The sequence below is a fragment of the Cricetulus griseus genome (assembly GCF_003668045.3).
Source record: "Cricetulus griseus strain 17A/GY chromosome 1 unlocalized genomic scaffold, alternate assembly CriGri-PICRH-1.0 chr1_0, whole genome shotgun sequence".
Classification (NCBI taxonomy): Eukaryota; Metazoa; Chordata; class Mammalia; order Rodentia; family Cricetidae; genus Cricetulus; species Cricetulus griseus.
The window spans coordinates 140,857,568-141,145,925 of NW_023276806.1; the positions used below are offsets into that span (position 1 = coordinate 140,857,568).

The window sequence follows — 288,358 nt, forward strand, 5'->3', positions numbered from 1 at the left end:
TTTAAACTGTTACTTGTAAAGAGTAGCACTATTGTGGTAGTTGTTCCCTTCAAATTAACAGGTTCATGTAAATAAATTGATGAAATTACATGCTACAAGAATTGCCTTTGAAACTCCCAAACAAAGGCATTAAATGAAAGTTGATTTTAAGAGAAATGGACATTGCATTTCTTCTATAGTACCTTCACTTTTTGTCATGATTTGTGTTCCTCGATGTGCTTTCTCTCATGCTTCACTAAATACAAGTGCGAAGAAGGTTTGAATGTGTTCCTGGTTGGAAATTTAGCATTAATTGTAATACTCTGCAGTCCAAATTACAATCTGTCATTTCCAGTCAAATTGGGAAGCACTGCAATTGTGTTTCAGAGTTCTACTGTTATTGATCATAGCTACCTCATTTGTGTTTTAATATACCGTGACGAATTTGAGAATGGAAATACAATCTTGTAACAAGCCAAGAAACAAGTATTGTTCTTGTCTATAACAGCAGCAGAAAATTATTTTCTGACAGATGAAAAGGACATATGGTAAAATGGTAAAAGAAGATTCGATTAAGGCATGGGGTGGGGAGTGTATGATCAGATGTGTGGGTCTGAGGACAACTTAATTGAGAAGCTTCTTGACCACTTGGGTCATGGGGCTAGAACTTGTGAAATTTGTCTTGCTGGCCAGCATCTTTAGCAGTTGAGCCATCTTGTCTGTCTAACAACATTTTTCTTTTTTGGGGGGGTAGCTTTTGAGACATGGTTTCTCTGTGTAATCCTGGCTGTTCTGGAACTTACTCTTTAGACCAGGCTGACTTCGAACTCACAGAGATCCATCTGCCTTTGCCTCCATAATGCTGGGACTAAAGGTGTGTGCCACCACCACGTGGCATGACAATTCTTTAAAGACGCATTTATTTTTACTGTATGTGTATGGGTGTTTTGCCTGTATGTATGTCTATGCACCATGCGCATACAGCATCTGTAGAGGCCAGAGAGGACTTCAGATCACCTGGAACTGGAGTTACAGATGGTTGTCAGCCATCATTTGTTCAGTTCCAGGAGATCTGATACCTCAAATAGACATATAGGCAGAAAAAACACCAATGCAAATGAAATAAAAAGAAATATTTAAAAAGAAAAAAAAACAGAGAATAAAATTTCAAAGTCAAAAGTGGAAGACAGGCTAAATTAATGTCTATTATTATAATGAGGTATAATAATGCATGACTTTAATAATCACTATCTTAATGTTGTTTGTCTCTGGGTGATTTTATTTCCTTTGTATCCATTTCTACATTTTTCAAATTTTCTACGATCAATTTGTATTTCTTTAGGAATAGAAACAAATTACCACAGAGAAATTCTATTTCTCTCCATAGTTAATTTGCTCTCAATGTTTTACAAAGATTGGCTTCTTTTCCTATTGTAATTACATTTTCTGAGTGTTTACATACTTTCACTCTAAAGACATTTAGATAATGAAATACAGAAGAAATTAGCTTTCAAAACTGATGACAACACATCTGCTTTTCTTGTCATTCTTATTACTCTTACTACCAAGCACAGTATTGAAGTATATAACAAATACTAAATGGTTATTAAAAGAAGTTGATTTAACATACAAGTCAGTAAATAAAAATAAACATCACTACTACTTTACTGTTTGGACTGATCTAGAGTCGGTAGTAAAGGAAGGAGATCAAGTCATGGAAAAATGAGACTTCATTTAAATAAGATTAGGTCAAAATCCTTTTTAACAGCTCATTTTGTTTCTTTATCAGGTCATTAATTCATTATAGCCAAGGAAGATTATTCTTAGTGTCTTCTACATGAGATCAACATTCTCTGATGGAGTGAAAAAAATCAAACCATAGTATCTGAAAAGAGTAGTAAGCTTCATTTGTGTAATGTTTAATTTGGGCCAAATTAATTTAAAAATGGTGTCTGTATTTCATCAGTTGACAGCAATGTATCTAATGAGGCTTTCCAGTGCGCAAGCGTGGGCACACACATTTTTTTTCTTTTAGCACATTCTATAATCAGATAATGAAAAGAAGTAGCCTCCCAATGCTTCCCCTTCCTTCACCCTGTCTGTTACTTAGCTAACTAGTTACTAAGTTGCTAACTTCCTTGTGCCACTCAACATTTCTTCCAGATGTTTTTGATTTCTAAAATTGTTAGCACAGTGTACTAACGTAGTAGGTGCTAACAAATACAGGATTAATGAATGACTGTGTGTGTACATATGTGTCTATGCATTTATATAGAATATTTTAAATGTATTTTTTGACAGTTGCATACATGTATACAATATATCTTAATCATATTCCCTCTCAACTCTTCACCCCACTCCTCTTGGACATTCTCTACACCCTCCCCAACCTTCATGTCCTTTTTCTTGTTTTCTAATTCATGCCTTCATGAGCATGGGTTGGAATCATCCATTGGAGCACAGTATTCCACCAGTGGCCACACCCCTAAAGAGAAATGACTCCCTCAATGTCCAATAGCCTCTAACCTGGGGTGGGGCCTCATGACCGTCTATCCGTGCAAGAATGTTGACTGGCTTGACTTGGTGTCTTGTTCAGGTAACCATAAGTGCTGTGAGTTCATGAGTCCCAACACCTGTGCCATGTTCCAAAGACAACAGTCCATGGCACTGCTCCCTATCTGCTGGCTTTTACAGTCTTTCTATATCTGATGTTCTTGTTGATATGGATGTCTCTTTTAAGGTTGAGGACTCAAAAGTCACTTCTTCTAACCACTTTGACCAGTTGTAAGTTTTTCTTACTGCAAAAATAAGCTTCTCTAAATAAAGGCTTAGAGTGACGCTAATCTATGGGTATAAACATAAATGTTTGATAGCAGTTTGATAACATATCTACTTAGCAAACCAATGATAGCAGTTCCTCTGTAGAGTCTATGACCTTCGAAGTCATGAGCTTCTGTTTAGATTTAAAGTACCAGGCCTGGGACCCTTCCAGTAGAGCAGACCTCAAATTAAAGTAGAAAGTAGGTGGTTATCCCCGTGATAGTCATGCCACTATTATACATGGAGTAACTGCATTTGAATGACACAGAGATAAATAAATTGTAATAGATTACTCTGCATTTCTATTTTCAGAGCATGATACTCAGAGATATCCTGTAAATGTTGGATGGAATAAGTGGTCTAAGTGTTTGGGTACTTCATTCTCTCCATATGTTTCATAAAAGAAAATACCAACAGAACCACTGAGCATGTTTTTAACATTTACTATTGCTTGATGACTTTGAAAGTTATGTAATATATTAAGCCTATCTGAAGATTCTTTTCATTCTATAACTCTAGAGGATATGGTGGTTTTCCTATAAGGGTTGGGGTAAAAATCTCCACTATGGCTATGTAGCCATATGCCTGTCTCCCAGGGATTTATCTAGGCTTCTGGTTGGGACTTCGGTTTTGGTTTTTTTTTTTCCTTGGGTGGAAGCTTTTTTTTATTGGGGGGGAAGTGGAGGGAAAAAGAGGGAGGGTTAAGGGGAGATTGGACTCTGGGGACAGGAGCAACAGAAAAGAGGAGAGAGGGAGGGAGGGAGAAGGAGAGACAGAGAAATGGGGGTGGGCAGAGCCCTTATTAAAAGGGAACATAATGAATGTGCACAGGGGGTGTTCTTGGTAGCCACAGCTGAGGGCATAGCCATCCTGTCAGAACCCCAAGGACAGGCCAGTAACACTAGTAAAGCCAGTTCTGGAAAAAAGTCTAGGCTGCATGGAACTGAAGACCCCACTCCAAGATTGCACTGTGCCTCAGTGTGTACAAGATGGAACTGTTCAGTGGGCCCTTGTAAAATGCAGGTGCAGGGCTGGAGATACTGGCTGTGCAGTTTAGAGCGCATGTGCAACAGCATGGCTGGCAAGTATTGGGCATCAGGACCAGGTTCAGTTCCCAGCACTCACATGGTGGTTCGTAATCATAACTACAGATCAAGGGGATCCTATGACCTCTTCTGACCTTGGGCACTGTATACATATGGTGTACATATATACATCCAGGCAAAACACATCTAAAAAGTTTTAATGCAGATACAAATCTTTAGTCATTAGTATTTTAGTTACGGCTGGGTAATTAGGTTTCAAGAAAGAAAAGATGTTTGATTGACATAAAAGCATATTTGTGGGATACATTTTGATATGTCAATTTGTATATACATTGCATAATGATCAAATCAAGGTAATTAGTATATTCATCACTTTTGGTCATTTCTTTTTTTTTTTTTAAAAGATTTTATTTATTTATTTATTTATTTATTTATTTATTTATTTATTATGTATACAACATTCTGCTTCCATGTATATCCGAACACCAGAAGAGGGCACCAGATCTCATAACGGATGGTTATGAGCCACCATGGGTGGCTGGGAATTGAACTCAGGACCTTTGGAATAACAGTCAGTGCTCTGAACCTCTGAGCCATCTTTCCAGCCCACTTTTGGTCATTTCTTATATTTTTGGTTGTGAGCCTAGCATTTAATGGCTGAGCCATCTCTCCAGCCTTACTTTTGGTCATTTCTTGAACAGAATTTGGAAAAGGAAAAGTTAGAAAAGGGAGTACTGGGGATTTTTTACTTTTTTGTTTATTTGTTTTTGTTTTTCAAGACAGGGTTTCACTGTGTAGGGTTGGGACTTCTTAATGGTACTACCTTATTATGAATTAAATTGCTGGCCTACTGACTCATAGGAACACATGTTTGGAAGCAAAATGCCACCTTCAAATGTCTTGAAAGTAAGTCTTATGTCCATAGTTACCCTTGTAGTAAGATTCACCCAAGATTATCTACCTAGAAAATACTCTTGGCCACCCTACTACTATCAACATGGAATATGGTACCAGTATAATAGAAGCAAGGGGTAGAACTGGGGAAAGCAATACCATTGCATTAAAGTTTCAAATAATTGCTTAATGGAATTCCTTTAGTCCTGCAAGTTTGGAGTTTAGTGTAAAGTCTACACTGTAGATCCTTGGCTTTTCTGACTATACCTCTATTATATTATTTTGCCTTTACCACATAAGAAAATCTGGTAGGTAGGAAAATAAACTGTTCCACTTAAATGGTTGGATCCAAAGCATTCTTAAACTCCAGTGACAGAATGAGAAGGTGTGACTGCTCTACCAGCTAACTATGGATCCGGTTCTTATGTGCTGCGTATCCTATCAGCTAATGGAATCGGTTTTCCTGTGTATTACACCTCCTTTCTTAATGTGTAATATTGACCCAAGGTTAGAGTCCTGATTAGGGAGAACTACATTAATTATGCATGCAGTCTTTGGTAGGAGAGAGTATTCACATACAAAGTATAAAACAGCTTTTGTACGGAAACAATAGTTGTCAAACATTGGGTGGAGTGATTAGACTAACAGCTGTAATTTTCAAGGACTCAGTTTATGCAAATATTTTCATTTGCTGTTTTTCTTTTATCAGGGCAAAAATGCTATAGATTCATGCCAATATACTTTTAAAGTACTTAAATAAATATTTCCTTTGGACTTTGAATAGCTTATACATTTATCTTTTTCGTTGTTTATAAAAAGTTTAAAAAGGCATTTAGAATAAAGTGTAAGGACACTGGAGGAGAGGAAAATGTGAGTGGGTTAACAATGAAGATGAAAAGGAGTCAGCTGCCACTAGGGATCTCTATGCTTGATAGTGAAAAATGAAATACCTCCACTTCTCAACAATTCTATATGCTGTGATTCAGAGAGAAATGGAAGCATTTCATGAATAATTATTTTTTTGTGATTTGACGAATAGACTTCTATCTCTAAATGTTATAGCATCAGAGACTATCATTAAAAGTATTTCCATTCATCCTGTACACATTCTTTTTTTTTAAACCCTTGCCTAGCACTCTTTTTCTAAGATTTTATTTATTTATTATGCATACAACATTCTGCCTCCATGCCAGAAGAAGGCACCAGATCTCATTACAGATGGTTGTGAGCCACCATGTGGTTGCTGGGAATTGAACTCAGGACCTCTGGAAGAGCAGCCAGTGCTCTTAACCTCTGAGCCATCTCTCCAGTCCCTCATCCTGTACATATTCTAAACAGACAAAATACCAGCTCTGAGAAGGGGATGTGGACACAAAGTCCTATTCCTAACCAAGAAGCTATTTGCAATTGATACCTGCTGGGAAAGGCCAAACCAGTTTAATAGAATGACATTGGGTATGCCAACTACACTCCAGGGCCGGCTCCATACTCAGGGGTAGGTGGCCAGCATAAAACAGGTGTGTGTGTGTGTGTGTGTGTGTGTGTGTGTGTGTAGTTTTTATTTCAGTTTGGTTTGGCATTTTGTCTTGTTTTTTATTTTTTTATTTATTTTTATTTTTTTATTTTTTTTTCACCTCTGGAGAAAGAACATGAAGTTGGGTTAGGAGGGAGGTGGAGAAGTTCTGGGAGAAGTTGGGGGAGGGAGAGAATGTGATAAAAATATATTGTATGAAAACTTTTAAATAAAAAAGTATCAGTAGCCGGGTGGTGGTGGCACACGCCTTTAAGTCCAGCACTCGGGAGGCAGAGGAAGGTGAATCTCTGTTAGTCTGAGACCAGCCTGGTCTACAAGAGCTAGTTCCAGGATAGGATCCAAAGCCACAGAGAAACCCTGTCTTGAAAAACAAAATAAACAACAACAACAAGTATCAGTAGAGACTTGTGTGTCACCGTTACATTGGAGGAATTGTGTAGAATCAGTTTCTTCCTAAGGAAAAGGAACGGAGATGACGCAGACATTTTTTCCCCCTCCTAAACCATGTTAACTGCACACCTTATTCTAATCCATTCATTTTCTACATTTTAACTGAGTACTTACTGGAATCATTTCATTCTCATTCAAAGACATCATTTAATTTTTGAGAAACAGTGGTTTTATTTTAGAGTCATTTGTTAAGTCAGGAAACTCTAGCCAATGAGAAAGTAAATAACTTGATTAAAAAATATACAAAGGAATACAATAAATATTTCTCCAAACAAGATGAGATGAAATGCTTGACAGCATGCACGAAAACATGGGTTCCATTTGCAGCACTGAAAGAAGAAGAAAATATTAACATCACTAATTATTAAGAGATGCAAGTTGCTGGGCGTGATGGTGAACATCTTTAATCATAGCACTTGGGAGCAGAGGCAGGTGGATCTCTGTGAGTTACAGGACAGTCAGGGCACACAGAGAATCCCTGTCTCGAAAAAACAACAAAAAAAATATTATGAAAAAAAAAGATAAAAGGCTATGTAGGGTAGCTCAGTGACGGAATGCTTGCCTAGCATGCACAAAATTCTAAATTCAATCCCAGTGTTGTCAGAAAAAGGGAAAGAAAATGATTGAAGAAGCCAGGCATGCTTATAATCTCAGCCCTGGGTAGGTGGAGGTAGGAGGATCAGGAGTTCAAGGCTATCCTCTACTGCATAGTGAGTTTGAGGTCAGCATGGGTTATATGACATGCTATCTCCAAACACAAAAATTAGGAAGTAAAGGTTAATGAAAATACAGAGGGAAAAAAATTCTTGTTCACTATTGGTGACAATATAAACTAGTACAGGAATGTAAATTACACTTTCTATAGAAAGCTCTGACACGTCTTCAGAAACTCACGATTGAATTACAGTGGAACCTAGCAACCTCATTCTGGGTTCCCCACCTGCACTGCAGTGGGGAAAATCCCACTTGTTACAGTGCATAAACCATGCCTTCTGTTGCCGAGTTCAATCGGTTAGCATTTTGTGGAGTTTCTCCCCAAAGTTCATAGATGTTACTCATCTATAGTTTATAATAAAACTGTATGTTTGGTTTGATATCAGGGTAGTGTTGACTTTGTGGGGTGGTTTTGGAGGCACAAATCCTCTTTTGAATCTCTTGTGTGTTTTAAGATCTTGAGAATTGGTGTCAGTTCTTCTTTTGGTGTTTAGAGACACTCACCAGAGATGACATTTGGCTCTGGGGCTTTCCACCTCCCACCCCACCCAGATGCAATCTCTTTATTAGTTATGTCTATTCAGATTTTTTACTTTGATATTTAGAATGTAAGTACTTTGTATTTTTCTAGGAATTTGGCCATTTCCTTTACGTAAACCAACATTTGGGCATGTAGTTGTTTACATTGTTCTTGTATAATCCTTTTTGTTTCTGTGACATCAATATCCTTTCATTTATGTTTAATTTCTATTATATTGAATCTTCTCTGTTTCTTAATCAAGCTAAAGGTTGTGTTTATTGACTTTATTAATTAAACTAGCTTTTATTACCAATTTGACAAAATGAATAATCACCTGGGAGGGAGTTTCAATTGAGGGATCACTTAGATCAACTTGGTCTCTAGCCTTGCAGTTGTCTTGACAGCTAGCTAATGTAAAAGGACCAGGTTTACTGTGGCTGTTACCACCCTTAGGAATTGGCCCTGGACTGTATAAGAAAGCTAGTGGGACACAGGCCAGATAGCCAACAAGAGAGTAAGGCAGTAAGTCAGCTTCCTCCATGGTTTCTGCTTCAGTTTCCATTTGAGTGCCTGCCCTGACCTCCCATAGTGATGGACTGTGATTTGGACATATAAGTCAAATAAACCCCTTTCTTCTCCATTGTTTTTCGGTCTTGGTGTTTTTGGTGGTTTGAAAGAAAATGGCCATTAAAGGGGGTGGCACTATTAGGAGGTGTGTTGGAGGAAGTGTGTCACTGTTGGGACGGACTTTGAGTTCTCTTTTGCTCAAGCTTCTCTCAGTATGACCATCAGTTGACTTCCGGTTGCCTTATGGTCAAGATGTAGCCAGCACCACATCTGCCTGCAATGCTCCCTGCTATGATAATAATGGACTGTACCTCTGAAACTGTAAGGGAACCCCCTCAATTAAATGTTTTCTTTGTAAGAGTTGTAGTGGTCATGGTGTCTCTTCACAGCAATAAAAACCTTAACTAAGACAGTGCTTATCACAGCAATGGAAATCAAATTAGAACTACTTGTTAATTTACAACAATTTTTCAAAAAGGACCAACTTCTAGTTTCATTGATTTTTCTATTTATCACTGCTTTAATCTCTATTTACTTCATTCTAATATCTTTGGGTTTAGTTTGACTTAATGTGTAATAATAGTTGATTGAATCTGCTTTCTAAATTAAACTTTGATCTTTATCAGTATGTGTGAGTTGTATACATTTTAAGACAAACACTTCAAATTATTTCCTCTGCAGCCAGAATGTGTTTTATAATTAAAATGAAATTGTGTTTTAATTTAGTTGTTAGAATCCTCTTTCTTAGTGGTATACAATAATGTAACTTCTGGGGCTGGAGACGAAGCTTAACAGTTAAGAGCACTTGTTCTTGCAGAGGATCCAGGTTTGGTTGCTAGCTCATGGATGGTGGCCCACAATCATTTCTAACTCCAGTTCTGGGATATCTGATTCTCTTCTGTCCTCTGTGGACACCAGGTATGCACATGGTGCACAGACATACAGAAGACAGAATACCCATACTGATAAAATAAATAAATCTTAAGTTAAAAAATGCAACTTCCTATTGATGGTGTCTTAGATTCGATAAGTCAAGGTTACAAGTATCAGTCACTAGCTCTCAAGTTTTAGTCTTTATTTTTGCTCCTCAAATGCAACCACTTTCAAATTTTCATGTTACTTTTACTTAGATTTTTAAATTACATCATTGTATACATGTAATAAGATACATTAATATAATTTTTCACTTTGTAGCTCAGGCTACCCTCAAGTTTGTGCTCTTCTTAAGCCTCCCAAAAAGTGAGCATTGCAACTCCAGGAATTAAAAAAAAAGCCACCAAGTCATTATTTTCTCTTGGGAATAACTTTCTTGGAGTCCTTCACATCTGTTTCAGTTCAGCTTGGCTTTTTTCATTGGTGGCTGCAGAACTGTCACTTAGACAATACATTTGTCCTTGTCCTATATGCTGAAGAAGTTCAGATTCAATCCATAATATCCATTTTCCCCTCTTATTTCCACATCTTTGTTTTTTGGGTTTAGATTCTGCATCATCTCCTCAGTTTATAGCCTAATTTTTGCCTTTTTTTTTCATTTTAAATTCCTGGGACCTTAGTTTGGTTTCTTGAATATTCTTCTATCAGATGTAAAAGCTATTTTCTGTAGTTTTTTTTTTTAACTCTTTGGGGGTCTGCTATCCAGCTCTCAAATCAATACACAGAGTTTTATTCTTACTTATGAATGCCCAGCCTTCACTTGGCTTGTTTCTAGCCAGTTTTTCTAACTTTAATTATTCCATTTTCTTTAACTATGTTTTGCCTCTGGGCTTTTTTTTTTTAGAGATTTATTTATTTATTATGTATACAGTGTTCTGTCTGCATGTATGCCTGCAGGCCAGAAGAGGACACCAGATCTCATTACAGATGGTTGTGAGCAACCATGTGGTTGCTGGGAATTGAACTCAGGACCCTTGGAAGATCAGTCAGTGCTCTTAACCTCTGAGCCATCTTTCCAGCCCGCCTGTGGACTTTTTTTTACCTTTCTTTATTCAATATACCTTCCTTCCCTTCTTCCTCCAGGTCTGGCTATGTGGCTGAGTGGCTGGCCCCTGATGTCCTACTCTTTTCTTGCTCCTCTCTTCTTCCTTTGAGTCTAGATTTATCCTCCTATTTTTCTCTGCCTGGCAGTCCCACCTATTTCTCTCACCTGCCTAGTTATTGGCCATTTAGCTCTTTATTAGAAGAATCAGGTGTTTCAGACATTCAAAGTAACACACCTATTATAGAGTGAAACAAATGTAACATAAAAGAATGCAGCACATCTTTGCATCATTAAACAAATAGTTCAGAACATAAAGAGATGCAACACATCTTTTTTTTTTAAAGACAGGGTTTCTCTGTGGCTTTGGAGGCTGTCCTGGAACTATCTCTTGTAGACCAGGCTGGTCTCGAACTCATAGAGATCCGCCTGCCTCTGCCTCCCTTGTGCTGGTATTAAAGGCGTGCGCTACCACTGCCCGGCGTATGCCATACATCTTAAACTAATATTCCACAACACTTTTCCCCCAAAGACATTTGTTATAACCAAATGACTTATTTTGTCCATCATTTGCCTTAAATTGCTTTTTGGTTGCTTTGTTCTGATCCCTACTTTCCAGATTAAAGACTTTCAGATTTGAGGATGTCTTAGTGTTTCTATTGCTATGAGCACAGCAATTCTTATAAGGAAAACATTTAAGGGTTAATCCATTATCATCATGGTGCTGGAGCTGAGAGCCCTACATTTTGATAGGTAAGAACAGGAAGTGGTCTGTCTCACTGGGCGTGGTTTGAGCATATATGAGACCTCAAAGCCCGCCTCCATAGTGACACACTTCCTCCAACAAGACATGCCACTCCCTTTGTGAGCCATTTTCTTTTAAATCACTGCAGAGGGTGACCTAGCTGTGACACCTGTCACTCCACTGATCATCAGGATTGGTTCTGCCCATTTGGCTGACTACAAGTGTGTCCCCTTCTTTCCTCCCCACTCCATGAATTCCTCTTGAATCTTTGCATTTGGTGGAAGAGGACAACTTCCCCAGTAGAGAAGAACAGTTCTTCCTCCTGGGGTCATGTAGCTGTGCTCCTCTGCTAAAGCTTCCGATTTTTTTTTCAAGATCCAGATAAAAGGTTTTCTTCACCTGTGCAATGGCTGTCCATTCATATTTAAGGGAAAGCCATTACAAATAGAGTGAAGGAGCCAGGCGGTGATGGTACATGCCTTTAGTCCCAGTACTTGGGAGGCAGAGGCAGGGGGATCTCTGTGAGTTCCAGGCCAGCCTGGTCTAGAGTAAGTTCCAGGATAGCCAGGGCTGTTATACAGAGAAACCCTGTCTCAAAACAACAACAACAACAACAACAACAAAAACAAAAACGGGGGGGGGGTTTGTTTGTGTGGGAGGGCTGAGGACTGGCAGATGGTTCAGTGGGTAAGTGAATGAGCACAGGTGGTGCTCTTAGTGGCTGCTGCTGAAGACGAACCCTATCAGAACCAAAGGGCAGGCCAGTTTAGATGTCTGAATACTAACAACAGTACTTATCAGCCTGATTCCTTGATCAATTTCTCAGAGAGGAGTCCTGTAATCTCTGGTTTATTAGCAAAACCCATGTTCTCCCCATGGTCCTACATTGATTAAGCCCTAAGACAAAATGTGTATGAAATGTAGTTTGTTGTTAAGGTTCAGGAAATGAAGTGCTCAGTGTAAAGGCTGGCTGGATCTTGATAGAAGAAACATGGGACAAGTTTTGCGGTACTTGGTCCAAGCAGAAACCAAGGTGTGAGAGAATGGAATGATCAGTAAAGGCCAAGGTTTAGCCAGGTTAGAAATTGTTTTTGCATAGCTGACTAAGATATGTATCCGGAACTACATTTGTACTCAGTCAAAAGTAGCTAGTGACTTTGGCAGGTCATTAACCTCTAAGAGATTTAATCTCTTCAACTGACAAACATGGGAGGTTATAGCTAGAATCTGTCCCAGGTCTAAAGTTCTTTTAAGGTGTTTACCACTCAGAATCTTTTGCATCATATATATTGACTATTTAGAGAATGACTATGTAGCTCATAGGAATGAGCTCAGGAATTTTGAAACTACTCATTGGGGGGGGCAATTAAAATTCATATTGTATGCTATTTTTCAAGAATCGTCATTGCTATATATATGCACATTATATTTCTTTCTCTAACCCAGTTGTTAGGATAAATCTTTCCGCCAAAAGCAGCCCTAGCCCTATTGCCACGTGGGCGGTCTCTGCCAGCCACCTGAGATCTGCCCGCCAAGTTAGGGCCCCAATTAATTCACAGAGACTTATATTAGGTACAAATGCTGCTTGGCCAATAACTAGGATTCTCATCTGTTAGCTCAGTCTTAATTATCCTAAATCTATATATTTTATAAGACTTATCAGACACCTTCCATTGGCGTCTTCCCTTGGTGGGTCACATGGTGCCGCTGGAGGAAGAGTGAAGGGGAAAAGGGACCACTTCCTGATTGTCCTTCCTTAAATATGAGTCTCCCTGCTATGTGACTTCCTGCCTGGATCACCACTTCTTTACTACATTTTCCAGAATCCTCTTTGACTCCTAATCCAGTCTAACTTGCTGCCTCATTGGCCAAACAGTACTTTATTCAACAATCAATAAGATGAACATACACAGAAGTACATTCCCTATCACCCAGTAAACAGCTAGAACCTGAAAGAGATCATGCTGAAATGCTAGCCTTGTTTCTTCCCGTTACAGAGAGAGGTATGGCTGAAGAAGGAAAGTAGGCTCTCTTTACCCCAAGTTAATACATAATTGTGCTATTCCAAAATGACGGCCAGCTTTAGTTACATAAACACTTAGTGTCTCGTAAGTGTCAGTATAATCATTGTAGAAATAAGAAGCAGAGTTTCTGCCTTCCAGGAGTGTACAGCGTAGTAGAAAGGCAGTATTTTACACGGTGATACTTGGGAACTGGGAAACTGATCTGGAATTGATGTCTCTTTTGGGTTGCCTATCAACACCTGTTTTGAAGTAGTCCCTGGATTCTTCTTTGGGAACTATCCAATCTTTCATTACACACACACACATTTCTTTTCTTTCTTTCAGCCTGGTACTCACGATGTACATAAGGCTGGCCTTGAACTCACAGAGATTCATCTATCTTTATTTCCCTAGTTCTGGGATTAAAGGTATATATTACCATGCCTGGCTCGTCACATTTTGAGTGGAGCTGTGCCACATAATTTCCTACCTTGCCAATTAGTATCATATACTGGGATTTACAGCTATTGGCTCAAGGATGGAAACCATGGGCCAAGCCAGTCCAATCTGTCACAGTCAGAAAGCAATCTTGCTATGTCACCAAAGCTGGCCTTTAACTCAATAGGTATTCAAGGATGGCTTTGAACTCCTATCAATCCTCTCACCTCAGCATCCCAGAATGTCACCATGTCTGCTACTCAGAATCAGTTAAAAAACTGGTTCTGAACAGGGAGAACTGAGAGATGAGGCTAATATTGCAAGACAGGAATAGTTCATGAGTGCCCTTGCTGGGAGTCTCTGATACTTAGTGTTAAGAATCCCCAACAGGGCTAAACCGGCACCTCCCCCACCAATCAGATTTCTGATACTTGAAGAACCTGCAAATCGTGTTTCCTGCTGTTCCATTTGGTTGCACTTACCTTAAGTAGCCTCAAAAGCCTTTAACTCGGTGGTTCTCAACCATTTTAACACTGGTACCCTTTAATACAATTCCTCAAGTCGTGGTGACTCCCAACCATAAAATTGTTTTATTGCTACTTCATAACTGCAATTTTGCTACTGTTATGAATCATTCTATAAATGTGTGATACGTCTAATGGTCTTAAGCGACCCGTGTGAAAAGGTTGCTTGGCTTCCAAAACGGTTGCAACCCACAGGTTGAGAACACATTCTCTAACCGCTCTTGAGGCGTGAACACAGAATTACCTCAGTGTGTCCAAGGGGGTTTTTATTCTGTACTGGAGCTGGGTAAGTCTCAGAACTCTGCAAGAGTAGAATTGGCCCTTTCACATTACTGAGAAGGAATTAGACTTTGGTCTTGATATTTTACCAGTCTGTTTCCACAAGGTGTTTTGGGGAGATCCCTACAGCCACTACATGCACAATTCCTCCTTTACATGCCGCAGCTTGGGCGAATTCAGGAATTGAAATCATCTCTGCTAAGCCTTGGAGAGAAAAGGGGCGCGGCAGTAACCACAGTTTCTACAAAAGTGGGTATGCCCAAGGTCATGCGTGAGTGGCAGCAACAATACTCCTGTTCAGAAAACTCTAATATCAAACGTGAGTGTGTGCCTCAGTTCGAGGGTCGGAGTCCAACGCAATCCCAATTTTACCGGGACTTATTTAAAGCAAGAAAGCCGGGGCAGCGTGTTCCGGGTTTAAACAAGACGCTCCTCTCATCACACCAAAAACCTGCGGCGTTCCTCCTGTTGGAAGTGTCACGCTGGAGCAAACTTCAACACTAGCAGGTTTCTACTTACCAGCTTTTCAATTTAAAAAAATAAAAAAAAGGAAAGAAAAATAAGAGGACATGCTCAGTGCGACACCACCGCGCCACCCTCTTAGCATCCTCACCACGCATGCGCCCGGATGCCCCGCCCTCCCCCGCCCGCACCAATCGCAGTTCCCGCTACTCCCCGCCCCTTTCCCGACAGGATGTTGCTTTAGCTGGGCCGGATGTTGTTGTGAGTCCGAGAGACACGTGAGACTCTGCTACGTCATCACCAGGCACGCGCGGGGGAACATGGCGGCGGCGGGCGTTGTGAGCGGGAAGGTGAGTAACGGCACCGGCTGGCGAGGGTGCCCTTGGCCGGTGGCCTGCGGCTGCTGGACGGTCGCTGCGGGGGAAGCGGGCCGCGTCGGCGTCGGAGGCCGCCGGTGGCTGACGGCGACAGGGCTGGGCGGGGTGTCAGCTGTTCCGCCCGAGTGCTGGGTGAGCCCGGTGTGAGACAGTTCCTGCTGCCAGGCCTCGCAGGCCTCCGCACTGCCGTCCCGCTCTGGCCCGCGGGCAGCGCGGAGGCTTTTCATCTTGTCACCCCCTCGGGGACAGCTGGATCCGTCCCGTCCACCCCCGGCGACTGGTTCTTCCGACTCCAAAGCCTTTTGTAGCAGCCTCCGAGGCGCCACCCTGGCTTGACTGTCTTCGTTTCGATGAAAGGCATTTGATAGTCATCATCCAGGGGATCCGGCCGGGAGCTCGCTCTGCAGCGGTGTTCTCCGAGCTCGGGAGTCCTGTTCGCTAATGACCCAGTTACTTTGACGGCTGTGAGCAGGACGGAGGGAGCTAGCGATTGACACCGTCGTCAATCCCAGGCCCAGCTAGTAAAGCATTCGTTAGAACATGTATTTCCTAGACATGTTCGGGGCGTTTCTGTGGGGGTGTTTTGTCATGCTGTTTTGCAGAGACTTGTCAGTGACACCCTCCTGGTGTGTTGGGAGCTAGCTTTAGGTGCGGAGGAGATTTAAAACAAAACAACAAAAACCATGCATTGCCAGTTTAGATTCAGAGGGAGAGCCTTTACCTGTCTAGGGTTATCTGCTTCATGACATGCACCTGGCGGCATTTCCCGGTGCAGTTATTTCGCAAACGTCCCTGACGGACTGCTAATGACTCAGAGAACACTAAGGTCTGTTTACTTGTTGCAGATAGCTTCCTCTGCCCCTTCAACTTCATATAGTCGGTTTTGAATTATGTGGCCGCGTTTGTGGAGTAGCAGATTACGTTGTGGGATAACAAATACTGGCCTTATCTTCGCTGTTGATATAAATTGTGACCTTGGAAAACTGGATAATTAAGACTTCCCTGTTCCTTGTCCTTTTTTATCTGCAGAATGGAAGGGATGCCAGGCGTCTGATACTGGAGTGCTTAGGAGTACACAAAGCAGAACAAACAAGAATGCACATATGCACATAGTCTTGCCCTTTCAAATAATAAGTTGGACATCTTATTAGGGTTTACTTACATTACATTCTGCATTTTGGTTGTGGTTTTCTGTAATGTTCTCTGTTGTAAAGAGAAGTTTCCTTGATGAGAGGTAAAGACTACACTTACGGTGGGTACATGCACAAATGTTTATATTAGATTATTGTTAGGGATTATGCTGGTTTAATAAAATGGTGATTGTAGGTTCTCCTTCAAGATGAGTATGTTACTAGCCTTAGGTAGTTGGCAAGGTTTCCCCTATCTGGCATGATTTCCCTCTCGAGTGGAAAAATGTGGTAAGGTATTATCTAAGGTGTGTGACTTTTGTTTATGATACATTTAACTCTGTGAAGCTGTGATTCTTGACAGTCTAAAACACCTGATGGTCCTAATAAAGAGTTTAACAGCTAGGTAGGAACAAGGAAGGGCGCATGGCTGGCAGGCAGAGAGGATAAATAGGAGAAATGAAGAGAAAGAGAGAATGAAAGAGGTCATGGGGGGGCAGCCACCCACAGAGTGAGAGGGAAAGTAAGATATGCAGAAGTAAGAAAGATAAAAGAAGGAAGTTAGACGGGTTAATTTAAGATAAGAAAAGCTGGGTAGACGCAAGACAACCTAAGGCCAGGTATTCATTATAAGCCTTCAAATGTGAGTTATTTGGGAACTGGGTGGTGGGCCCCCAAGAGAGCTAAAAGACTAAAGAATACAAAACAGAAAAATATCTGTATCTGGCTCTCTCATTCACTTGACAGGGTCTGTTATAGTGTAGGTGGCCTTGAACTTGCTAGGTAGTGAGGGTGTCTTTGAACATTGGATTTCCCTACCTTCTCATCTCAAATTCTGGGATTCCGAGTCACCATGCCAGGTTTACGTGGTCATTGGGACAGAATCCTTTGCTCTGTGTATACTGGGCATTCCACCAGCGCACCAGCAAAGAATATTTTTAGTATCTAGTAGATTTTCCTGGAAATTCTTTTCCTTAGATGAAATCATGTACCATGATAGTTAACTAGGGTCTTACAGAAATATGCCCTTTAAGTTTTTATGGTGTTTTTTGGTTAACAAACATTTGAATACCAGATATTTTTCTGGGATCTTTGCATGTAAGGGCAATTAAACATGGATTTTGCTTTGTTTTATCTCCTTGGTTTATTGAGACACTATCTTGTAGTAAGTACATCTGGTCTTGAACAAGGCTTAGCCTGCTTTCATCTCCCGGTACTGGGATTACTATTGTGTCTCATACTGGATTGTATTGTTTAAAAATTTTAAGCCACATTTCATTTAGTGTTGTGTGTATGGGGCATGATGCAGCATGTGTGTGGAGGTCAGATAACGGTTTTCAGGAGTCACAACTTGAAGGAATGATGCGGGAGTCTGTGGGGTTGATCTGGTGCCCTGCTTTTGGGGCCTTTCCTTTTTGTACACTAATATATAAGTAATCGCCAATTGAAGAGAAACCATTCACTGAGTCATTTGATAACTCCTCAGGCTGCTAATTTATTTTTGTCTCCTGTTCATAAGCCACAGACCTGCCTTTCATTGAGACTTGCCATATTTCTTTGTCTCAGTGGTTCACTCAGCATCTCCAACTGTACCTCAGTAAATGACCTCCCGATGTCCCAACTGTGTCATTGACTTTTCTTCCCTTCGCCTCCCAAAATCAAGTCACAAAGTCCTATAATTTTGATTTCCTAAATATCTTCTGGCCACCTGCCTTTCCTCATTTCTACCACCGTGACTTAGTTGATGGTGCTACGAATCTCTCCACTTGGATTATTGCAGCTGTTCATTATTGGCCCGTTAGACAACATACTGTCTTACAAAAGGCAAGGCAGACTGTAGATACTCCCATTAGAGCCTTAGTGGTCTAGTTCCTTAGCTGGCATTGGAGAAATGACTGAAAATGTCTTCTCACTCCAGAAACTGAAATCCGGCTCTTGTAAACCAGACAAGGCGGAATGGGCAGTGGGTAAAGAGTCTGACAAATGTGCTCCTTTGGAGGATTGTCAGAAATTGTTTGTTGAGAGGAGGGTAATAGTGTTTGAGAAACAGTATTCACATAGAAAAACATACTAGGTTTTCAGGGCAGAGGCAGAAAGATCATGTCAGGAAGTATAATGTCACCAAAGAAGAGGAGGGTAGAGCCCAAAGGGATTTCAACTGCATTGATGTAATCAGATGTATAGTTTATACAGATGGATTGTAGAGCTACCTATTACACGCCTCATATGGGTAAGTAGAGGGTGACTAGATTGGAAGAATGTACGTAAGCAAATGACTTCAGATAAGGTGAGGGGCCCGTGTCACAGAAAGACTGACAGGTTATAGTGTATCCAGGGATACACTATACACTTTCAGGGGAAAGACTGGTTGGGATAGCTGGTGAGAGTAGCTGGCAATATATGAAGAGCAGGTTAATGCAGAACCGAACAGTTTAAGATGCTTGTGGCTATGGCCCTGAGATAACGATTAGGCGCTTAGATGTTTAGTAGTGGAGCATAGCAACAAATCTGAACTTCTGGTGGCTTTCCGTGGGGACACTTTCTGTAACTAAAAGCTTAAATTGTTTTCTGTAAGCCAAATAGCTTTTCGATAAACTGAATTTTTGAAGCCCTTTTTGATTGTAGACTAGTTAATAAAATTCACATAGTTGCTAAAATGGATGTTACGCAGTAGCTGTTGATTCCATATTTGGAGAGATTTAGGGCAAGAATTGTACCTTAATCTTATTAGTGAGAATTTTAGTTGAATACTTTTCATTAATCTTTAGTTTTGAAAGTATTTGGTGGCAATATAAATAGCCCACTTCCGTGCTGTGCATGTTCTCTTTCCAGCTTTGTTAGAGCACAGGTTTAAATTCAGTAATGCAAAAACGCATCTATTTCTGTCTGCCAAGTTGAATTCATTTGCGTTGTCTCATTTTTTTCTCTTTAATTTTAACTTTTGTTGCTAAATTAAGGTCAGCAAATTTGTTATAAAACATTGCTAAAGTCCCTCAGAACTCCTTTGTTTATTTATCGTTATCCTCCTCAACATCATTTGAGGCAGCAGCAGCTCATGAAAACCAGGCTTGGCCTTGAACTCACAGAGATCCACCTGCTTCTGCTGGGATTAAAGGTGTGTGCCCACTAGCACCTGGCTCGAAAACAATTTTTTTAAAAGTATCTTTATACATTGTTTATAACTGTTTGTACCTTTGGAGCAGTTAGACTGTTTTGAGTAGATTGTATCTTTTTATATTGTCAGAAGCCCCACTTGGTGGCTCAAGCCTGTGGTCTCAGCTGGTCAGGAAGCTGAGGCAGGGGAAGCACAAGGTCACCTGGGCTGTAGATAAGAGTTGAAGGTTGGCCTGATGATGAACTGAAGCTCTGACTCGAAAAGGGTTGGGGATCTAGTTTATGGGCAGCACAGAGCTTTGTAAATGCTGGATTGCCACACTGCGGGTTCGTGGAATTCAGTGTAGAGGTGCTTAAATTTGGTGGCAGTAAGATTTCTGAACATTCATGACTGAAAATTCAGAGTCAAATATGAGGGTCTGTGGGGGTGGCTCAGTGGTGAGTGTATTGCTCTTCAAGAGTACGTGAGTTCGGTTCCTAGCACCCATGGGTAGCTCACCGCTATCTAGAACTCCAGTTTTAGGTTATGGAATGCTCTTTTCTGGACTCCTTGGGCTATTTGCATATACATAATTGTAAAAATCAAATCTGTAACAAATCCAAGATATTCCTGCAGTGCTAGTGGATGTTGCTTTATGGACTTCACTGTAGCTTTGGTTCTGAAGATCATGTGCACTTTGCAATGCACATGCCATCATGCTGAGAGCAGTGGTGCTGAGTTCTACTTGAAGCACTTGCATGGTAAGACTTGCAAGGTTTTTACTGTCTGTCCAGTTTTCTGCTTTTATAGAAACAGCTTAATGATAAAAATGAAGACAGTATTTTTCTATCATTCTTTAGCATATATGAAATTAATGTTTCTTGGATTGCATTGAGTTAGAAGATTGATACTTAAGGACAAGTTTCATAAAAAATTGTTAGTGAATTTTGGCTTGATTAGGACAGAATTTCTAACAATTTCTGAAATGTCCCTCCCTCATCTGCCATTTGATACTATGTAGTTATATGAACTGATGACAGCATTGATAATTATAAAATTAAAGTGATCAGCTCTGTCCTGAGATACTATACATTTAACCAAGACTGAATTCTGTTTTTACATTTCTTTTTATTACAGTTATTTGTTTATTGAGAGAGTACACTAGTGTATGTATGTGTGTATGTATGGGTGCAAGCTTGCATGGCAGACATGTAGAGGTCTGAGAACAATTTTTAGAGTTTGTTCTGTCCTTCATCGATGTGGGTCCTGGGGATTGAACTTGGATTGTTAGGCTTGGCAGCTAGTGGTTTACCTTAATAAGTCATGTCATTGGCCCACATTATGAGATTTATTTATTTATTGTGTAGGGGTGTGTGTGTGTGTGTGTGTGTGTGTATTGGAGGGGAATGCATGCCACAATACTTGTGTGGAGGCCAGAGGACATTTGGGAGTTCTTTCTTCCTACCCTGTGGGTTTTGATTATTGAACTTGGGTTATCATGTTTGGTGGCAAGTGCGTTTAACCTGTTGAGCCATTTCACTTGCCCGTGATTGTACTCTTTATGTAAATAATCATACACCTTTATTTCATTAGCATGCAAATTATTTTCATTTTTAATAAATGGTAAAATTAAATGCATATCGAAGTTGTTTTAAAGTGAATTTTTTTTTTTATGATTTCTTATCAAGCAATGTTTGATTTCTACACCTTTGTACCTGGAGCTGTGCCGTGTAAGATTCCTCAAGTGAAAAAGGATTGAAAGAGGAAACAGTTTGAGATGCCCTGGACTGTCATGTTTAAGATCCTGGATTGAAGTCTGTAGCTCTCGCACACACAGACACACCCATCCATCCACCCACCCCAAAAAACAAAACCCCAAAACCAATTCTCCAAATCCTAGAGTAAATTTTGGCATGCCAGGTACACTGGGAAAGCGACTTAATCGAGTGATCTTCCTATTCACCTGTCTGGCATTAATGCTTAGTCTGTTGAACTGAGTTTGCAGTCAGTGTAGCCCCTAAAACAGGTAAATCTGAATGCCCTTGATCCTTAACTTGGCTCCTTGTGGACACACTTAATTCCCAGTTACTCAGGGGTGTGGTTTTAAGCTTTCATTAAAAAAAAAAAAAAAATTGTGTTGAGTGTGGATCAGATCTTTAAACATTTTTTAACATATTTAAAAATTTTATGTGTATGAGTGTTTTGCTTGCATGTATGTATATGTACCACATGCATGCCTAGTGCCACAGAAATTAGAAGTCATCAGATCCTTTGGAACTAGAGTGAGGATGATTGTGAGCCACCACTTAACTGCTGGGAACTGAACCCTGGTCCTCAGTAATGTCAGCAAGTGTTCTTTACCATTGAGCCATCTTTATAGCCCCCTGCCTCTTAACTGAAATACAAATACCATGTATTTATTCTTATATTGGTTTTTATAGTGTAAAACAATAGTCATTAACCTGTTATTATGTCTGTCTCCGTCCGTCCGTCCATCCATCCATCCATCCATTATGAAGTGTAGTTGACAGATACCAGGCTGAATGTATTTAGGGTGTGTAGTTAGTAACTTTGGATAGGTGTACACAGTAAATCTCTGAACATCAATCAAGACAGTGGCATTTCTTCCACTAGCACAGTTACTATGGTAACTCATTGTGGTCTGTCACTCTGTTCATCTGCACATTTTCATAGGTATCGTTTTACACATCTCCAGGTAGTATGGAACTTCCAGCTGCACCACAGCTTTGCTAACACCCAGTTTTTTAAATTACAGCTGTTCTAATAGGCACACAAAAGTATTTCATTTGTTGTTTTAGTTTGCATTATAGTGATCAAAATATTGTTCACAATTTTTTTCTTGTGCTTATTTGCCATCCTTGTGTTACTTTAATATTTTAAACTTTGTTCTTTTTTTATACTACTTTTTTTTACTACTGAGTTTTGAGAGTTTTGTTTGTTTTTTGGAGACAGGGTTTCTCTGTGTGTCCCTGGCTGTCCTGGAACTCATTCTGTAGACCAGGTTAGCCTCTGCCTCCTGAGTTGTGGGATTAAAGGTCTGTGACACTACTGCCTGGAGAGAGTTCTTTTTATGTTCAGAATACAACTCCTTTTGATAAAAGTTCACTGGATATGATGTTGTCTCAAGTGAGGTTTTTATAGTATCTTGAACATAGGGAATGCATTTATAATAGTACTTATAATATCATTCCCTCCTAATTTTGTGTCATTTTGGGGGACATTTTTGATCTCATATAGTTGAAATTTGTATAGATTTGTTTAATATGCATATGCACTGTGAGGTTGGAGTGATAAACCTGTGCTCTAAATAATAAATTATCATTTCCTTAAAAGCATATCGAAACACTATTCAAAGTAATGATTAACCAAAGATATGATGTGAAAAGCACTGTGGTTGGACAGGATGTTAAAGTTCAGATGGAGTGACTAGGCCAGATTGTTAACTCACTGCTGCATTGACTTATAATCTAAACACTTTAGAAGTTGAATTTCAGTCTGGAGCAGCATCCTTTTTGCATCTGGGATCTCTAACTTTACTTGAGTAGAAATAACTTCAAGGCATAACATAAAAAAAGGAAATTCTAGGAGTTTGAAGTTACAGATTTTCTTGGGTGGGAGCTGGGGGTGTGGTTCAGTTGTTAAAAGCACAGGACCTTGGTTTGGTTTCCAGCAGTCACACATTAAAAGCTAAATTAGAAACTTTTTGGATTTCAGCTTATCAGTGTAAAAAAACAAGGTGAACTGAGTGATTGTATGTAATTCCAGAGACTGGTTTCTCTAGGCAAGCAATGTGGGACATTTCTAGTCCTTCCTTCCCTCCGTCCCTCCTCCGTCCCTCGACCCTCCCTCCCTCCCTTCCTTCCTTCCATTTCTGAGGCAGGATTTCTCTGTGTAGCTTTGGAGCCTGTCCTGGAACTAGCTAGCTCTTGTAGACCAGGCTGGTCTCGAACCACAGAGATCCATCTGCCTCTGCCTCCCAGGTGCTGGGATTAAAGGCGTGCTCCACCACCACCCAGCTGTTTTGTTTTGTTTTTTAAATTTTAGTTTCTCTGTGTGAGGGTGCATATATGTATCAACTGTGTGCTTAGTGCCCTCAGGACACAAGATGTCAGATGCCGTGGAACTGGAGTTACAGATAGTTATGAGCCTCATGTGGGTGCTGAGAACTGAATCTCCATCCCTTCAAGAGCAACTGTGGTAGAATATTATTCTAAGGTGTGTGACTGTTGTTTATGCTGCATTTGTTTCACTCTGTGCCACCACACCCATCTGAATTTCTGTCTCTTAAGAGCTTCATGGCATTGAGTTCCTTAACCTCTGCCCAAGCTTCTTCCTTCAGGAAGATGAAATTATCAGTACCATTTTTCATAGCCCTGTTGTGATCAAATGATTTACATATGATGCTTTAAAAACAGTGATTGCACTTAATATGCAATTCACTAAAGCACTAGAACTTCTGTGCCTATTCCTATAGGAAAACCATTGGGCAGTGGCAACACACACTTTTAATCACAGCACTTGAGAGGCAGAGGCAGGTGGAGGCCAGCCTGGTCTACAAAAACAAGTTCCAGGACAACCAGGGCTGTTAATACAGACAAGTTGTTACCCTGTCTTGAAAAACAGCTAACAAGAAGAAATAAACTAAAAAGAAAAAAGAAAAAAAAAAAGAAGAAAGAAAAACAGGTAAAACTGGGCCTGGGGTTGCAGGTCATTACCAATATGAAGGTCACTAAGGCAGGAGGATCATGAATTCTAGCCTAAACTAGAAGTAGTGAATTTGGAACCAGCTCAGACTACATTATATATAGACTAATTCACAGAAATGATATTACTCTGTGAAGTGAATATAATGATATTATTATAATTTATTATTATAATTAATATAATTATATTAATATATAATATATTAATATATATATATTAATTATATATATAATTATATATAATAAGTATATATAATTATACATTATATTATATTATTATATAATAAGTATATATAAGTATATATATAATAAGTATATATAATTATATATAATATATAATATAATATAATATATAATATATAAGTATGTACAAGTATATATATAAGTATATATATAATTACATTATATAATATACATGTATAATGTATTTGTGAATACATTATATAATGTATATGTGAATATAATGATATTACTCTGTGAAGCTGTGATTCTTTGCTTGTCTAAAACACCTGATCTAATAAAGAGTTGACTGGCCAATATTGATGCAGGAACAAGGATGGGTGGGGATGGCAGGCAGAGAGTATAAATAGGAGAACTGAGGAAAGAGGAGGAGCAAGAGAAGAAGAGGCTAAGCCATCTGTCAAGCCTTCCAGTGGTTTCTTTAGACAATAGTAATTGAGTTTGATGGTGGGAAGGAAGGTGTCAGGATATCTGGAAGTCACTACTTTTGGTGTGGATATGATGCAGAGTACAGTTGCCAAACAGTTCGTGCCTTCAGTTTGTTTATGGACTGGGGATGGAGATTATAGTATCTATTATGACTGGTTGGGGTTAACTGTGGGAATGTGAGATCACAATACTTAGAAAAGAAAGTACTTTTCAATTTAGAAAGTACTTTTCAATTAAAACTGCCATCACTTTGTTTTTTATGTGAAGTAAATTATAAACAGAATGCAAATAATTTTTTTCTGTGCTGTCTTACCAAATATAGCTGCCTTGCATGTAATCTGTGCACATTTTCTATACTTTATTGTAATAACATTACAGTAGAATTTCAGGTATGCTATATTGTTTAGGAGATAGTAAAGGAAAATGTGTACGTATTTAATACAGATGTATCTTTGTGGTAGAATTTTTCAAGGTTTGTGACTTTTGTGTATGATGTATTTAACTCTGTGAAGCTGTGATTCTTTGCCTGCCTAAAACACCTGATGGTCCTAATAAAGAGCTGAATGGCCAATATTGAGGCAGGAACAAGGATAGGTGAGGCTGGCAGGTAGAAAGTATAACTAGAAGGAGAAATGAGGAAACAAAGGAGGAACAAGAGGAGAGGAGGAGGTCAGGGGCCAGCCACCCAGCTACACAGCAATCCATGGAGTAAAATTTACAGAAAAGAGAATAGGAAAAGCCCGGAGGCAAAAGGTAGATAGGATAATTTAAGATAAGAAAAGCTGGCTAGAAACAAGCCAAGCTAAGGTCAGACATTCATAACTAAGAATAAGTCTCCATGTGTGATTCATTTGGGAGCTGGGTGACGGCCCCCCCCCAAAGAGATAAAACATCTTACTACACATCTTTTTTTTGTATTAAGTATTTTTAAGTCTGTTTGGGTTCTGACTGGTTGAATTCAGAGAATGTAAAATCCACAGAGATGAGGCTTCATACACCTTACAGCTACAAATTAGTCAATAATTTCATTCTATTTGCCATTTCAGTAAGACTTAAGTAATCTCTAGAAGTTAAAGTTACACCTTTGAAATTAGAAAGCTAAACATGACTGTCTTCTATAGACAGAACAAATACAGTTTAGGATTTTGAGTTTTGGGACATGTTTTTTTCTGTTAAGAAAAGCACTGCAGAGGAGCTAGGCATGGTGGTGTGTCAGAGGAGCAACAGGTGACAACTGTTGTTCTTGGTGTGTCAGAGGCATGGTCATGTCAGAGGAGCAACAGGTGGCAACTGAAGTTCTTGGTGTGGCCCACTAGGAAGCAACTCTCTGATGGGTGAATTTGGGTTAGGCAAGACTTGCTTGGGACTGCAGACCCCAGAATCTGCTATGTCTTTACATGCTTGTTACTGCAATATTTCTCTTGTATCTAGCGGTGTGAGTGGTGGTGAGCTCTCTACTGCCTTTAATAGTGTGTTTATCTCTTGGAAGCACCCCACTCTACTGGGCATTTTTATCTGTGCATTGTCAAGATGACGACCCTTCCCTAAGCTGTACTGTCTAAATTGATAATAACAGAACGATAATAACAGAATGCAGTCACATTGTAATCCCTCTGTTGCCTGAAAAACTTTGTGCGGATATATAAGCTGTAGGGGAAAAAAAAGTGTAAGTATGAAGAAGGAAACCAACAAGAGTGTGGGTGTCTTTCCCCCAAACCCCTTCAGAGAGAAAAGTTTAGCTTATGCCAACCACATGAATTCCTTCTAAAGCCCCGTGCTGCTAGAGCCTGCTCCACCCTCCCACCAAGACAGTAGTACTCGTGTGTACCTGCATTTGCAGCACTTGGGAGGCAGAGGCAGTTTATCACTGTCTTATTTTTTTCCATCTACATTGATTAAAAGTTCTGCTGGGTATAGAAGTCAGGGTCAGCATCTGTGGTCTCTTAAAGTCTGCAGCACATCTGTCCAGGTCCTTCTGGCTTTTAACCTCTCCTAAGAAGTGAGGTATAATTCAAATAGTCTGCCTTTTTATGTTACTTGGCACTTTTCCCTTGCTGCTTTTAATGTCCTTTCTTTGTTTAGTGCTGTGATTATTATAGGCTGAGGGGGACTTTGTTTTCTAGTCTGGTCTATTTGGTGTTCTCTATGCTTCTTGTACCTACATAGGCATTTCTTTCTTTTAGTTAGGGAAGTTTTCTTTTACAGTTTTGTTTAAAATGTTTTCTGTGCTTTTGACCTTGGTTGGTTTTTCTCTTCCCCCAATCGCTTTCCTTCCTCTATACCTATTATTGATTTGGTCTTTTCATAGTGTGCCAGATTTCCTGGATGTTTTGTGTCTGGAGTTTTGTAGATTTAACATTTTCTTTGATGTATCCATTTCTTCTATTGTGTTTTCTGTCTTCCATCTCTTGTATTCTTTTGGTGATGCTTGCTTTGTGGTTCCTGTTCAAGTTCCTAAATTTTTTATTTCCAGATTTCCTTCAGTTGGGTTTTCTTTATTGATTCTGTTTCCACATTCACATCCTGAACTGTTTTATTCATTTCTTTCCATTATTTGTGTTTTCATAGATTTCTTTTTTAAATATTTTATTTATTTAATATGTATACAACATTCTGCTTCCATGTATATCTGCACACCAGAAGAGGGCACCAGATCTCATAATGGATGGTTGTGAGACACCACGTAGTTGTTGGGAATTGAACTCAGGACCTCTGGAAGAGCAGTCGGCACTCTTAACCTCTGAGCCATCTCTCCAGCCCCTTCATAGATTTCTTTAAGGGATTTATTTCCTCTTTAAGGACCTCCATCATAGTCATAAAAGCTGTTTTAAGGTTTTTTTTTTTTTTTTTTTCCTTGTGCTTCAGCTACGTTGGAATTCTCAGGGACTGTTTTGGTAGGGTTGCTGGGCTCTGTTGGAGACATTGCCTTAGCTGTTACTGATTGTGGTTTTGTTGGCATATAGGCATCTGGGATTGGGAAAATTTTAGTTCTAGGTATTGATATCAGTCTTGTCTTTGTTGGTGTGTTTTGTTCCTTTGTTTCTGTTTCCTCTCTGGTTCTTAAAGAGTGTGGTGGCTTTGTGTTGCCTGGTGGGAAATTCTTCTCAGGTCCTGATGGGTATGACCATTGGGTGTTCCAGGTAAAATGTGTTTCTGGGTATTGGGAGCTGAGGAATGGGAATGGACTGGGAATGGTGTTGAGGGGGCCCACAGGAAGGAAAGAGAGCAGGGTGTTCCACCAGGATCTGCTTAGTGCCCTGGGAATGGGGCATAGAGGACAGGCCATAGCAGAAGGTCTGCTACAGAGCTGGTGTGATAGAATATTATTTTTAGGTGTGTGACTTTTATGCTACATTTGTTTAACTCTGTGAAGCTGTGATTTTTTTTTTTTGTATTTTTACTTTTTTTGGTCTGTTTAAAACATTTGATGGCCTAATATAAGAGCTGAACAGCCAATAGTGAGGCAGGAACAAGGATAGGCAGAGAATATATATAGAAGTAGAACTGAGGAAGAGAGGAGCAACACGAGAATAAGGGAAGGAGGATGTCAGGGACCAGCCACACAGCCACACAGCAAGACACAGAGTAAGTAAGAAGGAAGGAAGGGGATATAGGAATAGAAAAGGAAAAGCTGAAAGGCAAAAGATAAATGGGATAAGTTAAGAAAAGCTGGCAAGAAACAAGCCAAGCTAAGGCTGTGCATTCCTAAGAATAAGCCTCCGTGAGTGATTTATTTGGGAGCTGGATTGGATTTGTAGGAATGGAGGGTGAAGATCTGCAGTTAGCCTATTTGCTTCTATGATCAGAGTGGCCTGTGGGTTTCCAGTTAGTGTCTGCTGGAGTTGGGGGCTGGGACAAAGCTATGGGTGTGTTTGTATGGGGGGTGAGTTTGAGGGGAAGATCTGTGTGATCACTGGAGATGGGGCAGTGGTAAGGCCTGGAAATACTCTTTAAAATTCCCACACCGTTCCCTGTGTTATAAAAGAGTACCAACATGATCTTTTATAAGAATATGGCACTATAGGAATACATAGAAAGTACCTGTTCCCTGTATTTCATTGTTGATTCTTTAGGATATTTTCACATGGATTTTCAGTTTGAACTAAATGTTCACTTAAATTTTTAAAATATTGGTGTTATTAGTCTTGATGGTTGGAAATAGAACCGAGGGTTTTGTGCTCACTAGGCAAGCACTGTATCACTGGTGTTACCTCAGTTCCAGACTACATATGGGTGAATTTACATATTTTTAGATAAGACTGTGATTTTTTTTTTACCAATCTGAAAAACAAAAATCATGTGTATTGAAACAAATTTCCTTCTAATTTATCTATGTTTGTAGTTTCCTTAAGTCTGTATGGTTGAACATTCCTAATCTGAAACTCCAGAATCTAAAATGTCTCCAAATCTAAAATGTTTTCAGTGCTTGGAGGTGACACTCCAAGTTGTATACCCTGACTTCCCCTGTCTGGGAGCAGGTCAAGATGCAAATCTATGACATTATCTGCAGGCTGTGTATATGGTACATATATATAAAACACAAAGGAATGCATGAGTATTCAGGAATCTGACATACTTCTTGTCCCAATCATCCTGTGGTATATTTGTATTTGAGGTAATCAGACCTGCAACAGGTATTATAAGAAAACACTTTGGGGACTGGAGAGATGGCTCAGCAGTTAAGAGCTGCTCTTCTGGAGAACTCAGGTTGAATTCCCAGCATGTACATGGTTCACAATTGTCTGCAACCCCAATTCCAGGGGGATCTGATGCCATCTTGTAGCTTCCACAGGTACCAGCTATGCAAATGGTACACAGACACACATGCAAGCAAAACATCCATACACATAAAAAATTTAAAAAGTGAAAAAGAAAGCATCTCAGGTATTTTTAAGAAATGTTGAGATAAAAGTATGGCTAGAGCTGGTGCTCGTTTAGTAAAGTACTTGTCATGCCAGCATGAGTTCAGATGTGAGCATCCAAGTGAGATGAACCTGTGTTAGAGAGCAGTGGATCGGTTCTGAGAATGGAGAGAAGATATGTGCGTGAGTGCATGTACACACACACACACACAAAAAAAAAAAAAGGAGAAAAAGTGTAATTATAATCTTGGTTTTGCTCTTCCAGATTATATATGAACAAGAAGGGGTATATATTCACTCATCTTGCGGAAAGGTCAATGACCAAGACAACTTAATTTCAGGAATATTACGTGTTTTAGAAAAGGTAAGTTTCTGGTAAATGACTTATTTAACAGTAGTTTATGACAGTGGTTCTCTTTGGGATTCTGAAGGAGAGTCTGAACGTCACATGTAAGACACTGTATTTGAACAGTGGTTGTAAATTTGACATCGAAATAATGTTAGAAACAAAATACCTTAGGTACACCAATAAATATCATGAAATGTTTTAAATGTGTATGTAAAGGTGGGCATGTTGGTGCACACCTTTAATCCAACCCAGCATTTGGGAGGCAGAAGCAGGTGGATCTTAGTGATTTTAAGGCCAGCCTGGTCTGTAATACTGAGTTCTAAGACAGCCAGGACCCCAGAGAGATCCTGTTTCACTAAAAAAAAAGGGGGGGCGGGGAGGGAAGAGTAGGGAGGTATGTAGACATAGTAATAGAAATTTTTTTGTTTTGTTTTGTTTTTTCCAGACAGGGTTTCTCTGTGTAGCTTTGGAGCCTATCCTGACACTCGCTCTGTAGACCAGGCTGGCCTCTAACTCATAGAGCTCCGCCTACCTCTGCTTCCTGAGTACTGGGATTAAAGGTGTGTGTCACCAACGCCGGCTAATACAAATTTTTTATAATAAAAATAATTAGAAATAAGTTTCCATAACAATTATTAAATAATGGTAATGTCAGCATGTGTAAAATACTAACATTTAAGGGCCTAAAATTTTATTTTGCATTTAGAAATAAAAATGGATTAAGAACATAATATATTGCTGGGCGGTGGTGGCGCACACCTTTAATCCCAGCACTCGGGAAGCAGAGGCAGGCGGATCTCTGAGTTCAAGACCAACCTGGTTTACAAGAGCTAGTTCCAGGACAGCCTCCAAAGCCATAGAGAAACCCTGTCTTGAAATATCAAAAACAAACAAACAAACAAAAAACCCCCATAATATATTGATAAATTCTAAATGTAATTCATGGTTTCTTTCTTCAGGATGCTCAAGTTATATTGATGAATTGTAAATATATTTCATGATTTCTTTATGTAGGATGCTGAAGTAATAGTGGACTGGAGACCATTGGATGACACATTAGATTCTTCTAGTATTCTGTATGCTGGAAAGGTATGTAAAAAATACACTAAGAATGCTGTGTGTTTTCTGTGTGTGTGTGTGTGTGTGTGTGTGTGTGTGTGTGTGTGTGTGTGTGTGTAAGCAAGCATGTAGGCATTCATGTGTCTTGTTTACCACACTGTCCTAATGCCCTCCACATCACCCTCTCCCTTTTGTGCTGGGACTTTTTGTTCCCCACGGTAGTCTCTTTTTCTGTTTGCCAGTCACATGTATTTTTCCCTCTCCTCTCCATCTTTTAAGATCCCCTACCCTGATATCTTCTCTAGTTACCATAGAATTTTCTAGGTAGACCACCAGGCTTGTTTTGAACTTGCTTAGGCCTTTTGCTTCTGCCTCTCAAGCACTAGGATTACAGGCTTCTTGCCACCACACCCAACATAAAAATGATCTTTATTTTTAATTTTGTACAATCTGTTTGCATGACTCCTTTGTTAGCCCTCTGTGTTTTATTTGGACTCTGTCTTTTATTTAGACACTTGTCTTGGAGGGTTCTGTACTGTTGGCCTCCTATTAATAGCAGGTGCCCCATTGAGATTATCCATGAGATTATGCTCCTTTTCATTATGGCTAGGCCTGCTAATAGTGAGATTCTTCTCTTTGTGTATAGCTAGTCTGTTCTCAGGTGGGAATCCCTAATGTCAGTTCCTATTATCTTTCATGGAGCTACCTTACTTTATCAGAACAGAAGTTATAGATCCCTGCCCAGAAAAGTCAAGCTGGGATGTTAGTGTTTGGACAACTGAATTGAACAAGAGACCTGGGAGTCTTGCTACCGTTATTATCTACATGGACTTCCAGTTAAGCCTCTTTTCCTCAATGCACCTGGTTTCTCATAGTCCATAGACACTCTGTGTTAAATCTTCTAATGAATAGACCTTTAGCCATAGGGCTGGCAAGATAGCTCCATAGGTAAGGGCACTTCCTGCCAAGCCTGACCACCTGAAACCTACATGTGGGAGAAGAGAACTGGCTCACAAAAGTTGTTCTCTTGCTTCCATATGTGACAGTAGTTGTACATAACAGTCATGGCACACTTACACAAAGTTTTAAAAAGTATGAAACAAAAAAATTTTAGTCTTCTGGAGTTAATTTTTCTACTTATTAAAAATTTTAAATTTTATTTGTGTGTGTATGTGTATGTGTGTATGTATGTAAGTGTGCCTGCTTGTCTGTGCATGTACTACATGCGTGCAATGACTGGAGGCAGAAGAGGGTGTCAGATCCTTTGAACTTAGAGTTACAAGTGTTGGTAACTATCCAATGTGGGTGCTGAACCTGGGTCTTCTGTAAGAGTAGTACAAGTCCTCTCTCCACCAATTCTCCTATTTATAGCTTAGACTTTATCCTAATGTCTCTAATTTTTTAAAAAACATGATCTGCCATTTCTGAGCCTGTTCGTTTGTAGGGGAAGGCCAACGTTGAGAAGAGGTGTGGGTGGGGTAATTCTGAGAGTGGTTCTTACCCCTCCTCATTACCAGGCTATGGTCAGAGAGATGGCAGTGGGGGAAATATGGGGTTGTTGGATGAATCAAAAGAGCTTTCTGAACTGGGCTTAGTAGTGTGCCTATAATAGGAGGCTGAGGCAGAAGCATCTCTGAGTTCAAGGCCAGCCTGGACCACATAGGGAAAGAAAACTAAAAGGCAACCAAACAAAGCCTCAAAGATAGCTCTCTGAAAATGACATTTGAGGTCGAACCTGGAAGAAGAAAACCACTCTAATTGTAGCTTCATATGGTCCCCTTCTTTTTAGTTGGCTGCCGTTAATCCTTGTGACTCAGTGGTTTCATCCTTCTCCTAGCTACTTCCTTCTCCCCCTCTAACAAAAGTTACACTGGACATGTATGAGTCTTTTTCAACATAGAGTTATTTACTGGCTCAGAACCTTTTCCTTCCTCCACTCTGGTTAGTGGATCTTCTAGACTTTTATCTGTGGTAGAACACTTATGTGTGTTAATTTGTAAGCTACATTTGTTCTTTTATACACAGTTTTGTAACTTGTTGCATTTATGTTTATGTGTTTAATAAATAGCCATGCTTTTCTTTAATATGGGGACAACTCATAAATGTCTTCTTAGGCAATAGCACTTTGTGGGAACATCATAGGATAGATATGGACACAAACCTAGATGATACACATCAGTCATCTGATATGTCCTCTTGATGTGATCAAGAGACATGATACCAGTGTATGGATGATGAAACTGGTGTGACACAGTATAGTGCTATATCATATAATATAGTATAAAAACTCAGTGTAAGTAGACTATCTTTGTCATTAGAGTATGCATAGTATATAAACGTGTAAGCAGTGCACATAGCTGTTTTCATTGTCACAGATATACCCATAGTTTATTGTGCTATGCTTTCTGTGACTAGCTGCATGTGGTAGGTTTATGTACACTGGCATTATCACATGCATCAGAGCACTGCCTGTAACACAGTATTAGACTGCTGCTAAGCTGTTGAATAACAGTAGTTTTCCAGTTCCATTCAAATCTTATGGAGTCTTTGTCATATATATGATGGCTGTTTACTTAAAAGTCATTGTTACACATGACTACAAATTATAAGTAAATTTGAATATGTATCAACCTTTAGTTCTAGTCCAGTATTTAATTGGCCACCCCTTAATTACTTTCTCTTCTATTGATATATGTTTTAACTTTTAAAAGTTCAGCTAAGTTGCCCTCCTGCAGTCAGAACTAGGAAACACTATTGCCAGCAATGTAAGACAGTCCATTTTCTCAAACTTTTTTATATTTGAAACTGTCTTTTAAAAATAGGACAAAAATTACCGGGCGTTGGTGGTGTACACTTTTAATCTCAGCACTTGGGAGGCAGAGGCAGGTGGATCTCTGTGAGTTCGAGGCCAGCCTGGTCTCCAGAGCGAGTGCCAGGATAGGCTCCAAAGCTACACAGAGAAACCCTGTCTCGAAAAACAAAAACAAACAAAAAGGACAAAAATAAAATCTTATTTTTGACTTTTCCTTATCTCTCCTGAAGTTGGAAATTATTTTATTTCAGTATTTTGCTCTTTTATGTGTATGGGTGTTTTGTTGGCATGTATGTCTGTGTACCACATGTATACCTGGTACTCAGGGAGTTGAGAAGAGGATTGGTTCACTGTGGAACTGGAGTTAACAGATGTGTGAGCTGACAGGTAGATGCTGGGAATGGGAACCCTGGTCCCTCTGAAAGAACAAGCACTCTTAACCATTGAGGCTTCTTTCTAGTCTTTGACTTCCTTGTTCATGCCGTGTGTTTATTTTCTTACTTTTTTACATTTCATTACTGTGTGTCTGTGTGTGTCTGTCTACTTGCAGATGCATGTGGAGGTCAGAGGAGAACCTGTGGGAATAAGTTCTCTTCTTTCATCATGCACATTTTGGGAATTGAACTCAAATTGCCAGGCTTGGCAGCAAAAGCCTTTTTACATACTCTTGCATCTCACCAGCTCCCATTTGTTTGCTTTTCTGTTTTGCATGAAATGGATAGTTTTGTTGTCTGGGTATTTCTCTTTTGCTTGTGATGGTTAGACTCTGTCTCACTTTAACTTATGTATATTGTCCTTTGTAAAGAAATACATGTTTGGTTTTACTGTTTAAAAGCAAATGTTCTGTAGAGCTGTAAGTCTTAGATATGTTGCTTTTAGCTAATTTTTATTGTCAGAAAATATGTAAGTTTTGACTCAAGTAAATCACTATAGTTATTTTATTTTTCCATAAATCTTAAAGTCTGGAAATTGGTGGCTTTTTGCCTTTTGCTTTCCTTTCTTTTAGTAAAATGGCTGCTGTACTTTTAGACATCACAACTCCATGCAAAACAGGACAATGAAGAATTGAGGTGAAACTTGGTTTGAAAGCCGAACCCTACAGAAGCCTGAGTTGGCTTTTGAACATATTTTTTTGGCATCTTTAACTGCAAAGAGAGTGATAAAGATAAGCAAGGGGAAGCTGGCATTCTTGCTGTCTGCTGCAGCTTTTGGATGCCATTTTACAGGGGCTAAGATATTACACACTGGCATGGACTAGCTTCAGTCTTAAATATTTATGTTACTGTTTCAGGATTCCAGCTCAGTTGTAGAGTGGACCCAGGCCCCAAAAGAAAGAGCTCATCGAGGATCAGAACACCAGACCAGTTATGAAGCAGAGTGGGACATGGTTAATACAGTGTCATTTAAAAAGAAACCACATACCAATGGAGGTATGAATCTTTTTTTTTTTTTTTTTTTTTTTTTTTTGAGAGACAGGCTTTCTCTGTGTGCCTTTGGAGGCTGTCCTAGCACTCCCTCTTGTAGACCAGGCTGGCCTCAAACTCAGAGATCACCTGCCTCTGCCTCCCGAGTGATGGGGTTAAAGGTGTGTGCCACCACTACCTTGCAAATCATTGCAATCTTAAACTGAACAGAAATGCAAAGAAATGCTTTAGTGTTCTCAGTCAGGAAGGATGATCTTACACTTCAGTATGTATGTATAACTAATTTTTTCCTGTTTATATTTTCTGGTTATTTTGTTGCTGTAACTTCAAAAGAGGATTTAAAGATACTTGTTCTATTTTTTAGTTACGAATAGTAAAATGAACACTTAAAAAAGTAACTGTGATAAATCCTGAGTGAAGTAAGTGTACACCTGAGCTCAGCAGTGAGAACCTGAAGCAGGAGGATCCTGAGTTCAAGGGCAACCTGGCTCCATCATTAGTTTCAGGTTAGCCTGGACAGTGTGGCAAGACCCTGTCTCAAAAACAAAACAGCACTCTATACATGCTTTTCTGAGTGTTTTCAAAATCATGTTATTTCATCCTGAGGCACCAGGGGGAGATGGAGTATACTACTAAACTTTACTGTGATGACTTTAGTATTGTGACTTTTTTGTAGCTCATTTCAGTCTTCTGCATATATGTTCAGTAACTATTCCGCTTTGTATATTTGTATCTATTGTGTAGTGACTGTAGATAGAGCCAAGATAACAGTTTGATATTGTACATGCTAGTTCACATCAGAAAATAGCACATATTCCTTAGAATTCATGTATTGTACTAAATATAATCTAACTAGTTTATATGTGATATGATCAAATTATTTGTGATCACTTGTTAAAAAGTTGAGTATAGAAATACTTATAATGTCAGGTATTTCTTGTTTTATAGTATTGATTCCTTTGTGATTTGTAATAAAAGAATATTTTCTTTTTTTAATGATTTTGGCCTGAATTTAAAAATCCATCTTTATTCACTCAATAGGATAGCAACATTTTTGTAGCATGTATTGTTTACATGCTGTTGTATACAACACTATTGATAATTAAAGTAGATTTTAATGTGTGACCTGTGGAATCATTCTTATATACAGAAGGTACACTTCATTCTTAATCAATTCTAGGAAATAATTGCAATGGAGTAGTAAATAGTATCTTATAAGCTTTGCTACTAGGTATATAATACCCAGGCAGGTAGGTTTTTGGGGGGATGGGGAGATAAGGGAAGACATTTAGGCATTGAATTTTAATGCAAGGAGAGGGTCTCCCCAGGATCAGTGTGAAGGGTCAGAGATTTTTGAAATTGGCCTATAAGATGATGATTGACTTCTTTATGGTTGTGATTGGTGCATGAGAAATGCTTTTGCTCTTGTTGCTTAATGCTGTTAAAGTCTTGAAATGAATAATGGCAGGCCATGAGAATGAGCAAGTTTGCAGAATGCTCTAAGTATTACATAGATGAGACACACAATCTGGTAATAAAGATCTCTTTAAGATTTTGGGAAGATTAGTTTATAAAAATAAAGTCAGACTTGAGCTGGGGCAGCAGTGTTTTCCAGAAGGTCTTTAGGTGGTATTAATGTGTGGTCCAGGTTGAGAATTGGTAGCTCTGTAGCTGAGCCAAAAACCACTGTTGTGATTTGTTCATAGTGGCTTATGGAGTGAGGAGGCTTTGTTTTACAGTCGTGAAACGTTAGGGAAATAACTTTTATCAATGCATTCAATTATGCAAACTGAGTTTCTTATGACACTTTTATCCCTGTGTGTGCTTTCACCTCCTTTCCCCTGGTCTTTTCCTAAGGAAATACCTTCTTTTCCTTTCTTTTCTTCTTCCATCTTTATCTAGGGTCTCATTATGTATCCCTGGCTGGTCTGGCACTATCAGATCTGCCTGCCTCTGCCTTCCCAGTGCTGAGATGAAAGATGTGTGCCACCATGCCTGTCTAAAGAAATAATTTCTTTTTGCCTGTTTTTTCTTTTTTCAGTTTCTTTTTTTTGTATGTGTGTTTTATTTTGTTTTTCAAGATGAGGTTTCTCTGTAGCTTTTCAAGCCTGTCCTGGAACTTGCTCTGTAGACAAGTCTGGCCTCGAACTAACAGAAATCTGCTGGGATTAAAGGTGTGTGCCACCACTGCTGGGCTAAGAAATAATTTCTAAGAAATTGAATTTCTTGGGAGTATTTTAATATTTTATATAAGTGCTTCTAGAGATTTTTATTTTACTCATTTCACACTTAGCTTTTACATTTTTTACTTTGTGCTTCCCCCCCATGATTTATAAAGGAAAATTATGGCACACCTTTAAAAGTGGTTTATCGAGCTCATTTAACTTGGGATTTCTTTGTTTTTGTGTCCTGGAACTGGCTCTGGAGACCAGGCTGGCCTTAAACTCACAGAGGTTCATCTGCCTCTGCCTCCCAAGCCCTGGGATTAAAGGTGTGCGCCACCAATACCTGGCTTGGGATTTCTTAAGACCATTTATTGTTCTACTTCAAGTACTTTGCTTTTGTAACAGTTAACAGTGTTTTGAAACTGTTTAATTCCAGAAAAACAAATTTTCATGTTCTGGCTAGAACTTTTTGACTCTTTACTTTCCCATCTTAATGTGTTCGAGGTAGTTAACATGATCATTGGAACTAATGTTTGTTTGCTTTGTGTTATTTAACCTTTAAAGAGAAAGGCATTTCAAATTAAGTCTCGGCTTCTCTCAAGTTTTCTTTTGTAATCATTTCTATCAAGTTAGCTGTTGATTGCAGATGTACATGCAGACTGCTATATGTTGATGTGGTGTCTGACTTTTCTTGCATTTATTGAGCATGCTTTCGATTACCTCATGTGTTGTAGCCACTTCTCTAGTACTGGAGAGTATCTGGAAACAAAGCTTCTGTTCTGCCCCTTCCCCTTATTTTTATCTCTTGAGATAGGGTTTCTCTCTTTTTTCGCCCCTCTTCATCTCCCTCTCCCACCCCCACCTCCTTTGGAACCCCCACCCTTCACCCTGGCTTTCCTGGAACTTGCTGTTTAGACCTTGCTGGTATCAAACTCTTCAGATACACCTGCCTCTGAAAAGGTGTGTGCTGCCATGCCTGGCCTAAGGAAATAATTTCTAAGAGTTGAATTTCCTACATATTTTTATGTAATATTTTAAATATTTTGTATTAAGTCCATATTCTCTTTAAGCTTGTATTTTAATGGAAAGACTTGTAGAATTATTAACTTGTAATAGTTATCATCTTTGTCAGCTTTAAAAGGGGAAATGTGTGAGGCACCTTTTTTAAGTCATCTCTTTCATCAAGGGTAAATCTGTTTGCTTTTAAAATGCAAACTGCATGTATTACATAAGCTTCATAAGGTTTAATTGCAGCTTTAATGCAATTGATACAATTGTATGTGTTTTTCTTTTTATTAGAAAGAAAATTATTTTACATGTCATTCACAGGTCCCTCTCCCTCCCCTCCTCCTTTGCCCCCCTCCCCCCCCCAACTAACATCCTACCTGTCACATACCCTTCTGCTCCCAAAGGAGGGTGAGGCCTTCCATAGGGGGTCTTCAAAGTCTGTCTTATTCTTTGGGATAGGGCTTAGTTTTTATTTTTCTTTGATTGTGTATCTAATTCATCATTACTGTTTTTCTATGAAAATATTTTAGATTTTGCAAATAATCTGGTAGCATGTACCTTTTCCTAGGCAGTTCTGGTGTGTACGCACAGATGACAGATGGGGGTAAGTTGGAATTCTTAGAGGTATCCTCACTCTCCTATGAGCTTGTGCTGTTCTGAGCTTTGTGCTATTGAAATACACAGCACATGGGTGTGGCACTTAATCTTATGTCAGCTTAGGTATAAGTTCACTATTCAAACCAGTATGGAGGTGATAATAGGTCTGTGGTGATGCATTATTTTTTATTAAAGTTTGCTTAAGGATTCAAAAAGCAGTCAGCCTCAAGCTATAGAAATCAGACAGTTGTGTTACACACCTTTAATTTCAGGACTCAGGAGACAAAGGCAGATGGATCTCTCTGAGTTCAAGGCCACCTAAGGCTACACAGATTGAATCTAAAAGAGTAACAGAGCTCACTCCTTTAATCCCAGCACTAGAGATATAAAATATAGGGTCTTCAGCAGTCAGCAGCCATGGTGAGTCGAGCACAGCAGTCTAGGATTAGTCTGAGGTTTGGTGGAGACAGGATCACCTTTCAGTCTGAGGTAGAGATAAGAGCTAATGACTGGCTGCTTTGTTTCTCTAATCTTCAGCTTGGAGCTTGAACCCCAATATCTGTCTCTGGGTCTTTTATTTATTGTGTTACACAGGTCAGTGTATGCAGATAGTCATGTAGCCTTCTATAGCAGTTTTCAAGTGATACTGTAATGTCTGTTTACACAGGAAGGTGACATGTATGCAGGTCAGCACCAATCTCTTTTGAACAAGTTTTATAAGCATTATTTGGTGTATGATAAGTGGGATGGAATTCATAATGGTCTTGAATAATAAGACTACAATTTATCTTATGAAATAACATTTTAAAAAGTATATTGTTTTTCTTTTACATTTCAGAGACATGTTTGTTAAATTATGAAAGCAAAGTAACATTTTACAATAGAAATTTTAAGTAGTAGGAAATACTGCTTTTAAGTAGTAGAAAATACTTCCTGAAAGAAAATGCTTTTTAAATAGTTTAAAATTTTTTTAAAGTAATCTTTAAGTTGCTTGTTAACAGTTTTTGAGAAATGCCCATGGGCCTAAGGTTTCATTTTCTGCAAATGTAACACACGTTCAGAAGACTTTGTGTTTTGTATAATTGCATTCTTAGTTTAGTAGAGGACTGGTTATGTGGTTTAACTGGTAGAGTGCTTGTCTAGCAGGCACAGTGCAGTGAGTTTAATCCTTAGCACCAGATAAACTGGGCCTGTGGCACATGCCTGTAGTTGAAGCTTTCCATGGATAGAGGCAGGTGGGCAGGCTGTACAAGGTGTCCTCATTAAGCACAGGAAGAGGCTGTAGTGATCTGAGTGGCATGGTGCAGCCTTGGGTTGAAAGCAGCTGTTAGGTAAATGTGAAGAGCATTGTTGACGCCTTTTTAAAAAGACGAACAAAAATATTTTGCCCCACTTTCTTGTTTAAGATGCTCCAAGCCATAGAAATGGGAAAAGCAAATGGTCGTTCCTGTTCAGTTTGGCAGACCTGAAATCAATCAAGCAAAGCAAAGAGGGTATGGGCTGGTCGTACTTGGTGTTCTGTCTAAAGGATGACGTCATCCTCCCTGCTCTGCACTTTCATCAAGGAGATAGCAAACTACTGATTGAGTCTCTCGAAAAATATGTGGTATTGTGTGAGTAAGTACCAAGTTCTTTTCTTTTCTTTCTTTTTTTTTTTTTTTTTTTCTGGTTTTTGAGACAGGGTTTCTCTGTGGCTTTGGAGGCCTGTCCTGGAACTCGATCTTGTAGACCACACTGGTCTCAAACTCATAGAGATCTGCCTGCCTCTGCCTCCTGTGTGCTGGGATTAAAGGCGTGCGCCACCACTGCCAGGCATTTTTTGGGGGGTGTGTGGCTCATGCCTTTAATCCCAGCACTGAAGAGACAGTGGCAGGTGGATCTCTGTGAGTTTGAGGCCAGCCTGATCTACAGAGTGCTGGGATTAAAGGCGTGTGCCACTAACTCCTGGCTCTAAGTTTTTTTTATGTACTGGAACAGGGTTATGGCATCAATCCCGACAAGCTATTTGTGCTTGTCACTGAGCATCAGCATCTTCACTTTCTGTGCCTTGTGTTTTGCATTAGTGACTGAATACCATTTTAGTATTTTGAACCTAAACCTTTTTATGTATTTGTTAGCTTTTTACATTTTTTATGTTACAGTTACTTATTGTTGTGCAAAAGAAGCATGGCTCCAGCCTTCATAACTTTGTAGAGAGATGTGCTTTGTGCACTTCATCACTTCTGTGACAGACTCCCAGACAAAAGCAGCTTTGGGAGGAAGGAGGGGTTTATGGTGGCTCTTAGTTGAGGTGTAGTGAACCACATGGAGAAGTCATGGTAGCCAAAGCTTGAGCACTGGTAATATTGCATCTGTCAGAAAGATGGGATGGGGACTTAGCTCAGCTGCTTCCCTCCTTCTTCAGGTCAGTACCCCAGCCCATGCAGGCTCTGCCCACATTTAAGATGGCTCTTCCCACCTCAGTTAAACTAATCTAGATAACCCCTCTGCCATGCCCAGAGGTTTGCCTCCTGTATGATTCAACATACTGCCATGTTTACAGTCAGTTACCACACCACCATCATTTAAATAAATGTCGAATGTCAGTTATAATAAACACTGAATGAAACAGATTTGGTATTGTAAGAACACACGGTATGGTCTTTTGAGGTAGTAGTAATTGAAACTCTGTGAAAAATGGAGCCAACCAAGGAGAGGAGATGGTGGAATGAGATGTACACATGTAAGAGTGATGGTAACTTTCAGTGATGGAGTCAAGAGAAATGCCAGCCAAGAGGACAAAGACTGTGCTTTGCTCTTCTGTTGGTTGCTGTGCTAGTTATTTTTCTATTGTGACAAAACACCATGCCTAAGGCAGCACCTAGAATCTTTTTTTTTTTTTTTTTTTTTTTTTGGCTTACAATTATAGAGGGTTTGGAGTCCATAGTAGCTGAGCTCTATGGAGCAGGAAGCTGAGTGTTCACATCTTGAACTTAAAGCACCAAGCAGAGAGTACACTTGAGAATGACATGAGGCTTTTGAAACCTCATAGCCTCCTCTCAGTAACTTAACTTCCTATATAGCAAGGCCACACCTCCTAAACCTACCCAAACAGCTCTACCACTGCAACCGGATGTTTAAACATCCGGTTTGTGCAGCCATTCTCTTTTCAGTAACCACAGTTGCAGTTGTTAAAATTATCATCTACCAAGCTGTGGCCTTTGTTGATGGAGAAGGTAGTTAGAAATGCTTATTTAAAAGGCTTAATCTCTAACCTCAGCCGCTTCCCCTAACAGAGGGTCCTTTTACACTTTGTGAATAGTCTGAAATGTGATTAGGTCTTTCTCTATTCCAGGATAGAAAGAAATGCCCTCTGTTTGCCTTTCTGTCACAAATTATGCATTGCATCAACTACATTATAGCTTGCCAGAAATTACACAATGAATACAAGTAGCAGGAAAAAAGATTCTCCAAATAGTTACCAGTATAAAAATTTATAAACTGAGTAGTGGTGGCACATGCCTTTAATCCCAGCACTCAGGAGGCAGAGGCAGGAAGATAGATTAGTTTATGTATAAGGTTTTGTTATTGTGAATATTCTATAACATGGATTTAAACACAGTTATTTATTTTTTAACGTGTTTTGCCTGTATGTATGTATGTGTATCACATATATGTCTGGTGTTTGTAGAGGCCAGAAGAGGACATCACATCTCCTAGAATGGAGTTGCAGACTCTTGTTAGCTGCCATTTGGATGCTGGGAATCAAATCCAGACCCTCTAGAAGAGTAGCCAGTGAACTTAAGGGATGAGCTGTCTGGAGAGATAGCTGGAGAGCTTTTGCAATGTTTTTTTTTTTTTTTTTTTTTAATTTAAGTTCATAGTCTTGGTTGACGTTGATTGTAGTGCTAGTTTATGTATTTCTTTAGCCATAAACATTTATTGGACATTCTCAAATAACATAATGTAGCTACTGGATCATCTCTATGTGTAAACATTGTCCAGCTGTGAAGTGCTTCAGAATTTTTGGGTGATATATTTAATATTGTGATTTTTTTTCCTTAAACTTTTAGCAGGTAGTGGTGGAGTTGCTGGTGCTAGCATCATTTTAAAGCTCATTTTACTGTTCCATTGAATTTTCAAATCTTGAATAATGTTATCATGAGAGATCAACTTCCCAGAATACATTCTTTGAGATTAAATCAGTGTGTGATAACTTGGCAGTTTTAAACATGTTCTGAAAACCAGTCCTTTTTCCAGTGAAGTTGCTCAGTAGTATTCTGTCCCTTGTCTACTGTACTTTTGAGTGGTTTGAGGGCATTTGAGCCTTAAATTTCTTGGTAGCTTTCCTCCAAGAAGGTAGCTCCAATAACCAGCAGTGTGCGATATAAAAGTGAAAGATTTCTGCTGCTTGTTGGAAATGCATTGTAGAGTTGGCTGAGCCCTAACGGCTGAAGAATGTATATTTTGTTCCATTTCTACAGCATAGGCAGGGCGGAGCTAGCCACTAGTGGTGGCAGTGGTGTCACACATTTTTAATCCTAGCACTTGGGTCTCATGCCTTTGTTCCCTGTACTTAGGAGGCACACTCCTTTAATCCCAGCACTAGGAGGTGGAATAGGAATATAAGGCTGGTGTCCATTCAGTCTGAGGATTTGGATTTGTAGAGACAGGAGTTTAACCTTTTTTGGTCTTAGGATTTCTTTGTGGTAAGAATGTTAGTGTCTGGCTCCTTTACTTTTCTGGCCTTTGAGCATTTAACCCAATATCTGACTCTGGGTCTTTATTAAGACCAATTAGAATTCACTCTACAAACTTGATGTTAGGAACAAAATCACTCCAGCACCAGCAGTGTTGTGCTAGAAAATACAATTCCTGCACTACCTGCTTTTTGGTGCTCATTTAAAAGTTGGCCTATTGTACTCATGACTTTTGAGAAGAGAATCCTTAGCTCTGTATTTTAAACACCCATCCTAATTCCAGAAAAACATTGAAAATGGTAATGCTTTGATTGTCCCTCAGCTTTTTTTCCTTTTTTTGAAAGCCAAGAATTTATTAGCTCCTGTTGTCTATACAGATACAGTGTTTGTGACCATGTAAGGAAAAGAGATCCTGTTTTGGATTTCATATCCCCTTTACCATTACTGCCTCATTCTGTTAGGTTAGAATTGAGATAACTGTTATTAAAGATCTTATCTCAGACATTTGCAGTGCACTAGAGGTGTATTGCAGCAGAAGACATAGTTTTTATTTTAAACATAGAACATTTATAGATTAATTACAACTGACTTACTGAGTTTTAAAACAATAGAATAAAGAGTGGTTCTTTTGTTTGATTCTGTGGAATTCAATGTCTTGTTTGGAAAGCACACTGTTTATTCTCTGGCTACTAAGAAGTGTGGAAAGATAACTGTTCCTGGAGCTTTAATAAGAAAACTAAAAGCATAGTCACTGAAAGTGTATAGATATATATCATTTTAAATACTATTGTATGTATGCATTTATTATTAATGGCTAACATCATTACCAGAGAACCTTGATGTTTTGTATTTTTAAACATTTTGTATTGTATACTAACAAGCTGTGGAACAAATTTGGAAACTGTTTCAAAATACATATTTTCTATTTTGTACATATTATATGCTTGAACCCTACAGTTTGGTTTCATCTGTTTATATGATGGCAATAACATATATACTGTAGAGTTTCCTATTGTAAAATCAATCCAAGAATTCAGTTTTATTGCAACATAAACACATTGGTGTTTTCACAAATAAAAATATAAAAAAATATATTTGTTATATTACATTTTAAAATTTAACATTTCATATTTTATGAAGTTTTCAAGCTTATAGTACTAGGTATTTGCTGATAGGTTACTAGGAAATGTCTAGAGCTAGACTTTTTTTGTTAGAAAAATTATGCAATAGTAATTATTGAGGAGATAATTGAAGTATTGTAGTATTTTCTAAAACCCCCTTTTTAATTACAGGTCACCACAAGATAATAGAACACTTCTTGTCAATTGTCAGAATAAGAGTCTTTCACAGTCTTTTGAAAATCTTCTTGATGAACCAGCATATGGCTTAATACAAGTATGCTTTTCTAGTCCTTAAATCTTTTATTTATCATTTGGATTCTGTCCTTTGTATTCTCATCGCTGACCTACTCAGAGCACAAAATAAGCAGAAGTATGTGTGTGATCTTTATGACACTGTGCTATGTAATCTTACAGCGTAATATGAAACTCTGGATATTCCCATGACCCATAATTATTCTTAAGCCAGGTCTCTGTTTTATCACAATGCTTAAGTAGGGCAACAGATTTTAATAAGCTTTTCATTTACCTGAAGGATCACAGAGTAAGCTATTTCAAACTAATGATTAGTTTAGAAAAAAAAAAGTGATCTGGACTTAACTTCCTGTCCAGACCTGCAGGACATCAACCTGGGGCAAGAGAGTCAGGGATAGGGAATGGGGACAAGAGATGCAGATAGAACAACCACAAGACAGGATTCTGATCAAGTGGCAAACTTTACTTTTCTCAGGCTAGCTTATATAGTCAGGATATGGGGAGGGACAAAATGGGTTGTTTGTACACCAGGTGTTGGTATAGGCAAGATGTTAGGAAGCCACAAAGAGGATGTTTGGCAGGGTAAAGAGTTCATGAGTAAGAGGTCTAGGAAGGGTTGCCTAGGTGACTGAGCCTGTGCATGGAGGACTGGGTCAAGTTGTTTCAGGAGCTGCTATGTAAAGGTTAATATATAACTATGTGGCCAGATAAGAATGGCCTATGATCTCATGCCCAGCCCTGAGATTTGGCTCCCAACAGTTTCCCATCTCAGTAGGTTATTAAAATGTATCTTGCTCCTCTAAATAGTTTAGGTATGGTCTTGCTTTCGGCCCAAACCGTGCACTGAACATGTGCTATCTGTGCGGTCCCTGACGGTTTTCACTCCCTTCTTCACTGGCACGTGCTTGAGTGCTTGCTCATTGGTCTCTAGCACTTTTCTTGACTTGGGAATGTAACGATTCACAATGTGAAGTGGAGACCTTAGAAAGGAGCAGGATGAGCAGGTTCATCACTCCTTAAAATAACATAAGTAACTTTTTAGTAAATGTAAACTAGCAGCCACTTTTGACTTTAGAAATAATCCTAGGATTAGTCATGGAAAGACTTTTGCTGTTTGCAGGACAGTTCTGCCCTACAAGAAATGATTCTTGACGTGAGTTTGCAGCTAATCTGATTAGATTAAAATATAAGCTCTTATCTAAATAAATTGAGCATTTAAGTTTATCACGTTTTGTGTTAGTTCGGTAGTGCACACTTAAGAAATACAATGTGTATTTTTTTTGTGAAGGCAGGACTGCTAGACAGAAGAAAGCTGTTGTGGGCCATTCACCACTGGAAAGTAAGCACTGTGTACATTTCTGTATGCAGATTGAATGAAGCCTGCAAAGCATTTGTTGATCTGCAATTCAATCAGTAGCATTAACTTTCCATTTATTATGCAATTTTAACCAAAATGGTTTAAGTTTAAATTTTTCTTTCTAGAGGAAAAAAAAAAAAGTTAATCATAGAGTACTCTGTTTTAGCTCTGATTTCCCTCTTTAAAGCTTTGCCTGTTTGCCACTTTTAGGATGGATTTGCTCCTTATTTTAATCAATAATGCTAATGTTTCTTTCTACTACTTAGAAAATTAAAAAGGATCCTTATACAGCAACTATGGTAGGATTTTCCAAAGTTACAAACTACATTTTTGATAGTTTGAGAGGAAGTGATCCCTCTACAAATCAACGACCACCTTCAGAAATGGCGGATTTTCTTAGTGATGCCATTCCAGGTCTAAAGATAAATCAGCAAGAAGAGCCGGGATTTGAAGTCATTACAAGAGTAAGTGGAGATTTTAAGTAGCTACTAACATTTTAATAGGAGAATGTATTCTGCATACTGAGTTTGCTATAATCCTAGGCTTGCTTATAATTACAAAATTATAAATTTCTAAGTTGTAGAACTTAATTAAAGGCTTTATCTTTAAATAGTATTTTTAAATTACCAGCATCTATTAATTGACTAAAAACTGTAGAAGTTGCCAAGTGGAACTAATGAATCATGAATCAATTTTGAGAACTGCAAGCTTCAGTTTGGAAGAAAAGCTATTTTAGATTGTGGTTAGTGGAATAATTATACATTGCATCTCTTCTAATAATATAACATTTGATTCTAGGCTTCCATAGAATTGATGTCACATGCTTTTACTCATGTAATTGAAAATCTGTGGCAGAACCTTTTTAACAACAAACACTTCTAGCCTATGGAATCTCTGAACTTGTATTCCAGTTATTGCTGTGTCATAGGAGGGGAAATGTGTGTAATGTTGGCTAATAAAGCTCATTAACTTCACACTGGAGAGCCAGGAAAGATACTAGTAGCATTAGAGCTCATGCTTGAGAAGCAGTGCTCAGGAGTTGTTATATATGCCTCGATTTCACCTTACAGGTGTGTGAGAAGCACTGTTATTTCTCTTCCTGTTTCAGATTGATTTGGGAGAGCGACCTGTTGTTCAAAGGAGAGAGCCTGTGTCCCTGGAAGAATGGACCAAGAGTGTTGACTCTGAAGGAAGACTCTTGAACGTGGAGAACATGAAGCAGAGGATCTTCAGAGGGGTACTGTAGCTCTGATCCTCATGTATCAATTTTCTGTTGGTTTGTTTGTGACCTCCTGTGCAGAAAGAATTGACTCTCATTTCTTTAATGAAAGATATAAAGTTTCTGTATTCAGTAGAAGAGTGGGGTGCTTACAGTGTCCTGTGTGTCCGTACCCCCCCCCCCCAGTTTGGATTGTTCATAAGTCTAGGAGAAGATACTTTTGTAAGTTACATGAAGAGGCTCACAACAGGGCGTTCTTCAGTAAGGTTGGGCTTGTGCAGCAACTTGACTGCCCACAGTCAAGTCTACTGTACTCTTGTCTGGCAACTGCTTTCATCCTCAGGGTCAGGGAATAGGAAACAAGATGTTATTCATTGAATTATTTTGGGGTATAACATTTAAATATTAAGTTTCCATTTATATTCAAGTTCTGTAAACTTAGGATATTCTTTTTTTCCTTTTTAAACTGTGATTAATATGAATTCTTTCTTCAGGGTCTTAGTCATTCATTAAGAAAGCAAGCATGGAAATTTCTTCTGGGTTATTTTCCTTGGGATAGTACCAAAGAGGAAAGAACACAATTACAAAAACAAAAAACGTAAGTAAATTATGCTTTTGTATGTTTATCAGAGAAATTGAAGTAACCTAACCATACAAATTAAGTTTATGTAAGGATTTGGAATAGACCAGGAAGTAGTAGAACAATTAGATTTCATCATTTCAATTTAAATATCAGAAGGAATGTAATTATTCATACCAGAAACACTTGTTTAGAAGGATCTTATTAGAGCCATGCTTGTAAAAATGTAAAAATATGGTAGAATTGTTGTCCTAGCTTCCTGTGCTAACTATATATCAGCCTTTGGATATTTAAAGACAACTATGTAGATAAACATTCAAATATATATATATATATATATATACATATATATACATATATATATATATATATATATATATATATATATGTATGTTAGCTTTAAGTTACCTTCCTTCCTTCCTTTTGTTTTTGTTCTTTTTTTTTTTTTTTTTGAGACAGGGTTTCACTGCATTTGTAGCCTGTCCTGGAACTTGCTCAGTATACTAGGCTGGCCTCAAACTCACAGAGATCCGCCTGCCTCTGCCTCCCAAGTTCTGGGATTAAAGGCGTGCACCACCACCATCCAGCTTCCCCAGGTGTCTTTGTGTCCAGTTTTTAGTGCAGCCTTTGATTTGAATCCATTCAGCCATTACGTGCATGTCCAAAGCCTTTCTTATGTCTTTTATTAACAAGTTTTCCAGGAAAATGGTAGGAAAACAAAGTTTTAAAGTTGGGTTTAAAAAGTTACTTGAATTCTTATTTATAATTATTCAAAAGCTTTAATGGCTAAAATATTTAATAAGTGGAATATGTTTAGAAATCATTTAAGAATTGTTTTCTCTTAAAGTGTACTGAAAATTCTAGCAGGGTTTATCCCATTCATTTCCTCTGTTTTCACATATGTCTAACCAAACATTTCACTGTAACATTTATAAACTAGATACTACTAATGTCATAAATACTCTGGTATACTGTGAATAGAGAACTCCAGCAAACAGTATTATCCCATGAGTCTCAGTGGCATTGTTGGTGTGTATTGTCTCCACAGGGATGAGTACTTCAGGATGAAACTACAGTGGAAGTCTGTCAGCGAGGAGCAGGAGAAGAGGAACTCTAGGTTGAGAGATTACAGAAGTCTGATCGGTCCGTTTGCTTAGTAACTTTTGAATTACAAGAGACTTTGATAAGATTAAAGAAGCAAAATACATGGGGCTCAAATCTGAATTGGGAAGTACATGGGCATGTTGTTAGTCTAGCAGGCCTGGAAATTCATCCTTTGCGTGTTTAAGTACTGATATACTTTCATTTCATAATGTGAATTAAGAAAAAGATTATTTGCTTATTTTAAAAGATTTATCATTTTTGTATCCCCTATGAAAGTGAGGTTTCACTTATTGAAAAATTAGAAACTAGATGACCAAAAAAGAAAATAAGAATTTTGTATCTGCTAGTTGGAGCTCATTATGGGTAATTGGCTTTGGATTATATAGCTTTTAATATATACTTCTCTCTCTTTCTCTCTCTCTTTCTCCCTCTCTCCCTCCTTCTTTCCCTCCCTCCCTCCTTACACACAAGCACACACACACAAACACACACGATGTAGGTAAGATAGGTGGATGACTGGGGCTTATTGGTCAGCTAGTCTCACCATTTAATGAGACCTGGGTTCAGTGAAAAACACTGTTTCAAAAGGAGTTGGGTGGAGCAGTGGTAACAGACACTTAAGATTGACTTTTGGGGGTCATGCACACTCATAACCTCCATGTACATGTGCAAAATGTATTCATGCACATCTCTGCATTGGAGGATGTAGGTTTTGTGGATTATGTGAAGAAGATGGATTTAAGTATGATGAAAAGCTATTGGAGAATTGTAAGAGCATGTTTATATTTTAACTGTTTTTTTTTTTTCTTTTTTTTCCTGCTATGTGAAAATGGATCCTATCAAGTTGTAATAGGAAAAAGAAAGTTGTCTAAGACACAAGTAGGATTAAGGAAGCTAGTTAGGAGATTAAAGTCTAAGCAAGAGATGGTAGTGCAGAGTTAGAGGACCCATGTTGATAGAATGTACAAGAATTTTGGTGTATTGAATCTTGAGTGGAAGACGTATTTTCTTGACTTGAGAAACCAGGTGCTCAGTATTGGCCAGTTACTCAGAAGCTTTTCAGCAGAATAGTAACATGACCAGAGTTATGGCTTACAGCACACTTGGCTGATGCCTGCAGAATAGTGTTAGAGGAACAGATGAAGTATAAGGAAGACCTTTGGGGGAAGCTACTAAGGTCCAGATGAGAGGCCATGGCTGCTGGAGGTCAGAGACTAACAAACAGCAGGAGGTTTGTGTGGACACTTGAAGCTGCAGTGTGCATCCTGCAGCTCCCTGGGGAGAGGGGCAGAGCAGAGGCGACAGGTCTTCTAGGCTTGTTTGTTTGTACTAGGCCCTGAATGTTTGGTGATGGAGCTCATGCATAGGAAGACTGGCTGGCCTTAGTCTCTGTCAGAGAAGCTCATTCATCATGGTGGGGGCGAGGGGAGGTGAGACTGAATCCCCACGTAGGCTGGGGTGTGCGTGTGCACACACGTGTGCGTGCATGCTTATGTGCCACATTGTATGTGTGGAGGTCAGAGGACAACTTAATGAGAGTCAGATCTCTGGGAACTTTTTCTTCCAGTAATTAAAGCTTGTGGAGAAGTGAAATTAATAAGAAATTTTATGCTTGTTAGATAAATACTTTATGTAAGAATCTGTTTTTAGAAATGTGTGATTTTCTTTAGAAAAAGATGTTAACAGAACGGATCGAACAAACAAGTTTTATGAAGGCCAAGATAACCCAGGACTGATTTTGCTTCACGACATTTTGATGACCTACTGTATGTATGATTTTGATTTAGGTGAGTTCTGTAAGGTTTTGATTTAAATAAAGACTTCCGTGTGTTTATTTTAGAATTTAAATTTATTAGCTGGTTTGGAAATGGTAAGAAGTCTATAAAGCTATGACTCCAAAGGAGAGCCCTAGGTTGCCACAGCAAGCCACAAGAAGCACTGTGGAATTACTTTAATTTTTTGAGAGAATTGTAGTAATACCTTCAGGACTCTACTGTATTAGCTGAAATAGTTTTAGGGATTTTGCAGTAGCTTGCTCCATTTCTTTTGATGAAACTACTTATTTGTAAGGTTGGATGTTTGGCCTTGCTGTGTTAAAAAAAAAAAAAAAAAAAAAAAAAACGAGGGGTATGGGTGAAGATGGTGACGTATTTCAAGCTCAACAGGTGCTTATTAGTTCAACAGACAGAAACACAGGCTGAACATTGCTTCCCTGAACAGTTTGGACCAGGTATTTCAGAACTCATATCTTCTTGGGTTTTGAGAGGTTCTAGGTGGTGAGGGAAGCTACTCAGATCCCCTGGACTGGAGACTGTTTTCCTGTATTTGGAGAAGGTTGCCCTCCGAGTGCAAAACTTCAGGAATGAGTTGCAGAGTGGTAATGGAGGAAGCAGTCACCCTTGCAGCCAGCCAGATGAGCTGAATCAACTCTGGTGATGAGTGGGGTGACAAATGTACTCAGGTCTCCCTCACATCAGACTTTGGAATTTGAGTGTGTACATAGACATCACTTTGGGCTTCCCTAATTTGGAAATCTGAAATCCATCAAAATCTGAAAACCTCGGCCCTTGGTTGAGCTATTTGGAATAAGTGTGTCATAAATGGAGCTGTTAGTTATTTCTTGAAGATTAGGAAGACATTAACAATGCATTTGTGGAGAAAGTCTGGAACCATTGTTTACAGTTCCTTCTTTTGGAAGAAAACTGATTGGAGCTCTTGGGTTGTAAAGTGGAGTAGATTGTGTGAGTCCTACAAAAATGAAGTTATTAGAACTGGCATGTAAAATGGGAAGTCATTTAGGAAGGGACACTAGAGGGGAGAAAATTGTTTTGATTTTGAGACAGGATCTTACTCTGTAGCCCTGCCTGGCTTAGAACTTGATATGTAGATCAGGCAAGCCTTAGCCTTCAATTCACAGCAATCCACCTGCCTCCTGACTGAGTACTGGGCTCAAGGAGCCAGTATTTATAAGCAGCAAGAGACCTTGCTAAGGGAACTTGGTTCTCTCCCTAAGCATCAGCCCATTATAAATGATAAGTAATGCACATTCCTGAATTACTGCCATTTGAATGGCTCTCAGCTAGAGACTGTCGGAAATAGTGTTTTCTAGATTATTTCAGTAGAGCTTTGGGCATCTTTTGGAGTAGCTGATTGGACACTCAGCACATGTAAACTCAAGTAAACCTTAAATTAGAAATAACACTTTCTTCATTGTTTGCATTTCTATTAATTCTCTTGGTTATGGTTCTTAAGGTATCGGCCTCTTTAATGGTAATATATTGAAAATTACAGAGTTCTCACTAAAAAAATGTAGCCAGTCCTATGCACCATACCTATAGTGAACTTCATACTGTATTGTTGAAAGCATATAAAATGACTTTCAGGGTATAAAGTGCTGCCATACTTGATTTGATTTTAATTTTAAATCAAATTATAATAATAGCTTTTTGAAGAAGTGAGGCTGTTAGTCCCACTTTATCAATAAAGCGTATTGGTTCAGAAAGAGACTCAAGGTTGAATAAGAAGATAATTGGTCCAGGGCTAGAGAATCACATCCTTGTTACTGGCTGGCATTTTTACCCTACCAGTGGTTCTCAACCTTTGGTGTTGCATATCAGATATTTAAATTATAATTCATACCAGTAGCAAATTAAGTTAGAAGGAAACAATGAAAGTAACTATGCTTGGGGTGGAGCGGTCACCAGGACATGAGGAACTGTGTTAAAGGGTCACAGCATTAACGAATGTTATGAACTACTGCGCTATACTTCCGGCACTCCAATCCATGCCATTTTAATTTAAGATTTTACTATTGTAGAGAATTCGAGCATTGTTCCTGAGAACACGTGGCATCCATGCATTCTCCACCATAATTGTATTTTTTTTTTTTTTTTTGAGACAGGGTTTCTCTGTATGGCTTTGGAGCCTGTCTTGAAACTCGCTCTGTAGACAAGGTGGCCTCAAACTCATAGAGATCTGCCTGCCTCCGCCTCCCAAGTGCTGCAATTAAAGGCGTACACCACCACTGCCTGGCCTGCCATGATAATTTTGAGATAAAAATTCACTTATGGCTGTGCATTCTGCTAGGAATACAGTTTGAGAAGTGTATCAGCTTGCCATCTCTGTCTACACTAACACCAGACACTTCAGGTGTCTGAAACTTAGTTAAGCTTCCCATGAGTAACTGGGGTTGTTAGAGGCCGAAATAGTTCATTTTGCAATCAGTGGGCCACATTTCCTGTCCTTCACTCAGGCAGTAAATTTAGTTTTCTGATGATTCCATCATTTTGACTTGTTTTCTTAACTCACAGATGAGTAATAAGTAAGATACATCTTCCCCAAACTGTCTTGTTATTGAGAAAATAGATCAAAATGGTGAAAAGCATACAGAGTAACTTTTACCTAGAGAACACAGGTACTATGCCAGGAAGTGTCTATGGGCCTTTTGTTTTGTTTGGTACTGTGGATGTTGACAAAGATGACCCTGAATATCTAATTAAAAGTTAAATTCTGTTGAATGCTGTGGGTAAGAAGGTGCCACAGTGTCTGTTGTTTTTAAAAATAATTTTCCTGGGTGATGGTGCAGCACACCTTTAATCCCTATGCTCAGGGAGGCAGAGGCAGGCCGATTTCTTTGAGTGCAAGGCCAGTCTTGTCAACAAAGCGAATTCCAGGACAGCCAAAGCTGTTAACAGAGAAATCCTGCCTCCAAAACAAAACAAAAAAGAAACCAAAAACCAAAACACAGGAAACGTTAACTCCCAAGATTTTTAAAATTTTAAACTCCAGTAGGTAAGTTTTAGTTACCTGAAAAATTGACCAGCAAGTAGACTGAGGTTTTATTTTCAGTGTAAGAAAATGTACTAGGGTTATAAGGAATGTTATTTCTCCCATGTTTCCAGTCATGAAGATAATTTTAGGGAAATACTTTAGGAATTGCGATCCTTCTGATCAAGATATACAGTCAGCACTAGTACAGAATCAAAGCGCAGGTGAACACAATGGTAACCGCCTTTACCCTTTCTCAATGAATGATGATTTACACATTCCCAAAACCCATACCCTGAAGAATATAATCTAAAAGAATGAAATAGTTTAAAGACTCCCTGAAGATGAAGAATAAACTAACAGATTGCCTCAGCAAAGATGAAATAGAGTAGAGAGCTCATTTGAGAGCTGAAGACTTAGGATTAAATTAGCTTTTTTGAAAATTTTATTTTTCCTAACTTAATAACAAAGCACATCCCCCTAAAGGAAAGGTACATTGTAAATCTTTTGAATAGCACACTTTGAAAATTTCCTATCATAGACTGTGCACTGCCAGACACAGTGGAATCACACTCCTTTGCACTTTGTTCAGGTCAGATTAGATTTTCTTCAGACTTTAATTGGTTTAGTTTAATATTGGTCTTTATTTCATTGTCAGTGCCAGAATGGAAAAAGTCTGGTGATAACAATTTAATCTTCTTAGTTATTCATTTTCCTGAAATTCTGTGTTATTTTCCAATCATCTACATAAATCTGTAGACATGTTTATATTTAAATATGATATTCTTTCCTTTAAATTTCTTGCTTGAAACTGTAATAATTGTCTTTCTATAGGAACCAGGTGTTCTCTTATGCTAATATGAGTAATATTTTAATCTTCCAAGGTATAGATTAGATATAACATGGCAATAAGGTTGTATTTAAAGACATTGTCATGGATGATAGAGTGTGGGCTCATGATGAGGTAATAAGATTGTGTGGAAAGCATTGTAGTGGATGATTGAGCACAGAATTGAGGTTTTCAGAAACTTTCCCCTTCATTTTTTCAGGATATATACAAGGAATGAGCGACTTACTCTCCCCTCTTTTATATGTGATGGAGAATGAAGTGGATGCCTTTTGGTGCTTTGCTTCTTACATGGACCAAATGGTGAGCAGAGGGATTCTTTCCTTTATTCAGACTGAATCTGAAAAGTTTACTTTTATAAGTGTGTAAGATTGATTTTAATATCTAGCTACTATGATGGAGCTTGAAATTGTTACTGCATATTCTTTCTTCTTTTTAATAAGCTTTCAAGAGGCTGGGGAAAATACTAGAATCATTTTTAATATGAAAAGGTTGATAATATCTGTTGATAGTACAGTAATTAATGGGCTTAATGTCAGTAAATGCTTATGCTCTATAGGAGAGCCATGTGTCTTCATAGAATATTGATGAATAGATGAGTTCAGTTTTGTGAGCTTCATACTAGTTTCAGATATAAAGCTTAGTGCCATTCTAAGTAGTCTTCTGACCTTCACTGCATGTCTTGGGTTTTGTCATTATAATACCTGGACTTACTTCCAAATGTGTCTTAAAATGTTGGTGTGTCTCATACTTTCTTAGAATCCATTCCATGTTATTTTCCAAGAAGGGTGTGATCACTGGAGTGTCTAAATACACATATTGCATAACATTTTATTTGTCATTGTTAATATATCTTTGAGACAGAGTTCTAGGATAGTAGTCAGAGCCACTATTAGCAGAGCTAAGCAGAAAAGTCTTCTCAAGCAAAAAGTTAGAAAACCATTTGGGGTAGGTGAGTGGGTGGAGGGAATATGAATAGATAAAGGCTTATATGAAATTTAAAGCCCTGACCACAGGGCCCTGTATTATTCAAACAACAACAACAACAACAACGAAAACACACACACACACACACACACAATACACTTGATGCTAAGTCTTTATGGTACATACTGAAACGGGGATTAAAGACCTTGAATCTAGTTACCTGTAATAAGTTTTCTGTAATAAGTTTAATTCAAGTCTTAAGGTGTGAAATTGCGAAGTATATGTTTTGTACTTCTTATTTATCTATTTTTCTTTACCATTATTTTCTGCCTTTGTTTCCTTAAATCTATTGTCTGTATTTTGAATTTATCCTCATTTCTTTTAGTCCTTTTCCAAATGTATTTGATAAGATTTATAGTGTTTAAATGTTCTTTTATTGTTAAATCAGTGCATGTTTAAGTTAATCCTTGGCTGTGAATTGCTTTCGGGTCATTTGGAAAGGCTATCAGCTTTGCAGTAACCTTAGACATACAGTTGTCTTCCGTACCTTTTTGATTGATTGATTTGCCTACCTTCTTAGTTCCAATTACTCCCAAGTGCTCTAGAAACCTGAGGCATTTGTTATAAAGGTCTGTACAACTGATAATTTCATAAAAATGGTCTGTCCTCCTTGTGTTTTTTTTTTTCCTTTTCTTAGAACTAGTGTGTTCCTTATAGCAGAATTTTCCTAATGTTCTACATGAAGTGGTTCAACCAGCTGAGTTTTATAGAATGAATACATGAATCTTTCCCCGGTATTTAGTTCAAACCTCTACTCACAGTATATATCCCCTCAATTAATGTGAACACACTATGCTTATTTTCTTGTAATAATTTTGAACAAAACAGCCAACATTGGCATATTCAAATTTATTGATATATAATTTCAGATGCCAATATATATGCACATGTGCATATATTTAGGTCTTATACATAAAGGCTACTCTCTCTAAATCTGTAATTTACAGTCTTTCTCATTTTCTGTACCAAGAGTTTGAATTTCTTCATTTTGTCTTGTCTACAGTAAGTGTTCTATGCTTCTCTTTTACATAGAAGAGTCATGGGATTGTTCTAGTCTTTATTCTAAAAAGATCTTTTAGTCTACTAACTTTGTTTACAATGTGACATTCCTATGGAAGGGCAGTGTGTAGCAGTCGGGGCTGGTGTTTTGTTGTGTTAGTACTGATTCCTGCACTTTAACTTGATGACGTTGCTTTTCGACTCCTTGTCTTTGTTTTACTCCATGTAAACATTTCACTGCTTTTGTGATTGCTGAACCTAATGCCTACAGATTAGTTTATGTGTAGATGAAGGCATAGACTTTGTCTTATGGAAATGTTTGCAAACTACAAATAACATAATAAGCTTTGCTGTGTTCGTTATCTATTTTACTATATAGAAAAGTCCTTTATTACCTGTTCTCTCAGAGTACTCCTTCAGAGTGGATTTCTGTCATTTTCTAGATGCTTTTTTATAGCATGACTTAGTCATGTTGTACTCCAACTATAACTTTTGACTGCTAAAGCAAAAATCCTGTGGATTGGTGAATTTTGTCCTTCATCAGTTACCAGAGTACTATTAGGAACTATATTCTGGAGGCTTGAGTTTATTAAGCTGATTCCTTAATTCTTTGAAGAGAAAGGTTTACAGTCAAGATTGGCTTCTAAACTGATAGTTTGGCTGAAGTACTGTTATAGAACTATTGAAAAAGTGTGAGAATGGTGTGGAAAAGTTGATCTAAGGGCTAGGGAGGTAGGGCAGCACAGAGAAGTAGAGGCTTTTGAGTAAAGGGTCAGAATGCCTGAAGGGCTTTGAGAATATTTGTTCTGGCATCTTCCGTTGCTTGTCTCAGTGTTGCCAGGGAGCCTTGTCAACCTTGAAGGCTGTTTGAGTATGTAAACCACAACAGTTCTCAAGCCTTTCACTCTCATGTAGACCAGGTTGGTCTCGAACTCACAGAGGTCCACTGCCTCTGCCTCCCAAGTGCTGGGATTAAAGGCATGTGCTACCACTGCAGGAGGAGCCTTTCACTCTCAAGGAACTATTTCTTTGTGAATTCTGTCTGTTCAAGTTTGATCATATGAAAAGTTAATACTGCTACATTTATAAATACTTACATATCTATATGCCCCAAACAACTTCCCAAACTCCATATATATATATATATATATATATATATATAATATATATATATGTATATATATATATATATATATATTTTTTTAATGAAATCCTCTTTGCCAATGACATTTTGAAATGTCTGTTTAATACAATACAGATTTCCATATCTGCTCCTGTGCTCAGTCTATGGCAGTATCACATTATATAGCCTTTGCACTTGTGAGAAAACTATATGCAAAACAGGTAGTGTTTTACTATGGTCATGATCACAACTTTGATTTCCCAAATGTCCTATTCTTAGCAAATCTAAAAAGCAATTAGTTATTTAAAATGAGGTTTGTGTTAAAGCTAAAATTAATTTTGTTTCATACACTTATTTGAAGGAATATTTAATAATGGAAATAATTTGATAACTGTTTATGTCCCAGAATGTGTGCTCCTTTTCTAAATACAGGAGTGTTGCTATTGGTCAGTCTCCTGCCATCCCTGTGTTCTTCTTGATCTAAGTCAGATAAATAGAAGTAGAAAGTAAACCTTGGAGAGCAATGACATTTTTTTCTTTTTTTCCCCTCCTCTTTTAGTGATGCTTTAGCTTTTCAATTAGTTGTTTATCATTACCAGTTCAGTAGACCTCCAGCATTTATCTTTAATTATCAGTAATAATGTATTTTGAAATACTAAATATTATGTGGTAATAATTTTCTTTTAAAGCATCAAAATTTTGAAGAACAAATGCAAGGCATGAAGACCCAGTTAATCCAGTTAAGCACCTTACTGAGATTATTGGACAGTGGATTTTGTAGCTACTTAGGTAAGTTGAATGAATACAAGTATATACAGTAGGTTGTAAATACCTGTAAAAATATAAAGTCTGTCACATCATTTGGGGGAGGACCCAGACCCTCCTTCCTGTATCTGGGCTGCAAAAATACCCCTCCACAGGAAATGGGCTCCCAAAGTCCATTTGTGCTCTAGGGATAAACACTGGCCCCACTGTTAGAGGTCCCATAGACTGTCTTGGCCTTCTAGCTGGCACCCACATTCAGAGGGCTTGGTTCGGTACAATGCTTGTTCCCAAGCTTTACGACTAGGGTCTCTCTGTGCTCTCACTAGGTCAGCTCAACTGTTTCTGAGGGTTTCTCCAGCACTGTCTTGGCTCCTTTGCTCATCCCTCCTCCCTGTCTGCAACTGGAATCCAGGAATATGGCTCAGTGTTTAGCTTTGGGTGCCTGTTTCTGCTTCGTTCAATTACTGGATATGAAGGCTCTTAAAGACAACAATGCCCCAATGCTATTGCCTGAGTTCTTTTAAAGAAGAGAAGGGTTAAGACCACTTGGTATAATCTTGTCTTCACACACTTACTCATTTGTTTAGTGGGCTTTAAAAAATGTTACGATATACATTCAGTTGCTTCCTTGAATTGGCGGAATATAGTCAGACATGTAAGGCTTCTTGTTACATAGAATGCGCAGATAAATCTGAGTTTGAGGAAGATACCTCCATTCTGACATATTAGCATAAGACTAAGCCCTATTCTTTGTCTTTTTTTTTGTTTTTTAACTTTTTTTTTTTTTTTTTTTTTTAACAGAATCCCAGGACTCTGGATATCTATATTTTTGCTTCCGATGGCTTTTAATCAGATTTAAAAGGGAATTTAGTTTTCTAGATATTCTTCGACTATGGGAGGTAAGTTCTTACGTTGATTATGGAAAGAAACCATTTATTCTGTGTAGAGTTATAAGTATATTCTTATAGCTTCACCTGAAATTTCTCAGGCAAGAGAGTTTGAAATGCATTTGTAGTCTTCCCTAACAACTACCAACCTCAGATAACAACTCTGGTTCTTGGACTGTCTTTTGAAAGCACAGCACTGAGATATGAGGCCAACTATCCCAGAGAGAGTATTCTAGATCATTTGTTACCTGTATCTTTATTTGGTAGATTTGACTTTTTTATTTTTAAATTTTTATTCTTTGAGAGTTTTACATGCTGGTCTGGCCTGGCTTGACAGGTTTTACCTGTGCTGTCACAACCACTATAAATTCAGATGTGCACCTTCTGCTGTGGCCATAAGAGTGTTTCTTTGGCCAGGCGTTGGTGGTGCACGCCTTTAATCCCAGCACTTGGGAGGCAGAGGAAGGTGGATCTTTGAGAGTTCAAGGCCAGCCGGGTCTACAGCGTGAGTGCCAGGATAGGCTCCAAAGCTACACAGAGAAACCCTGTCTTCAAAAAAAAAAAAAAAAAAAAAAAAAAAAAAACCCAAAAAACAAGCAGTGTTTCTTTGTGCACAGCCACCACCTCTGGCTTCTGCATTCTTTCTGCTCCCTCTTCCACAATGATCTACCCCTTGGAAGGGGGCAGGATGTATGTCTGCCCCTGTTAAGGGTGAGCACTCTGCTGGTTCATTCTCTACACCAGTGTGTATTTATGTAAATCACCATTTACTGCAACTAGAGCCCTCATTGATCTATAGGTTTAACAAGTCATTAGGAATTGGTTTTATACTATGTCCATTTAGTAGACTAATAGTAGTAGGTTCTCTTTTAGGGCCTATGACACATCTATCTGCAGTTTCTTGGCCCATTGTGCTAGGTATGGGTTTCATCTTGTGGAGGTTCCTCAAAAAGCCAAAAATCTACCATGTAATCCAGTTCATACCTTTCTTGGTGTGTGTCAGGGTTCTGTATAGGATAGAACTGACAGAATGAAAAAAAAGGGGGGTGTGTTATTTGTGAATATAAAAAGAGGATTTATTAGAGTGGCTTATAAGTTCAGCCAGTTCTGTAATGGCTGTCTCCCAATGGAAAGGCCAAGAATCTAGTAGTTATTCAGTTCATAAGGCTGGAAGTCTTTTTTTATGTACAGTATTAGTATAATGTCTTATCTTTATAAAAACTAAGGAAAAAAGGGAGCTGGAGAGATGGCACAGCGGTTTAGAGTACTGACTACTCTCTTCTAGAGGTCCTGAGTTCAGTTCCCAGCAACCACATGGTGGCTCACAACCATCTGTAGTGGGATTTGATGCCCTCTTCTGGCATAAAGTAGCACATGCAGATAGAGCACTCACTCATATACATAAAATAAATAAAAAAAATATATAACAAACCCAAGGAATGGTAGAATTTCTACCAAGGAAAGAATATGTAATACATATGTTAAGAATCCTGTAGTGGAACTCCTTTTACAGTTGAAAATTGGTTCCTGCATTACCATTAGAGAAGGCTCTGCTAGTTGAAGGATATTGCTTTGTGATGCTTGTGTTCTTCATGAATTCATACCTAACTTCATATCAGATATATGTAATTAGAACCTTGAATATTATTACAGTTTTCATACCATATACTTTGATCATGTTTTCCCTTCCCACAACTCCTCCCAGACCTTCCCCCCTCTCTACCCACCTAACCTTATTTTCTTTCTCGATCTCTTTTAACACACACACACACACACACACACACACACACACACACACACACCCACCACCCACCCACCCACCCACCCACCCACAGAGGGAAACAAAAAGCCCATAAAACAAAAGATGGAGTTGTTTGTGGTGGCTGCTACTCCTGGGCAAGGGGCCTGCCCTGGACATGGGAACATGAAATCTTTAAAGATGATTTAAAAATATTGTTACCACTTAGCTAGACTGACTTCTGAATCTGTGTTTACCAAATAGCCTGAAACTTTGAGGTTAATTGCCTTGTAATGAAATTTCTAGAACTGGATGAACTTGACTTATTCCCTGTGAAAGCAAAGGCATTTCGGCTATGCTCTACTGGCATTTTTGTATGGTTTCTTTTTCTTCCCAGAAAAGATGTCATTAAATACATTACTAGGGGGAATAAGGTCTTTAGTTTGTTGTCACCAACTCACAGTTAGGTTAAAATGGAACTGTTGCTCAAATGTGTATGTAATGGTTTGTTAATTTTGGGCAGTCCCTGAAGTTTTTGTTGGCTTCAGGGATACTCTTGATCTTGAGTTATGTGATGTGATGTACATGGTGTAGAAGTACCTCTGGCTGTCTCTACTCTTCTATAACTAGGCCTGTTTTAATTTATAGGATTTTGCCCCCCTAATTGTTCTAAGCACTGAACATTTGTGAGAAAGTCAAAGTTCAGACAAATATTGCAAGTGAATCTAACCTTTAGATTTTCAGGCTTTCCTTCTGCATGTGTGACTCTTCAAATACAGGGAGCAGCACACTGGAAGTATATCAGTATATACTAAACTTGATTTCAATTCCTTTGTAACTCCTTCATTTCTCATCTGTTAGGTAGAAAAACTGGACTATCCCAACAGGCATGTTTATTGTTTCAGAATTAGCATGCATCTCTGAGGAGATAATTTAGAATTGATTTGGTTTCCAAGTAACTTACTTATTTTGTAGGTCATGTGGACAGAACTGCCTTGTAAGAACTTTCATCTTCTTCTATGTTGTGCTATCCTGGAATCAGAAAAGCAGCAGATAATGGAAAAGCATTATGGCTTCAACGAAATTCTTAAGGTGGCTCTTGTCTCATTAGAAGATGGTGCACCGGTGCTTCTCTCTGGTGGTTCTCATGCACAGCTTTTTGGGGTGTTACTGAATCTCAAGAGTAACTCACACTGTGTCCCTAACACCTAGTGTTGGACTGGCTTTCTGAGAATGACACTTTAGCAAATACATATTGCTCAGTTATTTTCAGGTAGCTCTTTAGGAAGGAAAGTAAACTTAACATTTTTTTAAATGTAGTTTAGTTTTAAAAAATGAATTGCCTTTTGCTTAAAACTTTGAGATAGAAGACTTGAGATGGCTGCAGGTTTAATGTTCTGTAAGCTTATTAACTTATTAATTCTTTGGTTTTAAAACCTGAAAGAGTCTAGTGAGAGATGTGTTGGATTTTCTGTGGATTTTAATTTGAGAATATTTTTATATTATGGTTAATATCGGCAGTGCAGTATAATTGGTAATAAATTGTTTTAGAGCATAATAGAGCTTTCTGTTTTGACTATTGTTCTCTTTTTTTTTTCTTTCTTCAGCACATCAATGAATTGTCCATGAAAATTGATGTGGAAGATATACTATGTAAAGCGGAAGCAATTTCCTTACAGATGGCACAATGCAAGGTATACAGTGTTGCAAATAATTGCAATATTTTTCTCCTTTTTTATCAGCTAAGGAAAGATTTTCTTATAAGGAAAGTAAATGGCAGTCAGAAAATTGAGGGCTTTTTTGCTTTGCTTTATTTACCATTTTAAGTTTACCTTACTTAATTGAAAACAGTTGACGAATTATGCCAGATTGGAAACATTTAATTGGCAAAATGGCAAACGTAATGAAAATATTTCTACAACTGGAGGCTTTAAATTTTAAGTGGCATTATCCAATTTAATGAATACCGAACAAGATCTCTTATTAAATGTGCAACATCCAGCACCAAGGAGAGGTGCTGACTAGAAGCATGTGGGTGGTAGTTTATCTTACTCCATTGTCATCAGGTCTTGTTTCTAAAAACAAAGACAGATTTAATGTTTTAGCTGAATTTAAATCAAATTATTATACTTCAGCATCTTTTCCTTTCTTGTTTTAAAATAAAACTTAGACAATTTTATCTTAAAAATTATATTAAAGTTAAAAGAAAACTCCAGGGCAGGCAAGTTGCTAATCTCAGCAACTGCTCAGAAGAGGGGATGGAGGAGAAAAGGAAAAAAAAGCCATTCTGTTTAGGCCAGTGTGGGTGTCAGCAGCCATGTGGGGGGTGGGGGAGCTTGGAGAAGAAGGAATCCCAGAGAATCAGAAAAGCAGTCTTGGGTCCTGGCCAACATCAGGAAGGGAATGGGAGCAGGTAGAAATAGTCGCACATTTCTGTCTCAAGCTCAGAAACACAGACAAACCCAGCAAAACCCCATAATTCATAGGAACTGATGGCTTTTTTCATTTTTATAAGTATTTTCATTTCAGCTTTGTATCACCCCCACCCTCCATGGGTTCAAATAGTTATTGAGTTTAGTTCTAGGGATGCTTGTTGGATAGCTGCTTTGTTTCAAAACCTGCCCATGAGATAACTTTGAATCTTTAAGGAACTAGTGTTTCAAAAGGAGTTAGAATAACTATGCAGAGGACAGAAAAGTGGTAAATTTTAAATGTTAGAAAACTACATGCGGTTTGGTGTTGCATTCTTGCAGTCCCACCGTTGGAGAGGTAGAGGTATGAGGATCATGAATTTAAGGCCAGCTTCAGCTGTTTGTAATGAGTTTGAGTCTAGACTGGGCTACATGAACCCCCATAAAATGTAATGAAATGTAAAGTGTAAGGTAAATGTTTCTGGCCTGGCAGGTCCCTCTGACCTTGAGCCCCAAATAAACACACAGATACTATATTAATTATGAAATTGTTGGCCTATGACTAGGGCTTTTTATTGGCTAACTCTGTCCTATTAACCCATTTCTATCAATCTATGTATTGCCACAAGGCTGTGGCTTACCTGGTAATGCCTGGCATGGTGTTACTCCTCTGGCAGCATCTTGACACTCTCCAGCAGGCTCTCCTGCCTACCTTTCCCAGACTTCTCTTCTAGTCCTGTCTATCTTACTGCCTCATTGGTCATTGGCCCAACAGTATTTTATTCACCAACCAATAAGAGAAACATATACAAAAGGACATTCCCCCATCAGTAAAGGCCAAAGCAAGCAAGCAGACAGCAACCAAAGCAGCTCCTGGTGATTATTAGTATAGAGTGATTAATTTGGATGAGGTCCTTGAACTGCTTCTGTTTTGGTTTCATTCTGTTGTGTGACAAAACATTGACTAAAAGCAAATTAGAAGAGACCTGGGTTTACTTCCACTTACAGGTCACATTCATTAGTGAGGGAAGTCAGAGTAGGAACTTAAAGCAGAAACTGTGGAAAAGTGCTGCTTCATGGCTCACTCACAGGCTCATGCTTAGTACTTTTAGCAGATTTATTGTGTGTGAGAAGGGAGACAGACAGACAGACACTTTTTCTCTGTGTGTATGAGCATATCAGTGCAGGTGTCCTTGACACCATCTCTCCAGCCTAGTTTTCTTTTGAAGCCTATCCCAGAACCTCTTGTTCAGGGAATGGTGTGGGCCACAGTGGGCTGGGGCCTGCTACATCAGTTTGCAATCAAAACAATCCCCTCCAGACTTGCCTACAGGCCACCTGCTCTGGGCAGTCCCACAATTGAAAGTCTCTTCACGGATGACTCTATCCTGTGTCATGTTGACATTTAAAATTAGAAAAATTTATGAGACAAAATAGATGGCTAGAATTTCATTTTAGAAAGATAATGTGAGAAGAATGTGGCATTTACACTGTTAAAATAAGTGTTCGGACTCAGAAATCAAGTAGTTTTAAAGGGTTACTTTGTGAATATTTTTCCTCAGTAGTGAATAAATTGTTTTATGTTTGATTTTTCATACTCAGGAATTGCCACAAGCAGTTTGTGAGATCCTGGGGCTTCAGAACAGTGACGTTACAACTCCAGATTCAGATACTGGTGAAGATGAAAATGTTGGTACTACTTGTTCCACATCTGCATTTCCAAGTAACACCTTGCCCATCCTTGCTGCCAGTGAAGCCAAAGACGACAGCTCCGCACAGACATTAGCATCCCCAAATGCCTGCAGATTAACACCTGCATGATCATTTGTCTTATGTTTTTTGAGATACTTTGTTGCAATTCCTTTTTAGTACATGAAAGGTAGACATTTACAGTCTTGGTATGGATCATGCTTTAAGTTTTATGGAAAGACAGTGTACTGATGTTCTTGCATTAAAGCTTTACAAAGTTTTAAACTAATTATTTTTGTAGTTACTTCTACCAAATAGCCTTTCCTTTTCAATAACATTCCTTAGTATTTTTATAGTGAAGTGCATTTTATTTGTGGCTGATGAGCTGGGATTGGATAAATACTACAAGTGGATGCTTTGGGAATTACGCACTTTGAAAAGCATCCACAGTTTACTCCTTAGTTGGCTATGGACTTGATGAAATTAAATGGTGAGCCTTTATAACGCATTCTAAGATGAGGAGATTGTTAGTGATGAGATCTAAAAATACACACAGATTTGGCTTTTCTATTGTTTACAACAATATTCAGCTTAAGTATTTATTCTGGCTGAGTGTGATTTAAATTAGACATTTCACCAGTGTAGTTTACTGTGTGGATAAAGAACTACTTCAGCCTTAGCAAGTGGATTTGGCAGTATGTTTTTTATAAAGAACTTTTCTTCTCTTGTACATAGACTATATATAAGTACTATTTATGAGTATAAGAAAGCATAGTCCTATTTTCTGTAACTGAATAAACTTGACTATTGATTTATATAAGCTGATTCAACAAAGTTAATACATGCTTCAATATAAGATCTTTTTCAAAACTATTTTCTTAACTGGACATTTATTTAATGAGACTACATCAATCCTATCTATATCTGGTATAATTTTAAAATTAATCACTGTAACCTCACTTTACTAATAATGTTTATTATCTTTTCCTAATAATGCATTAATTGGTTAATCAGATCTTTAAATTTTTATAAAATATTCTTTGCAGATAGCTTATGTCAAAGATTTCCAGGCACTGTCATGAGTCTCAAAGTAATATTTTTTTGTATATGAATGAAGCTGTTTTTACCATGCAGTATTGCATGATTTTAAGTTATGTGGAATTAACATAACTGGTTCCGTTTTAATTGTAATTTGTTAAACTCTTGTACATATCATTAAAATAAATTGAAAGCTGAAATAGTGTTTTCAGTTAAATTACACCTAGAAACTGCTGGTTCTTTGTCAGACTAACTCAAGGTGGACATGGATGTATCACAGTTTTTCATTATTGAAGTAATTCTTCCATTGAGCTGTAGACTTGAAAAACAAGCGCCTTCTTTATACTTAACACGTTTTCATCAGTACTCACACAGTCCCAGTGTGATTGTTTGAGTCAGTGAAGCAGCAGCTCTACAGTGGTCGTGTAGATAGGTTGGTTGTTTTCTTCCCCAGAAAGTAAAGGTACCAAAGGAACTTTCCCCCAGTTGAGTATTAACTGACAGTCATGGCACTAGAGCCATTAGATTCAAGTTTTTAATATCGGGTGTTATCTCTTATCAGTTAATAATGAGTAAGCCTGTCTAGAAAAACTGCTCACAAGCCAGCACCCCAGCCTTTCATTTCCTGCTGCTCGGGAAATTGCTCAGAACATCTTGATGTCCTCCTTGTTCTTCCTGGACAAGGGGATGTTCGGACTTCTCTCTACGTAATACGATATTTGCTTCAGATTAAAGAAAATTTAATATGTTTCATAAGTTGAACTTTGGTCAAGTTTTGTTATGACTGCTTGTTAAAATATTTTTACTAAACTCTGCATTTCTGTCAATCACATTTCTTTCTTTACATGAGAGTGATAAAGCATTGGAGTTGGTAAAAATTAGCAGACAAAATCCAGTTAGGAACACAATGCAAGCTTGAGTTAGTGGGGTTGTTAGAATATATAGTCCAGGAAAATTTCTTGGAGAAACTTTTGAAAAGGTAATTTTAATGTTCACAAAATGTTCTGCTTATACCTACTTATACCTCTGTAGCATGTAGAAGATGTATGTTATGTGATACATAAGAATGTTAAAGTTTAAATAGTTTGTAATTTTAATTGCATATTTTCAATTTTTTTGTGAGTGTATGGGAAACATTTACATTTAAGAACCTGTTTATGTTTCTAGATTTTTCATCTCTTTCCATGCAGAAAACTTTAGTCTTGGTTAATAGAAACGATCTTTTCAGTAGTCCTTACAGGAGAATAGTAGTTGTTGAACTTGGTGGTACCCAGAATTGGGATGGGTCCTGACTGAATCTTACAGGGAGCCCCATGTGTCCATTCCTAGCATGGTGTTCATGGGCTTACCTTGTGTGCATCAGTGTGCTGGACATTTTCACTTCTGAGTTTTTGTTTAAAAGTCTTACAGCAGTGATTCTCAACCTGTAGGTCAAAACCCCTTTGGGGTTGTTGAGGGACTGTTTCTCAGGGATCCTCTAAGACCATTGGAAAATACAGATATTTACATTAAGTAGCAAAATTAAAGTTATGAAGTAGCAACAAAAGTAATTTTACAGTTGGGAGTCACCACAGCATGATGAACAAAACTGACAGTTTTCCTATTTTCTGGAAAATTTCCCCTTGATTTTCTTAAAAAGTAGAAATTTATTAAAGTATACTTACATAGGATTTTACATTTATATATAGTGACTTCAATGTTCAGCCAACTAGTCTAATTGCTTCCTGAGAAAGTGGAAAGATAATTTAAGTTTATATTTCTGAAATGGTGCATTTAATTACACCATTTTCATAAGGACAATCTTTTTGTGATCGCAAAATCTCTGCAAGTGTGAAGAAACACCAACATTCTCCAAAATGCAGTGCCTCATAACAGAGGTGTAGTGCAAGGGGAACATGAAATGTCACCACCTCAGAGGAATGTGCATACCTATGGAAGACTATGGGCGAGCCTGAGAGCACACTCAGGTTCCTCCATCCCTGGAGTGAGGCCAGTGGGGACTGCATGGCTCCCTAATCTTTCTCTTCCTCCAGCAGCCGTCACTCCTGGAAGTTAAGGTACAAGAGGTAGCAGTCGTTTTACTGAGTGTTTTGCCCAAAGACCCTATTGTGATTTCAAACAGAATTCTCAATTTTTCACCTTCTGCCTCTGCTTCCATTTCTTGTCCTCTATGCTTTCAAACATGTCCCACCATGTCTCTAATTTCAGCTCTCATGGCCTGGGTTTCTGGGATCTTGACAAGACTGCTTGACCTCAATTGTATCTATTCTTCTGGAAGTCAGCTGCTTGTTGGAGCATAGCCTGTTTCTTCATGCAAAAGAATATGCAGTTCACGGGTGCATTGGATGTATAGAGCTTGCTCACAGCCTGCCTTAACCTGATCATTCCTCAACTAAAACCACACAGAAGACATCCTCTTCATGGCTATCTTTCACAGATTGTTTCCCTTTGGATGTTTTCTGCCTGTCAGTAGCTCTCCTTTCATGTTTTCAGTGACCATTGACCAGCTGTGGTAGTTTCTGCCAAACAGCCCTGCCTGGTTTTTATTTCTTCCTCCTGGATAGATAGGGTATGTGTCTTTTATGTTGTTCTCCAATCCCATAAAGACTGTTTCAGAACCAACAACATATGCACTTCATGACAGGAGATTTGTCTCCATTTATTATTGAATAAAATGCATGTGAATAAGGCCAGAGCCACCCACAGGTGTTCTGAACACAGCTGCTTAATCAGTTGGTTCCAATTTGCAGCTGCAGGTAGCAGTGTTGTCCTCTTCATTTCCGGTCCTCTCATTCTGCCTGATATTCTGAGAAACATCTGGTACTCTTTGGCTAGTCTAGGAAATGGTAATTGCAGGCCTCTGCCTGTGCTGAAACCAACGTCAAGCAAATGAAGAAAATTTTACTGAACTCGTCTACTCATGTTTTTAATATTTGTGGTATAGCTTACATCTTCATGAATATAGAAGCATTCTTTTGTGGTGGTTGGGTTTTCTTATTTTGTTATGAAACAAAATTTTCGAGACAGGGTTTCTCTGTGTAGCTTTGTAGACCAGTCTGGCCTCGAACTCACCTCTAACTGCCTCCCTGGGACTAAAAACATGTACCACCACCACCCAGCTGGTGATTGGGTTTTCTACACTACCACAAAGACGGATTTTGCCAAATCTACATTTTAAATTCATAGTCAATAGTTCTTCACATTCTGGGTTAGAGTGTACATTGGTGACATGCTGGATTTATTCTTTGAGTTCCAAGATGATCAAACAATACTCCCCTGGGAGTCAGAGTGAGCCTGTTTACACCACAGCATAACAGTGAGCACATCTAAGCTCCAACATAGTCCAGATGAGTATCACATAAAGACTTGTAGTTTGCCTAGCCTGACAGTGGCGGTCTCCTAATGGAAAGTCCAGGAATCCTATAGTTGTTCAGTCCATGAGGCTGCCTGTCTCAGCTGGTCATCTTCCACGCTGGAATCCTAGAGAAGTATGCTCTAATATCAGTGAATGAATGCCTTAGCAGCAGGAGTGGGGACACGCAGGCAAAAGGCAAAGCTGCTTTCTCCCATGTCCAGAAGGTGTGGTTCAGATTTAGGGTGGCTCTTCCAACTTCAAATTATCCAATCCAGAAAAGTCCCTCACAGGTGTGCCCGGTTGCTTAGGTTTTAATTCCAGATGTAGTCAAGTTGGCAACCAAAAACAGCCATAATAACATCCACTGTACTTAAGTTTCCAAACTGAGGTTCAGCTGTTTGCCACATGATAGGCTAAGTCAAGAGAGGTAAAGAATGATTATCTGAGAAAGGAGAAGGAGAAAATGGAGGGATCCATGTCCAAAGCCCATCTTCCTTCCTAGGGTCAGCAAGGGCTTTTCAAAGGAGAGAATTAAGGAAGTAGAAGGGCAGAACATTACAAACATGTATTGGAAGTGCAGGTGTCGTGAGAGTTGGCTGTTATCTAGTTCCATTTCATGCATTTTCTTGTTGGTATAGGTAGATTGCCATTTTAAGCTATACATGTTCTTAGTTTAAGCTGTTCTTAGTCCTTATGTGCAAGAATGTATACTTAAGAGTTAAGTTGTTGAGTTCTAGTTAACCTTAGTCTTGAGAGACTGAGAGATAGTCTTTTCAAAACAACTACATTGTTTTCCACATACCTGGGGTAAAAACTCCTAGGTCACATGGCAACTCTAGATAGCATATATTGAGGGAACCATCAAACTATTATCTGGAGTAACTACATCACTTTACAGTGCCACAGGTAATGTAGGAAAAACCCAGATTTTCTGTCTCTTCATCAATGCTAGGTATCATCTGTTATTGTGATCCTAACTACCCCACTGAGTCTGAAGTAGTAACTCATTTTTTATTTGATTTTCGTTTCTCCAATTATTAATGGTGCACAACATTTTTTCATTAACCGTATCTTTAGAGATACTTCTATTCAATCTTAACTCTTTTAATCTTGCTACAGTATGAGAGTTCTTGATTCTGGGTGAGGTACAATAAATATTTTCTCCTATAGTAAAGGTTGTTTTCTTTAAATTTTTATTTTTTGATAGTTTCATATGAGTACTAGATTTAGATCATTTTCCCCCTCCAACTCCTCTCATGTCTCTCCCAATCCCTGTCAAATCCATGGATGCTGCTGCTTTAATTATTGTTTTACACACACACACACACACACACGCACGCACGCACGCACGCACGCACGCACCCCTGAGTCCATTTATTGTTGCTTGTCTGTATGTGTGATTAGGGCTGACCCATTGGGATTGAGTAATATATTGGAGGGCTCATTCCAGCAGCCATTGGTTGCCTGTAGTCCTTCATCTAGGATTGGGGCCTTAGGAAATTTCCCCCAGCTACTCTGGCATCTTTCATTATGCAGATTTGTGTATGCTGCTGAAGTTTCATGGGTGCAACTTCCCTTTCAAGTCTAGAAGATACTATTTAGCAGCAGATGTCCTGGTCCTCTGGCTCTAACATTTGTCTGTTCTCTTCCAGGAGTTTCCCTGAGCCTTAGATTTAACTGTTGCATTGTGGATGAGTCCGCTGGGATTGGGCACCCTATGACAGTTGTTCAGAGTATTATTTTCCCTTTGTTTTATCTTGGAGCTTTTCTTTGAAAATGTTGATCACAAATGCAGTGGATTATTACAGGCTATCAGTTCTAGTCCATTTATCGATATGTCTGTCCTTATGAAATACCGCACTCTGATGACTAAATTTGTTGTAGATTTTGGAATTGTCTGACTACTGTTTACAGACTCCGGACAATTCTTTCACATACTCCTCTGTTTACCCACAGCTACAGAGATACGGAGCACTTAGGGGGCATGAAAGTGTAAACGAGTTGCTTCTCACTCTTTTATTTGATAATGCAGTTTTCTCGAGTCTGCAAAGACTTTGATCACTCTTTTATATTTCATTAAGCTTTCCATTTCTGGTGCTGTTGCTTGTGAGCTCATATTATTCTGTACACTGTAAAAAGAAAAGGGAACCCTTTATGTTGCTTATATTTTTTTAAAAGTAGTTAAAAAATTTAAAAGCCTAAATAGATATTTTACATGAGTGTCAATATTGTTTTTGGCATTTTTTACATATTACTTTTCCAATTATTTATTCATTTATTTTGGTTTTTTGAGACAGGGTTTCTCTGTGTAGCTTTGGAGGCTGTCCTGTGTTACGATAAATCTTTCCACCAAAAGCTGCTTGAGCCCCACCGCCACATGTAAGCTTTATGCCAGCCACCCGCCCGAGTTAGGCCCAAATGAATACACAGAGAGACTTGTATTAGTTACAAAGCTGCTTGGCCAATGACTAGGATTCTCATCTGTTAGCTCAGTCTCAATTATCATACATCTATATATTTTATAAGACTTATCTTATCAGATGCCTTATTGGCGTCCCTCCTTGCTGGTGAATCACATCCCACCACTGGAACAGGAATGGGAAAAGAGAGGACACTTCCTTTTTCCTCTTCTTAAAAATGAGTCTCCTTACTATGTCACTTCCTGCCTGGAACACCACTTCTCTACTACATTTCCCAGAATCCTCTTTGACTCCTAGTCCTGCCTAACTTGCCGTTACATTGGCCAAACAGTATTTTATTTAACAATAAGATAAACATACATAGTACATTCCCCATCAGTCCTGGAACTAGCTCTGCAGACCAGGCTGGCTTCGAACTCACAGAAATCTGCCTGCCTCTGCCTCCTGAGTGCTGGGATTAAAGGCGTGCACCACCAATGCCCTGCCCATATAATTTATTTTGTTCATATTTTTCTTCTTCCCCAACTCCTTCCAGATACTCCCTATTTCCTTATCCACCCTGCTTCATGATCTCTCCCTCTCTCTCCTTCTCAAAAACAAACCCCAAACCAAACCATCACCACCCCCAAAAAACCCCAAACCAAACAAACCAGCACAAAAAAGTAAGTTAAAACAAAAAGAATTTGTATACAAACACACACACACACACACACACACACACACACACACACACACACAGTTGGCCAACTTCTGGGCATGAGACCTCTCCTGCAGTGTGATGATTGGCGAAAACAGATTTTCCCTTTCTTAGCAAATATTGGTTGCAAATAGCTTCTTGGCTAGGGGCAGGACTTTGTGACCACTTCCCTTCACTGGGCTGGGACTTTTGTCTGTCTGTCTTGGATTTGTGCAGGTCCTGTGTATGCTGTCACTGTCTGTATGGGACTATATAGGTATTGGTCCTGTAGTGTCTGGATGATCCTGTTTCTGTGGAGACATCCATCATCACTAGCTCATACACTCTGTCCTCCTCTTCTGCATTGATACATTGAAGGGAAGGATTAAATAAAACCATTCCATTTAGATTTGAGCACTCCTAGGTTCCTCATTCTCTGTACATTGTCCAGTTTTGATTCTGGCTTAATTACCATCTACTTCAAGAAGAAGCTTCTCTAAAGAGGGTTGTGTGGTTCACACACACACACACACACACACACACACACACACACACACACACACACACACACACAGGTCAGTAATTTTCTGTAAGTGTTGTTATAACTGATCATGGTTTGACCTATAAAAGTGCATAAAAAGTGTTCAGAATAGAAACTGGCAAAAATTAGGCACCTAGCAATGTCAACTATGATTTTTATGATTACTTCAGTTAATTTATTAATATTTGTTTTTTCTACTGCCTTTCAGCATTGGTCTTCAATGGAAACACAAGCTGGATGATTATTTCCAGAATTAGATCAAGTGATTATAAACCCTTATGTCTCCAGAAACAATTAAAATCCAGTCAATGTTAACACACACAGTTTTGCTTTGAAGAGTCTTCATTTTGTTTTCTATATAAGCACACTATACAAGTCCCAGATTTTGTTTAGTTCTCCAGTTAAACAAATATACTTGGTTAAGAATTTTCCATTCTCCAAAGGATTGGCAAGCTTTCCAATGTTGGAAGAGTACAAATATAATTTTGTCTATGCCTGTCAATATGCTGGATCTGATCAAGTCACAGATGGAGAGGCAGTCACTGAAAGTGTCAAGGGAATTATGGGTCTATGGGCATTTTGTTTCCATATAGTTCTCAGTGAAGAGCATTCTAGAGGGTTAGTGTCCCGGCTAAGTCCAAGCCTCCCATTTCTTTTTCAGTACAATAGCCTGAGTTTCCTTCTACATGGAGACACCACACATTTTGGAAACAGACCTCTTGTGAAAGCCATCACACATAGACACACATGCAAAGTTTGTCTATCATAACACGCTAGACTGCAGAAAAACCTTTTAGAAATCATTTTATTACTTTTAGAAGGCATAAAGCCCTTAATTTCATAGTGAAAGACTGAGAGTGACTTTCCAGTAGCAGAATTGATAGTTAACATTAGAGGACTGATGTTTTGTTGCAAGAAAGAAAGGGAAAAAAAAAAAAAGAAAAACCCTGATGTATTGTTCTCCATCATCTCCTCCCAAAGAGCTACTCGACCTATGAAACAAACAAATCTCATCATGGGCACAGATAACCCCAGGCTTCAGTCTGTAATCTGACTGTGGCCATCAGCAACCAGAAATGAGTTTTTTCTAATCAGCTCTCCATCAGTCCCCAGTCCCTCATATAAAGGAACACAGGGAGGGAGGAAGCACACTGCTCTTCAGCACCAGGGTTCTGGACAGCGCCCCGAGCAGGCGGCTGTCACTGGCCTCTTCCTCCTCCATCTCTGCCAAGGCTACCCCTCTGATCCCCCCTGCTGCTGAGAAAGAAAATTACATCGGGATCCATGCAGCCGGCAATGATGATGTTTTCCAGTAAATACTGGGCCAGGAGAGGGTTGTCCCTGGATTCAGCAGTGCCCGAAGAGCATCAGCTAGTTGGCAGCCTAACAGTGAGTATCTGGCACTCTCCAGTGTTCTCTAGGGCAGCAATTGTCTTAACCTCACCATATGGACACTTGCTGTAGAGTAAGCATGCAGTTCAACTCCCTCCTCTGTGGTCTTGTCTCACTACCTCCCTTCTGTCTGCCTTAGCTCTCCACCAAGGAAAGCAGGTGGGAGAATTGCTGGGAGATAAACTTCCCTAAAAGAGAAAATGAAGTTCTCTGTCCTGAAGAATGAAAGATTATGTGAGCCAATGTCCTAAATTCACTCCTCCCTCGAAGTATAGAACATTGAAATTGAAAGGTTGATAAGAAAGATTTGGGAGAAAGAATTATGTTTCTATGGTTTCTACAAGACAGTGCTGTTTCCTATATCCCCCTCAAAACTTGTCTTTAAACACAGAATGTGTGCAGGTTTTGGAATAAAAGAGGAACCATTGCCCTTCAGAAGGTTTCCTGCATGCCACATTACCTCCTCCCTTAAAGTTTAATTGATGGAATAATGAAAAATACTCCAGTATTTTTCTGCAACATATTCTTCTACTTAAAATATTGACATTAAAGAACAGTATTTGTAAAGCTAGAGTTCTTGCAAAGGTTTAGATCCTAATTTGAGCAATAGTCATGAGAGTTAATAAAAAAGTACTCTTGTTTTACTAACATGAAATAAAAAATATATCCAGGCTTCTGTCGTTAAAATTTTTAGGGGATGCTTCATTATTGTATTTCCTGTTTATCAACAGATTCCAAATTCAGCTTGTCAGAGGAAAAAAAATCAAGTTTAATGCCTTAGTTCCAAATATGTGCATTCTACTTATTACTACACAAATGTTGAAAAATAGTTCCAGTAACTTTCTTAGCACTATTTAAATCAATTTGTGAAAATGAGGCCAAAATGTAAAATAGATTTCCTAGCACTCAAGTATCATGAATATTTGGATGAGATGTTAAATTGAGGAATTCGGAAGTTAGACTGCTAGGAGGAAAGCACACACACACACACACACACACACACACACACACACACACACACACACACACACACCTTAGTTATGGGTAATGTATGACCCTTTCACATAAAAATGCTCCTTAGACATATGAGATCTGGGGATTGTGTGGAGAAGCTGAAGCAGATGTTGAGACTATGAAGGCATTTGAGCTTTTAATGACTAAACATACTGTCAAATGCCAATGTCGGCATAAACTTCTCTCCCTCAAGTCATAAATAATAAAATATCCATTCCTATTACATATAAATTCAGCGAGTGAGGCAATCTTAATGCGTGAAAATAAAGCCAGTAGAGAAATTGAAGGAAGATAACGGCAAATCACTTTTCACTGGGGTACATATAAATGTGTGGGTCTCAGTTCCTTGAGGATGTAGTAGACTGGTGTGATTATGTTATCCCACCATTAGCCAGGGAGACAGTTCTTTGTTTGCCCAACTCTGCATTCATATGTAATGAGTACAAAACAGACCATCATCATTTTACATTGTCTGTCGAATGAAAAGTTCCCAGCTTTGTTTCTCCAATTCTGTGATGCATTATGAATTGCTAGAGTCTGTTATTCTTATCTTTAGCCAGAAGAACTTAATTATCACTCAGATTCTCTGGTTTGTTCCTAATGATTAGCTAGCTGGGTCTTTTTCTTCTTCTGCCATTCCAACTGCCTGTTCTGTTTGTGACTGAAATGTACTAGTCACTTTCCAGAATCAATTTTCCACAGAGGGATTTGTTGGGCACACTGTTATGTCATGGACTTCCTCAGTGGACAGGAAGGTTCAGATTCATGGTTTGTGATGGCAATGTGGATCTCAATGGAGAAATTATCCTTTCCCATCCCTGACGTGTTCAGAGTGCAATAAATACTTTTGTTTTAGAGACCTCATGGAAGCTACTCTTGCTTTTGTCAAAACTATGTTTGTTCTTAGGTTTGGTGCATTAACTAATGAAATATAGTTTACAGATGAACCAACTAAGATAAAAGATCAGATTTCATGCTGCAAAATTAGCCTGAAAAGAAAGGCAGGAATTGTCCACATATATTACTTTATGCTTTCTCAGCGGTTCTCAGCCTGTGGGTCATGACCCCCTCTGCGGTTTGGGGTCAAACAAACCTTTCACAGGAGTTGCCTGAGACAATCAGAAATATCAGATATTTATTTCACAATTTACAACAGTAGCAAAATTACAGTTATGAAGTAGCAATGGTAATAATTCTATGATTTGGGGTCAGCGCAACATGAACTGTTTTAAAGGATCATAGCATTAGGAAGGTTGAAAAATCTCTGTACTTAATGATAATCACGTTTTTGTCACCTTCAAACTAGAGGAAACCTGATGTTCCTTTAAGTTAATTCTCTATTCACTGCCCTGAAATAGTGCAAAGAGTATCTCAGCATCAATTAGACTAGTATTTCAGATAGTTGAGCGCCACAGCGACTCCACTTTGAGCTTGTAGGATGGGTGGGGCTTCCAGCATTCCAGTGGAATCTCTAGACCAATAAAATTATGGAAACCTCTGGAACCTAACTGATTTTTGTGCTTCGACTTTCTTGAAGCTAAATAAAGCTAATGCTGGCAAAAATGAGGACAAGAAAGGAAGCAAAGAGAGCAGCAGCAGCGACACTACAGAGAGTGGCAAGACAGCAGTTGTGTTCTCTCTGAAGAATGAAGTTGGCGGGCTGGTGAAAGCACTGAGACTCTTTCAGGTAAAGGCATAATGCCCTTATTGACTGTAGGTGCCTGTGTGCCTGGCTACAGACCTGTCGTCTGCTCTGAAGGCATTCCCGAATCTGTTTCTGGATGATCTCTGGGAAAGGTTCAAAGGAACAAGGCTTTTCAAGGGGAGTTTGTTCTGCCCAACAGTGACATAAACAGGTTCAAGTGAACTGTGATTCATTAATTCAGTTAGCCCATTAGGAACCTTGTACATTGTTGCCAGGTAAGAAAGTCCGTAATTCAGAAATGTGAGCTTTTCGGTTGAGCATGCAAACACACACACACACGAATGCACGCATGCACGCACGCATGCACGCTCATACCCAGGGTGTTTCGAAATATCAAGCATCTTTCCCCTGATTTAATTTACTAAATTTGAACTGTACTGGTGTAATGAGAGCATATTTATTGCATAAAGTGAGATACATGAACAAGCCACTTCCTTAATAATGTGTTATGTAAAGCTGAATTCCTGTCCATACATATACATACATACATACATACATACATACATACATACATAATGAAGGAGTATCTTATAGAAGGTATGACATAGTTTCTGGCATAAATCCTTGTGTTAGTCCTAAACACAGAGCTTGGGTGAAGAGTAATGCCTTGTACACCTGATGTTTCCTCTACATTAAGTAAAAACAAAAACAAAAACCTTACAAATGGGTTTTGTTGGGTGCAACAGCTGGTAGGCAGAGTTGGGAGATGAAGAATTTGACTCTTCCTGCTGCCTTGGGCTGTTGTATAGTAGATTTGGACCTGTGCTAGGCTTGGTTGGCTAACCATTACCTGCCCCCCAGTTCAATTTCCTCATTTGTAAAATGGCAATAATAATAATTCCTACCTAACTGGGTTGTTGGGATGAAATAATATGAGAGTGTTTTGTTAAATGCAGACAGGAGGCATCATTTGTGGTGCCTCTAGATGATCAGATATGGGGAATTAACCTGATTCAGAATATGTTTCCTCATACCCTTCTGGCCTTGAAGAAAGGATCAGGTACCATAAACAGTATTAATGGAAATCTGGAGTAGTATTTTATATATAATTATGCCATGCAGAGCTGTGTCCATACAATGCCCAAAGGCAAGCCAATTCAATTAGACACCTGGGTACAGTGGAAAAATCCCTGGAGAAGGGGCTTGCACTTTGAGTTTGCACTCTGCCATCATCTAGTCACCGGACCTTAGATAAACCCCTTAACCCATTGGGACCTCAGTGCCCTGGTGTAAAAATATCTGGACTGATTCAACCAAACATTAAAATCCCAAAGTGACACAATGAATGTGGAGTCTCTTGGGCATTGAACTTAATATTAACCCCACTTTCATTATATTAGCCAATTTATAAAATATAGCATTATTGAAAGGCTTAATAGAAAGAGAACTAGGCTTGTATCCCGAACTGTGCTGAAATCCAGAGTGCAGCCCCTGATGGGATGGGGAGCTGTGTGCTTATGGCAGGGCATGGAGAGAAGACCTGAATCTATAATCCACAAAGGAGAAAGGCATACCAACAGGAAACTTAAACCACGTTTTTTAAAAGATTTATTTATTATGTGTACAGTGTTTGGCACCAAATCTCATTACAGATGGTTGTGAGCCACCATGTGGTTGCTGGGAATTGAACTCAGGACCTTTGAAAGAGCAGGCAGTGCTCTTAACCAGTGGGCTGTCTCTCCAACCCCCTAAACCACATTTTAAGCATGAAAGTTCCTGTTCTTCCTGGAATAGCCTGTTCTAACAAGACTCACAAAATGACAGAATATAAAGCTAGCCTGGCGGATGCCAAAGAGTGTCACTATGTGGTCCTATTTAGGGGGTATTATTACTGTTTTCTGCCTCTTCACTGCACTTGAGTTGTTTTCCTTTTGCCTGGGAGATGCTCTCATGCGTGCTTTTCTTGTTTCCCTAAAATTTGGGCTATGCTTTGATCATTATTTTCCAAAACTTAGGCATTTTTGCACACCCTCTGTTTTCTGCCTGTCATTTTTATTATTCACTTTTTTAAAAAAAGAGTTGCTTTATTTTTTATTTTTAAATTATTGTCATATGTAAAAAACATCTTGCTGTGTAGCCTAGAGGAATTTCCAACCTCCTTGCCTCTGCCATCCGAGTGTTGGCATTTTAGGCATGAGCTATCATGTCTGACGCTATATGATTGCTTTATTCTTAAACTTTACTTAAAGATAAGCCTTTTATGATTGTAAGATTGAGACATGGCATTTTGTGTTTTTCAAGAGTATGGAAATACAAATTTTAGGATATTACATTATGGTAATGTAATAGGCAAGCCTAATCTCCTTGTCAATCCTCAATCAGTAGCTGTGGGATGTGGGCCCCTCTAAGAAACCAGGCATGCAACCAGGATATATTTTATAGTGTCTTTTATATGTTTTCAGTGCCCTCCCCTTTTTATTATGAGAGAGGACAACCTACATGGTGGTATGGCAACTAGTCTCCTTTATTAATAAAAACAGTAGCAGGAAAAGCTCTCATGTATTAATCAACTGAAGCATAGTCAGTACTCTTCTGTAGGTACTTGACCCTTCACCTCTGATAACTGCACAAGACTAGCATTTCATTCACTATGACCAGAGATATTATTACTCATGTTTCCACAGGAAAAACATGTCAACATGGTTCACATCGAATCCAGGAGATCCCGGCGAAGAAGTTCTGAAGTTGAGATCTTCGTGGACTGTGAATGTGGCAAGACAGAATTCAACGAGCTCATCCAGTTGCTTAAATTTCAGACCAGCATTGTGACGCTGAATCCGCCCGAGAACATTTGGACAGAGGAAGAAGGCAAGGGTGTTTGTTTGTTGTGAGATTTTTTCAATCTGACAAAAGTTGCAAAGGGGAAAAAGTGCAACCTATGAGCTAATGTTACTGAACCTGCCCTGTTTTCAACAGAACTGGAGGATGTGCTGTGGTTCCCTCGGAAGATCTCTGAGTTAGACAGGTGCTCTCATAGAGTTCTCATGTATGGCACCGAGCTTGATGCTGACCACCCAGTAAGTATCTAGCAGAATCCCTTTCACCTGTCCTCTCTAAGCCATGCCACATTCCAGATGCTGTGCTGTGTTCTGTGCCATAATGCTTCATTGAAGAGCAATTTTATATCTCTCCCCCACAACTGAGAGCAGACTTTTAGATGATTAAGTTTCCCTGTACACGTGTTGGCCGGAAGGAGGTTAGAAAGATGGCATTTTCACATAGAGTTTATTTATAAAATGGTTGGGTAGAGGAGGAGATTGTATGCCCTGGAGAGTATTCCTGTGGAATTAGACAGCCTAAAATATACTTGCAGATGGTGACCCCTGGAAGAACGAGGAACTGAAATTGATCACACCTTTGGGAAACTAGGGAGGACTAGATGTGATGGGGCTCGGAGAGAGAATAAAATTCCTGCCATTTTCCTTGACTGGAGGTAGTTAAGAGTAGAGTTATGTGCTTGACTTCAGTCTCAATGGAAAGGCAGAAGGGTTTTAAAATAAGGCTGTGATGGAAGAGGCATCCCTTCCCACATCTTCTCCACATCCATCTACCACCATTTCCTCCTCTACTCCAATAAAAGTGACCATCTTCAGAGAAATATGACACCTGGGTAAGCATTTCCCATTTTTCTCCCCCGCCCCATTTTATATCAGTTTTTTTATTTAACACAAGAGATCTGGAACTTCTTTATGGCCAGAATGCAGTACAGTGAGGTAAGCAATATACACATTCATTATGAGCATTTCCCCTCCCCCAGCATCTAGAAGTGGATACACAGAACACTGAAATCTAGGCAGATCCGTCATGCTTAGTAGAAGCCTTTGTGTTATGAGGGACATGGCTTACAGAAACTCACCCTATTTCAATGGAGAAAAATCTGAGAATGCGATTGTATCACTGTGCCCTGAATAGTGGAACCTAAGTGTGAGCATAGGACTGCAGCATCAACAGCATCTGGAACCTTGCTTTAAACAGTCCATGTTTCTTCAGTTCAGGATCCACGACAAGTTCAACATGAACAAAATTTCATTCAAAGTAGTCTTTTGGCATAGTATACCAATTCAAACCAATTCAAATATACCGTTCAAATAAATACTGTTCAACACACCTAATAGTATTTCATTATTTGTAAAAAGCTGAAATAACACAGACACAGTGTGTTGTATTTGCAGCATAGCATAAAAAAATCACAGTCATTCATGCCGCAGCAACAGAAAACTCGTTAAACAGTGACTTTAGTAATCTTTGCTGAAGACTTTAGTTGTTGCCCCTCTCTCTCAGTCGAGCTGGAATGAGTGCAAGCTGATTTAAACAATTAGGAGGATGGAGGCTGCACGGATGCCAGCTGCTAATTTGCAGAGTGACCTTGATCAAGATTGCACAATGCCAGATGCTAACTTGCAGAGTGACCTTGGCGAGGTCCTCATACCTCTGCCTCTTAGGGTTTTTTAATGTAAAAAGTGGAAATACAAATTCTTATTGACCTCAAAGGGGTATTTGAAAAGCTCAGTTAATAAAGCAACTGAAAGGCAATTTGGCAACAGGAAGTGCTTAAATGCTGTATTAAACCATCCAGATCAATATGTAGACAGCAGAGGCACTTTGGAGAACCTCCCATTCCTCCCTTAGTGACGTTTTAAAAATTACTTAACCTGGAGGAAGAAGTACAGCCATTTGACCAAAACCACCACAGGAGCTGCTGACCTTGCTGTGAACAAAATGTATTCCAACATCAAGAGTAAATTTTTTCTGTGCTTAATTTTATTCCATTATTCCCAATTACACCTGCTTTATGATACCTTCACTTATTTTCTGTGCAGCCACTTGAAATAATTGCAAGTACTTAGCAATTCCCTACGTCTCTTGTCATTTTAAAACCACGTATCTTCACTTTCATAAGCACACCAAATGTTTATTATGCAAAATCTGATATTGGTAAGTTGGTGCTTTTGTGAGCTTTTATTTGATGTGGATGGGCCAGTTGTCTAAGCACTTTTTACATCTGAGAATGATTAGTGGCGAGAGAATGATTACAGTTCTAGGACAGACACAGGGATTCTTGCCATAGGACTGTTCAGGGAGGGCTTGGAATATAAATCATGCTGTGTTGTGCAATATGATTTTAACTAGGCAAAGATGTGTTACATTTGTTTATGCTGCAGAATATTACTTTAACAGTGTGAAGGTGTGTTATTTTTGTTTAATGATGTAAGGATGTGTGTTTAATTTTGTAAAGATGTGTTGCATCTGTTTCACCTTCCCTGCCTTAAGGCACCTGATTGGTCTGATAAAGAGATGAACAGCTTATATCAAGGCAGGAGAAAGGATAGGTGGGGCTGGCAGGCAGAGAGTATAAATAGGAGGAGAATGCTAGGCTTGAAAAGAAGCAAAGGAAGGAAAGAATGAGGGACACGCCCGGGGCAAGAAGCCAGGCAGGTACCAGACAGAGAAACAGTGAAATTAAGACATACAGAAGTAAGAAAGGTAATAAACCCCAAGGCAAAAAGGTAGATAAAGAGAAACAAGTTAATTTAAGTTAAGAGAGCTAGCCAGAAGCATGCTTAAGCTAGGCTGGGCATTCAAATCTAGTAATAAGTCTCCTCATCGTGGTTGGAGAGCTGGTTGGTGGCCCCAAAGCAGAAGCTTGCTGCAGTGTTGCTTTTATAGTGTTAAATATATGGGCCCATGGCTCTCAAATTTTAATAGACAAAGAAATTGGGAAATACAGTGATTCCCAAGGGTATAAGAGTGTATTTCTTGAGAGCTCCCTGTTGAGGTTCACACTGGGGGATATAGGTCTATGTTTTTGACTTGCCAGGGCTTAGAACTTGGAAGGGGGTCTTCCAAGGTGTGGTTCAAGGTCCACTCTTCAGATAGAAAAAAAAGAAAGAAAGAGAAAGGAAGAAGGAAAGAAAGAAGGGAACCTCAAGATGCTCCCTGGGAGCCCAGGGAAGGAGGCTTTCCGGCATGGAGAAAGGTCTGTAGAAGATTCTGGTTGCTCAAACGGTGAGAATTAATGTCCTAGCTGAGTGCTCCACCATAGTGTCCCACTTCAATCATCTGAGGGGAAGTTAAAAATTATGTCCTCACTCTTCAGAGCTTAAATCAGAACCTCTGGGGGAAAGGGCCAGGTTTGAAGTGTTATTAAAATTTCCTAAATGGTTCTCGTATCACACCCGGTTGAGCTGTTTGAGATGTCTACTTGAGTGGCAGCATAAATTGAATTGGGCACATTAGGGTTCACTTTTATTTAATTTGGGGGTACAGGAGGCTCTCTCTGGGTGCCAGGGTCACCAGACTTTTACAAATAAATATGTAAAGTTGCCCAGTAAAATTGGAAAAATTTGTTGTTTATCTGAAATTAAAATTATATCTGGGCATCTTGTATTTTTATCTGGTACCCTATCCCTGGCTTCAGATCAGAATGGGTGGCCAAAAAATGCTGTGTGTCTGGAATGGCTGGTTCAGCTAGCTAGCACCTTTTACTTTGCCAGTCCTTGGATGAATCCAGGGAGCTCTGGATCCCCCATGACATTTTTGTAATCACTGACACTCTAGGCTAATGAGGCATGATGAGCGAATCTCGAGTCCCTGGAAAAAGGTGCAGGTGTTTGCTGAGGAGAGAGTTGAGATTCTTCTAGAAGCCAGCAGATTATGATGCAGTTGCCATGGTGTCCAGCCTGGCAGGAATCAGGGGACAGATGCTATGCTTTTCATGGAACTCTTTCCCATTTTCATGGCCTATTTTCATTTTGAAGCATAAATGTGCTTGGGATTCTTTAGCTTCCCCACCCCAGGTAGCCTGTTTTACTAGTGGGTGAAGAGCCCACTTTCTAGCTCTCTCTCTCTCCCCTCTAGAGCAGGAGAGTCATTTGTAAATGTGGTAACTATGGTCACCAGCTTTGCCTATAGGCATTTTAGGGTTTTGCAAGCCTGCCTAAGAGCCTTTGGTTTAAACTATCTGAATTCTAAATTCAAGGATTGGGAAATGCAGGCTACTGTGTGTGGGTGACCTCATTTTTACCAGGCTTTAGAGTGATCTGAGGAGGTGTTTCTCTCCCTCCTCCATTACTCTTTGCTTTTTCCAAAAAAGAAAGGTGATTCTTTAGTTATATCTAGCACACAGCCCCATGGAGATTTCTGATTTTGAGATCCGTTTTCTTTCAGGTAGACAAGAGAACTGGGCTGTTGTTATTTATTATTATTATTATTATTATTTTAGTGAGTCTACACTCTTGCTTGTCCCCTGTGGTTCGTGGCTTCTGAGAAGCCCACTGATTTGAGGAGAGATGGTTAAGCCAGGAAGTCCTTTCAGGAGTCCAAGTGACTGAAAGGTGACACTCAATATTTATTTTCCCAAGTGGATTAGGGTAGATAAAAGTATTTTTTAAATTATTTTATGGTTTAGATAAAAATCTTGCAATTGGCTAAGACACATTGACTGAGAATCCCTTAGTGGGATGAATGGATCTAGCCTGCCCTTAGCGCTTGGGGTTCTTTCTAGTGTTGCATGGTGTGGTCATAAACACAGCAAAACCTCTTTAATTCACACTAATTTGGGGATTTGATAATTACTCGGAGTGACTGAGTCTTTAATAAATGTTATATTTATTAGTTGTTTACACACAGTAATTAAAATTTGGTTAAACAAGTTAAACCTGTTTTAATGACTAGGCTAAGATTAACTTGTTAAGATCAATTACTTGTAAATGATACTTGAAAACCTAAAGAATAGTGTGCAAAATAATAATTTACCTAGCTAAGCCATGCTGCTTGCCCAGTGGAAAGGTAAACTCTGGCCTGAATTCTCACACATCCCAAATTAGTAGATTCAAGTTGAAAGAGCTTTTACTGTAAGCACAATCGCTTTTGCCTGTGTCATCCAGTAGGTCATCTGAGGATAAGATTTACATTTGAACGGAACACTCAATAAACACCACAGTGATTTTCTTTTAGGCATGCTGCAGCTAATTTTTCCGGCACTTTGTTAAAAGACTTAATCTCTTTTCTCTTTAAGGGATTTAAGGACAATGTCTATCGACAGAGGAGGAAGTATTTTGTGGACGTAGCCATGGGTTATAAATAGTAAGTAACTGTATAACTCTTCCTTGTCAAAGGCTAGTTAAGAAAAACACGTGCTGGAGAGATGGTTCAGTGGTTAAGAACACTGGTTGCTCTTCAAGAGGACAGGGTTCAATTCCCAGCACCCACATGGCAGCTCACAACTGTCTGTATCTCCAAGATCTGACACCCTCACACAGACATACATGCAGGCAAAATACCGATGCAAATAAAATAAAAATAAAATTATATATAAGAAAGAAAAACACGTGCTGTGTCACACACTGCTGTCTTCACTTTAACTCTTGCAGTAGAGAGACAGAAACCATTTAAAACATTTCCAACTCCCTCGGCTTTAAATGCCAATTTTGACATCTGGGTATCATTGTGACATAATGAGACCCATGGGCCACATGCCAAATGCTACATTGACACCACTGTATTTGTAGCTCCATTCGGGCAAGGACCTATTTTGATTTGCTCTGCTAGGCTTGAACAAAACTCTGCTCTTGTTTTCCTTTGTAACTCATTTCAGTGTCTGATTTTCTCCATGAAAGGAGAGAATTGGGCAAAAATAGGCAAAGGAATCCTGCAAACAGCCAGCATAGAATTAAAATGTGCTTGCTTTACATGGAAAAGAAACTATCTTACAACTCTGGATGGCTCATGGAGGAGTTTAATAAACAGGAACAACAGGGTTGGGATGAAGTTGGAGTGAGTACTGTCTGGCAAATGGTGGTCAGTGGTAGTGACGGGCTGAGTGTGTGACTGGCAGCGATGTGTGCATGTTTACTTGGAAAAGCAGAAGGGGTGTTAGGCTTTTGTTCATGCTGTTCTCACCGGGTTAACTCTCAGACTACTGCTTTTCTTTTTCTGGTCTGTGATCAATATAAAGTTTGTCTTCTGAACAAAGTGTAAATTCATATCTGGTAGGAGAAAGTTTTTTTTCTTTATGTTAGTTGAGATTAGTTAAGGAGTTTAGCTGACTTCAGAGGCAAATTTGTCATTGGTGAGGATTTAGGATGTCATGCGTACTTTAGAGGGTATCTGTGTTGGCTGCTTTCTTTCTCTTTTTTTTTTTCTCATTTCTTCTGCTCTTATCCTCTCTTCTTTCTTTTTTCTCTCATTGGGAAAATAATTTGTTCAATCATAACTTTCTTTCATACTCTGAAACATGTGGCTCCCAACTCCTTAGGCCCAGGCAACCTCCATCCCTTTCCCATCATGTTTATAAAAAAAAAAAAAAAACAAACATATTTATAAGAACTAGAACTGCATGACACATTTTTTCTGTTGTAGAATATTATTTTAAGGTGTGTTACTTTTGTAACTGTGCTGGAACATTTGTTTAATGATGCAAAGATGTGTTTGATTAAATAAAATTCACCTGCGGTCAGGAGGCTGGGTCAGCAACTAGCTGACAAGAAGTTGTAGGGAGGAGCCAGGTGGAGAAGGCTCACAAGGACTTCTTGGGAGACACGAGGAGGTGAGCTAGGTGAGCTGCTTGCTACTCAGCCTCTCTGGGAAGCAGGATTCTACCTCAACCTTTGAGTATTGAGTTCTTTAGTGTGACAGATTTAAATAAGTTTCCTTAGTAGCTTTGAAAAAATCGGTGTCTGAGAGAACAGAATTCCCTCAGGCTTCGGCTCTTGAGGCCTAGCTGCTGCTGGTAGCAGCGGGGTTGTAGTTGCTGAAGATGATAGCTGTAGATTAAAAGGCAGCAACAACTAAGACAGTAAAACATTTTTCTACATTATGTACTCTGTGCCAGGCAGTGACTTTCTACATCAACATATGACTTGCCATGGCCCAAGCTCAGTCTCATGCTCCCAGTTGCCCTGCCATTGTTGTCTAACCCTATGTCCCAGAGTGTTAGTCAGATAGCCTAGCTGGGAGAGGACCCTGATGGACTGAGGGCCAAGTTCAGAGGAAGCCCCAGTAAGTGGTGGTGGCCTTCAGTTGGGCATTCTCTGGCTTGTAGACTGCCTATGGGATAGGATCACATGATCTGTCCAGGAGATGGTCCAAGCTCAATGCTGGGCAGTCTAAAAAACATTGTCTTCAACGGGCACTGCACACACATGGCACACAGAAACAGACAGGCAAAATAACTATGTATATAAAGCAAAAAAAAATCTAGAGAAAAATATTTTACAATAGATGCCATGTGTAATATTATATATATGTGTATCTATTATACACATATGACTTAAATACAGCATTTTGTAGGCATAATGACTAAAGGGTTAGTTTAAATGTTACCTCCTGTTTGAAGAGCTCAGATATGGGCAAAGACAAACTGATTTTGGTGGCCATATGTCCCAAGGAGTACTGATAATGGAGACATTGGCTTGAAGGAAGTGTATTTATATGGAGAGGAGAGGTGGTGGGTGGGTGAGGTGGTCAAAGCGTTCACAACTTTTTTGCTTCTGCTGCTCCCATAGCTAAAGGATGACACTGGTCTGTGTCTAAAGTAGAACTTGGAGTCTGGAGCAGGTGGAGCTTTCATGGTGAATGGAGAAGGACTGGGCAAACTGGGTCATCTCAGAACCTAGTATGAGTCTGGAGTACTGGGTGAACAGTTCAGGCTCAAGGGACTCAATGCTTATGACTGAGCTAGCCTGGAAGCTGCCATCTCACTGCTTTTCAGAGACCAATCTCTTAGAACCCTCTCTGCTGTTCCAGGGGATCAGAGGGGCTCTTTTCTCCTTTGGCAGGGTTGGGGGAGGTCATGTTGTGTCTGAGCACTGTTTGGTAAAGTAGTGTGCCAATCCAGGAGTGTTTACCCCAGAGAGTTTGTAATCCAGGAATGTCAAAACCTGCTCCTGGGACTGTGCCAAGGCTAGACTGTGTGGGCATAGTAACAAGGTGTTGTGAAACTGGAGCAGTCTGGGATGGAGAGCTGGCTCTAATGTCTCCTCAAGTCCCTGTGTCTTTGCAGTGTATCTATCAGAAGGGCTCATCTGACAGAGGGGGTAGTAGGGATGTAAAAAGAGGTTGTATGCTTGGCATCACGCCTGGACCCTGATCAGGGCTCAGTTGTGTCAGTTGTTATTACTGTCTTCCTGCTATGCTTTGCTTGCTCATTAAGATACTGTTGGGTAAACTTATTATTTTTGTGCTGACAACAGTCCTTTTCATGGAGGGATTTCATAAAAAGAGATTATACTCCCATTTTTCATGTGTGAAAGAAGCTGTCAAGATACTGGTAACAAATTGGCAGTTGTTGTGAGTGCTGCTTGTGAATGGATAGAGTAAAGAAGTTACTTATGAGTTGTTAAACCAGGAGAACATGACCCCAGGACTTGTGCAAAGTAGAGAGTAAAAGATTTCACTTTAATACTGCCTTTCCTTATATTAGTACAGTCAAGGTTTGTGTGAGTTTGAGGATGGGTACAGGGTAGCCCACTCGTGCATATTTAAGCTGGTGTGTGTATATGCATGTGAGCACATGCTCACGTGTGTCTGTGTTTATAAGTACATGCTTTTGGGCTCCCACGATTTCAAAGCCAGAAAGAAGAGGGCCATAGATACTAAGAAATTCTAAAGGGGCCTAAGATTCCTTTTTTGTTTATGGGAAATGAAGATTCAATTTCTCATTGGGCTAGGTGGTTTTTCGTGCTGATGCCTTTGCGGGTGTGCAGTGTTGAAATGAAAGAATACTCCAATTACTTAGAACAAGCTCCTTTTAGTGTACTTTGACTGAATTTCCCAAGCCCAAAGTGGGGAGTGCTGGCCTAAGGACCAAAATATTTGAAATTGGGATAATATTGAAAATTCAGCCTTTGAAATGCCTGCCAATAATAGTTGGACATGATTAGGACCTTTGGGGGTAGGGTGGAGATGGGGAAATACTGGTCAAGGGGGACGTTTCTGATTGACATAAGGAACAAAGGAAAAGCACCCAAACATGACTTAGAGTATTGTGTTGTACCTCATAAACAAACACAATTATATTTTCTCAATATCCAATTAAAAATAAAAATAGGTACTGTCTGACATGGGGAGATTTTTTTTTTTTTTTTTTTTTTTTTTTTTTTTTTTTTTTTTTTTTTTGCTGTTGGTGATTTAGGCTGGGCCTCCTGGACACTGGGCAGTGGTGGTAGGTACATGCTCAGGAACATCGCAAGAGATGGAGTACTACAGGTGTTTTGAGGTTGCTGAAGGGATTGCAGGTTGCAGTCGGAGGGGGTCTCACGTAAGGAGAAAGAGAAATGAGATACAGAACAATATCTATTGAAACCACAACCCAAGAAGCCCTCTGGGGATTTGTGTAGAGTACTATATATTTTTTTTTTATGATAGTCTTGAAAGGATAAAACAAGGGGAGGGAGTGGAATCAACACAAGTAGAGAAAAATGAAAAAATTCCACTCTATGATGAAAAAACAGCAGGCTCAAAGTCCATATTACCGTGAACTCCAAAGAGGTGAGGGAGCGGAAAAGCGCCTCATGCTGGGAACTGTCAATAGATGCCACTCAGGCACAGTTCTGATTGACAGTGCAGCTGAGAAAGTTGATTGATTACCCAGAGGCCCGCAGCTGCCTGCAGACAGGCCCCTCTGCTCAGTGTCTGCAAGGCTTAATTGCCTCACCAATAATAGCATAGGAAACAGTCATTAGTACAAGCGGTACTCCTCTTGGCAGATCTGCAGATGAACACCCAGCCCGGGGAGGGCACTGTACTAGCCTCTGACTTGCAGATCAGACCCTGTCCTCGACAACTCAGAGAAATCTAGTATAAAATGAGGACTGTCCCGCAGTGAGGTGATGGGAGCGTAGACTTGTATTTCCCAGGAAATGGAAGTGTGTGTGCAGAGGCAGACTGCATGGAGAGGAAGAAAAAGAGGGTGGCTTTGGTGGTGCAACCCCCAGGGGAGTCGGAACCTCTAGGTTTTCTGTGCTTGGCGACTTTATGTTTAACCCAGCTGAATTTCTGCACTAAATTGTTGGGGAGCTAGATTAGGAAAGAAATCAGTAATACAGTTTTTTATTTTTTTAAAAATTAACCAGCCAATACATTTTTCCCCTTGGAGCAGGTTTAATGATTACTCTTCAACAATGTGCATGCATATTTAATAAAGTCATATTTTTGGTGGGGGTAGTGGTAGTTATTTCAATTTTATTCTCTTGGAAGGAGCCCCCAAGCTTTGACTTTAATTATACCACTGTTGTTTGCTTAACTGTATCTCCAACAGAAGTGTTATTCTGCCTTGATATAAATGTGATTGCTTCTGGTTGAAATTAAGGTGACATACTGGCTCAGGCTGTTTCCTTTTTAGCACTTCCCCCAAGCACACCCCAGGAATCTGAGAAGTAAATTGGTAGACAGCTGATGTCCCCAGGTAAGGTTAGCAGGAGGAGTTCAGCATGTCAGAGTTCCAGATCTAATTTAGGCCCAAAACCCCCGCCCCATTTCCCAATAAGAATCTTGGTAGCAAACTCAGTGACCCATGTGTGTGCTTCCTTCCTTCCTTCCTTCCTTCCTTCCTTCCTTCCTTCCTTCCTTCTCTCTCTCTCTCTCTCTCTCTCTCTCTCTCTCTCTCTCTCTCCCTTCCTCCCTCCCTCCCTCCCTTCCTCCTTTCTTTTCTTTTTTCTTTCCTTCCTTTCCTTTTTTCTTTCTCTCTTTCCTATCTCCCTCTTTCTTTCTCTCTTTCTCTTCCCTTTCTTTCTCTCTTTCCTTCCTTCCTTTTTCTGTTTTTTCTAGACAGGATTTCTCTGTAGTCCTGGCTCACTCTATAGACCAGCCTGACCTCAAACTCACAGAGATCCACCTGTCTTTGCCTCCTGACTGCTGGGATTAAAGGTGCGCATTTGCCATCACCACTTGCTTTCTTGCATTTCTTAAAATTCTCCTCTGTAAAATGGAGATTGAAAAAAAAAAAAAACTTCACTGCTTCTCTTCCGGGAGTATTTTGATGATTAAATGAAACAGAGCATCTCTGTATAACGTACCTCATTATTATAATCTTCAAACCCAACCAAAGTCTTGTACAGAATTGCACCACTCCGGGGGCCCTGGCTGTGTCTCGCCACTTTGTTGACCGGAGAGGGAATCCCAGCATTATTGTACACCTATTGGCTAGTCTGGGATTTTTCTGCCTCAGTTTCCTTTCTGAAAAAATGTGAATAATTCTAGGATTCTTAGGCTGCTTAGACAATTTAATGTAGAATCAACCTGTAGAATGCACTATGGAAGTCCACACAAGAATTTGCTGGTATTAGTGTCTCTGTCTTTTGCTGGACTCAGTGCCAAACCCTTTCATGACTTTTTGTTTGCTCTTTCTCTTGACGAAGGTTTCCCTTATGTCTTGACTTCTGTTTAATTTTTTTATACTGTATTAGTTATTTCTGTGTGACAAATTCCCCCTAAATTTGGCATCTTAAAAGAGATATTTCTTGTTCCACACTCTAAGTGCTAAGAATTAGGATGCAACTTAGCTGGGTGGTTCTGGATCAGGAGTTCTAACAGAGTCAGACAGGGTTGCAGTCACCCGAAGCCCTGCTGGGGCTGAAGGCTCTGCTTTCAGTATGGTTACCAAAGGGCAGTTGGAAGGAGGCCTTAGTTTCTTGTAATATGATCTGTTCACTGGGCTGCCTATATATCTTCATGATATTTCAGTTGACAGTCCCCAAATCAAGTGCTCCAAATGAGAGAACAAGCCAGAATGTGCAATGTCTTTTAAAGATTATGATTGTTTTCTTTAGACTGGCAGGGTCTCATGAAGCCCAGGTTAGCCTTGAACTCAGTGTAGCTAAGGGTGGTTTTTGTAATTGAAAAAAATTATATTATTTTGTGTATGCCTATGCTATATGTGTGTGATTATTATGTATGGCATAGGTGTGCTATAGTATGTGATATGTGTGTGGAGGTCAGATGACAACTCATAGAAAACAATTTTCTCTTTCCACCATGTGGATTTCAGAGGTCAAATTCAGGTTGTCTGGCTTGATATCAAGTGTCTGGCCTTGAAATTTTGGACCTTCTGTTGCCACCTCTCTGGGATTATGGGTACTTGATTTCTATGGATAGAATTTAGGAGCATGGACTATTATTAGGTAAGCCTGCACTGGCTGCCCCACATCCTGGTTCCATGGTGCCTTTTATAATCTAGTCTTGGGAGACACACATTGCCATTCTGGCAAGATTCTTTTGGCTTCACAGATGAACCCTGAAAATGGGATGGCTAGGTGTTAGGTTCTTTGGGGACCATTTTTGGGGTTGGTACCACATACATTTAACTTATAAGCCAGGACACTTATAAACTTATAAACTTCAGGACACACTGTAATTTCTCTGCCAAGGTGAGTGCTACAGTATTACTAGAATGCTTTATGGGTAGGAAGAATCCCAGTGACAGCAGAGGTTTGGTTAGAGCATTGTCACTGAGAGGGTGTCAGCATGTAGACTTCAGAGTTCTTCGGAACTGGGTTTGAACTCCCACCCAACACTTACAAGGACTGTGGCCATGAGCAACGGTCTCTCAGTCCCAGGACTCTTCTTACCTTAAAAATTGGGTGTGATCTCTATCTTGTATATTTGAGAGGCTCTCAATTGTTAGGCTTCAAGGAATATTATTCTGTGATAGATATTGTTATTATCATCATCACATATTAATGCTAATGGTTATTTGATCCTATATAATCAGTTTTAAGGCTCATCTTAAATGAATAAATGACCGTTCTGAAGTGGTTGAAATAAGGGGGGTAGTTAAAAATATTTTCATGTGGGAACAGCTTTTAGCTTCTTTTAAATAATCATACAATTGCTTCTTCAGTCAGAAGAAGTCTCTCTTCCCTCTCAGGCTGAGTCAAAGCTAGGCTCAGGCTGGAGAGTTTGGCTTGGGATTGGACCATATCGTACTCATTACTGACTGGCTGATGATGGGCACATGTTTATTATAGGTTGGTTTCTCAACTCACATGTTCAGGAATCTTCAACTCCCTTTTATTCAGTTCCTGCCAAGTCCTGGGCCAATATTGGGTCAAGCAAGTCCATTTGGCATTCTGTCATTTAACCTCTCAAGTAGCCTTTGAGGTAGATGTTGTCATTATACTTTTTGAAGATGAGGGGTTCCGAGACATCAAGAAACTTAATAAAGATGAGATACCTGATCATAACATCTGACCAAGCCCCAGTTGCTGATGTTTTCATTTCTCATAAATGGGGCACTAAATTAAATAGTAGAATTTAAAGCAAGTGTTTGCAACACTAGGACAGTTTTCTGGCTGTTTGGAATGGCTTCAAAAAAGGGTCAACCCTCTTGGGAGTATTTTGTAGAATTTAAATGTCTAGTTTTGCCCAGAAGGACACACCTTTAATTTTTCTTTCATTTTGTTTTGAAGTGTCTGTGGCAACTTCCACTTGACTTAGCACAGTGATCTGGCATTTAGAAAAGTTACTCATTTGTTCATGAAAGTCTCAGCAGAGTTGAAATGCACTGTTCTTGGCAGAACTTAATTCACTCGACACTTTCTGACACCAGTATTCCAATCAGACCTGGGTGACTTCAAGGCTACACAGTCCTTCGTGTAGCTGGAGGACATCTATCTGGCTCTGGCCTATAAGTCAATCCTGTGGAGTGATTTTCCTCAGCTATCTTAGACTGTGAGATTTTTCTCCTCCCATCCAACATCCAGCCCTCCTGTGATAGAGAATGAATAGAAATAAACACAGCTGGGCTGAGTCCCCAGAAGCAATTGCCAGGGACTTGTCACTGGGTGTTTTCTTCACTAGTTGCTATCCTATTTATTTCATAATTGGTTGATTTATAAAATGGTACCCTTTGTGATGGGCTCTGCATCTAAGTAAAACAGACCCTAAAACAAAACAGCCCCAAATGGAGACTAGCATATTTGAAAAGTGCAATATCGACACCCCAGCAGATACATTCAATTTGGGGGAGCCTGTGCACATGGAGCGAGCCAGGGAAGGGTTTCTCTTTTAACATGGGGTGTGTTGATTCTCATCTACCCACGGCAAAGCAGAGAGGGAAATCTTAACTACTCCCTTATCCATACCACCACCAAATACTAAGGGATGCTGAAATGAAACTCGGTAATATGCAGGCAGTTGTGAGTGTTTGAACGGGTGCATGAATCCAGAAGACTGTGTTCTGGAATGAGCATGCCAGACTTCCAAGCTAGCTTTTCCTTTCGCTTCTCAGGTCTTTGAAATCTTGTCATTCACCACACAGTTCAGCAGGGGGCAGTCTGCAGTCTCTAAAGGAAAGACGATCAGAGGCAAAGGAAGGTTAGTTAAGTCTACAGGCCTGGAGCTGCAGTCTTCTTAGGGAATGAGGACGGCATACAGGGGTGGGGGTGGGGTGTGGGGTTTCTCCTCGCTGGTAGCTCTGACAGTTGAGCTCTGTGTTTGAACGGAAGAATTCCCGATGCCTTTCCTAAGGGGCATCTTCGATTATTGCAGGAAACTAACTGCGGTGGCTTCCCCTCTCCACATTTCCCAGAAATTTCCGTTGACCCTAGCATTTCTCATCTCATTCAAGAAGCGGTATGATTTATGGATCCTGCTTGGTTTCAGAGTGTATCTTAAAGGAATACATTACTAACGGGAGTTAGGAGTGCCACTTTACCTATTTTTAGATAGGCGAATCTTAATTGGAAACATAATAGAAGATGGGAAGAATGGAAGGGGGGGTCAGTATTCTCAACAGGGACCACCTTGATTTGGGGGTTGCAAGTTTTTATCTTTAATTTTCTCCTTGTTAGTTTTACTGGCAGGCGGTCACCTTGAGGAACAATGGGCTATCTTTTGATGTGAGAAAGTTTTAATTTTTTTCCTTTTTTTTTTTTTTTTTTTTTTTTTTTTTTTTTTTGCGGGGAGGGGGTTGGTGGTGTGGAGACAAGTTACCTTAGGAGCAAATATGTGTTTCTTCCCTGCCTGGGCTAATTTTATCCTTTTCCATTATCCTTCATTGATTTGCTTTCCCAGGTTTTGAATGAAACTGAGATATATGTGGCTGTTTGGGTCCTTTTTGCCTCTTGCATAAACACTAGTTGTTGATGCTTTAATTTCTCTGAAATGGAGCGGTAAATTGAAAAGTAGAACAAACCCAAATATTTGTAGTTCTGGGGTCATTTCCCTGATGACAAGGCTCATTTCTGAGGGAGGGTCACATTACAGGCTCAAGAATTCTTCTTTCATAGTGTTTCACAATTCAATGTCTCTGCCCACAAGGCCACTCCCCTGTCTCTTTTATAGTGCAGAGTGACTTCCATTTGACTTAGGTGGTACCTCATGCAGGCTGAGAAGAGCGGTGCAAGTAAATGACCCAGGCTTTTAAACTCTCCAAGGCACAGAGTAGAAAGTCTGTTTTTTTTTTTTTTTTTTTTTTTTTTTTTTTTTTTTTTTTTTTTAGATGATTCAGCCTATTCCAAACGCACAGTTCCTGCAAGTATTTAAACGATGCTAGGCTTTATGGGAGAATCATTTTCGTGTCAAAGGTTTTCCACTACCTGTAGTTCAGCTAAAAGACTAAAAGGAAGGAGCCTGAGAATTGCAAAGAAAGACAAAAGGGGAGATTAATTCAGAAAAAGGCTTTGCTTTTCCATTTTGGGGGCTTGGTGGGTTTTGAGGTGTGAGTGAATGCCTCGGTGGGATGTTGTCTGGTTATAGCATGGCTCCCACAGCTGTGGAAAACATTAACTCAGTGTGGCCCTGTGTCACTCAATGACAGAGGGTGCACCAGGATCTCATGTATTCCACAGAGAAAGAGGCAGGGATATTTTTACTTTAAAAATGATTTTTGTGGACACAAAGGATTCAAATTGCTTCCACAAGTCCCATCCGGGAGTTGAAAGGATTTATATGGAATGGGGCTGTTTTGTCATCTCTAGACCTATTCCCAACCCTGCAGGGAAGTGATGAAATTTTATTCATTTTATATACCTGGAGGGACAGAGTCAGCTACAATGAATATTAGGTACTAGGCAGTGGCGCCTGTACTTTTCAAACAACATCCTGTTCGGGCTTCTGTTTTGTAACTGTGGAAACAGAAAACCAAACCCCAATTCTGGGTACGTACTGGACAGTCACCTTGCACAGAGTTGTGTTGATGAAGAGGAGTCTATGGATTTAGTGCTTAGCAGCATCACTGGGCAGCTCACGACCACCTGCAACTCCGGTTCCAGAGGATCTGATGCCTTCTTCTGTCCTTGCCAGGTACCTGTACACATAGGGTGCCTATACATATGTGCACAGGGACACACTCATAAAATAATAAATGTTTAGAAAAGTGAGTCTTGGGGCTGGTAATGTGGCTCAGTTGGTAGGGTGCTTTTGTAGCGTGCCCAAAGCCCCAGCACCACATAAATTGCACGGAGGAGAGAGGATCAGAAGTTGAAGTACATCTTCAGCTTTGATGAAACCTTAGGGTTTGATACTGGCATGGACTATGTGAGACCCAAGAGGAGGAAGGAGAGGGAGAAAGGGGGAGAATGTGTGAGAGAAAATGGGGTCAACAGAGCTGGGTTTGCCAGTTCTGAGTCCTTGCTGTGCCACCTAGGAGCTGTTGGGCCTCAGTTTTCTCAACTATGTAAAGGGGATATTTATAAGTTCCTATAAAATGAGCTGCCAAATTATTGTTACTCTTTCAGTTAAATGGACAGATGATAGATGATTGCTATTGTAAACCTGGTTAAGGCTGTGAACTGTCAAATTAACCATTTTCCATCTACCATAAAAGAGCCAGGGCCACAAGTCAGCAACACTTACTTTTTGCTGGCCAGTTTACAAGACAAAGATTGAATTTAGATCTCTGAGGAAGTCTAGCTCTGTATCTTCATTTCAGTGGTCTGAGGTTCCCTGTCGCCAGTGACTTAGGAATTTAAGTTCTTTTCTGTGTTGGGATCTTTGAGCTTAACCTGTTTGTGCACATTGAACATGAGCATGTTGAAGTTCATGGTTGTTGCTGTTGATATCTAATTGCATGGTAGGTTTTGTAGATGCAAATCGCTCTTCTGTACTGTGAAGAGGACCTTCTGCAGGGTGAGAAAATGGCAGGAAGCACCGTCCTATGGTGCACAGGAAAATAAAACAAAATAATAAAAACACACAACCCCCCAACACACAATTTCCAGGAGTTAAATCTTCCCTCTCCCCAGGCTCCTAAGGGGCAGTGGTTTTTATTTTCATTATGTCTCTTGTAAAGGAAGCACCAGTATTAACAATGTAAACAAAACAAAACCAACGATTTCGTTTGCAATCGTATAAAAGTTCCTTAGGGTCTATAGACTCATTTATGAAAATTCATGTGTGCAAAACCCATTTGCAAAAGCAAATAAAATATGTGATCACAAATGCTCTTTACCTGACAGGCCTAAGGGAGCAGTTGAAAATGTCTGTGCCTTTATGTTTATTTTCTGACGTGGCTTAGTAGCCATTACCCCCCAGCGCCCCACCCAAGCCAAGTTACCTTATGCCAGACCACTTGGATCTATAGGGATCCTGGCATAACTCAGCTGGAGGTTTAGTTATTGCAAAGACTTACCAGTTTCCTTTCGTGGGAGATGTCATCACATTGTTGTGCCCCGCGTCCTTGAAAATATTTCGGCATATTCATTCATCAGGTCATCTAGCCAGAGAAGTATCTCTGCATTTAGTCATGTTTAGACTTTTCTGTCTTTTTGGGGTTTCCATATGTTTTTCTTTCTTTGGTGAAAATGATGCCTACCAGTGTCTGGGTGGCAGTGTCTAGATAGGGGCTGGAAAACTGAATTGAAAAAATCTGGAAAAAGAAACCATTGCAGGACAATTAAAGAGTGACCAGAAAGCTTATTGGAATCTCAGTATCTTTAGTTGCATTTTCCATAGCTCAGAATACATGAGGCAAGAATGAGGGCAGACAGATACTTATGTGCCTGACTTCCTGGAACACAACTGTAGTTTTTTTTCCCATTTAAAATTATAGCTTGCTTTATGCTGATTGGTTGATTTACTCACACAACAAATATTGTTTATTGAATACCAGTATATTGCAGCTTTCTCTCTAGGTGTCAGAGATCTAAAAATGAACAAATCAGCAATTCAAGTGGTCAGCCTTACACACACACACACACACACACACACACACACACACACACACTGGAATCATCTTGTGTGTATGTTTATAAATATATATTGTTGGAGTTGGAGGAGGGAGAGGAAGGGGTAGAAATAATGTGCACGCAGTATTCATATATGAAACTATAAGACCAAAAATAAAAATGAACAAAGCAAATAAAAATTCTTTTTCTCCTTTTTTTTTACTTTTTATTTTAAAACAATCTTTTCTCATATTTACAGACTAGTCCCAGTTCTCACTCCCTCCCGCCTCCAGTTCTCCCTACCTTCCTCCAGCCCCATTTACTCAGAGTAAGGTAAGGCTTCCCAAGGGGAGTCCATGAAGTCTGCCACATCTCTTTCAGGCAGGACCAAGGTCCTCCCCACTATATCTAGACTGAGCCAAGGTATCCCTCCAAAGAGAATGGGCTCCAAAGAGCCAGTTTAAGCACTAGGGATAAGTCCTGGTCCTTAGTGCCAGGTGTCTCACCAGCCCCACAATGACTCCCTCAATTAAGATATCTCTTTCCTTGCTCCCCCCTCTGTCCTTCCCCCATCTCCACCACCCAGTTCCCTCATGTTCTCTTCATGCGTCCCCTCCCCTCTGCCTTCTCTTCTCCCCACCTCCACTATCCCAATTTTCTCAGGAGATCTTGTCTATTCCCCTTTTCCAGGGGATCCATGTATTCCTAGGGTTCTCCTTGTTACCTAGCTTCTCTGGGGTCATGGACTCTAGGCAGGTTATCTTTTGCTTTATCTAATGTCCACTTATGAGTGAGTACATACTGCGTTTTTTTTTCTGGGTCTGGGTTACCTCACTCAGGATTTTTTTTTTCTAGTTTCATACATTTGCCTGATAATTTCATGATGTCATTTCTTTTTACTGCTAAGTAGTATTCCATTGTGTAAATGTACCACATTTCCTTGATCCATTCTTTGGTTAAGGGGTATCTGTTTCCAGTTTTGGGCTATTATGAATAATGCTGCTATGAGCTAATGTCCTTGTGGTATGAGTGTGCATCCTTTGGGTATATGCCCAAGAGTGGTATTGCTGGATCTTGAGGTAGATTGATTCCCAATTTTCTGAGAAACCATCATACTGATTCCCAAAGTGGCTGTACAAGTGTGCACTCCCACCAGCAATGCGGAGATCAGAACTTTAAGACTTTGAAGAAAGAAACTGTGAAGTTTCAGAAAAAGGGAAGATCTCCCATGCTCTTGGATAGGGAGGATCAACATAATAAAAATGGCAATTTACCAAAAGCAATCTACAGATTCAATGCAGTTCCAATAAAAATCCTAACACAATTTAATTTCTTTCTTTAAAGACTTGAAGTTCTTGTCATACAGGTCTTTTGCTTGTTTGTTTAGAGTTATCCCAAGAAATTTTATGTTATTTTTGGCTATTGTAAATGGTGATGTTTCTCTTGATTTCTTTTTCAGCCCTTTTATCATTGTGTGTATTTGAGGTCTATTGATTTTTATTTTTAGTTGATCTTGTATCCTGCCCGTTACTGAAGGTGTTTATCAGCTGTAGTATTTCTCTGGTAGAATTTTTGGGGTCACTTATGTATACTATCATATTGTTTACAAACAGCAAAAATTTGATTTCTTCCTTTCCAATTTGTATCCCCTTGATCTCTTTTTGTTGTCTTAAGTTGAATAGATATGGAGAGAGTGGACACCCTTGCCTTGTTCCTGATTTCAGTGGAATCACTTTGTTGCTCTCCATTTAATTTGATGTTGGTTGTCAGCTTGCTGTATATTGCTTTTAATATGTTTAGATATGTTCCTTGGATCCCTGATTTCCCTAAGACCTTTATCATGAAAGGCATGTTGGATTTTGTCAAAGGCTTTTTCAGCATCTAATGAAATGGTCATCTTTTTTTTTTCTTTCAGTTATTTATACCATGGATTGTATTGACAGATTTCTGTATGTTGAGCCATCCCTACATCTCTGGGATTAAACCTATTTGATCATGGTGGATGATTTTTTTTTGATGTGTTCTTGGATTCAGTTTGCCAGTATTTTTACATAAATGTTCACGAGGCAGATTGGTCTGTAATTCTCTTTCTTAGTCAAGTCTTTGTGTGGTTAGGGTATCAGGGTAACTGTAGACTTGTACAAGAGTTTGACAATGTTCCTTGTGTTTCTATTATGTGGAACAAGTTGAGGAGTATTGGTATTAGCCCTTAGAAGTTCTGGTAGAATTCTGCACTGAACCCATCTGGCCCTGGGCTTTTTTGGTTGGGAGACTTTTGATGACTGCTTCTATATCCTTACGGGTTATGGATCTATTTAATCTATTTAATTTGTTTATCTGTTCTTGATTTAATTTTGTTATGTGGTACCTATCCAGAAAATTGTCCATTTCCTTTACATTTTCCAATTTTGTGGAGTATATGTTTTTGAAGTATGACCTGGTGATTCTCTGGATTTCCTCAGTGTTTGTTTCATTTTTGATTTTGTTAATTTGGATATTCTCTCTGCCTTTTGGTTAGGTTGCATAAAGGTTTGTCTGTCTTCTGATTTTGTCAAAGAACCAGCTCTTTGCTTTATTGAATCTTTTTCTTTGTTTCTATTTTTATTGATTTTAGCCCTCAAGTTGATTATTTCCTGGTGTCTACTCCTCCTTGGTTAGTTTGCTTCTTTTTGTTCTAGAGGTTTCAGGTGTGCTGTTACGTCACTAATGTGAGATTTTTCTTTATGTAGGCACTTAGTGCTGTGAACTTTCCTCTTAACATTGCTTTCATAGTGTACCATAGGTTTGGGTATCATGTTTTCATTTTCATTGAATTATAGGAAGTCTTTAATTTCTTTAGTTCTTCCTTGACCTGGAGGTGATTCAGTTGAGCATTGTTCAATTTCCATGACTTTGTAGGCTTTCTGCAATTAGTGCAGTTGCTGAATTCTAACTTTATGCCATGGTGATCTGATAAGATACATGGTGTTATTCATTTTTTTTTTTTGGTATCTGTTGAGGTTTGCTTTGTTACAAAGTATGTGGTCAATTTTAGAGAAGGTTCCATGAGGTGCTGAGAAGAAGGTATATTCTTTTGTTTGTGGGAGGAATGTTCTATAAATGTCTGTTAAGTCCATTTGAGACATGACATCTGTTCTCTTATTTCTGTTAAGTTTCTGTCTAGCAGACCTGTCCATTGGTGAGAGTGGGGTGTTTGAAGTCTCCTACTATTAGTGTGTAGGGTTTGATGTGAAGTTTAAGCTTTAGTAATGTTTCTTTTATATATGTAGGTTGTTTTTGTATGTGAGGCATAGATATTCACAATTGGGACTTCATGTTGATGGAATTTTCCTGTGATGAATATGAAGTAACCTTCTCTGTTTTGGCTGATTCTAGTTTGAGTCTATTTTGTTAGATATTAGGATAGCTACACCCAGTTGTTTCATAGGTCTATTTGATTGGAAAATTTTTTCCCAACCCTTTACTCTGAGGTAATAGCTATCTGTCTTTGTAGTTGAGGTATGATTCTTGTATGCAGCAAAAGGTTCGATCCTATTTTTGTAGCCATTCTGTTTGCATGTGTCTCTTTCATAGGTGAATTGAGTCCATTGGTATTAAGTGATATTAATTACAGGAATCGTTAATTCCTGTTATTTTTTGGTGGTGTTTGTGTGTTTCCTTTCTTTGGGGTTTGCTGGTGTGAGATTATCTGTTGCCTGTGTTTTCATGGTTGTAGCTAACTTCCTTGGGTTGGAGTTTTCCTTTTAGTATTTTCTGTAAGGCTAGATTTGTGGATAGGTATTGTTTAAATCTGGTTTTGTCACAGAATATCTTGTTTTCTCTGTTTATTGTGATTGAAAGCTTTGCTGGGTATAGTAGTCTGGGGTGGCATCTGTGGTCTCTTAGTGTCTGCAGCACATCTGTCCAGGACCTTTTGGCTTTCAGAGTTTCTATTGAGAAGTTGGGTGTAATTCTGATGGGTCTGACTTTATATGTTATTTGACGTTTTTCCTTTGCAGCTCCTCACATTCTTTCTTTATTCTGTATGTTTAGGGTTTTGATTATTTTATGGCGAGGAATTTTTTTTGGTTCAGTCTATTTGATGTTCTATAAGCTTCTTGTACCTTCATAGGCATATCCTTCTTTAGGTTGGGAAAGTTTTCTTTTATTATTTTATTGAATATATTTTCTGTGCCTTTGAGTTGTACTTCTCTTCCTTCTATCCCTATTATTCTTAGGTTTGGTCTCTTCATGGTGTCCCAGATTTCCTGGATGTTTTCTGTTAAGAATTTTTTTGAATTTAACATTTTCTTTGATGAACCTATTTCCTCTATAGTATCTTGAACTCTTCCAACTCTTGTATTCTGTTGGTTATGCTTGCATCTATAGGTCCTGTTTGTTTACCCAGATTTTCCATTTCCAGAATTCCCTTGGTTTGTGTTTTCTTTATTGCCTCTATTTCAATTTTCAAGTCATGAACTGTTTGCTTTACCTGTTTGATTGTTTTCTTGATTTATTGATTTCTTCCAATTTTTTGTCCTTTCCTCCATTTCTTTAAGGGAATTTTCATTTCCTCTTTAAGGGTCTCTATCATCTTTATAAAGTTATATTTAAGGTCGTTTTCTTCTGCTTCTACTGTGTTATGGTGTTTAGGTCTTTCTATTGTAGGATCACTATGTTCTGGCATTGGCGCCTACCCATCTCTTCCTCTAATTGGTGCAGGCTCTTGGTCCAATCCTTGCAGTTGGTGTTTGTGTCTCAGGTACCCTCTCTTGGACTGATCCTTGCAGTGCTGTGTCTGGGTCCCCTCTCTGGGTATCCTCCTTGGGTTCCCTCCTTGGGTCCTCTCTGTGCAGTCGCAGTCTGTCTCAGGGAGCCACTGAGGTCACATTGGGTGTGTGGGTTTGGGGGCAGAGTGGACCTTGTAGATTACAAGGTCCAGTGGGGTGGTGCTAGAGCAGTCTGCCTGCAGGAGGCTTGCCTGATGCCCTGCTGCAAATAACATTCTTACATTGAAGAAGCATATATTCTCATGAGTGACAGATTTAGAATGCTAATGCATATTACTGTGATTACTTTAAAATTATTGATTATATATTAATTGTGCACATTACTTGGGTTCAGTGTGATTTTTCCAAACATGTACATTATGTGTCCTAATAAAACCCATTATCTCTTTATCCATGTTTCTCTACTTCCAAGTTGACTTTTTTTTTTTTAAACTTCCATATATGACAGGGAACACATGGTTCTTATTTCTCTGTGTTTGGCTTATTTCACTTAATGTCTGTCCTCCAGTTTTTTCTTACATCTATGTACTTTATTTTATGTGTGTGAATACCTCATTTGTATATATGTATATTCAGTATCCATAGAGGTCAGAAGAGGGTGTTGGGTCTCTTTGGACTGGAACTATGGACAATTGTGAGCAACCATGCAGGTGCTAGGAATCAAACCTAGGTCCTCTGCAAGAGCACAAGTTCTTTTAATGGCTAAGTCATCTCTCCAACCTCATGAATTCCTGATGTATAATTTTACCAAACAAAAGAACCATCAGCATTTCTTATATAGCCTTGGAAACCAGTATGAAAAATAACATTTTCTGTTTTGTTAAACCTTAATGGGTTTCATCCAACCCATCCATGGTGTTTCTTTTTTCCGCTAACTTTTTTTTTTTTTTTGCTAGTCTCACTTGCAATAATTTTTATTGCACATCCATATTTTTCTACATCACCTGGATGCTGGCAGTTCGGTTTCACAAAATGTTATGATTGATCACTGGCCTTCAGGAGAAGGGTCTTCATGTGTTGCTGCCATTTCTGGATACTGGCATCCCCTCGATTCTGAGAAGTATAATAAATGCTTAATAACGATGAAAAGTGAATGTAATTAGTGCCAAATTAAAAATTATATTTGGGCAAAAGCAGGCTATTAAGATTGGGAAATGATAGTCTTATCGTTGTATATTGTTAGCTTTCTGGGATAGGAAGGAAAGGGCTACATTAGAGATGACTCCTGGGGGAGTATACAGCAATCAGGCTGTGGAGCAAATGCCTCTCAAGAGTCAAGAAGAACAAGGATGTAGACCACTAGCCTTGAAGTTCCTGTAAACTTCCTCCACAGGCCCCTCCAAGTCCTTAGAGGACAGCTAATTGCTAATGAGCTGCAAAGTTGATGCATTTTTCATCTTGTCTTTTCTCATTTCCCTTCTATTAACTCCAGGTAGATGTGTCAATCAACAGAGACATGCTAAGATGGGGAAAGAGAAAAGAGGAGGAAAAGTTAAGAGGCAGAGTCTATTCCATGTGGATAAATAACTCTTGAATAAGTGAGACGACACCTGCCCAAAGGGGATGTGTAATGGAATGAAATAATGAATTTTCTTTCCTTCCTTCCTTCCTTCCTTCCTTCCTTCCTTCCTTCCTTCCTTCCTTCCTTCCTTCCTTCCTTCCTTCCCCCCCTCTCTCTCTTTTAAAAATCAGATTCACCCATCTCCTTAACTAATTCTCCATTTCCCTTCTGCTCTGTTTGGTCCTTGTTTCTGAGAAAACACACCTGTTTTCAAAGAATGCAATTTGTTCTGTGTTTCAGTCAATCGTGCTATCTCAGTGTAATGCCATTAACTGCAGGCTTCTGTATCTTCCACCATTGAATCACTGAATTGCCTCTCCACACTAGAGCCCTCCTATAAGTTAACACAGGCAGAGAAACGTCATCTTGTATTGACAGTTCTAGCAGAAAGGCCCCTAGGAGGTAGCCTGGAAGTATTCCCACATGCAAACAGATATTTTCCAGTTTTACAAATTTAAAAAAAAGTGTAAGAAAAATACATTGCCTTTTGTTTGATCTGGAAAAGATCAAACAAACAGTTAAGTGAAGTGAAAACCATGTTGCTTATGGATCTGGTTTGTGGGAAAGATTCCCTTCAGTTCTAGTCTCTGGAGTGTGGGTTCCTAGATGTCTGTGTCAAAATGTATCTGGTCAACACCTTTTTCTAGCAAGCTCAGAACTTGCAGAGTTACTGTCTATAGCTGCTTACACCTCAGTTTCTGTATCCCCTTCAATCTCTTTTTTGTAGAGACAGGTAGTACTTCCAGGATCATGCCCTGGTTTCTGGGAAGAATGGGATTTCTTTTTTCTTCCTACTTTCTTTCTTCCTTCCCTCCATCCTTTCCTCCAAATTTTTTCTATGACAGGGACAGAGTCCAGGGCCTCGTACATGTTAGGCAAGTGCTTATTCCCAGACACCCATTTTTTTCATGTGTGAACACGTGTGTGTACCTATGTATTTATGTGGGTGTGTGCATGATATTTCGTGTATGCGTGGATGTGTTTGTGTGGGTGTGTGCATGTGTGAACATGTGTGTGTTTCATGTATGCATTTGTGTTTGTGTGCATGTGTTTGTATTTGTATTTGTGTCCAATTGCAAACACGTGTTTGTGTGGTTGTTTTGTGTGTGTGTGTGCGCGTGCGTGCGTGCGTGCGTGCGTGCGTGCGTGTGTGTGTGTGTGTGTGTGTGTGTGTGGTGTGTGTGTGTGTGTGTGTGTTTGCTTGTGCAGGTGTGTTTCATGGGCATACTTTTGTGTGTGTGAATGTGCGCATGTGTGAATTCATGCATGCGGAGGACAGAGGTTGGTGTCAGATGTCTTCATTACTTTTCACTTTAGTTTTTTTGAGGCATGTTCTCTCATTGTATAGACTAGCTGGCCAATGAGCTCCAAGGACATATCTGTCCCTGTGGCCCCTTCCCTCAGGACTGAGGTTGTAGATACTCTCCACTGTGCCTGGTTTACCTCTGGACTCTAGAGATTTCGACTCAGGTCCTCATGCTTGCACAGCTGTCACTTTAGTGGCTAAACCGTCTCCTCAGTGCACCTAGGGGTTTAAACACACAAGAAGAAAGATCCCTCCCACAGCTTGCTGTATGTCCAGAGAGTTTGTCATCTGAGTAATCAGGGTTTTTCTTCTTCCTGCTGTCAAAGCTAAGTCTCCACACTAGCCATTGGCTCTGTTCTTGTCCTGTCCCCTCAATGCTGAAAAAGCTACAGCTTGTCATTCTGTGACAGAAGTGTAGAATCTACAGTGACTAAAAACTATCAAAAGTCATATCAGCTTTGCTACAGAGAACTAGGAAGCCATGAATAATAATTTGGTGGTTGTTGAGAATTTCACAATCCTAGTATATTATATAAAAATGGAGGAGACTCCCTAGATATCCAATTAAATGTTTATGTGTAATTAGCCTGCTGAAGAGTATCATATTGTTGGGATTTATATAAACACAAAATACTTTTGTTTTCTTACTCCTCGTTTCCAACTGTATGGTGTTGATTCCCACTTACCTGCAGGGAAGCAAGTTCCTTAGCAACATCTAATTTCCTGCCATTTTCAATTATTAGGAAAGTCTCATTTGGGTATTTAAGACCTGGTCCTGTTCATTTAAAAAAGATTAATCTCAAACGTGTTTCAAAGAGAATCTTTTCTCCCTCACAGTTATTTGGATTAAATATGTGTGTGATTTTATTGGTTTGGAGGTGTTTTTGAGACAGGGTTCTGAAATATCTCTTTTCCTTTTGACTCTAGATCCTACGGAGGGATTATTGTCAGTCAGGTAGGAGGGAGGAAGTGAACACAGTATATTTTCATAAGATGGGTAGAATGTCCAGGATGGGTCTTGGCCTATTCACCCTGGTTGAGACAGATTCTCTCTCATAAGGCATTTTCTGGTGAGGTGCTGGTCTCTGCACTGTGTTGTACATTGTTTTCTGAAGGTAATGTCACACTCTGCATTGCTTTGTGTGCAGAAACAGACTCTGCTCCCTTGGCCTTTTCAGCATTCACATAGAAAACCCTTCCTTTGAATCAGGCACACCATTGCTTTGGGACACCGTGGTGCCTCTTCACAAGGGGTGAAAGCATCCGGTAGGGTCTTCTGTCTGAAGAGAACTCAATAGGGCAGACTCTTCTAGCTTCTTCCCATATGCAACACACTGGATCTCCCAGAAATCTCTGCAACTTGCTGGGCATTAGGCTAGAAATTCATATTAACCTTACATTCCAGAGGACACATCAAGAGGGTATTATATCCCCAGGCTTCCAAATGATGGCTCCGGGACAGTTTTCTTTGGATGGCAGTACCGTGGTGGGTGCCAGATTATTGCTCTGAAGATTCTCCTGGAAAAGTTAGAAAAACTTGACAGTCTCCAGTCTTTAGAAATGGCCTAATCTTCTGACAGAGGGAGGAGGAAAGAATCTAACCATCCCTAATTCCCCATAACACTGGCAGGTGAGGTCTGTGGTCTGGCAAAAAGGGTGGTATGGTGGATTTGACTGATAAAGAGGACCTGAAAAGAATGCTTGGTTTCAAATGCCAGGTGTTCTCTTTAGAATATAGAGTAAGTCATTTTATTGCTAGTCTGCACCAGAGTCCAGGATGCTGAGACAGTCTGTTATGCCCTCATTATAACATGTACCCACTGGGAGATTGTGAGAATATATGAATATGTATTGCATCCCAGACCCCCAAAAGTCCAAGCCACCCCTCTGTCACTCTTCTCAGGAGAAATTATTACACAAACTCAAACCAGAATATGCTAACTGACAGCAAATGCAAAGAAATGCAACATACTTGGATTTTTCTTATGACTTTTTATTTTTCTGATTGTCAAGTTTCAAAGTATTGAAACTTGGGGCAGCAGAGATAGGCCAGAGACTAAGCACTGTCTGTTCTTCTAGAGAACTCGGGGTTGAGTCCCAGTACCTACTTGACAGCACATAACCATCTGTAAATTCAGCTCCAGGGTATCTGCTGCCCTCTTCTGGCCTTCAGTGCATGAGGTGTGCAGACGTACATTCAGGCAAAATACCCGTATGCTATTAAAATAATGATATAATTTAAATCTGAAAACCTCGTGTAGATGACTTTATAGTCCTGGAGCCTCAACAGCATGTTTATTCTGTTGAGGAACCCACTCTGACCTCTAGTCTCATTAAGAAACTTAAATTTGTGTAAATACCTTTGTGATCTCTAAGAACACAAATTGTAGGCATGAGTATAGGTAATATTTTTCACACACACACACACACACACACACACACACACACACACACACACACACAAATATGCATGCACCTAAACACCTTATTTTAGTTGGTACGTGACATGAGTTAATGTCTGGGGTGCATTTTTAATCTTACAGGTATAAGGAAATCAAGGAACACCACCATTTTATGCCTCATAATAAGCCTGGCTCTGACAATTAGACACTCTCTTGGAGTCTCAATTTCCTTAAGAATGAAATATGGATAATAATAGTATCTATTTATGGAGTTGTGAGAATCAAATGGGTTAATTCATGGACAAGCACTTAAACCTAAAAGAGGGTCCGGCAGGTAGCCAACTCACAAATAGTTATTAGCATGTACTCGTTGGGACGACGGAGGCAATGGGAGTTTCTTACATTTTGGATATTTCCCGATAGTTTTGAGATTAATGAAACTAGCCTTTTCTTTTTGATGACGTTTCAAGTGATTTAAAGAATTGTCCAGAGCAGAGGTCCATGTGGTGTGAGAAATCGTTCCTCAGGACTAGTGGCGCCTCACTTGGGCGCCGGGTACCAGCAGTGCTTTAAAGTAGTCACGATTTCAGAGGGCAGGTAAATGAGCTCCCTTGGCAGGGCAGGCATGCAGAAACAGATGAGAATATCCGAAGCCATCCATATTCCCGAGATTGCGCTGCGGGAAATTCATCAAGTGGGAGACCTGCGCAGTTCTCTCTTCCTGCCCTAATTCATACTTAGTCTTCTTTTGTCCTCTGTCGGCTACAGTCAGCTTGCCTTTGAAGTGCTGTGTGTCTGCAGATTGAGACCGAAAGGGAAAGTTTGACCTAACGATTCTTCTCAAATGGCTTCTCAATATTTCATTGATTGTTTCGGCCTCATCGCTTTCCTACCTTCTGCTCACGCACAGCTCTTATTAGGTTTATTGGCCTTCCCTGCACAGATTGATTCAGATGAATTTCTGGATCGAGAGGCAGCCCAATTATCCATTTATTTCTTGCATCTTTTCTAACTTTTCCATATCAAGCGTTTGTTCTAAATTCACCGTGGGTATCGGGACTGAGCACTCAAGCTCCCCAGCAAATATTTGCCAGGCTGTAATTTTTTATCAACTGTCAAATTTAAACATGGTCAATCTTATTCTAATTTGGTCTGCATAAACTGTACTTTTGGTTCTTCGAGAAAGCAAATGTTAATTTTAGGTTTTTCTTTGGTAGGTGTTATCCCCTCATTTCTCATGCATTTTAGTTAAAAAAAATAAACAATTTAGGGGCAGTAGGAACTTCATTTGGACTTAAATGTTAAACAGAATGTATTTTGATAGGAACATAAAAATATGTAGAGGGCTGGGTTTGGGAGCCAGTGCGATCATCTGTTTGGGAGGCTGTTCTTAATCCTATTCCACTTTGTTATAACCTCAGGGATTCTCCAGAATGGCCCCAGTTCCTTCATACTGCCCTGCTGCTGCAGTGACCTGAGTATCAGGGGCTATTTTATCTGGGGTTTGGCACCTGTGGTGACCACCTGCGGTAGTAGATTGCATTTGAACTGCCAGGTGGGGTGTGTGTGTGTGTGTGTGTGTGTGTGTGTGTGTGTGTGAGAGAGAGAGAGAGAGAGAGAGAGAGAGAGAGAGAGAGAGAGAGAGAGCATTGTAGGTGGGTTTTGGGGAGAGACACATCACAGTAAATTTTCCCAACCTTAATTCAGAATACTTATGTAACACAGACTAGTGTAATAACCCAGGCTCTCCTTGAACATTTCCCTGTCTTGGCTTCCCAAGTACTGGGGATTTACAGACATATATGGATCCAGAATAGATAATACAGTCAGATGCTAAATTAATATTTAAGTCCCTTACTCAATAGCTTATAAAAATACACAACAATGGTCCCATTATTGTACATGTCTCGCTTGACATTGGGAGCCATGTTCCATGTTTTTTGTTCATGGCTGCTATCTACTGTTAAATCAGTCCTTTTTGTTACTATTTTATCAGGGAATTCCTGGTACTATGTAGTCTTCTTGTGTTGGCTGAAGCTGTGCCTCCCCTGGGGAGTATTCTATGACTGTTCTAATCCAATATGATCTGTCAATAAACCTGGCCACCAGCACACTGCTGCTCACAGGGCCCATGAAGAGGAGCTTAATAGGATCCAGTCAGATCTTATACAATTTGTCTATGACTTTTTTTTTTTTTTTGAGGTACTGTAGCATAATTGTGATAGCAATCACGTGACCCAAAAGCTTAAAATATTTACTCTCTGGCCCTTTCTCAGGGGAAGTTCATTAACACTCGTCTTGAACTAAGAGAGGGCCTCATGTGTCTGCCCTTCAGTATGACCTGCGATAAATGTTTCTTATTTTGTAGTTTATGAAAACTCTTTTAAATTCAGCATAGACTTTTTGTATTTGCCAGACATTCTGAGCATTGAACAAATAATCACAAAATTACACTTGGAAATTGAGGTGAGTCTGGGCAAGGAACAAAGAGAACTCGGGAAGCAATTGCATTTTCAACAGAATACATTTATTATTGTTGTCTTGTGGTTGCAGAAAAGACCCTAAGAGTTTTACACCTAAGCCACCCCTTTCCAGCACAGGGTTATTACTTGTTACCCATCTCAGCTTGAGAACGTAAGTCTTGGAACTGGGAAGATGGTTCAGTGGGGCGGAGCATTTTCTGGGCAAACATGACCTGGGTTTGAATCTCCAGCACCCATGTGAAAAGCTGGGTGTTACCGTATGCTTGTAACCTCGGTACTTGGCATGTTGTGGGGAGAGAGAAAGATTCCTGGGGATGGGTGGTTAGCCAGGCTAGCTGAAAAACTGAATTCTAGGTTCAGTGAGAGATCCTGCCTCAAAGGAAGAAGGTAGAACATGATAGAGTAAGACACTAAAGGTCACCTCCTGAACTCTTCACGTATATGTGCACACCCTTCATACACACACACATTCCACCACCAAGACAGATGCACATACACAACATCATGTCTTGTCAAGTTTCTAGGAGGACATGTGAAGGTGTGACAATTAAAAGCTCTTACAAAGATGCAAATAGGCACATGGAATTGAAGATTGGCATTTATTTCAGTACTTAATGGAATCTCTATGTGTGTCTCTGTGGGTAAAAGCGTAACTTGGCTTGCATGAATGTCAGATTCTTTGACCTAGTGGTATAAAGCTAGATTCACCGGTCTCTCTTCCCGCCTGCCTAGCGGCCAGCCCATTCCCAGGGTGGAGTACACAGAAGAAGAAACTAAAACTTGGGGCATTGTGTTCCGGGAGCTCTCTAAACTCTACCCTACCCATGCTTGCCGAGAGTACCTGAAGAACTTCCCCCTGCTGACCAAGTACTGTGGCTATCGGGAAGACAACGTGCCTCAACTGGAAGATGTCTCCATGTTCCTGAAAGGTAAGACTGCGCAGGCCGCCCTTCCCTGCTCATTCCCCAACCCCATTTTCAAGGATGCACCGACACACCAATAGCCCCTTCTCTAAAAGGGAGAAGTAGAGGCTTAAAAAGAGGAGCATTGACTCAGTGATAGACTTTTGGCTGGAGAAATAGATTTGGCTCTTTGTGCAGTTATGGGCAGCTTGCTACATTCAGCCCTTTCTAAACACAAACTATTACTTATACTTACTACTGGAAATCATACATCTATGATCAAGCAGTTGAAGGGGTGGTATTTCTTTTGGGGGCTTCTGTTGGAATCTACCTGCTTTGCCCATGGTTGCTTCTTCTTCGTATTTCTTTTGGGGGCTTCTGTTGGAATCTACCTGCTTTGCCCATGGTTTCTTCTTCTTCTTCTTCTTCTTCTTCTTCTTCTTCTTCTTCTTCTTCTTCTAAGATTTTATTTATTTAATATGTATACAACATTCTGCTGCCATGTATATCTGCACACCAGAAGAGGGCACCAGATCTCATGGTTGTGAGCCACCATGTGGTTGCTGGGAATTGAACTCAGGACCTCTGGAAGAGCAGTCGGTGCTCTTAACCTCTGAGCCATCTCTCTAGCCCCGCCATGGTTACTTCTTTATACCACTCTAGGCTTTTACTTCCATTTTCACCATGCCATTTCTAACTTGGCTACATCAAGGTGGTTTGTTTTGTTTTGTTTTGTTTTTTTTTTTGTTTTTGTTTTTCCTGGGCAGGGTTTCTCTGTGTAATAGTTCTGGCTGTCCTGGAACTCACTTTGTAGATCAGGTTGACCTTAAACTCACAGAGATCCGACTGCCTCTGCCTCCCAAGTGCTGGGATTAAAGGCGTGTGCCACCACTACCTGGTTCTTCCTTCTTACAAAGACCTTTATGATTTAAAATCCCCACCTAGATAATATCCTCATCTCAAGAAGCATTATTCGATCACATCTCTAAAATTTATTGTTCCAAGAGAGACCATGTTTGCAGACTCAGGGTGATGAGGCTGTGGGCATCGTTGGAGGGCTGTTTGGCAGCTTTTCATCATTGTTTCTATCTGAACCTGCCAGATGCCACTTCCAGCTTTGTCACCCTCCACATGCTTAGCCTTTTCTTTCATTCTACCCTTTTGAAAAAAAGATTTATTTATTTTTATGTATATGAGTGCTCTATCTGCATGTATGCCTTTATGCCAGAAGAGGGCATCAGATCCCACTATAGATGGTCGTGAGCCACCATGTGGGTGCTGGAATTGAATTCAGAACCTCTGGAAGGGGCAGGTAGCCAGTGCTCTTAACCACTGAGCCATTTCTCTAGCCCTCCTCATTTTACCACTTCTACCCACACTAAGGTTTCTACCATTTTGCCATCTCCATTCCTAAGTGTTGTTTTCCCATTGACTATCCTGCCCATTGCTTCCACACAAACATCCCTCTCTGAAACATGACCTAAAATATTACTTTTCCCCTCACATATTTGTTTAGAAGCTCTCAGAGCTCCCTCTACTTAAAAAATTAAAACAACTGGGATTGACAAAGTTGTTAAGGGTAGGACTAGATTAATAAGTATTTTGAGTTTTGTGGTCTAAGATGAAACTCAAGGGAGTTATGTGGGCAGTTACATAGTCATTTTAATGTGTGCATTAAAAAGTCTAAAAACTATTCTATATTTTTGATTGTGAGCTTAGTCTTTAATGGCTGAGCCATCTCTCCAGCCCCAAAATCTATTCTAATACCATCAGGATCTCAGTCTGGACTCTCCCTTTGTTCTGACGAATGTCAAAAGAATTCATATAATGAGATACGCAGAGAATAGTGTAGAAAACAGAATTTATTATACAGTAAAGCAAAGTACACCCTCAAGGGGTGAGAGTAGATTAATGGCCAAAGGGATGATTGCTTCAATCTAAGTTTTATATTTCCAAAACTCTTTAAAACAGTTTTTCCTGTGGGACTTTGTCCTGTGTAGGTGATTGACAGACCTGTTTGGATAGACTCTTACAGGAGGGGACAATGATGTGTATTTTTTTTTGTTCTGTAAAAGAATACCCCATGCTAGAGAGAGATCTGACAAGGTTGTGACCTCCCAGAGCCAGGCCAGACAGTTATCTATTAATAACCTTCTGGGGGTATTGAGGATCTTTGTATCTCCTCCCAGGATCAGAGCGATGATTGCAATCTCATCCCTGTGGTAAGAGATTAGACTCCTGCTTGTTCGGTCCAGTTCTTGGTTTATAGGCTGTTGACTGAGAGGGAGGTGTCTGATCTTCGTGTCCTTCAAGCTTGCTAATATCTCCCTACCTTCTGAACACCACTGACCATCAGGGACACACAGACCAAACACCACCAGGACACACAGACATGACTAGGAGCTGAATTTGGAGGAGTCTGAACTGCTCAGCCTGAGTGTAAGGCTCTGACCCAGATCTCCAAGCATCTCCTGCAGCATCATTTGCTACATCATCCTTCTCAAACATTCTGCTCTTGCTGTGGGCTCTTCACATGTTTGCTCAAACTCTACTGTTTAATTCTTCAAGATTCAAAGTTCTGTCTCCTGTCAATCCTGGCTATGACAGCTATCAGGACTCTTTCCATGGCTTTCCTTCTATATCTCATGTGGGTCAGGATGCATGATAGCTTTATAGCTGGGCCTCTGAGAGCCATAGTGAGCTCCAACTGTGGAGGAGGAGCCTGAGTCTGTGAACATTGTCCACTACACACTGCATTTGTGACGGAGAAGAGACAGCCACTTACCAGCTGCACTTAGTTAGTACCTAGTGAAACACAGTGAATTCTACTGTGGTTGTAGCTACCCTGTTCTCCTGTCAGCCCTGCAGCTCACATTCCTGCTTCCCACAGAGCTGCATGCAATCTGTATGTTTACAATGGGATCTATTTCTCACTCTATAGAATTCACATTTTGCCATCTTGTTTCTCAGCCTTAGTCGTTAGAATATTATCCCACAGTTTTTGCCATATCGTTCTCCCAAGTTGCTATTTTCATGCAAGACAGTGTAGAGTTTAGTCTGAATCACTCTCTGGCTCATAGCAGAAATGAGGCAAGTTCAAGTGTGTGGGTTTGAGTTTCTTTTAATTAACTCATAAAAAAACCTCCTTTATATAAAGCAGAAACTTCTAAGCCAGTACTAGAGTCAAAGTTCTGAATGACAAAATTTTGTATTTTTCTAATTTACATGAAATAAAGTACAAAACTATTAAAATAAAAAATATTCCTTGATACATGAACTCATGCCTCACATGTGGGATATGCTGCCATACTGATGTAATATAGGAAATGAAGAAGATATGTTTATCCCTTTGACACTCGGGAATAATCCAAGTTGGAAATTTTTGGCATAAACATAATGCTGCTTGGAATTACGTTCTCCAGGGACGCCCGAGAACAGTCTTATTTCTACTTTGTACCAGAAATCCCAGGGTGGGCTTGTTTTATAAACCTAGTTGGCTTTGCCTCTTATTGCTGTTTCCATCCACCCTGAGGTGCTCTCTAATAACAAAGTTTTCAGAAGGGTGGGGGTAGGGAGTGCTGTGCAATGCTCGAATCTAGGGAAAGCCCTCCTGGGTACCACACTAAGAGGACAGCCAAAGAATAGAAGGCCCTGTTGTGCATGGAATCTAAAACAATGGGATATATGGATACAGAGCTAGACAATAAATCAGTGGTTACTGTGGTGGGGAAGATGTTTGTCAAATGATACCAAGTTGCTGTCATGCTCAGTGAGTAAGTCTAGAGACCTAACTCACACTGACTATGGCTGGGCACACTGTTACATAATGGCAATTTGCTAAGAGTAGATTTTTAAAAAAGATTTTATTTATTTATTATGTCTTCTGCCTGCATACCAGCAGAGGGCACCAGATCTCATTCAAGGTGGTTGTGAGCCACCATGTGGTTGCTGGGAATTGAACTCAGGACCTCTGGAAGAGCAGCCAGTGCTCTTAACCGCTGAGCCATCTCCCCAGCCCCTAAGAGTAGATTTCTATGGTGCTCTTACCATGCACATGGAACTATGCAGTGATAGGTATATTAGGTTGACTATTGCAATCACTTGACTGTGTGTATGTTTACAAAAACATGTTTGACATTTTAAACACCTATGTTTTTACTAAAAACAACCATATTCTCAAGAAGAGGGCAATCAATATAAAATAACCATTTTTAAAACATAGTATTTCAATAAAACCTTACATATTTTTAATAAAACTGAGACATTGATGATCTGTAGATTTATTTAGCTAATGGTGGCTTCTGATTTTATCGTATTCTTGTTTTCTTTCTACCCTAAAGCACTGTAGTATATAGTGCTTCAGTACCACTTGGAAACTGTGATTCTTTGTGCCAAACACAGAGCAACATACATAAAGACGCTAGGAGGGACTTGTACAAAAGCTACAGAGGAAACAATTCCAAGACGTTCGTGGAGTGAGAGACTCAGCTGTGTGTTACTCAACACTGGTGGATCCCCAGGGAATGAAATTGGGACTTTGTAGTAGGCACCATTCTAGGCTATAATCTCCTTCTCCAATATATTTGAGTTTTCTTATCCTGATTTGGCTTCTGAATTTAAGTCCCTAAAAATACTTTCACCTTTTCTTTTATTTATTTATTTATTATTTTTTATGTATGTTACTGTTTTGCCTGCATGTGTATGTCTGTATAAGGGTGTTAGGAACTTGAGTTACAGACAGTTGTGAGATGCCATGTGGGTGCTGGGAATTGAACCCAGGAACTCTGGAGAGCAGACAGTGCTCTTAACCTCCGAGCCATCTCTCTAGCCCCTACCCTTCCTTTTTAATGAACAATCTTGTTCTCCTGGAAACCGTCATTGGTGAGCATAAGCATATTTTAGTCACTAGAGTCCACAAACGTGATTTCTGTTAATAGGAGATGTCATCCATTCATCAGAAGTTTTAAAACCTGGATGGCTTTGTTTCTGGAACATCCTTACAAATAAGAGACCCTAAAAATTCATCATGCATGAATATATTATTTAATGACTGTCATTGCCAAAGACTTTTTCCAAAGGGTAAAAGTACACATACCAAGCATCAGAAATGGTAAATGAGCTTCTAGTTCTCAAAAGATTAACAAAAGAAAAAAATTGAAAATATTTATGCTAACAACTCGGGTGTGGGCCCTCAGGTTCTGAGGTTTGAATTTAGTTGGTTCTTTCTCTTGTCTCTTTAGAGCGGTCTGGCTTCACAGTGAGACCAGTGGCTGGCTACCTGAGCCCAAGAGACTTCCTGGCTGGCCTGGCCTATAGAGTATTCCACTGTACTCAGTATGTGAGGCATGGCTCTGATCCCCTCTACACCCCAGAACCGTGAGTACTGTGTTCTGAGCTAAGCTGCATATGAGGGTCACTGCCGTGTAAAGATGCTTACTTGACTTGATTTCATATTTTTAGCAGTGAGAACCATAGCACTTGTCTGAAGAAAGATCAGCATCTTCATCTGGTACCTCGGGCCTCTGATACTCTAGCTTGGTTCATGTCTTTTACTTTGTTGCAACACTTAATGTGGTGCTTGGGCCAGTCTTCACCTTCCCCTGCCCTCTACTCTGCTCCCCTCTGCTCCCCTTCCCTTCACCATATATTACATCCTGATTATAGTTCCCCCTCCCCAGGCCCTCCCCTCGACCTCCCCTCTACCCCAGATCCACTCCTCCTTTGTTTCCTTTCAAAAAAATTGGCAGGCCTTCCAGGGATATTGACCAAACATGGCATATCAAGTTGCAATAAGACTGGGCACCTCTCCTCATATTAAGGCTGGGTGAGGCAACTCAGTACTAGGGAAAGGGTCCTAAAAGCAGACAAAAGACCCAGACATCCCCTGCTCCCACTGTTAGGAGTCCCACAAGAACACCAAGCTACACAACCATAACATTTATGCAGAGGACCTAACTCAGACGCACACAGGCTCTCTGATTCTTGGCTCAGTCTCTGTGAGCCCTGGTTGGTTGATTCTGTGGGTTATTTTCTTATGTCCTTTAGCACTTAAAATTCTTCCCTCTCTTCTAAGGGTTCCTGGAACTCTGCCTAATTGGCTGTAGGTCTCTGCATCTGCACCCATCAGTTGCTGGATGAAACCTCTCTGATTATGATAGGCTCCAGTCTACAAGTATAGCGAAGTATCACTGACTTTTCCCCCTGGATGTGTTTGGTTATAACCCAGGTCTCTGAGTTATCCAACCTCTAGTTCCTGGTCTTCCACAGTGTCAGGTGTTGGTTCCCTCTTGTGGCATGAGTCTCAAGTTAGACCAATCATTGGTTGGCTACTCTTACTGGCTCTGAGTCACCTTTACTCCCCAGCACATCTGCAGATAGGACAAATAGGTTGAAAGTTTTGTGCCTGGGTTGATGTCCCAATCCCTCCATTGGAAGCCTTTCCTGGCTGTAGAGGATGGCCAGTTCGGCCTCTGTATCCCCCATTACTAGGAGTCTTCATTGCAGATGAGAAAAGGAAGGGAAATATCGGCATAGAGCCAGGACACATGTGCCTCTTGTTGGGAGATTCCCCATGGATTCAGGAGGTTGAGGTTCACCTGCACACATCATGGTACCTTATTAAGCTCTTCTAATCCTTTTTCATCATTCTCAAACTCAAAATTCTGTTATGCTTTTTCTGCAGTTCTTAGTTTCCTCTCCTGCCTCCTCTTCCTTAGGTTTTCTTGAGATTCCGTTTCTCTGTGTAGCCCTGGTTGTCCTGGCACTCAGTCTGTAGACCAGGATGGCCTCAAACTTAGACATCTGCCTGCCTCTGCCTCCTGACAGCTGGGATTAATACACTACCACTACCTGGTATTCTTAGCTTCTTGAATGTTCTCCCATTCTGTTTATCACTTCCAGAAAGCAATGAAGCATTTGATCTTTTTTTTTTTTTTTTTTTTTTTTTTTTTTTTTTTTGCCTGTCAGCTTTGCTCAAAAATCTCATTTTGTGGCCCTTTCCTTGCCATGGAGTGGGGGTGGGGGGCTAAGAGTAGACAGAGAAGCCATAAGATTGTGTCATATAATGGTTGTGGGTGAGCAGTGGGGGCGGGTGGTGGGGATGGTGAACTGTGAACCCCAATGGTTAAACAGTTAACTCTATAATAAATGGGATTATATAGTCTACAAGTGCCAGATGCCCTACATTTTACTTACCATACTTAAAAGTGTAGTGCTTATTGGGAAACACCTATGTGCTTGGGTAGGTTGGGAAAAAGACCACATCTTGCTGCCCTGGGCTGATGGGATAGGAATCAATGGTTGGTATGTAAACAGACAGGTAATAATATGATGTGAGGTGTCAGTCGCACCAACAAGTGCTGGGTACTGTGAAGGTAGATGGAGCAGGAGGAGGATATGGAGAATCAATTGTTTGACCTTTTGCTGTGGGTCCCCAGGGTGCCCTTGACAGACAATGTTGAAGCAGAGATCTGAGTGCAAATATTGCAGGGTAGAGAATTCTAAGTCAGAAGAGTGAGCAGGGAAGGAAAGACCCCGAGGCTGCAAGCTGCCATGGTTGTCTGCCTCCCTGGGCCCCCTTCAGATGAATGCCTCACCCCAATTTTAGGCTAATTTCTTGCCCACGGTTCTTCAAGGCACTCAAGTTATCACTTTGCTTATGATGCTGTTTTCCTTGAATAAGCACATGATTTATGGGCTGCCAAGGTCTTCACTGGGGAGCAGAGAGCCCTCGAGGTCTGAGCTGTTAAGTGGCTGATAGTGGAAGAGGTGGGCAGGGATTAGAGCTGAGCTTCTGGTGCTCCCATCCCCCTCCTATGTTGGCACGAGTAGCTAGCCAGGTGGGTCCCTGTAGGGTCACTACATTGTTTTTTTAAGCTCTATTCAGCTTCTCTGAAAGTGTTTCAGGGTAAACAAAGGTTACTTATAGGACTCCAGACATTTGGAAAAGAAATGCTTCTTAGTAGAAAGCTCAAAGGAGTGTTGTCAGAGTTAGAAAGGCAATCTCTAAATCTAGCCCAGAGGGTTTACAAATGGCCCTGTTTACAAATAGCAGGCACTTTGTTAGCTCTCTTTGAGTAACTGGCCCTCCTGAGACCATGATAGCGTGCCAATAGGTATGCAGAAAGAGAGGGCCAAAAATGTGAGATTTTAGCCACAGAAGTCTATAATAACATCTTGAGATAATGTGTTACGTTTTTACCAAGTACTTACAGCCAACTCATTCAGCAATATTTATGTACAGTGTTAGCAGGGAGGTACAGTCAATTTAAAGATGAATACAATATAGTTTGCTTTTTTTTTTTTTTTAAAGGCAGTTTACATCTGGCAAGGGAGATAGAATCACAAATAATCAGAAAAGAGTTTGTTTAGGGCTATTGCTTGGGTACATGCAAAGCATTTAGAAGAGGATCCCAGAGGATAGAACCATTCAGAGAGAATGGAACCCAGAATAGAAGTTGGGAATGGTGAGCAAGGTCTGCTGGAAAGAGAAAAAAGGAAGGCTTTCCAAGTCAAGGGAAGAGCAAACCTGAAGTTGTGGAGGCAGGCAGAAGGTATTAGTAGCAGGTTTTGTAGAGCAGAGTGGAGAGGGCACAGCTTATATCAGAGGGTGGGAGCCATCAGAGTACATCACAGTCATTTGTCAACATAGGCAAAGGGGTTTTGGGTTTTGGCAGGTGCTGGGAACTGTCCAAGGTTCTGACAGTTGCCGTATTTGCGTTTGAGAGAGAGGACTGGCTCTGCAGAAGTGTGGATCGTTAGCTGGGCTGTTCACAAGCATCACATTCAGTGTTGAGCTAGGGAGAAGCAGTACACTAGTGGGGTGTCTAGTTCATATTCTCTTAACCCTGTAGGAAAGGGCTTAATGATATTTTTGTGACTGCAGTTAAAGACAAGGAGAGGGAGGGCCCCTACGGTAGTGGTAAAGTTTTTATTGAGAAAGTAAATGGCTTGTTATTTTTAGTAATTATTAAGAATACTGGAAGAAGACAGAGCTTGGGGGGATGAGGAAATTAAGGAGGAGGATTTGGGTTGGACTATGCTGTCTTTGAGATACTCAGGGTTGGCATTTCCCAATAAAGAAGACTTCAGTTCTGGAGTTCAGAAGTGAACTTGAAGATTGTACTATTAAAGTATTGAGAAGTTGAATTTTTTATTATTTGAGAATTTAGTACAGTGTATTTTGAGCATATTCGCCCCTACTCCTTCCCATAACTCCACTCAAATCCACTCCAGTCCCTCTACCTCCCTAACTTTGTTTCTTCTCTCTATTTATAACCACCTGAGTCCAATTTGTGCTGCCTAGATAGTTCTAGGTCTGGAAGCTATCAACCAGAGCAGGATTGATACACCAGAGGCCACACTCATAAAGAAAACTGACTTCCCTCCCCAAAAGCCATTGGCTATCCAAAGATCCTCAGTTATGCACTAGTCCCCACCCACAAGCAGGATGATTCCTGAGCTCCTCCCCTCTCCACATGAGAATGCTGATTGGCTTGACTTGTGCATATAGTCACAGTTGCCCACGAGCTCATGAGTGATGCAGTTCTGTCATGTTTCAGAAGATACTGTTTCGCTTCTGTCTGTCCTGACTTCTGGAGAACTTTCCTTTCCAATTATATGAGTGCCGTGGACACACAAGAGGAGACTGAGTTATGGCAGAGAACCTGGGAATTCACTAATTTGGTGTTTTTATTAACTTATTCTTTGATTATGGTGTGTGTGTGTGTGTGTGTGTGTGTGTGTGTGTGTGTGTGTGTGTGTGTATCATTCCTCCTTGGGGGGTTCTATTGCTTGTGTGGCAAGACTTTGGGGATTAGTCTATCTCTTCAGCCTTAAATTTAATAATAATTATTGTTTAAAATTATTTTGTTACAAATGATGAACTATATATAGGGCCCAGAACTCAAAGGGTATACTGTAAACATCGAGATCCTTTTCTTCCTCTTGAACTTGATTCATCCTCTCCAGAGGTCACTCCTGATACTGGTTTCTATTATATCCTTCCAGAAATATGTTATGCAGAATAAATTCTCTGCAGAGATCCCCTTAATTCTTGCAGAATGCAAAATCCAGTCAAGTTTTAGCCACATGGTTTGAACACATAAAACACTGTACTTAGAAGTGCCCTTTTGTGCTCACCAACACTCACAGGCATTGTCTTTGTAACGAAATCCCATTTTCTCAATTGAAAACCATCAAGAAGGGCAGATCCTTTAATTTGTGAGGTGCAGCTTGGCTACTGTGTTTGGTGCCTGTTCTTCACCTCTAAATTACAGCCCCCAGTTGTTGAACTGTGGTGGTGGAGGCAGCACTAATGAGACAAAGGTGAGCTGCAAAGGCCTGGAATAGAAATAGGAATGAAAGCAACAAAAAGACATTATCTGAAAAAGGAACTATTTTTTCTTCCAGTCTAGTTAGAGTACATTTTGCTCCAAAAATTTCAACATATATTGATTTTTAAAAACATGTCTTGGCTCATTTATATATTTTCCCTTTTAAAGTACTTTTATTAATTTTTTATTTTATGCATATGGTTGTTTTGCCTTAACATATGTCTATATACTACTTGTGTTGCTGGTACCTACAGAGGCCAGAAGAGGAGGGCATCAGATCCCTTGGAACTGAATTACAGATGGTTGTGAGCCACCATGTGGGTACAGAGAATCTAACCCTGTCCTCTGCAAGAGCACCAAATGCTCTTAACCACCAAGCCACTCTAGCCCTCCTCTACCTTGTCCTCAGTTTCCATTTTATGTTATTGAAAAATTGTTTTCATACAATATATTCTGATTGCATTTTCTCTTTCAACTCCTCCTAGATCTTTCCTAATCACCCAAGTCCATGCTCTTCCTTTTTCTCTCCCTAAAAAGAATAATAAAAAGATAAACATAAAAAACAAGAAACACATATGACACAAAATTAGAAACCAACAAGCAAAAGACCAATAAGACAAAAAAAAAAGCCCAAGCACACCTACATGAGATAAAGATTACAAAAGTACCACTGAGTTCATTTTATGTTGGCCATCTATTACTAGGCATGGAGCCTGCCCTGAAGTGTGGTTAATAGGGCCATTGAGACTCCATTGGAGAAGACTATGTTTTCCTTTGCAAGTGGGTACCAATTTCAGATCACTTCCTGGTTATGGGTGAGAGCCCAGATTAGCCTCCTGGAACTTCTCTGGCTTGAACTTGTGTAGGCTTTGTGAGTTTATATGTGAAGCAGTCCTATTATGTCTGGAGGACACTTTCTTTGGAGTCATCCATCTACCCTGGCTCTTACAATCTTTCCACCTCCTCTTTCTCATAGCTCCCTTAGCCCTGAGGAGAGAGTTTGATGAAGAAATTTCATTTAAGACGGAATATTCCAACATCTCTCACTCTCTTCACATTGTTCGTATTAGTTGTGTGTTACTTCTCATCTGTTTGAAGAAGCTTTTCTGATGGTGGTTGAGCAAGGCACTGCTTTATGGGTGTAGCTGAATGTCACTGAGTCCTTTTGTTGCTAAATTTCTTTAGCAGAACAATAATAGATTTTTCCCCTAGGATCATGGTCTATCTAGTCCCAGGTTCTTGGCTACAATGGCAGTATTGGGCATGAGATACATCTTATGGAGTGGGCCTTAAATCCAATCAGAGTGACTAGTTACCTTCACAATATTTGTGCCACTATTGCACTATTGAGCCTATCTCACAGGCAGGTCGCCATCGTAGGTTGCAAAGTTTGCAAGTGGGTTGATGATTATATTTCTCTTCCGGTAGCATGCAGAGTACATTCCATACCATTAATGCTACTCAGTAGGAATGAGTCCTCTAGTCAGAGATTGGCTTTTCTGTGTTCAATGAGATACATAAGTATTATCTTCTGTAATAAGGACTTAGCAGTTCGTGGAGAGCAACTGATAGCTTTGGCAATAGCCTGAGATGTTTGGGGATTTCCATGGGGCCTTTTTGGCCAAAAAAAAAAAAACTCTATATAACTCATTCTTGGCACTGGGAGGGGGGTCGGTTCACTTGATGGCATAAGATATCTAGTTGGTACCTTGTCTCCCCCATTATTTGGTGACTGTATTTAGATTTATCTCACCCAAGTATATATTTTGAGATGCTTCTCAATAACAGGTTTCCCTATGGCCTCTCTAGTGGCACAGTACTGTTGGTTGTCCCTTTCCATCTTCCCTTGCTTATCCCTCTCTTTCATCCTCTTCCCTATTTAACCCTTTCATTCTAGTCTCCCCATGCCTCTTTCTCTCCATAACAATATATTATATTTCCTCCTACTTGGAGGAGCTCTCCCCCCCCCCCCCGCTCCACCTTGTTCCTTATTCTGGGTACCTAACCTCTATGGTTGTATTTATTATACCACACATATTGAACCCGTATCTTTTTTCTTTTTTAGATTGGTTTTCATGTAGCCCAGGCTGGTTTTGAACTTCGTATGTAGCCAAAGATGGCCTTGAACTCCCAATCCTCCTGCCCACCCCCACAAAAAACCAAATCTGAGTTATTTATTTGGGACTGGGTCTCATGTAATCTAGGATTCTGTTCTTAAACTCACTATATAGTTCAGAGTGACCTTGAACGTCTAATGCTGTCTTCACCTGTCAAGTGCTGGAATTACAGACATGCATTACATTGCTCAATTTATGTGATTCTAGGGATCAAACCCAGTGCCTCATGTATGCTAGTCCAGTACTCCACCAACTGAACTATATACTAAGCTCCAGATTTTGCATTTTAAAGACTCTGGGTTCTTTGAACTTGGGCAGACAGTAAGACTTAAATTTAAAAAGTGATGGCACATTGGATTGCTTCCTTGGGGGCTATCTTTGTAGCCTGTAGCACTGTAGAGAAGCCTAGTGAGTTGGTGATTCCTGGCTTTTTTGGTTAGAGACACTTTTCCATGTGTTTATGCCTGGGTTGAAGGTCATTGATTATACAAGAAGCAGAGGATGCTTGCTGTTTATTCCTGGAGGTGCCCTACCTCAGTGTAGGCTGGTTGAATGCTTTGATCAGCTGTGATCCCAAATAATGCTGCGATTAATCAAGTATCAATTCCAACAAATGATTTCCTTTTATAAAACATCAGTTGGTCAATTCAGAATTATTTTAGTAAGATCATTCATCTCACACAGTAGAAAGAGTGAGAAGCATTCAAAGAGCCAGGTTACATGGACATAGGGACATAATCCAGTTGTATGCTGATAACAAGATATGTGATGTCCTTAAAGCTTCCCGTTTTGATTTTTTTCAAGATAGGGTTTCTCTGTGTCAATTTGGAGTCTGTCCTGACACACTCTCTGTAGACCAGGCTAGCCTCGAACTCAAAGAGATCCGCCTGCTTTTGCCTCCCTAGTGCTGGGATTAAAGACATGTGCCACCAACATCTGGTCCGTTTTGATTTTTGTCTGTGGGCTTTGCCATGTTGTACCCCTTTCTACCCCATCTTCTTTTAGGACAGAATTTCTTGCACTTTGTGGCTGCTGCTATTGTTGTGTATAGGGAAATGTCCTGTGCATTATAAGACATTTAGGAGCATTGGTAGCCACCACCCATTAGCTGTTGAGAGCATCTTTATTGGATGCCCATCCCATTTGCAGAAACCTAAGCTGTTCCCCAGAAGACAACATTAATTTGGGTTAAACACTGAAAAAGGAGTAAGAAATCTGACTTTTGCCAATGACTGAGCTTTCCCTTCAGAAGCCACCTGTAGACCTTTGTCTTCTTCCTGATGTAAAAACACTGGCATTCCTTTGTTTAACATTTGTGAGTCCCTTCTTACACATAGATGAGAAAAATCTGATCTTATGAAACCATTAACTAGCCCCCATGGGATTCTTCATGTGAGCAGGGAGAGGGAGTTGAAGGTGAAGAAGAGGGGATGGCTGTGAGAGACACAGAGACATACAGCAACAGACAAGATAGAAAGAGATAGAGATAGAGATAGATAGATAGATAGAGAGAGACAGAGAGAGAGAGAGAGAGAGTCTCAACCTTCCATGAAAGGCAAGGCAGATGATTTATTCTGCCTGGAGCAACTCTGTTGAAATCCTCTTGGATTCAGCTCAGTTCCTTTTCCAGTCAGAGGTGTCTACAGCACCTGCCTTACTTCGATGTTAGTCTTTACAACACTGCCTGGCCATTATTTGCTCACATGCCCTTTGCTCTGTAAGACTCTCATGAACTTAAGGCCAGCTGGCAAAGGTAATTTAGAGATGGGAAGAGTCAGAATTGATGTGGAGTGGATTTCTAACCCTGGCTTGCAAAGGGAAGAGTGAGTGACGAGTACCCTAATCCATGGGTGGCAGTGCCCCCAGGAGATGCCAGACTTGAGGTGAGAAAACGGAGCAGAGAGTACTTTAATACATGGTCTCAGAACTGATCTGAGCTCTGGAGAGAAGCCAAGGTTGCAAGGTCCAGATGAAACTAATGTACTTGGTGGTAGCAGGCCCTCTTTCTGAATGCCTGTTGTCCTCTACTGATGTGTGTAGTTGGAAGTTTTTCTCTGTCCCACTGGTCCCCCTGGACCAGTTTTTCACCTGCCTGCCAGGTCCCTACAGTCACTTTTGAAATAATCATATATTAAGTATAATCATTTGACCAATGGCTCAGACATATTACTGGCTATTTCTTTTATTAATTAACCCATTTTTTAAAGCTGTGTATTGCCATGAGATTGTGGCTTAACAGTAATGCTCTGGCATGTTATTCCTTCGGCAGCTATGGTGTCTCCCTGACTCAGCCACCTTTTCTCTCCATCATTCTGTTTGGATTTCCTGCCTAGCTATATTATGCTTGGCCATTGGTCAAAACAACCTTATTCATCAGTCAATAAAAGCAACATACATTCACAGCATACAGAAGGACATCCCATATCAGATGTGTCTTCCACTTACCCCCACAGCTTTACTGACGTCATGAGCTGATGCTGGCCATTCCTCCATGAATCAGAAATTCTCACATGTTCGTTTCTTCAGAAAGACCCATAAGGCTTTAATGGTGGGGTTTTTATTACCTTGAGAGGTTATGAAGTAGCAAAGAACTTTGCCTGCCTTACAAATAATTCACCTCATGCTATGTTCAAAATTATATGAACTATGTTAAATATTAAGATAGAAAATAGACACTCACAGAGAAGGGACATTGGGCCTGCCATGGGCTTTTGAAATCTCAAAGCCTACCCTCACTGACTCACCACCTCCAATAAGGCCACACCTACTCAACAAAACCACACCTACTAATTCTTCCCAAACAGTTCTGGTAACTGGGGACCAAGCATCCAAACAAATGAGCCTGTGGGGGCCATTCTCGCTCAAACCACCACAGTGGATGACACTGAAGTAGGCAGGGGCTTCTCCTGGGAGAAGACTGAACTAGGGAGGTAGGGACAATTCTGTATTTGTCTCTAGAGGTTTCTAGGGGGCAGGAGGTGGAGTTGGGAATTGATTCAGTTGAGGAAATTCTTGTATGTACAAAAAATAGAAGTTGGAAGGAGGGGTCTTTCCCCACCACCCCTTGCCCAAGCAGCTTACTTGGGTCTGGTCTCTGATACCAGGCTTCCGGTTCTTAGAGATACTTAGATTTTTAGTTGCTCTATTGATCCTACTCCCTAGTGTCTATTTCAGTTCATTTGGCTTTCCTTTCTGGGGTAATTTCTTCTGATGGGATTGTGGTCTCCATTCTTCGGAGTTCTTGTAGTTTTCTTTAATGTGCCCTATGCTAAGTGGATGTTGAACACTGGTAATTTCATTTGTATGTGTACATTACATGTATATATGGTTTGTAATTCTATTAGTGGTCACTGTAGCCAATGACACTGTAGAAAATGCAGGCAACTTTAGTAAGAAATACAGTTTAAGGAAGTATCTTTTCCTGGACTCATAATACACACTTGCATTAGTTACTTTTCTGTTCTTTGTGGCAACATAGAAGAAAGTTTATTTTGGCTAAAGGTTCCTGAGGGATAATTCTGTCATGGTGGGGCTGGTGGGGGGAGGTCAGGGCATCAAACAGGAGGCATGGTGGCTAGAGCAGAATGCTAAGGGCTCACATCCTTTACCATGAAGAAGAGATTAAACTGGAAACAGTGTGAATCTTTGAACTCTGAAAGTCTACCTTTCCTACTATCTCCAATAAGGCTCTATCACCTAAACCTCCCGAAACTGTGCCACAAACTGGGGACCAAGTGTCCAAATGCCCAAATGGGAGACAATTACTGTCCAGATCACTACAACACCCTTCTTGATATGCCGCATGAATTGCCAGGGCGAGGAAATAGAGGTGGTTAGGGAAAAGTCTTATTTTCCAAGCTATTGCCACAGATCTATATAATAATATAGTCTCATTCTCTTCAATATAGACTGAGCCTGCCCTGGCCTAGATTTCTGGATGAAGTTAGAGGTGTCTAGGTGTCTCAGGGTTTAGAATATAAACATACCTCACAACAGAGTGGAAGCCACACCCATAGCCTATCCTCCTCAAGCAATTTCCATTTTTCAGAGAAGGGCAGCCAGAATTTAAACTTGTAACACTGTAATAAACACTTGTAACACTGTTCTTTGAGTTCAAGCCTGTGCAATGCACCTTTCTGTACGAGTTAGTTTCACTTGCTTTCTACTGCTATGATAAAATATCCACCAAACACAACCTGGAGAGGAAAGGTTTTTCTTTTTTCTTTTTTGACTTGAGGATCACAGTTTTATTATCCAGGGGAATCAGGGCAGGAACTCAAGACAGGAACCTGGAGACAGGAACTGAAGCAGAGGCCATGGACGGAGTGATACTGGTTTGATCCTCATGACTTGCTCTCTTTGATTTCTTATACCGTCCAGGAATACCAGCCCAGGGATGATACTGCCCCAGTGTACTTGGCCTTTTCACATCCATCATTCATCAAGAACATGCCTTACAGACTTGCCTCCAGGCAATCTGATGGAGACATTTTTTTTTTCCCAAAGGAGGTAGTTCTTAGGCAACTCGGCTCATGTCAAGTTGACAAAAAACCAGGATAAGAGATGTAGCTGGAGTGGAAGAAAAGAAAAGCATAGTTGCACCAGAAATTTCCTTAAAACTGTCTCAATGAAAGCATTAGAAAGTATACATTTTAGATGCTGTGTTTAGCATGTTGGCAATACAGATATATTTGGTATCCTATAGCATATGTTCATTAAATCAAGGAGCTGTGTTTACTGCTATGTTGGGATGATTGATCCTTCAGCACATACTCATGGGGCATAGCTTCTGTCCTGGTGCCATTGCTTGTCAAATCAAAAGCAGCCTTTGACCGTTAGGACCTGGCAGTGTTTACTGCCACAATACACCTAAGTGCATGCACATTAAGTACAATCTTTCTTGCTCACGGTTGAACTGTTGAGGCACAATTAATGCTAGTTTTAAATATAACTGTTATAGAGTTTAAAAAAGGCTTTTTGCACTTAGGTCCTTCCCCCCACCCCTTTGTAATCACTACTGTGTTTCTACTTTACAGGAAAAATCAAAGTGAGTTACCCAAGGTCATATTATTCATTGTCTCAGGGAAGTGAGTGCATTTTAAGTTTAACTCTTGGTTATTAACAACAGAATTCTCCCAGGGCTGGCAGAAGATGGCTGTTTCCTTTCCTTGGGGCTCAGCTGTGAATCCTTGTTAGAGTGGGAATAGCAGCAGGTGAAGATGCAGGCTTTATACAAAGCACGTTTATGCAAAGGTCTGCTGGTCCCTTTTGATCTCATGTTTACCATCTTTCTCTGCTGGGGTCTTTGGGTCTTCACACTGGTCCAGCATGAACCCTGGCCACCATGAGTGTTTTCAGAATAGGCTCTTCCTGAAGTCAAGTCTGGGCCTGATCTCAGGGGAAGAGTTGCATTGATGAGCATGTATTGTGGTTTCCTCTTTTCTAGAGGACACACAAGCCTGGCACCAAGCCTGCTCAGTCATCTAGCTTCCTTCTTTGTGCTGTTATCACTCTTGGTGTTCAAGGTTACAACAGTGATTCTGAGATGATGCTGTGTTTTCAGAAAGCCCAATTCACCTGACCTCCTTGTTGCCGCTTAGCCCAGAGCTTACAAGTCCAGTCTATTACCATCTTCTCCCAGGAGAAATCTGCTTTGGGATACGCCCAAGGCCAGTGAAGATGGTAGAGCCTTGTCATCCTTTCTATCCTGGAATCTGAGTGATTTAAACAACCGTCACTACTACCGATGGCATGAGCAATGACACTTTTTCTCATAGTAACAAGTGTGTACAGTTTGTGTCTATTAGAGTCTATTAGAGTACCAGGAACTCCTATGTATTGAATGTGAAGGAACCCATGGAAAACTCAAAACTACATGAGTTGTTTTGAGTTTATGAATGGGGAAATGAGGCAGAGGAATGTTAAATAATTCTCCTATGGTAATATAGTTGGTAAGTAGGGAAGCCAGGATCTGAACTGGGATGATGCCATTATTTGTGGATTTAGATACTATTTTTTGATAAATAGACAAAAAACCCTCAAAATGTCCACATATATTGAAATTGAACACTTTTCTCCAATTTTAATTATAAAATTTGCACAGGACTCAGAAATGATTTTTTTCTTTTGGTTCTTCTCTGAATAGTCTTTGTGCCTATTGGAAAGACTAGCTCTGTTTTTCTGTTCCATCCTTGGCCCAATTACCAGGCTTGCTAGAAGGTGGCTCTCCCCTTTGATCTTCATGGGCTTGAAGTTGCTCAACACTTCTCATTTATCACGAGGAGGCAAATCTCCCATGACACTGGGAAAAAGAAGGGCACAGCTCCTCGGGGCAGCTTACTTGAGCCAGAGGAGACTGCTGTGCTCTGTCCTTAGGCTGCGGCAGGCAGGACTCCATGCCTTGACATCCAAGCCCCACCATCAGCTCTCAGTGTGAGGCTGGCAAAGCCATTTAACCTCCCTGTGTGCAGGATGATGGGATATTACTTTGATCTTGGGAGAGAAAGAAAGCTTGACATAAATACCAAGCAGGTCCTCTATACCTCTTAAACTCATCCTCTGAATGTCTTAAACTCATGTGGAGACTGATGTTTCTCAGATAATTCCAGACCATTTTTCGTGACATGGTGACATTCCTAGACATGAACTCCCATGTTTTTCTATCACAGTATTAGGCCTGGTTTTGTGGAGTGCCTTAAAAGTAAACCATCCCCCAAGACTTTTTACAGAGCCCATTGTCTCAGGAGCATCGGATGTTCTTCACAGTTCTTCCTTTTGTTTACAAAGTCCTCTCCATTATTTAAAGCCTGTGCATTGTGAAACCAAATTTGTGTCTAAATGCTCACTGGGACCTGGTTTTGCTCTTGGAAACTATCTTCAGTGACTTTGGGATAAAAACTCTAGTGTCTTCCTCTTTTTCACCTTTTCACACTAAATTCTAGGCAGCAATCCTCTATGTCCCCTGCCCCCACACCTAGGATTGACTTCTGTGCATGGTTCCCATGATCCAAAGTTAGGGCACTGACAGGCAACCACACCTGGATGAAAATTCATATTCTCCCAGCAAGCTAGAGGGAGAAATTCATTAACATCTTCAGGTGTGGAGGATAGTGATGACCAGGGAGCACTTTTTTACCCCCCAAATATTTGCATTTTTAAATTGAAAGTTCAGAAGAAGAAATTCAAAATGATTGAATTCTAGGAAAAAAGAGGTAATCGCCACTCCAGCTTCTTCATTGCTGTGTGATGAATGACATCCATGGTTAGGCCTGTCATAGACACTGCCACTAGAGAGAGAGAAAGGGAAGCTGACACCTCTGTCTTCCCCTACCCCGAACCCACTCATTCTGCATCTGTCTGGCATCAGTTGGCTCATTTTGGAGAGGTCTGCAAGACCTTTGCATTTTACAGATGGCAATTCCAAGGTTCACAGAAGTCATGTTAATTTCCCTAAGGTCGTTTAGCCAGAAAGAGCAGAGCCACGATTTGGTCCAGAGCCCTAATGTGACTGGAAATTTGGAACGGCTGGAGTTTCACTTGGATTCATCCTGGAGTGGAGCAGGGGAGTGTCTTCGACAGCTGCTGTGTTCCATTGAGTTGGGCATTTTTCATGCACCAGGCTTTTCCAAGCACTATTGATTCAAAAGGAATGCGTCACGACCTCTATCCTGGATATGCTTGCAGTTCCTTAGCGATGAAATATTGAGAGAGCGAAACTCATTCAAGTATGAAAACCGAGACATAAGCTCAATTTAATGCAATATGAGCAATAATATTTAACTTATGGGAACTTATGTTTTTAACACGTAATATTTCTACATTTTAAAAAGATGGATGGTGAAAATGACTCATAACCTCTGTTTTTCTAGATGAGAAAATATTAGGTTTATGTTGACCAACATGGTAAAATGTGCTGACTGATACTTAAATGAAATTAATTATGGCTATGAATCAAATATTCAGTTGCATTAGCTACAATTCAAATGTTCTGTAGCTATAGGAGCAAGTGGACATTTCATTGAATAGCATAGAGGACCCGTCTATCACTGCAGAGTGTCCTATTGGATAGGGCTGTCTAAATCATTTGCCTTTATGGTATTATGGGGACTCAACCTATGAGATTAGCTCTAGAGTACATGCTTTTTAAAGTTTATTTTAAATCTTCAACAATGTGGTAGTTTGAATGAGAATAGTTCCCATAGGCTCATGTTTGAATACTTGGTGGAACTGTTTGGGAAGGAACGGGGGTGTGGTCTAGTTAAAGGAGGTGTGTCACTGGGGGCTGGGTTGGTGTTTCAAAAGCCTATCTCATTGCTAGTTAATGTTCTGTCTCTGCCTTGTACCTGTGGATCAGCTATAAGCTCTCAGCTTCTGCTCCAGCACCATGCCTGCCTGCTGATGCCATGTTCCTTGCTATGATGATCATAGAATCATGGGTTCCCAAATTACATGCTTTCTGTTATAAGTTGCTTTGTCATGGTATTTTGTTAATGCCATACAAAAGTAACTAAGACAACATTTGTTTCTGTGGTAGAGCAAACTCATGGTCTTATTAATGTTGGGCAAGTGGTCTTCCACTTTCAACTTCAGGACTGCATGCTTTTTACACAATGCATTTTATTACTGCCTTAATTTTAGTGAAATGGGAGGGGATTTTAAATCTCTTTCTTTTACAGGGAAAATGAAATATTCTAGAAATAGAGGGGGAATTAGTGACATATATGAATTTTCACTACAGTCTTCTAGTCTTTGTAAGAACTGGAAGTTATTCCTTTTGTTAGAAGAGAGTACTTCCTGGTCACTGCCCTTTTGGATAGTCACCATAAGGTAACCTCTGCAAGGCCTTTGACCAACATTATGCCTTATTTACTTTTAAATTTTGGTTCCTAAAATAGTACTTAGTATATATGAAGCATGCAACAAATGTTCTGAAATAGACATACTTCTAAGTTTTAAGAAAGATAGAGCTGGAGGATGATGGCTCAGCAAGCAAGAATATTTGGTCCACGAGCATGAGGACCTGAGTTCATATCCCAATACCTACTTAAAAGTGAGGCATGACTGTGTCTAAGCCGAACACTGAGGGTCAGAGAGAGGGAGGCTCACTGAGGCTTCCTGATAGCCAGCAAAGTTTAGTGAAAGACCCTGCCTTGAGAAAATAGGTGTGGGAGAGTGATAGAGCATGACAATGTTGTCCCCTCAGGCTTCTGTACGTATGCATTGACATCTGCAATACCTATACACATAGCACAGATATAGACAGCTACACAGATGACAGACAGGCACACACACACACATGGGCATGCACAGAGACACCTTGCATGCAGACACCTACAGATCTCTAGTATTTTATACTTTTAAAATAATATGATGAAGAATAGGATTATTAGACTCCTGTGTGATTCCTCAGGGAAGAAAGTAAAGAATTTCTGCCAGGCAACATGCAAGTGAGCAATTTTGCAGAAAGAGAGACACTTTATATATATATATGCATATATATATGCATATATATATATATATATGCATGCTGCAATGGGGGTATAGAAGAGGTGATCATAAGAGCTGCCTAAAAGCTTCTGTAGGCTTTATTCTATTTTATTTGTTGGCTGCCAGACTTGAACTTGCTTTCTTAGCAGAGTATGGTCTTGAACTTCTGGTCTTTGGGCTTCTACTTCCCAAGTGCTGGTGTGTGCCACCAAGCCTGGCTTACAGTATGCTGTTTTAAATCTAAACTAAAGAAGCTCTATGGCTTTCAAGCAAGCACTGAGGACAAATTGCCTCAATACTAAATGAATTCCTGTTATCTTGTGCCGTGAAAACAAAGCAACTCGCCTGCCAGCTGCTTGTTCGGCACTGAATATGTTCTCTCCCACGTCACTCGCTTTCACTTGCTTTTCCCACCAAATGTCGTGTGAAAGCTGAAGAAATACTCTGTTCTGGCTCCCGGCTCACCCTCCCGCTTCTTTTCATCGAGGCCGACTCTCGATCCTTCTTATCGTCTTTTCCTCCTCTTTTCTGATTTAGTGACTGTGTTGGCTCCTGTCATGTAGAACTAACAAAACAGGTGGAGAAGCATTTAAAAAGACTGGACACCCTGATTTTGGGTTGGGGAGAGAATGCCATACGCTCACTCACCCCCTCTCAAAGGCCTTAATTTATTGTGAAAATAAAAAGCAGTTGTTCAACATGGAATAAGAGGAGTCGGCTTTGAGCACTGATAAGAGAAGAAAAATGCTTCGCTCATCTTGAACTTGAACTTCCCCACCAAGGCCCCCATTTCCTGCCATACAATGATCACAACTTTCTTAGAATGATTTAAGAATTCCCCAGAGACTCTTCGACTGGGCCCCTTTGTGGGGCCGTCTCAGTGGCTTTAGAATCTTCTAACTGGGCTTATCAGAGAAGATTCCAATTTAGAGCAGCAAAAGTCTAGTGTCTGATATCAGTGCCAGCCTTTTTTTCTTTTAAAGAGACATGATGTTTTACAGTGCTAAGTTTAGAAAGGGTCCTATGTTTGCGGGGAATAGAGCACTTTTGGGTGAAGGGCTCTGAAAAGCATTATTTGAGAGAAAATGCATCAAAGGGAATAGGGGGAAAAAAAGGGAAAGTTTGCTGATGTAGAGATTGGAGGCAGCCTGGGCTGGCAGTGGCAATAATGAGCAAATAATTGAATCTTTTAAGAGAGATAAGATGAGATGAAGCAGTAGTCGTTCTCTCCCAATGGGAGCCTGTTCATTAGATATCAAGGAGCCGCTGTGGAGAATTCCACTACCACGGTTGCCTTGGTCTGGTTTACAGCCAGGGCATAACTGCAGCAAAACAGGGCGAAGTGGCACAGCTTCAGCCCTACAGACCTTGATTGGCAGGAAGGCCAGAGAGGAGGCTAGGTCCTCAACACTCTCATGTGCTACATCCTGAAGCCTCTCAGACTTCTAAAACCATCAATGTCAGCTTTACATCCGTCAGGGAGAAACTAAAGGAAATGTAACTTTGCGTATTTAGTGAGTTCTTTAAAAATGGTTTCAGATTTATTTCACATGTTTGAGAGTTTTGTCTGCATGTCTACATGTGCACAGCATGCTTGTCTGGTGCTCACAGAGGCTAGAAGAAGCTATAAGATACCCTCAAACTGGAGTTACAGATGGCTGTAAGTTGCCATGTGGGTGCTGGCAATTGAACTGAGATCCTCTGCAAGAACAAATGCTCTTAACTGTGGAGCTATCTCTCTAGCCCCTAATGAATTTTTTTTTCAGAAATGTTGAAAATCTTTCTTTGCCCATTGGTCTGTGTTTCTGGGCCCTTACTTATTTGTCTGCACATATCTTTGTCAAAGGCAATATGGGAGGCAGAATAATGCAGTGTTTATTTCAATGTTCCACCAGCCTGAATGGATAATAACCTTGTTCTTAACCTTGAAATATGGGACCTGGTAGTGTTGGCTCATGATAAGTAAGGGTGCTATGTATTCTGCATCCAGATTTTCTTCAGGAATCTTTCTCAGGGCTCCTGCATGGAGATAAGAGCACAAACTAGTGAAATATAGCACAATCATTTCTGCCCACAACAGAGCAAAGGCCATCCCTAACATTCTGTTGAAGATTCTGTTAGACATCTTGCTTCAGGCTTTCATCTCTAATGGAACAATATAACTAAACTCTGTTGTATTGTGTGACTTGGCTTCTTCCAGATTTGCAATTTCTTTTATCCTATATACGGTTTGCTCACCTTGTCATTGTGGAGGTTTTTCTGTTGGACAGTGTGTTACTGGCTTCTGATAATGACACTTTAATTTATAATCCAAGTCATGGTCCTTTTCCACTGAGAATTGATTCCTCTATGCTCTTGGTCATCTTGTGCTTTTTTTTTTCCTTTGTAGCTCCTGACTTTTACTTTAAAGCAACTTTTTGAACTCTATTCTTACAGTCTTACATGGAAGACTGCCCTATGTCAGGCTTTTAAATTTACAATAAAGCAAGAGTTTAGGTTTATTTGAAGTTACCCCAAGAATCAACCCTTACTGTAACTATGACTTATTCTGTTGTAAAGCACCCAGGACCATGCCTGGTTCAGTACAGTGTTCTCCGTAATTGGTACTCTCCTTTCTGTTCCTATGGTTTACTGATACTAGGCCAATACAAGTCTCAGTATTTCTTCAGGTGCTAGATATCTGATCTGATGTGGAGTTATTGTTGCTGCATTTATTCCATGGTCAGAAGAGATGCTTTAGCATTTATACCAAAGGCTAATGTGGGAGTGTCCGGAGTTTACCAGGGGCCAGTTGACCTTAATTCCAGCATTGATGTGTAGACCACAAGGATGAGACCAGAGTCCTTATAGCATGGAAATGGTAGGTGTGTACCTGAACACAATGCCATGGAAGCGTTAGTTCCCTGTTACTCAGTCATGGCTTTTCATAATTCTCCAGGATCATGATGCAGCTTTAGTAGAAATACACAGTATCCTTAAATCATACAAGCACCTTCAACTTTAGTTTTTGAAGCACTATTTATTGGTAAGCCTGTTGGGGGAGCATCCAGTGCCATTAGGTGTGAGAGTGGGTCTCTGCTCTGACTATGTCTCTCTTTCACGTGGGGAGCTCTAAAAGATTTCCTGGTCAATCCCAGGAAGCCTGATTGAGCTGGTCATAAGTGGAGTCTAGACACTTGGCATCTTTAAAAAGGCCCTCAAGTGATTTGGAAGCATGGGGCTAGTACTGGCAGAAGAGAGGTCCAGTTCATGCTAACTATGGCTTTCCTTATGATAACTATGTGGACTATGCTCTCTGTCTATGCTCTGAGACATGGTCTTCCACATTTACACTATATCTGTAAACCAGCACAGAACAGAAAGAATACAGCTTCGAACCAGGAGAATTTCAAGTCTTGTCTGTTGTCTTTTACTGAAAGTATAACCATGGGGAATAATAAATTTACTCAATTTTAGTTTCCCCATTGACCAAAAGGTTATAATAAAGCTTAATTGTAAGGGAAAGGTTAAGTCTATAGCATGACGTGAAAACCTTTAGCACTGTATCCAGTTCATAAAGTTTCAGCACACTTTTGTATGTACATGCTTGTATATGGCATGCATGCATGCATGTATATGCATATGTGCATCTATCTCTCTCTCTATATATGTTGAAGGTCAGAAGTTGAACTAGGGTGTTTTCTGTTGTCACTATCCACCTGTGTTTGGCGGACAGGGTCTCTTCTTGAACATGGGGAGCTTACTGTTCTGGCTGTCTTGTCTCCATCCCCCTGCTCTGGGGTTAACAGATACCGTGCTTTTTACTTGGGTGCTGGGGATCCAAACTCAAGTCCTGTGTTTGTTTAGCAAGAGCCTTAACCACTGACCCACAGACCCACATCCCCAACCTGCTCAGTGTGTTCTTTCCTGCCTCATCCTTGCAAAGCTCCAGAGATTGTGGCATCAAGGGAATGAGAAAAAACAGACCTCTGGATCCACAAAAGCTGGAGAAACTGCAGCATCTCTGAAGCTCAGTGTGTTTCAGATGCTTAGTTGGACAGGAAGGTGGTGGTATTGCATCCTGCTGAACAAAGGGGCAGGATATTACATACAAATGCTCAACCTGGTCTGTCTATGACATGCTTGGTCAAGTGGTTTGAGTTGTGAGAACAAGGTTATTTGTTTGAGTGACATCTGTTTCATGTGGCTGTCAAGCTCATACCATTTACCACGATTCATTGTATGGTCACCTAACTTTGTTTTTGTAATAATGGCAGTAGCACCAGACTTTGGTCTTACAGAACCTATGAAGTGATACATTTCAGAGATGAATTCAGAAATATCATTCAGTTACTATATGTACCCTATTTTTTTTAAAATTATGAACATAAATCTTTCTGCATCTCGATCCATGCTCAGAGAGTTATGGGAAAATTAATTTCAATGTAGCCTGCTCTCAGGAAACATTATTTATGACAATGACTTAGGAGGGCAACTGCCTCATTCAGTTGTGACATATACCCACCCCTTGCTTACTTACCCAGATCCAAATGGAAGCTCTAGCAAATGAGAACATGGCAGACCTTTGTTATTTCCAGGTTCATGTCCAGATGGGAGAACTGGGAGGATCTTCTAATGGCCTTTCTTAAAGGAAGTGAGTGTGTGCCCACACCATGGATCAGCTTCTGTGGACAGTGACTTTAATGACAACATATGATCCTCTGGTGCTTCTCAGTACCCTGTGAAGTCTAACAAGGGCACAAAAGAATTTAACGATGAGCACAGGATTTTCAAAATCATGACAAGTTGTACCCCAATTTTGGATTTATTACTATTGTCAAAATGCAACAGATTTATTTTAAAACTATAATTAGTGCAATCACAAGCAGCTCTCTCTCTCTCTCTTAAGTGACTTTTATTTGTAATTCTTGAGTTGGGCCTTAAAACCATGGTGATCCAAGGCTGCAAGGTGGTCAGAGAACAATTATGGGCACAAAATGGAAGTGACCCATAGGGACAGCTTAATTGATGATACCTGGGTGATTGCCTTATTTGAATCAGCTAGCCACCTGGGATTGAAGTTGAGTTGCTGGAATTGGCTGAGATTCAGCTATTTGTTATAAGACTTTACTCCCAAATTAGGCTTTCAGTCACTTTCTACCAAGTTAGGCCACAGTTGTTATACAAAGACTCAATTTCAAAGGCATCCTCCGGCCTAAATTTAATTTAGTTTATTACTACCTATGCTGAAAATCAGCGAGCTTTCTCTACTAAAGGGCCAGCTAACAATTATCTTATAATTTGCAAAAATATGATCTCAGTCACCGATATCTGACTCTGTGGTTGTTGACAAAAAATGACTGTAGACAATACCTCTATAAATGGGCAGGGCTGTGTTTCAGTCAAACTTTGTTTATAACATGGCCAAATTGGGAGTGATTTAGTAGCTTGCCTATCCTGAGCTGCAAGGTCTCACACTAAGAAGTTCCATTCCTAAGGCAGTCTGGAGAATGACAAGATGTCATATAAAGCAAATACTATTCGCTAAGTAACACTAAAAAACAGACATGGCTTCCTGAGAGGTAGCTCATGCCTGTTGGGTAGGCTTCTTACCTGAGGAAGCAGATCTGGGAAGGCTTCTTACCTGAGGAAGCAGTTCCAGGCCTCCACTGGCAATATGGAAGGGCCATGTCTCCAAAAAAGCAATGGCTTTTATTGTGTTTCTTAAAAGTATTATACCCTAGCCTAAGGAAATGACTGAGGTGGTAAAGTGCTTGCTCTCAAGCATGAGGACATAAATTTGAGCTCAGGACCAATGTTAAGAAAAAGTCAGGTTATAGTGGTGAGGAGGCAGAGACAGCTGGACCCCAGGGCTCACTGTCTGGGTAGCTAAGTCTACTAGGTGAGTTCCAGGCCAATGGAACACTGTCTCAAAAGAGAAAAAAATGGCCCATGGCACCTGAGGAATGACACCCAAGGTTGTCCCTGGCCTCCGTGGGCACATGCACACATTTGCTCTCATGGACACGTGTGCTTTCTCTCTCTTTCATACCCTTCCCAAATCTCCCTACAAATCAATGTAGGTATGACATATCCAACTTAAGTTGTCAGTAATCATAGGATGCATCTGCATTTCAGGTCTGATTAATGGTAATTATTTATAGAATAAGACAATATTTAGGGTTTTAAGTCTTGGTTTACAGGTGGTAGTTTAAAACTTCTTGTGTAACATGCCTTCCTGATTTCTTTTTCATTACAGAGATACATGCCATGAACTCTTGGGACACGTTCCACTGCTTGCAGATCCTAAATTTGCTCAATTTTCACAAGAAATAGGCTTAGCGTCTCTGGGAGCATCAGATGATGATGTTCAGAAACTAGCCACGGTGAGTTAATTTTTGACTTGAAAAATCTGTTCAGTCTTAATTGTATGGTGAAATAAAACTCATGGCCAGTAACTGTGAATCCTAGGCACATGTTCTGGGGAGAGCATGACTTCACCCTAGCTATGTTTTTATTTTATAAAAGATAATTAACTCTTGGTTTGTTAACTACCAAAATATATATTTTAGTCTTCCTGTGTAGAGTTTAGCAGGATAGATATAAAGTGTTAGTATTTTAGGTTTGAGAGCCATGTAATGATTGTCAAAATTAGTTCAGCTGCTGTGGAACAAAAGTAGCCATAGATAATACATAAACGAATGCTTATTGGATGTATTTTAAATAAAACTTTATTCACAAAAGCCAGAGCTGGGCTAGACTTGGTCTATAGCTGTACTTTACTGAAAAGGTGTATATTTGTGGCAGAGTAGGAATTGCATCTAGTAGTATTTGACACGTTGATATGGTTATAATCAGGTATGATTTAAGACAGCATTAAGAAATTCAGGCTCAACGGTTATTTTAAGTACAAACCCAGAAGATATTGACTAGATGTTATAACAGGAAAGGTCTTCCCCAGGCAATCGATGTTAAGAAGAAAGGTAGGCTTGAATGTTGTGTTGAAGATGCTAAAGAATCAAATCTAGAAAGCTTACACACCATGCTTTTTCATGATATCAGACTAGGAATAGAAAGATGTTTAGAAGCTCACCAACCTGTAGGGACAGAAAGCTTAAATGAATGTAACCACGTGGTAAGGAAAGGCAGTCTTCAGTTGAGTGTTTGCCACGGTTATATAGTGAAGGAACACTCTTTACTCCCAACAAGAAATTATTTTATTTCTGGGCTGGGGGATGGCTTAGTGGAAAGGGCATGCTATGCAAGCATGAGGACCTGAGTTCAAATCCTCAGCACCCTTCTATTAGCCTGTGCCTGAAATCTCAGCTTGGTGGTGGTGGGAGACAGACTGATCCTAAATCTTGCTGGCCAGTCAGTGAGGTCTGGGTTCAGTGAGGGACCTTGTCTCCAAAGCTAAGGTGGAAAACAATAGAAGAAAATTTCTAATATTGACCTCTGACCTTCAAGCAGGCTCACTTACGAACACATATATACATACAGAATACATACACCTATATACAGATAAAAATGGAAATGCATTTTCTTGTGTATATGTATGTGTGTGTGTTCATACATGTATGTGTGCATGTGTGTATGTTTATGCATGTGAGTAGAGATCCGGAGGACAGTCTCAAGTGTTGTTCTTTAGGCATTGTCCATCTTTTCTGAGACAGGATCTCTCACTGGCCTGAAAGTCAACAAGTAGTTAACTGGGGTTTACCCATTTCTACCTTCCTAGCAGTGGTATTACAAGCAAGTACTACCATGCCCAGACCTTTTTTTATTTATTTAAAAATTATTTTCATTTATTACTTTAATCTATTTTTATTACTTTATTCTATTTATTTTAAAATTATTTTTATTATTTTATTTATTCACTATCATCTATCTATGTTTCTTTAACCATAGGTTCTGGGAATGAACTCAGATCTTTGTGTTTCTAAGACAAGCACTCTACTGATTGAGATGTCTCCTCAACCCTTTCCTAATTTTCTTTAAAATGGAATGAAAAACCCCATGAAGCTCTTTCAGTGTATCCTCTGTTTCCTACTTTTGTTAGAGAGGTAGGAACCATGGATATATTTCTCTCCTAAAAGGAAAGGCAGAATAGAAGTAGCTCTATTTTTTTTTCATTTATGATAATCTCCCCATCTCAAGACCTAGACATAGGCTTTTAATACCAGTGCTTAGGAAGCAGAGGCAGGCAGATCTCTCTGAGTTTGAGGCCAACTGGGTCTACAGAATGAGTTCTGTGACAGCCACAACTACCCTGTTTTATGTTTTTTCTAAAAGGCCCATACATAACATCTAAAAGAGCAACATGTTCACAGGTTCTGAGGATTAGATTAGGACTTGGATAGCTTTAGGGGTGTTATTCTTTGTTTGTACTTTTGTTTTTTCTAGGGGAAATATAATACCTATAATTTGAAACCTTCCTTACAAGGGCTGGCAGACTTTCTTGTAATAAGGAAATTTCTTATTATGCTCCTAATATCCTTGGCTGTCTTAGCTTCATACATTAAGACACTTGTAATTGGTAGAGTTCATTAGGCCATTTTTCATCTTCTTTTGTCTTTTTCTCTCTCCCTCTTTCTTCCCGGCCTCCATTTTTTCCCCTTGAATTTCCCCTAGTTTGCTTCTAGGTTGTTGGGATTAAAAACATGCTGAGCAAAAGCAACTTGGGGCAGAAAGGCTTTATTTATTTGGCTTACACTTCCTTATCATAGTCCATTATTGAGGGAAGTCAGGGCAGAAACTAGAGAAACGCTGCTTACTGGCTGGCCTTTCATGGCTTGTTCAGTTTGCTAATACTACCAGGACCAACTAGGACCACCTGCCCAGGAATAGCACCTTTCTCTATGGGCTGGGCCCTCCACATCAATCATTAATCAAGAAAATAGTGCATGAACATGCCCAGGTGCCAGTGTCATGGAGCGATTCCTTAACTGAGGCATCCTCTTCCCAGGTGACTCAAGTTTATATGTAACCAGTGTGGTTTTTGAGACTAGGATTCGTAATCAAGGGGCATAATCTAGAAAAGATGGTGTTTTCTAACTATGAAATCACTCCTGACAGGTGAGGGAGGATTAAGTGCCCACTGGGAAGTGCAGCCTGCTTGCAATCTTGTGGTAGTTTTGACCTGTTAAAAAGCAGAATGTAAGGAAAATGAAGACCATTTTCCATCTCTGCCAATAACAGTAGTGTGTGTGTGTGTGTGTGTGTGTGTGTGTGTGTGTGTGTGTGTGTGTGTGTGTGTATGTGTGTATGCATGCATGCATGTGTGCAGTGACCTCTTGTTTTGCTTGGTTTACTCACTTTTATTGATATTGCCTGACCTCACATCAAAAATCCCTCTGGCCTTCAGTTTTACACAAATGCAGAAGTTCCAAATTTTGTAAGTTGGTTGTTTATTTTGAAGTGTGGCAAACTCAAAGAAGGGTCTGGAAAGTGATGTGGAGACTGTGGAGAAGGACACCCACACTGTGGTAAAGCCAGGGACTTTCATGAAATGGGTAATACAATTGCTGTTGACACCTAGAGCTATTACCCATCTCTTGGTGAAAAACAAAATTTGTGGGAAAAGACTGGTCTTAGAAGATAACACAGAGTCCCACCAGACCATTGCAAAGCACAAGATGGATAAATAGCCTGTTGGATAACATGCATATTAATGACTTTTGAGCCATGCACTGAAGCTAGAAGGCTAATTGTGTGACTCATTTGTAAAATCCAAGAGCCTAAGAGTTCAAGTCTCACCAGCAGGGGCAAGAAGTCTATAAATGGGGAGAGCTGTGGTAGGCTACACCTGATGAGAAAGGGAGCTATTACTAGTCCCCTGAAGAAACAGTAGGTGAGGATGAGGGATAACATATACCAAAAGAGAAGAATCCACAGAGGGGACAGACGGCAAAGAGCCACCATTGCTATTTATGTAGACGGTGAGCCAGGCTCCTATATTCTAGGTGAGATTTATACTATTAATGCTTCTGTTTATATAGTGCCTGCTTTTCCTTGTTTATAGTGAATTTAAGCACATATAAAAAAAGAATTATGACACATGAAAGAAGACACTTAATAACTTTCTGGGATGCTCTGTCAACAGATCTGTCCAAGGGGGAAAGCAACATCCACTCAGGCTAATTGGCACTGCCAAACTTGGTTTAGTCTAAGGCTGCTTTTGGACATGTGGATCTGGATTATGGAGGGTTTGGACTACATTGCCTGTAGACACTGTATTCCCTTGCTATATTTCTGCCTGGTATTTATTTTGACATGTTAATAATGCTTGGTTTTGAGAATGAAGCTATCTCTGCTGCTTCCTGTGGGCAATGGTTTTTATGCCCTGAGAACCATTTAAATGAACCTCTTTTGTATCTGAAGAAATTGATGATGATGCTCAGAAAATGTGTTTCAAATGCATTGTTATACATGTAAATAATTTGCCCTCTGGTAGATAATGAATAAGGACATTAGTTTTGGCTGCTAGAGTCTTTTCTTACTCCTCATAGCTGTCCCAGGTCTGTGCATGACAGATACGTAAAAAATATTTCCAATAAGGGCTACATGGCATGTGTGACAATTTTGAGATAAAGTACTTCTCATTGCTGGTTAAGGTGAATTTAATACATTAGTATGTATATTGGGGTTTGTAAATTTAAATGCCTTCCGTGGCCAGATAGGTAGCAAACATCTATGAAACAGCCTGATATAAACTAATAGGAAGCCTTAGAGTCTGTGGAGAAATGGAGAAATTGTGCCCAAAGGCCTTTAGATGCAGAATTAAAACAAAACTAAAGGTCCATTGGCAATGAATAACATCTATAAGCAGAAACAGAACTGTAGAATCAAGTGGCTGGGCTTTGTTTTGGAATTGAGATTTTACACTAGACTGCACCATGTTTAAGGGACGAGGTCCTGTAAGATTTATCTTTACATTATACTGCTTATCCCCAACTCTACAGTTCTGTTTGGTAGACAACAGAATATTTTTTTTCTGATAAAAGATGGCTACTACAGTAAAGCATCTTATTGTGTTGAAAAGCAAGTTGATTTGAATTATAACTTAAAAGTTGTTTGTATCTGCTTATATACTTGTGTGTGTGTGTGTGTGTGTGTGTGTGTGTGTGTGCATGTATGCATGCATGCTTGTTGTGTGCATGTGTGTGCCTTTGTACAAATGTTCAAGTCAGAGGATAATTGATTGGAGTTGTTTTTCTCTTTCTACCATGTGGGTTCAGAGGGTCAAATTCAGATGGAAAGTGTATTTACCTGCTGAGCCATCTTACAGGCCCTGCATTATAACTTCAAATGGTTGTAAACATGATTTTCATACATATGCCCTGAGCATGTTTCAAAATGTAATTCATTTCATTAATGTGGAAAAACTAGGACAGTAGGATGGAAGTTGAACCATGTGCAACTTGAGGTACTGAGACCTTACAGGCACCAAAAGGAAGAATTTCACAGTTAGTTATAACATGGTTTATGTTTTGGTAGGCAATAAACTCATAATTCCTTTGTTCAAAATAAAGTCTCATGTAGCTCAGACTGGCCTTGACTTCACTATGCAGTAAATTCTCTACTATATACAATTCAGGATCTTCTTGCCCAGAGACTGGTCCTGCTCATAATTATGGCTGTCTTGAGCTCCTGATCCTCCTGTCTCTACTTCCAGAACTGCTGAGATTATAGGAATTACACTACAATACCTTGCAAAAGTCACAATCTTGAGGTTATTTTTTTTTCTGCCAGCCAGAAATCATTTGCATGTCCAGTGGACAAATACCATGCCCAAAAAACAAACAAACAAAAACCCCCACAATGGAAGAGGGAGAAGTTTATTTCAGCTCACAGGTCAAAGGTACAGCCCATCATGACTGGAAGTCAAAGCAGCAGGAGGTTGAGACAGCAGGTCCCATAGCATCCACAATGCAGAAACAGAGTGGGCATGCGTATATGCCAGTGCCCAGCTGTCTCTTTCCAGCTCAGGATGTTCTGCCCAGGGACCAGACCTGCTCACAATTTAGATGGGCTTTCCCATGTCAATTGATCAAGATAATCCCTTACAGACTTCCTCAGAGGTTGACCTTAATCTAGATAATCTCTCCCAAGTATGCCTTGAGGTCTATTTTCCAGTTGGTTTCAGATCTGTCAAGCTGAAGATAGTAACCTTAACAGTTCAGTAGCAGAAGAACCCAGTGATATTGAAGAGAGATAGGGGCTAGTTAGACAATGCTCCAGTATGACTTCCCAAAGCCATACAGTGATCTTTCAGTGTCGTTTTTGTATATCCAGGATCCTTTATATGCAAACACTACTACTAAAAGGATTGCCTCTTTGTTATGAGACTTCCTGCTGTGCATCCTGAAAATGGACCCTCAAAATGACAAGAGCCATGTGGTGGTTCTGTTTTGTACCACACTATTCTTTGAGACCAATGACTCATCTGCACAGTAGTGATGAACAAACAGAAATGTACTGATGAAGGGAACTTAAGGAGCAGCCCTAGAACACACGGATGTCCCTTCCACCCAGAGTTAGAATATACAGGGAGGAATCTGTCAGCAAGCGGCACACCCCACCCTATGATGCAGAAGGCTGCTTTTGTCAATCCATTCCTCACATTATAAAGGCATTTGCAATAGACCAAGTGGCAAATCATCTGTAGGAGAAGCAGTCAATATGAACACCGATGTTTCCTAAACAGAATAAGTTGGTCGCTGGAAATAATAATATAGGGTTTGAGGTCATCCGTTCAGTTCTGCTGACCCTAAGACATGTTTACCGTCACTCTCTGATTGAAGAGATTTTATTACTGGCTCTCTATAATGCTGATGAGAGGAGAGTCGAAGCCACGGGCAATGAAGGAATAAGCAGTCTTTCCCAGGATGCATTCCCAGAATGTAAGCCTTGTGAAAAAGAAACATCCACGGGCACAGTTAGGGAAGCAAGTAGACAAAACCACTTTGCCATAAATCACAGGACTTTTTAGAACCTTTAGTAAGATAATATGCAAAGTGAGTCTCCATAAGTGACGAGAAGTTAATTTACCAAGCTTGCCACATTTCCTTCCTTCTGAGATGCCACTGGCTGTAACACATGCTGCTAATTTAATAGTAGGTTTCATTTTGTTAGTTGAGGGGGAGATCTCCGCTAACAGACTTCTTGACATTGAAAGATGAAGGTCCATTTTGAAGAGGTTAAAGCGTGAAAAAGCTGAACTTGAGAATGGAGAAAAGTCAGTAAGCGGCAGCCCCCTTTGCACGCTAGCATCTCAGGCGACTGATATTCTCAGAAGCACAGTTGGAGGAGATAAAAGTCTAGCCTGTCTTCAGAAATAGAATTCATTCTAAGCAGAGGCCTGGACACCAACAAAGTTATTTTCTAGTAAAAATCAACATTGTTAACCTACTGAGTTCTGTTTGTACTTTCCCTATCAAACAAATACTTTTTATAAAGTAGTTTTACACTGGCTGGGGGCTTTAATGACTATCATCAAATTATGTTTGAATTTCTACATCTAGCCTCTACTTTTTTCTGTTGAGAGCAGCATTGAAATGTATAACTAGTCTTAAGTTGAGAACCAAGTATAGTTCACATTATAAGTGCAATTATAAGTCTAGTCTTCGTCTGTGAAGCTCTTATGGGTATTTATTTGCTGAGCACACCAGCTTGTTTCTTGAACTGTCTTTTCTTCGAATAGCTGTGGGTGGAGAAACTTTCAGTGCTAGAAGACGTGTGTCCAGCTATAGTTCTTTCTGAACATGGATGACATTAAAAACGACCGCTTTAGTATCTTTACAGAAAGCTTGAATAAGCCTCAGGCTTATTTATTCCTTGTAGAGTCTTTGCACTGGTTCAGCTGCTTGAATCATCTGATACAAAGCTGACAAAGAGCTGGAAGGAAAGTGCTTTTTTACTTCCTTAATTGAGATGTTTGGGTGGCCGATCAGTTTGTATGTTATTACTAAGGAACATAATTAAAAGTTAATAATATCTATTCCAACTCATTACACTCACTTTTATATCTGCTGTGCATATAGAAAAATAGAGTCATCTTGTAAGCAATGCTTTAATTCGTTGACTTGTTTTTATTGAGTCTGTCTTCATTGCTCTTTCTGTCCAGATGCCCCGAGGCCACGCTGTCTTTGGACCAATTCTCTTCTGAGAACATTTAATATTCTGGCCAAGACTGTCTTGTTCTATTTCTTTGTGTTTTACTTGTGATGTGTGTCGTTGCTATTATGAGGTGTTTGTCAATGATTTGTATTACGAGAGCTCAGCATTGCCCACCTTGTTCAGGAACCAATCTATTTGTAGTGTGAAATAGTTGTACACTTTAGCAACTCAAATCTTTCTTGGTCGTTATTAACTGTATCCTAGGGGCTTCCAAGAGCCATCGTATAACAGATGAGAAAAGAAAACAAATACAGACCACCTAGTTTGGAAATTTGGAAACTCATAAAAATTGAGCTGCCGTGGTAACACCATTCCCTGAGCACCGAGAGAATGCTGAATCTACCTGTTCTATAGAAACATCAAGTCATCCCCACACTACCCCACAGTCAACAGCTGGGCCTCTCAGTGCTCCATAGATTTTGATGAAGAGGATGTCTGGACATCCAAAGGAATGTCTGGCAGGTAGCCTGGGGAAATCTACCCCCATCTAACTCTTTCCTCTGGCCCTGGGGATTGAATCCAGGATCTTGCCCTTGATATACAAGAGCTCTACCCCTATGAACTAAATCCCTAACAAAGGATGGAATACCCCTTTCCCTTTGGAGGCTCACTATTGGAGTTTGATCAGTCATGATAGAGATTAATAAGACAAATGCATACAAATTTGTTAACATGCACAAAGCATTGGGGCCATATTTAGAAATTCTAAGTATCAATATGAAATATTGATTTCTGAGCCTTAAGTGCAGTAAGAGGCATGGCATAATGTAGAGGAGAGGACCTAAATTTAGTTTTCACAGCTGGGTTTGAGTGGCTGCTTGATTTTACTTGTCCTCAGGTTAGGCACAAATTCTCTCACCTACTTATGCCCTGAAGGAATATTGTTTCATCACTTAGTGTGGGGTGAAGAACAAATGAGATAACCTACCATTGTCTTGGGGACCATGATGTCATTGGTATCCCTACTTGGGCACAACCTCACTTTCCTCATTTCCTGAGGAATCCCAACTAAGAAGTACGGTGTTGGTTAAAGAGTTTTAAAGCCACTTCAAGCCCCCTATTTCTTGAGATCTTACTGTGGCTTAAAAGTCTTAACATCGAGGATTTCTTTTTCTTCTCAACATTTGAATGCATTCATCAAGTCCAGGAGATTTCTGTAGTCACTAATTTCCATGAAGATATGCTGGAGAAAGAGGTTTCTGGTTTAACTACAATGGAGCAGGCTCTCAGGATCTTAACTTGCATTAGCAGAAATATCTGTGGCATAATTCCATTTCCAGTGAAAGCAGAAAGAGGATGGTAGGGATTTTTTTTTCTTTTATCAGCTAGAATAGTAGAGGTAATGTTATATCAAACTATAGGAATTTAATTACCCCATTCCACAAATGTAGTTTTGAAATAAAGGAGCCAAAAGGATTTTCAAAGCCATTCTTCTGCACTGTGACATAAAAACTCAGAGTACATTTAGGAGATGTAAAACGTATTACTGTACGTTATGAGGCACTGCCATGAACGGTATAGCACAATAAGAAGCGCAATTTGAGACTGAACCCACGGTGATTAAAAATCTCGTTGCTTGCTTCTTAGAAATGTCACCATTTGCCTGAAGTTTTGCATGCTTGCCTCTGTAAGGACTGCCGTCTGTGGAAATAATTCTGGTGGGTGGGTTGCAACTTCAGGAGGACAGGTCTTCCTGAAGGTGTGGAAACACTGTCAATTGAAAGCTTAAATCCAGACTAGGTGTAAGGGAGCAATGCAGTTAGGGTTGGAAGGAATAAAGCAAGTGGGAGCACCATTATTCTTCCCAGGGCTTGAAAGGCTGTCCTTTACAATGTCCATAAAACACCCTTCTCTCAGCAGTGAAGTGGGGGCCACTGCTGCCTGTCTTAGCGATTCCTCCACTGAAAAGTCTTTACGAAAGCCATAGTTTCTCCTTTTTATTATGGGAGTGACACATGCTCATTATAGAAAATTGAAAAAAATGAACGGGGGAAGGAAAGAAAATACAGGCCATTTGTAATATCTCTGCGGCAATGGCCACACTTAGCATTTTGGCATATAGCCTTCATGTCTTCCTGAAAAGTCATTTTGCCACATCAAATGAGAACTTAATGTAAGCGACTCCTGGCTCTGGAGGAAGGAGTAACGGGGTGTTCATCCATTTATCAAATAGTTGTGCTGCCCAGAGAGAACCTGTCTTCTACATCTACAGAAGAAAGAATTGGAAAAAGAATTGGCAAAACCATGGAAAGCCAGGCCTTGTAACTGTCTACCCACCCTGCTAAGTCACAGTGTGGTGGTTCTGTGACCATCATATGGGGCTAATGAGTTTTTCCTTTCTTTTTTTTTGTCTTCAAACAAAAATAAGCAGATACATATTTATTTGAAAGTTTTGTTTCCATACATATTTTGTCAGTCTTTTCACTTTTCATCAGTCATGTTTCTACTAGTAAGTGGTCCATTTTAATCAATCTTTTTATTAGTAGCTAAAGAATTCTCAAGTTTCACCATAGCACTTACCCCCACGGTGCTCATACTAGTAGCAGTTAAGGGAGGAGCTGGGATCCAGAAAGCAGAGTGAACTCTTTGTTTTTCCCAAGCCTGTACATCTTAGAGACCAGCAAGTGAGGCAGTGTAGTGTAGTGGACAATCCAGAGCAGAGGCATTGAGGTCCAAATCTAGGCTTTGTAAATCACAGGCTGGATATCATCAAAGCCAATATTATTTATGATCCTTGCCAAAGAATGGGAAGGCAAACTTATTCATTGGTATCCTAGTCAGTCTAGGAGCACTGCGATGGGGTTAGCCCAAGTATTTCCTTGGGCTCAACTTCTAAAACAACAAGGAGAAGTGGGAATTTATAGCCAGGGGGCAGATGGGTGGTGGTCACTGCATAGAAAATTCCCAATTCCTTTAATCCTGAGGAATATGGGGGCAGGGGTTCTGGTTTTCCTGATATTAGAGGACTGTTGCTGAGGTTGCCTGGGAGATGGTGGGAGAAAGAAGCCTGTTCAGGATTCTGGGGATGGGAATCTGACTACACTGAAGTAACAGGTTTCTTGTTAAAACTGGATAATGTAGAGATGAACTTGGAAGCCCACAAGTCAAGGCCTGGCTGAAAAAGACTAGCATCTAGCCATGGAAAGAATCTTAGTAACATCCCTGTATTCTAATTCCATCATCTTTAAAACAAGACTAATATTACTATCTAATGTCATAGAGATGTGGTGAAATCGATGAGCTAATGCACTGGGAAGCTGCTTGGCACTCTGGTGAGTGTTAAAACAGTGCCAGATAGTCCATTTCACATCGCTGTGCTCTCAGGCATCCAGGATCCAGGTGGCCATATCAGTGAGTACTCACACATGGGGAAGGCCCCCCGGAGAGCTGCCACTTTTGCGTGTGACCTTGGGGGTCATCTAACTTTCAGCACCCCAGCTTTGTCTTTCTGAAAAATGCAGACTGTTGAGTTTACTTCATAAAAGGGTTTTAGATGGGGGCTGCTCTGCTATTTTACAATGTAAAGTGTTTGTTTTTTTTTAATCTATAAATAATAGAAGGAAGGCCTCACCCGAATGATGCCAAGCTTCTCCCTGGAGATGGAGGAGCTGCCTCGGACTTAATAGCACACTTCCCCTGAGCAAACAGAGAAAGGCAAGTCACAGGAAACAGCTTGGGAAAAATAAACGAGAAATTATTGTTTGTGCCAGAGAGAGTGCGTGAAATATGAATTCCTCATGGAACCTCTCGGGCAGATTAGGAGTGATGTTCATCAATTCGACCCTCCCTCAGTAACCAAACAAAGCAATAAATTTGAGGTCTCAGATCTTGGTGGCTTCTCCTTACAAGCTTGGGCTTCTGATAACCCTGTCCAGGTGTTTGCAGTTTGGCTGGAAGATGACTGAATTTAATATAAAACTATGTGAAGAAACTGCTGGAGGAGAGCCAAAAGAGGTTTGTTCTGCTGTTGGATGGACTTTGGATTCAGCTCCATACATACTTACAGGGGTCCCATGTGGATGCCCAGCCATCAAGGTTCAAAAATTATTTTGTAATGAACCAAGGGGAAGTACCTTTAAATGGTTTACTTTAGAAGCTCTTAAACACTGGGCTATTGGTTACAAAGGTGCTTCTTTTTTGATTGCTTACTTTTTCCTTAAATCTAAGAAGTCATGATTTTTCCGAGATAAAGTCAAGGCTATATACAACTGGTAAAAGGGCATTGGATTCTGATTCTTTTTTCCCCCAGTTTTATGTGCATTGCTGTTCTGCCTGCATGTATCTCTGTGTGAGGGTGTCAGAGCTTTGAGTTACAGACAGCTGTGAGCTGCCATGTGGGTACTGGGAATTGAATCAGTATCCTCTGGAAGAACAGTCAATGTTCTTAACCTCTGAGCCATCTCTCCAGCCCCAGATTCTGATTCTTAATAAAGGTGTTCTAGTAGACCAAAAGTCTTAAACAAACATATACACCTGTGTCTTGTTTAAACTGTATTTGGCCATCAGAAAGTATCACACAAAGGCCTTAATTCCCATGGTTCCCAATAAGAGCAGCCCCGTGGCTGTTTTGACCATCTTTGTGCAGTGGGACAACTGGCCCGAGCTGAGACACTCTTGTCTCATTAGACGGGGCTAAGTATAACCTTATGATCATTACCTGTTTTCCTTTCTAAGGCCAGTGGAGGAATTGTCATTCCAGGCAGCTATAAAACATTGGCTCTCCTAGTAGCCAGAGAGAGTTTGGCAAAATTATTTGTCAGAACCACCCCCGAAATGTCTCAAGTCATTCTTTATTGTCTCATGAATTCTCAATGATCTAGAATTAATCTTGTGATTATAAAGCAATGCATCTAACTCAAATGCAAACATGTATTGCTATAGTTTAATGCTACATTTTACTTTATTTTGTGCTTTGCAATATGACTTTTAAATGATAAAAATGGTGCATTATATTTCTGACCTGACCTCACTGGTCTTGGGTCTCTTGAACTTACACTCTTTGCAGCACCATGTCCCCTCAGTGAGGCCCAGGTGACTCAGCCTCTTTCATGCCTGGTTTATAATGTGTGCATCTCACTGGCTTCTAACAGGTTTGCGCTGTGATACCCAGCTGATCTAGGGTTCTCCCAAAGACAGTGAGTGCACCTAGCCCAGTCAGTCTGTAGAAGGATGGCTGTAGGCAGACTAGAAGACCTTAACCTGTTCTGGTGCTCTGAACCCCACTGTTAAGAACCTCAATTCTAGTATCCCAGTGTTGTTACTTTGGGAATGAAAAGAATATATTGATGTATAATGCAAGCTACACAGTCAGAGGTTAGGTTCACCTGTTTATAATTCATCTTTATTGTCCCTTAAATCTGCAAACATACTCAACCTGAGTCTCAGTTATTCTATCTGTAAAATGGGGGGTTTGGCATTGAAACAGAGTTTAATAGGTGGGTTTTTGTTTGTTTGTTTGTTTGCTGTTTTCTCTTCTAGACAAAGTCCCTAAGACACAGAATGGTAAGATAACTTTCCTAGAGTTAATATGGATGTGGCCCTTGAACTGTGGTTCTCATTTGGAAGTCAGTGTGCTGAGACTCCCAAATGACATTGTATCCACAGTGCCTTCCTCTCAGGGCTGCTGTGAGCATGATGTAAAGTCCTCTATCCTGTGTCTGGTGGAGTATAGGCTCCAGTAACTGGTGGTGATTGTTAGTAGAGACAAAGGCACAGCTGAGCTTGAATGAAGTCTAGAGTTTCAGTTACTGTAGATCCTCATGTGACAAGGGACTCAAATTCATGGGGTACATCTCTTCAACCCCCTTTATACATACAGATGGTTGGTGGCAACTGTGAGTGTGAGAGATGATGACAGTAGTGGCATTGGTTAGTGACTAGAAATGAAGCAGAGGACCTCATTAATAAAATCATGAAAGGCTTAGTGCAATGGAGTGCTGAGAACTGATTTTTCCTTTTAAAGATACTCCCCCACACAAATTTTCACACACACACACACACACACACACACACACACACACACACACACACACACACACACACACACCTCCTTTTAGAATTCCTGGTCTTGCCTGCAAAGAAATCAGTAAGTGTAAGGTTGTTAGCCCCAATGTCTGGGAAGGTGTTGCTTTTATTAATATAGGGATAAAAATAAAATGACCCTCTTAAGGTAGTGGCTACCCACAGCTCATTTGTAGGTCAGTAAAAACCTCATTTTTAATATGAGCATTGGAGAGCTGACCTTTCAAATCACATCTGGGGAGAATGTGTGATTTGATGCAGAACATTTTTGGGGCATGCCTAAGGATGGATGGCTGAGGATATGCTCATCAGTTTTCTTCTCCTTCAAGAAGCGCAGAATTGCTTAGGTTACGAGTCAGTTCTAGGGTAGTTCCAAACCTGTAGCCTACGCTTAAGTACGTCTTCTGTGCAAGGAAGATTAAGCACATCTGGAGATTGGATGCTGATCCATGCATCTGGTTGGAAAATGATGGGGGACAAGTATTTGTGTGCGTGTGTGCGTGTGCATGTGCGTGTGCGTGTGCGTGTGCGTGTGCGTGCGTGTGTGTGTGTGTGTGTGTGTGTGTGTGTGTGTGTGTGTGTGTACACTGGAAAGTTTAGTAATCTCAAGGCAGCTGGTTGTGTAGTGATTTCAGTGAAGTCTTTTGGAAGAGGATGGATGCTGGGATTGCTTTAAAAATTCTGTGAATTTCTGTGTTATAGAGATGTCACCACAAGGCTCATGCACTGCTTCTGGGGTTCAGGAAGCAACACTACAAATATAAAACTAGCGTTTGATTTGTGAAACTCCAAATAACCTGCAGGTCCATGGAGCATGAAGAGAAGCCAATCTGTATTCATAATGTGCTTTTTAAAGAGCCATGGATGTGTGGGAAGCAGAATTGGATGGATGGACATCTTAGAGATTCATCTCCAGGAGAAAATAGTATCTGTCTGATGTTGTGTGCTCTCATCCGCTGAGAAGGTCTGGGTGGTGATGCTGTTGGAAATTCCTTGTGGTTAATTCCGAACAATCTGGGCTAGGAGGCACTTTAGTGCCTGAATCTGTCACATCATAAACTCCTCCACACTCTGACCAAGGACTGTTGGCATTTTCCCTGGCTTGGCTTCAGCTGGCTACAAGCTTCAGAAAGAGCAAACTGAAAAAGTTTCCCCCTGATGGTTTCAGATGAGAATCCAGATGTCAGAATCAATGAGCTCAGAGTCACTGCTTATAACAAGGAGGCTAGAAGCCACTTAAACACCAGGCTACCGTGCTTCCCTACTTCCGTAGGCAATGCCTGCCAATTAGACTCCAGCCATGCTGCCCAGGGCCTATGATATGCAGGGCTTGACTGTGGCAGGGAAGCAGGCTCCTCCTTCCTCACTGACTTGGGGGTGCTACTTTGAAGGAAAAATGTTGAAAGAGGTTACCAGTGGGTAGCTCTATTTCTGAACCTGTAAGTGAAAGCCTATTTCAGGGCTACTGTAGAGAAGTTGTCATGTTTTTGTGATTGTAATATTAGAGATTGTAACATTAGAAAAATTGGCTAAGATTAGTGACTGCTCTCCCAGGTTGGCTGGTATTGGCTTTGTAGGCATGGCCATCTGGAAAATTCTTGTAGCTTATCCGAACTCCCTTCTTTGCTTCCATATTTGCTGAGTACCCATATGTCAGCTAAGGGGACAGGGTAGACAGTAAACAGAAACAATACCACAGGAAGATAAATCTTGTTCCCTCCACCTCATGAAGCTTTGTGTGGGGGAGGGACAGGCTTAAAAACCAGTGGTTTCAGTAGGACTCCATAATAGGAATGCTGTGTTGGGGGATGCAAGGAGAGCCACTTAACATGGACACTAGCAAGAGTGTAACAAAGGGCTGTGTGGTGACTAAGACATTTCTAGGCAGAGAAAGCACAGATTTAATGATCAGACAGAAGCAAGGACAGTTGCCACCAGCTCAAGGGTAATTGCCAGGAGAATGATGACTGACTATCTAGTGTCTGGAGAAGACAGGGCTAGTGACCTGGAGTCTGTGCTGCCACCTGAGTAAGTTTTGACCTTTACTCTGGTGGTACAGTGATGAGGTGTGATTGGGCCACCACCTGGCCATTGTCATCACACAGCCCTTTGTCAAATTCCTGCTACTCTCCTGGTTAGGTGGCCTCTTTTTATCTCCGTCATAGTATTCCTAGTATGGAGTCCTGTGGAAACTGGTCTTTGACAGTGAGCTCTGGATATGTGGGAGTGGCTTAAATGGGTCTTGTCTAAGTATTAGGATGGACCCATTGCTTAAGTGGCCTTGATGTTAAATAAGTGCATGACATTCCCATTAGAACTTGAGTGGGAGGAAAAAGCCAGGGCTCGATCTTTTCCTCCCTCCTTCCCTCCCTCCCTCCGTTCCTCCCTCCCTCCCTTCCTTTCTTCCTACCTTCCTACCTTCCTTCCTTCTTTTTCCTTCTCCTTCTTTCATTTAAAAAAACATTAAATTCTGGTGTAGGAAAAGTAAATGTTAAATGAAAATAAGTCAGGTCACTGCCTTTGAAATAGAAAATTCTCTCAGATAAGCAGAAAATGAGGTAGTAAAACTGAAATGACCAGAGGGCTCTTAAAAAAATCCTGCATTTTTATTCCAAAAGCACCAAAAAAAGCTCCGAGGAGCAGCAGTTACTTAAACACAAAAAACTCCCACTAACACAGGGTGCTGAAAAAGCCCTATGTGGTCGTATTCTTCAATAAAAGTTGGATTCCTTTTTGCTGACATTTTTTTTCCCTCTGTAAGTGTGCCTCTTACATTTGATGATCAATTTTCCACAAGGTTTGCCATAATGCTTCCTTAGAGCTCAGGACTTTGCATTTTAATTCATTCAACTAATGCTTGCAACTAAGACAATATTTGTTGGTTTTACAACGTAGGGTCATCCATAGCCGATAGCATGGCACTCAAATCCCGGGCCTTCTCTTCCTTTACATTGGGTTTTGGCTGAAGGACCACTACTGGCAAAATAATTTTTTTCTCCCTTTTCCTCCCCCCACTCCTCGCCCCAGTTCTTTGAGACAATCTCATGTAGCCAAGGCTGGCCTTGAACTTGTGATCCTTCTGCCTCTACTTCAGTGTTGACATTACAGGTGTGCATCATCATACCTGGTAAATGTGGAGCCAGGGATCAAACCCAGGGCTTTGTGTTTATTGGGTGAGCACTGTGCCAGTAAGGTAACTCTCCTCTCCCCAAACTGCAGTCTCTGTGGCTGTCATTGGGCCTGGGACCTGGGGCCATTTTGTAATGTCCTGTCCTGTGATGGGCCTCTGGGTTCTCGGAAGCCCTTCTCCTGATACCTCAAGTCTCATGGTTTTACAGGAAGAACTGTGTCACTCTTTCTAGTAACTTCTTAAAGCTTAAAAACCATTAATCTTTCATAGCCCAACAAAGGCTTCATATTTTCCTGAAACCAAGACAGGAAACACCCATAATTTTAAGATAGAGTGAGAAGTTTGTGGGAGAATCAAACCCAGGAAGGTTTAAGATTCCCAATGGTAGTCTTCTTTCTTCATCCACAGTGTTTATGCCATTCATAGAACAGAGAGCACCTCTTGCCTGGATTTTAACTGAAGAGCAGTACAGTAGAATTTAATACCCTCCACCCCCCATAACTTCCCAAGACGCCCCCATCCTACCCCCATACCCCCCTACACTACACTACACTACACACACACACACACACACACACACACACACACACACACACACACACACGTATATTTGTTGGTTTGGGTGCTGGAATGGAAACCATGGCTTTGTATATATTAGGTATACGTTCTACCTCTGAGCCGCATTCCCAGGCCTCCTCTCCAAATGTTTGGTCTAAATTGTGACTTGCTAGTGCAATGACAGTTTTTATTTACAGATCTGTTCTAATACTGGGACCTAGAACACTGGCCCAAGTCTGAAACTGTTTCTCTTCATATTTTACGCACTCTAACCAACAAACCCAAAGCAAAGCATGCAAAGCATGCAAAACCCTTTTCTTTCAACCAGCCGGATTCCTGCGGCAGAGCTGTCAGGAGCCCTGGCTGTGGAGAGGGCAGAGTCCTCTTCGGGAGCCACAGTGGACTGTAGAAGGATGGGTTGCCAATGCTCTTTCCCAGTGCAGGATAATAAATAGTACTTCTCCTCCCCTGAGGCTGGCCACTGTAGCTTTGCATATGGAATCTCAGTCACTAATGAGGAGGGGTTTTGCTCAGTCTAAAGTATGAATCAAACTCAAGTTTGATGGATAACCAGTAGTTGTAGAATTTCAGGTCCCAGTTTTCTCATTTAGACAATGCAACCAGTAACTTCTGTCTGCTTCACTAGTATGCAGGAAGACAATGTGTATGAGAATGCTCGGTTAAGCCAGGCTAGGTTCCCTGTCAATGCTCTGAAGTCATTGGTAAGTTTTACTGTCTAGTGATGACTCCAAGTTTGGAAGCACTTATTCATCACTGATACTCTGCTTGTGCCTTTGGGGTTTCTGGCTTTTCTTCTAGTGCACTGTCCTTGTTCTCTTATGTTAGGTGCATTTAGGAGTCCTGTAACTAAGCTTGGTTAGAATTTTTCAGTAGGACTAGAATAAGGGCATGAAAGGAGTCTTGTATAAGTGAGGAGTATAGAACTCACTGTGCCATTTCCGTGACAATCACAGTGTCAGTCAGGCTCTTTCCCTCCTCTTCATGAACTTCTTGCACCTTGCCTGGATAAAGTGGATGCCAGAATTCTAGATATTGAGATGATGTTGTCATTATTAAATAAAACACATGCGACTACTATGCAAGAATGGATTTTCTGGAAAGATGACAGGAAATGTGTCACTCAAGTTCTCATCCATTCTGGAATTTGTTAAGTGAGATAATTAAGTTTGTTTTCTAGAGGAAGAGCAATAAATATAGCATCCTTGGCCTAGAAGTTCCTCTGCACTATTTAAACCCAATTCATCAGTACAGGGAAACATAGTTGTTTCACAGCATGCATGGGATTTTAGACTCTCCAACAGGGAAGTGAGGAGAGAAAATGTCTCCTTCATCAAGTTCTCTTTAACTGCAGTAAGTGACTGCAGCAAGATCAGGGTGTTGACACTAGACATAAGGAGAGCGTTTCAGAGAGTCATTTTTCAGTCATCCTATGAGGCCATTCTGTATTTTGTTGGCGTGATTTCACATCGCTGGACTTGGTTTTTTTCAAACTTTGATCACCACCCATCTGGGCAGATCTGGTTTGAGAATGGTGTACTACCAGGAGTGACCTGAAGATGGCAGCATTGTGCGACCTATCTGTTTACTGTGCACTCTTAGGTGTGTTCCTCTTCCCTTTGGATTTCAATTGTCACTCAGGCTTTCTTTTCTCTGCTTAATGACTGTGTATGCAAATGACTCTGCCTTTCTTCTGCAGAAGAGGTCCCATCTATCATTCCTGTTTTGGTTTTAAGCTAATGATTATATGTAATTATATTCAAATAAAATATTTACAAATAATTATATATCACTAGAGCGTATAAAATTTAGAATTCATGAACATCAGTGCTGATGAAAGGTACCCTTCAATTTGGGGGGTGTGAGTCTTACAATTATTATTTGTTTCTGTTTAAAAGACATTAGCGGCCAAGAATCAGCAATTCTCTTTTGCAGGTGTTTTTACAAGGCTCACTTGGAGTGTTTTTTTTTTCCTTCACCTTTTGCATATTTATTTTCTGATAATAGGTAGGATATTTGTTTGGAAAATCTCAAGGGACTATATTACAGACCACATCTGGAGAGTTCTATGAGGAAAATAAATATTTTCTTAAACTTTCCAGAAGCAATTAACTATTCTTGAACTCTAAGACATTTTCGGGGGTGGGGGGTTGGGTCATCCAGTTCAACCAGAAGCTGGCTTTTCGTACCAAGCCAGGCAGCAGATGCACATGGTCAGCATGTGATCCTCCTTCAGTGATCTGACAGAGTGCTCACCACTGTTGAAAACAGAAGTACCCAGAGCAAGTCCCTAATTCAAAATTTGCCAACACTTTTGAGTTTTGGCTCACCATTGCTTATTATCTGTCAGCCACATGTGGGACTGAACATGGAAACCAGTCTCAAGAGCAAAAGGTCTGGCTCTGTGAGGACAGCAGGCTGCAGAAGCCACATCCAGGGGCGTTCTTGCTGATGGACACAGGGAAGCCAAAAGGGACAGGTAGACAGAGAAGGAACAGATGGAGCTGTGTAAGGGCAGAGCTTTGGAGGGACTCCCAGATGAGGTAAGGGGCCAGAGAACATTAGAGCCACCGGAGAGAGATGCTTGGGGACTTCCCTTGGGGGCCAAACTGCTTCTTCAAGTGTATTAGCTAAAGATACACTGGATAATCTGTCACTCAGCTTTTATGTCTTTAGTCAAACCAAAGCAGGTCTTTTAATTCTTGCTGTAAAATCAGAACCAAGGCCAGGTCCAGGGGAAGAAGCTGTGGCTGGGAGAGTAGCTTTTTCTCTGAGGCTCTCTGGCCTGTTATGATTTGGATGATACCTGTGGTGACCCACTAAGGATGCAAGTGATGCAGTGTGGGGGAAATTGAAAGTGGACTTAATAGCTGATCTACATGCTCCCATCATTGGTGCCATATGTGTGTTTTGGATGCCTTTGAATACATTTCCCTACAAAGTGATCTATGTTCAGCATTAGGGTTCCATGGATGCTATGTGGTAAGCTAAAAATCCAAGGCGAATCAGGGAGGCAAACCAAAGGCACTCTAAGAAGACACTGTGAGCTTCCAGGTTCCTTCTTTTGGACTCAAATTTCCCCATCACTTGGTTGTAAAGGAAGATCACACACCTGCTAATTTTTTATTTAGAGGCCTTAAACGATGGCAGATGCTGATGTCGAGCTCTGCAAAACACAGAGCTCTAGATCTTGTGAATGTCACCTCTTAGACGAGGCCCCGGATAAATCACTGAACTGCTTAAGTTCTCTGTTTTGTGAACTAGAAGGGCTTGGTTCGCACATGTTTTCTGGGTTTCTCTGTGCATATATGAGCATTTTGCCTCAGTGTGCCCAGGATTGTGCACAATTGTTTGGTTGACAGACTTGAGGGTTTGTTGGTTTCAGGAGCCCTTGGTAAGAGTGACTTCAAATGTCCTGATATTCCTCTCTTTGTCGCTCCCCCACCCCATGGTACTGACGACAGAACTCAGTTTTAACAAAATGTTCCTAGGGATGCAATATTATCCCTGGTTGATTTACAATAATTTCTGAAACACTGTAGGAGCTTGCTGAGTATTGCTGGATACATATCGAATGGATCAATGAAAGAATGAATAAGTTAGATTTGCATGTCTTCTATGAAATAAAACAAACCCACCAAGGAATCTGGAGTTGCAGTCTGGAATCCACTTCTTAGCTGTGTGACTATATCCCTCCAGACTGTGACGTCCATCCATGGACTCATTCACCTGCTCTACAGATATTTCTAGCAACTATTTTGCGCTAGACTCTGATCTAAATGCTAAGAGTCTGCAGAAGGAAGCTAGTCTCTCATCTGATCACAGCTCATGCCTACCAAGTGACACAGGCAACAATAGCAATAAAAGTCAATGGATAAAGGAATGTCAGGGACAAGATGTAACATGTCAGACAAAGCAGAAAGCATGACTCTTTTCGTGGTTGGGGAAGTCCTCTATGACTAGATTGACATTTAATTTGTAATCCTTTTAGCAAACCAACTTTTGACTGAGAAATGAAAATGACCACTGTATAAATGCCTAGGGAGAAGAGTGTACTGCCAGAGGGAATAGCAAGCCCAGAGGCCCTGAATACAGTGTCATTTCTGTTCATTTCTATTTCCAGGGGCATCAGGGTGTCATTCTGTGTTTTTTTTTTTGGGGGGGGCAGGGGTGGGTCTAGAAAACACATATTCTGATGTAGCTTTTAAAATTTCCTGGTGAACTGGGCTTAAAAATATAGTCAGTAATGGAGGCTAGAGAGATGACTCAGCAGTTAAGAGCATTGGCTGCTCTTCTAGAGGTCCCGAGTTCAACTCCCAGCAACCACATAGTGGCTCACAACCATCTGTAATGGGATCCGAATTCCTCTTCTGATGTGCATGAAGACAGAGCACTCATACACATAAAATACATGAGTAAATAAATTGTCTAAAACAATATAGCCAATAGTGAAAGTGCAAAATCCAGAAGCTCCACAGCTATTGTAACTATAGAAGCTTGTTGAGACAACAGACCTTGGGACTCATTAATTTCAGTGTGTGATGTTTATTTTCAAACTCTTTATAAAAAAAGTTTTAATAAAAAAACCACTGTCTTAGTGATTCTATTGCTGCAATAAAACATCATGACCAAAAGGAACTTGGAGAGAAAAAGGGTTTATTTAATCTTACAGCTTGTAGTTATTTTCTAAGAAAGGTAGCCTAGGAACTCAAGGCAGGAACCTGAAGGCAGGAGCTGATGCCTAGGCCATGGAGAGGTTCTGATTACTTGGCTTGCTCTCCCTGGCTTGCTCGGTCTGCTTTCTTACAGCATCTGAGACTATCTGCCAAGAAGTGACACTAGCTACTAACACTCATCAATCAAGAGATGCCCTCATGGACTTGCCCACAGGACAATCTTATGGAGACATTTTTCTCAAGTAAAAGTCCATCTTCTGAAATAGGTTTAAGGTTTGTGTCAAGATGACAAAACCAAGCAGAATGGCCACTTTATGGAGCTGCTAAAAATCCTGGGGGGATTTTTTTTTTTTTTTTTTTTTGGTACCTAGAGTGCTGCTAAGCATCCTATAGCACATAGGACAACCTCCGGAAACAGTGAATGATGTAGTCTAAAGTGTCAATGGGTACTGGAATTTCCATTTCTTTTAAGGAATGGAAAGAAATACTTGCTGCAGAGTTTATACTTCAATGTGGCGATCATGCGTAAAAGTATCCCAAGAGATGTCAAAAAGCAGAAGACTATGAAAGACAAGGTGGGACATTGTTAAGGGGTGTATTGGAAGACTTCACAGATGAGTTGTTGGTGGCATGGACTATAATTTTAGCCTCTTTGTTAACAATCTGGAGGGAGGCTTTGCTTCTGGAGGTGTGAAGCTCCATGGGCTTGGAAGTGTCCAGTGCTTTGGGTGCAGCTGAGTTATGCAGAGCATGGGACCACTCGCCCTAGGAGGTTATCCCTGCATTAAAAAGCAAACAAAGGAATCAAAGGACATCTCAACCCTTGGATAAAAATAGAGCAAGCTGTCATGGACTGGAAATTATAATTATTTTCTGCCCCGTTTCAGGAGTGTTTAAATTTTCGTCCTCAACACCCTCAGTGCCCTAGCACCACGGACACAGGGCAGTGCTAATTTGATTCAATTCCTATTATGTGTTGCTAGCTTCTCACTTTTTCTATTAGAGAAAAAACAGTGTGATTTCAGCCACTTACAACAGCACTGTGAGTTTTGTTAGTTGTGCAGACGTTTTTTTTTTTCTGTCTGGGTTGATTTCTTGAACCCAACAGAAGCAACTGCAGATTTATTTTCCTCTTTTGTTCTTTGAAAATCATTGTACAATGTATTTTAATCACAATCACCTCTTTCCCAGCTCCTCCCAGCTCCTTCTAAACTCACCCAACTGTGTTTTTTTCTTTTAAAAACATACATATGCATGTATTAGTATCCATTTAAGGTTTTACTATAAAAACACACTGATGCACTCGGGAGGCAGAGGCAGGTGGATCTCTGTGAGTTCAAGGCCAGCCTGGTCTCCAGAGTGAGTGCCAGGATAGGCTCCAAAGCTACCCAGAGAAATCCTGTCTCGAAAAAACCAAACCAAAACCAAAACCAAAACCAAAAACAAAACCAAAAGACTGACATTGCAGTTTTGACAGATTGGTATGTATATATTGGTATTCTTGGTCTCTCTTTCATTTCTTTACCAAGCATTGGCATCTAGTAGGTTTTCAACAAATGCCATTAAAGATTTATTTGCACATTTATTTTTTGGTGTGTTTTGTATGTAATTATGTGCATGGGCATTCTTGCTCATGTGTGAAGGCCAGAAGTTGATGTTGGATGTTTTCCTGTATTATTGGCCATCTTAGATTTTGAGATAGGGTCTCTCATTGTTCATGAAGCTCTTTACCCTCTGAGTCATCACCTCAGCTTAATAAATGTCTTTGGGATGTGTAAAAAAATTAAAAAATAAGTTTGAGATGACTAGATTCCTGCTCATTGTCCCATGTCTTCTTGAACTTATTTATGCCCCTGAAACATAATTTGGTAGGTGCAATTACCATATTCTTGTGGAGCATCACTAAGATGTACTCATTAATTTATAATTATAAAAATTATTACAGGAGCTATGATTTGATCTATACAGTTTCTGAATACAGGATTTCCAAGACTCCTAGTGATTTACAATTTTCCCATATTCTTTCAACTTAGGGAAAGATTAATGTTTAAAATATTACTCGTAAAAAATGCAGAAAGTCATGTGCTGAAATTAAATCAGTGAGGTATATAAACTGGAGCAGGGTTACTCAGCAAGAGAATGGATTACAATAAATACTCCTGATTTAAATTTATTTAAAAAAGTAAGACGATTATGTACAGTGCAACGTTTTATATTTTGGGTGCCATTTCGTTCTGTGAAGGAACTCATTGGCTGATTCACTGAACATGTATCCATCTTACTATTTTTTTTTCTCCCAGTGTTATTTCTTCACAATCGAGTTTGGCCTTTGCAAGCAAGAAGGTCAACTGCGGGCGTATGGAGCGGGGCTCCTTTCCTCAATTGGAGAACTGAAGGTATGAAGCTGTGAATGAAAACACCCTTCCCAGACAAACTGGTTCAAGGTCAGGGAAGATATTGATTGGTTTGTCCGAGCACTCTCACTCACAGCTACCCATGCATATTTAATACGGAGGATCTGGCACCTCGGACGTGGGTGCTGACCTAACTTTTTGCACCTCTGAAAATGGGTCAAGCCGTTCCTGGTTTGCGGTGTGACTCAAATGGATGAGCAGTCATGCGCCTGGATCAACAGGAACGACAAATGGAGGCTCAAACACTGGGAAACAAATGGCTGGCCTAAATTTAGTGCTAAAAGTGGGTAGTGGGTTAACAGGGATATTCTTGATTGACACTTGCATGTGAGCCTGGCTTTGTTATTCTAGTTTCCATGTCCTCTGTGGCTCCATGGATTTCCCTTCCACCCATCAAAGTGGAAGTTGAGGAAATATTCCATCTTCTCCAAAATTAATGCAATTAAAATAATTTGTGCATATCAACAGTTTAAGAGAAAAACAAGCTGACTAAGCATAGAGTCAAGGAAGCATGTAGTATGCATTTGTGATGCTTAGAAATTATTTTTTTCCTTAAATAGTAAAACAATCATTTATTAGGAAATGATGGGCTCTGGAGCATTTTGATTTTAACATTCTAGTAGGTTTTTAATGCATTTGGAAGGCAATATGGCACACAACCTGGAAATTATACTGAAAATAACTTAATCTTTCTTTGACTATTCAGTCTAAGATCAGGATTATAGACTAGCTTAGGATGTTCTCTTCAGCATTGATTGCTGTTGTGAAATACAGTTGGGGAATGTGTTGTTACTGGAGTGTTTTGCTTATTTATATTCTCAAAAGATGCAATCTCATTGCACTTTTATTGAGTCTGCTAGTTTTATAACTTCATTAATTAGATAATTTATTCATTCCTAAAAAACCTTCCCTGGATGCTTGTAGGTGGCACGCACCATGCCAGACACTGGGAATTAAAAGGCAGAGAATGAGGAGGGACACAAATCCGAAGAAAATAACACCAGAGGTTATCAAATTCTTAAACAGAGTTTAGGATTTTGGTACATATTAACTCAGTCCCTATGAGAACCTGATGTCACCATTGTTAGCGATGAGACAGCTGTTGTGGACATGAAGCTATTACAGGACTTGCCTAAACTACACAACTAATGTGCTGGAGCCAGGCCAAGTACAGGCAGTGTGGACTGTAGTATCAGTGCTCTAGATTCAACAGCCTGAGGCTCTTATTACCTAGGACTTGACACACAGTGCTGGATACACAACCAAGCAGGTAACAGAAAAAGTGTGACAACTGTGTTTGGCACATGACAGGCCATGCTCGAGAAGGCTTTCTAGGGGGAGTCCTGTTGCTTATAGTGAGTCTTGAGGAATCTGGAGGGTGGATTAGGAATGGATAAAATGAACAGATGAGCAATGGACCAAGGGGGTGGGTAACACCTGGGTTTCAGTCAAAGGTCTGTGTGTGTGTGTACATGTATGTATGTATACATTCCACAGTACATGTGTGGTCAGAAAGCAGCTTTGTGGAGTTGGTTCTCTCCTACCTTGTGGTTCTGAGGATTCAACTCAGGTTGGCAGGGACATAGAGCAAGCCCACCGAGCCATTTTGCTGGCTCTTAAAAAATAATAATGCATTTAGTGTTAATCTTAGTGCAGTGGCTAAAGCCTACAGAATTAATAGGACACCCTACGCTATAAGACCATGCCCTCTAAGACTGCTTCCTGGTTCCCCTGAGAAAGTCAGCAAACAAAACTTCCTGAGCTACATCTATTTACATTCTCTTCAGGTGGTTTATAAAGTATTCTAGAAACAAATGAAACAAATCTCTCTTATGCACCCCCCCCCCCAATTTTGATGGGGTCTCCTGGTCTGGTTAATGAGGCATGTGTAGGCAGCACTGGGGCAAATCGGTTGTTTTTGTTTTTACTGGTGTGGACAGAATTGTCTAGAAATGGAAATCAGCTAGTAGTATGTACAGCAAAGGGCATTGTCTGCCGTGCAATGGCCCTGTTCAGGTCCATCACCTCTGGTCATTAGCATTCTTCCATTCTCAGGTTTCAACACTCCAGCATCCCCACGATTGCCGTTTTTGGACCGTTTTTACAATTTAGATGTTCTTTTCACAAGAAATACCTTCTAACTGTTCACACAGAATACAGAACACTGCAATTTTCCTTAGCAGCCCCTCTTTCCCTGTCCATCTCATTCCTGTGAGTGCCCAGAACATTTCACAGCTCATTTAAATACTTAATTATGATTGTGTGTGTGTGTGTGTGTGTGTGTGTGTGTGTGTGTGTGTGTGTGTGTGTGTATGCATGTGCACATGAGGGCAGGTATTCATGGAAGCCAGAAGGAGGGTATCAGACTCTGGGGTGGTTGTGAGCTGTCTCCCCCATCCTCTGGGAAAGCAGCAAGCACTCTGAGCTGCAAGAGACTGATCTGTCTCTTCAGCCCCCTAAACATCTTATTTTATTTGAAGAGAGGTACTATGGTTCTAGACCCAATGTAGGGATGGCTTTATTTATAGCATTATTATAATTCTCATATAAATAGCCATACAATTTCAAATGAATTGATCTATTGCAGTGAAGTATTTTCTACTGCTCCAACTAGTCCCTAAGTTTCTGGAGGCTTTGGTATAGACTTCATGACTTTTATCTAAGTACATACAATTCACACACTTTTCTTTCAGAACCCACAACTTCTAAGATTTGTGCTGTTATTTTCCTGAGGGCATCGATGTTGTTCTTCAGAGCTGGCCAAGTGTTTCCAAGAGGAGAGGGGTATCTGTAGTTGGGAGGAGGACTTTCATTGTTTTCCTTCATAGAAAAGCACTTGATTTTACTTTCAGAGACAGAAATAAAGCAAATATGGAAAATGTTATAAAAGCTAGCATAAATTTGATTCAAAACTACCTGAACCATCATGGTGGACAAACTGCTGAGAACTCCCAAAGCCTGAGAAGGTGGGGTCTTTCTGCATTTCCCATCACTGCAGGGAATGGTTAATCATGAACTGAGTCATCTGGAAAAGCAACCTGGAAAAGAGGTTGAAAATAGGATAACTAGTTCCTTTTACTCACGGTTTAGCATGTGTTTTTCATGTTAACTCCCCCCACCCCCGCCCCCATAGTTGACCTAACAGTACAGTTGACCTAACAGTATAATCTATTATTTTTTCATGTATCACTTCCTTGCTTATTCACTCATTGTTTTTGATAAGCCCAACATTGATGGTTCAAGTTGTGAGACACAAGAGTTTTGTAGGAAAGTCCTGAGAAAGGGATGATTATGTTGGAGAACCACCAGTGAAGTTTGTTCACTTTGGGAAGGGTATTAGTTATATTTCCTTGTCACCCTGCTAAAGCAACTGAAGGAAAGCTTTCATTTGGCTCACAGTTGAAGGGAAAATGGTCCATTTGGGGAAGGCATGATGGTAGCAATTGCCTATGACTATGGTGGAGGGAGCTTTGCTCATATTTGCCCCTGACCCAGAAGCAAGAATCAGTGCTGGGCTACAACCCTCAACACTGCTACCCAGTGATTTACTTCCTCCAACTAGCCTCCACTTCTAGAAAGCTCCATGCTTCCCAAAATAGTGCCACACCAAATGTTGAAACACATGAACCAATGGAGGCACATTGCACGTTCAAACGATGATGAGTGGGGAGGAAATGCCTTGCTAACAGTGAAGCTGTGAAGTCTTGCCTTTAAAAAAATGAATCTACTTCAAAAGCAAAAGGCAGGCTCTGCTCTTTTTCAGGGAAAAAGGTGAATTCTTGTTCTTTATTCCCTTCAGGGCACAGATTAGGTGGCCTCAGCATCCACTCTACAGTAATTGCTGGAATATTACATATAAATATCTCTTTTGTGTTTTAGGCATAAGCAAATTTGATTACCTGTTTTTTTTTTTTGACTTTAGTTTTAGGATGTCCTTGCATGGTGAATTACTAGTTTTACCTTTATATGGCTATTAATCAGCATTCTCCAAACAGCTTTTTATTTATTACGATCATTTGTATTTATTGCCACTTTCAGCTGTTGCTGGGAGGTGGTCAGAATTATTGCCAGGCTATGGAGTAGAGCCTCCAGGGCTTCGAAGGGCTTCTGAGGTTACCTAGAAGTTCAGTGTGGTTGCCAGAGTAAGGATTCAGCTGCTGAGCTCTCCACCCTTACTGGGTTGGGCGGCTCAAGCCTCCCTTCCTGTCCCCTTCCTTTCTTGAAGGAGGAGGGGGCACTGTTAATAATGACAGAGCAAATGCTGGAGGACTGAGGGGGTGGGTACTCCTCAGCTGTGTCTGTTGAAGAGGGGGCTCCTCCCTTCCCCATGCAGCCCGTTCAAACCAAGAAAGCTCTAGCATCATGGAGGAAAAATTAAGTGTGGTGAACCATTGCTGAACTTGGCAATAGGGATATTGATCCCATGTAGGGCCGGCTTTAATTAATAGCATTATCATAATCCCTGTGTGAACATCCTTGTAGTTTCTCGAAGGCAGTTATCTATTGCACTGAAATATTTTATACTGTTGCAACTGTTGACCTGATGTTGGTCCCTCAGTAGCTGGAGCTTTGATGAATATGTAAATGAGGCTCAAAGACTATTACCTACATGGATACATTGTGCACATATACACAATCAAATCCACCTATCTGTTTTTCTGATATGGGAAAGGATGACTGTGCTGTGAACATGGGAGTCTTTGCAAAACCTTATTTGGTATCTAGGACCCAAACTACCCACAAATCTGACTTCACACTTGGGACATTTTTTTTTTTATTCTTTTCAAAATTTAACCAGTCCTAATATAGAGAGTGAGGATCACAGGGTTTACATCTAGAGTAGTTGAGATAATACCTCTGTGTCACTGCATAAAGGGATGTCTGAGAGGAAGGAAGATGCCAGGCTGATGAGCCAGGCACAATTGTGGTTTCAGTTTTACAAGTCTCATACCTGGGGCCATTCTTTCCGTACAGGTTCTAGATACCCAGGGGAGAGGGAGGGAATGCTTATTGAGCAGCACATGTGAATGCTAATAATCCTGCCTGGACTGAATTAGGAATGATAACTAAGTATGTTGAACACTCCCATGCTAGCCATTTGCATGCTTTTCCCTATTTAATTCTGACCACAACCCTGGGTTCTAGAGTCCATTAGTGCCCTCAAATTACATAGGAAGAAAAGGAACCAAATTTAAACTCCAAGGTTAAGATGGATGCTCTGAATTATCTTTAATTATTATTTATCCATGTGGTAGGGTTTCTATTACTGTGAAGAGACACCATGACCATAGCAACTCTTATAAGGGAAAATGTTTAATAATGTTGGCTCACTTACAGTTCAGAGGTTCAGTCCATTATCATGGTGGTACATAGTGGCATGCAGGTAGACATGGTACTGGAGAAGTAGCTGAGAGTCCTACATCTTGCAGGGAAGAGGAAGTGGTCTGTCTCATTGGGTAGTGTCTTGAGATATATGAGAACCCAAAGCCCACCCCCAACAGTGACATACTTCCTCCAACAAGGCCACACCTACTCCAAGGCAACGCCTCCTATTAGTGCCATTCCCTTTCTGTCAAAGCACCACTATCAGCAACTGGAAATTTTTTTTTGAGCGTTGTAGATGTTTTAATTCCATATTTTGCATACTGTTTGGAAGGATGTCACAATACACAGCTTAACCTTAGGCTGGTAAGCCATGCTCCATCTCCTCAAGACTAAGGAACTACCTAAGTTATTCAGAATCCTTCCTCACTGAAAAGTTGTCCCTTGCTTCTGATTAATTCATTCCATAATTTATTTGTATCAGTGATACAAATAGGTATTTATTTTCTACATTGGATTACAGGATTTTTTGTTTTTTGTTTTTTTTTTTTTTCAAAAAATGAAGGCTAGTGAGATGGCTCAGCCAGTAATGGTGCTTGCTGCCAAACCCAATGGCCTGAGTTCAAGCCCTCAGATCCATGTGGTAAAAGGAAAGAATGCACACACACACTGTGGCATGTAACCTCCCTCACACAAACTCAGACATATACACAAAATAAACAAATGCTATTACACAAGCTCTTAAAATGCAACTGGAAATTTTTGATGTCAAAAGTATACTTATAAAAGCTAGAATGGAAAATTAATTTAATTTAATTACTAAAGCCAATCAATTGGTGCTTGGCATCTCTGTGGGGAAGGCTGACAAGGCTATCTTCAGGCCCAGTAGGAAGGCTGCTTTGGTCAATTTACACTGGTGAAACGGAGGGTGCTATGTATTTATGCGTCTTGATAAAGTTATGCTGCATGATGATTCTTAGATTCATGAAGGACAGACTTTTAGATTTGTCACAGGAAACTGCAGCTCCTCCTGAGCTAGTTCCTCATTTGCTATCACACTGTTACTGGGTGAAGTCTTCTCTTCAGTTCTTGTCACCTTGAAGGAAAGAATTCAGTTGAGAAACAGCCCGATCAAGAAACAGCCAGATCAAGCAGAAATTTACTTAGCAAAGCTAAGTGTCAGTACTCCAAAGGGAGAGTGGAACAAGAGACCTCAAAGGGAGAAACTGAAGGGGGAGTTATGAATGGATTGCTTCAAAAACTTCGATGAATATTTATCTCTTCTAAGGTGTTTCCTTCCCATGACTGTAAGTTGGTGGGGGTTTGTTTCAAAACTGTGATGCAAATGACATTATGTGGAAGCCGGCATCTCTTGAAGATGCAGATTCTTTGTTAGTGTACACATGTGACAACTGGGCAGGTTTTCTGGGAGCTTTAGTTTGGAAGATAGCAGGAAGAGCCTAACAGTAGCTTCCAAGATGCTTAATCACAAAGTGGCATTTGGGCCCTTAAGAAACATGGCTTCCAAGAGCCAGCTGCAATTTTCCTAGGTACTTCACATCTAACTCTGTGCCTGTCCAGTCTTGATAACTCTAGATTTTGAGACAGCCATATTTCGAAGCCAGGAGTTCTGACTCTAGTTATCCTACCCTTGTCTTTAACACTATGGGGAAAACAAAAAAAAATAGTTCTTAGTGGTTTCCAGCACTGAGTTGTAGGCCCCTTTTGTGTTGATTGACCCTTTCACAGGTGTCCCATACCAGATAGCCCACATATCAGTAGCAGAATTGCAGCTATGAAGTAGCAGCGAAAATAATGTTATGTTTGGGGGTCAGCACAATATGAGGAACTGTGTTAAAGGGTCACAGCATGAGGATGGTTGAGAACCACTGTTACAGAGTGTTCACATAGGAGCAGATGACTTTTAAGTATTCTTACACATTTGTAATGGCTTGAGAATAAAAACAGTTAGCCAGATTTGGTCAACATTATAAAGCTCCTCCCTATAGAAAATCAAATTAACTCTTGAAGACTAAAGGACTTAAGATGGTTGACACCTCGAAGAGAATTCACCACAGAGTCCCCCTGGGACATCAAAAAACTTGGACAGGCTGGGCAGTGGTGAAACATGCCTTTAATCCTAGCACTTGGGAGGCAGAGGCAGGTGGATTTCTGTGAGTTTGAGATCAGCTCAGTCTACAAGAGTAGTTCCAGGTGAGTCAGGTGAAGAATAGAAGAACGGGTGAGTGATAGGTAGGGTTTTAGTTGGGGGGGTGGTAGGGGAGGAAGGGAGGGAGAAGAACTGGGATTGTCATGTAAATCAATCTTGTTTCTAATTCAAATAAAAAAATGATAAAAAAGAGTAGTTCCAGGAGAGGTTCCAAAGTGACATAGGGAAACCCTGTCTCAAACGAACCAAACGAAAAACAAAAACAAAACCACCACCACCATCAACAAAACAAAAAATAAAAACAAAAGAAACCCCAAACAAACAAACAAACAAAAAACCCAAAACAACAACAGCAAATCTTGGACAGTTTTCACAGAGACTTCTTCGTTACATACAGGAGAGGGTATAGTGGCTGCTTCCCTAAAGTAAGATGACTTACAAGAACAGAGATAGACTCAAGAAGCCTAATTAGTCAATGGCTTTTTGTATCATGGGAGACATGGATGTTATTTTACATCTCTTGGAACATCCCAGTCACCACAGATATAAGTTGGGAGTTAGGTGGATGCGACTATTTATAGGCATGGGTATTTCATTCACTGGTTGTTCCCTCAACTTGGGCTAATCCTTTGCTATTAATAATGTCCCCACATTTATTAACAGATAAGAGGTAGCCAGCCCTGGTTTCATGCTTTATGGATGGAGAGGCCCTTGTGAACTGGAATATCATATTCTCTCTCTCTCTCTCTCTCTCTCTCTCTCTCTCTCTCTGCATATGTATAGTATACAAATATGTATATATATATATAATATATAGTTCTCAGTAATTGTATATACAATACCATATACAGTTATGGAGAATAAGTCATAATTTTGAGCACTTGAAACAGTTAACTTTCTGCTGGGTCTGTGTGGTGCTTTCCTTATCCCCTCAATTGGGAAGCTGAGGCAGGAAGATAGTGCTTGCCAGCCTGTTATGGGTTACATAATGAGACTTTTCTTCAAAAAAAAAAAAAAAGAATGAAAACCAAAATCCAACCAACTGAAGAACAACAAAATCCAGTCAACTCCCAATTTTCACTTAAGTATTTTATTGGTTAAGTGCCTTATATATTACCGAATAGTCTTTGCCTCAAACTATAAGCTGTGTACTCATTGTTTTTTTTCTCCCCCTTGAAGTCTAGGGCAGGGCACCCTATCCTCTGAGGATTTTCTTGATCTACTCTAATCCTCTTTTCCTACTGATGAATGGATGTAGACATCTGGCGAGTCGGTGCAATAGCCCCATGATGAATGTTTCAGAACCTACACTGTTTTCAGTCATTGCTGTTGAATACACACATTGTGCAGGTGTCCTGCACACACACTGGTTGCTAAAGTCTTCTAGAGGCATTGGAGACTGATAGTTTCACTGATGAGTTTCATTTCCTTTTGTGCTTGTCCTCAAATCTGTTGACTCAGCAGAGCTGTCCTGAGGACCCATGGCTTAATTGTTCTTGCAGCCTGTGTTGCTACCAGTCTGCCTCTGTCTTCCAGTGCAGGGAAGCGAGTAGAAGGCCTGAGGACATTGAGTCAGTCCGTGTCCTTCCTTCAATGTGTACCCATGGATGAATGGACAATTTGAGTAACACACATCAGTTAAATATAATCATAGTGTGTGGCTGCAAAGAAAGCAAGTTCTAATTCTGAAAACCACAGCAAGCCAACAGGAAGCCAGTTCTTTGCAAAGGGGCAATAGCTCTCATCAAAAGACATTTTTCTTTGTAGGGCTGTGTGGTTGTTTGGAAAATGTGGGCAGGATTTATTGCTCACATGGAACCAAACTTGTGGGATGTTGACCATGCTGTGCTGAGGCCTGCGGAAGTGCCTCTGTAGGTGTATGACCTTCTGCCTCAGAGTGGTGTTGTTTTGTGGTCCAAAAAAAGAATGAGTTCACTCTTACATCCTCTCCATTACACAATTCATATATATCATTGACCTGGACAACAGAATTTTGTGGAAAAACAAATCATAAGCCCTTTGCCCCCTTTGCCTGCTTCTGTTCATATAAGTATGGCTTCTCAATTGCATTTTCAAACATGGAAAGCCACAGCCTTCCTCACAAAGGGCTGTAAATAATCATGTACACTTTGACATTGTTCAGCGAATGCACCAGGAATGTTTATGGGAAGGACATTGGTTTGTAAGTTTTCAGGAAATTCTATTTGCTTGGGAAGGCAAAGAGACAGTGCAATGCTTTGGGTCAGATCAAGGAGCTGCTGCATTAGTAGATAGCATCTTTAGAGCCATCCAATGGAAATGTCTCCCCTGGGCTCATATATGAATCACGAGTGTAGAGGACCTTCAGGTCACATGACCCACCAAGGTTGCGAGTAGATACATCAGCATGTGAGCCACAGCCTCTGTTTTCTAATATTCAGCTCAAGGCAACTTTTTTTTTTACCACCTCCCTTCTCTCCTTCTACCAAAAAAACTACCTCTTAAGGTCAAAAATCTACAGGTATAAAGTGTACAACGTCATGACAGTCAGAGTCACCTTAGATGCCTTTAAAACACTGGTATCTGGATTTCATCTAGACTTACTGGCTAGAATGATGGCCTGGGTATCTGTGGTCTCATATACTACTCCTCAAAGATTCTCCTGCATATTATGTTTCAGAACCATCCATTAAGAGTCTAGAAGAAGGCAGGTGGTGTGTGGTCAGAAATGACAACTAACTTTTAACGGCACTGAATTTATCTTGAAGACACAGTCATTCAGGATTCCTCACTGTTCTTAGTGCCAGGCATGTGGTGAGCCAAATGGAGCCAACGATGGCTTAAAGAGTAATTATACTGGTGTTCCTGCTTTTCTAATGCCTGCTTTGGGTTTAAGTATAACTATTAATATTGGTTCTTTGCCCCCCAACTGGCAATATTTATTTGCTGTATATTACTGTGCTGTACTTTGTGGAAGGTAAATGATTACCTTGAAAGCACCCTCCAATGTACAAGCCCACTTCAATCTCTGTTGATACACATTCTCTGGCCTCTATACGTCTCCCAACGAGTCCACAAATAGTTCGGTGAGAGTCTCAATTACCTCTCTGCGCAGGTAATTATTGCTTCTGCCATTTAAGTGAAATTTCAGTACATTGCTTATAGCAACAAATTTAGGAGCATATTTCTGATGTACCTGCTTCTATTCATGGTGTAGATTTAAAATTCCATTTGTGTCAGGGGATAGTGCTGAACTGTCCTTCAGCATGAATTTGCCTGATATTATATAAAATAATACCACAAGCTCATTTTCTCCTCCAACTTCCAAGAGACTTAAAAGCAAGACAGATAAGTAACCCTTCCAACATCCAATTTACCCTGCACAGTGAGGGTTCTATGTTCCATGGTAGACTAGTAACTGAGCAGTTCTGTGGTTATTGGGCTAGTAAGTGTGATGGCATAGCATTTCGGAAGCCTCATTGTGGACATGATGGATTTTGTGGTATGTCTTGCAGCATGCGCTTTCTGACAAGGCGTGCATAAAAGCCTTTGACCCAAAGACAACCTGCTTGCAGGAATGCCTCATCACCACATTCCAAGATGTCTATTTTGTTTCAGAAAGTTTTGAAGAAGCCAAAGAAAAGATGAGGTAAACTTGCTTCTCTTCCTTCTATAGAAAATAACTTGTAAATTTTCCTGGCTGTTCCGTTTCTCATACCAATGGTGGTTGATTTGTGTATCCTTCTATTTTTGTCTATTTTACAGGGACTTTGCAAAGTCAATTACCCGTCCCTTCTCAGTATACTTCAACCCCTACACACAGAGCATCGAAATTCTGAAAGACACCAGAAGCATTGAAAATGTGGTGCAGGACCTTCGCAGTGATCTGAACACTGTGTGTGATGCCCTGAATAAAATGAACCAATATCTGGGGATTTGATACCTAGAGTCAGCATGAGCTTTTGGGGGCTTATCAACCATTCAGTCATTGTTATCCAACATCAGTAACTTTCTGTGTCAGGGTTGTCTAGTAAGCATGCCAATCTGTATGTCTATGCCTCTGTGTAACTTACCGTGTTAATATACAAAAATACTCTTAAGGAACCCATGCAGATAACCATTCATCATTTGAAAGATTGTGATATAGTTAAAATGTCTCAAATAGATTTGACATTTCCATTTAGTGGACAACTGCAACTTAAACAAACTGTGTCTTTAAAATTTGTAGCGGACATTCCTCTCACCATTCTAGTTGTTAACCTTTTCCTCCTTGGACCTGTGACTTTCCTCTGTGTTCATTAGATAAAATGAAAATAGTCACGAAGTAGTTAGTGTCTATTTTGAATAGTATCGGTGTTATTTGAGACAACTAGAGTTGCTCCTCCAAGCTGCTCATCACAGCCACAAAAGATTTTAGTATTCTACTTGAGGGAGCTGTTCAGAAACATGGTGGTTGACATGATTTTGGAGTGAGTGTTCACCCCATGCAAGAAAAGAAAGCTTCTTATGAACAGGATGTATAGGAGGCACTGACCTTGTAGAAACTGATGTGTGGCAAGTTTCCTGAAGTGTTTTGGAAGGAAACACTTCAAGGTTATTTGGAAAGCTTAAGCAGAAGGGGGAAAGCATCTTGGGACTGTGAATGTATTGTTGGAATAAAATGAGTTATTATCTTGGGCGGCTGACTCATCTCTTTAGACTGAGAGTCCTGAATACCATCGGGATGTAAGTACCATCTCAGATTCCAAATATTTGGAAACTGAGTCACAGGGAAACAAAGGGATTTGTACAGTTTGGCACAGGGAGGTGTGTAGCAGTCATAATTCATTGAGCTTTCATTTTGGACTTATGAGAAGTACACTGTAGCATGCATTTGTGTTTATATGTTGGTGCAGAATGATTATTAATGTTTATAAAACTAATGCCTATCAATAAATGGAAGCTTGACTACAACAGGACATTCTATTATTTCATCTCCCAGTTCTAAAACAGGTCCTATCTGTGGGGGAGTGGTTTATTTTCTCAAAGTCTGGGTAACTCTGGATAAACAAGAGGGATTTGGCACAAATTTTTGGTGGTCCTTGCTATAAAAGGTTAACAAATGTCTAAGTGAGCAAATGGAAAACCACTGAGTTAATTTTCAGATGGGTTCCCTCACTGAACAGTCCCCCTGACTCTGCATCTTTGGGGAGTGTAGTACAGGTGGCTCTGCCTTCGACCTTTGTTGCCTGCAGCCTACTTTTCTCTCTCAGGATGGTTCCACTCATGGTCTGCAGATGTTTCACAGTTCTGGCATCTCCAAAATCTTGGGGTCTCCAACTCCATCCAGATTTGACTTTCACGACTTCAAGCAATGGCCTTCCAAGGCCTCCATGAAGGGAGACCCTTGCCATACACATTTCTCGGCCTCAGCGACTCCCTGTAACCTTGGAGGAAGTTTCACAATCCCTTTACTTATCTGTGGTGACTTTAAATCCAGCACCACAGGGATGATGCTGACAAGTCTGTATACCCGCTGGGATGGAGCCTGGCCCCTTGAACCACATTTACAGAAGCTTGTGTTTGTTGTTCTTTCCAGGAGCAGTGAATTCCTTAAGCCATGTTCTTTATCATTTGGAAGCTTAGCTGGGTTGGTTGTTGCATTGAGAGCACCTTTCCATTTATTCCAATGAGGACTGGTTCTCTTAAAGCAAGCTAATCTCTTAACTGTTAACAAGTGTTGGCTGTGGCAGCAAGCTTGCCAGTAAGCTTGCCAGTGTCCTTTTCATCTCCCAACTGTACATTGGTATTTCTTTCTGCCCCAGCTGGTCTTTTTCATTGTGTACCCACATGAAAGGGATTACTAATAAGTGCATAACAGAATCACTATTAGGCTGTCTTGAAATGTCCACTGAAGAAACTAGTCTAATTACTTTCAAATTTAGCCTCAGGCAAATTCTTTGGACAGGGTGGAAGGCAGCCATATTGCTTGCCAGAATATGTACAGGAATGGTCTCTAGGCCAGTTGCTTGTATTGTTCTATCTGAATCCTCTTGAGCTGGGCCTCTACAGTCCACACAGTTATCAGCACTACCATCTTCTGAGCCCTTAATAGGGTGGCTCATTATGCTCCACTTACAACAGTCAATTACTTTTCTAATCCCAAGTTCCAAAGCCTTCTACATTCCTCCTAAGAAGAAAAGCATGGTTAGACCTATTACAGCAATACCCCACTTCTGGTACCCATTTCTGTATTAGTTACTTTTCTATGCTGTGATAAAACACCATGTCAAGACAGCTTATATTATAAGGTGTTTAATTGAGTTGATCAGCTGAGCGCTCACATCTTAAACTGTAATCAGGAGGCAGAGAGTGCACTAGGAATGGCAGGGGACTTTTGAAGCTTCAGAGCTTGTCTCCATGGCATGTGTCCTCCAACAAGGTCACACATCCCTTCCAAACAGTTCCACTGCAGGCTGGGGACCAAGTATTCAAATATATGGGGACCATTACCATCCAAATCAACACAGTAGGAAACTCACTTGGAATGGAACCTTGAGCAATTTACAAGGATGTCCTTTTAATAGCCCATTAATAACGTACAATTTAAAATCAATTCAGATTCTTATATGGGACTACTGGTCAGATAACTTAGGTATCAATATATAGAAAGGAAGCATAAGAAATAGTTGAAGTACATATCAGTGAAAGGTCAAACTGAGATGAAAATTCAGGGCCTGGGAGTGTATCTTTTAGTTTTTTTTGGCAGAGAACTTGCTTAGCAAGTTTGTGGGTTTAGGTTCCATCTACAGCACCACAAAATAAAAACCCAAACAAACATGCCAAAGACCAACAACAAACAGCTAAGGATAAGAGAAACATTTCAGAAGCTGGAGCACTGGTTTCGTAGCTACAGGAAGCCCATCATTTTGGAACAGCTGAGTTCTTGTGAAGACATTTGGTCTACAGAATGTGAAGATTCTGTGGCTTGTTTCCTACTCTGGGTGAGGGTGACAGTGCTTTGGAAAGTTACTGGTGGTGGAGGAATGATGAACAGAGACCCGGGAAACTAAGTCAAGCAGCACTAGAATGATCAAGAAGCTATATGCTTTAATAGTTTTATAGAACCATTAATACAGCTTCTCATGCCTTATTTTATTAGATCCAAATGGCCCTAAATATTTCTTGATATTAACCCAGAATAATAACTTGGAACAATGAAGTCCAAAGTGTTTAGAGTAAGCTGCTGAATTTTCTTGGAGGAGAAAACTGACTAAGATATCTTAAATGTCTGCCACCCTGCTGTTCCTGTGATTGAGGGTAGCTCCAGACACAAATCCTGGAGAGTGTTGTCCCATTCTTTCCCATTAAAAAACAGACAGACAAACACATAGCCATAAGTAGCCAGTGGACTGTCTGCTTGAAGCTCTGTGAAAGGACAACCTCTCAGTCAAATGTACTTGAGGGAGAATAATATTTAATTGTAAACAAGTCCCCTAGACAAAAATAACATTCGAGGTGTCTTCTGCTTGGCTGATTGTGAAATCTTCAGTTTTCTTACATGTGCAAGAATCAATACTGTTTCAAAAATAGAAGAGGTGCAAAATAAACAGGCTTTCCCACAGAGCTTACATAGGTACCATGCAAGGAGGTGAAATTAAATGATGCTTTTTAGATTTGTTCTCCATTTAGAATAGCAGTAATCATGGTTTTCACCCTGTGAAACAATGGAATCATGGTTTTCATTTGTTGCAAGCATTTAACATGTAAATGCCATTACAGCTAATGGTGGGAAAAATCCTATAAAATTTAATAGCCATTATAGGAAAAGTGTTGGCTGAAAAAGTCCTCGGGTGGAAATAGTGCAACAAAAATGATCACAGGCAGCCTCTTGTCATGTCTGGTACCTGCTCTGTGCAGACATTTGTCTCAATTATGCCTCATGACTTTAAGCTAAATTAAGTAGATCCAAGGGCAATTATAAATTTAAAGACACTTGCTCACTGTCATTGCATAGTGAGTCATCATTTCATTTTGGCATTTCTTCTGACTTCTATAATCAGCTAATCAGAAATCAACGTATATTTCAGAGCAAAATCAAGTTTCTTATTCGTTACTATTTGCAAAAGATAGGCAAAAAATCTGATTATAGGCTTATTTTTTTTAACATTTCTGTATGTTATGAGATAGGTAGGGTATCCAGTGTATTCCCGGATAATCTGTTTACTTGAATCAGTAAAAATGCAGTGGGCTATTTATAAATTTGCCTCTTAAAAGTAGGAAACTTTGACTAGCATTTTGTTATTTTTTGACACATTAGTAGAAGGTTTGTGAGGTGGGTTTCTAGCTTAGTCTCATTTGTTTACCGTGTAATTTAGAAATTATGCTTTGGAGGGACTCAATATCTGTGCTTGTCTTAGTTGCACAATAGTAAATGGGCCTGATCCTAATAAATGTAAAATATTGAAACATTACCAACATGAAGAGTTTAAAATGAAGAAAAAAGTGTGCTTTAATGCAGAAGCAAATAGAAATACAAAGTTTCATTTTCAAATGGAGTCATGGCTCACATCATCTCATTTTCTTCATTCGAGGAGGAAAACATTAACACAAGATGCAGTTGTCCTCCGATTCATTTGATCTAATTTTCAACTTCTAAAGTGTCGGGCACTGATGCTCGCACTCATGAACCTTGTCTGACTTATAATGAAAAAGAATGCAGCCTAGAGTTTTCGGGTGTGCTTCAACTTGTTTTTTCTTTTTTTCTTTTTTTCTTCTTCAATTTCCAAAAATGGTGTCTTAGTCTGAAAAATGATTCTTATGTAGATTGCCATATTGTAGGAAGAGACAAGAGAATTAACAGTGGACCACTGCTATTCAACATTAGGTTTGTGTATTTCAGAATAACTTTCAAAACATGAACTGGTGATAGCTTTTTAATATTTAGCATCTCAAAACATCTTTTTTTATTAGCTTAGACCACACCAGGATATATTTTTGGAATGTGAGGATGGAGTGGGGAATAAGGCAGAGAAGGTTTATACCCACTTCAAATTTTCATTACGTTGGGAAAGACACAGGTAAGAAAACAACCCGTGTGATTTAAAATGACATATTTTATGAAGAAAGTAATTACTGTGATTCAACAAAAAGTAATGGGGTTTCTATATTGTTCTCTGTCTTGTGATGAGAAGTCTCCTTGATGAGGGGTGAGAACTACACCTATATGTCGGTATAAGGGCAAATTATTTAGAGTGTAGTTAGGTATTATGTTGGTTTAGTGAAGTGGTTCTTGTCTCTTCTCCTCCAAGATACATTATTTCACTAGCCCTAAGCCATATTTCCAGTAGCAGTCATACTTTTCCTCCTGGTGAATGGGTATTAAGTCCTAGAAAGCTGGTGGTTACTGCCAATGTATGCAAGCCACTACTGTACCATTAGGGTTATTGTGACATGCTGGATGGTATTGTGGTTCATAGGTGTCACAGCTGGGTTGGACTGTTGGTCATTTCCCTCCTTCGGAAGCTTGCATAGCTGTTACAGAAAACCATGACCATTCAAAATGCAGAGTTGTGAATCCCAGTCCTAGTGGATAATTCTACTCCTTCATCTAAAGCTTATGGAACATTTCAGAGGAGGTGGGGAGAAGATTGTAAGAGCCAGAGCAGGGAGTTTGCTATGAGACTGTTGCCTAGTAATGTCAGAAGCTACACCCATAAAGTCTCACCAGTATGACTGCCTAAACATGACCTAGACAAGGATGACACCAATAGACATGCTACAGTGGGCAGGGGAAAGCCCACGGGACCTCGTTTCCACATAAAAGAGCTACAGACAACTAAGGGATATTGAGAGTGGGAGAAATAGTCTTCCAATGGGACAAGCATACTTATTGGTTATCCAATATCAAATGTTCAGTCTTGAAAACATACAAGTTACACTATACAGACCGAACAGGTTTTATTTAGGAATATATATATGTATTAGTTACATGCAAGTAACAGCAATCAATAAGGAGGCTGTGAATTTGAAAGAGAGCAAGGAGGGTTTGAAGGGAGGGAAGGGAAGGGAGAAATGATGTAATTATTTTGTAATCTCAAAAATAAAGAGGAGAGTAATGGGGAAGGCCTATTAAGTAAGATGGGGTACCTGTAGATGACACTGACCAAGAAACGTGATATCAGCCAAGAAGGAAGAAGCCATGAAAAGAGCATCCTATGAGGAGCAAGACTGTTAGGGAACTCGAGTGGAATGATGGGTCCATTGGAACCAGGGTGAGCTAAGGCAGAATTCCATAGCAGTCAGGGACACTTAAGGCAGTGCCGTCCCTGGAGGGCTAGAAGGAAGACAGTGACAAGACACACTTTAGATTTCTTACTAACATTGCTGTGTGGGAATAGGAATCCAAACAGGAAAACCAATTAGGAGGTCATTGTAGTCTTGGGTTCTGCAAAGCCAGCCAGTACCTTGCTGGATCCAGGCGCTCAACTTATCAGGTAGGTGAGAAATCTCAGATGAAACTGGAACAACTGGTATCTGGGTTGGTTCTCATTTGGTCAGAAAAACCACTCATCTAATGAGATCCTTTGTTTTTCTCAAATACTTAAAATGTGGGCAAAACAACATGATGTTGAAATTTCCCTGGGCAGCACTTAAGAAAGAAAAGCTAGACTGGAAAAGAAATATGTTCCCCGTGTAATTCAAAGACACTGATGGCAGAAAATAAATTAGATAATAGGCATTGTTGAGAAACATGGAGGGCACTGACATATAGGGTAATTCAGGACAAAAATATTCTTTATCTCCAGGCAAAGCGCATGCTACACACAGTCCACCCACCCTGGCTGTTTCTACAGGGGTGCGCACGATTTTGTTAAATCTATTTCCCCTCTTCCTGCTGCCTCCTGTCTCCCCATATGCATATTTTACACACTCTACAAAGGGCTCACTTTCTGTGTTCCTCCTCTCTCCAAGAAGGATGAGTCTGCTGTAACAGCTGGAAGTATATTTCCTTCTTTGGAAAGAGTGCAGTGAGCCTGATGTTCAACCCAAGGGCATCTGTGGTTGTGGTGCCGGCAAACAGCATCCTCATAATCCAGTCTGGATACAGTTTTTATAATTGAACAACAAAGGCATCTGACAGATGTGTGCAGGGTAATTTGAAAGCTAGATGGCACAAAGAAATCAAGCTCACTTTCTGTCAGAATCGAATCTTAAAAAAAAGATATATATTTAGTTCGAGAGGGAAAAATTTTAATTTATAGGAAGGTGATAGGTTATGGGAATATCCTAATCTCCTTTCACTCCCTCTATGTCCTGTCAGCCTCTTCACTTGCTAGCTTGCTCGCTCACTTCCATGGAACCAGTGAGCTGCTGACTCAGGAGTCTAGTATTCCCAAAGGTTTGCAAACTACTGAACACATCTAATGTACAGCTTGCCCAACTTTAGTGAACAGCTAACTCCACAGACGTTAATGAGGCCAATTATTGCCGACTGAATTCAAAGTGAAGAACACATTAGGTTTGCCACTATAGCAGTTATTTGTTTATCGGGATTGATTGAGGCGAACTTCCTTTTGATCATTACATCTGATTGATCATTGCACATGGCATTATCAAAGAATGAGGTTCCCAAATCAGATAGCTACTGGGAAGAAAAATCTCTACCTTGCTAGGGCAGGACACATTTCCCTATCCATTTCAGTGTGAAAGCCTAGCCATTAAAATGGAATAGATCCTAATTAGTCTCCTTACAAATCTCTAAAACTTTCTGGTCTTTCCCATAGAACAGACCGTAAAAAGAAGCCTAAATTCCTCCCCTGCTCATGTAGAGTCAATATCAAAGAGAATAAGTTGCATGGTAATACTTCCTGCCAGAAATGAATGCAGACAGAGCGATCCTGATTTGAAGTGGCATTGCAAAGCATAATTTGATTCACCCAGCCAAATGATTACTGCAAGTGCAGATCATCAGCCTGGCCCACTCCAGGACATTTGAATTGGTGATCAGCTGACAGCTAATTGCTAGCCTGAGTTTGCCTCTTGAGCTAGTGCCTAGAAAGAGAGAGAAAGACAGACAGAGAGAGAGAGAAAGAGAGAGAGAGAGAGAGAGAGAGAGAGAGAGAGAGAGAGAGAGAGAGGGAGGGAGGGAGAGGAGAGAGAGAGAGAGAGAGAGAGAGAGAGAGAGAGAGAGAGAGAGAGAGAGAGAGAGATTCCTATTACTCCAGCAGACTTCTAGCCTTTTCCATGTTGGAAATATGTAATTTTGGTTGGTTGTCCCTCTGCTTATACCAAGCAGTTGTAGTTTACCTAGCTCCCTGCCTTCTTTGTCACATAACTACATCCTGATTTTTTTTGAGACTCCCTTGTCCTAATTTGCTTATGGTTACTGCAGTAAACACTGTGTCCAAAGGGGACTAGAGGGAGGGAAGGGTTTATTTAGCTTACATTTCCTCATCACAGTCTATTATCTAGGGAAGCCAGGGAAGAAACTCAAGGCAGGAACCTGGCCGGAGTCAGGAACTGAAACAGAAGCCATGGAGAAATGCTGTCTACTGGCTTGTTCCCATGACTTGCTTGCTCAGCTTGCTTTCTTATGCAACCAGGGACCACTTGCTCATGGTGGCACTGCATGGGAATGGTACCTCTCACTGTGAACTGTGGTCTCCCACATAATTGATAATCAAGTAAGACCCCACAGACAAATCTGATGGAGTCTGTTTCTCCGACTGAAGTTCCTTCTTCTCAAGTGACTTTTGTTTATGTCAAGTTGACAAAATCTATACAACATACCCTCTGCCTCAGCCTCCTGACTTCAGGTTTATGCCACCAAGTCTAGGTTTATGCCACTATGTCTAGGTTTATCCCACCATGTCTAGGTTTATGCCACTGAGTCTAGGCTTATGACACTATGTCTAGGCTTATACCACCATGTCTGGCTCTGTATTTTCTCTATTGTGATTTCTACCCCTGACTTGGTTAATGCCCTGGGTGGGGCTGATTTCATCACTTAGATCTAGCCTTTGGCCAGAGTTTGGTTGATGAGCTCTGTTTGCTTACAATAACTGACTCGGGTAGCCATCCTCCGAGTTGGGTCAATCAAGCCCTTGAGAAAGAAATGTGCTTTTTCCTGTTATTAAGGGTGCCAGAGTAAGTCTGTATCTCACACAGATATCTGTATATTGAAAGTGGGACCAATAGCAAAAAGTCCAGATGTCTTTTTTCCTTTGATTTTTTTGGGATTATAATATAATTACAACATATTGTTATTGCACACACACACACACACACACACACACACACACACACACAAACATATATATATATATATATATATATATATATATATATATGTTGCTAAATAGAACTTACCTGGTCTGTATAGTGTTACTTGTATGTATGTTTTTAGGGATGACTGTTAGCACATGTTTTAATGACACCATCAAGTTCATTGACTGATTTGGGCTGTACTTTTGGAATTGCAAAGTGTGTGAGCCCTTTCTCCCTTGATCTCATTCTCCTGATCACTCCTGTTACTGGCAACAGAAATATGCTAACACCCAGGACAAAAGCAGGGGAGGCAAAGCAGATGATTTTACATCTCTTTCTTCACTTTCCCCTCCTTGATTCTGGGAATTGGAGTTTCCCTGAAAAGTTCTATTGTCCTTTTGGCTTGATCTATACCATGGAAGAATGGACAGTCTGTCCTGCTTGTTCTCCTCTAATTCTGAGAATAATGAGACTTCTTCCAGTAAAATGCTCAACAGAAGGGTTTAAGTGGGTTGCAGGTGACAATTGAGCTTCAGTGTGCAGATCATTGATCTGTTCCATGGGAAGAGAGTGTCAAATTAACTGGACTTAAACTGAGAGGCAGCTTAATAACAAGGGTAAATCTTTTATTTTTTATTAATTAAAAATTTTAAATTTATTTTACTTACAGACCAGTTTCCCCTCCCTCCTTTTTTCTGGTTCCCTTCCCTGCCTCATATCTATCCCCACCCCCAATCCACTTCTCCATCTCATAGTCCTCTCACAGGCATAATAAAGCATGGCATACCAAGTAGAGGCAAGACACAGCTTCTGGCTGCATCAGGCTGGGCTAGGCAATCCAGCATGGGGAATAGGTTCCCAAAAGCCAGTTCAAGCACCAGGTACAGGTATGTCCTGATCCCATTACTGGGAACCCAGCAAACAGACCAAGTCATACAACTGTCCTGTAATGATAAATCTTTCTGACAGATGCCTGAGTCCCGCCACTATGTGGGCGGCCAAAATAACACACAGAGACTTATATTAGGTACAATGCTGCTGGCCAATGACTAGGATTTCTTATCTGCAAGATCAGTCTTAATTATTAGCCATAACTATTAATCTATATATTTATAAGACTTATCCTATAGAGGATGCCAGCCTTGCATCCTGTCTTTCTGGTGGTCACATGGCGACTCCACAGAGAGGAGGAGGAAGTGAGCGACTTCCTGCTTATTGCTGCTTATATTCTGTCTTCCTGCTATGTCACTTCCTGCCTGGATCACAAGACTTTACTACATTTCCCAGAATCTTCCTTGACTCCTAGTCCTACCTATCTTGCTCCCCTATTGGTCAACAGTGCTTTATTTATCAACCAATAAGACAAACATATACACAGAAGGACCTCCCCCATCACTGTCTCATACATGCAGAGTGGCTCCGTTGGTCCCGTGCAGGCTCCCTAGCTGTCAGTCCAGAAGTCCAGAGTCAGTGAGGTCCCAGGAGCTCAGGACAGCTGTCTCTGTGGGTGGTTCCTCTAACGGTAAATCTTTTATATTTCCACTACAATTTTTCCTTACAATTAACCATTTTAAAAGCAAAACAAAACAAAAAACAAAACACCTCTCTCCCAGTGCTGCAGAGATGGCCCAGTGCTGTGGAGATAGCCTAGTTACTAGATGAAGGCTCTATGATAACATTTGGGGTATTCCATAATCTTATTATAGGGAAAGGCCAATTCAGGCACCCTCTCCACTGTTGCTAGGAATCTTAGGTGGAGTCATCCTTGTGGATTCTAGAACATGAGGGAACAGGAAGGTCAAGGGTGGGGAGGCAGAGAGGGAGAGCAAGGAATGAATTACCTTTAATAGAAAGATCACACTTTTTAACATCCCTTATGGGGGTGTATTTCTCATTCAAACGATCACAGGAAAAGAGACAAAACTTAATCAGTCTTCTAAAATAATGATAAAAAGCATAGTTTCAAGGAGGCCCAGACATCAAACACTATGCACCATACATAATTGTATGACATATTTTTATACAGCTGGTTATGTGGTAGATTTGCTTACACAGGGCTACCATGGAGGTGTGAGTCATGTATGGAGCTGTGGCATCATTAGGTGTGAGGAAATTTTCTACTCCATCATAATTGTCATTGGCCACTGTTGTATTTTCAGCCTGTTATTGAGTGCAATGTAGAGCATAAATGTGTATTAAATATGTACACATAAATTTTATTATGTTGTGGCAAGTTGGAGCAGAGCCAACTTACAGTTGTTTAAAAGTGTAAATGAAGAAGCCGGGCGTTGGTGGCGCATGCCTTTAACCGCAGCACTTGGGAGGCAGAGGCAGGTGGATCTCTGTGAGTTCGAGGCCAGCCTGGTCTCCAGAGCGAGTGCCAGGATAGGCTCCAAAGCTACACAGAGAAACCCTGTCTCGAAAAACCAAAAAAAAAAAAAAAAAGTATAAATGAAGGACTAAGTGGTTGTTGGATGTTGTGTTCCAGTCACCTGACCATCTACTAAATAGAAAGCCCAACTTGTCCCATCTGTGTGAGAGGTACTGTGGCCCCGAGGCTTCATTTCAGACTGCAATTACTCAGGGTTGTCTCAGACAAAAATAAAGTCCTAGTCAGAAGGAACAAATTAAGTCCAGAATACAAATGTTATTTTATTTGCCAAGTAGGAAAGGGGAGGGCTAAGTGAAATTGGAAATTGGAATATTATGTGTTGGGAGAGCAGTTCTTTCATCCTTGTAGCTAATGGACTGAACAGAAAGTGAACAATTGGTTTCATATGATGATTCTCTAACACTAACTGACAAAGTTTCCATTTCTGAGTCCCACTCCACATTCAATTGCCTCTTTTGTAGTGCAATAATGCAATTAGCTGTCCATCTTTTGCATTGCATAAACAGGATGTCTGGAATGTATTAGAGGAATAACCACATCTACTTAACACCTCCTTCTTGAAGGAAGGCAGTATGGAGCATCTCCTACTTGCCTGAAAACAGCCAGTGTTCCCGTTCTGATGTCCTCTTCTCTGGAGAATTCACTTTCAGAAACACACACACACACACACACACACACACACACACACACACACACACTACCTTGAGAGGGGGAGGAAACAATAACTGGATTTGGTTTTAATTTGAGGTTTATTCTTGCCTCCCTTTTGTTTTGTTGTAAACAAAACCACTTTGAAAAGAGCTCTTATTCTAACATTTAGGCTCAGCAAGAACATTTACCCTGTGGCTTGCCTTGACCCGAAGAGCTAGACTGGCCATGTAGAAATGTGGTGGTACTGGCTAGTTTTGTGTGTCAGTGTGTCACAAGCTAGAGTCATCAGAGGAAGGAGCCTCAGCAGAGGAAATGCCTCCATGAGATCCAGCTGTAAGACATTTTCTCAATTAGTGATCAATGAGGGAGGGCCTAGCTCATGGTGGGTGGTGCCATCCCTGAGCTGGTGGACCTGGGTACTATGAGAAAGCAGGCTGAGCAATCCATGGGAAGCAAACCAGTAAGCAACATCCCTTTGGGCCCTCTGTGTCAGCTCCTGCCTCCAGGATCCTGTCTGATTTGAGTTCCTGTCCTGACTTACTTGGTGACGAACGGTAATAGAGAAATGTTAGCTGAATATACCCTTTTCTCTCCAAGATGTTTTTGGTCATAGTGTTTCTTTACAGAAACTGAGCTAAGACAAGTTGGTACCAGCATAGTGGGGTATTGCTGTGACATACCTGAACATGTTTTGGCTATGATTGTAGAAGGACTTTGGAACTTTAGACTAGAAAATCCATTGAGGGCTGTGACCTCAGTAGATGTAGGAGCTTGGAAGAAAAAAATGTCAAGAGCAGTGCAGAAGGTGGGAGCCTCGCTTGTGAAATTTCAGAGGAAATATTAAAGTCTTTATCAGGGCTGCTTGCTATTTGGATTTAAGATTCTGTGGTTCCGGTTAGCTGGGGCTGAAGAATCAGCTGTGATTAACAAGATATCAGAACTACTAAAGTGAAACCTTTGTTACTGGACCAATTGATGTTGGTTAGCTGGAGCTAAGAAATTAGTAGTGATTAAGAAGAGACAAGCATTTTTTGACTTATTTTTTTATTTGAATTACAAACAAGATTGAATTACATGGCAATCCCAGTTCCTTTTTCCCTCCCTTCCCTACCATCCCCCAACTAAAACCCTACCTATCACATATCCTTTCTTCTAATCTACACCTGACTCAACCTTTCTGCTCCCTCATGACCTCTGCATCCTTCCCTTTCTTCCCTTCTCATTCTCGTAGCTTTCTCCCCCCTCTTCCCATGTTCTCAATTTGCTCAGATGATGGTGACCCTTTCCCCTTCTCCAGGGGACAAAGTTTGAGACAAGCATTTTTTTGAGGTGAAATCTTCTGGGAAGTAATTTCTGAGAGCACGGAGAAGCCTTGTTCCATAGGTGGCCATGACTGTACCTCGTGCTGGCAGCAGGATTTGGTAATGAGTATGCATTGCCTGGGTGATGCTAATTTTGAAGGCATGAAGGGGTCATGCAGAACAGCTGAGGTGTGGAACAGTGAGAGGCCAGGAGAGGCCATTGGTGAAGAGGCAGCCTTAGTGACATTTGAAGGCCCAGGGCTAAAGGGGTCATGCAAAGGAGGTTAGGCTTGGCACCCTGAAGAGAGCCTATGAGAGGCTATTGGTGAAGGTGCAGCCCAATTGCAGCAGAAGGGCCCAATATTTTTGAAATGCCAGTACCATGAGAAGACCACCCAGAGCAGCAGCAGCCATGGAGTGGAGCCAGCTAAAGCCCAGAAGACAAGCTGTTTGTGGCAGGGGGCAGAGACGGAGAAGTGACCCAAGTCCTTTGGAGAAGTTCAGAAGATCGTTAGTGAATCCCAGATAATTGGACACTGAGTTATTTTGGTTTGAGTTATTTTGGTGGAGTTTGGTTTTGCTTGGTTCAGTAGTGATGGTGCCCTGGTTCTTCCCTCTGTAGAAGAAGGTATTGAATTTTGATTTTTAAAGGAGCCCACAGATGAAAGCCTTGAACTTTTAAAATATCTAATCTCTTTTTAAAGAGAATGAAATGTTATGTGTGTGAATTTGTAAAGACTAGGGAACTTTAAAAATTATAATTTCAATATGAGATCTTGGGGAATAAGAAAGGAATGAGTAAGAAAAGAAGGGTTGTGGCTTAATAGTGATGTGTTTGTGTGTCAAGTTGACAAGGGGTGTAAGTTGTACTGGCTGGTTTTGTGTGTCAACGTGACACAAACTAGAGTCATCAGAGGAAGGAGCCTCAGCTGAGGAAATGCCTCCATGAGATCCAGCTGTAAGACATTTTCTCAATTAGTGATCAATGAGGGAAGGCCCAGCTCATGGTGGGTGGTGCCATCCTTGGGCTGGTGGACCTGGGTACTATGAGAAAGCAGGCTGAGCAAGCCATGGGAAGCAAACCAGTAAGCAATATCCCTTTGGGCCCTCTGTGTCAGCTCCTGCCTCCAGGATCCTGTCTGATTTGAGTTCCTGTCCTGACTTACTTGGTGATGAACAGTAATAGAGAAATGTTAGCTGAATATACCCTTTCCTCTCCAACATGCTTTTTGGTCATAGTGTTTCTTTACAGCAATAGAAACACTAACTAGATCAGTGGCTATATCTAGGCTGATCAAGGTAATCATCCAAAGAGAATGGGCTCCAAAAAGTTGGTTCAAACACTAGGGCTAAATCCTTGTCCCACTGCCAATGGCTCCACAGACTGCCCATTCAGAGGCCTACATTCAGAGGCCTAGTTTTGTCCTATCCAGGTTCCCCACTGTTAGTTCAGAGTCAGTGAGCTTCCACTAGTTCAGGTCGGCTGTTTCTGTGGGTATCCCCCAAAGGGCCTTGACCACTTTGCTCATATTATTGGCCCTCTATCTCTTTGACTGGGCTCTGGGAGTTTGGCCCAGTGCTTAGCTGTGGATCTCTACATCTGCTTCCATCAGTTACTGGATGAAGGTTCTATGACAACAATTAAGTTAGTTAACAATATGATCACAGGGAAAGGCCAGTTCAGGTACCCTCTGATCTAATGCTTAGGGTCTTAGCTGGGGTCATCCTTGTGGATTCCTGGGAATTTCCTTAGTGCCAGGTTTCTCACTAGCCCCATAATGACTCTCTCAATCAAGATATCTCTTTCCTAACTCCCCATCTCTGTCCTTCCCCCATCTCCACCACCCAGTTCCCTCATGTCCTCTTCCTTCTTACCCTATACCCCTTCTGCCTCCTCCTCCTCCCAATTTTCTCAGGAGATCTTGTCTATTTCCTTTTCCCAGGGGAATCCACGAATGTCTCTCCTGGTGTTCTCCTTGTTATTTAGCTTCTCTGGGGTTGTGGATTATAGGCTGGTTATCTTTGCTTTACATCCAATGTCCACTTATGAGTGAGTACACACCATGTTTGTCTTTCTGGGTCTGGGTTACTTCATTCAGGATGTTTTTTTTCCTAGTTCCATCAATTTGCCTGCACATTTCATGATGTCATTGTTTTTTTACTGCCAAGTAGTATTCCATTGTGTACATGTACCACATTTTCTTTATCCATTCTTTGGTTGAGGGGCATCTTAGTTGTTTCCAGGTTCTGGCTATTACAAGTAATGCTGCTGTGAACACAGTTGAGCTAATGTCCTTGTGGTATGAGAGTTCATCCTTTGGGTATATGCCCAAGAGTGATATTGCTGGGTCCTGAGAGATTTATTCCCTGTTTTCCGAGAACAAACATACTGATTTCCACAGTGGCTGTACAAGTTTTCACTCCACCAGCAATGGAGGAGTGTTCCCCCTTACTCCACAACATTTCCAGCATAAGCTATCATCAGTGATTTTTATCTTAGCCATTCTGATCAGTGTTAGATGGGATCTCAGAGTCGTTTTCATTTGCATTTCCCTGACAGCTAAGGATGTTGAGCACTTCCTTAGGTGTCTTTCAGCCATTTGCGATTCCTCTGTTGAGAATTCTTTGTTTAGTTCTGTGCCACATTTTTTAATTGGATTGTTTAGTAGTTTGATTTCTAGTTTCATGAGTTCTTTGTATATTTTGGAGATCAGTTCTCTGTCAGATGTGATCTTTTTCCATTCTGTGGGCTGCCATTTTGCCTTGTTGACTGTGTTCTTTACCTATAGTAGCCCATTCATTCAAGGCTACTTTTTACTTTCTGGTCTTTTTTTTTTTTAAGTAAAAAATTTTAAATTTAAATTAGAAACAAGCTTGTTATACATGTTAATCCCAGCACCCTCAACCTCCCCTCCTCCCCTGCCCCCCACTGCCCCCTGTCCCATCCTATATCCTCTTTCTTCTCCCCAGGGAGGATGAGGCCTTCCATGGGGAATCTTCAAAGTCTGTCATCATTTGGAGCAGGGCCTAGATCCTCCCCCATGTGTCTAGGCTGAGAGAGCATCCCTCTATGTGGAGTGGGCTCCAAAAGTCCATTCCTGTATTACAGATAAATACTGATCCACTACCAGAGGCCCTAGACCTCCAAACTGACATCCTTGTTCAGGGGGGTCTGGGTTGGTCCTATGCTGGTTTCCCAGTTATCAGTCTGGGGTCCCTGAGCTTTCCCTTGTTCAGGTCAGCTGTTTCTGTTTCTGCGGGTTTCTCCAGCCTAGTCTTGACCTCTTTGCTCATCACTCCTCTCTCTCTGCAACTTGATTCCAGAGTTCAGCTCAGTGTTTAGCTGTGGGTGTCTGCTTCTGCTTCCATCAGTTACTGGATGAAGACTCTAGGATGGCATATAAGGTAGTCATCAATCTCATTATCAGAGAAGGGCATTTAAGATAGCCTCTCCACTATTACTCAGATTGTTAGTTGGGGCCATCCTGGACTGCTAGATTGGGATCCCTAGTGCGCAGATCCCAGGCCTCAGGCAGCTCCGAGCAGAGCACCGGACTTCACTTTCTCTTCTATGAGTTTCAGTGTGGCTAGATTTATATTGAGGTCTTTGATCCATTTGGACTTGAGTTTTGTGCATGGTGACAGATATGGATCTATTTGTATTCTTCTACATGTTGACATTCAGTTATGCCAGCAACACTTGTTGAATAATCTTTCTTTTCTCATTTTACATTTTTAGCTTATTTGTCAAAAATCAGGTGTTCATAGGTGTGTGAATTAATATCAGGGTCTTTGATTTGATTCCATTGGTCTACCTGTCTATTTTTGTGCCAATATCAAGCTGTTTTCATTACTTACAGCTCCATAATAGAGCTTGAAGTCAGGGATGGTGATGCCTCCAGAAGTTCCTTTTTTTTTTTTTTTTTTTTTTTTTGGTTATGAGACAGGGTTTCCCTGTGGCTTTGGAGGCTGTCCTGGAACTAGCTCTTGTAGATCAGGCTGGTCTCAAACTCACAGAGATCTGCCTGCCTTTGCCTCCCGAGTGCTGGGATTAAAGGCATTCGCCACCACCGCCCAGCTCAGAAGTTCCTTTCTTGTACAGGGTTTGGCTATTCTGGGTCTTTTGTTTTTCCATATAAAGTTGAGTATTTTTCTTTTGAGGTCTGTGAAGAATTGTTCTGGGAGTTTGATGGGGATTGCATTGAATCTGTAGATTGGTTTTGGTAAGACTGGTAACTCTTATTAAGGAAATCATTTAGTTGGGGCTTGCTTACAGTTTTGGAGTTTAGCCCATTATAGTGGGGAGCTTGAAGGCGTGCAGACAGACACGACTGTGGAGAATAGCTGAGAGTTCTACATCTGGATCCACAGGTGGCAGGAAGTGAAGGCCACTGGGCTTGGGCTTCTGAAACCTCATAGCCCACTCCCAGTGACATACTTTCTCCTAATTCTTTCTAGTGGTGCCCCTCTCTAAGAATTCAAATATATGAAACCATGGGGGGACATCCTTATTCAAACTACCACATACTATGAAAGTAATTGAAAGGATTTCAGGATTTTCTTTCATCATCGTGGGCTAGTTTCAACTCCTCCCTATGGCTGTGGTGTTTTCTCCTCCTCCTCCTCCTCTCTCTCTCTCTCTCTCTCTCTCTCTCTCTGTGTGTGTGTGTGTGTGTGTGTGTGTTGTAGTGTTTGTCCCTACCAGGATTCCTGCCTCATCCTCAGGAGTGGTATATTTCTTTCTTTTGAGAGCTAGGCAGATTTTATTGTAGTGTAGTTTCCATTAAGATATATTGCTGACACAGTGGATCAGATCCCCTTTGCACAGATAGAAGCTGCATGTGGCGGATGTTTGTGGCTCCCACTGTGGGGAAAATTGGCTCCTGTTTCCTGTTTCTGTCTCAAACTCTTCTAAGACCCTTGTATTGGGGGCATCATGACCTTGTAGATGTGTTGGTTCATGCTGCACAGCTTAGGAAATAAAAGCGTAAGTAGAAGCCTAAGAGGTCTGCATTGTGTCGAGTGCTTCCTTTAATTTTAGAAAGGAGCACACTCATTAACTTCACCAACGCTTCAGGGAAGAGCCTTCAACTGTACTGAAAATGCTGTCTTTGAATAACGATGTTCAAAGAAGATGTACTTTTACTATTCCTTCTCTTCTGGTCATGTACAGTGTTTTTTTTTTTTTTTCTTTTTTGAGTTAAGATGTTGCACTAGCCAATCATTGTTTATCACTTAGAATTGTCTATCTCAATCCAGGGAATATGGAATATTACAATAATACTAATTAGCTTGTTTCTTCAGGATTAGCTTAATTTTTAAATTAAATTTTTATTTTTTTCCATTAATTTTATACACCAATCACAGTTTCCCCTTCCTTCTTTCTTCCTCCCCCCTCCCACATCCTTTTTACCCCCCATCCATTCCTTTGTTTTTAGTATCATGGCTATATATCAAGAGTAATCAAAGATAACACCACCATATTGCCCTGTTATTTTAGAGGTGCAAGATTATAAATGCCTCTAGTTTATTTTATAGATTTATGTTTTCTTTCTTTGTGTGTGTGTGTGTGTTCGTGCATGCATGCACAAACATATGGAGGTCAGAGGTTGACTTCAGATGTCTTCCTGTTACTTCCAACCTTAGTTTTTCAGCAAGGGTCCCTCACTGAGCCTGTCGATCACCATTTTGGCCTCTCTGACTGGTCAATGTCTGCTGGTGATCTGCTTGTCTCTGTCCTCAGGCACTGGGGTTATAGGCCAGTGATGCCACATATCACTTTTGTGTGGATGCAGGGATCCTAACTCAGGTCCTCATGTCTGTGCATCAAGTACGTTATACACAGAGACAAATTGCTATCTCTGTAATAAGCATGCCCATGGCTAGGAAAACAAGACTTCTTGTGCAGTGTGAGCTCCTTTATTCTGTCATAGAGGAGACAGTTGTACAATTATTGGGGCCAAATACCCCAGTTGAGCATCTAGTTCAGCTACAAATGTTGAGATTTGGTTTAACTACTTTATCGGTAAAATGGGAGCTAGCAACAATACTGATTTTATAGAAAACCCATGTTATAGTCTAAGTACTTAAAATAGCAATGGCCTTTGGTGGTGGTGGTGCTTCCTTTTAATTCCAGCCCTGAGGAGGCAGAGGCAGGCAGACCTCCGAGTTTGAGGCCAGTCTGGACTACAGAGCGAGTTCCAGGACAGGCTCCAAAGTTACACAGAGAAATCCTACACAGAGAAACCCTATCTCAAAAAACAAAACAAACTGTACATATTATCTCACAAAATTTTCTTGAATAGAAAAATGTGAAGTGGGCTGGAGAGATGGCTCAGAGGGTAAGAACACCTGCTGCTCTTCCAGAGGTCCTGAGTTCAATTCCCAGCAACCACATGGTGGCTCACAACCATCTGTAATGAGATCTGGTGCCCTCTTCTGGTGTGCAGATATACATGGAAGCAGAATGTTGTATACATAATAAATAAATAAAATCTTTTAAAAAACATGGAGCAAGCATTTAGTTCAATGTCTGGCACCTGGGTTTGCAGACAATAAATGTAAGCTATTACTGTTCCTATTGTTCCTTTCTAGTGTTCTTTTAAGGACAAATAGCTATCTGTTCATAATCTTTTTGTTATACTATTAATAATCAACACACCTTTAAAAATTGGCAAAACTCAAAGACACAAAGAGTGGGGGAAAGTATAAACTGACACTTTTGTCCTCCACCCCCATAAAACTTAGTCCCTCTTTTTTTTACTCTCTTTTTTTCTTAATTTATTTTTACATTCTAATCCTAGTTCCCTCTCCCACCTCTCCTCCAGCTCCTTGTACTCCCCCCTCCTTCCATCTGCTCCTTGGAAAGAGTAAGGCCTCCCCTAGGAAGTCTACCAAGTCTGCCCCGTCATCTCCTTGAGGCAGGATCAAGGCACCTCTCCACCCCTACACCCCCATGTCTAGGTTGAGCAAGTTATCTCTCCATATAGAATGAGCTCCACTAAGTCAGTTTGTGCGTTAGAGTTAGATCTTGGACCCACTGCCAGTGGCTTCATATATTGTCCCAGTCACATCATCGCGACCTATATTAAGGGAGTCTAGTTCAGTATTATGAAGGTTCCCATTTGTCAGACCCGAGTCACTGATCTCTCACTAGCTGGGGTCATTGAATTTTGTGGGTTTCCCCATCATGGTCTTGATTCCTTTGTTCATATTATTGCTCCTCCCTCCCTTTGATTGTACTCCAGGAGCTTGGCCCATTGGTTAGTTGTGGATTTCTGCATCTGCTTCCATCTATTTCTGGAAGAGGGTTCAAGCTTCTCTGGGGTTGTAGATTGTAGGTTGGGTATCTTTTGCTTTACCTCAGGTATCCACTTAAGAGTGAGTACATACTATATTTGTCTTTCTGGTTTTGGGTTACCTCACTTAGGATGTTTTTTCTAGTTCTTTCCATTTCCTTGTGAATTTTAGGACGTCATTGTTTCTTACCACTGAGTAGTACTCCATTGTGTAAATGTACCATATGTATATTAGCCATTCTTCAGTTGAGGGACATCTAGGTTGTTTCCCAGATGTGGCCATTACAAGTAATGTTGCTATGAACATAGCTGAGCAAATGTCCTTGTTGTGTGAATGTGTCTCTTTTGAGTATATGCCCAACAGTGGTATTGCAGGGTCTTGAGATAGGTTGATCCTTAATTTTCTGAGAAATCGCCATACTGATTTTCACAGCAGCTGTACAAGTTTTCACTCCAACCAGCAATGGAGGAGTGTTCCCCTTTCTCCACATCCTCTCCAGCATAAGCTGTCATTGGTGTTTTTGATCTTAGCCATTCTGATTGCTGTAAGATGGAAGCTCAGAGTGGTTTTGACTTGCATTTCCCTGATGACTAAGGATGTTGGGCATTTCCTTAAATGTCTTTCTGCTATTGTTCTTTCTGAGATTGTTCTGTTGAGAACTCTCTGTTTAGTTCTGTACCCCATTTTCTAATTGGATTATTTGGTAGTTTGATTTCTAGTTTCTTGAGTTCTTTGTAAATTTTGGAGGTCATCCCTCTGTCAGATGTGGGGGTTAGTAAAGATCTTTTCCCATTTTGTAGAGAACTGTTTTGTCTTGTTGACCATGTTCTTTGCTTTACAGAGGCTTCTCAGTTTTAGGAGGTTCCATTTATTAATTGTTGCTCTCAGTGTCTGTGCTACTGGTGTTCTATTTAGGAAGTGGTCTCCTGTGCCTATGTGTTCAAATATATTTCCCACTTTTTTTTCTATGAGGTTCAGTGTGGATGGATTTATTTTGAGGTCTTTGATCCATTTGGACTTGAGTTTTGTGCATGGGGATAGATATGGATTTGTTTACATTCTTCTACGTGTTGACATCCAGTTATGCCAGCACCATTTGTTGAATATGTTTTCTTTTTTCCATTTTATAATTTTAGCTTCTTTGTCAAAATCAGGTGGTCATAGGTGTGTGGGTTGATATCAGTGTTTTCAATTCAACTCCATTGGTTCACCTGTCTGTTTTTGTGCCAATACCAAGCTGTTTTCTTTACTATAGCTCTGTAATAGCTCTTGAAGTCAGGGATGGTGATGCCCCTCAGGTGATCCTTTATTATATAGGATTATTTTGGCTATCCTGGGTTTTTTGTTTTTCCATATGAAGTTGAGTATTTTTTTTTTTTTTTGAGGTCTGTGAAGAATTGCTCTGGGATTTTGATGGGGATTGCATTGAATCTGTAGCTTACTTTTGGTAGGATTGCCACTTTTACTATGTTGACCCTACCTATCCAAGAGCTTGGGAGACTTTTACTTAGTCCCCTCTTAGTCTCTATCTGTTCATACAAATCATTCTGTGGAGTATTTGCTTGAGTTGGAGTCTGAAATGTCGCACAGGCTCAAATGTTTGAATGCTTGGTTCCTAACAGGTGGTGCTGTTTTGGGAGGTTAAGAGCATTTAGAGGATAGGGTCTAAGTGTGACAAGTAGGTCACTGTTGGTACTTTGAGGGGGGCTCATTATCCCTGTCTCTGTCCCATCACACACTATACTTCCCAATCTGTAAAGATATGAGAAAATCATCTGCGTATTCCTGTCAACACAAAAGAAGTAACTCTTACCACTTGTGCATCATGATGGACTGTTGTCCTTAGCAACTGTGAACCATAGCAAACCTCTTCTCCCTCACACTGCTGCTGTCCAATTATTTTATTGCAGGTACAGGAAGCAGAACCAATATAGTGACACTTTCTGTTTTCAATTGTGCATATTTCTAAGTAGACACAGTTTAGAGTAGGGTGCCATGCTAAAAGTTTCTAATCTTTGTATCTACTTTCTGCATATTGTACTCGAAGGGACTGGACTGTAGTATACACATTGTGCTTTTGCAAGCATTTTCCACATGAAAGTGATTAAGTCTACTATATATATATATATAAACATATATAAATATACACATATATATCTTACACAACTGAATCATATTTATAGTACAAATAGACCATGCATCATTAACCATTTGCATCTCATAGATGTCTCTATGTATATTTTTTCATTATCCCACCTATTTTCAGAAATAGCCTTTATGAAATATACATTATCTATTCATTTCTGAGCACATGTGGTTATTTCAGGGGATAAATTTATTTCTGGAATTAGCATTTCAACATCAGTCAAAGTGCACACTTGTAACTTTGATGGTGATAGCTAGAATTTTGCTTTCCAAAACCTTCATAATAAGTATGTCACTGATGGAAAGAGCTACGGACTTTTTCAGAGTCTCTACTTCTTATATAGGACCAGCTGGTAAGTTACTGGTCCTAAATAATTTGCCCATTGGAGAAGTAAAGAATAAAACATTTTAATGTTCAGTTCTTAATTACCAGTGAAGTTGAATCACGTTTAGCAGTTTGGAAGCTTTCCCCTATTGTTGTATTCTTGTGTTCATTCTGTTTGCTTTCCACGTTTCCTTCAGGACTTAAGCACAAAGGTGTTAAACCATCTCCTACAGTTCCATGGGTCCCTGCATGTTTTTTCACTCCTCCAGACTGTTTTCTCTCTGCTCTTTGTACTGGTTACTTTCTGTTGCTTTCTCTCTGGTTCCTTACTTTCCTTATCTGTCTCATTTACTCTAGTGAGCCAATCCTCTGTCTTTTACTTTTTTTTTTAACTTCTGAAAAAATTTCACGGCTTCTCTTTATGTCTTCCATACCTCTGCTGAGAATTTCCACTCTTCATTTGTCTCAGGCGTTTGCAATTGCTTCTTGAAGCCGTTTTATGATAGAATGTTTAAAATATTTATCAGATAATTCTAACCTCTTTGGATTGATGCAGGGACACACAGACTACCTTTCTTGTGCAAGATGAGCTCTATTGGGCTCTTGACATGATGAGTGGGTCGAAGGAAACTTGCTCATTTTGAACACTACATCATGAGAGTCTGGGGTTAGATACTATTTTATTTTATGTTTCTTCTGACTTTACTCCTGCAGCACAGAGGTGGAGCCCATCCTGGCACTGCCAGGTGAGGGTAGAAGGTGGGATTCCTCACATAGCTTCCATTGACACAGAAATGAGAAAAGGTCCCCTCTTACTTCTGAGGGTGGAGGGTCTGCTTCTCCTGTCTACATGTGGATGCTGCTGACACTCAGGGCTTAGTGGCAATGTAACCTTAGATCTTCACTCATCATTCTCTGATGTCACTTTACTAGAGAGGTCAAGGTATGTCACTCTGGAGATAAAGTCTTGGCTGCCCCTTGACTTTTGCTATGGGACATGGCTGCAGTTTACCTTCTTGTGTGTGTATGTGCGTGTGTGCATGCCTGTGCCTGTGTGTCTGCACATGTGCACTGGCTCACATAGGTGCAGATATCCAGAGGCCAAAATGGGTTGGGTCCCTTTGAACTAGAGTTAAAGGCATTTGTGAGTGTTCCATTGTAGGTGCTTTTAACCCCTGAGACTCTATCCAGATCATGTTTGTTTATTTAACCTTTGAGGTGTCTCAGTTCCTGACACTACTAGAATATAGTCTGGGATGTATAAGGCAACAGGAAAACCCAGGAAACAAACCTCTGTGTAGTTTATTCTGTCTTTAGGTTTTGAACAGGCCTAATTCCTCTCCACTTTTCAGAACCCTTCCTATGTTTTCAGGGCATGGTCAAGAGAGAGGGGCATCATTAGAATAAAAAAAAACCACACACACAGAGGAACTAAGGAAGAGATGGGGGGATTTTGAGTTTGGCAGTGAGGAAGGACCATATTTAGTAGGGGGGGTAATAACAGGATGCTTCCAGGTGAATTAACACAACCAAAAAGGGACAAGCACAAAGATGTGGGTAGATGCTTATCCTCCCCCACCCTGTTTTGTGATTCTGGGGGTCAAAGCCAGTGTCTCAAGTGTGCTAGGTACTGTTTTCTCATACCCAGCCTTTGTTTCAGCCTCTGGATGAACTGTAGAGTGTACTCCATGATTCTTTCAATGTTTACTGGCATGGCAGTATGGAACTTACAAGCACTATTTCAAGTCCTGATGCTCGAAAGCCACATCTCATGTCTCCTTGGGAAGGTAAGATGATGATGAGTCAGTTGAAAATGTTTCTCTGCTTTGTGACTGAAGAGTCATTCTGGGCAAGAACCTGCCATATTGTCATGTTTTTCTTAATGATTCATGGATAAAGTATTTATTGAACATTGATTATGCATTCATAGATAGAGGTCACAGATAAAACTGTCTTGTGTATGTGGATAGTTCTATCATGATATTGTATGTGTTTGTCACTGCTCTGTGGTACAAGTTTAATGGTGAACAGAAGAGGGGTGACAGTTCTCCTTTCTCTACATCATTGTCAACACTTATTTTTTATGTTTTGGATGTTACTATTCCAGCTGGAATGAAATGGTGCCTTGAAATATCGATTTGTGTTTTCTTAATAACTGCTGATATTAAGGGTACTTCCATTTATTTGCTGGTAATTTGTTTTTTGATGTTTGCTTGTTTGTCCATTTAAATTATATTAATACTATTATTTGAAATTGAATGTTTCAAACTCTTTCTATTTTCCAGCCATCTAGAAAATAGTAAGGAGGTGTCTCAGAAAAGAAAAGAAATGCAATAGAATTGTATGATCAAACAGCCCCCTTTACTGGGTATATTTCCAAAGGAAGGAAAATTAGAATACTGAAGAATTGTCTGCACATGTATCCTTATCACAGTACTATTTTTTTCTCTCTTTTTATTATTATTAATTCAAGTTAGGGAACAGGCTTGTTTCACCTGTAATTCCCCTCTCCCTCTCCCTCTCCCTCCCCTTACCCCCATTCCTTCTCCCCCACCTCCAACCTACCCCCCACCCCATCCACCCACCACTCCCCAGGCAGGGTAGGGCCCCCAACCGGGGCTCCACCAAGTCCACCAAATCTTCCTGTGCTGGGCCTGGGTCCCTCCCCATGTGTTCAGAGACAGAGTGCATCCCTTCAAGTGGGATGGGCTCTCGAAGTCCCCCACATACACCAGGGCAAAAAGCCAGTCCACCTCCGGAGGCTCCCAGGAGTGCAGGGGCCTCCCCGATGGCATCCATGATCAGGGGGCTGGATTAGTCCCATACTGGCCTCCCAAAGAGCGTCTGGGGTCGATATGCTTTCCCTTTTTCAGGCCAACTGTTTATGTGGGTTTCTCCAACCTGGTACAGACCCCTTCATTCTTCATTCCTCCCTCTCTTCAACTAGGTTCCAGAATTCAGCTTAGTGTATTTCTGTGTATGTCTGTCTCTGCTTCCATCAGCCACTGGATGAGGACTCTAGGATAGCATAGAGAGTAGTCATCACTCTCATTCTAGGGGAGGGGCTTCTAGGCCATCCTCTCCTCCACTGCCCGGACTGTCAGATCGTGTCATCCTTATAGGTCTCTGGAGATCTTTCTAGTTCCAGATCTCTTCTCGGACCTATAGTGGCTCCCTCTGATATGGTATCTCTCATCCTGCTCTCTCTCCTCTATTCTTCCCCCAACTCAATATATCTGCTCCTCCATTTCTTCTCCTCTACTCTTCATCTTGTGCTCTTATTGTGGCAGCACCCACTCCCCTACCCTCATGCTCTCAATTAGCTCGGGAGTTCATGCCACTTCCCATTCCTGGGGTCCATTTATCCCTTAGAGTCATTCATGATTTCTAGTTTCCTTGGGGTAGAGGATTATAGGCTGGTAAACCTTTGCTCTATGTCTAAAAATCATATATGAGTGAGTACATACCATGTTTGTCTTTTTGTGATTGGGTTACCTCACTCAGGATGGTTTCTTCTAGTTCCATCCATTTGCCTGCGAATTTCAAGATTCCATTGCTTTTTTCTGCTGAGTAGTACTCCATTGTATAAATGTACCACATTTTCTCTTTCCATTCTTCAGTTGAGGGGCATCTAGGTTGCTTCCAGGTTCTGGCTATTACAAACAATGCTGCTATGAACATGGTTGAACATATGTCCTTGTTGTATGGACATGCAGTATTTGGGTATATACCCAAGAGAGGAATGGCTGGATCTTGAGGTAGATTGATTCCCATTTTTCTGAGCAACCGCCATACTGATTTCCAAAGTGGTCTTACAAGTTCACACTCCCACCAGCAATGGAGGAGTGTTCCTTCTTCTCCGCAACCTCTCCAGCATAGGTTGTCATTGGTATTTTTGATTTTAGCCATTCTGACAGGTGTGAGGTGGTATCTCAGAGTTGTTTTGAGTTGCATTTCTCTGATGGCCAAGGATTTTGAGCACTTTCTTAAGTGTCTTTCAGCCATTTCAGATTCCTCTGTTGAAAAATCTCTGTTTAGTTCTGCACCCCACTTTTTAATTTCATTGTATGGTGTTTTGGTGGCTAGCTTCTTGAGCTCCTTGTATATTTTGGAAATCAGTCCTCTGTCAGATGTGGGGCTGGTGAAGATCTTTTCCCATTCTGTGGGTGGTCGTTTTGTCTTACTGACTGTGTCCTTTGCCTTACAGAAGCTTCTCAGTTTCAGGAGGTCCCATTTATTGATTGCAGACCTCAGTGTCTGTGCTTCTGGCGTGATGTTCAGGAATCGTTCTCCTGTGCCAATTTGTTCAAGGGTTGTTCCCACTTTCTCTTCTAGAAGATTCAGTGTGGCTGGATTTATGGAGAGATCTTTGATCCATTTGCACTTAAGTTTCGTGCATGGTTATCACAGTACTATTTACAATAGGTAAATGTATGGATGGAGTTAACATAAGGATTCATTGTGACACATATGTGTACATGATGAATTATTAAATTATAGAAAAGAGTGAAATCTTATTTGTGGCAACCAGGGTAAATGCAGACAACATTGGGTTTAGTGAGATAAGTCAGGCACAGAGATACAAATATCTTCTCACTTATGCATAGAAGCTGGAAGTGTTTGTATCATAGAGAATAGAAACGTGATTATCAGAAGTCAGGAGCAGTGGATATAGTCAGAAGGACTATACTCTGATCATCACACACTGTACAGATATACTGAAACACCACACTGTGCCCCCCTCCTACACATACAACTATTAAATGTCAGTTCAACACACACACACACTTTATGCTCATATTTTATATTACAGTCTGAAAAAGTAGACATGTATGCCTTAATCACAAGAATAATAGGAGATATGAGTTTGTCGATGATAATCACTTCGGGAAAGGAGAGGTACAGATTCTGGCAGCTCACAAACTGTCTGGGAAACCTTTGCTGAGGGGTTCGGTAGAAGCTACAAACCCAAGGGCACTGCTGAGGTACCCTGGTGAAGGAAATAGACGTACATGGTGGGGGCGGAAAAGGACTTTTCGAGAAGAGGCAATGTTGTGTGCCACATGGAAGGGTTGGGCCAATGTTAGAATGGCTGTGGGCAGCATTGTTCTAAGTGTGTGCTGGCATCTTACTATGCAGTCTGAAAATATTAGCCTCAAATAAGCCAGAGTTTATTTTTATTAAAGAAGGTTATTTATCCACTGGGTAGTGGTGTACATGCCTTTATTCCCAGCACTTGGGAGACAGAGGCAGGCAGATCTCTGTGAGTTCAAGGCCAGCCTGGTCTACAGAGTGAGTTCCAGGATGGCCAGGGCTGTTACATAGAGGAAACCTGTATTGAAAAACCAAAAAAAAGTTTACTTATTTACTTTGTGTGTGTGTGTGTGTGTGTGTGTGTGTGTGTGTGTGTGTGTGTGTGTGTGTGTTTCGGGGGAAGGGTGGGGAACCCAGGACACATTAGCCCGTGATCTACCATTTAGCTGTTATACCCACCCTCCTAGCCTACAGAGGATTACATTTAAGAATTATATGGCTTAATTAGGAAATACACTCACTGTGAGCAAATCATTTAATCTGCCTATTGCCTGGGTTTATCAGACTAAAGGGGATGATTATCGAAAGTCAGATATGATAAAAATCTTTAACTTCACACAGTAATGTCAGTTATAGTAATGTCAGTATGGTGTTTCAGTTTATATGGCTCATAAACTATAGAGCCATATTCATCAAACCACTGTTAATTGAGCCCCTTTATAAGTGATAGGGAGATGTGCCAAAATGTGGGCACGTCCCTTTACTCACAACCAAGGTAGCTGGGAGACAGAGCTGCACGTAAATGCATCATCTGTTGTCAGAATGAGATCTTAGCCAAAATAGAATGAATTCATGTGTTTTCCTGAGCTGTGATCTGCCTTCTGCTTACTGAGTAGTTTCTGAGCATCTGGGAAGATGGCTTAATTGGTAAAGTGTTTGCCAGGCAAATGTAAGAGCCTGAGGTTGGATCCCTAATACCCACCTATGACCCTAGCACTGGGGTAATAGAGACAGGAGGTTCCCTGAAACTGGCTGATAAGTCAGCTTAGCTGGATTGAGAAGATACAGATTCACTGAGAGATCTTGTTTCTAAAAATTAAGGTTGTGTGGCTAGAGGGGTGGCTCAATGGTTAAGAGTATGGACTGTTCTTACAGGTGACTTCAACTCAATTCCCAGCACCTGTGTCAGGCAGCTCACAGCCACCTATGACTCCAGTTCGAGAGGGATCCAATGACTGACTTTCTCTGGCACCTGGATTTACATGTTAGTTCAGTACCTCCCATAATTAAAAACAATAAAAATAAATACTAGATGAGATTGAGGGAAACATCAAGTGTAGACCTCTGCTCTCCACATACAGTATATTTATGTGCCTATGCATCCATACATACACAAACACACACATCAGCACAAGCCCATCCACTCACCCAATATGACACCAAAACAGCAAAAATGCTACTATCCTTGAGAGACTTCTGTAAGTTCATCCTGAAAGCTGCTAACATTCAACTTGCACAGTTAAATATGAAGCCTAATAATAGAATTCTCCCGTAAATCCACTTTGTATGTTGTCAATGGTACTTATTTTAGTTGCTTTCCATGGGAGAGATTTTTTTTGTCTCTCCATGTAAACTGCATATTTCTCAAGGATAGAGATTATGCTCACAAGATCTACTACTATGCTTTGTGCAGGGACATGCTCAGTAATAATCCTTTGCCAGGTGGCCAAGATAAGGTAGCTTGTGGGAACTCAAGTCATATGAGTAGTACTTGAAAGAACAAGAGATATGGGTATAAAAGACTACCTAGAGGTGGATAGGAGAACTGACTTTGGTCCCATGAGAGAATACATGGCTCACTTCCCTTAATGCTGCCCTGTATACACACACACATTTTCCTGTTGTTTCTCATTGATGTTGTCATGGTTCAGATGATAGCTTTCTGAGCTAAAAGGAGTCATACTTCTTTTTGATAGTATTTTTTCTTTTAATTTAAGAATTTGCCTTTAAGTAGATTTTCTACGATACTCAGGAGAGGACTTAGGAGATGTGGAAGTTTAGGGGGCATTTAAAAATATTTTGAAAGTCAGGGAAAAGATGAAAATGACTCCAAGCAAAGCTGTGTTGTTTATTATTTATCAAGTACACATGCAAGGCTGAGCCCCTTGAATATGCTGTATTGCTCACCTTTACAACAACCTTACAAGGCACAACTCTGCATTATGCACTCTTTCCTGTTTTTTTTATTTATTTTTTTATGCAAATCATACGGAATTCAGAGAAGTTGAATAAAACTTTCCCAAGGTCACACTGAGTGCTGAGTGCTGGTGTTACATTCTGAAACCTGGTGACCGACTCCAAACATAGTGTTTGACCTTAGACTGTCCTTCCTTGTATGGTGAAGGGATGCCAGGTATGGGACTGCATAGGTAAGACCCGATTCTTGTCTCATTGTCTAAGACAAGAGCCACTCCACAGCTATCTACAGCCTAGCTCCAGAATGATGCTTCTATTAGTGACCTGAGAGACATCATCCTCTATCTATCATGTTTGAGACTTTCTCATGTCAACAAGCATTAGGAATGGCTGAATCTTGTATCTTCTTGGGATGTATAGCACCCACTACTGGAGGACTGTGGCATATGAAGAACCTCCGCTTTTGACCACAGCCTTAACAGTTCACTGTTTCTGTTGCTTTGATACCCCTCAAAAGATGGGGAGGGGTTTATGTGGCTTACACTCACAGGTTACAGTCTATCAAAAAAGAGAGGTCCAGAAGGAAGGGAGTTGAAACAGTTAGTTGTATCACATCCACCCATGCTGCCTTATTACTTGCTCAGCTGGCTTCTCTCTGCTCTTATACAGTGTAAGGTCTAGCGGTAAAATGGTGCCACCCACACTCAGGATGGGGCGTCCACCTCAGCTAATAATCAAGGCAATCCCCACAGGCACTCTCACGTGCCAACTTGCTCTAGATAATTCATCATCAAGACTCCTTATCAGTGATTGTAGACTGTTTCCAGTTGACGGTTAAAGCTAACCAGCACATTTTCCCACAAGTCTCACTGAATTAACTATTGAGTGACTTAATCAACCTCTCTCTCCTTCCATTTCAGTGTAAAGTAGAAATCTGAGTATTTGATGATTTCTGGAATAGCTGTGTTATGATAAATCTTTCCGCCAAAAGCTGCCGAGCCCCACTGCCAAGTGTGCGCTTTATGTCAGCTGCCCTTCTGATTTAGGACCCAAATTAATACACAGAAACTCGTATTAGGTTCAAATGCTGCTTGGCCAATGACTAGGATTTCTCATCTGTTAGCTCAGTCTTAATTATCATAAATCTATGTATTTTATAAGACTTATCTTATAGAGGATGCCTTTCGCTGGAGCCCTCTCTTGCCAGTGGCTCACATCCTGCCACTGGAGGAGGTGAAGGGGAAAAGGACACTTCCTGTTTCTCCTTGTTTAAATATGCGTCTCCTTGCTATGTCACTTCCTGCCTGGATCACCACTTCTCTACTACATTTCCCAGAATCCTCTTTGACCCTTAGTCCCGTCTAACTTGCTGTCTCATTGGCCAAACAAGTACTTTATTCAATAGTCAATAAGATGAATATACACAGTACATTCCCCATCACAGCTGTGTGGATTAAATGGAGTGATGATGGAAGGCATTCAAACTGGTCTATGGCAGTACACATGCTGACATTATCAAGTGCCCAGGAATGCTATCTGCTCTCATCATTGTTGCTGAGTTTGGCTCAAGGTGATGGCATTTTGTATTTTTTAAAAAATTCTTTAATTACTACTCATATTTACATATCCATTCTCCCCATTCCCTCGACCTCCCATCCTCCCATGTTCCCCACCAACCCCCTCAACCCATCCCCCAACTCCTCCCCAGGGATAGTGAGGCCCTCCACGAGGGACCTTCAAAATCTGTCATATCATTTCGGGGAGGGCCTAGGCCTTCCTTGCTGTATCTGGGCTGCAATAGTATCCCTCCATAGGGAATGGGCTCCCAAAGTCTATTTGTGCTCTAGGGTTAAATACTGGCTCCACTGTTAGAGGTCCCATAGACTGTCTGGCCTCCTAGCTGACACCAACATTCAGAGGGCTTGGTTGGGTCCAATGCTGTTTCTCCAGATTAATGGTCTTTTTTTCATTCATTTATTTAGCTCATAAATAAAGTCATGCACAATTATGATACATAATACAGTATGTTCACAATGGCATGGCTAAATTAAACCAATTAACATGTTATATCACACATATTCATCATTTTTGTTTTGAGAACACTTAAAGTATACTATCTCACAACTTTTAAAATATAGCATATTGTTATCAACCATATTTATCATGCTCTCAGTAGACCTCAAGACATCACAGAGTCCATGCCTCTTGTCCAACTGCAGTTTTATATCCTTAAACCAATCATTTCCCCATTGTTAAAAGACCCACATTGAAGCCTAATAGCCACAATTCTGCTCTCTGTTCCCATAAGTTCATCATTTCTAGGTTACACATAAAATTGAAATTGTGTGACATTTGTCTTCCAATGGGTCACTTTTTTTTTTGGCAAGCACATAACTTTACTACTTACTAAAGATGAAATCAAATTTGCATGCACAGGTGAGCACTCACTGAAACATCAAGGTGATGGCTTTAACACCCACTGAAGGAACACGACTAATTCCATGGATGCTGAGTGTCTTCGTGCTATTCTTCAAATGTGGTCAGATTAATATGATTCACTGGGGCTGGCTAGTTGGGGTTTTTATGGTGTTTACCTACTGGGACTCCAGAAAGTCCCCTCTTCTCCACCCAATGGCATGATGCATCTTAGATTTAGAGTATGTATTTCCTAGCCAACATTAAAACTCAAGTTTTTGGCTGGCTTATGTTTTTTACAAAAGGTTTTAGTCAATATTTATAGGTACTTTGTTTTCATGTATGCCTCTGTACTATGTGTACAGTGACCATGGGGTCAGAAGGGGAATTGAATCTTATGGAATTGGAGTTACATGAGCCATGTGTGGGTGCTAGGAGCTGAGCCCCTGTGCTCTGGAGGAGTTACAAATGCTCTTAAATGCTGAGCCCTTGAAGTTTACTCTTTGCTTTCTTACTATTCAGAGATAAGTATTTTGTTCCTACAGGTTACTTTTGGAATTGTTTTTATTAGTTCAAATTAGGAACAAGCTTGCTTCACATGTCAATCTCTTCTCTCTCTCCCTCCCCTTTCCCCAACCCTTCCCCTAACCCTCCACCTGTTCCCCACCCTATCCCCCCTCCACTCCTCAGGCAGGGTAGTGCCCTCGACGGGGGCTCCCCAACGTCCACCACATCATCCGGGCCTGGCCTAGGCTCTCCCCCATGTGTCCAGGCCAAGAGTGCATCCCTTCACATGGGATGGGCTCTCAAAGTCCCTTCTTACACCAGGGAAAATACTGATTCACTATCAGGGCCCCCATAGAGTGTGGAGGCCTCCTCATTGTCATCCATGTTCAGGGGTCTGGATCAGTCCCCGTGCTGGCCTCCTAGACAGCAGTCTGGGGTCCATGTGCTCCCCCTTGTTCAGGCCAGCTGTTTCTGTGGGTTTCACCAGCCTGGTACTGACCCCTTTGATCTTCATTCCTCCCTCTCTGCAACTGGGTTCCAGAGTTCAGTTCAGTGTATATCTGTGGGTGTCTGTCTCTGCTTCCATCAGCCACTGGATGAGGGCTCTAGGATGGCATATAAAGTAGTCATTAGTCTCATTATAGGGGAAGGACATTTAGGGTATTCTCTCCACCATTGCCTAGATTGTCAGTTTGTGTCATCCTTGTAGATCTCTGGAAATCTCCCTAGTGCCAGATCTCTCCTCGGACCTATAATGTTTTCCTCTGATATGATATCTCTCATCTTGTTCTCCTTTATTCTTCCCCCAACTCAATATTTCTGCTCCTCCACTTCCTCTTCCCTCCTCTTCTCCTCCTCTCATTCTGCCAACTCCCTCTCCCCTACCCTCATACTCCCAATTAGCTCAGGAGATCCTGCCCCTTCCCATTCTCTGGGGTCCATGCAGTTTTCTCTTAGAGTCCTTGTTTCCTAGTTTCTTTGGTGAAGAGGATTATAGGCTGGTAATCCTTTGCTCTATGTCTAAAATTCATATATGAGTGAGTACATACCATGTTTGTCTTTTTTGTGACTGGGTTACTACTTTTGGAATTTATTAGGAAATGTACTAACTATCGAGTTGTAGCCAAGCCTGGACATGATTTTTAATTTTTTCTTTTTCTTTTCTCTCATGTATTACAAGCCAACTACAGTTTCCCCTCCCTCCCCTCCTTCCAGTCCCTTTCCTCCCTTCCACCCCTCCTCTCCTCCAGACCCACTCCTCCTGTTTCCCTTCACAAATGAGCAGGCCTCCAAGGGATATCAACCAAACAAGGCATATCAAGTTACAATAAGACTAGACACAAGCCCTCACATTAAGGCTGGATGAGGCAACACAGTAGGGGGAAAAGGATCCTAAAAAGCAGGCAAAAGAGTCAGAGACACCTCCTGCCCCCATTCCCACTGGTAGGAGTCCCACAAGAACACCAAGCTACATGGACATACCATGCAAAACAGACATTTTACAAGCAGGTTTGGTTTGGAGGACTGTGTTCTTGTGTTGGCTGTGACATTAACTAGGTTGGGTAAGCAGTCTCACATCATTGAGTCCCAGTTTCTTTCCCTGTGTTCAAAGAGCTGGCATACTAATGCTTCTGAGGTCAGGGTCATTGTCACATCTCACACTAGCTTCTTCCTTTGAACCCCTGGCTCTATCTCCTCTAACCAGCTTCCCAGAGGACAGTTTGAGTCACTCAGACAGATGCTCCTTTGCTCCATCTTGTTTTCTGCTTTTGTATGCTCAGCTCCCTAAGGTCACAAGTAGTTCTCTTGAATTAGCATTAGCAGGGCATTATTTTCTATTGAGGGTCCAGCAAATGACTACACACCCAGTGGTTTAAAAATAACAGAGTCTGATCATCCCAAGGTCCCTGTGCTTAGAGCTTTGATACCCCAGTGCCACTAGGCTAAAATCAAGCTGCTGAAAGGGCTGCTTTTCCTCTTCTAGAAGCTTGAAGGGAGGATGTTTGCTTGCTTTACCCACTCCCTGGAGAATGTGTCAGGACTTGGTTCCCTTTTTCTGTCGTTAGTGCCATAATAGGATTAGGTCCTTACACAGCATTGCTCTGACTTTGCCTGCCTTATCAATTCTCTTACTCTTCCAATTCTCCTTTTCAGTCCTAGGAGCCCCGTGATTACACTGTGTCTACTGAACAGCTGCCCATTTCAAGGCCAGCTGAGCAGCACAGCTTAGTCCCATCCATAGCCCGATTCTACCAGTAACTATAGTTCCTTTTTCCATTATTACTTAAAATATTTGGATTCAGGGATTAGCATATGCATCGAGTCACTGAAAACAATAGCTGTTCCATCTAGACCTAATACACACCTGCTTCTTTGTCTTGCACTACCTCACAAGACTAAACAGCAAAGAGTTTTGAAGAAATTGACAGCAGCTCAGGCTTAAGATTTGCTGAAAGTCCCTGCATGGTCACATTAGGTCTGCAGGCTTTATTCACAGTCCCCCGTTAGGCATAAGACAGACAGTTCCAGTAAGAAAGGAATTCCTTGCTTTCTGCTCACGATTCTTAGAACACAAGACTTATTAGGACAGAGTTCTTCTTCCTTAATGACCTTAGAGATTGCAGAATTCTCATTAATTACTTCAAAAAACATTTATTTTCCTATCTTTGGGTTTATTCAGGTTGACGTTCAATTTTCTCCTTGCCACGGCTAGGTTGATAAATAATAAATCCGCATGCCCCCAAATTACAAACTACAGAATTAAACTTCGAGTGTGGAGAAATATCACATTATTTCCTGAGGTCATTTATTCTTCTTGGACAGCTGCCTTTATAGGCCTGGGGTTGTAGAGATAAGTGAGAGAACATCCCAGTTTCCAGGTTCTTTACTCTAGTGGAGTAAACACCTTAGTCCTTGTCTTAGTGCATTCTGTTGCAGTAACATAGAACTTGAGACTGGGTAATTATTAAACAATAAAGCTATTTGGCTTATAGTTCTGGAGGGTGGAAAGTTTCAAAAGCATGGCACTTGAATCTGCTTTATCTCTTGAGAGGCATGTTGACCACATCGTAACTGACAGAAGTTATCACAGGCTTGCAAAGCAGTATTGAGGGCAGGGCTCCCACAATGGCATTAGTGGCTTTAGAGGAAGGAGAGACTTGAGCAAATGCTGACACCCTCTGAATCCTAACTCTGCAGGGCATTAGATCTTCTGCCCGGGAAAGCCACTTAATCTGATAGCACCTCGATTTTCGTTTCTCTAAAATGGAGATAATATTTCCTTATATGTATGGCTCAAGGATGAAGTAAAACAACATTTTGGAAACTGTAAGTCAGCACCTCTCACATGATTAGTGTTGGAGAGAGTCCTATTATTCCTGTCTAATGTCTAGCATACTTGGACAAAGATTTCTATTTTAAGAATTAAAAAACAACAAGCAGCACCCCCAAATGAAACCAAAAACAACCTCATGCATTAGAAAGTTTTTACTATAATCTTTCTCATTTTAGAAAAAGGTCTTTTTTAGAGATGTTTTTAAAATTAAGGATATTTGTGAATTTTTAAAAAAATCACTAAGTCAATAGAGTGGCACACAGACCTGCCACAGACATGGCCACTTCTGATGCTGCAAGGTATTTCTTGCTGCTGCTGCTGCTGCTGTCACAGTCTGGACTAGAGTTTCCGGAGCTATAAGTAACAGAAATTCAAACTGGTTTAAGCAAAAATGGACATTTATTGAAGGGTAGCTCTGAAATTCAAGAGCACCAGTAAGGAACGGGGCCAGTATTGGAAACTGAGCAGTATCTGTGTGCTGTCTTCATCTCTCTCAGGCAGAGTTTTATTATCTTTGTTGTTTGTGGTAGGTCTCTTCTCTTGAGGACTGGCATTTGCAGCTATGGGCTCTCATGGACTTTATGTAAGTTTTAGGGAAAGGTTGAGTTGCTCTGTCAATGACTCTAAAATACAGACCCTTAAGAACAGTCTGCTTCATGCAGTTATCCGGGGATCTGGGCCTCCTCCCACGTATTTTCTTTCATTTTCCAATCTCTAGATCATTGTCCTGTGCCTGGTTGGAGCTGGTTCACAGTTGTGTCCAGTTTCTAATTCATGAGAGAGGGCAGGGAGCATTCATAGAGGAGAAAGTGCTTACCTGTAGGAAATAATCCAGCTGTCACATACCTTATGCCCATAGTTCTTAACCACATTTCCATAGCCAGCAAGAGGCTGGCAAATGTCAAACCTACACAGGATGGTATAGATATGAACAAAGAGAATGGGTGAACAGCCAGTGCCATGACTTTCTAATTCAATAGCCCAATGCTCTTGTGAATGGGCTTTGATTGGTATTGCTTAGGTCAGCGCTGCCCAATTGGTCCTGTGGATTATGGCAATATCACACGGGCACTGAGAGACGACTGAGAAGGTCAAAGCATTCAAAGTATCCATGTATACAGAATTATGCATCTCCCACTCTCAAATCTGATATATAAACCTATCAATAAGTATTTGGGGATTCATTCTTTCTCTAATTTTCCCTTTCTCCTTCCAACCATATGTTTGAAATTTTGTCCCACCTACCCATCCACCCAGTCTGTTTAAATTTAAGTAAACCTTGCTTAAACTTAGAGAAAAAATTCTTCCTTTCCTCTTGAGTGTACATATAGGCCACATTTATTAGTCTTCTTTATAGCTAAGTATAGTCATATAGTTGAGTGATGACTGATAGAATATGTAATGTAGAGATGTTCTCTATGATACTCTCTCTTTCCCAGAAGTAGCTGGATGTGCAGGCTGACTTTATAACCCATGCATTGCACCCTTCCTCTGCTAGCCTGGGATCTTGATTACTATGTGGATTGTAGCTCCTAACCTCTAACTTCTTGTCAACTGAACTGGGATGTGAAATAAGAATGAATCTCTACCATTTAAAACCACTGATCTGGGGACAACAGGTAGAGTTAATCTAATATGCTTGCTATTCTGGTCTTACGTGGTGTCCCAAGCCCGAGCTATGATGTTTGTCTCTCCCTGGGGTGTCCATGCTCATGGCATCCTTCTCTCATGTCTCAACTCCTTGATCAGTTCTTTTTGTGTGGACTAAATCAGGTGGAAGGACAGACAGCTTGTATCCATTGATCTTCCTGTCAGAATACTACCATTCAAGGCATTCATGTATACTGTCTACTTTGCTGAATGTTAATGGAAGCATTAATGAATTGAATGCTTAAAAGTCCATGTTCTTAGCCTTGTTCTCTCTATTGATGTGTTACTTTTTTTCCATTCCAGCTTCTGTCTGCCTTTACCATTTTTGGCAGGTAGCTTGAGTATCTACCCTTTGACTAATTATATCTTATCTAGGATATCCTCATGAAGTTTCTATACACACACACACACACACACACACACACACACACACACACACACACACACACACACACACCCTAGCCTGTCCCACAGCTTTAGTAGCCATGTCATAATTTAGCTTGACCCTTTGAGCTGGATGCAGAAACAGATAAGGCATTCTGTGTCATTCTGTGTCCTTGTGTTAACGTTAAGTGACCCCCTTCCTTAGAGAGTCATAGCACCATCTATGTGATTTGCTGTGTCTGCAAAGACAAATCAGAAGAAATACAGCCCATGCTCAGACCCTGCTGGCTGCATCAAGTATTGTTTATGTAGATGCTATGTGTTCCTTGCTAGCTCTGATTCAGATCATTGCAATCTTTTGTAACACTTGACTGAAGAAAGCACCAAATTCTCAAAATAACAAATATGCTCCTCTGTATACATGCACATTGTCCATTTTTTCTGTTTATCTTTCCCACTATAGACTTGAAAGCAACATAATAACCATTTCTCTCAAGTTGCTAATGTAAGTTGTTTCTATAGCTTCATGTATACATGTTTGTTTACTTTCCATTTCAGCAGTTTAAAATTCTGATCAGCATCACTGGTAAATGGGGATGACGAATTTATAGTACCTTCTTCATATCATTAGAGTGTTTTGAAAATCATGACCTCAGCAGGGAGTACCAGATTTCTGTCTGCAGTAATTAACTGGCTTACAACTCATTCTTTAATCATAACCCCTACAGTATCTGGAAGGATTCTTTGACTCTGAACTTTAATTTTGATGGAATTCAAGGTATGAAATGAGAACTGTATATGTAAGTTTAGCATCTATACCCAAGTATATACTACATATACTAAAGCACAAATGGTAATAAAGAAATGAATGTTTCAGTTTCCTCACTAAGGAATGAGCTAAATTTTGTTTTCACTTTTTTTCTCCAATGCCACCTGAATTTTGTCAGCCCTTTGTGTGTATGTATATTTTACATTGTCCTTGTTCCACAATTGAAGGCTACTTCATCCATACAGGAAATTTCCTACTATATGAAGCAATTTTTAAGCTTCCTTCTGCTGCTTAAACTGTAGAGTCCATCATAACACCCAAAGCCAATAGCTAACTACACATTGCTTGCCAGCTCCTCCCTCCCACCCACCCCTTACAGTGTTAGCAGTGTTCTCTCTACCTTTATAGGCTTCTGCAAACCTATGTTCTATGTGTAGTTTTGCCTAGTGTTTTAAATCTGAGTACAAATTCAGGGTCAAATTTCACAGTAGGTTGATCATGGTTGTACTATTAAATCTCCCCGGACAAGAGCAGGTCAGTGTAACTGCTTAACTGCTTCTGAACCATGTTCATGAGGCATACACTAATTGATGATGTCTGGAATGTTATAACATGTTTTACTGTAGCAAGCTCTTACCCCAATAGAATAATCAAAAGGAAACTTTGATGCAAAGATTCTTACCTAATTAGGAATTCAGGAGCAATCTTCCTTAAAGGCAAATGTGTGGTTGATGCTCATGTCAACCTGTTTCTGTTCTAATAATGCTAAGATGGGACTTCACACAAATAGCAATAAAAGTCAAAGTCACTGTCCAGTTCTAACAAGTGATGCTTTCCTATATGTAAAGGCTTGCTTTGGGAATACACCATTTTCTCCCTTCCTTTTTCCTTCCTTCCTTCCTTCCTTCCTTCCTTCCTTCCTTCCTTCCTTCCTTCCTTCCTTCCTTTCTTCTTTCCTTCCTTCCTTTCTGTTGTCTAAATTCTGATCTAGTTTAAAGTAACAAGAGAAGCGCTTTAATTTAGCTATGGCAATCATTGATGGGTTAAACTGATTAGATGAAGAAGTTGATTAAGGTGGGGGATTATTTTAAGGTGACACTTTGAAGATTTTACTTTAAAAAACATAAACTCTGTATTTTCTCACTTTTGCTGTAGTCCCACCATTTTCATTTCTAACACGGGCCCCTGATTGAACTCTGCCTCCTGTTTCTCGCACTTGCCACACCTATAATTCATTGGATATGGCTTGTGGTTCAGCTTCTGTGCATGCAGCAATAACCCGAACACACCGGTAAAGTAATCCAAGTTTCCCCACTTCTACATTTTTATGAGTCTTTAAAAACACTTTATGGCCGTCTCACTCACACCTAATCTGACCACATATTTCCTAGTGACTTACCTTTCTAAAAATCTTCCTGGCCTCCAGGATGACTTTTCAAAGAAGCTGCATTTCTTTTGTGTGTATATATCATTGATGTCCATACTATTTCATGCAATTACGTAGCTATATAACCAAAAAAAAACAAGTTAAAGAGGCATAAGCACTGATGGGAACATACATAACTGCCTCTTGGCCAGTATCCCTCTCAAATGGTGGGCATGGAACCAGAGGGTATACTCTGCCTGGGGCTCCAGCCTTCATAGAAAACTTTTCAAGGAAGGGAGGCACTATGCAGGCTGACAAGCTACTTCACTGGCGGCGTTCTGAAGCCCGAATACACTTCCAGGATCCCTGTAAAAAAGTGGAGTGCTTTCTATGAACATTTCACTTTTGTTCTGAAATAAATGTTGTGCAGAAACTTGAATTTCTAGAAGATTTTTCTCTTTCATGTCATTGGGACTCTCCAACTTCTCTTTATTGAATTCTTGGCAATTGAATCTAAATGAATCTTCTAGTTTCTCTCATTCTCACTTTCTTCACACATTTTCTCACATATATCTGATCCTACACCACTTTGACAGTTCTTTACTCTCAAAGTCATACTTCAACTTTGCTGCCAATGGCAGCCACCTCTAAATCCTGAGGCTTTAAATACTACCCACATTTATATTATTTGAAACATTTATATTTTGGCCTTGTCTACTTTTCTATTAAATGAAATTCCCATTCATGCTCCTCTTTCAAGTCTAATGAGAAAAAATCAAAGTAATATGTTCAAGTCTAAAGTCATGACTGTCTTCTACTAGATTGGTTTCTTCTTTAGGCTTCACTATAACTATCCTTTAAACTATTCAATGTATCAGCTAGCTACTGCCTCATAACAGATCACCCCTGTCTCAAAAGCTTGCAACAATTGTTAATCATTACTCATATGTCTGAGGTTGATTTAGATATGCCTTATCTAGACTAGACTTGGCAAATGTGCAACCTATGTAGCTTGTCCTTGACCCAGCTGGGTAGCAAGGAAATGTGTAAAGATCAGGTACACAGGCATGTGTATAGAAAATCTGGTTTTGGTGGGATGTGCTTGCCCTCATGGGACAGCATAGCAACTGCAACATCCTGGGTCCTCAGCTCATTTATTTTCTATAGCACCAGGGGGACGAGTTAGCTAGTTTCAGTATGAGGTCTCTGTAAGTGGGCAGTCTCCAGCTGCAAATATCCAGGAAGAGGGAAGAAGGTACAGTTGCTAGCATGTGCACACACTGTTGAATCATTCGCAAATATTGTTCTTTGACCAGAGAAAAGGCTTTGCTGATTTCCTGTGGGTTCTATGGTCTAGTCTTTGCATTCTCTGGTCACTCAGGTCTGCCTTTCTCAGGACTTCACTCACTGTCTACAGGTAAAGCACCTCTACTGCAGGCTTCAGAGGCCAGGGCAGCCTGTGTCTCCACTGCGGGTTAGTGGAGCAGCTTTGCTCTATTTTCTTATCTTCCAGCATAAGCAGCCACATGAGGGTGTGCTCTCTTTGTGCTGACAGTGGAAGTGTAAGAGGTCAAGAAGCAATACATAAAGCTTTTTATGTCTGGACTAAGACTGGACAGGCAGACTCTTCCATATAGATCACTGGATAAAGTTAGTTGTGTGTGAACCTATGTGAGAAAACATGCTATCCATGATGAGGCCATGGGATGAACATGGATGCTGGATAATGAGAAGAATCAGGATCAGTCTCAGGGCTGACTATACTTAGTCAAAATCATTGACATCATAATTGGCTCCTCTTTCTCATACTTTTCCCTATCCAATCAGTAAATCCTACTGACATTACCTTTAAAATACATGTAAATCGGGCTACATCTCACCACCTTCCCTGATGCTTGCTATTCAGGTTCCAGCCCCTATCATGTCTTACTTGGTAAGACATGTCCTGTTTCTCTCCTCCCTTCAAAGTATTTTTTAAATGTTGTAACCATTTTTTGTTTGTAATTAAAAAATATAATTATATTATTTCACCTCCCTTTTAATCCCTTTTATGTTGCTTCTCCCATTCTTTAAATTCATGACCTCTTTTTCATTTAGTTGTTATATCTATCTATCTATCTATCTATCTATCTATCTATCTATCTATCTATCTATCTATCTATGTATGTATGTATAAAATATATAAATACAACTTGCTGAGCCCAATTAGTGTTGTTTGTATAAGTTTTCATAACTGGTCACTTGGTGTTGGATAACTGATAGGGTCCTCATCCGTGAGGAATGTTAATTCCTGTCTCTCAGCAGTCTTTAACTGACCATAGTTCTTTACCTAGGGCAGTGGTTCTCAGCATGTGGGTCATGACCCTTTGGGGGTCACATATCAGATATTTACATTAAGATTCATAGCAGTAACAAAATTATAGTTATCAAGTAGCAATAAACTAATTTTGTGGTCAGGGGTCACCACAACATAAGGAACTAACTGTATGAAAGCATTGTAGCATTAGGAAGACGGATCTGATCTAGAGCAGGACCTGTGAGATATCTCCTTCCCCATTAGCAGGTCCTATTAGGTCCTGTTTAGGCAGCCATAGTTTTGAGATTTCATGGCTATAGCTTCCCTATCATTTCTAGGAGACATAGATGTTCCTTGAGTGTTAGATGATGTGGGGGTTGTGTTATAGATGTACTAACTCGGGCTGGACATCATGATCATTTCTTGCTGGGAGCCTTGCTCCAGATGAGTTCAATGACCTGGGATGGATGTGTGAAGTCAGCACCATGAAGAAATTGTGACCATGTGTTGTTCAAACAAGTGGTCCCAGATAGCCTGGGATGTTTTTACGTATACAGTTTTCAGTGGTTTACATGAATGGTTTTAAATCAGTTTTTACTTCCTAAATTTCCAAAAAATGGTTACAATAATTACCAGTTCGCTCCTTGCTTCTTTCCCCTTCCATCCTCCCAGCTTTCCCAGTGGTAGCCCTTATCTTTTTGAGCTATATCTCTACTGTTAGGAGCATAAGCAATCTTGCAAGCTACAAAGGAAATTTTCTAACTAGGCACACCTACAGGTAGAAGAACAGCATGCCCAGTTGGCAGCATATGCGGTTACAACATCATGCAGGGTGAGAGACAGTTTTGTCTCCAGTGGTTAATATTTACATCTGGTGCAGTCTGGATTCTCACAATCAACTTACCAGCCAAAGCTGGATCAATCCATTCTACATTCTGTCCTACTCTGTCTCCTCTGGGTATGGACCGAGTTTTTCCACTAGGTACTTTCTAGCTATTCAGAATAGCTAGGAAATGGAAACAACCTGAATGTCTTTTAAAGTAATTTTTTGAAACATTCTGTTGTATGTTTATTGCTTAATACCTTTATTTCTTAAGAATTTCATACATATATGCAGTGTGCTATGATCACATTCACCCTTACTTTCCTATCCACTTCTCCTTGTATCCTCCCAACACATCTCCCCTTTTAAATATTATATGTTCTAAGTCATCTATTTTCCTGAAAAAATTGTAATTTCATTTTACTTTCTAACAAGACCATTGTAATAATCCTGTTAAATAAAGCATGTAAGATTATATTACTATCTTTAAACTCTTGAAAAATTTCTCAACTTAAAGACAACACAAACATCTTTACAATGGCCTAGAAGAAAATATACAACTTTGATCCAGTTCCCATACATTGATTTTATCATCTTACTCTACCAGATCTGTCCGATGCTGCTGTAGGCATAGTGTACTCCTCAACAGACTTTGCAGATGCCAACCTCCACTGTGCCTTAAGATATTTGAACTTGTCATTCCAGACAACAACAGGCACTCTCCTTCTCAGGTCTTTGCAAAATTCTATATTCTCAAAGAGAAGCACATACATTCAGTTTTCTCTGCTTTCTCTACCCTTAAATGTTGACAGGCACCTGCAGTTCCCATTACTGTTTCCTGCCTCATTTCTCTGTATAATTTATATCTAGTGTACATATGTTTTACTTTTTTATTTTTCCATTTTTCATGTGTGTATATAGTGTATGTATTGTTTTTCGTGTTCATGGGGGAATGGTGTGTGTGTGTGTGTGTGTGTGTGTGTGTGTGTATGTCTATCTGTCTCTGTGCATGTGTCTCTGTGTGTTATGTGTCTGTCCATGTATCTATGTTGTGTGTGTGTGTGTGTGTGTGTGTGTGTGTGTGTGTCTGTTCACGTGTTTCTGTGTGGTATGTGTCTGTCTCTTGTGTGTCTCTGTGTTTCTGTCCATGTGTCTACGTGGTATGAGTGTGTCTCTGTGTGTGTATGTCTTTGTTCATGTGTTTCTGTGGTGTTTGTGTGTCCGTGTGCATGCGGAGGTCTGAGGTTGATGTCAGGGGTTGTCTTTGCTCTTCTACATTGTTCTTTGAGGCAAGGTCTCTCAATGGAACACTGGGCTCTTTGGTATGCTGTTCTATCTAGTTTATACTGTACCACCTTCTGAGTCTGGAATTATAGGCAGGCACCATATACACCAGCATTTACATGGTAAAGCACTCTAACTTCTGGAGCATCTCTGTTGCCCTTAATTTTGTATCTCATTTATCTTTTGCCATTCTTTCCTGGAATATAGACTATTTCACAGTTTGCTGGTTTTACCCTTCTTGTTCAGGTTGATGCTATCCAGTGTTTAGTAGAATGGTTGGAATGTAGGGGCTCTTCATATATTTTTTCATTGAGTGAATTTTACTTTTTGATCAATTTCATTCAGTTCATATTGAACAGATTATTCTTTAGCCCGGTTCCCAGAATTTTCTTATAAATATCTTGTAGAGTTACTTAGAATACTATTGATTATGTATAGAGTTCAGGAATTACATTGTCAGAAAAAATTTGTAATTTTGAGGTTGATGGATTAATTGTTTTTAAAATATTAAAGAACACTTTCACAGGAGTTATTTTCTGGGAGCCTCGATTTCATTTTCCTCCTTGTTTAATCTGCACTATTTACTCTGGGAAGTACAGAATCTTCATGATTTGTTCCTTTTGTAAAATGACTAGTTTTTGCAATTTCAGCAAAAATGGCCTTAGTTGTGCAAGTAAATAAGTTTAATTCTCCTGTAGGTTTTGAGATGATTAAAATTGAGAATAGGTAAGATATTTCTTTCATATGTTATTTCTTCAGCTTTATAATTTTATTTTCCAACTAGTTTATTTTTCTAAGCCCTCCCCTTTCTCCCCCACCAAGGGCATAGCAAATTGCTTTACTTTGCAGAAACATGCTGGCAGGCTCCTGCAAAAATCTTCCAGGAAGCTTATCCATTGTCATTAATTTTGGAAGATTCATGGGGCTCTGTAAAAGATATAAAAAGTCAGCGCTTGGAAGCTGGTGATTATTAGTTTTTATTTTTCTCTTCTTTCATATGTGAGAGCTGGGTGGGCATATTGCCGTGGTTTTAACGGCAGCGACACATGATCAGAGGTAGTCACTCTTCCTCAGCTCTCATGGCAGGGGTGGGAGGGGTGACTTCTCATCCAAAAAGATGGAGGCTCACCTTCAGTAAGAATTATATCTGCCTGGGTGAAAGGAATTGGTTTGGGTCTTCTAACATATATCAATTAGTTTCTTTTGCATGTCTTACAAAGTTCCTATCACTTTTTTCCTACTTTATGAAAGGTGATTGAAGTGCAAGCTTAAAGAAGCTAAATCTATTGCTGCAATTCTCTGCAACTATTATTTTTCCTTCCATACATCAGGCTGAAGACAATTATCAATAAAATGTATAGAATTATTATGTAGCACTGACACGCCACTTATCGCATACACTCTTGCAAAGGCACAGGGGATGTATCAAGTTAGGGTTTTTCCAAGTCTTTACAAATAGCTCTTTTGATCTTTGATTGTTTCCATTCATATTTAAATGCTTTTAAATTCATATTTTAATCTTCAGTCTGTTTGGGGGGGCATCCTCATTATCCTGCTTCTTCATGTTCCACTTCCCAAAGGAAGACATTTTCCCCTCTTCTGACAGCAATGCATAATCTCATTTTCATCCCCTTGAAATGATCAAATGATAGAATCTTTTATATGAAAAATCATGAACGTAAATGGTGTCATTTTCAATGCCTGGCATATATTAAGAAAAATAATTTTACATTCACTCACTGTTTATTCTCTTTTCTAAAATAAAAGCAACAGACCAGAAGGCCTGTGAAAATGAATAGTCAGCATTCTCTTTTAAAGTTAACTTAAAGGTATATAACCTTTTAGTGAATCACTTGAAAATTTCATGCATGCATACCAGGTATTTTGATCATATTCACCACCTTTCTCCCCAACTCTTCCTATATCCATCTGCCACCAAATTCATTTCATTTCTTTTCCTTCCTTTGAGACAGGAAGCCCTGACTGCCCTGGAACTGACTGTGTAGATCAGTCTGACTTCAAACTCACAATGATCTGCCTGTCTCTGCCTCCTGTGTGCTGGGATTAATGGCATGGGTCACCAGCATAGCCATCCATTGATTCCATTTGTGCTCTCTGGATATATGGGTGTGGGGCCATCCATTGGAGCATGCTGGGCCTACCAGGGGTGCCAACCAAGAAAACTGTCTACCTCTTTCAGATGCCATTAACTGTCAATAGCTCCTCAGCTGGGGGCTCATGAGCCCCTTCCCTCGTGTGTTCAGCATTTGTTTACAGAATCCTTTGCCACTTGTCACTAGCGTCTTTTGGTACATGAAAGTTCATGGGGTCCACTTAACATTTGCCCCCATCTTCTAGAAAGTAAGTTGGAGATTCCACCTTAAATAGGAAGAAAAATGAATGGGCTTGCCATCCTGCCTCTAATTTGCAATATTTGCAAGGTTAATTTTTCCTGGAGGAAATACAGCAAGCAGTCATTCACTCAGAAGGTCAGAGTCCTATTTGTAGCCACTTAAAATGGGAATGTTAATAAGAACACGATTAGAATAAACAGTCTACAGCCCATGTGAGAATCATCAATGTTATGAACAAGAAGAGGCATTTAGGAGATAAACATAATTGCTGAAAATCGGGTTTCAGAGAAGGAGGAGATTAGATTGAGACCATGCTGTGGGATTCTAATCAGATCTTTGCTCTTCTTTTACAACTCTCTCACCTGCTTGCTTCTCCAAAGCAGACAAACTGCGATCTTCCTCTTGAGTCTGGAGGGAAGAGTGGGTGCACATCACAGACAAGGTACTGGATGCCCGCTTTCTCACCTGCGACTGTTGGTTCAGCCCCTCTCTGTGTTCCACTTTTTGCTGGGGTCATATCCCCATGTCTGCAGGTGGCATATTTTCTTCTGTAAAGGCACAGCTGACTTTAATGGGAGAGGTGCCAAGATTTTCTCTATCTCCGAGGGATTGGTTGGATCTCCATGTACCTCTCAACAGCATCTTAAAAACACTGGAATAGGCAATATTGTCGAAAGGAGCTTTAAGTTTCTGCTTTTGGAGAATGTCAAGGAAAACATTCAGTTAATCAGCAGCTATTCACTGAAACTTGTTTCATTTTCATGTTTAGTTCTTCCCATCTGCTATCTATGGCTACAGCAGGACATGGTGGGCCAATGGGACATCCACATCATTTAGACTTTGCTTGTGTGGAGGTGGGAGGCTCCCATGCAGCCTGAAGATCCAGGGAGGAGCCAGCCTGTGAACCTCATAGTCACAGTCACACTGCTTGGCTTACTAAAGTCCTGGTTCTTATTTAGTTATGCAAACTCTCCACCTCCATTTCTTCATCAGTAGTAAGAGGGCAATAATAGTATCTCCCTCCCAGCATGAAGGCCTAGTGCTCAGAACCGTCTGACACTTTGTAGCTCATGAGCTGGGAGTGGAGGAGGCTGAGAAGAAGAGTGAGTCTACTTTGCATTTAATGTGAGATGTGACTGAACTATATAAAAATTAAAGTGACTCATTAAAAAGTGCTACAGCTGCAGTGGGGCTTTGTTCCACTCCAGCACTTAGGTGTAAGAAATTTCTTTCTCTTCTTGAAATCAAATGTAATCTAGTTGAATCCTTGATCTCATCATAAAGGCTGGAACTTCGGTTTCAGTAATTGATTGACATTTTCCCATGTCTGTGTTGGGCATAGGTACCAGCGGTGGTGGGATGGGCTGAGAATAGAGTCTCATGGCATTAGTTTATACATATCAAACTCATCATTTTCTGCAGGCGAGATACTCTGCTGCCTTCCCAGGGGCTGGAGCTTGGATTGTTGTAGGGCTGGGGACCTGGGCATACATTCCTTTTGTGGCACTGAATTCCTTCCATTTTCAGAGCCTCCTTGTGGTAGGTTCTCCAGATCTCCAAAAGGTTTATACTCCAAGCTATTGCCATATTTCTTTCAGACAAATTCTTTTGTCATATAGTATGAACTCCTCTAAAAACACCTAAAACCCGGTGGCCATCTTGGAGCAAGGAGGGAGAATGAAAGGAAAAGGAAGGCACACTTTTGTTTCTCACTATTTATGCTTCAACATTGGCTGCAAATTGCAGAACATAGGTGGGGATTTCTCCTTTGTCATCCTTCTATGCTTTTAGCCATGTCTTTTAGTCACTGACATCAGTGATTCATGGCAAATGGCTATCAATATAGTTTTGGTAATTTCTGGTCTATTTTGTGGCCCATGTATGCACTATCATTAGTAGTATTTTTTCCCACAATGGAGATTTCAAAAATAAAAATTGGGTTTTAGTACATAATTGTACCAGAAATTCAAAGAAGAGCTAATACCAGTACTCCTCAAACTGTTCCACACAATAGAAGCAGAAGGGACATTGCCAAACTCTTTTTACAAAGCTACAATTACCTTGGTACCCAAGCCACACAAAGACAGAACTAAGAAAGAGAACTACAGACCAATATTCCTCATGAACACTGATGCAAAAATACTCAGTAAAATACTGGCAAATCAAATCTAAGAACACATCAGAGAAATCATCCACCATGATCAAGTAGGCTTTGTCCCAGGGATGCAGGAATGGTTCAACATATGAAAATCTATCACTGTAATCCAGCAGATAAACTGCAAAAGAAAAACCACATGATCATCTCACTAGATGCTGAAAAAGCCTTTGACAAAATCCAACACCCCTTCATGATAAAGGTCCTGGAGAGATCAGGGATAACGGGAACATACCTGAACATAGTAAAAGCAATATACAGTAAACCAACAGCCAACATCAAACTAACTGGAGAGAAACTCAATACAATTCCTCTAAAATCAGGAACAAGACAAGGCTGTCCACTCTCCATATCTCTTAAATATTGTACTTGAAGTTCTAGCTAGAACAATAAAACAACAAAAGAAGATAAAGGGGATACAAATTGGAAAAGAAGTCAAACTTTCATTATTTGCAGATGATATGATAGTTTACATAAGTGATCCAAAAAACTCTACCAGGGAACTCCTACAGCTGATAAACACCTTCAGCAAAGTGACAGGATACCAGATTAACTAAAAAAAATCAGTAGCCCTACTATATACAGACTATAAATGGGCTGAGAAAAAGAAGTCAGAGAAGCATCACCCTTTACAATAGCCACAAACAACATAAAATATCTTGGGATAATGTTAACCAAACAAGTGAAAGACTGTATAGCAAGAACTTTGAGTCTTTAAAGAAAGAAATTAAAGAATACCAGAAAATGGAAAGATCTCCCATGCTCTTGGATAGGTAGGATCAACGTAGTAATAATGGAAATCTTGCCAAAAGCAATCTACAGATTCAGTGCAATCCCCATCAGAATCCCAACACAATCTTCACAGATGTTGAAAGAACAATTCTCAACTTTATATGGAATAACAAAAAACCCAGGATAGCCAAAGCAACTCTGTACAAAAGCAACTTCAGGAGACATCACCATCCCTGACATCAAGCTCTATTATAGAGCTATAGTCCTGAAAACAACTTGGTATTGGCACAAAAATAGACAGGTAAACCAATGGAATCGAATTGAAAATCCTGATATTAACCCACACACCCATGAACACCTGATGTTTGACAAAGAATCTAAAATTATACAGTGGAAAAAAAAGAAATCATCTTCAACAAATGGTGCTGGCATAACTGGATTCTGGCATGTAGAAGACTGCAGATAGATCCATATCTATGACCATGCACAAAACTTAAGTCCAAATGGATCAAAGATCTCAACATAAATCCAGCCACACTGAACCTCTTAAAAAGAAAGTGGGAAGTACCCTTGAATGAATTGGTACAGGATCAACATAACACCATTAGCACAGATACTGAGATTGACAATTAATAAATGAAACCCCCTGAAACTGAGAAGCTCTGTAAGGCAAAGGACATAGTAAGATAAAACAGCAGCCCACAGACTGGGAAAAGATATTCACCAACACCACATTTGACCGAGGGCTGGTCTCCAAAATATACAAAGAAATCAAGAAGAGTCTCTCCAAAATACCAAATAATCCAATTAAAAAGCTGGATACAGAACAAAATAGAGAATTCTAAATAGATGAGTCTAAAATGGCTGAAAGACAAAGTGCTCAACATCCTTAGTTATCAGGGAAATGCAAATCAAAACAACTCTGAGATACCATTTTACACCTGCCAGAATGGCTAAAATAAAAAACATCAATGACAGTTTATGCTGGAGAGGATATGGAGAAAGGGAATCACTCCTCCACTGCTGGTGAGAGTACCAACTTGTACAGCCACTGTGGAAATCAGTATGGAAGTTCCTCAGGGAATCAGTCTACCATAAGATCCAGGAATTCCACTCTTCGGCCAAAAGATGCACATTCATACAACAAGGACATCTGTTCATCCATGTTCAAAGCAGCATTATTTTTAATAGCCAGAACCTAGAAGCAACCTAGATGCCCCTCAACTGAAGAATGGATGGAGAAAATGTGGTACATTTACACAATGGAGTACTACTCAGTGGAAAAAAGAAAACAAAACAGTGGGACCTTAAAATCCGCAGGCAAATGATGGCAGTAGAAGAAACCATCCTGAGTGAGGTAACCCAGGTCCAAAAAGACAAACATAGTATGTACTTACTCATATATGGATTTTAGACATGGAGCAGGAGATTGCCAGCCTACAATACATACCATCACAGAGGTTGAGAAACAGGGAAGATCTTAAGAGAGTCATGCATGGTCTTCCAGAGAAGGGGAAGGGTACAGGATATCCTGAGCAGATTAGGAGCATGCGGGAAGGGGAGAGGGAGCTGGGAGAAAGTGAGGGGAGAAGAGGAGGGGAGAGGAGGACAGGAAGGAGCAGGAATGTTGAGTCAGGGAATAATAGAGAGAGCAGGATGAGAGATAACATTATAGAGGAGCCAGTATAGGTTTAAAGAGAAATCTGGCACTAGGGAAATATCCAGGGATCTACAAGGATGACACCAACTGGCAATCTAAGCAATAGTGCAGAGGCTACCTTAAATGCCCCCCCCATAATGAGATTGATGACTACCTTATATGCCATCCTAGAGCCTTCATCTAGTGGCTGATGGAAGCAGAGGCAGCAGCTGAACACTGAACTGAACTCCTGGAATTCAGTTGCAGAGAGGGAGGAGTGATGAGCAAAGGGGTCAAGACAGGGTTGGTGAAACCCATAGAAACAACTGACATGAACAAGGGGGAGCTCATGGACCCCAGACTGATGGCTGGGAGGTCAGCATGGGACTGATACAGACCCCCTGAATGTGGGTGTCAGTGAGGAGGCCTCGGCAATCTATGGGACCTCTGGTAGTAGATCAGTATTTATCTCTGGCGTACAAATGGACTTTGGGAGCCCATTCCATATGGAGGGATGCTCTCTCAGCCTGACACATGGGGAGGGCCTAGGGCCTAGGCCCTACCCTGGATGATATGACAGACTTTGGGGATCCCCCGTGGAGGACCTCACCCTCCTTGGGGAGTGGAGGGTGGATAGGTTGGTGGTTGATGGGGGGGCAGTGGAGGAGGAGAGGGAGAGGGAGCTGGGACTGACATGTGAAGCAGGCTTATTTCTAATTTAAATAAAAGTCAAAATTGTTTTTATTCTGGCATGTTTTTCCGCAAGTGATATATTAATTTCTGTTGCTTAGAATCTCTCTCTCTTTCTCAACACACACACACACACACCACATTCAGGTCATCAAACTATAAATTCTTATGTTTTAGAATAATGTTCAAAAACTCTATTCTATGGTACAATATGGCTCTACTGTTAAATAAAGTTTTATTGGAACACAATTGTGTTCATTTCCTTTCCTATTGTCTATGATTCCTTTTATACTAAACAACAGAAATGAAGAGTTGTGACAGAGATGCTGTTTGATGTGAAAAAACGTGAAATATCTGCCATTTGTCCCTTTTCAGTAATATCTACTGACACGTTCTAAACTTGGTTACAGGGGTGAGGAGTTTGGTAAGTGGAAAGGAGACATGGATTCCCTCTTTGTTCATCTTTATTATGTTTTCTGATGAGATGGTAAAGGAAGATTTTGTGTTTCTATTGTTACATTGCTTTTACAATACATGTCACTGGGCATCAATAGACATTTTCATATAGTGCTCTCCCTTACTGGTTTTATTTGACAAACTCTGTTGACTTAAGCATTTACCGAAGACTGACTTTGTACCAAGCATTGATGTAAGCATGGAGGTCATGACCATAGATAGTGTCAGTAAAATATCTTTTTCCTTGGAGTTGAAAATCTTGACCAAGTAATAGAAACAAATGCCCCCAGTGACAAGGCTGATTATCTGAGTGCATGAAGCAGGCAAACTGTAAGGTGTAGATTCACTTTTTTGGCTATTAAATATATAAAAATAGTGTTCACACCCATGGGGCTTTGTTCCTGGTCTTCTTAAAGCATGAACTCCTTTTGGGTTATCTGTCACTTTCAATTTTGATACATTTCCCTTCTCTGGTGGTTTGAGTGATAATGGTTGCAATAGGCATATATATTTGAACATGTGACCTCCAGTTAGTGGAACTGTTTGGGAAGGATTAGGAAGTATGGTCTTGTTGAAGGAGTTATTTCATTGGGGGAAGAATTTGAGGTTTCAAAAGGCCAGACCATTTCCAGAGAATTTTATACAGTTCTTTCACTTAGTGAATGTAAACTGATAGACTACCTAAAAAATTATTGCTTGGCACATAAATTCTGTTTGGACTACACAGTATTTTTAAACTGAGCCAACATTAAAAACTAAATGTTTTCATAAAATCCAGACCAGCTGTCCAGCTTGTGTTTGTGTCTGTCTGGAAATATATATATATATATATATATTTCCTGATATATATATATATATTGTGATACCTTATTTTTAAAATGAGCTTTAAAAAATGCTCAAAGTGTGATATCTCAAATTCTGCAGACAGGCCTTGGTTCCACTTTAGATCACTTTAGTCTTCTGGGTGTGATGTGGATAAATTACTCACCCTCTGGGCCTCAATTGCCCCAGTGCAAAATTAGGGTAACAACAGCTGCTTTCAAGGGTGGTTTGGAGAATGAAACTGGCTATTCAAACAGAGTGCTCAGCTGTGTGTATGGTATAGGGAATCTGCTCCCCTGCAAAAGGTAGCTATAATATTACTGAGTGAGGTTCTTTCAATAATTGAGCTTACACCTTGTGTTTAAACTTCATATGTAATTTTGGAATATATTATTTCAGATATTACTTTGTAGGATTTGAAGCACAGCGAATGGCTTAGAATCTAGGTTCTTCCACTCGCTAAACTATGATTCTAGTTTCATCTATTTGTACACTTTCTTGATGAAATTTGGTGCTGTTCTGTGCTGGTGTCTTAATTTCTGGGGATAAAGAGAAGTGAAGACAAGGTCTTTATTCTTAGTGTGTATCTTGGCATTCTAATAATACAAGCTGGCAATAAAAAAGGGGGATAAAGTAAGACAAATTGGAATGTCACTATAAAAAAATAAAAACACACTATTGTGTTGAGGAATAATTAGGAGGTAAGACAGTGTGACTGAGGCTGAGAGAAAGTATTTCATGCAGAATTTAAACTGCAAAAATAACTGAAAATGCAAAAAAAGTCTGTGAAGAACATTCTAGAATGAGAGAATAGTCAGTGTCAAGTCCCAGAAGCTCAGGGCATGCTTGACTTGGTGGAGGGTAGAGCTGAGATGCAGTGATTACACAGAGTGGTAAACGATGAGGACGTAAAGGAACATGGGGCTGGACAGGGAGACTGTGTTAACTGTGGAGAAAAGAAATTGAACAGAACCTTAAGAATAATAGGAAGTCACTGGGGACTTTTAATCAGTAGGAGGACGTGGTCTGGTTTTATTATTTGTCATTTTTTTGGAACCTGTTTCTTCCTGCTTTTAAAGATAAACATTAAAAAAGTTACTCTTGCACAATTTCACATGTGTGATCACATTTCCTCTCCCATCATCTCTTCTTACACACCTTTCCCGAACAAGGCCCCTTTCTGCATGTCTGTCTGTCTGTCTGCCTGTCTGTCTGTCACACACGCGCGCGCATGTGTGTGTGTGTGTGTGTGTGTGTGTGTGTGTGTGTGTGTGTGTGTGTGTGTGTTACAACTTGAGCAGAAGAAACTTCACAGTGGCTATATCTTTGAGGAATAAAACTCCCTCTACCCCCAGCAAGAATTAACTGCCTCTCTAGCTTTTCAGGGAGAGGTGGGGGCTCGAGACCCCCACCCATGATGGAATGTTGATGGTCCCAGTGTTGTGCAGTGGAACCCATTTCTTGAATGTATCAAGTGCTGTGTAGTGGTAGACCTACCTGGTAGATGTTGGCAAAGTGAATGAGAGATAGTCTGAAGAGAACACTAGCATGTGTAAATAACCATGAAACACTGATAGGTCCTGGTATTGGTGTATACAGCTGCTATGGATTGAAACTCGTGTCCCTTCCTAAGTTATAAATTGAAGCCCCAGTGTGACTGCATTTGGAGGAAGGCCTATAAGGAAGGGGCCAATGTCAAAGAGGTCATTAGCAACAGGGCTGGTGACTAAGAAGAGAGTCAGATATCAAAGTTCTCTTTTCTACCCTTCAGGAAACAACAAGGAGGGTTGTTGTGACATGGGTGATAATGGAGTTATATTTGCACATTTTTCTGTATTCATTTTATCTTAAAAAATGTATGCAATGAAAGGAACAAATTAGGTAATAAAAAACAGGCTACAAAATAGACTAAGTATGGAGGAGATAAAGGTAATTTATCTCAAGTGGGAATATGCATTCTTTTCAGAAATAAGAAAAGCAAAATTATATCCTCCTGTTCATATCTACAGACATGTCCACAACAGGCCAAGGTTAAGGCTAATAGCTAAGGACCCTCAGATGGGCTAGGTTTGGCTGGCCAGAGAGGGCAGGGCTGAGCTGTCACATAAGAGCACTGTAAGGCAGGCCAGCAGGTGGGTAGATGGGATCTGAGAGTTTGGCAGTGGTCTGTAGCAGATGTCCTGGCTGGTGGGTTAGGACTCTCAAGCTGGCAGCAGGCAGGCTGTGAGTGGCCAAGCAGGCAGGTGGTGGGTGTGAAGAGGGCTCATGGTAGGTAGGTGGTGCTGATGATGGTCCTGACCTCTGCCTCATGAGTGGAATGGGAGACAGTGAAATTCAAGTCCAGACGAATTATGACAAGGGAGGAAATCAGGAAGACCCTGAGTTCTTGAAAATGGGCTACAATATGACAGTTTAGGCAAAAGAATCCCTGAGCCTGAAGCTATTTGGAGTCTACAGGTGGGAGTGTGGTATTTATAGCCATGCATCTTGAAGCCAAGAGACAGAACCAGAGAGGTAGGCTGGAGTGTGATGATTTACACTGCCCAAAACTTAAAATGTTAGTATCAGAAGGGACCTTAAGAGTCATCTCATTCAACTCTCCCAGTTTACAGAATAGGAAATAAATAGAATATGACTTGCATGAAGCACTGGTAATTGCTTTCCACAAGCTAATCCAGTAGAGCCTCTTAATATTCAGTGAATTATATAGTATTCTTTTTATTTATAGGTGAATTGGAGAAGCTAAGAAACCTCCTTAATGTTAGATAGGACTGCCAGTGTTTTCACGCATATCTGCATGGAATGGAATCCTATGAATAAATAGCAAGTTATGGTAGACTTGGCTCCAAAATCAGGATTTCTTGACTTGTAGGTTTATTCTAACATAGCATAGATCTGTGCTTTTATCTATGTGGTATATTAGTTACTTTTTTATTGCTTGGGCAAAATACCTGGCAGAAATAATATAAGAGAAGAATTTATTTGGGCTTATGGGTCAAGATGTGGGATACAGTTCAGTATGGCACAGGAAGGCATGACAGCAAGATGCTAACATCATGTCCAGTCAGAAGGAGGGAGTTTAGTGATGGTACTCATGCCTGCCCCCACCTCCCCATCCTTGCTATAGGCCTTCATTCCAAAACTCCAACTCTTGGGTTGGTGCCACCCACATTCAAGATGGGTCTTCCTCAGTTAAACCTCTCTGGTTGTAACTTCTAGGTGATTCCAAATTCATCCAAGTTGGCAGTGAAGATTAACTGTCACACAGGCATTGACTGAACATGAGAGAAACTATGATTTCAATATTTTTCTAATCTTACTTGAACTTAAAATCATGACTTAACTGATGGTTAAGTTATACTGGAAACATTGGGTTTCTGTGGAAAATGTGATTTATGCCTAAAATGGCTTCAAACACAGAGTGATGGGTTAATAATTTAAACTGTATCTTTGTTTGTTTTTAAGTTATATTTTTTACATATAGCTTTAGTGGAGGAAAATCCAAGCAGGCTAAAGTTAAAAAAAAAAAAAACAGCAAAAAAAAAAAAAAAAAAAAAAAGAATAGGAAAGTTGTAGCTAACTGTTTTGAAACTCTTTTTTTTTTTTTTTTTTTTTTTTTGGCAAGAGGTGAGCTGATAGGGTAGGGAGGCTAATGACACCTTGTAGCCTGCTATCAGAGAACTATTAGCCCTGCAGTAGGAGTGAGGAAGACAAAGGGAGCAATATGCTGGGACAGGGGTAGACATTTCCAAAGCCACTTGAAAAGCTGAATAATTACAGAGAGGTACCTGGAATTTAGCCAGAAACAAGGAATGGACAAGTCACTTAACACCTTTATTCTTCCTGTCTGAATCGCAGAGAAAAGCTCTTCAGCTACTTACCTCACAGAGACAGGGGAATATATGTAATTTCCATTGTAAGAGTCTTCCAGCTAATTCACAAAGCACTCTATCCAAAGACAATGTATTGTTAGTACCATTTCTTTCTGCTTTGTGTGTAGAGAGAGTGCTGAAGATGGCTTCAAATGATTCTGGTGAGTCATGGATAATATGGTGTCCATCTGCCAGGAGCTTGAGATCTGTGAATGGCTGATTATTTCTTCAGCAAGCAGCAGTGTTAATGAACACACACGTATGTGATACAGAGAAAAGAGCTTATTGCTCTTCCATGTGCCAGGAAGACTATTCAATAGCCAGGAAGACTAGTCTCTTTGTCAAGCTACAGGCTTTAGTCTTCTCTTTCTTGCCCAGGTCCATTGGTCTAGAATTTCCATACACCTGGAGATGCTATTTTACTTTCAATTACCCTCACTAACCATGACTTTTCCTTTATCTTATAAAGCTGGTTGCACCTTTTTGAATTATCATTGCATATACACAGTAAATATAGATGTTAATCATTTTCTGATTGTCTCTTCCGCTTTTGTGACTCAACTTTTAGCCTTTAAGGGACTCTTTTTCTTTCCGACATTAATTTTTAGTGTCCTAATGTGTCAAACAGTTTCAGGTGGGTGACAGCACTCCACAAATATAAATTTGCTCCCTCTTCTGCCCTCCTTCCTCTCCCCTCTCTCCCTTCTCCCCCCACTCCCTTTCTCCCCCTCCTCCCCCTCCTCCCTTCCTCCCTCTCCCTTTCTCATCCCCCTCCCTCCTCCTCATTCCTTTCCTCTATCCCTCCCACTCTTTACTTCTCTGACATTAATAAACCAATATGAAAAGTGAATTTATTTTATTTGGGAAAGTTGTCTTTTTCTATGTGATGTCAACTAGTCAGAAGTTCCCAAGCATCTAGAAGCATCTGTGTAGGGGGAAATTCTGACCACCCTCTTGACCACACACACTTGGGTGTGGTCAGTGTCACCTGTTCCAGCCCCCAAGTGGGCATGGACAGCCTCACCTGTGCCAACCCTCAAGCGGGTGTGGTCAGCATTTCCCCCTACACATCTGTTTAGTGACTGCAGGAAAACAAGGATGCTTTTCATTTCAAGTCAGTTTGGAGGAGGTATTTTAAACAAAATGATCCACAGGGCAAAGAATGTGGCCCTTTCCACCTAAATTTCACTGTTACCGATAGTGAAATTATACTTAAATTTAGAAAAATACTCATGATGTGGCACGGAAAAGAGACTGTACACTTACTTGATCATGAAGAATGATTGATGGGGATGATGGAGAAAAGTTGGTCAAAACGTACAATGTTTCAGCTAAACAGGGTGAGTTCTGGATACCTACATTAGAAAGAGTAGTCTTAAGTGGTCTCACTATTAATAATGTTAAATCAAGTAAGGTTAATTGATTTGATTTGGTCATGATTTTATGATTTACACATATGAAAACACGGAGTCATATACCATAATTGTATGTAGTTTTTTTGGTCAATTATACCTTAAGGAAACTGAGAAGAAAAAAGAGGGACTTTTGATTCCGAGACTTGGTTCTAGAAGTTAGATGAGGTGGTAAGGACTACTCAGTGTGACTGGTCATCTGGAAACATTGGTCCGTGGTTGTCAGTGCTTTAAAATTTTCAGGAAAATCCAGAAATTTAAATTTTAATATACAATTCCATTTATTTTCCCAAATGTTAATGAATTAAAAACTTTGGAATTAACCTTGGGAGAGCTCAATACGCCCCCTGAGTCCTTTGTTTCTTTGTCTTACCCTCTTGCCTCAGTCTTCCAAATACTGGAGTCAATGGCATGGTCTATCAGTTTGGCTTCCTGTCTACACAGTCTTGAAGGCAGGATGTTGGTGAGACATTTGCATCTGTTTTCTTGTGCGCACAATTAGAAGTCACTGAACAGTTTTCATAGGAGTGATTTAATGTTGTTTCTCAACAAATCCCCATGGCCACTGTGTAAGAGAGAGTGGCTTTGATGAGAACAAATGTGGAAGAAGGGAAATGAGAGATGCTACAGTGGTCCAAGTGAGAGAAGATGGCCTCAGAATGTGGGGTGTCAAGTAGAAGCATTTAAGTTTCATTTTGAAGTCCCTATCAACAAGAAAAGGGGTAATCAAGGATGCCACAGGGGCTTGGGTTGAAACAACAGGGCAGATGATGGTGCTGTCTACTGAGAGGTTGATGAGAGCAATGAGACATTTCAGGAGGAATTTCAGTGGTTTCTCAAGTTCCTCACAGCAAATGTCTACTCACTGTTTCTTTTAAGCCTGTAACATTTCTGTTTGGGGCTCATCCAGATAGCCATTTTTATTTCTTTAATTGGCTGCTCCCAATAGCCTCCTATAGTTTTCATTTGTTTTTGGATCCAATAGTTCTGGGTAGACATTTTTTCATGTCTAGGAAGTTCTGGTTATTTTTTTTTTCAGTTGACCTCTTTAATGGCACTGTAGTTAGAAACTAGATCCTAGGGTCTAGGAAAGGGGACTCAGTGTATAAAGTGCTTGATCTTCAAGTGTGAGTTTCCTGAGTTCAGATTCCCAGACCCATGGGAAACAAACAAACAAACAAACAAACAAACAAAAAGAAAAACTGAGGTACAGAGTGATAGAAGGTGAGGCCCAAGTCAGTCTTTTCATACACAAATGATCTCTCTCTCTCTCTCTCTCTCTCTCTCTCACACACACACACACACACAAACACATAATATATATGTATATATATTATGTGTATATAATATAGTCTTTTTTATGCATTTGTTGGTACTTTCCTTCTATCTAGTACAAAAGTGGTTCTTTTGGAAAATCGTTTCTCTGAAAATTTTAATGTTTCTAAAGTCTTCAGCATCTTAGAAATCCCACCAGACTGTCTTACTCAGATATAATTAAAAAAAGAATTATCATTTTTTTAAAAAATGCATGCCCTATTTGCTTTGTTTTTAAAACTACAAGTAACATAAAACTGGGTGTATCAGGTCATTTTACACCATTCTTTTCATATGCCTTTTCAAGTGAATAAACAAAAAATTTGCTAGGAGCTATTTTATTATTGTTTAATTTTTTCATTGGCTAAACAGAACTTTATTTAACAATAAGATAAACATAAACAGAAGTACTTCCCCCATCATCTCCCCTTTTCTGTTGAAATAAAAAGAAAGATAACTTATCTTTTATAATAACTGAAGAAAACTATAACCATAACTATCTGTCTTCAACTCTATCAAAGACCACAGAAGGATAATATATAAACTCTAGAATTGACAGACATCTCACTACCTGGATAGTCATCCAAAGTTCCTCTGTAACATTGGGGCATCTATCGTCAGCCTATAGGCCACAGTGTGTCTAGCACAATTCTCCATTTTAACAGGAACCCTTCAGTACTGTCTTGTTTTGTAAGTTCAGCAGTCACTTTCTTGTGGGTCCTGCATGTCCAGTTTATACAGCAACAAACAGTCCAGGCAAGAGCAGTTTCTTGCCCAAATGGCTAATCTTGCCATGTTGAAAGCAAACTCCCTAACGAGTTTCTTCAATGCCCATCCTCCTTTCTGACGTAATTGGTGTGCCAGGAGCAGTTGTGTCTCACTGCCAAGATAAACCCTAAACCATTTCAATGCCATATTTCTGTAGGTCTTTTAAAGGTTTGAAGAATACCTATCCATCTTAAATACATCTCTGTATATCTAGAAAACCTAACTAACCTAATTATAAGTTCTAACTATCATAGGTGACTATATAACCTGTATTTAATTATGTATATCGTTTTAAAAGATCTTAATAAACACAATACCTAAACAAGAGGAGACATATACAAATCACAAAATTGACCTTAAAGTTGTACCAATAAATGAAAATCCATACCAATGCAAAGTATTCATTCCTATATCCTATTCCCCCCTTTTTTTTGTTTAAAAAGAGACTGACTATGCTCATTATCATTTATAACCAACTCCATTTAAATGAAAACAAACATTTATAAACAATATTTGGGGATTTGGGAGTAGTTCCTTCTAAACTGCTTCCTGCTGATTGGGGGCGATGTTCATACCATGCGGATCATGATAAAACATAGAAACCTGACCAAGTCCTTGTTTTTGTAGTCTGTAAGGCTGTATCATCTCAGCTTCAGGGGGTCTTGCTTGATCAAACCATATTAGTCTGGAAGGAATCCATAGCTTTTTATTTTCTGTGGAAACACAAACAGAAATTCTTTTTCCAAGTAGCCTGTCCTTAGACTTAAATTTTTAAGTCAAAGCATTTTTTAAATGTATAAGTTGGATAATTTAGCAGCATTTATATTCAAATGTATTTTAGCAGTAGTAAGTCTTTCCTTGGCAATCAAACAATTTAAAGACAACAATATGGCATATAGTATCCAGATTCTCTGTGTATTTTCCATCTTCATGTGGCATTTTTATTACTTTATTTTTACTTTCTTTTGTTTCTTTTTTTCCCCCAAGACAGGGTTTCTCTGTGGAAATCTGCCTGCCTCTGCTTCCTTCAGCAAATCCTACCGGCATGCACCACCACTACCGGCTACTCTATTTCCTCCTGTTATTTTTTCTCTCACAAGCCTACATATATTTTTAAACGCAGTGTAAACCTTTAGAGGTTTTTCTTTATCTAGATCTGTCTTTATCATCTCGGGAGTGCCGAGAGAAACCCCAAGAGCTCTGGGACGGCGTGAGCATATGGAAGCTGCTCTGATGTCTCTCAGCGGCCCAACAGGGCAGGCTGTGGTGGCAGGTTTCCCTCTTCCTCTGGGAACCTTGGAGCATGGGGTCATCCTACTCACTGACACCATTCTGTTACGATAAATCTTTCTGCCAAAAGCTGCCCAAGCCCCACCGCCATGTGTCCGCTCTACTCCAGCTGTCTGCCCGAGTTAGGGCCCCAATTAATGCACAGAGAGACTTGTATTAGGTACAGTGTTGCTTGGCTAATGACTAGGATTCTCATCTGTTAGCTCAGTCTCAATTATCATAAATCTATATATTTTATAAGACTTATCTTATCGGACGCCTTACTGGCATCCCTCCTTTGCCGGTGGCTCACAAGGAGGGGCCGCCGCTGGAGGATGCGAAGGGGAAAAAAAGCTTAAATTAATTTTTGTTGTGTGTATGTAGGTGTGTGGTGTAGGTATGTGTGCTGCCTGTTTAGGATGGAGGATGACTTTTTGGAATCTCTTTTCCCACTTTTTCTTGAGTGTTGGGATCCAACTCAGGTCGTCAGGCTTATATTGGAGTGCTATTTACCAGTGAAGCCACCTGAAGTCCCACATCCATTTCTTTTAACTTGGACTTTGACAAAAGCTAATGTCATTTGGGACTTTGTCTAAAAGGATTTAAACCATAAAGGTGAGAGCATTGCAGACAGTGTTTGGATGCTTTCTCAGAAAGCATGGCCCTATTCCAAGCCCCCCACCATCCCCTGCTTAACCTGCTGAACTTTCTGTCCTGCATCATCTGGCTCCCTCTCCTGCATCCTCCCCATCCTACATCCTCCCTCCTCTGCGTCTCTCCAGGGACCTCAGATGCTCTTGTCACCCTTCCACGTCACAGCTGTCATTTCCTCAAGTTTTCCGATGATGCCCACAAAGCACGGATTTTTACACACATAAGTTTCTTGATGTTTTTTCCCTTTCTAGTTACATGTTGCACAGCAGCTCATCCATGGAGTGATGGTCACTTGTTATTAACCCCCTTCCTGGATCTTTTAATCTCCTTTGCAGTAAGTGCTCAGATGGAGAAAACTCAGGACAAATAGCTGGTTTTCATTACAGTCACATGACTTGTTTTGTTTGCCTGTTTATTTATTTTGCTTTTTCCCCCTCCTTTGGTTTCTACTTGAAACCTCCTGGGAGAGCAGAAATTGTTTATTTTGTAAGCAAAGGTAATTCTTTTTCACTGATTAAACCAAGGCATTCAACATTAAATCTGTTTATTCCAGTCTTGGACTTCAGCTTACACACTATTATGGTGTTTTTGTGAATGGCTAAAACTCAATTTTCAAGAAAAGAGAATATTGAAAAGAACCTAATGATGTACATTTGCAGCCCCAAGCTTGTGGAGAAGGAGCCCCTCTCTTATACAGCAGGTTTTGAAATATTGCCAAACTAAAGGTTGTTCTCGGGGTGAGGCAAGGTCAAGAGTCCAATTTCTCTCCCAACTGTTAGCCAGTATTTCTAGAGTATGCTGAAAAATAAGTACTTTGCCAGTTCCTAAGTAGGCTTGAATACATTACCACAGGCAAAAGTGATATGGGAGTTAAGCACAAGCTCGGGAAGAGAGAATCCTAGGCTAGCTTTCTCCTTTTCTCTGGTTCTCACTTCATTTCGGCTTGCTTCTGGAAGAAGCAATCAGTGGTGGTTTAGAATGCCCTGGTGTTCCTGTGATGTGCACTCCCCTAAAATCATTGATGTTTCTGCTTTAACTAGATTTAGCTGCTTTGGGTTGAAAGCTCTGTGCTGTTTGAAATCCCATTTTACTAAACCAGCCAGCGAGTAAAACCACTGAGTCCTTCAGGAAAATTCCATCTCACAGTTAGAGGAAACTGTTAATTACAGTTACAATCAGCTCCAAAGCACTACCTTAAAGGTACAGGACTTCTGCCTGCTCCAGCTGGTCTTTGTATCCAGCCCATGTGGTGCCATTCAAGTGGCATCATGTGGCTTAGCTTCTTTTGATGTGTTTCCCGGGAGCCTATGATTACTGTGTCCCTGGAGAATGCTTTGAGATTGAGGCCACAGATTTTTCAGGCATCTTGTCCCTTTTCTGGTTCTCGGATTGCAGGCTTCTCTGTTCCCTCATCCCTCTTTAGTAAAACAGCTAATTCTTAAAAAAAAAATAAATGCAAACCAGCTCTACACTCAATTACTTGTATAACTGGTCCCTTTGCACAGAAAATGCTACCTTGGGAACTGAGACAAATTGTAGGCTTATGGATTATGAAGGTTTTTTTTACCTTAATGAAAATTTAATTTGTTATGAATGGTTCATCATAGCATATGCCAAGAGAAGCGTGCCAGAAATAACAATCTGAAGGAACACACGGCATCCAATGCTTCCATACTTTTCCGAGAGGAAAAGAGATCATCGAAAGAACACACGTCAGATTCTGTTACCGTCATCCTGTTGAGGCCATCTGTTAAAAACCAAGATCAGGACCTGCTGCGTTCATTGAATCTGCAATTCTGGGAAGGACACTGTCACATAACATTAAGATGATTTTGTTAAGAGGAGTGTACCTGAGGGACTAATTTTTTTTTATTATTCTAAAGGATGAGCTCATGTTATTCTTATACATATCCACATAGATGGGACAACTTTTCAAAAGAGCACTCAACTCTTCCTCACAACACGAGTTATTCAGCTTTTGAAGCACAAATTGCCATGATAATTTGTATGTGCGGATAGATATTTGAAATGTGTGCGTGTGAAGATGCTGAATCTAGTTGTATGCCTGATAAAGCTTGTACTCAGAATCCTTTGGCTTTTAGAGTGAATCAAGGATGACCATAATAGAATATCTGATGGTCCCTAAGTGAGAAATACAGCACTGTTTCCTTTCATATTCTGATGAGGCTTGAAAGGCAGAAGGGAAAAGTGGTTTTTAATGAGATGCTTGCTCACATCCCAGCCATTCCTGCTTTTATATTGAAATATCAAGCTGTTTGTATTAAACAATAACGACACAGGCCTCCCAGTCTCCTAGAGCATGTCTTTGTGTATGATTTCAAGTGTTCTGGTGAACATTCCATTTGCATGTGTTCTGCCTGGCTCTACATTCTCTTGTAGTCACACAAGTTTCAAAAGGACAAAACCACCTTTTCTCTTTGTTTCTTAGCTCTGATCAGGCTGTATGATGAGGTTTCTTTAGCAAAACTGAGTCTTAGTCAATGGCTAAAATTATTAGGCAACTGATGAAAAATACGTTGATTTTAGTTTCCTTATATGTAAAAAGTTAGGAATGGTTTTAATCACTAACATTCCACCCATCTCTAAAAGCCTAGGATTCTTGGGATGGTAGAACTCTGTATATGTCTTTAAAAATTCAAAAACCAAAAAAATTAAAAGATGTAATTTGGGACAAGGTCTCTATGTAGGTCTGGGCTTACCTTGAACTTGAAATCCTCTTGTCTCAGCCTCCCAAGTGCTGGGAATACAAGAAAGGTTAGACTCAGAACAGTGCTTGTCATAAATATTGAATATAAGGATACACACTTGAAATAGTTCCTTATTTCCTCTCCATTTCCATTTAGAATTACTTCCCTTGAATCTGTTTCATCACAAACTAATTTTCATCTCCCACCCATGAAATTTCTTTGAAATTGTTAATATCTTATGTCTATACTACTTGTTTATCATATATTGACATGAAATGACAAGTCTGGGGGACTTATTACCAGTGTTCCCCCACAAAAGAAATGGGAGTTGGGGGAAGAGAAGCAAAGGAAATATATGTGGGTACAGCTAGGTAGGACCATATGGTGACTATGATAGGATGGCTATGGGAATTTGGAGAGAAGGCTCATTTTTAAGGGGTTTAGGTTGGGCTTTATTGATAATATCCTGTCATTTATCAATCTATTTCCTGAGAGGTCACACAGGCACCAAGAACTAGTTTGAAATAGAAAAATAGAAGAGGAATAATTGGCTGATGATCCTTCAAAGTTGAGATAATAAGCACAGGGTTTAGGAATGGAAGTCTTAGAGGAAAGGTCTTCCTCACCTGTTTTTGGGGAGACCAATCTCATCTGACTCACTTAGACATAAATTCAAAATTAGGGAATCTAATTTTACTTAGGTGCTCATATTCACTTGTAAAACGGGTCCAATTTCTGTTTGAGGCTGTGACTAACCTACCATCCATGCCCAGTGGGAACTTGACAAGCAATGTGTGTGTATGTGTGTGTAGGGAGTTCCGCTAGTAAGGGACTGGCCAGTACTGAAAGCACAGGCAGAAGAAATCTCTATGGGAAGATCAGAATAGAGGCTGAAATGTCCTCTGACCCAGAAGTTCATACTAAGTATTATCAGTTGCTTACTTTCTTGGACCGATTGCCTTCTATTCCAGTTTTTAGTATGAAGTTTAATGAAATTGTACTTATTTACATATGGGGATAAAATATCTTGTGCTTGGGGCTTTACACTTTCAATAATGGGGAGTCTTATGTACTTGATTGAAATTACCTCTGAACTTAAGAAAAATTCCACTGGCATTAACTTGCTGATTCATTTTGATTCTTTGTAGGTTGATAGAGGTTCATAACTCATGGAAAAACTTTGAATTATATATGTGTATATATATGTACACGTATGTACATATATATATATATATATACACTAAGTTCAACAACAACATTTTATACTATATATGAAGATATGTTCAGAGTACAAGATAAAGCTTCTTGTTCTTGAGGGTATTACAACTTGGGTAAAAAAGTGCATTGGTTTAAGATTCATATCTCAAAATTCCTAAAATTGTTATACTGATGGCATGATATAATGTGATTGGCAGAATTTAAAATTTTCTGATGGTATATATAACATTGGTTAATGCTTTCCTATTCATGGACCTGTAGCAACATCAGAAACAGGAAAGTGCTACTGCCATTCCACTTGATGAGTGTGCTAGCAGTGGTTTCAGGGTAAGACATAGGAATCCGAAGTTCTGTGAGGTGATCTCAGTGCCAGCTCCCATGTGCCTCCCATGCGTATCCCACCAGCTGATTGATGCAGGGTTTAAAGATTCATCTTTACGTTATGTAATGCAGACCAAGTGCCTCATTTGGTGTTCAGTAGATGAAACAGAAATCTCACAACAATGGTGGAGGGAACCATGTTTTAATTGAGTGGAAAATAATATGAAGGACTTTAGCTTGATACATCTCTAAGAGATTTTGAATCATAAATGGGGCTGAGTATGATTTTTCATGGATCATAACTATCAAATGTGATTTCCTCTCATTCTATTGAATAAAACAGGAAGTTATATATTTTACATTAACATAAAGACTATATGAGGTCTAACTCACTTCCATACACTTGTGTTTTTGGAGAACCTATGAAACAGTCATCTTAAGAACAAGGTTACCACTTAGTCTGTGAAATTATCAGGGAAATCCCAAGAGACATCATCATTATGGATTTTTCCTTTAAGGATGTTGTAGTATATGCAAATGTTTGAATGGATAAATATTTGTAATTATTGATATTTTAAAGTATTTTTTACAGTTTAATATTATTTGAACAGAGTTTTGAATAGTATAAGTGCTACATGAAAATGTTAAAAGAAAAAAAACAATCACACAAAGGAAGGGAAAAGTATAGTATAGTACAATATGGAATAGGTGACATAAGAATGTTATATAAAAATGCTAAGGAAATTCAAGTAGGCTGATGTATGTCAGTAGGGGTGATCCTACAGCCAGGAGAATGCTTGAACCTTACTTACAAGAAACAGAAGGATTTGTTGAAGAGGCAGATGATAAAGCATTTCTGATTCAAAGAATGTCTGAAGAAAAGTGTATGTAAACTAGCTTGTTTTCACACATGAGGGCATACCTACTGACTGCAGAGAGGAGCCAGGTAAGAGGCTTAGGACCTAGGAGACAGATGGTATTGATGATAAAGTATGACTTGAGAGGAGGTAAGATGATGGGTCCTGGACATGGGTGAGGTTAAATCTAAAAATCAGTGATAGCTGTGTCTCTGAGACAGCAAGAAAGGAAGGAGTGGTTATAGACGTGGGTGAATTTGGAAGTAGAGGAGTTTTTGTGTATTGGATTCTATTTTCTCTTTGAAATAGGAAGCGTTCTGGTGGTATGGAAAAGGTTGGAGCCTGTGGTGGTCATGATGAGTGAGTGGGTAAGGATTGATTATAGCGACAAAGCTTGGAATCACTGCTCAGGGAGTGGGAGAGAAAATTGAACAAAGACAATAAGAAAAAGTATTGCTGAGCAACACTGGAGGGCTCCTTTCAGTTGCGAGGCAAAACTAGCAGTGGTCTGTACTGTTTTGTGATTCCCCCAGCAAATGTTAGCAGTTGAAGTATAGGATGGGAGGAGATGTAGAACTGCAGAGAACGCCCCAAAGTCAGTCATATCAGAAATGGCAGCTCACCAGTGACGGGGAAAACAGCCTCATGAGTGTTCAGAGTGAAGGGAATGGATGGTTCTTTATGCTGGCATCCTGAAGAAGCTGAACACTAAAGGGTGGGAACTGTGCACATTGAGGGATTAAGGTTACAGGACAGACTTAGTTTCTTGGGTGCTGAGGCTGAATAAGTTATTAGTTGTGCCAAGGGGCTTTTGGATAGTTACCCATATTGATATAAAATTAGCTCAGTTTCCAAATAGTGCATCTTGGTAAGTGAGGTCTTAGATGGTAACAGAAGATATGAGTTATGAGAAAATCATATGTACCACAAAAGTAGTGTAGGCACATTAAAAAATAATTGTGGGTATAGAGAATAAACTATGTCTTCATGAAATAGGAAGAAAGATGCCCTATCCAACTATTTTAGCCAAAAGTACATGGGTAATGTAAAGGAACATCATGTTAGGGGGGTATTGTTGGAGATTCTTTTGTATCGTGGTGGCCACAATACCTGGTAGAAATAAACAGGGAGAAAGGGTTTGATTTAATTTGATTCATGAGGTTCAGTTTATCATAGCAAGGAGCACATAGGGTTAGAAGTGACTCTGTCCATGGTGTTGTGAATGTAAGCTGTGTTGTCCACATGGCATGGACCAGTAAAGACAGCATGGTTAAGATCCAAACTCAGGCCCTTTTCATTGGTCAGCAAGTGCTTTGCCAACTGAGCCATTTTCCTCATCCTACCGTTCCTCAGTCCTGCTTTGAAAATGATCCATTTTTTAACGTGATGCGATTTACTAGTTTATTATGTTTATTCTTTATCCTATGATCCTCACAATAAACACTTAGCAAACAGGGGTCTCTATCTACTTCCTTCATTGATATAACCTTAGAATCTTGCATGGTGCTTTATAAGGGTGGGTACTCAAATATTTGTTAATGGGATGACTTAATAAATACATGCTTATAGAGGACTTTCTGTATGGTGGATATTAGGCTAAGCAGTTCATTAATACTACCTGTCATTACTCATGTTATTTTTTTTTTTAACTGGGATGGAGAGGGAATAATGAAGACTTTATTCTGGAAAGGTTTGAGAGAAAAAGGATAGAAAGGAAGAATTTTAGATTGGCATAAACTAGCAAGTAGATTATGACCTTAAAGTAAACCTTAGCAGTCTGTTGGTTTCTCTGTAAGAGCTCTCTGGAAGAAGGTACCATAGGGAGAGAATAGGTAGGAAATAATTTACCAGAGATAATTATTGCTAACAGGAATGAGTCTTTTCCCATGGCAGCTTACTCAATGGAGACTACTTTTAAGTAATTATCTTGGTTTAAGTTTTATTAATCTTTTGGCACTGAGTGAGATGGGGTACTTTATTGGAGGACACTGTTCACCACTGGAATGGTAGAGCTTTTGAGTGATCATTTGAATGAGAATAGAATTTGATAGCAGGATTGAATTAGCAGTGGTTGTTCACATTTTCCTTACTGTTGCTCTTTTTATATCTTGCATGTTTGAGCAATTAGCGACTTTAGGAGAGAATTGCAAAATTTCAGTACTGAGAATACAGGATTTTCTGATTAGTTTGAGAGAATTTATGCCTTTTGAATTTTGATGTTTTGCCTTCTCCTGCTACCCATTACTTTATTGAAAGGGTTTAATTGCTATACTGGACAGAAGAACTTTATGGCAGAGCCCAGGGATAAAGGTAGATTTTAAAAGATTAACCTTTTATATTACTGATATTACTCATACTCATTATAGGAAATATTAATAATGCAGAAAATGTACAAAGAAGAGAAAACAGCCCTGAACTTATTCAACCACTGGAAAGTCACCATTAACCTCTTCATTACTGCACATATTTAACTCCAAGTCATTATATGCTTGCTGTAGTTTGGACTTTGAATGTCTACCAAAAGCTCATGTGTTAAATGATTGGTGTTCAGTCATGATACTAATTAGGAAGATAGGTCCATGGAAGGAAGTTATTGAGGGCATGTCCCTGGAGAGACTACTGGACTCTAGCCTCTTCTTGCATTTCTTTGCTCTCTAACTACCATGAAATGAGCAGTTTTGCTCCACCATTCTCTCCCTGTGTCCTAGTTAGGGTTAAATTTGCTGCAAAGAAGCATCATGACCAGAGCAATTTGGGGAGGAAAGTGTCTGTTGGGCTTACACTTCCAACACTAAGGAAGTCAGGACAAGAACTCAAGCAGGGTAGGATCCTGGAAGCAGGAGTTGATGTAAAGGCCATGGAGGAGTGCTGCTTACTGATTTGCTCTCCATATCTGGCTCAGCCTGCTTTTAAAATCTAGGACCATCTGCCCCATCTACAATGAACTGGGCCCTCCCCCATTAATCACTAAATAAGAAAATGCTTTACAGGCTTTATCTTATGCTCTGCAGCCTGATCCTATGAAAGCATTTTCTCAACTGAGAATCCATTCTCTCTGACTCTAGCTTGTGTAACATTCACATAAAACTTACCAGTATGCCCTGTCTGTCTTGATGTTTTGCTGCACCATAGGCTCAAAGGCAAAGGCATTAAGTGACCATGGACTGTAACCATAAAACTAGGAGCCAAAATTGTCCTTTCTTCCTTTTATGTTCTTTGTTTTAGAAATTTTGTTATAATAATAGAAAGTTGACTAACACCATGTGCTGAAATCCTTGCCTCAAATAACTAATTTATTTACTCATCTTTTGTATTTATTGATTTAAAATGTATATATAGTTCATTATATAATCACATATACATATTCATGATTGTTGTATCTTTTTGATATTATATTCCTTTTTGTAAATATATGATGTTACTTGTTTCCTTAAGACAGTTTTCTTTTTTTTTCTCCATTTTAAAATTTGAATTAGAATCAAGATTGTTTTACATGTCAATCCCAGTTCCCTCTCCCTCCCTCCTCCCCTTCCCCCTCCAACTAAAACATACCCTTTCTGCTCCCCAGGGAGAGTGAGGCCCTCCATAGGGGGTCTTCAGAGTCTGTCATATCCTTTGGGATAGGGCCTAGGCCCACCCCCGTGTGTCTTGGCTCAGGGAGTATTCCTCTATGTGGAATGGGCTCCCAAAGTCCATTCCTATGCTAGGGATAAGGACTGATCTACTATAAGAGGCTCCACAGATTTCTGAGGTCTCCTCACTGACACCCATATTCCTGGGGTTTGGATCAGTCCCATGCTAGTTTCCCAGCTATCAGTCTGGGGACTAAGAGCTCTCCGTTTTTCAGGTCAGCTGTTTCTGTGGGTTTCACCAGCCTGGTCTGGACCCCTTTGCTTATCACTCCTTCTCTGCAACTGGATTCCACTTCAATTCAGTGTTTAGCTGTGGGTGTCTGCTTCTACTTCCACCAGCTGCTGGATGAAGACTATAGGATGGCATCTAAGTTAGTCATCAATCTCATTATCAGGGGAGGGCATTTAAGGTAGCCTCTCTTCTATTCTTAAGACAGTTTTCACTTGAAGTTTTGTACCTTAGATTTTAGTTATTTTTTTCTGTTACATAATTTTCTTTCCCATTATTGACAACTAACCCAAACCTATATACTTCCTATATACTTTAAAAAATTGTTTTTTTTTGTGATATCCAATCTTGTATTCTCTGATTTATTAGTTTGGTATATTTATAGTTATTGTACTATTATTTTTATTTCTAAAGTTGGCAGATCAGAGACTACCCAAGGGAGCTGCTGAAGGAAAGAGTCAAAGGAAAAATAAAAAACAAAGTGACTTTATCTCAGAGAGAGAGAGAGAGAGAGAGAGAGAGAGAGAGAGAGAGAGAGAGAGAGACGCTTCAGAAATCCATGAAAGATGTGACAGAAGACCCCAAAGAAGGACAGTCATAGAAAGCTTTGCACAGTGGTGGCAGAAGACAGGCCCTGCTGCCAGCTAAGTCCAGACAGCAGCTCAAGGCAGGGTTGTGGAGCCCAGAGCATTCTTCAGCTACACAAGGATCATTCTCTAAAATAGGCATCACAGCAAATTTTTAACAAATCTCAAAAAAGATGTAATATCCTGTTTCTTATTAGACTGCAGTGAAGTAAAACTAGAAATCATCAGCAAGAATAAGCTCACAAAATACACAAATATACTTTTGAACAATCTGTGGGTCATTGAATAAATCAGAGGAATTTTTTCTGGTATTCAACTGTAAGGTCCATCCCTACTGGTTAAGGTGCTATGCATACTACTGGAGAAAATAATCAATCTTATTCAGCTGTGAACCTTACAAGCTATAATAATGGCCTGCCTGTAAAGTTACGCCCACTGGTGTGATACTGGCACAAATGTTGTTGGAGTAATGAACCCCTTTTTGATTGGATTCAAATCTCACTCCATGAGATGGAACCAACAACTGATACTGTCAATGAGTCCAAGAACCTGAGACTAGGTAGACTATGAGCCTTAGAAGAGAATTTGCTATTATTCTGCCAAATTAACATAGCAAAAATGATGCCTAATGATTTATGAAAATACCCATATATCCATGCATCACTCAATCCCTCACCATAGGGAGACCTTATATCACCAGTTCTTAAATTGTTCCACAAACATGAAAGAGAAGGAACATTACCAAACTCATTCTACCAAGCTAGAGGATAACCAAACCTTGATGCCCAAACTAAAGATGGCAACAACAACCTAATGGCTAGTCTCTCAGATGAAAGTACATGCAGAAATCCTTAACAAAATACAAACCAAATTAAGATCACATTAAGAAGGCCATCCACCATGATCAAGATGGTTTCATCTCAGGGTTATAAGGTTGCTTACACTTATGAAAAAATCAGTAGTTATAATATATCCCATTAATGAACTTAAAGGCAGAAATCTCAAGTCCTTTGTGGTAGACCCTGAAAAGGCACTGCCAAAGTCCAACATGACTTTGTGACAAAAGGCATGAAGAAACTAGGAACAGATGGAGCATGCTTTAATGTAATGACTATATATGACAACATTGTAACCAACATTATACTGAATGGGGAAAAATTGAAATAATGTTATCTGAAGTTTGGTTTGAGACAAGGGTGTCTACCCTCTTCACTCTTGTTCAACATAGTGCTTGAAGTCATAGCTAGGGCAAGAAGAGAAGAGAAAGACATAAAATGGAGAGAAGTTGGAAAGGAAGAATTTAAGCTGTCCCATTTACAGACATGAGTCTATACTTAAACAACCTCATGATTCCACCAAAACCATGTTCACTAAAATAACTGGATATAAAATAAGAAGCTTCTATAGACATCAACAAACTTTCTCAGAAAGATATCAGGAAAAATATTACATTAATAATAGCCTCAAAAATATATAGGCATAAACACAACCAAGGAGGTGAAAGACTTCTATAAGAACAAAATTTAAATTATGAAAAGAGAAACACTGTTGGGAGCTGCAGAGTACCGCGCCAACAAGATGGCGCCGGTTTCCGCCTTCCACCAGCCCGACGGCGAGTGCTCTCTGTGGTGAACAACTCCTAATTTGGTAAAGGCCACGTATCCTCTTAATTCTGCTTGGAGACAACCTATCCTGGAGCGCCACGTGGGGTTAGGTGATTGGTAGTTGTAGACTATATCAGGCCCCGTCTTCTGCTATCTGGGGCCACTCCCTGTAAATCAAGGTTCCCGAATAAACTGTGAGAAGAAGATTCCTTGGTGTTGCGTCGTTCTTGCTGGTCAAGGGTGGTTGCAACAAGTGGTGGCCCGTACGGGGAACTCAGAACTTCTCACAGTCGGGGTGGCACCGGTAAGTTCCCAAGGTAAGTGGGACAAGTAGGTTCTCAGTGAATGTGGCAATAAGGTCCAGAATCTCACCATAACACTTCTTAATGTGTCTGGTACTAGGGATGAGAAGGGACCTTCTCTTAAGAATCTATCAGTACATAAAACTTTGGATAATTTCACTGTTCCAGCTAGCGCAGTATGTTTAAAAGCTCCCTTTTTCTTTCTGCTCTCTAATGCTACTAATGCTACCAAAGAAGTGATCTTGTGTAATTCGACTAATGTCTCCTGTATTGCTAGTCAATGTTGGAATGGTTCTGCTAATACGGCAGTAGTGATGAGGGTCCCTACATATGTTCCTATTCTGGTTAAAGTGGATACAGGAACATTTCCCATTACGGAAATCATCAGAACCAAACGGGATTTTGGCATACTGCCGTAACCCTTTCTGCAGCAGCGGCTACGACTGCTGCCATTGCCATGGCTGCACAGGTCCAAACAGCTGAGACAGTCAATGACATTGTTGAAAAAATGGCCACAACATTAACTACCTTAAGATCTATTGATGGCCACTTAAAAGCTGGCATTCTAACTGTGAACCAAAGAGTGGACCTGTTGCAGGAGCAAGTAGATGATTTAGTAACCTTAACTTCCATAGGATGCATTCATTCCTTTTCTTCTTTATGTATCACCTCCAGGATAGCCAACAATTTTATGGAGAACAGCAACCTGAGTTGGCAGCTGAGTGCCTACCTTCAGGGAAATTGGAGTCAACAGTTTGAGAACCTGACAGACACCTTACAACAACAGATTGTTGCCGTGAATGCTACACACCTGAGCCTGCCCACTGTTAATACCCTCTTAACTACTCTTAAGCAAATCTTTAGCTTAGTTAAGGAATGGGCTGGGGTGGGGGTTATGCTTTCCATGATGTTGTTAGCCATTTTTGTTTGCCTGTGGTGTCTATGCAGGATCAGGAAGTCACAAAAATCCCAAGCTGCCATGTTGGTACAGGCCTTTGCTGCTGTGGAAGCAGGACAATCCCCTCAAGCATGGTTATCCATGCTGACAGACAAATAGGTGTCTGTCTCGCCCTTGCTGAGTGAGTAATGCGTATCTGAATCAGTCATGCTCAATGACGGGCACCTACCCTTTTGCTGATCGAATAAGCATACATGTGTTCCCTTTGACCTAAGATATGAGCCTGTGAGGGCGACACAGTGACTCTTTGGCAGGTAAGATAGGGACACTGGGGTTGAACCTAAGACAGAGATGACTGAAATCTGACAACAGCTAGATACTGCTACTCCTATAATATTAAAACAAAAAGGGGGAATTGTTGGGAGCTGCAGAGTACCGTGCCTACAAGATGGCGCAGGTTTCTGCCTTCCGCCAGCCCGACGGCGAGTGCTCTCTGTGGTAAACAACTCCTAATTTGGTAAAGGCCACGTATCCTCTTAATTCTGCCTGGATACAACCTATCCTGGCGCGCCACGTGGGGTTAGGTGATTGGTAGTTGTAGACTATATCAGGCCCCGTCTTCTGCTACCCGAGGTCACTCCCTGTAAATCAAGGTTCCTGAATAAAGTGTGAGAAGATTCCTTGGTGTTGCGTCGTTCTTGCTGGTCAAGGGTGGTTGCGACAAAACACCATATGATGGAGACAATTTCAGTGTTCCTGGATTGGCAAAATTCACAAAATCTTGTGAATATGGCTATTCTAACAAAAACAATCCACCGATTCAATGCACCACCCATCAGAATGCCCCTAACATTCTTACAAACTGGAAAACAATCTTAAAATTTGTATAGGAACATAAAAGACCATACATAGTCAAAGCAACTCTAAGTATAAAGAATATAGCTAGAGGCATCAAATTACTTTATCTCAAACTATACTACAGAGCTAAAGTGATAGACAAAATGACACTGACATAAAAACAGATGTGTAGAACAATGGGACACAGTAGGAGACCCATAGATAACTCACAGAAGTGTGAAGAGCTAAATTTTGACAAATGTGTCAAAAGCATGAACTGGGGGGAAAAAGCCTTTCAACAAGGCTGGTAAATGTGACAGTCATTTGCAAAAAAAGGAATTATCTCATGCACAAAAATTCAAACGACAAAAAGTTCTTATTATAAAACTAGAAACACTGAAGCTGCTAAAAGGAAATACAAAGGAAACATTTTAAGACATAGGTATAGTTAGCAAATTCTAAAACAGCACAGGAAACAGCTGCCAGAATTGACATGAAATGTAAAAGTTTCTGCACAGAAAAAGCAACTATTAACAAAGTGAGTAGACTATAGAATGGGAGAAATTCTTAGCCAGCTATACTTCAGACAAGGAGTTAATAGAATGGAAAAAGTTAAATCCAAAAGCCTTCAAAACTCCCAATAAAAAACAATGGGTTTCCAGCACTTGGGAGGCAGAGTTGGGTGGATCTCTGTGAGTTTGAGGCCAACCTGGTCTACAGATTGAGTTCTAGGACAGGCTCCAAAGATACAGAGAGAAACCCTGTCTCGAAAACAAAAACAAAAACAAAAACTAAAATAAAAACAAAAAACAATGGGCCAATATCTGAACCATTCTCAATGGAAGAAACACAGATGGCTGATAATTTTTAAAAGTCTTCCACACCTCTAGCTGTCAGCAGAATGCAAACAAAGCCAATTTAAAGGGGTTGCTCATGGACCCCAGTTTGATAGCTGGGGAACCAGCATAGGACTGTCCAGAACCCCTGAAGGAGAATGTCAGTTTGGAAGTCTGGGCAATCTATGGGGCTTCTGGTAGTGTATCAGTATTTATCCCTAGTACACGAATGGACTTTGGGAGCCTACTCCACATAGAGGAATACTCTCTCATCCTAGACACACGGGAGAGGGTTTAGACTCTGCTCCAAATGATAGGACAGACTTTGAAGATCCCCCATGGAAGGCCTCACCCTCCTTGGGGAGCAGGTGGGGGGCGCAGGGGAGGAGGGAAGTGAGAGGGTACTGGGATTGACATATAAAAGAAGCTTTTTTCTAATTTAAAATTGGTCTAATTACCATTATAAAAATAAAAACCATTACCAAAACAAAACAAAAAACACACAAACAAAAAAGAAATTCCATTTCATAGTGTTCAATATGAAAGAACCAAATGACAACAAATGCTGGCGAGGAAGTGGGTACAAAGGAACCCTTATTACTGTTGGCAGGACTGTGAATAGTGTTCCCATCATGGAAAGCAGTGTGGATGCTTCTCAAAACACTACAAATAGAGGGACTATATGGCCCTGCTATCCCTCTTACGATCACACACTCAAACATCTCTACATCCTTCAATAGAGACACTTACTCATCCATGTTTATCACTGTTATTTTCACAGTAGCAAGAAAATGGAATCAGTGTAGTTGTCAGCCAACAAATACATTTATAATGAAAGTGTGGCAAATATATACAATGGAAATATTCACCTGTAAGGAAAAATGAAATTTGCAGGAAAATGGACAGAACTGAAGAACATATAAAGCAAAAAACCTCCAGGCTGGTGAAGATGAATATCGGTTGCTCTCTCTTAGATGTAGATCACAGCCTCTAACTGTTGAGTATGTATTTCTAGGTGGGAGTAAATATGGATGAAAGTGAGGAAACCAGAGAGGGGCTCATGAGACAGAAAAAAGAGGCTTTAAGAGAGAGGAGTGAGGAAGAGAATAGGATAAAATAGAACCGAGAATACTGGAGATGAAGGGTACTGCAGGGGAAGCAGGAGTGTGGAGATGAGAGCAGGGAAAGAACCAACCAAAATGTAATAGGCATGAAAATTCTACATGTCTGTGTATTTATAAGCTAATAAAATAGTTTGAAAAACAAATATTGAGAAATTGGTACTGGTACATAGGAGGTAGAATTAGGTGATAAAAAAGCCAACCCTCATTTTATACTAATCTTATTTGTTATTAAATTTTTATGTGTCATAGTGCTTTCCCCATGTTTGTCTGATTCACACATGTATCTGGTGCCTGCAGAGGCCAGACAATGCCATTGGATATCTTGGGACTGGAGTTACAGATAGTTTTGAGCTACCATGTGGGTGCTGGGAATCAAAGTTGGGTCCTCTGAAAGAGCACCTAGTTCTCTTAACAATCAGACTTTCTACTTGGACTCCTATTTTTAATTTTTTTGAAGTGTGTCTGTGTGTTCGTTTGGGGTATGCACTTGCCACAGTGTATATACACTCAGTCAGAGGACAACCTGAGGTTCTCTTCTACAATGCGAGTCTTAGGGATTGAACTCAGATCTTTGGGCTTGGTGACAAGCACCTTTATTTCCTGAGACATTTCTCCTGTCCTTATGATTTCTTCTATAATTTAAATGTAGTGCTTGGCAACAAAATATATTTTAAATTAAAAATGATTTATTTCTGTAATTCTCTCACTGAAACACCTTTTAAGAGTTCCTTCAAAGGCTGTCTTTTTATATGACAATGTTTTCAATTCCTTAAATCTGTTGTCTTCTGCAATGTGTTCATTTCTGTTTTGAGTCCTTTCCCTTTATATTTTGTGTATTTACTAGAGTTTATTTTTTTCCTTTGCAGTTACCATGAATCTTACATAAAATACAGCATGAGAATTCTCCTTTAAGCTGCTTCCAGTCTAACTGGATTTTACTCAAGACCTTCCCACTTTTATTTATTTCTCTTCCCCCATATTTTATGTTCTTTATTATTTTTAATCTTATATACAATAACAAATTATCTCAAACCATTTTTGTCTTTCAGCTTCTTGCCAGGGTTGGGTGATTTGCCTACCACTCTAGTGACATTAGGGTACTCTGTGTGTTTACCTTTACCAGTGATTGTTTTTCCTTTTATGTTTTCACTTTGTTCATTTGTGTCCTTTAATTTCATCTTGAATAATTGCTCCTAGCATTTTTACATGGCAGGTTCAGCACTGATGAACTTCTTTAGCTGTTTTATTTTGGCCTGGGAATATCTTGTTCTTTCATTTTTGGTTGTGAGCCTAGCCTTTAACCACTGAGCCATCCCTCCAGCCCTTGATCTTTCATTTTTAAAGGACACTTTTGTCATTGTATACTACTCATTTTTTGTTGTTTCTTCCCATTTTCTTTTTTATTATTATTTTTTACATTCCAATCCCAGTTCCTCTTCCATCCTCTCATCCAGCTCCCCCCCACTCCCTCGCTCCACCTCCTATCTGCTCCTCAGAGAGGGTAAGGCCTCCCTTAGGAAGTCTACCAAGTCTGTCCCATCATTTCCTTGAGGCAGGACCAAGGACCTCTCCACCCCCCACACACTTGTGTCTAGGCTGAGCAAGGTATCTCTCCATATAGAATGGGCTCCTCTAAGTCGGTTTGTGCAGTGCATTAGGTTAGATCTTGGACCCATTGCCAGTGACCTCATATATTTCCTCTACTGTATCTTCAGAGCTTGAAATTCTCTCTTCCATCTCTTGTATTCTGTCATTTATGCTTGTATTTGTGGTTCCTGATCATTTACCCAGATTTTCTAGTTCCAGAATTCCCAAGGTTTGTGTTTTCTTTATTGCCTCTATTTCAGATTTCATATCTTGAATCGTTTCCTTCACTTGTTTGGTTGTTTTTTTTTTTTTTTTTTTGGGTTTTCTCTAAGGGATTTGTTGATATCTTCCAATTTTTTGTTTGTGTTTTCCTCCATTTCTTTAAGAGAAGTTTTCATTTCCTCTTTAAGGGCCTCAATCATCCTCATAAAGGTCATTTCTTCTGCTTCATCTGTGTTGGGATGTTCCGGTCTCGCTGTTGTAGTGCCACTACTTTCTAGTAGTGCCTTATTGCTCTTTATAGTGTTGAGTGTGTTCTTACCTTGTCTATGTATCTTGTCCTCTAATTAGTATAGGTGGATCTTGTGCTTCAGGGGTTCTCTCTCCAATTGGTATAGCTGGGGTGTGTGGCTCTATTGACCACTCCTTCAGGCACAAGTAGAGCAGAGCTTCTGGTGAGAACTTCCGGTGAACACTCCTCCTCTGAAGCTGCTATGGGGTCTGAGGTATGACGTCCCTCGGCTCAGCGCCTGAAGCTCCTGCCTTCCTCTGACAACGCCTCAGGGACAGAACTCAGGCCTCTCACTGATGCTGCTCAGGTCCTGAAGCTTGAGCCTTCTTCTGAAGCTGCTTGGGCCTGAAATTCGAGCCTACCACCAACGCTGCTCCCGGAACGGAGGCTTGTGGCTCCTTTGACACTGCTCCAGCTTGAAGCTTCTGCCTTTTCCGACTCTGCTTCTGAGCTGGGATTCGGGCCTCTCACTGATGCTGCTGGACGCATGAAGCTCTGGCCTCCCTCTGAGGCTAAGATCTGTTAGGCAGGAGAGCCACAGCTTTCTGTTAGTCTCTCTTTGTAGTCCTCTGCTCTGTTTTTTTTTTTTTTTGTTTGTTTGTTTTGTTTTGTTTTTTTTGAGACAGGGTTTCTCTATGGGACAGCCCTGGCTGTCCTGGAAATCACTTTGTGGGCCTGTATCTTCTGCTTTTGTAACTTTTCATTAATTTTTTCTCCAGAGCAGGGCAGGTGCTCTCTCCTGGAGTATAGTTGATATACCCAATGTCATTCTATTGGGGCAACCTGGTTTTCCCTTTTCAAGTAACAATCAATTGTTAATAGCTTCTTGGCTAGATGATGGGGTTTGTGCCCACTCCTCCTTTTCTGTGATGGGATTTTGCAGGTCTTGTGCTTGTACATGTTGCCACAGTCTCTACAGGTATATAAGTGCCTTAGTCCTGCTGTGTCTGCAACACACTGTTATCCTTGAGGTTACCCACCTCCTCTGGCTTGTAACATTTTTGACTCCTCTTCCACATAGATCTTTGAGCCTTGATGGGAAGTGTATAATATTGACATCCCATTTAGGGCTGACTACTCCAAAGTGTCTCTGTCTCTGCATGTTGTCCACTTGTGGGCCTCTGTGCCAATTACCCGCCTACTGTAAGAAGAAACTTGTCTCTGGTCTGAGGAGATTACCTCTGATTTTGTAGTTAAATGATATTCACACTACATCATGTGAGTGCTGATGGATCTAGAGCCCACTAGGACTGGAAATAGGGGCTTGCTTGGGCATGGTTCCTGTATGGTCCTTTGTAAAACTATAATGCCTCCAGGAACTTGGTCAGTAGGGCTGATGGTGGGACATGGATTTCCATAGGTTCAATCAATGGTAAAAGTATCATATATGCCAATGCCATGACTTCTTCTTGGTCCCTGGTAGAACTTCCATTGGTTACCTGGTCATTGATTATCTGGCTTGTACAAGTGGGTCGAAGTGATTAAAACCAATTGCATGACAGCTTCATGGTCCAACACTGATGGGTGGCATTTGCAGTTTTTTCTCTGGGAGGATCAGTAGGCATGTCTTCTGGTGAGTCCCCAGATGGACAGTGCTGTTTCTAGCCTGTAGCCAGAAGATATCAGTACATAATTACAAGGGTATGTTATGAGGCTGTGGTTAATTGGTTTGCCTAGAGGTGAAGTATGGCTATCTTTTACCTTTGTGTCTGTATAGTCAGGATTGCTCTTGGACTATAGCTGGGAGGAGGGGGCTGGAACAGACTCACAGAGTCACTTCAGAGTTCACAGCCAGGATCTAGGAACTCAGTGGACCTGTAACCCAAGGCATGGGTATACATAGATCTCTTGTGACATAGATGATTCTTGTTATAGAACTTAGGCCTATCAGGGCGATATTGAAACCCACAGAGGCACAGGCATATTGCTGGGTCTGGAAGCCTGCCATGAGTATGTCCTCTATGTGTGTCCCTCCTCAGGTTTGGGTACCAGCAGGAGTTATGCCTTCCTACCTGGATCTCATGGATCCCACAAAGACATGTTTGCCCACCAATGCTGTGAAATTGTTGCTGCTATGAGGCGATATAACTCGATAATAATCTTACTGATTTTACTGTCCTCAAATGGTGCTTGTCTTGAAGTACCATTTTTCTTTGGAAAATTCTCAAGAACCTGTTAGCCCAATATGAAGGACTGTATGTTTTTGTTACCACTTCTGTCTTTGGGATCTAAATTATTGTCTCTTGGGAAAGCAAAGATTTCACCTTCTATAGCTGAGAAGCGGTTCTGGGTCATACATACCTTCTATAATCTGTCAGTGTGGTTCAGGGTTACTTTGTCTAGACTGCCGCTAACACTCACATTTCCCATTTTTACCATTCTCAGAAACATGTGTTCCACTTCTAAACAGTACAGGTATTACACTTGCTCTTAGCCAAATGTCTGAAAGAGTTACATGTTACACTTTGAAAACCAGTAAGACCAATGGTGAAACTGGAAAGAGAATTTGAAATGAATATAATCCAATCAGCCAGCATCCACTTGATATTTGAGCAATCTATGCTTTCAACCACTGAGCCATCTCTCTGCCCCCCTCCAGACTGATACATGAAATGAGAATAAATACAGACTGAAATGAGTATCCTAGGAAGGAGGTCCTACGAAAGAGGAAGGTTGCAAGTCTTTGAGAGAAGAGACTATGATGCAAATAAATTAGAGAGGATAAATTAGAGTTCATTCATTTTGTATTCAAACCCTTAGAGTTTAGGAAATGGAATACATGCATCCCAGTGAAAGAATAGCTACAAGGGCTTCCAGACCTGCACTGAAGAGTCCAGGTCTTCTCAACCCTGTAATGATGTTATGTCTATTCATATACAGCTATGGTTTTCATGTCTTTTGCACCAGAAGTCATTGATAGCATGCTGGTAGGTATTCTCCTGGGCATATGGGATTTGTAAACCGGAAAGAAAGCTGAAGACATGATTAAGACTTTCTGTTTCTATATTAAATATACCAGTCACATTCTTGTGTCAGTTTGGCTAGGTCACAGGCCCACATGTATAGTCAAACATTATTCTGAATGTTTTGGTGAAGCTTTTCCATAAGAAATTAACATTTAAACTAGGAGTCTTTGTATAAAGCAAATTGCCTTGAACAATGTGTGTAGGCCTCATCTAATCAACTGAAAGCCTGAATAAACCAGGTGACCCTTCCAGAGCTAGAGGAATTTTTGCCAGGGGACTCTGGACTAGGAGTACAGCATTGAAGTTTTCCTGGTTTGAGTGTGATGGCAAATCTGCAGATGTTAGACTTGTCTACCTCCATTGTCATGTGAATCAATGCCTTAACATCTTTCTCTTCCTGTATGTCTCAGTCTCTCTCTCAGTCTTTCTCTCAGTTTCTCCCTGTCTCTCCGTCTCTCTCTGTCTCTCTCCCTCTCCCCCTCTATTCTCATATACAGTGCAATCCCCCATTTCTTCCACTTTCCTAGAGATCTAAATGAAATATTTGTTTCTTTCATTCAGCACTTGGGCCTTAAATATTTGTACCCGGAGAGTATTTTGTCTGATATTTTGGATAATCACGTTATTATCTATCTCTTTAATGTTCTGTATATACAAATATTTTTCTTTTTCTTTTGGTTTTAAAAACAAACTTTAAACCATGCCTTACTAGCTTTCATGTACCAGAAGATGTGCACAAGCTGTTGGAGGAGAAAAAGTCAATGGTTTTATCCAGTGCTGGACCTGGCATAGTCAATATCTGCTTGCCCAGCAAGATGTGCCTGATTGCACAATAATTGAATGACTGTTTTGAAGCCTACTCTGCAGGAGCAAATTTCATGGCTAATACCATAAAATGGTCATCTTGTCAAGTTTCCTTCTAAATATTTATGTTTATACACATAAACTTGGGCTACTCTCAATTTTCACCAGAGAAACTTTTCTTTGAGATTATAATATAATTACAACATTTCTCCCTTGTTTTCTCTTCCTCTAACCCTTCTTGTATACCTCTCCTTTCTAACCCATGGCCTCCTTTTTCATGAAATGTCATTACATGCATAATATTACATGCATGTTATATACATATATGTTCCTAATTATGACCTCCTCAGTCTGTATAATGTTAATTGTAAGCATGTTTTCAGGACTGACCATTTGGTACTTGGAAAGCAATTGGTGCCCTCTTTCTGGGGAAGCCTATTCCTCCTACATAGGGATGAAGCCTCATGGGCTTTCCTTTGTCCTCTGAAGCATGTCATTGTTGTAGTCCTTGTTCAGCTCATGTTGTGGCAGTCATGTTGGAGAGGCTTTATGGGTGTGACTTCTGACATTACTAGCAGACAAAATTTTACAGAAAATCTCCCTGATCCTCTGGGTCTTGCAATCTTTCCTCTCTCTTTTCTACAATGTTTCCTGAATGTTAGGTGCAGGGATATTTTGCAGATATACCTATTGAGACTGGGCTCCAGGACTCTGCATTTTGATCAAGTGTGTGTGTGTGTGTGTGTGTGTGTGTGTGTGTGTGTGTGTGTGTGTGTGTTTATGAGAAATTTCTTTGATGAGAGGTAACTATACTCATCTGTGGGTGTAAGAACAAATGTTTAGATTGTAATTAGGGATCATGCTTGCTTAGTAAAGTAGTTATTGCATATTCTCCTCCAATAAACATGACTTCACTAGCACTAAATAGTTGGATACATTTCCACTACCAGGCATAGTTTCCCTCTTGTTGAATGGCTCAATTAGAGAGTTGTTGGTTACCACCAAGGTATGTGTGCCACTACTCTATCCTTGGGGCTACCATGACATGCTGATCATTGATGTGGTTTATAGGCATCAAAGCTGAGTAGGACTGTTTTCAGTTAGATAGCCATCACAGCAGAGACTCCAGACTGGTCAAAGCGCCAAGAATAAGTGACTGTGACTATTCAGCCCTAAACTGGTATCTTTATCAGTTCCTCAGCCCCTGATGTTTCCAAGGCTCACTGTGAAAGAGGATGCAGGAAGAAAGCAAGAGCCTGAGTATAGGGAGGAGGGCTGAAATGTCTTTGAGTATTGCATTTATAAATCCACAGCAGCTGTGGTTACTTGTATAAGACCTGTGTAAGATCAAGCCAACCAAAATTCTGGCATAGAGGGGGAAGTGATCTCCAGGCCACTTCTCTGACTGAGGAGCCATTAGCAATTTATAGTATCTGTGGAAGGTTTATATATCTTTGTGGGTATGGCTGTTAGAAGGTTTTCTGTGCTTCCTGGATGTCCCAATACCTACGTACATATGAGCAGTGCTAATTTGACTTAATGAGTTATTAAAAAAGAAAAGAGGTTATGGTGTTGGGAGTGGGATGTTTTGGGGAGATACAGGAGTAGTTTGAGGGTATAAGATGGGTATGGATAAGATCATATTTCATTGTGTACATGTATGAATTTTTCAAATAAAAATAATTCCCTATAGCTACTTGTATAATTTTTTTCATGCTTATTTGTTACGATAAATCTTTCTGCCACCTGCTTGAGTTCTGCCCACCATATGGATGGACAAAATATTACAGAGACATATTAGATACAAATGCTGCTTGGCCAATGACTAGGATTCTCATCTGTTAGCTCAGTCTTAATTATCATAAATCTATGTATTTTATAAGACTTATCAGATGCCTTCCATTGGCATCCTCCCTTGCTGGAGGATCACATCACATATCTGGAGGAAGAGAGGAGGGGAAAAAGGGGCCACTTCCTGCTTGTCCTTCCTTAAATATGAGTCTCCCTGCTATGTCACTTCCTGCCTGGATCACCTCTTCTTTACTACATTTCCCAGAATCCTCTTTGACTCCTAGTCTCGTCTAACTTGCTGCCTCATTGGCCAAACAGTACTTTATTCAACAATCAATAAGATGAACATACACAGAAGTACATTCCCCATCACTTATCTTCATCAAATTATGAGATCAGTGCTCCTGTCTGTATCCACTGAAGGGTCAGGTAGTTTTTGTGATTAAGTTACAGAAAAGTCGAGCAAGCAGCATACATGAATACAACTATTTCGATTCTTCCTCTGAAATATTGTAGTCATTACTCTGTTAAGTCTGTTGACTTATTTTCTCCAGGTACTTCCAGATTATCTGTGTCCTCTGATTTGGGGTTCAAGAGAGTTCATATCTCTGAATTTTGGCTAGTCTTTAACTTTGGTTAATAGGATATAGCAAAAGTCATGTTATATGAGTCCTTTAGATATTTTTAACTTTCTCTTGATATACTTTCCTTAAATTCCTTTGTATAGAAATAGATTAGTGAAATAGAGGATGAAGGACCATAAGGATGCTCACCAAGATATTTTATTAATTATTGACTCAATTGCCAGACTTGTATATGGGGCATCTTGGTTCTTTTAGTTCTGTTAGCTATCTTGTTGATGGTAAGTTTCCCAGAAAGAACATGCTAGTCCCAATCCATGTAACAATACAAATAAAGAATGGCTATTATAAAAGAATTAACTTTTAATAATAATAAGCATGTTTCATAGTAAAGGTCACATGTAGAACCTCACAGTGAGAAAGAACCTTTAGTGAGGAAGACTCAGGTTTTGCTCTTGGATTATGACATGGTAACTGACAAGAAATAATTGATTGAATGCAGTTTAAGTCATTTTCCTTTGAATATATGACTTGTCAAGTTGTCTAATCATTTCTTTTCTGTATATCAGCTATCTATCCAGAAAAACCTTAATTTCAAACATTTTTAGACTCTTTCGGCATGTGGGAATATTAATCTAATTGGGAAAAAAAACTTGGTTTCTTATTTATGTAGACTCAAATGTAACTAAACAAAAGTTCCAGTGGAAGATAATTAAAATTGCCATCTTCTAAGGCAGAGTTTAAACTCAGGAGGCAGTTTAAAGACTCTCTTTCTGAGCTAGCATCTTGATGTTCTTATGATATTTATTTTAACACCAATGACCACTCTCTAATTGGATATATTCTAAAAAGATTCATTGCTTTAGAATTCCTGGGAAAGTATTAGGCATATGGAGATTTTCACAGATGGGGGTTGTGAAGAGCAACTAAAGGCATCAGCGAGCAGATCTTTATTTGCACAGTGATTAAGAAATCAGTCTTTGAGCCAATACAGTGCTGCAGAAACCCACAGAAACAGTTGACCTGACCTAGTTAGAGATCCTAGTGATAAAGCTAGGGAAACAGCATTGGACTGAACCAAGTCCTCTGAATGTGGGTGACAGCTAGGAGCCAAGACAGTCGATAGGACCTCTAACAGTTGAGCCAGTCTTTAACCCTAGAGCACAAATGGACTTTGGGAGCCCATTCTCTGTGGAGGGATACTGTTGCAGCCCAGATACAGCAAGGAGGGCCTAGGCTGTCCCCCAAATGATATGACAGACTTTGAAGGTCCCTAGTAGAGGGCCTTACTATCCCTGGGGAGGAATTGGGGGATGGGTTGGGGGGCTTGGTGGGGAACATGGGATGATGGGAAGGCGAGGGAATGGGGGGGATGGATATGTAAATAAAATTAAAAAAATCAGTCTTTGGAATTAGACTTGGAAGTTAACATATACTTCTGTCACTTGCAGACCCTAGGGCCCTAGGCAGGTTTGTTGTCCTCATGGCATCTCATTCCCTGCAACTGTAAAACAAGGAGGCAAATAACACCTTTTTCAGTTTTATTTTTATGAGGATTAAGTGGGCAGAAAATTCCCTATCAAATAGTAATCACCTGGATGTTACTTAACACTACACCCGCTCTTTACTCCATATCTGCTACTCTTACTATTCTTCATACTCCTTGGCTAGCCAGGGACATGGGTGAGCTGTCCTGTTTCTGTTTTTGAAACTCTGGGACTCAGAATAACAAATAGGAAGCCAAGGCCTTGTGGTCTAATTTCAAGTTTTTGGTTACTATAGACCACAGGTGTCAAAGATGAGATCAAATAGTGCAGCATGAAAGGAGCTGCTGTTGCATTCAACTGGCTCATCTGTGTGTTATTTTCAAAGTTATTTACTCTTCTGGACATTTCTTCTATTTTCTTTGAGAGAGAAGATACATAAAAGAGTTCTGAAAACCACGGCCTCCTTGGGGTATTAGGTAAAGAATCAGCTTCCTGAAATAGAAAAGACTTCTCTTAGTTCTACTTAATTCTCCAGGACACATTATGATCATAATCCAGTCAATCTGCCAAAGCATAAGTTGTGTTTCCATTTATTGAATCACTGGCTGTGCCATTGACCCCTCACATGATGGTAAAAGCTTACTTCCGTCTGGAAACTGGTGGCAACTCATCTCTTCACAATTCCTCATACTTTCCTCTAAATAGGCTTGATTCGTTTTGGCTGTTAAATTCATTACAAAGTACATTCAGGGTCTTCGGGCTGCATGCGATGTATCCAAATTCAGAAGTAAACGAAGGGTAAAGTGGTGTACTGGTGTGACTGCAGGCTGACTAAATTGAACCTATTTGCCCTCCATCATTTCTGTGTCAGCATCGTTATACCAAAGCAGATTCTGTGAAGCTGACTGAATCACTGAATCTAGAAGCTTAATAAGCTTCTAAAATGTAAATACTGACCTGGGGAATTTTGCACGGCTAATGAAGGCAAGAGTTCGGACTCTTATGATTCTACTGCGTAGCTTTACCAAAACAGCCAATAAATGTTTACAAATCCATTTGATCCACTCAGTTTTCCTGCTCACATTGTGGAAATACTGGATATATTTCAACAACAAGTTAACTCTTTCAGGGATAGTGTCAGAAGAAGAATGAAGCAATGCCTGCATATCTGTTTTGAGCTTTGGTTTTAAGGATGGCTGATGCACAGTCCTTGGAGTGTTTTTTTTTTTTAGTGATTACAGTATCAGCTCTAAGAATAAGGCACTTTCTGCCAATGAGTCTTGTAAATAGTTTTGGTTCTGGGAGGAAATTGAGGGGAGAATGGAGAAAAAAAAAAGAATACAAATGCTTCATGCTATGAATGCTGGGTCTTTCCACCTGAAATCTGTAAATACAATATAGATTTTTCTGGCACTGAGTTAGATTTGGCAGATTCTTCATTTCATTGATCTTGAGGGTAATAATATTTATCATAGTGAAATCCTTAGTAGAAGTAAAAATACTGACAGAGGAGACATTCTCATTATTCATGTCCTTTTGTTATTGTGCTATTATCTTTATGTTTGTTTTGTCTGACTGTTTCGACAAAGAGAGAATGGACTGAGAAAAATGTAGAATTTGAAATGGTGAGGGGTGTGTATTCTAGAAAGTGATGAATGCATATGTAATTTTTCACTTTGGATTAGAGGCAAAGTTCATACCCAAAGCAAAAATATAATTAGTTATAACGACAGCTTATTTTGTTTCGATCATTTTAAGTTTCAAAGTGTGTTGTTCAAATGCACGGATTCTTTCTTTTCATCTCTTCTTCCGTTGCTTGTCTTTGCTTAAAGCAAGGGCCTCGAGGATGGAACAGGGGGAATCTTTGTAAAGCAGTAATCAAGCATAATGAAGATAATTGGGAGGGCAGACCTGGTTCAAGATAGGCTTTTCATAGCCCTCAGGTGTACCTTTAGTGTCAGGAGATGCTCAGCCCACACCCCAGGTGCCTGGCAGTCTGAATGCTTCCCTACTTTCTCAGCCTCCCTTTCAGACAATAGCAGTGCTCCCAGCAGGGAGGGGGCAGGGTGACATACTTAAATACCTATGACTTCAAAGGAGCACTCTTTAGAGTTGTACTTGTTCAATCATCCAGAAACTTCTCCAAAAATGGTGGAGGGTTTTGGTTGCCAGCGCATAGTAGAATGTAAATTCAAACATCAACTGACCACTCCAGTGCAGATGACCTGGCCTACTTGCTAGATCTGACTCTATGAGGCCACTATCTAATTCTTGGTCTCAGCCTCATCCTAACCTCAGTTGAAATTTGATTACTTATGCCATTAAACTCCAGCCCTGTACTTTAATTGATAATAACCAGAAAATGCATGTATTTGGATATTGGGCCCCGATGAACTCAGTGAGGTATTGGGAATGTGTCACCAGACTTGAAGGGTGAACAAGACAGAGATTTAGAGATCCTACCCCTCTTTGCTTGCATCAAATCTAGTTTTTTTAAAAAAATATCTGATTTTAGAGAAGTAGCATAATAGAATTACTGTTAAATGTTACTTTTTCTAAATTCATGAATGCATACCAATTAAAATAATGCTATTGTGGGGGGCATGGTTAAGAAGGCCTTATGCTGGAGTGATGGCCCTATGAGTAAGAGGGCTCACTGCATAAACATGAGGACCTGAGTTTGGATCTCCACAAAAAAGTTAGGCATGGCCACACATAGCTCTGCCCTTGGCAGAGACAGGAAGAGGCTCAGGGCTTGCTGGCCATGCATTTAAGTCAAAACAAAGAGCTGTGGGTTCACTGAGTGACCCTGTGTCTTGAGAGAATCAGGCTGAGAGTGATATAGCACACCACCTTGTATATACCTACAATATGCCTATCTTCCATGCACACACAAAGAGAGGGGTACAGGGTTAACCTGATTGCAAGGAAGAGAGACTAATATGGCAGAAGGTAGCTAGAACACCAGTATAGACACTATCAACAGCATATCTTGCATAAGACATTCATCTATAGATAGAGAAAAGTCTCTTAGAGATGTATGTATTGACACATGTTTATGTATATACACGTGGAGGCCAGATGTAGATGTCCAGTATCCTTCTCAATCCCTCCCCACCTTAGTTTTATAGAAGAGGGTTTCTCCCTAGATGTGGAGTTTGCCAATTGGTTACACTGGCTAGCCAGTGAGCGCTAGGAATCCAACTGTCATTGTCTCCTCATATAAGACTTTCAATTAGGTACTGCTGTGCTGGGGATCTGGACGTAGGCCCTGAAGGTTGAATGGTAAGTACTTTACCAAGCAAGTCATCTCTCCAACCCCAGGAGCATCTGTGTCTGTTGTTGTTGTTCTGTTTTGTAATGTATCCACAGTCTGGCCTTCTCTATTAAGGGACTATTATTTGCAAATTGTTTTTTTTCCTAATGAGAAAGTGAGTTCTTTAAGGGTATTGACTTAGTTTGGAAACAGTGAAACAAAGATGTAAAGACATGGTTGTTCTGTTTTATAGAGAATACTGAGAAGGAAGTAGAGAAGCAATAAATGAGAGGTTAAAATATTGCTCATTTATTTGGCTGTTTAAGCAGCCACTCCTGTGTCTCGGCGCTGTGTCCCTCAACTTTCAAAGGATCTGGGGAGTCTTTTCAAATCCTCTCCCATAGTCACTGTCTGAGGGCTGTGGGAAGGCTTTAGGAGGCTGTATAGGCATCTGGAGTTGTTATTCTCTGGTACTTCTGGACAGCTATGCTCTCATCAAGCTGATTAGAACAGATCCCTCAGGCTCAGAGACGTAGGCAGTTGCAGGTAGAAGGTGAAACACAACAAATTGGTGATATTCAAAACACTTGAGTGTGAGGAGAGGCGGTGTCCGTTGGCCACTCAGGCATGGATTGGTTCATTCCCTTTTCCTTTCTCTGCTGCAGGTGTGACACATTGTGGGTACTTAGTCACCGTGTCCTGACTTCTTAAATATGAGCCAACCTGTCCTGAGTGGTTCTTGTACTCGAGGGCCCTAGACTTGGAGGCTGGAGAAGACAAATGTGCATGGCTCAGGTCATCTCTTGTTTCTGGAGGATCGAAGGGAGAGTGGATGAAGCACACTTAGGCTTAATTCTTAAAGATTAATGTAATACTCTGTTTTTCTGATAAGTTCCAAATTAAAGTTGGAAATTGCCTTGTGCAATTCAGCAAGGTGCATACACAAGAAGGGAGAGAAAAATTCTGATTAAGGTTTTATTTGCTGACACTTCTTAACAATTTATGTTCAAGTGCTAGTTTGCTAATTAATGGCTGCTCAAGAAATGCCATGTGTCAGCAATGAATCACTTACTTTAGTTGCTCTTCAATGGTTCTATGGATAATGAACAAGGACAAGTCATATAATTAAAGCTGAAAATAGCCTGGCTTTGAGACCGAGGCCTGTCAATAGGGAAAGGATGTATTTGTCAGTATCCATGCCAGACTGTGAACAGTTAAACTAGCCGAAGGCAGAAGAAAGGACTTCCCTGACACATGTCAGTACATTCCAGCAGTCAAAGAGATGGAAGATCAGGTAGACCTAGATTCAGAGACCTTTAAAACCAGGGAGTGGGTGCCTGAACTGGCCTTCCTCTGTAATCAGATTGATGACTACCCTAACTGTCATCATAGAACCTTCATCCAGTAACTGATGGAAGCAGTTGCAGAGATCCACAGCCAAACACCAGCTGAGCTCTGGGATTCCAGTCACAGAGAGGGAGGAGGGATTATATGAGCAAGTGGTGTGGGTCAAGATCATGACAGGGAAACCCTCAGAGACAGTTGACTGAGCTAGTGGGAGCTCACAGACTCTAGACAGACAACTGGGGAACCTGCATGGGACTGAACTAGACCCTCTGAATGTGGGGGGGCAGTTGTGTAGCTTGGTCTGTTTGTGGGGCCCCTGGCAGTGGGACCAGGATCTATCCCTGGTTCATGAGCTGCCCTTTTGGAGCCTATTCCCTATGGTGGGATGCCAGATTCAGCCTTGATTTGAGAGTGAGGGGTTTGGTTCTGTCTCAACTTGATGTGATGGGCTTTGTTGACACCCCTTGGGAGTCCTTACCCTTTCTGAGGAGTGGATGACGGGTAGGTTTGGGAGGGGAGATGTGGAGGATGGGCGAAGGTGCAATTGTGGTTGGTATGTAAAATGATTAAAAATTTAAAATTAACCCCATCTCTCCCAAGAAAGCCTGAAACAATACAGAGAGTAGAATAGTGCTTTTGACCTACTGCTGTATCTTTCTCTGTGCTTCCTCCATCCTACCATTCTAACTTTCCATGGAGCTGTGCTGTGGATATTGGCTTCTCCCAGAACATATCACACATAAACATCTCTTTTATAGCAGAGAGACAGACCATCCTTTCCACTCAAGTTTGCAGTCAAAGAGTCCTCTGCCTTCAAATGTATTCTATCTGCAAAGTGATCAGCTGTGAATAAAAAGCCATTTGGAAAAAAAGTGGCTACTCTGTTACACATGGGCTGATTTTTTCCTTGTCATTATTTCCTTAAATATAGCACAGAATGGCTGATTTATACTGTAAGTTATAATCCTAAGTATTATGACCAAGGTAGATATGAGTTAACATGCATGGGAGAATGTATGAAGTTTACATACAACACTAGGCAACTTCATATGAAGGATTTGAGCATCTATGGATTTTGGTGTCCATGAAGAGCATTGAAACCAAGCCATGGTTGGTACCAGGGATGACTATACTTGAAGGAAATAATACCTGTATTTGAAAATCACATGAAAGAAGTGGGTCCCAGTTTTCAGAGCCACATGGTCTCAGAAGAATGGGCAGATGCCTTGGTAGACAATCAGGACAATGTGTAGATGAATAAATTCCAGGAGAACAGTCTTGATGGAAACTTGCATTGTAATTCAGGAAGGAGGGAAAACTTGGGACAAGTGCCTGGGGAAGAAGGACTGGAACATGAACTTGCCTGGTGGGTACACAGAGAGAAAAGGTTTGGATAAGTGTATCGTGAATTAGGCACTGATTCTAACTGGGAAGATGGGTTTAGCCGGAGCAGGGTTGATCTATTTGGAATCAGAATGTGAATAGAGGGAAAAAAAACTGTGTATAACTGCAAATGCCAGTCATGGGAATAACAGAATTTGAGTTAGGGAATAATTTGTGTCATAATAATGGTAACAATAGCAAGAATTTATATAGCACCTATTCTCAGAGAAGGGCTACTATAAGTGCCTTATGTAACTCTAACTCATTTAATCCTCATACTAACTCTGCCAGTACAATTGTGTGTGTGTGTGTGTGTGTGTGTGTGTGTGTGTGTGTGTGTGTGTGTGTGTGTGTGGTATATTCATATAGTATGCAGGTGTGTGTATTCATATAATGTGTAGGTGTGTGTATTCACAGTATGTGCAGGTGTGTGTGTGTGTGTGTGTGTCCCTGCATAAGCACACACAACAGAAGAGGGTGTTGCCTGTCTTCTCTTATTACTGTGTTGAGGTAGAGTTTATCACTGAACCCCACACTCACCATTTTTCGTCTAGACTGGAGGCCAATGAGCCCCAAGGATCTTCCTGTATATACCCTGCCCTCCCTCTCCTGATTCAGAGTTATAAACATGACCATACTCAGCCTTTTATGTGAGTGCTAGGGAGCAGAAGTCAGGTCCCCATGCTGACACAGCAAGGGCTCTTATGCTCCAAGCTGCCTCCCCAGCTCCCAGTTTCAAAAAGAAAACTGAAGCCTGACCTTACATGGCCAAGGGCATACGGGTCATAGGCAACAATCTATCTCTATGGCTTTTGTTTTCCATTGGTCTGATAATTAAAAAAGATGTTGTATCTTGGGCTATAAGTTTAGTAACTTCTGACATGTAAGTTTTACATGCTGCAAATACTTTTATTTATAGGAAATCATTTGAACTGCATAACAACCCTGTGAATCAAATAAAGCAGTTATTTATTTCTATCCATAGTTTACTTTCGAAGCCATTAAGGTTTACATTTCTTATCATAAGCCATTTTTGTAAATTAATTTGGCTGGAAAGTGTCTGGACTTAGGCTAGAGTTCAGAGTTTCTGAGTCTGGTTGGTGGTTTTGTTCATTGCTTGACTGTTAATATATTGCTGGGGCATCTACTATCATAGTGATAGCCTGAGAAAAGGATTAACAGATGGTTCAGGGGACTGTGAGGAACAGGAGAGAGGGAGGGGGAGAGAGTGCCAGAGCCAGAGATACAGAGAGACAGAGACAGAGATGGACAGAGAGGGGCACAGAGAAAGACATACAGAGAGACACAGAGATTTATGAAGAGTTAGAAAGTGCTATTTGCCTAGAACTTTTATTTTTAATTTGAGAAATTGAAGTAAATGGCTTTTGATTTCCAAGAGTGAAACTAATAATGGTCAGATATTTTCCTAAGGAAAAAAATCATTGAAAATACTGAAATTACCTACTTAAAAAATTAAACATGGCAATCTTAAGACTTTAAAATACTTGTGAAAACACTAAAATGTTATTATAAATTAATTTTACTTAAAGAGGCAAATAAAAGAATAAACTAGAAGAGATAAAGGCGATGCAAAGGAAAATATATATTGAGAGAGAAGAAAAATATATTGGAGCGGGAAGGACAAAAATGAGATTATATAAATGAATGAACTTTCTGCATATATAACAGACATATTTTTAATACATATTGGAACCACTGTACATTCATCTTTACCCAAATAACTTTATACTTCACTACAGTTTCATTTATATTGCTGTTCTATCCACAGTAGCAATACATTGGAACCAGCCTAGATGTCCATACTTATGCTCAATTCAATTTTAGATGTATTTTAGCTTGGAAAGTTCAAAGTAAATAATGTCTATATTGTTGATCTTCAGGGATCTTTGCTTGTTTGAAACCCAACTCTATTTACTCTTCTTTTGACCTGACTCCTCCCTCAGCATGCCATGTGTTGACATTATAGGCAAGCACGCCCGAGTCTGGCTTATACATCACACTCTTATTGGGATAAGCAGAAAAATCCAATATAGTAGACATTTCTACATTGGAAACATACCAAGAACTTATCTATTCCTTCAATGTGTTAATAAATTCAACAGACAGCCATTGAACATCTTCCATTTTTTGTATACTAACCTGGGTTGCCCTCAGCATTTCAGTGAAGCAGAGGGGAAAGTATTTTTCTCAATATTATGGTGTTATATCCTCAACAACCCACAGGGTATTCTCTAAACCATGGGTGATGGATCTGAAATTTGTGAATCAAACTGTGACCTGAACTTCTGAATATATGAAAAAAAATCCAGTATGAGAATGCGTAGAATTAAGTCAAACCCTGAAACTACGCTTGCATTTATAGATGATACATGCACATTCTAAGTTTAATCTAGTCATGGACTCTCTATTGTAATTTTTTTTTCTGCCACTAGTCTAAGGCAACCATGAAAATGCATGAACTGCACACAAAGAACAAGAGTAGAATTTGGTGTCGTCTAGCAGTATACTTTTCCAGAACATTTTTCGTGAACAATGCTGAAACCTAGTATGGAGTGTTGAATAGGAACAACCCCCATAGACTCCTGTGTTTGAATGCTTGGCTCATAGGAAATGGCATTACTGGGAGATGTGGCCTTGTTGGAGGGAGTGTGTCACTGTGGAGATAGACTTTGAAGTTCTATGCTCCAGCTACACCCAGTAAGGCACACAGTCTCTTGCTGTCTGCAGATCAGGATGTAGAACTCTCAGCCACCTCTCCAGCACCATGTCTGCTGGCACACCACCATGCTTCCTGCCATGGTGATAATGGACAAAATCTCTGAAACTGTAAGCCAGCACCAATTAAATGGTTTCATTTATAGGAGTTGCTGTGGTCATGGTGTCTCTTTACAGCAATAGAAACCCTAACTAAGATACCTAGACTATATTTTAATTTCCTTTTTTTAAGAAAGGGTTTTTCTGTGTAACCAAAACTGATCGTGAACTGGCAAGATAATTTCCAATTATCTGACCCCTGCTTATTGTTGATAAAAGTTTATTTTAGGTCATGGAATCTCTGGTACCTGTGGAGTTAATTTTCTATACAAATTTGAGAGACAAAAGTCAACAATCTAAATATATATTGAAGTGCTTGTGTTTTGTAGGACTTCCCAGGGAGACATGAATAATTGTTTACTTATTCCAAATAGGACATTGACAACAGACCAAGAAACTATTCCAGCCAAGTCCAGGTTGATGAATCAATGAGCTTATTGGGTTGGGCTACTTATAGGGCAGGGTTTATTTAGAATAACACATGTGACTTTGAGTTAAGTGCATCATCAACAAACCCATCCCAACATGGATCCCCTGATGCATTCTGCCAACTTTGCCGACAGTTTCTTCAGAGAGTCTTCCAACAGCCAGCAATTGTTCAGTGCCTTTATCACCCTGGGGAGGGGTGGCCCAAGTCTTGTTTCATGAGATTCCTGAGTCTTATGAACCTTCATCTTTCTTCCAAGAGGGAATGTTTCAATTCAGAGGAAATAGCTACTCAACTAGGGAACATAGAAATTGCGAGAGCCCCCAGGGTATAGCAGTAACTGTGTCTTCATTCACTGGACTGGATCTTTTTGATTAAATGTAGGGAGTTGGATGAATGCTCTCTCACTGAAGCCTCTAGAGGCAACAAATTGTACCACCCCCTGTTTCCTATCATCTATATTGGTTTTGCCTTGAGCTAAATTCTAAAGGTGCCTGTGGCATTTGAAAATGCCAAATTTTCACCCTTCAAAGCTACTGTGGCTCTTGACTGACTGACTGAAGTATTGCATACCACAGAGAGACTCTGCAGGACTGAGGCATGCCTAGGACTTTGATCATATTTTAGGAAGCTAAACTGAACCTATTGTTACAAGTTCTATTTAAACATTTTTTGAAATATACCTTATGAATTGACATAAACTTATTGAAAAATGTATTGCTGCTTTATTTGTTAATTTAAAGGACTATCTACTCACCTCTCTGGAACCAGGTACTTATTGTTCAGCTACTGCCATGACCTTTTTGTTTTGGCTGCTCTCCTCTGGCAGTGTCTCAGAGTTCAAGTACAAGGAAGTGCCAAGATTCCAAATCACAAGATTATGGCTTCCTGGAGAAATGCCAGGCATAGTCCAGAAATGGCATAGCATTAATATTCAATTTCTCTGACTCTAGTAAGATGTCTTGCCCCATGTCAGTAACAGAAAAACAAGTATAAATTTTTCAGGAAAAAAGTCACTAGAAGTGGAATTGATTTTCATTGCCTTGATGGCTAGCACAGCCAATTCTGAAATTATTAAGGGGGTTTCTTCAAAATTTCAAAACAGAACTACCACATGATGCAGCGGAACCACTCCTGAATGCGTATCCAAAAGGCTTCCAGGCCCTCCACAGAGATGCTGTCACATCAGTATGTAGTGCTGTTCTCTTCACAATAACCAGGGACTGGAACTGGCTTGTATGTCCAGGAGCAGACAAATGGTTAAGGGATATGTGGTACATACACACAATGGAACTTTATTCATCTGTAAAGAAAATGAAATTACAAAAATTTCAGGAAAATAGATGGATCCAGAAAGGGTAATATTTAGTAATGTGTCCAAAACTGAGAAAGACAAAAACTGCATGCTCTCTCTCTCTCTCTCTCTCTCTCTCTCTCTCTCTCTCTCTCTCTCTCTCTCACACACACACACACACACACACACACACACCCCACACTCTCTATTTTTGAAAAACCCAAGACTGAATGTATGTTCATGTTCATTTCTATTGACTGTAGGTTTTGATGTAGTTGCCAGTTCCCTTCCCATACTGTCAAATTTTGTCTTATATTCTATCAGTCTTTCAACCATTTTAGGGAGGAAATGCTAATTACCACAGGCTTAATAGCAGTTCTGAACACAGGGGTCACATGAATACCTGTCAGCATAGAAGTTTTCAGTGACCACAAAAGTATGTTTATATTTATCTGTATCTATATCTGTGTCTATGTGGATATAAACGAGGGTAAGGCCTAAAAGACTAGACCACAGACCAAGAGGAGGTAAAAAGAAGTCCTGAGGAAGTGGGAAGGCAGAAGAGCACAGGTACCATGACAGTAGAAAGGACTTTGGAGGGCAGGGACTCTACTAGAACACACTTTGTTTGAAAATGCCACAGGGATACATAATACCTTGTATACTGATTAAAAATAAATAAAGATTTAAGAGTGGAGCTGATTGCAGATTGGTAGAAGCATGTTTTATCTGAATAGATGGATTTGTAGCAGTAAAATCAGTCAAGGATCTCCTCAAACATTGGATTTTCTTATTGTCGTAAATGCTTTCACAATTAGGAGAGTTGATCTTATGCTTTGTCCAGAATAGGAGAGAGAGGGAGGAAGCTACAGATAGCTTCCCATTTGCACAGGTGTTTACGGAATAATCATCACATAATTTGATAGCTCTTATGAACTCAGAGAACTGATACACACTTTTTTGCCAGGCTACCATCATCCTATTTGCAAAATGGACAGACACTGTTTATTTTTGCAAGTAGTCAACGAAGCTAATGTGAGTGCTGGCTTCTTTGATGTTTGTGCTTTAAGAAAGTTGCATTAATGGAGGGCAATTATGGTAATTTGAATTAGGAATGGAATTATGGTAATTGAAAACTTCTGTGCTGACAGGTATTTGCGAGACCCCCGTGTTCTTGTGCAGTTCAGAACTGCTATTAGGCCTGTGGTAATTAGCATTTCCCCCCTGAAATTGTTGAAAGAATGAGGGAATATAAAACAAAATTTGACAGTGTGAGAAGTGAACTGGCAACAACATCAAAACCTACAGTCAACAGAAGAAATACAAACATAGATTCAGTCTTGGGCTTTTCAAAAATAGAGAGGCAGTGGAAAATTAGCTTTGTTTGGGACAGTGGGGGAGACTAAGCATTTGTGTTGTGGGCCCACAGTATAGAGCCATTTGCAGCAAAATGGTGCAGCATAGAAAGCCATTCTTGTTTTCGGCTTTATTTCCACATCAAATAGTTGCAGAGAGGTCTGTACGCCCTCATAATACAAAGAATGAGAAAGCTATGACAAAACGAGATGACTCATTGCACAATGTTCATGCAGCCATTCAACAAATGCTTGTAGACGGCCCATCATGAATCAGCTGGCTGCCATGTGCTTGAAACAGAAGTAAGATAAAGTTCATACCCTTTCAGGGATGTTTCTGTTGAGTGTAGGAACCAGATTTGGTTCTATCTTTTTTCTTTAAATGTATTTTTCTTTTGGATCTAGTATTTCTCTATTAATAGATTTCCTTATTTTTGTGATATTACAATATAATTGCATCATTTTTCTTTTCCCTTTTCGCCCTCCAAACTCTACCATGTAACCTCAACCATGCTGTCTTTCAAATTCATGGCCTCTTTTCTTAAATTTGTTCTCTCTCTCTCTCTCTCTCTCTCTCTCTCTCTCTCTCATACACACACACACATAATGGGTATGCATATATGTATGTATGTGTTTATGATGTATGAATGTATATATGTATATACAGAGCTGACCATTTGATATTAGATGAACAATAGGGAGTTTTCTGGGAGATTGTGTCTCCTAATAATGTCAGATGTTATACCCATGAAGTCTTACCAACATGGCTGCCTAAATATGACCTGAACAAAGATGAAACCAACACATATCCTAACACAGAAGTGGGGAAGCTCAGGAGGCCTCAACCCAAGACAAAAAACCTGCATACAACGAAGGAAGGCTGAGAGCATAAGAAATAGTCTTCCCCAAGGAAGAGAACATCTATTGTAGCTTGCAGGATTGACAACTGAGGAAGACTGTCCTTTCTCCTCCAGTAGCATGCATACCACATACCATCATTATGAAAGCTAGCCAGCAGGGCTGGAGCTTCCAGGTCAGTGCCAGCATAATTTCTCCATGTTCTATGATACAAGCATGTGGTTTATTTAGTAATAGATTCTTGTCATCAAGTTCTGCAGGACAACCTACAACAAAATAGCCTGTATTGTTGGATGCCTATGGGATATCATTTTTGAATAATTCCAATAAATGTAGTCCATTCCTGACACCAAGATTTTTATTTGTTAGCCTGAGGTATTGAGTAGTCTTGTTATAGGGTAACTAAATTTGAACCTTTAATTTATGTTGTGTTTTGTTTTAGGATGCTTCTGCAGGTGTAGTTTTTCATATTATGTTTTCAGAAAGTCTTTGATGTTCTTTATCTCTCCCTGTTATTGCCTTCCCATCCCCCATCCCATTTAACCCTTCCTATTCCACTAGTCTCTTTCCCCACTTTGTATCATTGTGTTTTATCTTCTGGATAACTCCTTTCCTGTGACCTCTTACAAATTCTTAACCTTTGTGTGCATTACGAGTGAAACACATATCTAAAAATTCACATTTTTAGATTCACAAAGGAGAAAAGACATGTGGTATTTGTCTTTCTGAGTTTGTGTTACCTCACCCAGAATGTTTATTTCCAGCTCTATTCATCTATCTGTGAATTGTATAAAAAACTGGTTAATGTTCCCCCATGAACATGTATCATATTTTTGTTGATTTGTTATTTGATGGACATCTAGGTTGTCTTTATCTCTATTCTGAATAGAGCAACAATGAACATGGATGAGCAAGTATCTCTGTAGTAGCATGTAGAGTCTTTTGAGTATGTGCCTAGATGATATAGCTGGATCATAATGTAGATATATTTCTGGCTTTTTGAGGGACTGCCACAATGATTTCCTTAGTGGCTGCACCAGTTTATGCTCTCACCAGCAATGAACATGTGTTCTTTCCCTACATCCGCACCAACATCTGTTGCCATTTGTGGTTTTGGTCTTGGCCATCTGACTGGGGTGAGCTGAAATCTCAAATTAGTTTTAATTTGCATTTCCTTGATGACTAAGGAGGTCGAACATATTTTAAAAGTATTTCTCAGCTACTTGTGTTTTACTTTTTGAGAACTTCTGTGTAGTTCCATGTCCCATTTTTATACTGAATTGTTTGTTTCAGTTCAAAAATATTCATTCTCTCCCCTCCAGTTCAGGACACTGCTTGAAGTCTTAGTTAATTCATTAAGACAAGTGAAGGAAGGAAGGAAGGAAGCAGTAAAACTATGCAATTGAAGTCAATACATTCTCTCTATAAAAGACACTAAAGATTCTACTAGAAAACTTTTGCAGTTGACAGCTACATTGAGCAAAGTAGGAGGATACAGAATCAACACACACAAATCAGTAGTGTTCCTGTCTACAAATGGCAAACATACAGAGAGAGAAATCAGGGAAATAATTCCACCTATAATAGCCTAAAAATCTTGGAAGTAATCTCACTAAGGAAGTTAAAGACTTGTTCGATGATAACCCTAAGACGGTGAAGAAGGAAACTGACATGACACCTGAAGATGGAAGATCTCCCATGCTCATGGATTGGTAGTACTCATAGTGTAAAAATGGTCATCCTACCAAAAGCAATATACAGATTCAATGCAAGACACAAGGAAATTTGAACACAATTCTTCAAAGAAATTGAAAAACAATTTCAACTTTTATCTGGAAATATAAAAGACCCAAGATAGCCAAACCAATTATGAACAATAAAACACTGCTGGAGCTATTACTATTCCAGATTTCAAGTTATGCTACAGAGCTATAGTAATAAAAACAGCATGCTACTGGCACGAAAACAGAACAGATTCAATGACCAATGGAATAGAGTTGAGGGCCTATATATGACCCTCCAGTCCTACAGTTATCTGATTTTGACAAAAAGCTTATTGAACATGTATTTGAGAAATTACAACATCCTCAATGAATGATGCTGATCAAAGTGAATTAATTAACATGTGGAGGAATGAAGCTAGATCTTCATCTCTCCCCTGATGCAAAATTCAAGTGGATCAGGGACCTCAACTTAAAATGTGATATTGTGAATCAGAGAGACAACAGAGGATATGTTTGACCTTGTATGCACGGGAAAGGGTTTTATGAATAGTAGGTCATCACAGCAGGCACGAAGACAAACAATTGATAAACGTGGCCTCATGTATCTGAAGTTTCTGTTTAGTAAATAAAGCCATCACTTGAGTAAGAATCTGCCTACACAATGGGAAAAGTCTTTACAGCTGTACACCTGACAGAGGGCTAGTGCCTAGAATATGTAAAGTACTCCACCTTGTTTCTTATCAGACAGGTTCTCTCACAGAACCTGGACACTGTTTCAACAGGCTGGATGTTCAGTGAGCTCTTGGGTTCCATCTGTTTCTACTCCCCAATGTAGAATTTAAGAGCATATGCAGCCCTGCCTGGCTTATAAGTAGGTGCTGAGGACTTGAACTCAGGATTTATTTGTGGCTCAGAAAGAAGCACTTTTCCTCAGCTATCTCTGAAGCCCATTAGCTTAACTTTTAAACCTTTAGACTTGGTTTCTGTTTTGTTGATTGCATTTTGTGGTCTCTAAGGATAATCAAAAGTTAGAGTACCTATAAATGCTTGGCTTGAAAATAACATAATACCTGACAAATTTCTGATACATGCACACATGTTTGTGTGTGACTTAATACACATAACCAGCATTTTTCTTTGTTAGTGTAGCAGCTTTGTGATTTTCCTAGCAACCTAGACTCTTGTTCTTTCTGACATTCGTTTTCATTGTCCTCCATTTCCTCTTCAGCTCAGAAGTAAGATCACTGGACTCTGAGGGGGAGGCTGTCGGGAGTTTTCTATTTGCTCTGAATTTTCTTGTTGTTTGATGTTAAGTTTAGTATAGTGTATTTTTGACAAGAGCACAGTCACTGGAAGATACATTGAAAACTCCATCTATCAAATATAATTAATTAAGTAACTTGGGTTATTTGATAAGCAATATGCATTTGGGCTCTAGGGGATGTTATCACTGTCATTATAGAATAGTATGTTTCTTGTGAACTGTGTGTAAATGATTTGCATATATGAAGGTAGAAATAGTGATCTGTAACTATAGTAGGGCCTGATGTCCTATAAATGAGGCCAAATGGCCAGTAAAGATTTATGTCACTGTTTTAAGTGGGGGAGATGATTGAGGATAGGGCAAAATCCCAGTTGGCTCAAATGAGGCTATGTCCTATTATGTTGGTGAGTTTAGTACATCTCTTTTCCCATAACTCCCAAGCAATCTGTTTCTGTGGGATGTTTTGTGCAGACCTCAGTACAGCAGAGGGTAATTGACCAAGTCAACTTCGACAGTCAGTGCTTGTCATTACCAGCTATTCCCTGTCCTCTGTGAGGAATCTGAGGCACAATCCAGTTATCAGAGTCACTTTTCCAGGCAATGATTGTTTTCTGGGTGAACATTAACTCACGTTACAGATGTGGTTGGAACAAGCAGCCTGTCTCAGAGAATGGGGCGACTGCTTCTATTGATAATGCAGTTTCCACGCTCTGACAACTTATGATAGACACTTATGGCTTTCTCAGATAGGTGACAAAAAGAATGTAAGCCAAAGGGGAGTCTACTGTTTAATGATAATCTCTGTTCAGTTCTTCCTCCTATTTAATGAGAAAGGAAACATACAAAAAAATCATTCTTCAGTATTTGGAAAAGCTACACATGTATTTGCTTATAGGTAGAGAGTAGAATCATGTAGCTTACTGTATTGGAAAGGGACTGTCAGTTGGGAGAATGGGAGAGCAATTGACAATCGTCCCTATCATTCTAAAGTCTGGAAGAGAATGACAACCTTTTTTTTTACGAAGCACTTTTAATTCAGTAATTAGAAGCAAGAATTTGAATCCTGACTGGAAGGTTGTCAGAAGGGAAATGGATTTCTGGTCAGGTTTGCTGAGCTTGGAGGCTCCGGATGAACTTTGGGGATAATAATTAACATAATACTTCCCAGGCATTTCCAGCCCTAGCCAAAATTATTTCTCTGTGCCGCATTCTTCTTTCAGATGGAATAACAATGTTTAGTACTTTGCCAGCGTCTTTCATTCCAGTGAGTCCCCTGGCTCTTAAACAATTTTTCTATCTCCACATGTGTGAATATGTGTCTATACAGAGTCATTTTAGTAACCCCACTGGGTAGTATACTGCAGCTGTTCAGTATAATCTTGTAGGGTTTTGGGGAGCTGAGTATAACATCATGAAAAAAGGAAAAGAATGAAAACCCCATGTTAATGCTCTAGGAAAAATCTGGAAGGCATGAGTGTGTCTCTATACCAAAGTGTTTGCTTGGCTTATACCTATTCCTGGTTCTAATATATAAGGCACAGAGTTTCTGGAGCCAGGAGGGGATTGTGAACTCAATCTTAAAATATCTTTTGAAATGCATTGCTGTCAGCAGCCAGGCTTCCTGATGTTGCATTGGGGCAACCATTCAACAAGGATGTAAAGCAGTGTAAACCACTTCATCGAATTGGCAATATGCCTTATGTAGCATGCTGTTTTCCATAGAGGCCCCACACAAGGACTGGCCGTATCTGCTATTTATGTTTTAGGGGCTCATAAACAACTCTGATTAGCCATCATTCACACAGAAATAGAATTATTTAATTGCTTTAAAAAGATGAGTGTGTCACAGCATTGGGGTAAATGGCTTGGCACATAGTAGGTTCTCTTAAGTGAGAAGAAGCAAAGCTTTGACTTCCTGATAACAGCCCTCATATTTTGTGTGGTGGTAAATTGCAATGCACTCCCACAGATACATTTTATTTTTTAATCTCATTCACATTATACCAGACTTAATTTGATGTTGCTAATGTTGGGAGAGACCAATGTGAGAAATTCATTGTAATGAGTGTGTTTTCATTTCTCTTTGCCAAGCTGGTCCTCATACTCCAGGCTGCTCTGCTTGCACTGTGTTATGTGAAAACTGCTTTGCTCAAGAGACCCTGTTCCCTGTGCAACTATGCTTTAACTCAGCTCCACATTCTCTTCCCATTTGCTGCATTTTGAATTGACTTTCTGATCTACATTACTTCAAGGGACACAATAACCACTGTTGGTTATTGTGGTACAAAAAGCCAAGAATAAGTGGCTCATTTGTTCCAAAGAGAGGTTGAATCAGGTAGATTTTGAAGCAAGGCTGACCATAGTGGCTCATGACTGGAATCCCAGCACTAAGGATGTCTGAGCTTTACTGTGAGTCTAAGGGCTACATGGCGATGTAGAGAAAAAGCCAGTCTCCAAACAAAACCAGAAATGAAACTTAGAGATATGGGGAAGATACCTGGTCAGGTATCTCAGTGGATGAAGGTGCATGCCATTGAGCCTCATAACCTGAGTTTGATCCCTGAGACCCACATGATAGAAGGCAAGAGCAGACTCCAGAAAATTGCCCTCTGACTGCCACACAGGTACTGTTGTATCTACATGCAAAGGAATAAATGTGCAAAAGAAATGTGGGGGAGAATTTCCAGATACCAGGGAAACTGAGACGGAAAAGAGAACATAAGTTAAATGTTGGCTGTAGCAAGTCAAAGTCGTGTTCAAATACTTACAGACCAGAAAATAGAGTCCAATAGCAGCTGACACCTCATCTCTGTGGTGAAGTTGAGACAATGTGCACATCTGGTGAGGGTAGGATATCTCTGAGAAAGACAGAGGGGGAGATTCACGGTGACCACTCCTTTGGTATTTTGTGATGAATACTTTTAATTCCTGGCCTGACTTAAATGGGTCCTTGCTGTTTACAAGTCAAAAGAAATGTTTGCTCATAAAAGTAGAGTGACCCAGTGATCCAGAGTTGTCAAGCTTGTGTTCCTCTTCCGGGTAGGTTGGTGACAATCTCAACTACCTTAATTAGTAACATTTTGACAGCAAGTGTCTTTCCACACCAACACAGCGACTTTCTAGATACCTAGTGCCTGTTCTTAAAATCAACTCAACTCAGACACTGTTGTATCAAATGCTATATATTCAAGGGCTTGATCCCACAGACTGCCCTCAATTCTGGCACCAGTCACAAATATTAAGCAGTCAAAATACCTATACCTACAGATACATTCGAACAGGACTTATTGTGAATGACATTCTCTTATAGACTGTGCCACAGTCCAAGACACACACACACACACACACACACACACACACACACACACACACACACACACACACCTCTTTCTGTCTGACCTATTTCTGTAATCCTAATGAATTTGAGGCTCACCAAGATGCTACATGTATCTCTGGTTTGTTCCTTTTTTTTTTTTTTATCACAGAGACTTGTGCTATTGTATAGCATGTAATGTTATCCATAAACATGCAGAGAATAATAAACAATGGTATGTTAGGGATCTTCTGTGTATTAGCCTTCAGTAAATTTGACACACACACACACACACACACACACACACACACACACACACACACACTGCCTGTGAATCAACCTACTACCACACGTAACTGGGTTTATATGGAGGTTATTTGCAAATAATCAGAACTGCTAATGTTCACTTATTCATTTGAGATATAAACTAGTTTCTGGGGTCTGTTCAAAGTCCTTGAGATACAACTCAAGACCATACATTTTCTTACCAAGCTCATAATACTAAAGAGAATATAGGAAATTTGTTTATAATAAGCAGTGAACATGAATGCACAAGTTATGGGGCTTGTTAAATGAAGATATCCATAAAAAGGAAGATTAGATCTGGGTAAGGCGGCAGATAAAGGAAGAGGAGTATTCCTACATACAGGTAGGTGGAGAGGTTAAATAGAGTCACCAGTTTAGGCCTCCTTGGGATTTAAAATCTGAACAGGCCATGGATCTACTTATCATAACATTTTCAGTGTAAATCATTGTAAATCTCATGTGTCTATGTCACATCCAACTGAGAAATTGTATGTATTTTCATTAGCACTGTCTTGAAATATTTAGCTAGCTTCTAATTATTGTTATATGTAGTGGTGGCCTGACTATTATGAAGAAAGATTTTGAATTGTCTAATGTCTACTTAGGATTATGTTTTTGGAGGAGATCTTTCTACATCTGCCTTCCAAGTGTTGTTATTATAGAACTATACAGCTACACCCACTTACATAGGCTGGATATTAAAAAGAAAAATTATCTTAATAAGGAAAAGCATTTTTATGTTTTTAAGGTTTTTAAATGTTAAATCGTGATGGTGTGCTCAATATAAATCTTCCTTGGATATATTATTTTTCCCAAAATAATGCTATTCAATTTGTTAATATTTTATTTAGGACTTTACATATATCTTACAAATGATATAATTTATTCTCTAGTGCTTCATTTTCTTTTAATCACTGCAACTGCTGTTACTCCCTCACTATAGAATTCATGAAGAGCTTATTTTATTTTTATGTTTTGTGGAATAGTTTTACTCCTTTAAAAGCATGAAAACATTTTTTTTCAACGAATACCTTTTCTTCCAATTCATTATGGTGGAAAAAATTTCTTTCAGATTGTTTATATTTATTATTATTTTTAGTTATAACTTTACAGATGTTTCTGTCACTTTTATAATTACTTGAGTTAAATGCTTATATAAAAAATTGGACACCAGGAGCCTTTGATAGAGCTGATTACATTCCTGGGATTAAAATGAGTCAGTGTTACCAAGGAAGTACTTCATCCAGGGAGTCATCTACTACTTCCATTCCCCTCTTTATCTCTGTCCTCTACTCCTATGTGTTTTTTATATGATCTTCCACTCATTGTTTGTGCATCTATGTGCAATCATAGTAACATTTCAGACAGTGATGAGGGATGTAAATGGTGCTGTATAAACTTTTATTGTCTACTGCTGTCATAGTCATCTTGGTTCATGTAAAAACCCTCTGATAATCACATGGTAAATGAATCTCTGCTGTTAAATAACATGTGACTATGATTTTCTGCTTAGAGACTGTGTAGTTTTTTATATAGTTTTCAAATATATATAAATGATTCTGGAGCTAGATAGAGTTTCAGGAGTGATTGTAGGCACAGTTTTTCTGTGTCCAGGCAGCCACTCCCAAATAACCACACAGAGACTTACTTTTTATTAATTATAAATAGCTCAGGCTTATTACTTAGCTAATTCTTGCATTTTAAATTAACTCATGTTTCTTATCTATGCTTTGCCACATGGCTTGGTACCTTTTCTCAGTACAGCATGTTCATCTCCTGCTTCCTCTGCATCTCCTCAGGACTCTGGAGATTCCTCCTCTTCTTCAAGCTCTCTTTTTGTCTGTCAGTCCCGTGTAGCCTCTACCTGTCCAGCTACTGGCCAGTCAGCCTCTTTATTAACCCAACCACAGTGACATATATTCACACAATGTAAAGGAATATTTCATAAGTAATGGCCTGAAACAAACAAGTCAAGATAGACAAAATACTTAGCAATGGCTCTTAATATACTGAGAATCAGATAAGAATAGGCTGACCATGGAGAGACAAGAAACAAATGAGGTGATGCCTGTCATTTCCTCAACTTCCCAGGGTACAAGGCACCTGGAACCCATATAGAAACACCATGCTTTAAGGAGATGAAAAAGAGAAGCCCAGGAAAGCAACTGGAGAGGAGCAAGCTCTGATTGTGGGAGCAAGCTCCAAGATGTGCAGTGGAGTGGTAATGAGTATGTGAGTTTGAGACTAGCTGGATATAGGGAAAGACCCGTCAGAGATAAGGAAAGCTGGTGTTTTGCGCTCCTTCTTGGCTGGGAGCACAGTCTGTTTCTATCAACCCACCCAGAAAACTTTGTAATTCATGGCACACCAAGAAGACTACAGAGAAATATCTTTCCTCTGTAGTGGAGAAAAGTGGTCCTGGAAATACCACTGTCCTATTGTTTTCTAACACACCACTTCGGTGGAAATAACTGAAGTATAACTTTGCTGACTTCCAGAACTAATGTAGCATTTATAGGACTACAGAAGACCCAATGAGGTAAAATGAGATAGCTGGCATCCAATCAAAGATCACCAGGCATACACAGAAGCATAATGATATAATCAAAATTAATAAATCTGGACAAGACCTGACATAGGTTTTAAAATGTCCACAAATGGACTTTAAAGTGGGTATTAAATATGACAAATGTTTTAAAAGTTAAGTAGAGATGTAGATAATATTTTTAAAGTAAAACGTTATATGATCAGCAGAGAAGTCAGAGTGTGGATTATATTGAAAATTTTGAGTTTAAAACTCTGAAATATGTAAGATAAAAATTTCCCTGCATGGAGTTAATACCAGATGTGATTCTGCAAAGGACAAAAAAAAACTAGTAGATCTGAAAGCATTGCTATAGAAACTACAAAAGAAATTAGAAGAAAGGGGATTAAAAATGAAAACAGCATCAGTTATCTGCACGACACTTTCAAGTAACCCAATGAGCATGTAATTGGAATCAGTAACACAGTGAGAAACAGAAGAAATATCTGAAGAAATAATGGGCAAAGAATTTCCAAACTCAATGTGCAGTATCTATCCACAGAATTTCAAAGAACACCTATGATGGCAAGGGAAAGAAAAACAACTTCAAGGTACATCACCACCAAATTGCCCCAAACAAGTGTTAAAGAGGAGATACTAAAAGCAGGCAGAGAAAATGTCATAGTGTGCATGGAGGAAGAGAGACAAGCATGACAGCAGATTTGTCTTTAGAAACATCATTAAAGTACTGAACAAAAAATGTTCACTTAGAACTCTATACCAGACAAACATGACTCTTCAAAACAAATAGAGGTCTCCTGCAGACAGACAAACCTGGGGAGATTTATCTGCTGGCACACCTGCAGTAAGTGAAATGTTGAAGGAATTTCTTTGGGCAGAAGGAAATGATAACAGATGGAAATACAAATATACAAGAAGAAATGAAGAGCACTGGGGGAAGTGGCATGGCAGATATGAGCGTTACTGTTAAACATCACCAAAGTGGTCAGTTCCTCTATGATCTCTAGCATATTAACAAACATGGAAATTATGAAAACTCACTTCGTGTTCTCTAGTATATCTGTGCAGTACTTCCCAAGGAAAGATGTTTATTGTCAAACTGGCGTTGAAAGAATATTTCTGTATGATAAAACCTTTCCCAGGACTATAACATTATATATATATATATATATATATATATATATATATATATGATATGCTATAATATTTCAGAAAGATATTGA

At 40.2% G+C, this 288,358-nt stretch overlaps 2 protein-coding genes across 3 annotated transcripts; both read left to right on the forward strand.

The window, feature by feature from the left end:
* The first annotated feature begins 15,174 nt into the window (after window positions 1–15,174).
* Window positions 15,175–67,000, forward strand: Tbc1d15 (TBC1 domain family member 15). The gene is made up of 17 exons (XM_027392394.2): window positions 15,175–15,300; window positions 30,069–30,167; window positions 31,167–31,241; window positions 35,315–35,453; window positions 40,624–40,834; window positions 45,189–45,291; window positions 46,893–47,090; window positions 47,735–47,863; window positions 48,340–48,443; window positions 49,474–49,568; window positions 51,200–51,316; window positions 55,346–55,446; window positions 58,942–59,041; window positions 59,819–59,916; window positions 62,618–62,734; window positions 63,250–63,336; window positions 65,656–67,000. Exons 1-17 carry the CDS (start codon window positions 15,271–15,273, stop codon window positions 65,872–65,874), a joined length of 2,022 nt encoding a protein of 673 aa, XP_027248195.1. The 5' UTR covers window positions 15,175–15,270; the 3' UTR covers window positions 65,875–67,000.
* A 6,821-nt stretch (window positions 67,001–73,821) lies between these two features.
* Window positions 73,822–176,732, forward strand: Tph2 (tryptophan hydroxylase 2). 2 transcript variants are annotated; one of them, XM_035451292.1, is made up of 11 exons: window positions 73,822–75,161; window positions 77,716–77,865; window positions 80,508–80,691; window positions 80,800–80,900; window positions 85,901–85,968; window positions 112,241–112,437; window positions 117,651–117,786; window positions 140,586–140,712; window positions 165,208–165,303; window positions 176,308–176,441; window positions 176,558–176,732. In XM_035451292.1, the coding sequence occupies exons 1-11, from the start codon at window positions 75,057–75,059 to the stop codon at window positions 176,730–176,732; spliced, it is 1,473 nt and encodes a 490-aa protein (XP_035307183.1). In that variant the 5' UTR covers window positions 73,822–75,056. The 2 variants fall into 2 exon arrangements, with proteins under 2 accessions (XP_035307183.1, XP_027248196.1); XM_027392395.2 differs by having other exon boundaries at window positions 73,822–75,160; window positions 77,697–77,865.
* Window positions 176,733–288,358: the final 111,626 nt, after the last annotated feature.

Coding starts and splice junctions, on each gene's coding strand:
- Tph2 (XM_027392395.2), top strand. CDS start 75,057: ATGCAGCCGGCAATGATGATGTTTTCCAGTAAATACTGGGCCAGGAGA. Junction 112,438..117,650: donor TGTCTCCATGTTCCTGAAAG/GTAAGACTGCGC, acceptor TTGTCTCTTTAG/AGCGGTCTGGCTTCACAGTG. Junction 117,787..140,585: donor CCCCTCTACACCCCAGAACC/GTGAGTACTGTG, acceptor TTTTCATTACAG/AGATACATGCCATGAACTCT.
- Tbc1d15 (XM_027392394.2), top strand. CDS start 15,271: ATGGCGGCGGCGGGCGTTGTGAGCGGGAAG. Junction 40,835..45,188: donor AAATATGTGGTATTGTGTGA/GTAAGTACCAAG, acceptor TTTTAATTACAG/GTCACCACAAGATAATAGAA. Junction 47,864..48,339: donor AGCAGAGGATCTTCAGAGGG/GTACTGTAGCTC, acceptor TTCTTTCTTCAG/GGTCTTAGTCATTCATTAAG.